A 267,436-nucleotide genomic window follows, 5' to 3' on the forward strand; every position below is an offset into this window, starting at 1 on the left:
AAAAAATGAGGATTGTATGAGGAGTCTCTGGGACACCTCCAAATGTACCAATATCTGAATCATAGGGGTGCCAGAAGGAGAAGAGGAAGAGCAAGAAATTGAAAATTTATTTGAAAAAATAATGAAAGAAAACTTCCCTAATTTGTTGAAGTATATAAACATACAAGTCCAGGAAGCACAGAGAGTCCCAAACAAGTTGGACCCAAAGAGAACCACACAAAGACACATCATAATTAAATTGCCAAAGGTTAAAGACAAAGAAAACATCTTTAAAGCAGCAAGAGAAAAGCAGAAAGTTATCCACAAAGGAGTTCCCATAAGACTGAACTGATTTCTCAAAAGAAACCTTGCAGGCAAGAAGGGACTGAAAAGAAGAATTCAAGTCAAGAAAGGCCAAGGACCTACATTCAAGACTACTCTATTCAGCAAAGCTATCATTTAGAATGGAAGGGCAGATAAAGTGCTTCCCAGAGAAGTAAAGCTAAAGGAGTTTATCATCACCAAACCATTATTACATGAAATGTTAAAGGGACTTATTTAAGAAAAAGAAGATCAAAACTACGGACATTGAAATGGCAACAAATTCACAATTACTAACAACTGAATTAAAAAAAAATTAAGCAAACAACAATAAGAACAGAATCATAGATGGGGAGATCATTTGGAGAGCTATCAGCTGGGGGTGGAGGGGGGTGATAAGGAGGAGAATGGGGGAAAAGGTGCAGAAATTAAGAATCATAATTGGTAGGTACAAAATAGGGGGATGTTAAGAATAGGATGTTAAGGATATAGGGAAGCCAAAAAACTTATAGGCATGACCTATGGACATGAACTAAGAGTGGGGATTACTGGAGGAAAAGGGGTACCAGGTAGAGAGGGGCAAATGAGGAAAAACTGGGGCAATAGCATAATCAAGAAAATATATTTAAGAAAATTAAATAAACTATAATTAATCACAAATATACTGGATGAATGTAAAGGCTTTTGTGATGAAATTAGGGTGAGAAAGAAGGGTAGTATAAATGGGGTTGAGTGACACTGACATGATTTTGGGTTAGCCTAGAAAACTAATCTAAAAGATATGTCTGGCTGGTGTGGCTCAGTGGATTGATTGCCAACTTGCAAACTGAGGGGCTGCCAGTTCGATTCTCAGTCAGGGTATATGCCTGGGTTGTGGGCCAGGTCCCTAGTTGGGGGTGTGTAAGAGGCAGCTAATTGATGTTTCTTTCACACATCAGTGTTTCTCTCCCTCTGTTTCTCCCTCCCTCCCCTTCTCTCTAAAAATAAATAAATAAATAAATAAATAAATAAATCTTAAAACAAAAAAGATATACGTACTTCCCTAAAATAACACAACTTCTAAAAGAAATTTTTTGAAGTAGCAAACAACTTAGTTATAGATGGCATTTGGAAGACTATCCTTTCATTATTTTGAAAAATGAATTTTGGGTAAATGGTCTTTTCATTAAAAACCCACCAGATGAACAGGACTCAGTATTTTAAAATCATTTATATTACATATTACCAAAAAAAGTTGGTTCTGATTTATGTTATTTGTCAGAGCCATGCCTTGTCCATTTTAATCTGTTAAATAAAGTACTTAAATGCAGAAACACACTATAAATTTACTTTAAAGTTGATAAATAGGTAAATAGATAGGAGAGACCTTAAATTATAATCAATAAAGAACTGAAACAAGCAGGCATTTTCTTTTGTAGATTGAAGGATAAATTTATTAGAGTCAGAAATTTCAGATCATGCAGGGTTTTACTTTTTATTTTATTTTTTTATTCTCACCTGAGGAATTTCTTCACTGCTTTTTAGATAGAGGAAAAGAGAAAGAGAGAGACATTGATCAACTACCTCCCATACATGTCCATCTGAGGCTCAAACCCACAACCTAGGTATGTGCCACGACTGGGAATCAAACCCACGCCCTTTCCATTACAGGATGACGCTCTAACCAACTGAGTCACACTAGCCAGTGTTGATCATGCAGGGTTTTAAAGGCCATTTGTAATCAACCCTCATTTTCATTCTTTATTCAATCAGACCTATTTTCTGATGCATCTTTCGATAATGGTTTGACTTCCCATACGCACCACTGCCAAGCCAGCCACCAGGTCTACCCAGCCTAGCTGCTCTCACAGCCTGCTATATGAGTAGTTAAAATGTCCCTTTTTTACACCCCATCCTAACCCACTCCAGTCCTCTACTTTGGCATATTCATTCTAGGACTTTTTCCTTTGTAGTTTTAAAAGTGCTATTTTTTATACTGAAAATTATTCTACTTGTCCATAAGATACAAATATTTTACATAATTTTTGCAGTTGAGATACTGGGGCTATGTTGATCCATTGCTATTTCTTAAATGATGCCTCTGAGCAGAAAAGTTTCATGCCTTAATTAATTGGACTGACACATTTATAGCATATGAATTGAGCTTATGCATTTATATCACACATTAAATATATACATCAAATGCATTTATAATTATTTCCAGTTGGCCAGCCCAGGTCATTTTTCTTTCACTGTTTTCTCTGTATTTGTTTTCCCTGTTAACTATAGAACATAGATGGATACTTTTCTTAAGTACATGTTTGGACCTAAGCTATGGTTAAGAGGAGAAAGACCACCTCCCTTACTCATGTTGCTTGCGTGAGTACTTACTGAACAGCCGCTGTGGGCCAGGCAGAACGCTGGGTACTAAGGATACGAAAGTGCGCACTTCCTGTCTGTTTAATCCACAAGTGACTTCGGTGCAGTGCTTATCAGATCTTTGTGTTCTTGGGAGTCATGTGAGGGTAAATGCGAATTCTGGAGTTTTCAGCTACCCCAATTTTAACAGTTTGGGGTGGGGCCCAGGAATTTGCCTTTGAGCAAGTCATTGCAGTAACTCTGACGCAGGTAGTCCATTAATAACACTTTCAAAATACCACGTCGAATTCTATTCAGTGTCTTATATTTGTGCCAGTCGTTCTGTGCTATTCATGAAGTTTTTAAAAAATGCTGTTTAAAGGAAAATGTTATTGCCCTGACCAGTGTGGCTCAGTTCGCTGGGCATTGTCCTGCAAAGTGGAAGGTAGCTCGTTCATTCCTGGTCAGGGCATGTGCCTGGGTCATGTATTTGGTCTCTGGTCAAGGTACGTACGAGAGGCAACCAATTGACATTTCCCTTTCACATTGATGGTTCTCTCCCTTTCTTTCTCCCTCCCTTCCCATCTAAATAAATAAATAAATAAATAAATAAAATCTTTAAAGGAAAATGTTATTTAACCATTTCCCTTTTCCATAAATGTTTATTCTCTCCCTGCCATCTTAAAATTAGAAATCTCATCACTTCTTGGCCTTTTGGCTAAGATCAAGTGTAGTATCTATTCTTATTGGTTTAATATCTGATATGTCCTCTATCCACGGACAATGTATTAAATGAATTTTTGGAATTAGGAGACGGAATAGGGGCTTGCTCTGTCCACTCCACGCATAGACCTGGTATTGCAGTACTTCCAGGAATGCTGCACCTGCACAAAAAAAAATGAGAAATCTTTTCACATTTAGAGATTACCAGTTAAGTATAAGAAGATTTATAGTATGAGTACTTTACTAAAAACCTAGAAATTAATTTTTTCTACCATTAAACTATAAGATCAAAAGCCCTGAAACACTATTACAACAACATTATCATTTTGTAAAAGTTCAGATTTCAAAGTTTACTATTCTGAGTCTGTTTTTTCTTCATAGATACTTTTCCTGCAAATAGGGTCTCCTGCTTCTCAGAGAAAAGGAACATTTAGTTTTTCTAGTGCATCTAAGGGCGTGAATTATGATTAATGTAAGATGCAGATTTTAGTCACAGGCCTAGTACTTTGAAAGAGACTGTGGAAATAAGTTTTAACAAAGCAAAACATTAAATAAACTCACCAAGTAAGTTTTTAGAGCTCTAATCATACAGGTAGAATTTGTTATTTTTCTCACTGATAGCTATGATTAGGCAGAGTCCCTCACCCAATCCCAGTCTTAAACTTTTCTTTCAAACTCATTGGCGAGCATCTCTTACAACCAGGCTGATAATGGCCTCCAGACTCCTCCCTTTACTACATACCTCTTTTTGCATTTCAACTGCAAGCTTGCTTAGTCTTTTTAAGGGATGCCCTAGCTCATCCTACAGAGAGGAAATCATTCCCTTTGTTTTCTGTACAACCACTGCCAATGCAGCTCAGGGAGACACATGCACTCATAAAGTAACAATTACTTGGATACCATATATGATCTATGACTATCTATCTACCTATCTATCTATCTATCTATCTATCCATCTATCTATCTCTCTATCAATGGCAGATGTATGTCAGTTTTTGAGAGCATTTAAAAATCCCTGTGGATTTTCTGTTTTCTAATAAGCAGGAGATGGTTATCCACATTACAGTTAAATAAAATGAAACAGTCCCACCTTATCTTTTAAAGCAGCTGTAATGCTTTTGAGCTAATTGAGATCTCAACAGAAAATCTTACAACAGAAATAATTTTGAGGTGTTTATCCAACCAAAATGATGCCTAAGAAGATAGTATCTTACATAATGAAGAGTGTTGATCATCCAGGGACAACATACACAATATCAGGAACACAAGATAAAAATTATTTAATTATTACCACCTGAAAAATGCTATATATTAACTATAGATCTTGTTCAGGTATTGTTTTCTTCTCAGTGTGTGACATCTTGTCAGGAAAAGGGTATTTGGGGTTGTGAAGAATGTTTCATGTCTTTAATGTTGAGAGCTAGAAGAATTTTAATAGGGCAGTCTCTACTGATAGCAAATATATGAAAATGCATCTCAGGGAGATTTTGCTGCTGACTCCAACTTGCCAGACACAGAAATTCTGCCTTTTGAGCAGACTGAGGAAAGGAGTGTGTCAGGAATGAAGCAGAGAAGGAGCAGGATAATGATTTGCGACAGAGGTTGCCAAGAACCTTGAGTTTCAGTCCCCCCTTTTATTTTCGAATATTAAAAACAATGTATTTTTTCTTTTTTTAATGGAAAATAAATACAATGGCTTTTACTTCTAATTTTATTCAAATTTTATTTCACTGGGCCTTTTTCTCAACCAGAAATTTTTACTTTATTCTGTAATAAATAACTTGGAACTTGAAGTTATATCATAAATTACCAATTTCGTTCGATGTATAAAAAAATCACAGGATTTCTTCAGAATCCTTTACACACCACTCTTCTCCATTCAGCTTATTTCTGCAAGTGTGGAAGATTGGATCCCAGGGCTGCTGCGTACAGTTGGGCCGGTTGCAACAGCCCACAAACTGCACAACCATATGTGGTCTTTCTGATGGCAAAGGCTTATTTCCTGACACTTCCTGAGCATTGTGTTTGCAGGTTAATATGAATAGAGATTAAAGAAATACATTTTGTCAGTAGAGAACCCCAACGTACCCTTTACACACTGGCATGTAAGCCATTAGCTTTTAGCACAAGAGAGAAAAAAGATCCAGATATGCCAAGACCAGGGCAATTGCATTATTAAAAATATAAATAAGCAATAAACTCAAACAAAAAATGGAAAGTCACCACGGAGGCATTTTATGTCATTTAAGGCATAAGGGTTTTGGTAAGGCTTATAAGGGCCCAGTGGTGGTGATTCTACTCCTCCTGCAGCAGGACTTCCATTCATTCCTGGTATCGGTATTTCCAAGCATGGCTACTGGCCTCACGCACCTGATTTATCCTAGCATCTGGCTGAGTTCACAGATTTTCTTGTCTTTCTTTTTATTAAATTGGGGTGATGCTGGTTAAATATTTTCTTTTTGAGCAAATGTGTGGTTACCAATATTATACAAATTTATACCTGAGCAAAATGTTGTAAAGAGCAAATTTAAACAGAATTCCTTGTAGCAATCTGAATTGGATTTATTATTAACCAAGAAACATTAGCAGGCTTTACACCTTAATCATTTCATATATGCTGTAACTAAAAAGTACATGTGGCTAAAGTATTATTGATCTATTACACAACTAATTCCAAATCTGAGAATAATAGCATGGAAACATAATCAAGTAACAAATCCTCCATTACAATCCTCTCTTTACTAAATAGGCTCAAGACCCATCCTATGAATAGCTAGAATGACAGTCATCAAGATGTTGGAATTTGAAGCGTGTGCAGATGGTTCCCTATCATTTTCTTAAACTACCTTTAACCTCTTGGCCATGATCTTAAATTCCAGTATTACAGATTGGTTTCTTTTGTTTCCCAAGAGCGCTTTAAAATCCAAATGCTCTTCGAAGGCTTGCTCTTTTTTTTTTTTAAGATTTTATTTATTTTATTTTTAGAGAGGGAAGGGAGGGAGAGAGAGAGAGAGAGAGAGAGAGAGAGAGAGAGAGAGAGAGACATCAATGTGCGGTTGCTGGCGGTTCTGGCCTGCAACCCAGGAATGTACCCTGGCTGGGAATCGAACCTGGGACACTTTGGTTCCCAGCCCGCGCTCAATCCACTGAGCTATGCCAGCCAGGGCACGAAGGCTTGCTCTTATATCATGAAAAATAAATAAATAAATAATAATGAATGTTTGTACATCTGTTTAGAGCAAAAATTCTCAAAACGTACTCTGGGGTAAAAAAAGATCCTATCGCCAAATTAGATTGGGAAATGCATAATCAAAGTCAACACACTGTTGTACTTCTCAGAGCTTTGAAGATGCTTGTGTGCGTGGAGAATCTTATGAAAAGATTCTAGCATGCAGCATTTGCCCCATTTATTATACCAGAGGAGCAGAGATTTGTGAGATTGATGTTTCACAGGACACCCTTAGGGAAGTGTGTAGGCCATGCTGCGTAAACCTCTTCCTGTGTCCAGGTGGAGACTGCTAATGTGGGTCAAGGACAAAATGGAGTTGTTAAGCATACAGTGGGAGCAAGAGTTTAGTTTTCAGTAGGAGAACTAAGAGCATTTGAGACTCAGTTTGTTTTTTTTCTTCCTGTGGCTCTCTCCTGCTGGTGTGGGATGGCTGGCTATTACTTTCATCTAGGAAGGCTAAACGAACTCAGGGTGTAGCCCACTGGACAGGATGCTTCAAATGGGGGTCTCTGGCCAGCTCTGACTTCAAAGGAGAACAGCACTCTCCTTACACTTTCTTCTCCTAACAGATGCAGAGGTAAATCTGGAAAGCCTTAGAAATTTCTTTTTTAAGAAGTTATTTATTGATTTTAGACAGAGATGAAGGAAGGAGAGAAACGGTTTGTTCTCACACTTGTTCTCACACTTGGTTGACCTTTGTATGTGCCCTAACAGGGAATTGAACCCACAACCTTGACATATTGAGACAATGCTCCATCCAACTTAGCTACCCAGCCAGTACAGAGATTGCTTCTTGTTAAGGAACTCATTGGGTTCCTGAAGTCCAAGGGCCGATTCAGGTTGTATGAGGTTTGAAAGCCACCCAATTTGGAGGGAGGGGGAACTTGTTAATAGAACTTGTTAACAGGAACAAAATTGACCACTTAAAATGAGTAAAGGAATCATACAAAATTATATTTTAAAAATTGAAAAATACCATGAACATCACAAAATCCAGAAAAACAACATAAGTTTGATCAACTGCCTGACATGCCACCATATTTAAAGAAAATTTTTTTGCAGCATGATGTTGTCTCTTCATATGAAGGTCTCAAGTTTTGAAATAACATTTCCTCTAACAAGTTTGAACTTCTTATTGACAATTTAGAAAAGTTTCTTATTGGAAATGTCATGTAAAATTTTAAGATTGTTGTCAAATTTGGGAAATTTTTATCTAGTTTATTTCATACATGAGATTTCAGTGTATTTCAGGTTTTCTGGTCAGTGACTAACACGCTCCAAGGTGAGGACACACACTGAACAGTTGGTCATCAATGTGCTATTATAGCTTATTAATAGTGGGGTTTATGTTGAGCCCTGTACCTTCCCAGCATGGTGCCAGATAAGTTATGACAGTGAGCACAGGAGTATCTCAATGGTTGGCAATAATTCCACTATAAACCTCCAACATGTATCCCACTAAATCCAAACTGAATGTATCCTCAAAACTTAGCTTTCTCTTAGCTTCATCTCTGAAAAACCCATGGCCACACCAACACTCACCTGTCATGAGTGTGGGAAAGTCAGAGTGGGAAAGAACAGTGATAATATTAATTGCAATTAAAATATCTTAATTGTGCAAATTTACAAAACCACATGATCTTGTGAACATGTTTCCAGGACCTCTTCTAGGTCCTTGCAGAGGGTCCGTATAAGTGAGGGAAGCTGAAGTTTAAGCTTTATTAGCAACAGAATAAATTTGCCTCCGAGGCTCATATCCTTTCATACCAGTTCCTCCAAGTTGGATATTCAATACTGCACCAACATGGAACAGTCTAGTATGCACATGAAGTCTGTCCAGAAAAAGCCCACCCATTGTTAATACAACGAGAACGGTTTGCACAATATCGATGTACCCTGGCAGTCAAGGAGAGTGGACTGGAATGAGCATGTGTGAACAATGACGACTTCACTGTATTAGTCAGTGGGGGTGGTAGATGCCATTGAGTGAGCAGGTGTACTGTGTGGCTGTTACACTTACAATGACTGAGTGAGTAGAACAACAAATCTGCATCAAGTTTTGCGTTAAGCTTGAACATTGCTCAGCGGAAACTATTAGGATGATTCAGAAGGCTGAGGCTATGGGCAACTGGTGATTAGCAGCTTCATCATGACGACATGCCCCCTCACGCATCACGTTTCAGGCAGAGGTTTTTGGCAAATCATCAAATCACCCAGGTGACTCAGCCCTGCTACAGCCCAAATTTGGCCCCCTGTGACTCTGGCTTTTCCTGAAACTAAAATCACCTTTGAAAGGGAAGAGATTGCAGACCATCGATGAGATTCAGGAAAATATGACGGGGCAGCTGATGGTGATTGGGAGACCTATGTGAGGTACCAATGAGCCTACTTTGAAGGGGACTGAGATGTCACTGTCCGATGTACAATGTATCTTGTATCTTCTTCACTAAATGTCTCTATTTTTCATAGTAAATGGCTGAACAGACCCCTTGCTATCTGAACAGATCCCATGAATATCCTACAAAAACCAAGAGTGTGGTGAAGTGGTAGCAAAAGAGTACCTTTCACAGCTCACCTTGCACCTTGGTGTAAACATGTGAGACAAGTTCTGGTCAATGAGACCTGAGAGAATAGTCACCGAATGGAGGTTTCTGATAAACCTCTTACCAAGTTTTTTGCTGGCACATGCCTTTTGCTTATCTCTTTCTTCCTGCTTGGAACTTATGTGCAATGCTGGAGATAGAGCAGCCATATTGTGAACACAAATGACAATATGAGGACAAAGGCGGAGGTACAAAAAGATAGGAGGCTCCTGGCCTAATGTCACTGTCTACCTTCAGATTTCTCAGTACATGAAAAAAACATGGTTATTTTTTTGTTATTTGCTGCTAAATGCAATTGCAAATTAAAACATTTCTCATGATAGTGATTTTTAATTAAGGATCCAGGAGACAGAAGTTCTTTTGAAATCCTCTGTGGGGCTTTGCAATAAGGAATGCAAGTTTTTTCACGTCTTCCCCCTACTTCTCATTGACATTCTAAAATCAGGAAATATTTAAAGCCTTAAAACTACACTATCAATGTTTGAGTCAATTTTTCAGTTTTATTTAAGTTCCATCACTAATGTGGTTGCATGGAAATTTCTCTTAGGATGTGGTATTGGTTTTCCTGATTCACTTATTGTCCTTTGTAAAATGAATGTAACTACAGGCTCCTATTAAACACAAATGATGTAAATGAGTTTGCTTTAAGTTCTTTGTATATCATTTGTCTGTTATTACTCCTATGAGGTACTTTGCTTAGGCCCTAATGATATCTTAGGATACTATAAAATAAGATTTTAAGTGTGTCTGGGATTATTGCATAAGCTAATGGATTTTGGACTTTTCAGGATAATACTTTAGAATTGATCTTATTTTTCCTAAGAGGCTATCACATCTTCTTCACCTAGATCAGACATAAGGGATAAATGAGTTTCTCTTGACCTTTGCACCATGTTTAAGTGCTCCTAATAATTCAGTGATATCTGTTTGTATTTCATGTTATGCATATAGGTTCCTGCTTCTTGCCCTCCCATGACTTTGCAATTCACTCCAGAGTTCACAGTATGTCATACAATCTCCCCTAGACACACAATTTCTTTTTGTTGTAGAATATATGTACTTTTTTATTGGTGAATGATTAGATCTCTGCTTATAGTAAGTTGCTTATTATTCATTTATTCAACAAATATAATGAGTGCCTGTATTGGACATATAGTTCTATGCACTGGGGATTCAGTACAAATAAAGCTGACAAGGTTCTTGCTCTTATATGGTTGACATTCTAGCAGATGCAGACAATAAACATTGTTGTTTTAAAACTAGGAATGAACCTAGGGAATGGTGGAGAGCTAGTTTCCTAAATATCATGGTTAGAGGAATCCAAAATCCAGCAGCTCAAAAAATATCGCCTACTTAGTTGAAATGGTCTTGTAACCTTTTGTGGGGGAGCTTCATCCAGAAAGCTCTCCCAGCTGTCATGGATGAGAATAAGTCTACCAAGACATGATCTGCTTGGGGAGAAAAGTCTGACCAGTCTCCCAGAGGAGAACGGCCTTGAATCTGTTCCTCAATGGGCTTTTATTGGGTTTAGTTTGCATAGGAATACAGGGTGTATATGTAAAGCTCATCAATCATTGTCAGATAGTAATAATCAAGGAATAGATATCACTCAAAGAACTTTAAGAGCTTATTCTGAGTCAGGGTCAGATAGATAGAGTAACCAAAGAGCCATAAAACTTTGGGAAATAAACTCATTTTATGCTTGGACCCTTATCATTTAAATTGAGGGCATTCTTAACAAAGCAGGTTTCACAAGATTTTATGCATTCTTTCTTAGGCCTGACTGCCCGAGGAACCTGCCCTTTCCTGCACAGGGCCACACCAGCCTCTGGCATTGTTTTGGGTTTAAGTCAGGCAGGAGAAGTAAGGCAGCCAAGAGATTAGGAGACTTCCTACAGATAGAATGAGGACTCAGGCTATAACAAGGCCAAGGAGTAAAGGTCCATCACCCCGTTTCTATAGTCCCTCAAGTCCTTCCCTGATGGCCTCTTTGAGACTGTGCCTGTCTTAGGTTGTTCTTCCCTTGAGGAATCTTACCTGTCATTGACCATCCAGCCATCCTCCAGGGGCCAAGCAGGGTGAAGTAAAGAGGGCAGAGGCTGTGCTCCTGCTAGGAAGATAAGTTTTGTCTCCTTAGTGGCTGATGGTCCCAAGGTCTTTTTACTCAGTCTTAGCCAGGGAGGTTACAGCTTTTGAAACCAGGCAGGGCAGTTACCAACACACCTTCTTAAAGTTCTCTCTTGCCCTTCAACTCAGCATTGACACAAACTGTAAATGCTCATCAATAACTTAGAGTTGCCCTGGCTGGCATAGCTCAGTGGATTGAGCACAGGCTGCGAACCAGGCATTGCAAGTTCAATTCCCAGTCAGGGCACATGTCATGGCCCCCAGCAACCGCACATTGATGTTTTTCTCTCTCTCTCTCTCTCTCTCTCCCCCTCCCTCCCTTCCCTCTCTAAAAATAAATAAATAAAATCTTTAAAAAATAACTTAGAGTCATGAGGACATTTAGGAAGGACTTATGAAAATATTATAGACTTTTAATGATTTTGAATCATAGAATGTTAAAAATGGAAGGGAATTTAGAAATAATGTAGAAACCGTATGATCTGGGAGCCACTTGGAATATCAATTCAAATGATCATGACCTTGGACCCTGAAAAAAGTGTACATATTCTGAGCCACAAAGTGTATTTCCTGGGAGGTGCCAAAATATGAAGGAGACTCCTAGGGATGGGTGGATGGATGGAAGAAAGTACTGAAGGTAAGCTTTTTTTTTTTTTTGCTATTTTTATTAAAATTAACCTTACCTGGACGAAACAAAAAAAGAAAAAGAAAAAGAAGTGTTTAAAGTTATGACTTCATTCTCTTATCATTCACCTTTCATCAATTATATAAGAAAGAAATATAAACACAACTATAAAAGGTAATTACAAAGAAATGGACTGATTATTTAAGTCCACGTATCCTACAAACTCTGCCTAGGTGTTCCTGTCCCACTCCCTTCAGTTTCGGAGTGACTTTTAGTGCTGGAATCCTCCCAGCCAATTGGAAATTAAAGATAAATAAAATCAGCCTCTTAATGGGGTCGTAATGGGCATTTTGAGCAAGATAATTCTTTGTGGTACAGGACTTATCTACACATTGTAGGATATTTAGTATCTTACTTCCTAGCCATGAAATGACAGAGACACCTCCCCACTATTTATTAAGACAGCCAAAAATTCCCCAAACACCCCTACAAAGGAGGAGGGCCTGTATTATCTCTCTGTTGAAAATCACTGGTAATGAAGAAAGATTCTAAAATATATCACTTCCATATGATATAATATGTGCTAGGTTCGATGTTTGCATTCTTTCCTGTGGGAGGAAGGGCCCCTAACTGAAACTAGTGGTTCTCACAGGTATTTGAACAAGAATTATGCCTATCAGAATAATCAAACAATGTCATTCCTGCTCAAAATATTTTAGGAATTCTTGTCTGGGTTCCTTTTAGAGCCCAAGTCATGTTCTTTTGAATTTGTTCAACATAGCAAACTTTCTTCCTTTGGAAACATCCCAAAGTCGCTTTTAGCCAAGCCTTATGAATGAGATGAGTGAACACACTGGACAACATTATGTTAGTTAAAAGCAGTTTCACAGAACACAAAAATATGAGCTGACACTTAGTAGTTACTGAGTTATAAGAAGCACTTTGCCCAGGTTTTAATAAAGGTACTACTTATTATTTTTCATATTCTTATGATCACAAGGTTGTTAGCATCCTGTTAATTATTGTGGATACAGAAATGAAAGACAATTCCTTCCTTTAAGGACTCACACTCCAGTGAGGGAGGTAGGCAAGTAAACCAACAATTGCAATGGAAACGTCTAAGTGCACGCTAGAAGAGGTACATTTGTGTGCTGCTGCGGGAGTGCAAAGGGAAGTAGCTGAGTCTAACAGTGAGGAGTGCACAGTGCTTGCCAAGGGAAGTTGATGCTGCAGAGTTTTGAATGTACAGTGCTAATTGGCTTGGAGGAAGAATGAAAGGTATTCTGGACAGACAAGCAACATATCCAAAGATACAAAAAATTGAAGTGTGGTGCTCTCCATGAGCTTCAAATTCCATGGTGTCTGGAGCAGAGAGCAGCAGGGGCAGGAGATGACACTAGTGAGATGGGCAGCGTCATTTGTCAAGCCACTTTTATGTCCCATACCAAGGAATCTGGACTTTGTATTGAAGATGAAGAATGGCCACGAAGGATCTAAATGGCATACATCTGATTACACTTGCATTTTAAATTATTCTAGCAATAAAGTAGAAAATGAACTGAGGGAGTGTGCTATGGAGACAGGGTGTGTAAGATGCTAAAAAAGAAGAGAGAAAAGTAATGAAGTCCTAAATAAGGAGGCAGGAGTGGGGATTAAAAGGAGAAGAAGAATTTAAGACATTTTTTAATATTATAAAGTAACAGTAGTTAAAGCAAAATAGTTATAGTCCCAGCTGCTGTGGCTCGGTTGGTAGGGTGTCATCTGCAAACTGAGAGGTCACTGGTTCAATTCCCAGTCAGGGTACATGCCTGGGTGGGGTTTGGTCCCAAGTCAGGCATGTGAGGAGAGAAGCTGATTGATGTGTCTCTCTCATACTGATGTTTCTCTCCCTCTCTTTCTCCCTCCCTTCCCCTCTCTTTAAAACCAAAAAATTTTTAAAATATGTAGTTATAGATCAGGAAAAGAGATCCATTCTTATCAGTGGGTCAGAAGAGAGAGTTCAGAAACCAGTATGTGCATGGAAATTATGCATATAATAAAGATGGCCTTTTAATTTAGTAGGATAGGATGAAGCATTTAATGAAAGTGTTGATTAGAGGGGTGTATTAGTTTTCTAGTGAACAAATTATCAAAAACCTGGTGACTTAACAATACAAATGTGTTATCTTACAGGTCTGGAGGTCAGCACCTGGCATGGGTCTCAGTGGGCTAACATTAAGGTACTGCCAGGACTGCATTTCCTCCTGGAGCCTGGTTACCTCTTCCAGTTTTAGAAGCCACCCTCCGTCCTTGGTTCCTGGCCCCCCTTCCATCCCTAAAGCCAGAAACATTGCCTTCCTCTACCATTCTTCTGTGGTTACTTTTCCCTCTGACCACAGCCAGGAAGGGTTCTCCACTTTCAAGAACTCATGTGATTAGATTGGGCCCACTCAGATAATCCAGGATAATCTCATTATTTCAAATTTCCTCGGTTTATTCATATCTGCAAAATCTCTTTTGCCATGTGAGGATATATATGTTCTGGAGATTTGGGGTGTAGACATCTCTGCCAGGCTTTTAGTCTGTTACAGGTAAAAATGTTGATTTAGATTCTTACCTCACACCATAAACAAAGAATAAATTATTTGCAGATTTAAAATCTGTGAACAAAAGAAGGGTTCTACAAAAAATAACCTCATGGGGGTGATCTGATTGTAAATTCCTAACTGGGTAAATTGTAATGGGTAGTCATGCCCCAGGTTTATAATTTCTTTAGAGAAAGGTTTTTAAGCAAGGCTCCTCCTTCTGCATCTTGGTTAGCATACCTTTGAAATTCCAGAGTAATCCTCAATTTCAGACCCCTCTGGGAGAAGAGTAACCATCCTTAAAGAGCCCATAATCTTGTTAACCATTCTGTAATCCAATCACCATTTAGCCTTCTCCAGCTTCCTGTAACCTTCCTTAGACTCCCTCCTTAATTCCAAATGCAAAAAAGAAACTGTAAACTGTCATTCTCTGGAGGATTTGAAATCTTGTTTCCTGGCAATTGCCATCAGTTTGGCTCAAATAAAATCATAAAAATCCTCTACAGTTTGGATGTTTCTTACATCAACAGATGGTATCTGCCAGGTTCTTGACTAAAAAAAATCACTCTTCCATCCTTTTATAATTAATTAGCGTTTAAAGGAAGTACTGTGGGACTATATAAAATTCAGTTCCTCATTCCATTTCACCCTTTAGTACGTAGCATCCAGTGATGCCTCTTTCCTGAATTATTACTTCACTCATTGCCAAAAAGTGGTTTTCTAATTTCCATCATGTCTTCCACATTTACCAGTACAGAGAGTGAAATGTCCCTATCACCCTGTTCCTGGAGGTATTGATTACTAACATTAGTTTTTGATAGTGTGGTGATTTTTTTTCTCCAAAGTGTTGGATTGACCCAGAGTGTGTTTAGTAACTGAGCTTTCAAAGGAGCAGGGAAGTTAATTGTTTTAGCGAGAGTGGGGTTGAAGGACTGAATCGTGGGTCTGGCAGAATAAGGTAGGAAGTGAAACCAGAGGCAGCTGACAGATTACGAGGCAATGGAGAGAGGCAAGAATTTAGAACCATGATGATGTTAACTTTGTGGAGGAGCAGCTCTGGAGGCAACAAAGACATTAGAGCACTTGAGTTTAAGTGTTGGCTCAGTTTTCCACCTTGGATCTCTCAGACGGGCACTAATGCTTCAAAGTCTTTATAATAGTGTGTACAACGCATTGTTTAAGCACATGGAGTGATTCATCCTAATTGAAGTCAAGAAACAAATCAACACTGCCTTCACTTGTGAGTCTGACAATTTGGGGGTCTTGATGATGTTAGAGTTTTACACTACTAATTTTGATGTTTTATTTCCACTTCATAAAAGAAACACCATATTTTGTTTGAGCCACTGTTTTCTTTAACGAGATCTGAAATCTCCCAACTTCTATTGAAAGAACAGAACAAATGCAGGCCTTTACTGTCTTTGCGCATAGTCCAAATGGAAGCTTCCTTGTGCTCAAGGTTTCTTACAGAATGAATTTTTTCCTTGATCTTAAATATAACTCCTAAGTCATTATTAGCAGAGTTAGTTATCTCTGAACTTTTCAACAATTTGTTAGGCCTATAGTTTCATATTTCCTGAAGGGCATCTTCTCTGACTTTGAACTTTACATAAAGTAAAAAATACACTCTCTTACCATTGTTTTAATGCCCACGTACTCCTAACATGTCAACTGACTCATTTGCAGAATTTATGTGACTGGAAATTTAGTTACAAATTGTCTAAATAACAGTCATACATTTTAAACCAATGTAGAAAAACCCTTGTTGACACTGAAGCAACAAGTTAAGTTGCAATCTTCTCAGCTCAGACTGTTCCTTCTATTTCCAGGAATCATAGGAGAAAACAATTCTCCTCATGACGAACGCTATCTACTATCACTGGGCCCTGAAAGGCAGATGTTCTCCTGCCTTTTCACGTGACTGTTCTTTAATGGCTCCTTTAAAAATTCCTCATTTGTGGCTCTGGACGAGTAGCTCAATTGGTTAGACTGGAGGGGTTGGTAGAGGGATTACAGTCCCAATGTGCCAAGGTTGCAGGTTTGATCCCCCAGTAAGATCACAAATAAGAATCAACCAGTGAATGCATAAGTAGGTGAAACAAGTCAATGTTTCTCTCTCTCCCTTCCTCTCTCTAAAAATCAGTTAAAGTTTTTTTTAAAATCTCATTTGTGAATAATGAAATTGATGTATAGAACAAATAGCATCTGCTTGATTCTCAAAACAAAAATTACTTTCTCTTCTCCTCCATCTCTCCCTCCTTTTTTTCATAAAAGGAAGGGAGGCAACTAGCTGCTTAAATATTAGACTCACAGCAACACAGAGCCTGGCCATGTTTCAAAGCCTCTGACACATGTCTAGAGGACACACTGAGGGCAGTAGAGGAATCCATGCCTCCTCTAACCTTTTCCTCCTGTGAGCCAAGACTTCAATTCACATCTGTTGGATTCTCTTAACTGTTAGATTATAAAAAATTAGGTCTTTGAAATGAGAGTGAGAAAGAAACAACACCATCATGTATATTCATTTGGTTTGGTAGAAAAGGGTGCCCTATAATTTAGAATAAGAGACAGGGATGACTCATTACAACTATGAAGGTTATTATAGAAATGAATAAATCGGTCACACCACTGCAACTGTGCTCACCATCACAGTGGTGCTGCCAATTTTCCTATACAGTAGGTAATTGCTGTTCTATATCTTTTTACATGAAATATAAGGCCCATTCTCATATAACAATAAATATTAGAATAATCTTCAAGACCTTCATTAGAGAGGCTATAAAAAGCTATATTTAGAGCAGGTGCAAGTTACCTCAGAACCCTGGAAAGAGTTACTCAAAATTACAGCGCTGAAATGCACTAAATTATCTAGTACAATAAAAAGTATATATGAAATTTAATAGTCATCAGTGTAAAGGGCCATAATACTTGAAAATTAAGACTGTTTTGATAATGTTAAGTTAAACTGATACCCCCAACCAGGAAAGTGGTACAAAACTTTAAACTCACACTTATATTTCTTCAATTTAATAGGCTTATAAAATATTTAACAAAAGAAATAAAGCAATATACACTATAGCAGCTTTCCTTGCCTTTATTTAGACAAATAAAATCTTAAGCTTTTCTGTAGTTATAGCTGACTGATTCTCAATCCATTGCAACTACGACTTCGTTTACATATGTCTTGGTTACTTGGATTGTCAGTCTTGAAGTTATCTTTCCACTGCTGGTCTGCCTGTTCCATCTGCAACTTTTTTTGCCACAGGTATGCCTGAACTCAAGCCTGTTTCCCTTATATTGACAGCCAAGGGAGGGAGAAACACGGTCAGGAAGCAGGAAAGGGTGAGAAGCTGAGGGGCACAGGTCCCTTCAGTTCTAGTCTGTAATCTAAAGCTCCATGATGTTCCATCCTGAAATAAAAAAGCACAGTCTCAGGAGACAGAAATACAGTTGTCCCCTGGCTTCTGCGGGAGATTGGTTCTAGGACCCCCACAGATACCAAATCCACAGATCCTCAAGTCCCTTATATACAATGGTGTGGTATTAGCATATAACCTATGCACAACAGCATACTTTAAATCATCTGAAGATTACTTTTATATAGTGTAAATTACTAATACAATGTAAATATTATGTGAATAGTTATTACACTGTATTTTTTAGGGAAAAATGACAAGAAAAAAGTCTGTTCAGTATAGACACAACTATGATAGGCTTAACTAATAGTACATATCAACAACATTGTAACTTTTCTCTTCTTTTTGGGTGGGGGGGATATTGTCCATCCGAGTTTCATTGAATGTGCAGATGCAGAACCTACATATGAGTATGTGAAGGGCCAACTGTAAATAAAGGCAGTATGTAAAAACAGTTAAAAGGATGGACTTTGGCCTCAAGCAGGCTTGGTTTCTGAATCTGCTTTGATTTTTTATTTTCATTTTTTTCTTTTATTAACTCTAGAGAGTGGAGAAGGGAGGGAGAAAAAAAGGACAGAATCATTGCTGTGAGAGAGAAACGTTGATCATTTGCCTCATGCATACAGCCTGACCAAGGACCAAACCTGTAACCCAGGCATGTGCCCTGACCCAGAATTGAACTTGCTACCTTTTGGTTTGCAAGATGATGCCCACCCAACTGAGCCACACTGTCCATAGCCCAATTCTGGTTTCTTCCCTTAAGACCTGCATGGCTTTGGGCAAGCTCCCTAATTCCTCTATTCCTCAGCTTTCTCATCTGTAAGATATGGATAACAATAGTACCTACCTCAAAGAGTTTATTGTTAGGGTCAAATTTGATAGTGCATGAAAACACTGTATATGGGCATGACATATGGTAAGCATTAAAAAATGCTTGCTAATAAAACATTAGTGATATTAGTATAAAAATATTGTCATTTGAAAAAATTCACTATACCCTTAGTAGGACATGCTGCTATATTCTTTGGGGGGTCTTATTCAGCAATGACTCTGAGCTTAAAACTTGCTGTGCTTACATCACTTTGTTAGTTGAGAAAAGATAGATTCTGGAGATACCTTTGTCCACCCCTCTATACTCTTGACATGTAGGATTCTGCACATCAGGGACTCCTGCAGCAGCGTTTGAGTTACAACTCAGGGCTTCCTGCCCCCATCACACCAATTAAAATCGCTTGTTTCTATGGTGCTTGTTTCTATTTCCTCTATGTATATGGTAACCAGGATACAATTTTTTTGGCTCAGGTATGTTAACATTTATTCTAATTATTTATGTGTTTATTCAGTGCCCCCAGCCCATTATGTTATTTATTCAGTTTACTACCATATTTTATACAGTCTAAATTACACTGATTAACTTCCAGCCAAGATGGAAATGTAGGTAGATACACTTTGCCTCCTCACACAACCAAAAGAAGGACAACAATAAATTTAAAAACAAAAACCAACCAGAAATGCTAGAAAATTTGAACTGTATGGAAGTCTGACAGCCAAGGAGTTAAAGAAGAATCATTCATCCAGACTGGTAGGAAGGGTAGAGATGGTGAGGACGGCTGCTAAGTGGCAGCTGGTGGTCCCACATTTGCATGCTAATAAACTAGGAAGAACAACTGAGGAGAGAGGCAGACCACACAACCCAGGGTCCCAGCGCAGGCAAAGAAACCCTCAAAACCTCTGGCTGTAAAAACCTGCAGGGGGTTGCAGTGGTGAGGGAAACTCCCAGTCTCACAGGACAGTCTGAGGGGGAGACCCACAGGGCCTAGAACATATACAAGCCCACCTTCCTAGGAATCAGCACCAGAGGGCCCAATTTGCTGGGTAGCAGGGGAAGTGATGGAAAGCCAGCCCAGAGCCAAGCAAGTAGCATTGTTCCCCCTTGGACCCCTCCCTCACATACAGTGCCACATGGGTTGCCCTGCCCTGGTGAATACCAAAGGTTCCACCCCTTATTATGTAACAGGTATGTCAAGACATATAGACCAAATGAAAGAACAGATCAAAACTCCAGAAAAACAACTAAGTGACAAGGTGATAGCCAACCTATCAGAGGCAGAGTTCAAAACACTGGTAATCAGGATGCTCACAGAAATGGCTGAGTATGGTCACAGAATAGAGGAAAAGTAAAGGCTATGCAAAGTGAAATAAAAGAAAATAAATGGAACCAACAGTGAAGGAAAGTAAACAGAGACTCATATCAATGATTTGGAGCAGAAGGAAGAAATAAACATTCAACTAGAACAGAATGAATAAATAAGAATTCAAAAAAAAAATGAGGAGAGGCTTAGGAACCTGTGGGACAACTTTAAATATTCCAACATCTGAATCATAGGGGTGCCAGAAGGAGAAGAGGAAGAGCAAGAAATTGAAAACTTATTTGAAAACATAATGAAGGAGGACTTCCCCAGTCTGGCAAAGGAAATAGACTTCCAGGAAGTCCAGGAAATTCAGAGAGTCCCAAAGAAGTTGGACCCTTGGAAGCACACACCAGGGCACAACATAATTACATTACCCAAGGTTAGAGATAAGGAGAGAATCTTAGAAGCAGCAAGAGAAAAGGAGACAGTTACCTACAAAGAAGTTCCCATCAGACTGTCAGCTGACTTCTCAAAAGAAACCTTGCAGGCAAGAAGGAGCTGGAAAGAAGTATTCAAAGTCATGAAAGGCAAGGACCTACATCCAAGATTACTCTAACCAGCAAAGCTTTCATTTAGGATGGAAGGGCAGATAAAGTGCTTCCTAGATAAGTTCAAGTTAAAGGAGTTCATCATCACCAACCCCTTATTATATGAAATGTTAAAGGGACTTATCTAAGAAAAAGAAGAAGATCAAAAACTATGACCAGTAAAATGACAATAATCTTACAACCATCAAAAATGAACCTAAACAAAAACAAAAACAAACTAAGCAAACAACTAGAATAGGAAGAGAATCACAGAAATGGAGATCACATGGAGGGTTATCAGTGGGGAGGGGTAGGAGGGAGAATGGGGGAAAATGTACAGGGAATAAGAAGCATAAATGGTAGCTAGAAAATAGACAGGGGGAAGTTAAGAAAAGTACAGGAAATGGAAAATCCAAAGAACTTATATGTATGACCCATGGACACGAACTAAGGGGAGGGGGCAATGCTGGTGGGGGTGGTGCAAGGAGGAGGGGAGTAGAGGGGAGGGGGAAAATGGGACAACTGTAATAGCATAATCAATAAAATATACTTTAAAAATAAAATAAATACACTGATTATTGGTGGGGGGGTAGGGAGTGGGGAAATTGGATGAAGGAGGTCAAAAGGTATGTACTTCAAGTTATAAAATAAATAAGTACTGGGGATTAATGTACAACATCCTGTAGTGAACACTGCTGTACAAATATGTGAAAGTTGCTAAGAGAGTAGGTCGTAAAAGTTCTCATCACAAGGGAAACACTTTTCTTTCTTTTTTTTTGTTTTGGTAAATATATGAAGTGATGGATGCTAACTAAACTTATTGTGGTACTCTGCATGGAGATGGTATTTAAACCCACACATCATCCTCAACACTGGTCCCACATTAGAATCACTTAGGGTGCTTTAAAACCTATGAAATCCTGGCTCTGAACCAAGACACTCTTATACAAAGGGACCTCAGTTTAGTACTTCATTTTAAAAAGCTTCTCAGGTGATTCAAATGTGTAGCCAAGCTTAAGAACCAGGGTGAAATGTGACTGGGTAGCTGACTGTAGGAAGAGAGGAGAAGGGAATCAAAAACTGAGCCTTGCTAGGCTCCAGTGGACCAGAAGAGGAGCCAGAGGGTCCAGCAACAGGACTCATCAAAAGAAGCCATAAAGGCAGCAGGGAAACCAGGAGAGTGTCTGAGAGGTCAAGTAAAGACAGAGGTTCAAGAAAGAGGGAGCCATCAGACCGTTAGAAGACTGTTAGAACAGCCAGTGAGATAAGGACTGAGCCCTAACTGTTACTCAGGCACAAAGAAGGGTGTTACAAACAGAACAGGAGATAACAAATGTTCTTCCTGTCTTCTTCATTGTATACATACATATTAAACAAAATTGGGAGTTGTTAAGATGTTCAATAAATCAAAAATAATTTAAAATGTAAAGATACCGGTAACATATTACTGAAAATTGTATTCTAAATCCCCTGCTTTTTAGAAAAAAAAAACAAGATGGTGAATCTAAATAAATAAGTAGCTACAGAAAGTTTAGACAATTGAGAAAAGGAAAAAATATATTATCCATATTCTACTGAGCTAACATAACCATCATTATTTAATCATTCATTCACTTTTGTTTAGTGAATTCCTACTTTGTAACAGACTCCGTGCTAGAGGTATAGAAATAAATACAACAAAAATCTCTGCCCTCAAGTACTAATTGAGGGCCTAATGAGGAGATGAACACTTAAAAAAATTAAAGAAAAAATGATAAGTGATATAATAAAGTTTATATGCAGTATGCTGTGGGGTCAGAGGAGAGAGAATGTAATATTGCATGTTAAATGATACTTATGAAAAGCACCTTAGCAAACCAGAAAATTACTCATGTTTTAAATGTTAGTGATAAAAACAAAATGGGAAATTGGGTGTACCTCATGATCACAATCATGTAAAAACGTGATCCCCGAAGGTTTGCTCAGTCAAGGAAAGGCTTGAACTGAGTCTTGGATGATGCACCAGGGGAAAGGAGAGAATCTGGGCTGGAAGAAATCATGGGTAGTGAAACAGAGTGTATAACCTGTTTGACCACTGTAATAACTCTGGTGTGACTGCAGTGTGGGATTCCCATGAGGGAGTAACCACGCATAAAACTGGAAAGACAGGCAGGTGATAAGATAAAAAAGATTAAAAGAGAATCACATAAGCTGTGCTAGAGAATTTGGAAGTGTTCCAGTCACTTATGAGTAGCCACAGATGAACTTTAAAGTGGAAAAGCTTGCTCAGATTTGGTATTATAAATGTAACCTCAGCAGCCGAACTGAAGAGGGCTGAAACTGAAAGCAGGAAGACTAGTTAATGAGCTTTGGAAATAACCTAGATGAGAAATGATAAAGGCAATGGCAGAAGGATGGACAGATAGATGGATGGATGGATGAATAGATGGATGGGGATAAATTCAAAGGGCTCTTTAGGAGACAGCATGGATTTAAGGAATGGTAAGTGATGAGGGTATGGAGAATGAGGAGGGAAAAATAAGAATGACTCTCAGATCTCTGGTTTGGATAACTGAATTCCTATTCCTGTTCTTATCCCTGGCCACCTTTCTACCCAATTTAACAAATAGAAGAGAAGAAACTGAGGGACCTATGGAACATCCGAGTTTGAATATCCTGGAGCTCAGGAGAGATGTGTGGTCTGGAGACACAGATTTAAGAGTCATCATTATACATGAGATTTCTTGGAGTCATATGAGTGGAAGAGACTGGGAAGAGCATTACCAGCATCTCAGAGGCCTCTCTCATGTACTCCCAAGGGTAACCATTGTTTTGACTTTTAACACCATAGAATAATTTTGCCTTTTTTTGTAACTTTATGTAAAAGGAATTACATAGTACGTCATCTTTTGTATCTCTTCTTTTGTTCAACATTATATTTGAACAATTCATCCATGTTGCTGCATGTATTTGCAATTTGTTAACTCTCATTTCTTTTTTATTTTTAAGATTTTTTTTAAAGTTATTTTTATTTTTAGAGAGAGTGGGCAAGAAGGAGAGAAGCACTGATGTGTGAGAGAAACATTGATTAGCTGCCTCTCGTACACCCCCAACCAGGGACCTGGTCCGCAACCCAGGCATGTGCCCTGACTGGGGATCAAACCTGTAACCTTCCAGTTCCCAGCTGGTGCCCAACCCCCTGAGTCACAGTAGTCAGGGCTATTAATTCTAATTTCTGTATACTATTCCACTGTGTGAATGTTCCACAGTGTATTTGTACTGGTGGGCTTTTGGGTAGGTTCTGGTCTGGAGCTATTATGAACAGAGCTGCTTTATGTGCATTCTTGTATTGTCCTTTGATAAGTATATGCATGCATTTTGGTTGGGAATTTACCTAATAATGAAATTGATAAATCATGAGAGATTTCATATATATATATGTAAGTATACATATAATATAATATAATATAATATAATATAATATAATATAATATAATTTCAGTTTTGGTAGTGACTGCCCTCAGTTTTCCAAAAGTACCCCATACACAGGCGGGAAGGAAACACTCCTCACTGCTGCCAGTGTATGGGAGCTCCCAGATGCTCCACATGCTTACTGACATTTTGTCTTTTTCATTTTAGCCTGCCTGATGAGTGGTATCTCATTTGGATTCAGTTTACATTTCCTTGTTAACTAAAGATGTTTAACATATTTTCATGTTAAATTTTTTTTATCCTCACCAAGGACATTTTTTCATTCCTTTTAGAGAAATAGGAAGGGAGAGTAAGAAGGAGAGCAACATCCATGTGAGAGAGAAACATCGATCAGTTGCTTCGTGTGCACACCCAGACCGGAAATCGAACCCACAACTCAGGTATGTGCTCTGACTGGAAATTGAACCTGCAACCTTTTGTTTTTTTTTTTAAATATTTGTTTTGTTTTGTCCATTTGGATATTTTCATTTGTAATATAACTGTATTTTTTGTTCACTTTTCTATTGTATTGTTCATCATTTCATTACTGATTTGTAGATTTTTATTGCTGTTGTTATGCATATTCTGAATATAAGTATTTTGTCAGATATATGTATTGCAAATACCAGTCTGTTTCACAATCTTAAATCAAATATTTTGGTGATCAGAAGTTTTTAATCTTAATACAGTTAAATCTGCCAAATTTATTTCTTATGATTAGTATGTTTTGTGTCACATTTAAGAAAACTTTATCAACCCATAGGTCATGAAGATATTTCCTGATTCTCTTTAAAAGCTTTATTTTTTCATATTTAAGATTGCTTGCTGTGCCCTGGCTGGTGTGGCTTAGTGGATTGAGTGCTGGCCTACAAAGCAAAGGGTCGCTAGTTTGATTCCTGTCAGGCACATGCCAGGTCCCCAGTTGGGGGCTTGTGAAAAACAACCACGCATTGATGTTTTTCTCCCTCTCTTTCTCCTTCCCTTCCCCTCTCTCTAAAAGTAGATAACTAAGTCTTTAAAAAAAGATTGCTTGCCCTGTATTACTCTATTATACTCTATTTTAACTTCATATGCTATCTCTAATTTATTGCCAGTTTACTCACTACATTTCTCCCCATTCTTTTCTTTCTAGTCTTTTTGGGTTATTTCATTTAGATGTATTCCTAATAAGCAGTAAAGTATTGGATTTTAATTTTTAACATAATCTGAGGGACACTTTCTATTAGTAGGGAATCTAAATTTAATAACTAAATTTAGGAAGCTTAGTCTCGTTGCTGCCACGTTTTTCGTCTTTGTTTTCATGTGTGCGTGCCATTCCTTTCAGTTTCGTCATTTGCTCTGCAGACTTGGTTTTGTTTGCTCTTACTTTCTACTGTGTTTTGAAGGTGGGCGTTCCTCTAATTCTGCCAGTGGGTTTCCGAGAGTGTTCCACAATACTTTTAAAATCTACATTTGTTTAATTTTACCAATAAAAGGTCAAACAATAACCTTTGGAAACTATGAAAAAGGAGGCAACAAATGTTTTTTTCTTTTCCTATCCCCTGTAATTCCCTCCTTTTGGTGGTCTTCATTAATCTAATGAAGCCCAATCATTTGAAAAAATACAGGGTTTTTCCTCACAGATTATTATTTCTACAAAACATTTAAATAATACCAAAAAGTACAAAAGCCAGAAAAAAAATCTGACATCATCTTATCACACCAAGACATCCACTGTTAACATTTTAGCATCTTTCATTTTAATCTTTTTATTATACACATTTTATATGATTGAAATAATATTGTATATATCATTTTTATGTACTGCTTTAATTGCTGATATGCTCTAATGAACAAACCAGTTGTTTTTGGTTACTATAAAGTCTTCACAACCATTTAATGACCTTACATTCTATGAACTAGATGAGCCATAAATTATTATATCTTTATTATTTACAGTCAGGTTATTTTCAACTTTTTAACATAAACAATGTTGAATACAATTGTATTTGTACAAAAAGAGAAAAGCACATTTTTTTCTAATTTAGAATTATTTCCTTAGGACATCTTCTCAGAATGAAATTAGTGGGTCTAAAGGAATAACTTTCTTAAAGGATTCTTGACCCATATTGCTAAAGTGCTTTCAAAATGAAATCATAGTTATAAATAAAATCTCAGTACAACTTTATTGTTTCTATACTTTTATTAGCATTTTAAATTTAGCATCATTTCATCTCACATTATTAGTGTTTATTTAACTTGCATCTATACCTAATGTGTGTTTTAGACATCTTCGCCAACTCTTTCCAATTCCTATCTTCCAAATCACAAGCTCTTTTTTCTGATTCAGTGATTCATAATTTTATGATTCATTAAACTGTGTCAAATCTGTGGGAGAACATTCCTGATATGCTTTTTTGCTGATTACCAATAAAATTAATGCTTTGTTTGACTTAATTAGAAGGTTTCTTTTCTGCATGGTTAGTAGTAGGTGACTCAGTCACACTGAGGAAATTTTTTTCTGTTACTAGTGTCCTTGCCTTCTTCCAACCCATCCTAACCCATAGAACAAAGGAGAAGCCTACAGTAAATTAAAAGATGCTATTTAGAGAGGGATTAGAAAGTGTGTTGAGGCCTCTAAACATAAAAAAAAATAAAGATAAAAAGCAAAGGTTGGACTAGGAGCTCAAGACTACATGAAACTGAAGATATACATATATATATATATGAGTCTTACACTGATGTATGGAATAGATCCAGACTCCAATGGATAAGTTTTGAATCTCGAAAAGGAAATAATAATTTAGATCACATTTTGATGTACTTCAAGGCCCAACTAAAATTACTCCTCATTTAGGAAGCCTTGAATGTGATCTCTCTTGCCCTTCATTCTCCCATTTATCTATACTCCACTTCTAGCGTGGATAATTTTCTACTTTGGATGGTAGGCATCTGCCTGACTATTCTTTGCTCATTATCTCTAAACTCAATGTTTAACTCGCCTCTGCAAACCCAGAGCACCTGGAAAATCAACTTGCTTTGTCCAAGGTAGGTGCTTAACAAACATTTCATGAAACAAAAGTTGTATCAGTCTATAACTGTTTTTCAAAACCAATGGATATACCAGTTATAAACTATTCCTAAATAACTTTCTTTACTAAGTGCTCAAAATGAACAATAGTTAAGTAAATAAATATTTACTTGACTTTCTCATAGTGGCAGTTTTAGAGATTTCATTGTATGTCTTGAGACATTATTTTCATCACTGCTTCCCATAAGAAACCATCATCAATTTCCCCTTACATTAATATTTTCTTTTTTAAAAAATATACCTCATTTTCTCATAAAAATAACAAATTTATTTTACTTTAAATGTGTGTGTATAAATACTTAGAATCACAAATGCCAGTTTATTTTTTCTAAAATTTGTTTCCTAACTTTTTATTGCTTAAGTATATGGTTTGATGCATTTTCACGAACTGAACACACACTTCTAACCAGCACCTGGAGAGAGAAACAGATTATTATTTGCATCTCAGAAACTGCCCCTGGCTTCATGGATTTGACTTCTTTTGGGGAGGAAAAGGGAAAGAAATCCTTATCAATATCTGACATTTTTGTCTTATTTCAAAGTTTCTAAATATGTACATATCTCTACTTATTTTTTGCCATGTATCCAATTAAGACATTTTAGCTTTAGGTTATATTTGCTGGAGAAGCGGTAAGTAATTTTGTAAGTTTTTAAACTATGCAGTTGGAAAGATATTGTCAAAAACAAAGATGTTTGATATTAATTTTCACGAAAAGAAACATCAATTTCTTTGCCTACAAATAATTCCTATTACAAAAATAAAGTCCAGCCTGGGTTTTGGGAATCTTTGTTCTCCCCTCTGATACGATGAATTGTTATTTTTGGTCTGATTTGATTAGTAAAATTTAGGATGAGTGAAGGGGAACACTAGACTGCAATTGGTTTTATACGTTTTGTTAGACACCTTTCTAAGTACACTGCTTTGTTAAGTGATACAATCGTTGATTTTAAATCTGCTATATGAGCACTGTTTGATTGTTGTACTTTGTTTTTGTAAACATTTTGTAAACACATGTCCTTGGAGGACCTCCTCTGGTGCACTTTGGGGGAGGTAATATTGTTCTACAATTAATTATAATTTTTTAACCTCAGGCAAAATGAATTGGTTTGAGAATCCAGTAATTCCAGTTTTTGTTATGTATAGACCAAGGCTTCCCACCCACCCCCGAAAGAGTTGATGAACTTGAAGGAAACCATTTCCATTGCAAGAGAGCAGATGAAGTGTTATCTAGCCTATTATGCACAAAACTCTGGAACCACACCTACAAGGACTTGGAAACCTAAATCTTCAAGTAGGAGCTTTGTAATAGGGCAGGGCAGGTAGAACAAACTCATGAGAGGAGAATTCTTCATACTCCAATGAAGTGAAGCCGCTTGTCTAAGCGTCTTATCAAAGATATTATTGAGGTGACAGGTTATGATGGTAGGGTAGGCCTCTTGAGAGCACCTATTTGTGGGTATACACTTGGACAAAGAAGGAAATCAAACCTAGGAGTGAATGTAGCCAGAGGAGACCGGGGGTGCATCTTAGTTTACTCTGACAAAAAGGCCCAAACTCCAAATTTCCTAAACATTTGTAATGTAATATTACACACATATAAGGTAGGTCTAATGTATTCATATAGTTTAAAGAAAAAGAATAAGATAAACCCACTCCCACCCAACTCAGTGTGTTTGTTGCTGCTTTTGAAGCCCTTCTGGGTCCTCCACGACACATCCCCCCTTTTCCCTGATGGAAGTAGCCACTCTGACTTCGGCTTCTCATTCCTTTTTCTTTTTTCTTGCTAGTTTTGCCACATATATTTTCCCAAACAATATATTATTTAGTTTTGAATGTTATAAATGGAGTCAAACTGATTTCACCCTTCTTTAATTTGTTCTTTTAAGTTAACATTATGCTTGCGAGCATTTTGTTATATAGTATCCTATTGTGTGAATATATATAACTCTATTTTTCTATTCTCTTGTTGATGGACATTTGGGTGGTTTCGTTTTGGGCTGCTCTAAACAGAGTGCTCTAGATATGTTTGTTCTTATCTTCTAGTACACATGAGAATGCCTCTAAGAATATATTCTGTAGATTGGAATTGCCAAGTCAAAATATCTTCAACTTTACTAGGTTATTTATTAATTATTTTTAATTAGTATTAATTATTTTTTGCTTAATTCAAAAAGGCTGGGGTTGCCAGATTTAGCAAATAAAAGTAAAGGGTGCTCAGTTATATCTGAATTTCATGTAAACAACAGATAATTTTTTTTAGTTCATGAAAAATTTATATTTCATCTGGCAACTCTAACAAGGTCAATGAACTTGACCAAATCATGAACATTGGGCAACGAAGAGTAAAAGTGAGAGGGTGGTGGAGTGTTTGACCCTTTCTTCCTCTGCCACAGTGGCCAGCCCTGTTGTTTACCAGCAGTTTCGCTTGAGGGGCTTGAGTGCTTGCTGACTAGCTATACGGGTGATTGATTGGCTCAGCAAACACATAATAGGTACCGACTGTACCCAGGCAGGTGCTAGATTGTGGAAATACAACTGTAAACATGACAGACAAGGTCTTTGCTTTCCTTAGGTTTCAGCCAAGGTGGGGAAATAGAGAACAGTAAGGCAATGATCTATGTGCTACAGAAAAGTGGTGTGTTGGTGAGGAAGCCTGGATTTGTCGCTTTTGCTGACTTTGAAGTCATAAATACTCTCACTAGGGCCAATTTCAAGCTACTGATGTGACATCATTGAGCTGACTTGGGAGAGATGTTGACAGTCTGCTCCCCGGGCAGTGTGGACTGGTTGCAGCGTTCCACTGTATGGGGGAGTACTTAGAAAGGACACTTCATTGGTCTCCGAGCAAATTTCTGGTTGGTTTGGAGGGAAGGGGCTTAGGTATCATATCTTCAAATTTAGAAGGGATCAAATGTTAAGAGGTACAAAATGCATTTATTATATTTATAATATTGGGTGCCTTGTACATATTTTTACTATGATACATAAATAGAAAAGAATCTAATAAACATAGTTGTAAATTATGATGATTCATCCACAAATGAGGGTCCCTATCTCCCCTTTTGTATATGCCCTTCCATGTGGAGACCCTTGAAGACCTCTTCTGCATTGCACCCTCATCTCTATCCCAGCTCACTGATCCTCATCACTCATTTGTTCCACAAACATTGGCAGAGCCCTTGGTCTCTGCCACACACTGTATGTACTGGGGCTTGAGTCCCTGTCATCATGGAGGACTCAGTTCACAGAAAGAACATTTTCCTGTCTCTTCCCAATTCTTTCAAGGCAGGTTTATTTCACTCTCCTTTCACTTGCTCAGTTCACTCCTCTGTTTTCATTCTGGAAATATTTATTTCTTCCTGGAAATATTTCCCTGAGAAAGCTTGCCACAACCTGTTTCCAATCATCTTCTCTTCCTTTTCTTGAGATTTCTCCTTCATCACAGAGTGGCAGGTGTTTCTTTCCATCCCAACCAGGACTCTCCTAACTTTTCTGTATCTTTCCCTATTGTGCAAGATATCACTCCAAGCCTCGCATTTATCTAGCAAACATTTATTGAGTGCCTGTGTACTAAGTGATGTGCAAGGAGTGGGGGAGTCTCTACTACCACTGAAAAAATTTTCATTAATCATAATCATTTTATAAAGTTATGTGTTTGCACAACTTATGTTCAGGGCCTTTTAAACTTAAATTACTTAAGAAATACATGACTCATTGAACAAAATTTGAAAAAGCATGAAGGAGGAACAAATGATGATGTAATCTCACAACCCACGGGCTAGCCATTAACTTTTTGGGGTGCATCCATGCAGTCATTTGTTATGTATACTTACAAATTGGGATCATACCCACTTTTTCATTTACTGTAGCGTGAAAATTTTATCTTTTTCAGTGCTCTTTGAAGACATGATTTTAAATGATGACATGACATTCCATTTTCAGGCTAAGCCACGCAGTTTACTTAATTAGTTCCCTGCAGTAGCCTCTTTATAAGTAAGTGTTGAATATCTTTCTCTTAAGCTACAAGAAGGCAAGAATCAATCATTTAATTGTTCTTCCTCAGCAGCATTCATAACAAAAATATAGCCAAAGTAATTGGATTAAGTATATGCTGCAATCATCTAGTTACCATTTCAAATAAAAGGAGTTAGTCTATATGCAATGTAACCAACATTGATATGAAGTAGCCAGAAGCTCTGGGGAGAGTTGGAAGATAACCTACCACCTGTCCGGTGAGAGCTGCTGAGCTCTGCATTAAGTCTTGAAATTTGTAGGAGCTTTAGAGATCACCTGGTGACTCTAACTTCTCTCTTCGTAGATGAGGAAATTGAATCAAGGATTGTTACCTGCTGAGACTAATACCCAGATCTCTTGGCTTCCTTCCTGACCTGTGCTATTTTCACCACAATCAGCTGACTAAGCTAACTCTTAAAATATTGAAAGAGCATATTTACATACAGTTACCTACATGTTGTTATAGAAACTGTTTCCCCTTCTAGTGTATGTACTTTGGTTAAAACAGAACAAAACAAAACTAATGGTAAGGTCCTAAATGAGTATTCAAGAAAAAGAAAAGCATGTAACTGCCAAAAACAGTGGAAACCACACAACATCCATCAACAGGTGAATGGATAAGTAGTGTGGTATATTCACACAATGGAATATTCAGCAATAAAAAGAAATGAATCATCGAGAGAGATATATATATAAATAAAACAATGTAGATGAATCTCAAAATAATTGAGTAAAAGAAGCCAGACAAGAGTACAAATTGTGTCATTCCATTTATCTAAAATTCTGGGAAATGCAAACTAATCTGTTGCAGAAAGCAGATCTGTAGCTACTTGGGGATGGGGGTGGAGTGAAAGAGGAACCTCAAAAGGGTATAGGAAACTTTGGAAGGTGATGGATATACTCATCTCCATTGTAGAAATAGTTTCAGTGGTATGTCATGTCAAATCTCATCAAATTGTACATTTTAAATATGTAGTTATTGTATGTCAATTATATATCACTGCAGTTGTTCCATTTGTGAAATCTACCTATTAAGTTCGAAAAACAGAACAAGACTAGAATCTCACTGAAGAATCTAAAACATAAGAAAGCTAAAATTACTTCTGCAAATAAGTGACAACCAAGGTTCTATTCTAGTATGTTTATCTGAACAGAACATTACTGTGAGAAATGCAAAGTCATAAAAATAAAAAAGAAACGACACTTTTGTCCCCCTGGTAATCATGCCATTTCCGCATGCCTGTACAGTTGCTCTATATCATAATCTTTTTAGTGTTTTATGCACTTTGCTTTTTTAAAGAGAGCAATAACAATGTATTTTTTCCTGAACTATTAGACTACTCTTTGACATACAAGATGTCCAATCCCTGGTATGTCTTGTATATATGTGGATGTGTAGAAAGCTACACTGTACCTATAAATTTAAGCAAATGCTTTTATTTTGCTTTGGAGTTTTGTGGTCTGGACTCAGCAGTGGCACTGGAAACAAACTGGAACTTTCTAGAAACCATACCCTCTCCTACAAGATAAACACTAGTTTCCATAAATACGTGAATTCAATAATCAAATTTGTTTAGATTTCCCACTTATTGTTTTGAAATAAAGAAGTGATATACCACACATATGGTGCACAACACTGGTAAAGATTCTCTTTCAGAAGACATTCATAAAGTTCTATTTCCACACTCCACCTCCAACTTACTTTCTTAGCTTTTATTCGGCAATCACTCCCATTCTGTAGACGGGGAGACGCACAGTTTTGTTCTTTTGTGTTTCTTTTTTTTTTTTTTTTTTTTTGCACAGTACAGATGGATAAGGAAGAAGCAAGTCGCAACTTTTCAGTTCCATTTTGAGAAATGATCACATCGAACTCCTGACAAACGCCAGCCCAGCGAGGAGTAGCAATTCTCCCCAAGCAGGGTGTGGGTCGGAATCTAGGCGCGCTTCCGCGGCAAAGGGGTAGTCAGGTGGCAGCGGAGCGGGAGCTAGAGCCAGAGCCGCGCGGCGGGGGCGCGTGCAGGGCGCGCCTCCCTCCGGCCGGCGAGGGGAGGTGGCCCCCGTGCACAGGAGTCCGCCGACCCAGGGCTCCCGCGCCGCGCCAGGATCCGCGGGTGCGCCAGGGGCGCCCGCATCTCCTCCTTCGCGCGCTCACTCCCTCCCCGCACCCCCGCCCCCAACCCCTGGCAGGTCCCTCCCCCATGCTTGCTCCCGCGGCCGCCGCCGCTGCTACCGGAGGCGCAGGAGCCTCGCGATAGTGTTTGCACAGGCGGCGCGTGACGCCGCCGCCGACTGTAACTGATGCAGAGGTTACCCCGCCGCCTCAGCCGCCACCCACCGCCCGCCGCTGCCGCCACCCGGGCGACGCCGGGGGCCGACGCACTGCAGAGGTGCCGGCAGGTTCCGCCCGCGGAAGTCTCCTCGTCCGGCGCAGCCCGCGCTCCGCCCGCGCTCGGACGCCGGCACCGGCGGACGCCCCCTCGACGCCTCCGCCGCCGCGCTTCTTTCCTCCGCCTCTTCTCCGGCGCGCCCGCCTGCTCCCTCGCTTCTCCCCCTTTTCCTCCTCCCAGTCCCCTCTCCTCCCCTCACCTCTTCCCTCTCCACCTCCCTCCTTCTCGGCTTCCTTCCCCCATCCCCTTGACTCTCCCCTCCCTGTCCTCGCTCTCTAGCTCGCCCTCAGTGCGGCCCCCGCCATGACGGAGGCGGGTGCCGGTGCCGTTGCCGCCGTTGCCGTCGCAGGGGGGGAGTCGGGTTCCCAGAAAGTAGCTTGATGAGTGTCCAAAGTAGCAGTGGAAGTTTGGAGGGGCCGCCATCTTGGTCCCAGCTCTCCACGTCTCCAACCCCGGGCTCGGCGGCGGCGGCCAGGTCCCTGCTGAATCACACGCCGCCATCCGGGAGGCCCAGGGAAGGTAAGCGCCGTCGTACCCGCGCCCGCTCGAGGGCCTCCCCTCCCGCGCCAGGGCCCCCGCGCGCCCCCGGTCCCCTCTCCTGGACCCCTGGGTGGGGGATGGTGACGAGGTGGACGCAAGGCGGCCGGGCTCCGGGGAGGTAGTGCCGTGGCTGTGGGTGGTGGTTCGCGGGTGGTAGAGGAGACGGACGAGGGGGTGCGCGCTGGCTGGAGGGGACGGGGCGCGGCGGGGCGCACAGACTCCTCCAGGGTTCTTAAGAGCTAGTCCTCCTAGGGTGGGAAGCCTACCCCTGGACGCGAGCCCCTTTCTGCTCCATTTGCTAGTACATTCAGTACTCTTAACCTTCTGGCCTCCGGTCTCTGGTGGGTTTTCCCTCCCGTTGAAGCATTCATCCTCGAGCCCCCTCCCCTTCCCTCGCGCACTCCTCCCATAGAGGCGGTCCTCGCTTTACGAGCTCAGCTGCTCTGGACCTAGAGGATGTCCCTCGTTTGCAGGGTCTCTGCCCTTTGGGGAGAGCCGCTGAAATGATCAAAGCTGACATTGATCCCTTGGTTGGCTCCCTAGAGCAATTTGAAGGGTAGATTGTTTGGTGGGCAGGCTTTTAAAACCACCCCTTCAGATGGTTGCAACTTTTTTACCTTCGCCATCACCTCTTAAGTGTTTTTTGCACTGCAAGTAGGCTACTGTTGTTCTTTGACAGGGTCGTGGGTTTTGTGGGAAATATCTGCGTAAAGGTTACTGCAACACGCACTAGATCGGTTACAATTGTTTTCTAAGTTTTTGGCTTCTTGCACGCAATTGTGCTGCCACCAGATGTAGCAGTTACACAGCTAGTAAGGCACTGGAATGCTTGTGACTGAAATTTCAACTTGCTGTAATTTAACTTTAAGTATACCACATAAAATGAAATTTGGGAGAACATGCGTTTACGGGGGAAGAATAGATGTGCTTAAATCGCGTTTAACGCTCTTTTGTCTGGAAAACCGTTGAGGGTTATTCATCAGCAATTGGGAAATGGGTTGTTCACTCCCAGTTGTGTCACACAAGGAGATCATAACCACCTTTTTTAAAAAACCGTCTGGCAGTCCAATGCTCTAGTGAAGCGTCTAAAGAAAACAGGAGCTTTGATTTATGTAGGCATCGGTGGGATTAATTTACTTTGAAAATATCTGTCAATTTTTGCTAAGAGGCTTGACAATTGTTACGTGTTTTGTGCCCTGAATCCACTGGTTCCGGCATAGCATTCTTTGTCATTTTGTTCCTGGGAGCATGTGTGAAAGCGACAATAGGTTTAAAGATTGGCACGAATTTGCTCTAGAAAATTCATGGGAAGGTTTGATTTATGGCATCCACTAACCTTGCTGAATACGTTGACTGACGGTTTTTCCCCTTTTCTATCACACCCCTACCACTGCGTTCTGATTATTAGAAGATAAAAGTTTGTTTAACGACTAATTGAAATTAATTTCATTTGGTGACTTTCTTTGCATTTAAAAATTTGTAAGTGAATGTCTTAAAATCTATTTTGTAAATAGAGCAGTTGGTTACTTTTGTTGTTTCATTAACACGTTGAATGATAGTGTTATGAATCATAGTGTAATGAGTGATAGTAAATGGTGGTCTTGGGAAAGACTCCTTTTTTAAGGCTATACCTTTTTTCATGTATTCATTCATTCCTCAAATACTTAGCCATTTTTGTAAGCTAGGTGCTGTATTAAATAAGACATGGCGTTGAATTGTTCAACTGTGACACCTATTATCAGTATTAGTAATTTGGGGGCTGCAAAATCTAGATTGTGAGTTTTTGAGGTTACGTCAACCTCAGTTTAAAAAAACTTCTATACTGGTCTGCACTTTTCCTCATGTTTGACTATTTTGAGGGGTTGAAATAATTTAGCTTGAATTTCCAAATGACCAGAATTTCCTCAGCAGTTTAGATTACAATAGATTTTTATGTAACCTAAACTAGTGGTGTATTTCTTTTTGACCATCCAACATGCAAGTTAAAACTGTGTTATCCTCTCTAGGGTTATACTACATTCACCTTGAAACTATAGTCTCAGCTTTCACTAATGCTGACAGGAATTGCATGTACTAAGAGCCAGGTATCAAGATGGAGACATTTTCGATTGAGTGGGATCTCAGTTTAACAGGTGTTTAGCGTCTTTTCCAGGTATTCCTTTAGTATGTTGTATACATTGACGTTAACTGAGAGAGCTTTTGACTTCTGGTGACTGCTAGTAAGGATTTTTAGTATAAATGGGTCTTGAATATTTGTGTCAAGAAGAGAACAAACTGAAAAATTGAGCCACATTAATGTAATACATAATAGTGAATTTGAAACTTAAAAGATATGCACATGAATGTTTACACATATAAAGGTTATCTCCATATGTGGATGAACTTTTAAGCAAACTTTGAAAATGGGCTTTTTTAAAGATGTGTCCTAAATAGCTTTAAAAATTAATTATTTTGAAGTTTTGATATATTTGAAACCAAAAGAGTATAAGCTAATTGTTTTTAATGCTCCATATTTTGGCTTTTCCCTTTTCTTTCTCACTGTATTACTATCATATTGATGTAGTTTTACTTACAAATAAACACACTTTTAAATATTACAAGAATTAGGAGTATATTAGAATTGAGGAATTTGTATATTATAGTGTAGGCTAGTTTTATTTTCTTGGGAGCTCCAAAATCCCAAAGCTTTTTCTTTATCAATCTTGAAGTTTTCTGATTCTCAGAAAGTAGTTACTGATTCCACATTGGCTCTTTTACACCTGTGATCTCTATTGTGTTTTACCTTTTAATAATCCTGTGATTAAGGAAAATAAGAAATTAAGTACATTTTCAAATAAATATCAGTTTTACTATGTTGAGCCCTCAAAACTTAGCTAGACAAGCAGTGGGGTTTTTTGCATATCAGTACATGGGTACTTTTGAATGGGTTATTCCTAAGAGTCAAATTAATGATTATACAAAAGCCTTGTATTTTTTTGTTTGTTTCATCCTACTGGATATGAAAATTTGCTTTACTTGGATGTAAATACTGAAAGTAGTTTGGTTAAAAGGATAATATCGCAGTGTAATTAAACTGTTGCTTTCTGTTTCCATATTTACAGACTGCATCCCTTAAATAGAAGAATTAAAGTATTTGACTCCAGATGACTGAGTAATACCTGTAGGGAGATGTTAAAAATAAAGGTGTACCAGGTGGCCCTTTAATTTCTTGAAGTCACTCACTGAAAGATGATAGGGGTGTAATGTTTAAGGATTGTACCTCATGAATAGATAGGCTATAGGTAGGTATATTTCTTTTTGACCAGCTGGCATGCAAGTTAAAACCGTGTTAATCCTCTCTAGGGCTATATATTCATCCTGAAGCTATAGTCTCACATTTCACTAATGCTAAAAGGAATTGCGTATATGAACTCCCAGGTATCAAGATGGAGACCATTTCAGAGACATATTTACATATTAGAGGGGAGAGAGAAACCCAGGATAGTCAGAGGTCTGGGAGTCTGCCCCTGAGAAGTGGGCTTGCTTTAGCCTATTTGGTCTCAGGACCTTTTTACTCTCTTAAAAATTATTGGGGACTCTGAAGAGATTTTGTTTATGTGGGCATTGTCTATTGATATTTACTATATTAAAAATGAAATCATTTCAAAGATATTTATTAACTTAGCTAAACTAGTAAACTGTTTACTAGTTATTTATTTATTTATTTATTATTGTTTTTTTGTTGTATATTTTTACAAATCACTTCATTTTCTGGCTTACTAGAAGACAGCTAGATTCTGCTTCTACTTTCAAAAGTCTATTGTGATTGTTCTGACTGAGGTATGTGAAGAGACTTCAGCATCATAGTTGGAAAAAATCGCTATTGTAATAGCTTTTTGAGAAGTTGCACATATTTTTAATATTACACCAAAATTTGACAAGTGGCAGTTTTTTTAAATGGTCACTTGTAATGTGGCAATAGATTGTATTCCAGAAGTGTCTATAGGGCCCGCAAGAAATTTGTGGACCATACATTTAGCCTAAAGAAGAGACTACTTACAGGGTGGGAAACATGATAGTTGTTTTCAATGATTTCAAACACAAACAGAAGAGAGAATAAATGTATTCTGTTATTTTTGAAGGTGCACCAGCACATGGAAGTTCGGAAGGCATAGATGGAATTCAGTATAATTTTTTGACAAGAATGTAAAAACGGTATATAGCAGCTAGAATTATCCAACAGTGGGAAGAACTGCCTGTTGAAGTATTTAGCAAAAAGAATTTAAAGCAGACTACAGGGACACTTTAGGGGGAGGCAGGATAAATTCTGTAGATTCTTATTTTGGTCTATTGGATTAAGTTACTTAAGGTCCCATCCAATTTAAAAAATGTAAGCTTTCTGTGATTCTTTGAAAATCCCTAAATATAGCTAAATTATACTTATATATCCCTGAATGTTTTTGAATATTCTCTTAAGTGAGTAGTATGAAGCTATTGTTGACTTTATTACTATTTTGCATTTTTATTGTGCTTTGCCTCTGAGATTTTTCCTGTATTTTCTGGAATCAACACTATCAGTCTTCCTGAAATCTTGCTAAATTCCCTGTGAAATATAGTAAGCTTTGAAGACATTTTAGGGAATCAGATATTGCTTATGATACAGTTTAGTAGTGTTGTAATATATTTGGGTACAGAACTTTAGAATACTGTTGGGGGGCTAATTTTCAGTTTTGATAGAAACTGCCACCAGTCTTTATAGTCTTTTATTTGTAATTGTTTATGTGATTGCAAAAGTAATATGCTTAATATGTGCTGCTGGTTTTTAAAGCCAGAGAGTTTGAAAAGAGGATACTTGAAGAAAATGTATTTAAATTGATCTTTCTTGAATTTAAAAATGCATGTGAGGGACATAAATAAAATGAAGAATTTTAATTATTCAGAGAATTGTACGTGTAATATTTATCATGACCTATAACAATTCACATTTTACTTTTATAACATAATCTCTTTTGTGAGTTGGATTGAAAGGTTAGATTTTAGCCCTTGCTGGTGTGGCTTAGTGGACTGAGTGCTGGCCTGCTAACTGAAAGGCATTGATGTTTCTCTCCTTTTCTTTCTCCCTCCCTTCCCCTCTCTCCGAAAACAAATAAATAAAATCTTAAAAAAATAAAAAGAAAAAGGAAAGGTTAGATTTTAGGAGATGGGAAGTTGAGCATAAATTCCCCTAACTTTCTTGAGGTCAACTTAATAAGTGTAGTAAGTGACAAACAGCTGGAGACTTGTACTTGTTCTATTTCAATTTAAAGCTCATTTTCTATAGAAGAGCTGTAGGAATAAGTCATTTAGTTTTATGAAGTCCTTATGCTTATTATTAATTTTCAAAAATCTTAGAATAATTCAGAGGAATAGTGTTATAAATTAGAAGAAGCAGTATGGTAGAGATGAGAAAGTACATCATTGACTGTAGTTGAAATCCAAGTGTAGTTTCTTCCTTGCCATTAACTAGCTGTATGACCTTGGGCAAGTTGCTGTCTCTGCTTCAGTTTCAATAAAATGAGAATTATAGAACTGAAGGGAGCCTTGAAAGCAAGTGAGTCGAAACCTCTCCATTTTATATAGATGAGGAAACTAAGATGATTTGTCCAGGTTTTTACTGTAAGAGAGTTGGCTCCAAAATTCAGTTGCCTTACTCCCAACTTAGTGCTTTTTCCAGTATATTTTGTGGCTTCTTTTCATCTGTAAAATGAGAGGATTGGATTCCAGCCTCTCAAAGGTGTCTACCAGCTGAAAAATATTCTTTTGACATTAGTCCTAATATAATTACCCAGAGAAAAGTTAGTATACTGGTGAAAGAAATGTTTTTGAAGAAACAGTTGTGACCTTTTCAGGGTCATGATTTGGTTTGTTAAGAGAGAGCAGTCACCTTCATTCTTACCAAAAGGTTTTTAAGTTTAGGAGCATGGTAATTAGTGTGGTGGGTAATCTCGTTTTTTTAATGATCTGCATTCTGAAACGCTGTTTTGGGTATATTAAAAAGAACATAAATTACGTAAACAACAATGTGGTGCTCTGAAGTGAATTATGGTGATTCCTCCTCAGAAATTATTTCTGCAGTATTTGTCCCCTTGAATTAGGTGCCTCTGTACCTTAGTATCCTATAGGATTGTTAATTTTATAGCACCTCCATCATGCCCCCTTTGATTATAGTTTTATTTATGTTGCCTACTAGACAAAGGTCTTGAATTCAGAGACTTTTTTTTTTTTTGGTCTTTTTTATTGTATTTTTTCTATTACCATTTCTGTCTTATACCCCTCTCCCCGCCTGCAATTACTACACTGTTGTCTATGTCCAGTAGTCCTTTTTTCCTGATCCCTCCGCCCCCTAACTCTTTACCCCCACCAGAGCTGTCAGCCTGCTCTCCATCTATGAGTCTGTCTCTGTTTTGCGTGTTAGTTCAGTTTGTTCACTAGGTTCCACATTTGAGTGAAATCATATAGTGTTTGCCTTTCTCTGACTGGCTTATTTCACTTAGCATAATGTTCTCCAGGTCCATCCATACTGTTGCAAAGAGTAAAGTTTTCTTCTTTTTTACTGCCAAGTAGTATTCCATTGTGTAAATGCCCCATAGTTTTTATCCACTCATCTACTGATAGACATTTGGGCTGCTTCCATATCTTGGCAATTTTTAGTAATGCTGCAGTGAGCATAGGGGTGCTTATGTTCTGTTGACTTAATGTTTCAGGTTTCTTTGGATAAATTCCCAGAAGTGGTATCACTGGGTCATAAGGCAGTTCCATTTTTAATTTTTGAGTTATCTCCAGACTGCTTTCCATAGTGGCTGCACCAGTGTGCATTCTCACCAACAGTGCAAAAGGGTTCCCTTTCTCCATATCTTCCCCAGCATTTGTTTGTTGGTTTATCCATGATAGCCATTCTAACTGGTATGAGATAATATATCCTCATTGTGGTTTTATTTTGCATTTTTCTGATGATTTAGTGACGATGAGCATCTTTTCCTATGTCTGTTGGCCACCTGTGTGCCCTCTTCGGAGGAGTGTCAGTTCAGGTCCTTTGATTGAGTGATTGCTTTTTCATTGTTGAGTTTTATAAGTTCTTTATAAATTTTGGATATTAATCCCTCATTGGATGTATCGGTGAATATGTTCTCCCATTCAGTGGGTTGTCTTTTTATCTCGTTGATGGTTTCCTTTGCTGTGCAAAAACTTTTTTAGTTTGATGTAGTCCCAGTTATTTATTTATTTTTATGTCTCCATTGCCTGAGGAGATGTATCAGAAAAAACATTGTTACGAGCAATGTCCAAGGTTTTACTACCTATGTTTTCTTCTAGGATTTTGATGGTTTCGGGCTTAACATTTAAGCCTTTAATCCATTTCGAATTTATTCTTGTGTGTGTGGTGTAAGAGGTGGTGCAGTATGTTTTCATTTCCCCATTTTCAGTGCATAGTAGGTAGGATGTCCTCTATAGAGTTGGCATCCAACAAAAAGCTTTGTTGAAGACTGTTGTTTTCTTTAAAGTGAAGTGATTATGTGTCTTAATAGTACATATCCCAGGCTCAAGAAGATGCTTATTTTAATAATTCTTAGCTACATATATTTTAGAGAGTGATATGGATAGCAGTTACAATAATAGCTGAGATATAGTGTTTGCACATGGTAATTCATTTAATTCTTATAACTGTGAGAAACATACAATTATTCTCATCTTATAGATGAGGAGACTGAAGCACAGAGACGTGAAGAAGCTTGCCTAGTGTGATTCAGTGTAGTAGATGTTAGTGCTGAAATTTGAGCCAAGTCTGCATTTTCTACTAGGATATAGTGCCTAAAATACAGAAATTTGGTTTTGGGTAATTTATTGCTTTTCCTAAGCAAACTTAATTTACTTTCCAGTCCTTTAGGTCATTCAGTTTACCTCTGAACTTTTAATAATTTTTTTCAAAGATTTTATTTTAATTTACTTTTTTAGAGAAGGGGAGGGAGGGAGAAGAAGTAGAGAAACATCACTGTGTAAGAGATACATTGATCAGTTGCCTCTCGCATGCCCCCAACAGGGGGCCTGGCCCACAACCCAGGTACGTGCCCTGACTAGGAATCAAACTGGTGACCTTGTGGTTCACAGGCCTGTGTTCAATCCACTGTGCTCCACCAGCTAGGGCTTAATAATTTTTTTTATGCAGTTCTTATACATATTTGAAGATATGGTTAAAACACACACACACAACCCCAAAACTCAACAACCTGATTTAGAAAGTTGTACCAGCAGCGCAAATCTTACTTACATTTCATATATTCAGATAATGTTTACGACTTCGATAGAAAATGTTAGAAGTTCACTAATGAATATTTTCACGTTTAACCTAAATTGGAATGTGATTTACCTTAATATTTTGGCCTCATAAGCCCACTGTAGCCATAGCATTAGAATTTGAACAATAATTTTCCAATGTGGATACAAGAGTTCACTTATTGAGGAGGCCTGCTGAGACTCTGAACAAAATTGAGATGCTTTAGTTGAGGCTCAGTCTATATGCAGTATTTTCCCTAAACATTTAGTTTTATTACTTTATTGTATACAACACAGATCCCTTGGTAACATGTATTATTTAGTAAATCTTACAAGAATCAGAACTTGAATGGGTTGACAGGAATTCAAAGCATAGGGTGGAAAGATATGCAGAGCTGATGCAAGTGGTAGGATATGAAACAAATCTCAGTGTGATTTGATTATTAGGTCTGAAATTTTGTGAATTTCAAGAAGACATTATACCTATATTTAAGTAAACATGCTTATATTCTAAAAGTTGGCATTGAAAAGCCAATGGTGAGTGATTTGGGGGGATGACTTGTAATGTTTGTTCTTCACTTATATGGATTGTTAAGAATTGGTTGTGAGACTCATGAATTTGTGCCTTTTCTTGGAAACTAATTTATGTAGAGAGAGTGACAAACTTCTGGTAAGCTTCTAGGTTTACATTCTTAAGCTTTAACCTGGTAAGTGCTGGTCCTTAAATGTGATACATTGTGTGACTTCATGAGTGCATGCTTGACTCTGTACATGCGTTTCTGCCTGAGACCAGTGTAGTGCCACTGGGGAAGGTCATAAGGGTTTGTGTGCAGCCAGTCAGTTCATCATGTCTTTCCTGATACTTGGTGCATGTTTTTTATTTTTTTTAACAAGTTGTATTTGCTTCTTTAAAGAATGCAGTTTTTCCTTTTTCTATTCACAGGTTTTTTAAAACGTCACTGCAATTAATGTAGTTCAGTCAACTTTGTTACTTTTTAAACTTTATCTCATTTATTTAAAAAATACATGTACTTATTAATGTTAGGCCTGGTTCATAGCACTTTGTAACTAGTGACTCCTTTACTTCTAACAATCATATTAAATAAGTACTAGTATATCCCTATGTTACAGATGACAAAATCAAGGCATATGGAGATTAACCAATGTACCCAAGGATACACAGAATATGTAGCAGTGTGAGGATTCAGACTAGGCTCCTGAGTACTTATTAAGTAATAGGCACACTGTTCTGTCACTGTATCCCATTGAATGGATCTACTATAATTTACTTAGCTAACCATTTCTCTTTAGGTAGTGTGCTAGTCATGATTGTTTTGCTTACTTGTGATAACAACAATACAAGCTTTGCCAAAATAAAAATAATTTATTGGTTCTCCTAACTGGGAATTGCATGTATGGAAAAGGATGAAATATAGCTTTAGAAACAGCTTAGACCCAAGATCGCAAATAATGTCATCGAGCCTCTTTGTCTCCATTTTTGGGTTCTTCTAGCCTCTTGCTTCTGGAGCCTCAGACATACCTTTTAGCTTGGCAATTATACTGGAAAGACAACTTCTCTTTTCTAATGTCCTCATACCAGTTCTGGGTTGATGCTCATGTTTTCTAATTGTCAATTTCTTAACCAACCATCGGGACCTGGCTGATGAAGTATGGCAAGGTAGCCATTATGGCATCGGTGGGGTGAATGGGGGACCTATAGAAAGCTAGGATTCAGTCCCCTTAAAATCTGATGGATTAGGCAAGTAGTAGTTTTTCTGAGAAAGGGATCATGCTGAACGAAAACAATTTAACTGCTGCATTTTTCAGACCATAAGACGCACCTATGTTTTAGAGGAGGAAAATAGGGTAAAAAATTGGAAGCAAAAAATGTGGTAAAATATTTAATACCATAAATATTATCTCACCATAGTATCTCACCAATGTACATGTAAAGCTACATTCAACTATAAGGTACCACTCCCCTTTCCTCCCAAATTTGGGGGCAAGGGCATCTTATAGTCCAAAAAATGCAGTACTTCCCTAGGTAGTTATTTAGGTTATTTCTTTTTTAAAATTTATTTTAAATTTAAATTTTATTTTTTATTTTTGTCTGTTATAGATAATGCTATAATGAATATCTTTAAGTAAAAGTTCTTTTAAGGTGATTCCTAATGGAATTTTCAGGGCAAAAAGTATAAAACAATTTTAGGGTTTTTGAAAAATGTTGTCTGATTATTATTTGAAGGATTGTACTCAGCTCATCCTATACTATCAGTGCATGAAATTGGCATGTATTTTTTGACGTAAGTAGAGTTCAGCTCATCCTAGGAATTAATTACTGGGCTTAAATATTAACACAGTGCCTTGGGCTTAACCAAAGAGTTGCAAACCTGGTGCAGAACATGTATCCAATCCAAATAATCAAATGCTTTATTATAATTTATCTGGGCATTTCTCACTCTCACTACTTAAAATTTTTTACTTTATTGTTTTTAACAACCACAGAACCAAAAGGCTAGTAAGGAGCAGCACGCTGCAAGATCCTGGCCCAACTCCTCTTGCCCCCAGTGTCTCCCAACTTTTACCTGTTTGACAGCATTATATACTTAGTTTTTGGGTATTGGTGCTATGTGTTAAAAGCATTAGAAATTTAGTGTAACATAACATAATGTAAGTTATAGTTACAAGTACATATTTGTTAGACATGGGTTACAGTTTGGGTTTTGCTACTTAACTCTAGTAACTTAACCTCAGTTTCCCACCCATAGATTTTCTTCATTGTTGCGTGAGACAGTATTACCAACTACTTCACAAGGCTGTAAGAATGAAATAGGAAATTTGTGGCACATTAACCAGTCAGTATGTGGTTAACTGTTACTGTTACATGCAGATATAATGATGCTGTACTATTTAATTTTGTTCTTTTTTAAACAGTAAGAATAGGGAACAAATACTATTTGGATAAAGGTGCCATATGGCCAGAGCATACTTGACTTACATGAATTGTCTCCCTGGCCTGTTGAAGATTTCTAGCAGAGCTGTGTCTTGCAGAGGCAGATTTCAAATGGTGTTCTAAATTGCTGCTTTTGTCATTTCAGTTCTTGTAATTTTTTATGGCTTGAGAATTGATCAAATTTATGAGACACGCTTATAACTTTTAAGCAAGAGCCAAGTACTAGATTTGGATTAGCAGTGTTTATGCTTTATCTTTGGTATGCAGAAACATGCTTTAAAGAACTACATCGAAAATTATCATAGGGGCCTGCACTGTGTTTTTGTGTTCCTGTTTGTTTTGTTTTTAAACATTTTATTTATCTTTAGAGAGAGGGGACGGGAGGGAGAAAGAGAGGGAGAGAAACATCAGCGTGTGGTTGCCTCTGGCGCATCCCTTGCTGGGGACCTGATCTTGCCTGCAACCCAGGCATGTGTGCTGACCCAGAATAAAACCAACAACCTTTCAGTTTGCTGGACAATGCCCAACTTACTGAGCCACACCAGTCAGGGTGTATGCTCCAGTTTGTGCCTAGGAGAATGCTTTATGTGCACTAGGTGCTTAATAATGTGTGTTTACTAGTGGGAGTATAGGCAGTGGAGCATAGAGGTTAGGATTGTGGGTTTACTGTAGATAGAACTGTACTTGCTTGTATTCTTTATCACTTCTGATCTTGGGCCGCTTACTTGCTATTATTGTTGTTTGGTGTGAGTATTTGTACATGTGTGAAAAAAATAACATTTAAGCAATATTCCTGCATCTGTACATTTCCCTATTGCATATTTTTCATAATTATCCTTTAATTGAATGTATACTAACTTATTTAGATAATATCTATACCGGAACTTAATTATAATTGTTAGTCTTATTTTTACTGTATAATATTGTGGCATTTATTATGCACGTAATCATTTTTCTTCTTTTGAATTACTTTAGTATACATTTCAATAATTTGGTTAACTGGGCAAAAGGAGTTGCATATTGTGATGCCATTTAATCTGTATTGTCATTAATGCTTTTCTAATGGGTTAACTAGGATTTTAAAGTCTGCTACTGCTTTTCAGGGATGAATCAGTTGTCAGAGCTTTAGAGTTTTCTAGAAACCTTATTGGTATAATTTATTCACTCACCAAGTATTTCTGGACCTGGAGCCTAGCACTGGAAAAGCAAAGATATATAAAATATAATCCCTGCCTTCTAGTAGCTTGGTCACAGTCTAGTGAGGAAGACTGTAATTTGTAACATGTAATTTATACTTTTAAAAAACACCGTGTGCATCAGATGAAACAATATTAGTTCCCAGCTTTGAGCTGATTTGAAAAGAACTGTAATACAGTTCCAGCATATAAATACTATATCAAGGTGTTATTCATTGGTCATTTGGTTGATGGAAACAAACTTAAGCAAACCAGATTTATTATTATAAGGATATAGGGCTGGATATCCCTTAGGACCTAGGTAGACCTCAAGGGGACTGAACCATGGTAGCACTGTTCTCTTGTGGCTCATAGTGCAACCCTTTCTAGTCCTGTGAAGTAAAGTTCTCTAAAAAAGGAAAAGTGCGAAGGGAGGAAATTGTATTTCTGTCACGGAGCATGAATAAAGTATTCCTTAGAGAAGGGAATTAGGCAATTTTCTTCCAGTTTAACTATTAAATGGTATCTTTGTTTCAGTTGGTATGACTTGATTGTGAGTGAGCTTGACTTAATATTTGTAACAAAAGTTCATGACCAAATTTTTTCTTTTTCTTTGAAAAAAAGATTTTATTTTTAGAGAGGGGGGAAGAGAGTTGGAGAAAGAGAGGGAGGGAAACATTGATCGGTTGCCTCTTGTGTGCGCCCGACCTGTCCCACCCTGGGACTGAACCCGCAACCCAGGTGAGTGCCCAGGAGAGTGCCCTGACCAGGAATCCAACCAGTGACTTTTTGCTTTGCAGGATGACGCCCTACCAACTGAGCCACACTGGCCAGGGCAGCCAAATTTTCTTGAAGTCTGTATCTTAGGGATTAGACTATATGATTGTAAAGTCAATTGTTGTTATGATTGATGGAACCATTTTCTCCTTTAGGTTTTTTCTTTTTATATACGTATATTTTCCACTATATAAAGGTTTATACTTTGATCAAATTAAATTAACCAGTTTTTCCTTGTGATATTTTTTTAAGTATAGTTCTTTAAAAGTCATTGCCCTCTAAAGTTTAAGTACTCTAATTTTAGTGGGATTCAGTTTTATTTTTTAATTTTATATGGTGCTGTACCTTTCATTGTTTAAACATAAACACATATAGGAAACCACACAAGTTGATCCTTAGTGAATTCCTATAAACTACCATCTGTATAACTGTTGCTAAGTGAGGAAATAGAACATGAACATCACTTTAGAAGCCCTCTGCCTGCCCCCATCAGTCCATCATTACCTGCTCCCTTCTCCTCAAAGCAATCAGTATCCCGACTTAATTGTGCCTGTTCTTCAACTTGATATTCATGGGCTCATACAGTGTGTTTTGTTTCTAGCTGCTCCACATGTTTTTGAGATTCATCCATGTTAATTCCTGTAACTGTGGTTCATTTTTATTGTTTTATAATGTTACTTTTTATGCATATACACAAGTTTATTTATAAAATTTGTTGTTGGGTGTTTGGATTGTTTCCACTTCCTGACTGTGACTAATAACACTGTATGAACATGCTTATAGCTGTGTCTCCATACACTATCTGTTGAGTCTGTACCTAACAGTAAAACTGCTAGGTTATAGGGCATGGGAGCATTTGCCTTTGGTAGATCCTAGCAGTTCCCTAAAGTGGCCATATTAGTTTACTTTCCCACGAACAGTGTATGAGAGTTCCCATTGCTCCATATCTCACTGACAGTTGGAATTGTTAGTATTTATTTTTGTTATTTTGATGAATGTGAGGTGGTGTTTGTTGTTTTAATTTTCATTTTCCTGAGTTAAGATGTTTACCATTTTTTTCATAAGTTACTGGCTTTTGGAGATCTATTGTAAAGTGTCTCTTTAAATATTTTGGTCAGTTTTTCTTTGAGTTTGTTTAGGAAAAAAAATTACTTGAAGGAATTCTTTTTGTATTTTGCATAAATACCCTTTTTTAAAAAAAAATTGTAAACATCTCCCCCCTGTTCTGTGGCCTGCTTTTTCTTTCTCTTTATGGCATTTAAGGGGCACTCAAAATAGTTTACCTCAGCCATTTTGATATGTTGCGGTTCATCTCAAGAGTTTTCTGATTTTTTTTAAAGATTTTTTTTATTTTTAGAGAGACGGGAAGGGAGGGAGGGAGGGAGGAAGAGAGGGAGGGAAACATCAATCAATGTGTGGTTGCCTCTCAGGCGCCCCCTACTGGGGACCTGGCCTGCAACCCAGGCATGTACCCTAACTGGGATTCAAACTAGCAACCCTTTGATTCACAGGCCTGTGCTCAATCCACTGAGCTACCCCAGCCTGGACCTTAATTTTTTTCTTCTTATTCTTTTGACCTCTTGGTGATTTAGGATTATGTTAATTTTTACATATTTGCGATTTTCCCAAATTTCTTTCTGTAATTGATTTCTAATTTAATTCCATTGTGGTCAGAGACTCTTTGTATGCTTTCAGTTCATTTCAATTTGTTGATACTTGTTTTATGGCCTAGCATATGGTCTGCCCTGAAGAACGTTCCATGTATGCTTTAGAAGAATGTGTCTTCTTCTATTGTTGGATGACATATTCTCTAGATGTTAGTGTGGTTGGTGATGCAAGCTGTGGAAGAATTCACAAAGAGAAGAAAGCGAAAAGTTTTAATTCACTCTCCAGCAAAGGAGAGGGGCATGGTGTAGAGAGACACACCAGCATCGTCGGGTGGGGGCTTTGAGCTTTTATTGAATTATAATTGGATTAAAAATGGGGGGGAGGTGCTGTTGTGTGGCCCCCTGGGCTGTTGGGGCGTTGTAATACGAGACTGCAGTTCTTTCCAGTGTTGTCTTCTGCCTGTGGCTGTAGAGGGTGTTTAGGCATGTTCTGTTCTCGCTTTCCAGTAATTTCCAGTCCTGGGGACAAGCTGAGAGGAGTAAATGGCAGTCGTGTTTAAGAAGGTCATAGGCATGCTCAGCAAATGGCCCTGGATTTGTCCTTTCATGTTAGGTCTAGTTGGTTTATAGTGTTAAGTTTTTCTATTTTCTTGTTAGTTTTCTGTCTAGTTTTATTTGTTTTTGAAAATGGACTAATGCAGTCTTCCAACTACTGCTGACTTGTGTGTTTCTCTCTTTGATTCTGTTGGTTGTGCTTCATGTATTTCAAGGCTCTGTTATAAGGAACGTATATGTTTATAATTTTTATATTTTACTGATGGATTGGCCCTTTCATTGTTATAAAAGATTTCTCTTCACTTCTAGAAGCTGTCTGATATTAGTATGTCCACTCCAGTTCTTTTATGGTTATTGTTTGCATGGTGTCTTTTTCCATCTGTTTACTTTCATCCAGTCTGTGTCTTAGTCTAGTTGGATTGTGTTCTTAAATTTAATTCTACAGCCTGTTCCTTTTGATTGTATTGTTTAATCCATTCACATTTAATGCTATTGATATCATTGGATTTATGCCTGCCATTCGTTTTACTTTTCGTTTTCTATGTCTCATATTTTGTTGTTCTTCTGTACCTCCTTTACTGCTTTCTTTTGCATATGAATATTTTCTAGTGTAACATTTTAATTCCTTCAGTGATTTTTAAACTGTTTTTTGAGTTATTTTCTTAGTGTGATTGCTCTAGGGCAGTGATTTTCAGCTGGTGTGCCACAAGGATTTTTAAATCTTGCAGTACCTGAATCAGGGTCACTGACCTCTTTTTTCATAGATTTACAATACAGCAAAGCTGTCTTGTGTGAGTGAATCAAAATTATACTTATTATTTTTGTCAGATCAGCAAAAAAATACATTTTTTGGTGTGCTGCATAATTTTAGTAATTAGTTTATGTGTGCCATGCGATGAATAACTTTGAGAATTGATGCCCTAGGGTTTACATTATACAGTTTATCAGAATCTACATAGAAATTTTACTCTCATGTAGTCTACTCCATCTTCTTTCGTTACACATGTTGCTGTATGTTACAAACCTCAAAGTACATTGTTACAATTATTTATAATGTTGAGATGGGGAAGTAAAACATAATATTTATAGTTTTTGTACTAACCTTATTTATCATTTCAGATTATCTTCTTTCCTCCTGTACATTTGATTTACCATTTGATATCATTTTCTTATTCCAATCAAGTTTGGCAAGTTTGTCTCCACCTGCCTCCTTTGTGCTGTTATTGTCAAATATATTACATTTCAGTGCAATTATATGCAGTTGTTTTTTAAACCAGTTAAGAGAAGAAAAGAGAAGAAATAAACAATTATGCTGTCTTTACTGGCACTCATATTTCCTCATGTAGATTCAGATTACTCTCTGGTGTATCCAGAAGGACTAATTCTGAGTTTTCTGCTGGCTCTAATCTGCTGTTTAGCCCCTTCAGTGAATTTTTCTTTTCAATTATTGTACATTTCAACCCCAGAATTTTCATTTGGTTATTTTTTTTTAATTTATTTATTTTTAGAAAGAGGGGAAGAGAAGGAGAAAGAAAGGGGGAGAAACATCAGTGTGTGATTGCCTCTCACACAACCCCTACTGGGGACTTGGCCCACAGCCTAGGCATGTGCCCTGACTGGGAATTGAAGCCACGACCCTTTGGTTCCTAGGCCCATCCTCAGTCCACGGAGCTACACCAGTCAGGGCATCATTTGACTATTTTGTATAATTCCTGTCTTTTTATCTCTATCCTCTATTTAATGAGACATTGCCAGAGTACCTTCCTTTAAATCTTGAAACATGGTTTCCTTTAGTTCTTGGAGCATATTTGTAATAGCTGCTTTGAACTCTGTTGAATTCAACATCTAGGCCCTCTTAAAGCCATGTGCTCAGATTCCCTGACCACCAGAGATGACTCGTCTTGGCCCTTCCCTTTGTCTCTGTCTGTGACATCCCCATTAAACTTTTGGTCACTTCCATTGTTGTCACACTCAGCTGTCAGCCTTCATTAATTGCTAGCTAATTGCTGTATTGTTTTCATCAACATCCTGGGGCATAAATTGCTGTATGCCCTGGTTGCGTAAGTTCTGTCTCTGCAGAAGCTAAGTGTTTCCAGTCTTTTAGTAGTTTGCGCTTTCCCAAAGAGGGGATTGCCTTTCTCTCTGCCTAGTTCTCTCTGTTAAACTCCGACCTGGTCTGTGCCTTGGCTTGTTGCTACTCCTTTCGTGGACCTACCTACCAGCCTCATTTTAGATGTTCACCCCCAAGATCTCCCTAGTTTTGTTCAATACCCTTAAGAATGAACTTCCTGTTCCAAATAAAATCAGTTCCCTTGGGTGGAGAACAGAGCTTCCTGTTTTAACAGTTTTCCCTTTTCCCTGTAAGAACGTCTTCTTTGCTTCAGTGGAGTTAAAGGCAGAGGCAGGCGATCACAAGTGATACCCCGCTCTTAGGTGTAGGGTTCTGCATCAGGATGGTAATCTGTATTCTCAGCGTGCCCCTTTGGGTGAAGAACCTCTGCCATGATTGTGCATGCACAGTTGGGACCCAGTATTTTTAGTGTACTGTACCCGAAGTACAGCTGCCTTATATGTGGGGGCTGGTTGCAGGGAAGGACCCCCAGTCTCACTCATGCCTTCCTGGCATGCATTTTTCTGCAACAGAGCAGGGGCTGGGGCTGGTGGTGAGCTATGCCAGCAGCCTTACTCTCTTGGCGTGAAATTGTGGTCCTATACAGGGTAGAAGAGCTCCTGCAGCACCCGTCTGGCATAGGACTTCTGTCACCCTGAGTTGTGGGGTGTGAATGGGAGTGACTTATTGCTCAAATGTTGCAGATGCTTGCTGTCCTCACCTCAGTTACTATATTTGCTTGAATAAATGTTTTTCCATTGATATATGTCCTTAGTGGTTGTCCACATTTTTTTCCACTGGTGAAGTGGTGGTTCTGCTGGGGAGAGATGGTCCAATGCCTTATTGCCAAAGTCCCATTCCTATGTTATCTTTCAGAAACTTCCTAATTATCATGCTCTTTATATTTAGATTGATAATTCTCTTGAAGTGATTTTTGTCTTTGTGGTGTGAGGTAGGAGTAAGTTTCATTTCCATGTGGCTCTCATGTCCCAGCACTATTTACTGAAAAGAATTGTTGTTTATCACTGTTACGCAGTGGTTTCTTTGGCAGGAGGGGCATAAATCAAGTATTTACCCAGAAACAGGTCTGTTTCTAGGCTCTGTGTTCTGTATCATTTGTCTCTCCTTGTGTCAGTACCATATTTTCTTAATTACTTAGCTTTATAATTAACTTGATATCCAGTAAAACAAAACTCCCTGCTTTTTGATAGGTGGCCTTCTAAAGATGTGCTCTCAATATTTTTGTCCCCTGATTATTCAGTTGAATAGTAATTTGGGCAGTGCGGTGATTTTACAGATGTAATTAATCTTACTGATTAACAGATGTTAAAATAGCAAGATTATTGTGGATTATTTGGATGGGCCCAATGTTATTACACAAGCCCTTGAAAACAGAAGAGGCAGAGGAAGGAAGCAGGAGAAAGATGGGGCACAGTGAGAGGTCAGGGGGATTTGACACAACAAGCGTGAAAAAGCACTTGACCTGCTGTTGCTGCCTTTGAGAGGGAGCTGTGTGTAGGTGTGACCCCCACCTGACAGACAGTGAGGGAATGGGGACTTCTGTCTTACAACTGCTTGGAACTGAATTTTGCCAACATCCTAAATGGACCTGGAAACTAGCAGACTGTTTCCCAGTCTGTCAGGACAGCAACACAGCCTGGCTGATACCTTGATTTTATCCTTGTGAGACTCTAAGCAGAGACCAGTTGAGCCATGCTATACTGAGAATTCTGACCCAGACAAACTGGAGATTAATGGATATTTTAAGCTGCCAAGTTTGGGGGAACTTGCTGGGACAGCACTAGAAAATTAATATATACTGTACAGATTTTCAAATTCTCTGAACAGATAAACGCAAACAAATGAAATATCAAAAACCAATAAATCAGTCTTTTGAGGGTTTGATTGGGATGGCATTGACTCTCTTGATCATGTCTTTACAATTATGAGTGTATATAATGTATTCCCTTCATCAGTTAAATAATTGTGCAAGTAGTAATCTTACACAATTATTGCTGCACTTCTAGATGTTTTATTTTTATTTTTCTATGTTATTATAAATGGTATTTATTTTAAACATGTTTGTATTTATTGTTGATGTGTAGAAATTCAGTTAACTTTGCATATTGACTTGGTAACCATCAGCCTTGCTTATAATTCTGATAATTATCTCAGGTAGATTCATTTTTATGAACGTATGGCCTGTGAATGATTATTTAATCTTTCTCAGTCCAGTACTTTTATCTGTCTAGCCTTACTGCAGTCAGTGACTTTGACCTCCAGTATAATTTTGAATAGATTGGTTATATACATGGGGGGAGTCTTTGTGTTGTTACTAATTTTAGAAGTTGGGGGAGAATTTTTTAGCATTTCACTATTTAATATACAGGCATTTGGGATGTATCCTTTCTCAGATCAAGGAAATTCTTTTCTATTACTACTTTTCTTTTATCATGAATGGATATTGAAGTTGATCAAATGCAACTTTTGTCTTTTACTTAGATCAGGGGGGTCAAACTTATTTTCACTGGGGGCCACTCCAGCCTCGCAGTTGCCTTCAAAGGGCTAAATGTAATTCTAGGACTGTGTAAATGTAACTACTCCTTAACAGTTAAGCGAGAACTCAGTGCTGCCACCGATGACTCAGATAATCGTTTAACTTTTCTCCAGATTGTTTTATAAATGGTGAATTATTTTATTGCTGTTTATTTTTTAAGTATATTTTATTTATGCTGTTACAGTTGTCCCCCTTTTTTCTTCCCTTTATCCCTCTCTGCCCTGCACCCTCCTTCCCACCAGCATTTCCTGTTGCCTTTAGTTCAAGTCCATGGGCCATACATATACGTTCTTTGGCTTCTACATTTCCTATACTGTTCTTAACTATTTTGTACCTACCAGTTGTGCTTCTTATTCTCTGTACCATTTCCCCCATTCTCCACCCTCCCCCTCTCCACTGATAACCCTTCATGTAATCTCCATTTCTTCGATTCTGTTCTAGCTGTTTGCTTAGTTTGTTTTTGTTTAGGTTTGTTTTGATGGTTGTGAGTTTGTTGTCATTTTACTGTTCATAGTTTTTGATCTTCTTCTTTTTCTTCAATAAGTCCTATTAACATTTCATATGATAAGGGCTTGGTGACCAGGAACTTCTTTGACTAGAACTTATCTGGGAAGCACTTTATCTGCCCTTCCATTCTAAATGGTAGCTTTGCTGGATGCAGTAATCTTGGATGTAGGTCCTTGCTTTTCATGATTTTGCTTTTCAAGCCCCTTCTTGCCTGTAAGGTTTCTTTTGAGAAATCAGCTAACAGTTTTATGGAAACTCCTTTGTAGGTAATTCTCCCCTTTTCTCTTGATGCTTTTAAGATTCTCTCCTTATCTTTTGTCTTGGGTGATATAATTATGATGTGCGCTTACTTGAATCCAACTTCTTTGGGACTCTCTGAGCTTCCTGGACTTCCTGGAAGTCTATTTCCTTTGCCAAATTGGGGAAATCCTCCTTCATTATTTTTTCAGACAGGTTTTCCATTTCTTGCTCTTCCTCTTTTTTTTCTGGCATCCCTATGATTTGGATGTTGGAATGTTTCAAGTTGTCCCAGAGATTTCTAAACCTGTCCTCATTTTTTAGAATTCTTGTTTCTTTATCTGTTCTGGTTGAATGTTTATTTCTTCCTTCTGTTCAGAATCATTGATTTGAGTCCTGGTTTCCTTCCCTTCACTGTTGCTTCCCTGTATATTTTCCTTTTTTCACTTGGTATAGGCTTCACGTTTTTCCTTTGTTTTTGCGACCCTACTCAATCATTTCTGTGAGCATCCTGATTACCAGTGTTTTGAACTGTGTGTCTGATAGGTTGGCTGTCTCCTCACTACTTAGTTCTTTTTCTGGAGTTTTGCTCTGTTTTTCTCATTTGGGCCATATTTCTTTGTCTTGGTATGCCTGTTAATGTAGTAAGGGGCAGAGCCTTAGGTATTTGTCAGGGCAAGGCAACCCACATTGCTGCATTGTGCTGCTGTATGTTGGGGAGGGGTCAGAGAGAGAACAATGCCGTCTGCTCAGCTCTTGGCAGGGTTTCAGGCATTTCCCCCCACTACCTTCAAGCAAACTGGGCCCTTTTGGTGATGAATCCCAGGTGGGTGGGTTTGTATACATTCTAGGATCCCATGGGTCTCTCCAACAAACTCTCTTGTGAGGCTCAGAGTTTCTCCTACTGCCGCAACCCCCAGAGTTTTTACAGCCAGGGATTTTGAGGCTTTATTTCCCTGTGCTGGAACCCTGGGTTGTGTTGTCTGTCTTGCTCCCCAGTTGTTCCTCCTAGTTTATTTGCATGCAAATGTAGGACCACCTGGTCTACCAGCCGCCACCTCACCTGGTCCACCAGCCACCACCTCACCTGGTCCAGTCTGTGGCCTTGCGGTGCCCCCTCTCCACCCTTGCTGCCTGTCTCTGCCCCTTCTACCAATCTGGGTGAATGTTTCTTTAACTCCTTGGTTGTTGGACTTCCATACAGTTTGATTTTTCTGGCAGTTCTTTTTGTTTTTAAATTGGTTGTTATCCTTCTTTTGGTTGTGCAAGGAAGCAAAGAATATCTACCTATGCCTCCATCTTGGCCGGTTTGTATTGCTCTTTAAACCTACCTTATGTTCCTGCACTAAACCCAATATGTGAACTATTCTTACACAAGTTACTTGTTGATCTTTCATTTAGTACTTTTGCACCTATATTCATGAATGAAATAGGTATGTAACTTTTCTTTTTTTCTTCATTAAGAAAAACATTTTTTCTTAATGTTTTTGTCAGATTTTGTATCAAGATAACATGGGCTTCATAAAAATGAATTGGAAAGTGCTTTTTCTTTTACCATTATCTCAAAGAATTTATGTAAGAAGGGTGTTAGAGCTTTGACCATTCAGTAGAATTCACTGAGGAAGCTCTCTAGGCCTGGAGTTTTCTCTGTGGAGAAGTTCTAAGTAATGGCTTCAATTTCTATATCACAGTATTACAGAACGGACCTGGGGTTATGGGGTCCCTCCCCCACTGTGAATTCTTTGTCCACTGCCGGGGAATTGGAATTGGCTCTCTCAATGCCAGAGTTTGGTGAAAAGGAAAGGCACTATTTATTCAGAAGTTATACAAACTTAGCGTAATGACTTAATGTCTTCGTTAAAAATGCCAGAGTCCCTTAAAACACTAACAAACAAACACAGCCCTTCCTTCCCCCCATTGCCTAGTCAGGCCAATCAGGGGTACCATATCTCAGGAGAAAAATAGAAGTCTGTGGCTTGGCTGGCTCTCAGTTCTTCCCAGTAATCTGTGCTCTGCTACCAGGCCTCCCAGGTTCCCAGCACCATCAGCTGTGTTGCCGCTACTCCAGTTCTTAATCCAAACCCATGTAGCACCTTCTCATGACCCATCAGCAAGAGTCCTTTCACCCCTTTCCTTCCCTGTAAGGTCTTGCATTGTCCCCGCGCCTAGTCCTGCGGTGTCTCCCCTGTGTTCTTCCAAACTGCTAAGGGAGAGCTCTGTTTGTGTGCTGCCTCTTGCTCTCTGCTTCCTAAGCCGTGTGGTAACTGGAGCCCCAAAACCGCATGGTTAGTCCCTGTACGGTTAGTCCCTGCGTGGCTGCCACGCCTAGGTTTAAATCCCAGTGCAAGTCTTCCTCTGCAACCCCACTTCCGAATCCTCCCACAACTTGCTGCACCTGCCATCACTCCCATATTTTTCCAGCCTTTCTCGGCTGCCATAGCTAGTCCTGGCAGGTGTGGCTCTGGGGTGTGGAGTGAACCATCTCCAAGCTCTCACACAGGTGCTGTAAAGGGGAGCTACTTCCCAATTACAGCAGGGGTTAAAGTCACACCCATCTCCTTGGCTAAAAGTGTGTCCACAGCTAGTTGACAAGTCTGTGAAGCTGGCCAGCTATTATAGATATGTAAAATAACCGTTTTTGCACATTAGATGTGAAGCTGGCCAACTCTTGATACGCAAAACAGCTCTCAAATGACCCTGCTCCATGTGTCCCATACCCCAGTCCAGACTTGTAGGGGTGAGAACATCCTATATATTTATACTTCCTGGACACCCCGAGTTCTGGGCCTCATTACAAACCCCTCTTTGAGGACCCCTGGCTGCATCCTGTTACAACAGTGCTCTTTAGAGTTTCAGTTTTCATATCAGTTTTGGTAAATCATGTTACCTGGGAATTCCTTCATTTTATCTAAAATTTCAAATGTGCGTAAAATTGTAAATAATATTCCATTGTTATTTTTCTAGTTTAGAATCTGTAATGATGTTCTCTTTTTCATTCCAGATAGTCACTGTCAGTGTGTTGTCTCAGTTTTTTTTTTCTTGATCATTCTTGCCAATTTATTAGTCTTTTCATAGACATTTAGTTTAGTTTTTTTTGTTTTGTTTTGTTTTGGGTTTTTTTTTTTTTTCACTTTTTCTGTTTGCTTAATTTTTGTTCATTTTATTGTCTCCCCTCTGATTTTTTTTGGGGGGGGTGGTAATTTGTTCTTTTTCTCTAGATTTTTGTGACAAATACATAGCTCTGGATTTTCAAAACCAGCCCCCCCCCCCCATCCCATGTATTTAAAGTTACAAAGTTCCCTGAGCATGGGTTTGGTTTCTCTTCTCAATTTTATTCTCTTTTTTAAAAAATTGAGGTGAAATTTACATAACATAAAGTTAACTATTTTTAGAGTGTGTAATTTAACCCTCTAGGTTTTGATATGTGTATGTCCATGTATATGTGTGTATGCATATTTTGTCCAGCTCAAAACATTCTGTAATTTCCATGATTTTTATTTGGTTCATGGATTATTCAGAAGTATATTATTTGTGGGGTTTTGTTTTTGTTTTTGTTTTTCGAGAGAGAGAGGAAGAGAGAGAAGCATCTATTTGTTGTTCTACTTATTTGTACATCCATTGGTGATTCTCAAACCTGCAACCTTGGGTTATTGGGACAGCCTTCCAGCCAGGGGTATATTGTTTAATTTTTAAACATAAGGTTTTTCTAAATGGCTTTTTGTTACTGATTTCTAACTTAGCTCCACTGTAATAAGAACTGAAGCTACAAGATTACAGTTCTTTAAAATGTGAGGCTTGCTTAATGACCCAACATATGGTCTTCCTTGGTTAAATATTCCTTTTGTAGGACAAAACAAAATTATTAAGCTACAGTTGTTAGGTATGGTATACTGTGTATATCAGTTATACAAATTTGTTTCTTTTTAAAACTCTTATTTCCTTTTCTGTTCAGAGGAAGGTTTGTTAACATGTCTTGGAAAGATTCTAGATTTGCCTGTCTTTATATAGTTTCTGTCATTTTGCATTTTATATATTTCAAATATGTTACAAGTGCTTTAAAATTAAGAATTTTTGTTTCTACCTGGTAAATCAAACCTTTTATCACTGTGAAATGTCCTTCTTTATCTCTAGTAATGCATTTTGCCTTACACTGTATGTTCATGTTAAGACAGCACTAACTCGCAGTTGCTAAGTATTTGCATGGTATATCTTTCTCCATTCTTTTACTTTTTTAAATTAAACTTATTGGGGTGACTTTGGTTATTAAGATTATGTAGGTTTCAACTGTACCTGATATGTGATCTGTATATATTACATTGTGTGCCTGCCACCCCAAATCTTCTGTCACCGTACATTTGACCCCTCTTTACCCTTTACTACTCCTCTACCCCCTTCCTTCTGGTAACCACTATGCTGTTGTCTGTGTCTATGAGTTTTTGTTCATTTATCATGTTTGTTCATTTGTTGTTTTCATTTGTATAGCCCATGTGTGATATATGGTGATAGATGCAAAATCATATGGTTCTTTATTAAATACTATTTGAATTAAATTACTGTTTTGATGACATACTGTTTAATTTTGGCCTATCTGGTGAAGAATTTCCATTTGTTGCTTGTCTGATGATGTCTTTTTTCCATGTCTTTATTATTGGGTTTTGTTTTGTTTTTGCAGAATGTCAGAATCTAGGTAGGCAGTATTTTATTCAGCCTGTTGCATGTTACCCTGTTGACTCCTGGTTTCCATTGTTTCTGTGCAGAAGTCATCTCTCAGTCTTACTGCTGCTCCTTTGAAGGTAGTTTGGCTTGCAGCCTCTGGTTGCTTTCTAGATTTCAGGGACTGATTTTTTGGTTTATAAGCAGTTTTACTATGATGTGTCTAGATGTGCTTTTCCTGTGCTCTACTTGGTGTTTGTAGGACTTCTTGACTCTGTGACTTGGGTCTGCACTATTCAATGCCACTAGCTTTATGTGGCTGTTTAAATATCATTTAAAAATATGAAAATTCAGTTCATCACATTTTAAGTTATCGTTAGCTACATGAAGTTACTGGCTTCCCCGTTGGCACATGGAAAACATTTTCGTCATTGTAGGAAGTTCCGTTGGACAGCACTGTTGAGGGCTTTCACAAGTTTTGGGAACTTCTCAGCCCATACCACTTCAGATAGTGCTTGTGTTTTGTCACTTTCCTCCTTCTGGGGCTCCAGTTATACACGTACTAGGCCTTCTTATTGTATGTCCTGTGTTTCTTATGTCCTTTTCTATATTTTCATATTTTTTATTCTTGTGTACATTTTTAAAGGTGCATTTTTCTGAGTTATCTTCTATCATTCTGTCTTAAGCTGTGTTTAATATTTGTCAAACTCATATACTGAGTTCTTAATTTAGGTTCTTGGTTTTTACTGGGAAACATTTTGTTTGTTATTTTGAATCCTCACCTAAGGATTTGTTTATTGATTCAAGGGGGGGAGAAAGAGAGGTGAGAGATATATCCACTGGTTGCTTCCTGCATGTGCTCTGACTGGAAATCAGACCTGCAGCCTCCTGTGGGACGACGCTCGAACCAACTGGGCCTTCCAGACAGGGCTAATTTTTTGTTTGTTTTTTAACTCTTAGTTTCTTTGCCAAAGTCCTCAGTATTAATATTCTACATAGTTATTTGAAAGTTTGTGTCTGATAACTTCTTTTTTTATTATATTTTATTGATTATGCTATTATAGTTATCCTGATTTTACCCCCTTGGCTCCCTTCCACCTGGCATCCCCCACTCCCTCAAGAATTCCCCCCACCATTGTTCATGGTCATGGGTCATGCATTTAAGTTCTTGGGCTACTCCATTTCCTGTACTGTCCTTTACATCCCTGTGGCTATTCTGTAACTACTACTTATTCCCCTCACCTCTTTACCCACTCCCTCACAACCTCCTCTGAGGCATCTGACAACCATCAAAACACACTCTATTTTTATCTTCTTTTTTTAAATAAGTCCCTTCAACATTTCATATAATAATGGTGTGGTGATGATGAACTCCCTTTAGTTTCTTGTCTGGGAAATTGTTTATTTGCTTTTTGGTTCTAAATGATAGCTTTGCTGGTTAGAGCAGTCTTGGCTCTAGGTCCCTTCTCTTCATGACTGAATATTTATTGCCAATCCCCACTAGCCTGCAAAGTTTCTTTTGAGAAATTAGTTGACAGTTAGTCTTATGGGAACTACTCTGTAGGTAGCTAACTTCCTTTCTCTTGCTGCTTTTGAGATTCTCTCTTTATCTTTAACTTCTGACATTTTAATTATGCTATATCTTGGAGTGACCTCTTTACATCCATCTTGTTTGGGTCTCTCTGTGCTTCCTGGACTTGCATGTTTATGTCCTTCACTAAATTAGGGAATTTTTTTAAATTATTTTTTTTTTTTCAAATAGATTCCCAATGTCTTGCTCTGTTCTCCTTCTGGCACCCCTATAATGTGAATGTTGAACCTCTTGAAGTTGCCCCAGAGACTGTTTATACTATCCTCATTTTTATGGATTCTTTTTTCTTTTCGTTCTCATTGATTGTTTTTTGCTACCCTGTGTTCCACATCATTGATTTGATTCTTGTCTTCATCCACTCGACTGTTGTTTCCCTGTAAATTGTTTTTTATTTCAATTAGTGCATCATGCATTTCTGACTGGATCTTTTTTATGTTGTTGAGGCCCTCACTAAGCTCCTTATATGTGCATTCTTATAACCAGTGTTTTGAACTCTGCATCTGATAGATTGCTTATCTCCATTTTGTTTAGCTCTTTTCCTGGAGTTTTGATCCTTTCTTTCATTTGGGCCATGTTTCTTTGTCTCCTCATTTTGGCAGTCTCCCTGTGTTTGTTTCTATGTATTAGGTAGAGCTGTCTTGACTCTGTCTTGGTAGTGTGGCCTAATGTTGTAGGTGTCCTGTAGGGTCCAGTGGCACAGCCTCCTCGTCACCCAAACCAGGTACTTGAGGTACACCCTTCATGTGGGCTGAGTACACCCTCCTTTGTAGTTGAGCCTTGGTCGCTGTTAGCAGATCAATGGGAGGGATTTACTCTTGCCAGTCAGCTGTAAGGATTGACTGAGACCACTTAACACCAACCTCCACCCTCTGTGGAGGATCAGCTGTGCAGGGGCAGTATGGTGGTGCTCCAGTGTGGTCTGTAGCTGTGCGCTGGGTGCACTGACTCTGGGGTTTTCCAGGTGGTGCAGGCTAAGATCAGCCCCCACCTATGTTTTGCCTGGGACCACCCTGCCCAGGCTGTAAAGCCATCTGAGATGGCTGCTACTTGTGTTGGGCTTGGGGATTCCCAGGCAAAGCCAAGCTGTGGATCCAGGCTGGCTTCTGCTAATGCCAGACCTGGGTCTCACTGAGACCAGCTATTGCTTGTGTTTTGGAGGATTTAGGAAGTTGTGCAACAGGAGCCAAGACCAATCATTCATATGGAAAAAGCATCTTGGATGGGCCTATAAGGTGGGTGGGGCAGAGTCTCAGGGGATCTCCAAGGTGAGTCAGATAGTCTTAGCAAGGTTGATGGAGTCTCAAATATAGCTCCAGCCTGCCAGCTCTGTGTGGGGAGGATTTAGAAAAGGGACAATGGCCTCTGCTCGCCTTGATGCCAGACACTTCAGTTTCTCCCAGTATGCCACCAAGTGCCTTTCAAGCTGCTGCCCCGGTACTGTAGCCCAGAGGGAGTGAGCCTGAGTAGGTGAGTACACGTGTGGGTTCTTTAAGAGGAATTCCTGAGGGCTCAAGAAGTTTCTTCCAATCCCCACTGACTCAATCCCCACTGGTTTTTGCAGCCAGAAGTTGTCGGAACTTATCTTCCTGGCACTGGAACCCTGGGCTGGGGGGCTTGGTGTGGTATTGGGACTTCTTGTTCCTGAGATATCTCTGATGAATTTTTCCCACCATTCGTGGTTGTGGGACCAGCCTGTTCCTTGTCTGTGCCCCTCCTACCAGTCTGGATGGATGTAGTTTCTTTAATTCCATAGTTGTCAGACTTACATTCAACTCAATTTCTGACAGTTCTGAGTGATGATTGTTCTGTATTTTAGTTGTAACTTTGAAGTGGTTCTGGGAGGAGGTGAGCCATGTTGGCCTATGCCTCCATCTTGACCGGAAGTCCTCTGATACTTTATCTAGATCCCTTTGGTATTATGTCATGTTTTATTTGCTTTTTAGTCATTTGTTATTTTCTTGGGTTACTGTTTTTGTTTTGAATTGTGTATGGTACTTTTTAAATGAAAAAGTGTAGGTATAACTTGAGGCTTAGAATGACGTCAGTCTTCCATGACAGACAATTTACATTTACTTTTGGCAAAAATATAGTGGTACTATAAATCTCAGATTCTTGACTCACTTTTTAAAATATATTTTATTTTTTAAAATATATTTTATTGATTATGCTATTACAGTTGTCCCATTTTTTTCTCCCCTTTATCCCCCTCCCCACTACACCTCCATCCCACCCATATTCCCCCACCCCCAGTTCATGTCCATTGGTCGTACATATAAGTTGTTTGGCTTCTCCATTTCGTATACAATTCTTAACCTCCCCGTCTATTTTGTACCTACCATTTATGCTGCTTATTCCCTGTACCTTTTCCCCCTTCTCCCTCCTCCCCTCTGATAACCCTCCATGTGATCTCCAGTTCTGTGATTCTATTCCCGTTTTAGTTGTTTGCTTAGTTTGCTTTTGTTTTTGTTTTTTAGGTTCAGTTGTTGATAGTTGTGAGTTTGTAGTCATTTTACTGTTCATAGTTTTTTTTATCATTTTCTTTTTGTAGATAAGTCCCTTTAGTATTTCATGTAATAAGGGCTGGGTGATGATGAACTCCTTTAACTTGACCTTATCTGGGAAGCATTTTATCTGCCCTCCCATTCTAAATGAAAGCTTTGCTGGATAGAGCAATCTTGGATGGAGGGCCTTGGCTTTCATGACTTTGAATACTTCTTTCCAGCCCCTTCTTGCCTGCAAGGTCTCTTTTTGAGAAATCAGCTGATAGTCTTATTGGAACTCTTTTATAGGTAATTCTTTCCTTTTCTCTTGCTGCTTTTAAGATTCTCTCCTTATCTTTAATCTTGGGTAATATAAATTTGATGTGCCTTGGTATCGTTTGGTCCAGCTTCTTTGGGACTCTCTGAGCTTTGATTCTTGATTCGAATTTAATGATTGAGAGTAGAAACTGAAATTTAATCCTGTTCGCTGTCACTATGATTGAAATTCCAACCCAAAGTTTGGAGGGAGGCTCTTGATTTTATTTTTTGTCTGGTTAGCTCAGTGATGCTGCTGAAGTTTTGCTTAGTAGCTTGTCAGCCCCTTAGTCATTATTTCTGGAATAGCAGATGTCTCCAGAGGCGGGAAGGCATCATATAGCAGACATACCTCTCTGGAAATTCTTTTTTTTTTTTTTTTCCCTGAATTTTGGCCCCATGATTTTTCATGGCCTGATATCTATAAACAGACTTTTTTCCTTTTAAAATTTAGTTTAACTTTTCAAGCTTTTCCTCTAGAAGATTGATATGATTTACATAATCACCATTACTGTAAATAGAAAGGTTTTTTCTTGTTTGTGTTTTGTTTTGCTTTGATTTTTAATGTTTTAATTGGTTTGGGACTTTTGGGTGAATTTGAATCTTTCTTTTCCTCTCCCCATTCCCTTCTTCTCTCCCCCCCACTTCCATTCTTTTGTTTAAATTGTCAGTTGGTTATGTACAGCACTTGAATAGGGCATTTTGTGGAGCAGTTAGCCATCTGGAGTTGCAGGTTTAAGTTGAAGCAAAAATATCTTTGCCTTTAATGTCTTGAAGATTACTGTAATATTTAAAGCTTTATTTATTCATTCATTTATTTATTTTGCAACTAAGTAGTACCAGTATAAGTTACATTTGAACTAAAATCTTTAAAGCATTACAATGTGTATTTTAGCTTATTTTTACTAGTTCTTTTCTTTCTTCATGAGTTATAATAAAGCTGATTACAGTAAGTATGATGACACTGAAGTATAATGAATCATAATGTTTGTCATTTACATGAGTTTGTAACTTTACATTTGTATATAATACTTCTGGCTAGAATAATTTAATGTACCACTCCTTTAATCCTAGAAACAGCCTGTATAGCCTTCTTGGGCTATGTTTTGAAATGTTTTTTCTATTCTTTTTTTTTTTTTTTAAGTTCGTTTATTTTTTAAATTTTATTTCTTACTTGTTTGTTTATTGTTATTTAGGTACAGTTGTCTCCATTTTCCCACCAAGACTTTCCTTGGCCCCACCCACCCCTACCTCCCACCCTCAATCCTACCCCCCTTTGGTTTTGCCCATGGGTCCTTTATACATGTTCCTTTTGTAATTTTTCAGGCATTGCAGTTACTGGCTAAATTTGTTAATCGTCAAAGATAGTGATAATGAATGTAGAGTAAATGGCATCTCTGGCTACTTGTTTCTGTTACTACGAAAGGGCAATATGTTGAAAAAAATTCTAAGATAACGTAAGTGGCATATAATCCTACCACTCATACAGCTTTTTGATTCTGGAGGGAACTTTTCTAATGAGCTACAGTCTTAACGAAGTGTGTCTTATTCAGGGAATAGGTTCTAAAAGGCTATAGTTAATACACCTTCCTTTTGTAATTTAATAGTTGGATTCTGTTTTATTGATGTGCATAATACACTATTCCTTTTAGGATGGATATTTTCTCAGTTCTCTGTTGTCTCCACTATGGGTAAAAAAAATGTGACACGCATCTTTAGTTTGTTCCTTTGCTTTTTAAGTATTATTGCCCTTTGAACTATAGGTTACCATTATAAATTGTTTTAGCTTTAGAAATAGACTTCAAGTTTGCTAAATACAGTATAACACTTCACATGATTTTGGAAATTTTCGTGTCTCCTCCATTGTAGTTGTTTCAATTTAAGTTATTTAGTCAAAAAACATGAATTTTTTTCTGGATGTAAGAGTTGAACCTATTTAAAGTGCTGTCATCAGCATGCATATGAGCCAGTTTAACGGAAACATCACTGCTCTGGTGGCAGTATATTTAAAAAGTGTTTGGCTTGTTAAGTAGGTGTGGTATTCCAAGTTATTTTACTTGCATATGTTGGTTATCAAGAACATAAGCAGTTTTTTCACATGTTTATTACCTTTTCTGTTTGTGGCTTATTTTAAGACTTACTATTGAAATCCTATTGAAAAGGATGACATTTTGAATTGCTTGTTCATAAAATAATTTAGATAAGATTTTTTTTTTAGGAGGCAGCAAAGTTCATTAACTGAGGTCACATCTTTGATACTGTGGACCTGTTACCACAGCTTAGTACTGCCAAAGCTTACTTTTACTGCAGTACTTACTGACTACAAGGGGTGCCATATGTCTTAACGTTGAGATTACTTTCATTTGTTTGTACTGCTAAATTAACTCTTCTACATTAAAGAATAGCAAGTAGTGGGGGAAGTGATTGGGATTTTAAGTTGGGGTAAATTATTTCCGCTCGTTTCCAGAATACTGGTGCCTGAAACTTGAAGGTTTGAAGTAGAGGTTTTTTAGGTCAGTACACCGCTACATGTCAGCTTCCTTGCTAGGATCAATTTGTGTTAGTTATTTACTCTTTACTCGCTAAAACCAAAATAAATACGGTAGACATGTCATTGTAAGTATCTTAACATTCAACAAGTGCTGTTTCTTAAATTTTCTATTAACAAGTTACTGGCTAAAACATAGATGCATGTTTGTTATCATAGTTATCTTTGAAAGCTAACATGATAAATTGCAGTCATCACCCCGACGCTGTTAAACTTCCTTTTTACACAAGATTTACCATCCTAACCATTTCTAAGAGCTCGACAATGTTAAGTGTACTCACATTATTGTACAACCAGTCTCCAGACTATTTCACCTTATGAAACTGAAACTCCTTTCAAGCAACTTTCCATTTCTCTCTGTTCCCAGCCCCTGGAAACCACCATTTTATTCTGTCTCTATTAATGTGATTGCTCCACATATATCGTAAGAGTGCAGTCATCCATGTTTGTCTTTTTTTGACTAGTTTATTTCACTTAAGAGTAATGTCCTCAAGGTTCATTCATAATGTAGTGTGTGTCGAAATTTCCTTCCTTTTTAAAGCTGAGTAACATTCCATTTTATGTGTATAACATACCACCTTTTGTGTATTCATTCATCCACCCATTGTTGTTCAGTTGACCCCCTTCTGTGTCTTGGCTATTATGAGATCTTGCTTCAGTTCTTTAGAATATATACCCAGAAGTGGGATTGCTGGATATGGTCATTTTAGTTTTATTTTTTGACAAACTGCCATTCTGTTTTTCATAGCAGCTGTACCCTTTTATAGTCCTATCAACAGTGCACAAGCATTCCAGTTTCTCCAGTCAACACACATATATTTTACAGTAACCATCCTAATGAAAATGAAGTGATATTTCATTGTGGCTTTTATTTGCATTTCCTTGATTAGTGATGTTAAGCATATTTTTGTATGCATGTTGAGGATTTGTATATTGTCTCTGGGGAAAGGTGTATTCAAATCCTTTGCCCATTTTAAAATCAGGGTATTTGTTAGCCAACCATACTATTTTTAATAATACAGTTTCTTTCCTGTCTTGCAGTGTGTGTCCCCAAGTACAAATAAGTAGATTAACATAATTTACTTCTACTTATAAAAGTAATGTCTTGTAAGTGAGGAAGCACAGTAAGTGAAAGTTCTGATTTGCTGAAAGCCAGTCTAATAGAGAAGTTAAACATTATGTATTTGTTTCCAAAGTACAAGAAAAACAACCTGGGAAGATGAAGTATATATAATTCAACGAAAAAAGAAATAGGATTGGTTTTTATGTGTCATATAGAATTTTAGTCATACCTTGCCTATATACTAGTATGGTAAGCAGAAAAGTTTAGAGAGTTGTTACGGTGTGTATATTTAGGCTTACGCGGTGAATAGTTCATAAAATTGGTTCTGATGTACCAAGGTAAAATAATTTTAAGGTTTTTTTGTTTTATGTTATTTTTTTCTGTATTCATAGTGTGAGTTTTAGCATTGTCTATTTGCCTTTTAGGCCCAGTGATTTATAATAATGATGATCATGTAAATGATCCATAGTATAGATGAAATTTTCGATATCTAAATGGTCAGTGAAAAGCTTTTTCTCATCTTCTCTCTACTTTTATTTTCTGTATAGTGAGCTGGGCTTTCTTTGTATTCTTCCTTCTTACTACCCTGATGCTCTTTGCTAGTGGTAATTCATTGAACCTTTGCCCATAAAATAGGATTTTCACTGAGTTTCCGTCTTTGTTGCTAAATAAATAGGTAGGATAAGGGAGGCCTACCGGAAGAAACATACTGTTGTCCCTGAAACACCAAATTCAGTATCTTCAAAAAGAAACTTACGGTTCTCCCAATACCAGGTCCTTTAGTAGTGACTATTACTGTCAACTATCCATGTATAAGTGAGAAACACTTTTTCCCTGACTTCCTAAATTTAGCATGTCACCAAGTCTTTTTTTTTTTTTTAATTGGTTTCCTAGATAACCTTTCTGATCTGTTAGTGCTCTGGTCCAAGCTATTGTTTTCTCTTTCCTAGATCCCTGTAGGGGCCACCTCACCGGTTCCCATGAATCCACTTTGGAATCTAATTACACAGACATGCAGATGCTACAGTATTTCCCAAGTAATTCAAGTAGCTCAGCTTGTATCTTTTTTTAAAACTTTATTATGTAAGTTTACATATTGAGCTATAGAAATTATATATAGTTCTTTGGTTTTCCAAATAAGGTTTATGTTAGTATTGAGAGTCTACCAGGAGTTTACCCATATGTAGTATCTTTTTCGTCTTTGTGCCAGTTAAGTGAGGTGGTTATTTTCATTTTATGAATGAGGAAACTGAGGTGGACAGTTACTGAGTTGTGGAGTTGAGATACAAAGTACATTTTTAGACTGAGTTTCTTCAGTTTGAGACTTTGGGGATGCCTAAGAATAACCATTTATTCATCCAGCAAATATTTATTTATCTATCCATCATCCATCCATCCTCACTGAGGACATTTTTCCATTGCTGTTAGAGAGAGAGGAATGGGAGAGAAACATTGATTGGTTGCCTCCCATGTGCCCCTAGGCTGGAGCTCAAACCCACAGTCTAGGTACATGCCCTGAGTGGGAATCTAACTTATAACCCTTCGGTTATGGGATGATGCTCCAATCAGCTGAGCCACACTCATTGGTGTTCATTCAGCAAATATTTATTGAGAGTCATCTATGTGTTGAGTGAACAAATAACCACACCATCTTAAGTCCCCAGTTCCTTTTCTTTTGGGGCTTGTATTCTCATGAAAGGAAATGTGCTGGCTCATTGATACAACTGTATGTTCAAAATGACCATATCTGCCAGGGAGTTTCAGAACTAACAAGCATTCTCTTGCTTTGGCAGGAGAAAGAGATATGTGAAGTTAACTTACGGGGTCTTCCATAACCTCAATATATAATGTATATGAAATATATAACATATAATTATATATTATAATAGCAAGGTAAATGCTAGTTCTTGCCTAGGGGCTATAACATGGTACCTCACTAGTAACCAGGCATTCTGTCAGCCTGTTTTACAGTATAGTCTAGCAGGCTGAATGGGCTTCAGATAGCATATCAGGTGTCCCCAAGGCTACTCTCGTTTTCAGAGATTTGCTAGAAAGACTAGTGGGCTCAGCATATAGTTGTGTTCATGGTTGAGATATATTATAATGTCATAGTAAAGGCATAGGCATAGCCTGGGGGAATCCCTCTGTAGGCTTCCTTTTGTTCTCATAAGAGGGGCACATGCAGCACACACTCTTTCCCCAGCAACAAGTGTGTGGTAAGTCTATCCTGGGAAGTCCACTAGAGAATCTGCACTCAAGGTTTTTATTGGGGTATCTTTTTCCTTGCATGTATATCAAACAATCTAGGCACTGTGAGCCACCCTTACCAGTTAGGGAAAGGTGGGAATTTCTTTACTGGCAGGTTTTTCTGAAGATAATGTCCTTGGACCTACTATGTTAACAGTGTTCTTAACAGTTAACTGTTGAGTCTCATTGGAGATTGCAGGGGTGGGCTGGGGAGAGATAAGTAAATATTTACATATCATTTTCCTATAATGTTTTGGGAGTCATTTTTGTAAGGAAATAATACTAAATTTAAATAAACAGCCGTGGCTAGTGTGTCTCGGTGGATTGAGTGCCAACCTGCAAACGAACAGGTCGCTGGTTTAATTCCCAGTTGGGGCACATGCCTGGGTTGCAGGCCAGGTCCCCAGTTAGGGGCATGCAGGAGGCAACCACACATTGATGTTTCTCTCCCTCTCTTTCTCCCTTCCTTTCCCTCTCTAGAAATAAAATCTTTTTTTTTTTTTTTAGATTATTTATTTATTTATTTTTAGAGAGGGAAGGGAGGGAGAAAGACAGAGAGAGAGAGAAACATCAATGTGTGGTTGCTGGGGGTCATGGCCTGCAACCCAGGCGTGTACCCTGACTAGGAATTGAACCTGCGACACTTTGGTTCTCAGCCCGAGCACAATCCACTGAGCTACGCCAGCCAGGACAATAAAATCTTTTTTTAAAAAAATAAAACTTTTTAGGTAGAACAGTGTTTAAGCACTTTTTAATAGTGAGAAATTAGAAACCATTTGAATTACCAATGGTAGAGGAATAATTAAATATATTAATATACATCCATTTAATGAAATGTTGGGTAGCCATGAAAACACTGTCATACTGTGGGAAACTGCCATTATATAATTAGAAGAACATAGGGTACAAAATAGTGATTAGTGTAGAATCCTGACAGTAGTGATGGCTGCCCCAGAGAACTTTCATGGTTCTAAAATGGTGAATTCTCTTAAAACACAAATTTCCTCTAAAAAATGTAAGAAAATATAAAATATTAACTTTCTGTTATGGAAAATTTTTAATTTATTAAGATAGAGTGAATATTGCAATGAATGCTAAGGTACACATCAAACTGCTTTGAGAATTTTCAGAACAACACAAACATTTAGTTATTTATAAGGAAATTTAAGTAAATTTTATTGAAACATGTACACTATATTAGGACAGTACACATAAATACATGGTTATGTGATGTTTTTAGGTGAAGAACTGTACACTCATTCTCCTCATTTATATTATTAGTTGGGTTTATTTGGAGAAAATAATTTTTAGAAAGTTTTTTGGTGGAGGTTGAGGTAACTGAGTTTTTGGATATATGATTACAGGTACGGAAAAGCAAACCCAAACTGAGGATTGGATGGAGTGTAAGTTTCTCTCATTTAGCAGCCCCTCGCTCGGCAAGTGATGATCGTGTTTTGTCATCAGCTTTCAGGGTCTTTGCCAAGAGATTGAAATTGTAAACATGGAAACATCTTTGAATGCCAGGGACTACTGTAAAATGTAACCATAATTATTGAATAAAAAGTATACAGAAAACAGATGGGAAGAAAATAAACCTGAAATTTTGACATTGGCTATCTTTAGGTAGTAAGACTATGTATTGGGCGGGATATTTTAGGTTCTAATTTTTTGCACTTTTGCATTTTCCTCTACTGTTGGTAATTTTAGTTTTATGACTGGATAAAAAGGGAAAGACGTAAAACTGCATTTTTTTCATCACTATTTCATAAAAATAATGTCCTTTTTTTGTATAAGGTAAATAAATTTGGCATTGGGAAAGAAATGTGAAGTCAGAAAATAGCTGTAATCAAAAGGAAACTTGGAATGAGCCAGACTTTGTAAATCATTGTTTAAATTCGCTAGAATACGGTGGTGTAAATTTGAGGGTCAGCCTTTTGTTATAACTTAGTAAGACTTTGCATTTGTTACTCTCTTTTGGCAGCTTTGATATTAATACACAAGTAAAAGATAGTATGAGATTGACGTGACCCACAATTTCTTCAAATAACTGAATACTGTAAAAAACACCAGTCATAATCATTTGCAAAGATCCTCGGGGATTGATTATACACCGTAAGCCAGTGGCTTTTAACCAGTGTACCACATGAATTTTTAAAAACATGATACCTGACTATAGTCAGGGACACTGAACTCTTTTCGCTTAGATGGTCAAATTAAAAAATGATAATAGCCAACACAACAATAGTTGTTCAGTGTGAATGAATCAAAATTATACTTTTTTTTGTCAGATCAGCAAAAAATAGGGTTTTTGGTGTGACTTAGAATTTTAGTAATTAGTGTATGTGTGCTATGAGATGAAAAAGGTTAAAAATTGCTGCCATGGGCCATTCTGGTCATTGAGTATTAGGTTAAACCGTGTGAACTTACTTAGTAGATTAAAAATGGATGAATATCTGTAAGTTCATATGGTCCAACCTGGTAAAAATAATAATTTTCTGTCCTTTGTTCACATTGATTTGCTTAGCTCATATTATATATTTATCTCAAGTTAAAGATTGATATTTCTGTTAAGATTGCACGTAATAGAAATTATTACTAAAATTTAAACATTTTGTTTCTTGGGTGACTTGGTCCTTGGAAATGTGTTTTGCTAGAGGACATTATGATCTTAATGTGTTTATGTGCTAATTTATACTTCTGGAATCTAAACTTCCGGCATTCTCTAGAGTTTTATAGCAGTTTAGAGTTAGGAATGATGGCTAACGATTGTTTATTTTTTATCAAACAGGATAGTTTGTGTTAAACGTGTGTATTTTGAGTAGATAGGGTTCCTAAGCAGAGTAGTCTGTTTTGTTGAAAACCTTGTGGATTTATTAATTGAAAAATTTTCTTATTCGAAGGCTTAGACTAGAGAAATTGAAGAGCGAGTGAGTACATTGGAATGCCCTGTTGTGTGTTAATAACCTTTTCTTGCTTTCTCTTCTCACATCACTTGGCATATGATTTTGTGCAAGTTGTATATTTTTCTGGGCCTCAGTAATAGTAAATAAAAACAATTGATGTTTTGTATATTTTAGAACCTGCTATGGGCTTACAAGTATTATCTCATTTAATTCATATAACAATCCTTTCAGGCTGTGTTATTACCAGGATTTTATAGACGCGGTCATTAAGTGGCAGATCTGGGGTTTGAACTCAGTCTGACATCAGAGCTCATGCTCTTAATCCTAAAGTGATATTGCTACAGTAAATATCCACAGAAACCCATTTAGGAATCTCATTGAAAACATGATATAGAGATGATATTGGTGAAACAATATTTACGATGTCACTATATAAATATTGAGAATATTTTATCCTTTTTATTATAATATGTTGTTTTAGGTAATATTTTAGTAGGTATATAGTACTTGGACTTCTTACATATAGTCCATGGCAGCTTTCTTTCTGGTCAGAGATTTACTTTCCTGCTGCACATGGACTATAACAAATAAAAATCATCCTTTCACCTTGCACCATTGAGATAAGAATAGACCAAGAAGGAATACTGTGGGGCAGTGAATCACAATTGTTCTTTTTAAGGTGTAGCAGATGGTATGTACCTTGGAGGAGTGGGATTTTGGGAGACAGGAGAATGTTGGGACTTTTCATTTTTTTACTTCCATATTGTTTATTTCAACAAATGTATTATATTAATAATAAGGAAAAGCATGAAACTTTAAAAGGTTCTTATGTAATTAGTACTTTTGTTAGGGACAGGATACCAGTTGACTTTCTGTTAGTGAGGAGAGGGTAATTACTAACTAGGTCAGGTTTTAACCAAATTCCTATTTTGGAGCTTTCCTGGAGAACATTCTTCTTACATGTTAAAAGTGCATACTTGCTCTCCACACACACACCCTCCCTCGTCTCTCCCCCATTCCCCCACCCTCATGTCTTTCTTTTGGACTGTTCTTTTGGGACAGGGATACTTAGTTGAGTGGATGTAAGTTCTAACAAAAGACAATAAACTTAACCTCTCAGTGTCTTTTCTTCATTTTCTTATCTTTAAAATAAGACCTATATGTTAAAATAGGGAAAAAACCTAGTGTAAAAATACATGGATGTGTGTATCTGAATATATACACATGCTTTTACATATGTATATGTGTGTTTATGGAGATTGACTGATTGATTTTAAAAATAGCAAATTATTCTATGCCTGAAGCTAGAGGAAAACGAATTACATTAACTACTACATAAACATAAGAAATTAAGGGTTCAAGTATATGCTATTCTACCTACCAGGAACTCGTAACCTCAGGGAGAAAGCTGAAAGGAAGCTTATATTATGTATTGCTACTATGCCAGTGTTTTTTGAGCACTTGTATTTTAGCATACATACAGTATATGGTCACATTTATTGTGACAGGTTTAGCTCAGAATCCTTAATATAAACTTATTTTAACAACTATAAAGTCTGTATTTTCCTTATCTTCATTTTATGTATAAGCAAGCTGGAACATGAAGAGGTTAAGGAATTTCACCATACTCATACAATATAATCTGTGTATGTATTTATTTTTGATTAAAGAAAAATGAGCTGTCAGGCATTATTTTTTACTTACAGGAATAATACTGAGATGAAATTATCTCTAAGGTGTGGTATCAGTATAGAGAAGCCAAAATATAAGCCTCTATGTTTTACCTCCAATGCAGACTGTATTTCCTTCTGTGAATAATTTGGTCTTAGTGTGTCTGAATCCTTTGCTATATGGGTGACAGCAAAAGTGTTTAAAATAACCGTCTTAGAGATTCTAGATCAGACCTGTCTTGTCTTTACCACAGGCTTATCTAACTGAATATATAGACTAGATTCAGTAACCCAGCTTTCTGTGCTTACTCTTTTCAGTCACGGTAGGTGAGATATTTATTTGATGTGTGTGTGTGAGTATATAGATGTATATATGTATAATTCATACATATATTTGTATGTAGACATAGATGGATAGATATATAGCGCCAAAGTGGATAGTTTAGTGAGACAGTTTACACATGAATGTGATAGATGACCAGAGAGATATTTCAGATCAGCAGAGAAAGGTCAAATTTATGAGAAATTATATGACATTTTCCTTTGGAAAAAATTCTAGACATATGTATATACAATTAAATTCTAAATGTATTAAATATCCAAATGTTAATCTTTCAATCAGGAAAAAATGTAGGAGATGTCTTATTAGGTTCATGAAGGAGAAAGGTTACTGGAAAATCAAGATGTTGGGTTACTTTTATGATACCTTATTTATTTAATGTCCAAAAAATTAGAATATTTGTTTTTATATAGGATATCAAACTGTGGAATAAATGATGGAATGGAATGTGGTCCACAAAAATGATGCTTATGTTAACTGAATTCGTGATGCAAAAATACTGTGCATGAAAATAGATAGTTCCATTTATTAACCTTGTTACTTAAAATGGCAAAAGTCAGAAGTACTTATAGAGTGTTAAACAGTTTAGACTTTTTGAATTCTTTTTGTTTTGTATACTTTGAAATGCGTTAAAAAACTAATGAAAAGGAATGACTTAAATATTTTTTGCTTAAATAATTTCTAACTTTACCATAGTATTTCTATTTTTAATCAATGTTTTCTGCCTTGTCAGGCATAATGTGAAAAGTAGAAGCCTGTCTTGTATAAATCAGCTTATCAGACATAATATGAAAAATACAATTAAAAACTGGAATGAATTAAAATATTATCAGACTTCAGGAAGTTTTAAATTTAAAAATGAGAGGTGATGGCTTAGCAGCAGTTGACTGTACTGTGAGAAAGGTCTTAGTAAACAAAGTCATTTCTTTTACTTTTTGGTACTGGTATGATCCTTTGAACACGTGCTTTCTAGAGAGTGTGATTTTGTTTTGACTGTCTGCCAAGGAAGATGAAGGCTTAAGGCAATTAAAAAATGATATAATGAAAAATTGATTTCTTGTCACAAAGAAAGAATAACTATATAGTAATGTTGATTGATCAGAACTAATAATATGACTAAATACATGTACCCTTTTTTAGACTGACCACCTGGGGAGGCCATACTTTCACAATGTAATAACTAACATTTATTGAGTGACTTTTTGAGTGTATGTATAAAAGAGGGAGAGAGAAAATGTTTACTTAGAGGGGCCCTGGTAAACTGCTGTCATGGATCAAATTGTGGCCTTCATTTATGTTCTTATCCTAAAATTTTTCTTCATAGAACAGAAATCTGATTGATCTTTGAGTAGTGGAATCTCTTGTTACATATTTGTGAAGTTTTAGATTTACAATAAACTTTAGGGAGCAGTTAAGTAAGAATAGTAGCATACTAGCATAATTGGGAGGCAGATGGTTTTATTTTGAAATAGGGTATTCTTCAAGGATGGATATATAGTCTTTATATTACCTTTATACTTTCTTTATTAAAATATAAACATTTATTACTGTAATTAAAATTTAATGGATTGTAGTGAAATTAACATATTCTTTAGAAAATCTTACCTCTTATAATTGAGGTGTCAGAAATGACAGTTTGATTTCATAAAAGATTAAAATCTTTGAAATGTGTTTGCTACAAATGGATTTAGCAAACCACCTATTTTTGCATGGTTAAAAAAATTGAAAGAAGAATAATACTTTGTGACATGAGAAATTCAAACTTTAGTGCCCATTAATAAAGTTTTATTGGAACACAGCTGCTTTTGCATTATAGTGACAGAGTGGGTAGTTGAGACAGAGATCCTATATGGCATTGTCATCACTTTGTACTGTTTTTTGTTCGCTACAAATTTCATTCCTGCTGTTATGACTTACAGTGTTTTGAGTGCTTTTAAGGCATAATGCAATATTATTTTGTTACTGAATTACATAACCAAAACATTGCTCTTATGTAGTGATACTGTAGCTGTAAGAGAATACTTTATAGGTTGACATTACTAGAAGCATATACCACAGTATTCTCAACTCTCAATTTTCTTAAAGTAAGAGTTAATTTACAAAGGGATATCTCATCACAGTATAATTTCATCATAAAATAAACATGGAAAATGGGGCTGCTACCAAAATAAGTTTCTGAGTAGCTCATTTGTTAGCCAGGCAAAGAAAGCCATTTGCTGATGGTGAATTAATTCAGTTCTGTTTGGTTGCAACACATAAATGTGTACAGAGGGGGGAAAAAATTTGTTTTAGTCCATTAACTTTTTGACAACAGTTGATTTAAGAGTTAAGGATATTTGCCCTGGCTGGCGTAGCTCAGTGGATTGAGCGCGGGCTGGGAACCAAAGTGTCCCAGGTTCGATTCCCAGCCAGGGTACATTCCTGGGTTGCAGGTCATAACCCCCAGCAACCGCACATTGATGTTTCTCTCTCTCTCTCTCTCTCCCTTCCTTCCTCCCTCCCTCCCTAAAAATAAATAAATAAAATCTTTAAAAAAAAAAAAAAGAGTTAAAGATATTTGAAGTCGATTAAAAAACAAGGCAAGTGCTAAAGAGTGATTTTCCTTTGCTGTTAATGAGTCAAAAGATGTTATTGATACTGCTGAGTTATTGTTTATTCAAGGTGTCAATGCCAAGTTTGAAGTGGCCAAAAAAATAATTAGCCTTTGTGAATAGTCTGTAAAACAACTATAGGTGAGAATATTTTCAAAGTTGAGAAAAAACTGTACAATCTGAAGTGGAATCTGCTAAGATGTGCTACAACTGATGGTAAAAGTATGTGTGGAACAGAAAAAGGCTTATTTGGACAAATTGACAAAGCTTGCAAAAAATGGGAGGTGTTCAAAGCCTGTGGTTATTCATTGCATTATTCATCAGCATGTACTTTGCAGAAAATACTTGAATTTGTCATGTTGTTGAATCAGTATTGTCAGTGGTGAATTTCATTGCTTTCATGGGTGTACCTAGCACCAGCTCTGTGGATTTTTTTTAGAAGGTGAATATCCTGTCTGGCTTAGCAGTGGTAAGATATTACTCCAAGTTCTTTTTGAGGTAAGGGCTGAGAGAAATTTTTCTAAACAAAGAGGATGGCCCTCAAACACTATTATTAAATTCTAATTGGCTTTGGAACTTTGTTTTTTCTGCAGAATAGGACAAAACAGTGCTTACATGAAAAATTTAGCTGCAGTAAAGTTGTTTTAGTGGCAACTGATGTTTGAATCACAAGTAACATCAAGCTACTTTCTACATTTCTCATGTTGTCAAAGTAAGATCTTCATTCCCAGTTGAATTTGCATGAATTTATTTTTCCAGATTCAAACTACAATTCTAGCAGCATTTTTTCAGACATTGATACAAGTGTAAAAAGTTCCCAATAATTCAAATCCACTTAATTGTACACTTGAGAACTACCTAACCTTCAATTGGAAGTGATTAAGTTGCAATGTAATGATATACTGTAAGACAAATATCAAAAGAATCTCATAGACTTCCACAACTGCCTTTAAGGTAATGAATATGTTAATTTAAATCATATGTTTGTGGATTGATACCAGTACCTGTATATACTTGACAGTACCTGTCTGTCAGAAAAGACATTTTCAAAGATAAATACATAAAATCCAATCAGCATTAACAGATGAGTATTTGCAATAGATTTTGATGATAGGAAACTTGAATTAAGTGAAACATTATCCCCCCAATTTCATTTTTAAATTAGGAGACTTACATATTATAAATACTATGCTCAGTTATTTTATCTTGAATTTTTCAGTAAGAAATTTTTCTCTCGTTACATAATCATATACATGATTTTGCCTATTGGCCTGCAAAGACTAAAATATTTATGATCTGGCCCTTTACAGAGAAAGTTTGTGGACCCATATTCTATAGCAGTGCTTTCCAAACATGAATTCATATAATAATTACATGAAGATGTGGTTAAAATGCAGATTCTGATTTGGTTGGGCTGGGGTGGGACCCAAGATTTTGTATTTCTTAGAAGCATTTGAAATGATAACAAATGCTGATAGTCTGTGAACTGCATTTAGAGGAGCAAGCCTTTATTTAGTATTCAAGTTTAGATTGTAGGCAGGTACACTAGTATTTATCAAGCATCTGGTATGTGCCAGGAGGGGCTCTTGCATATACTGCCTCTTTGAAACATCACAAAAACTTGTTAGAAGGTGTTAAGGACTATAGCAAGATTGGGACCCCTAGTAAGAGTTTTCAGTTAGAAACATTGTTTGCAGGTTTTTTTGTTGTTTTGCTTTATGCCTTGAGTATATAGCTTCCTCCTAGGACCTTATAGGGGAGGGGGAAGTTGTAAAGCCCAGGTGGCAAACACAAGGCCCGCCCACACACCAAATCTGGCCCTCCACTTTGTTTTACCCTGCTGGGCACTGGTACCTTGTTTCTACCCAGCAGCTGTGCCCAATTCCTTGTCCCTGGTTAAGGAGTAGTTACATTTATAGAGTCCTAAAATTCAGTTTGGCCCTTTGAAGGCAACCAGGAGGCTGATGTGGCCCCCGGTGAAAAAGAGTTTGACACCCCTGCTCTAAAGGAAGCTGTACATCTAAGAAATAAACACAATGGGGAGCAAAATACCACATTATGAGCTGTTCCAGGTCAAAATAGAGACTGATGTCCTCATCTTCTCTACTAAATTCCAGTGGGCCATTGATCGGTTACCCAGCCAAAAAGTGGACATAGTATATGTAGCACATAATGTTTTGCAAACATTTTTCTCCCAATCTCTTGTTCTTTTTATTTTTATAACCATATCTTTTGAACTAGCAAAATTAAAAAATTGATGAAGTCCAATTTAATTTTTTCTTTTTCAAAAATTATTTTTAAGAATTGTGGTAAAATATATATAATATAAAATTTACCTTTTTAACCATCTTTAAAATGTATGGTTCAGTTTGTACTACCATCACCAACATCCATCGTGAGAACTTCTGTCTTCTCCAACTGAATGAAACTCTGTCCACTAAACACTAAATCTCCATTACTCTACCTTTGGGAACCACCACTATATTTTTGGTCTCTGAATTTGAGTACTCTAGGAAGCTCATGTAAGTGGACTCAGACAGTACTTATTTGTCCTTTTATGTCTGGCTTATTTCACTTAGCATAATACCTTCAGTTTACCTATATTGCAGCTTGTATCAAAATTTCCTTCATTTAAAAAATTTTTTCCCATTACCATTTATCCCCCCATGACCTTTTCCACCTCCACCCACACCACACCCCACTCCCCATGATCACCACACTGTTGTCGTCTTTTTCATTTTTAACACTGAATAGTATTCCATCTTAAGAATATACCACATTTTACCTATTCATTGGTGGACATTTAAGTTGCTTCTACCCTTTAGCTTTTTTGTGAATAATGCTTCTATCAACATGGATATACAAATTCTATTCTAGTCCTTTTCACTTCTATTGGATTTATTATTCTCAGAAGTGGACTTTCTGGATCATATGATAATTCTGTGTTTAATTTTTTGAGCAACTGCCATACTGTTTTCCCAGTGGTAGCACCAGTTTACATTCCAGCAGTACCCAAGGGTTCAAGTTTTTCCGTATCCTAGCTAACACTCCTTATTTTCTGTTTGTTGTTTTTTTAATAGCCATCCTAATGTGTATGAAGTTGTAACTCATTGTAGTTTTGATTTGCATTTTTTAAATGATTAATGATATTGAGCCTCTTTCTATGTGCTTATTAGTCAGTTGTATATAATTTTTTTTTAAAGAGGTGTCTTTTCAAATTCTTTGCTCGTTTTTTAAATTGAGTTTTTGTTGTTGAGTTGTAGGATTTCTTTATATAGTCTGGATATCAATCGCTTACGAGATACATGATTTGCAGATACTTTCTTCCATCCTTTGAGCTGTCTTTTCACTTTCTTGATGGTGTCTTTTGATGCACAAAAGTTTTTAATTTTGGTGAAGTCCAGCTTACCTGTTTTTTCTTTTATTGCCTGTGCCTTTGGTTTCAAAATCAGGAAATCATTGCCAAATCCTGTGACTTAAAGCTTTTTCCATATGTTTTCTTCTAAGAGTTTTATAGTTTTGGGTCTTACGTTTAGATACATGATTCATTTTGAGTTAAATTTTATATATGGCATTTGGGTGTAAGGGTCCAACTTAATATTTTTGCATGTATCCAGTTTTCCCAACAATATTTGTTGAAAGACTGTTCTTTCCCCATTGATTGGTCTTGCAACACTTACTGAAAATCATTTTACCATGTACGTAAGGGTTTATTTCTGGTCTCTCTGTTTTATTCCAATTGGGGATTCATAAGTCTGTTTTTATACCAGTAACGTATACTTACTATGTTTGACTTGACAAAGTGACTGACACTATTTATTGGTGTAGTAGAGTTTTGCTTGTTTTGTAATGAATGGTGGTAATAAAATAGGGAAAACATGGGGGGGAAATCCTTGACCTCATACTGTACACAAATATTAACTTAGGATGATCATGGACCTCAACAGAAAAAACAAACCTCTAAAGATGGTATTTTTTAGCCCTGGCTGGCATAGCTCAGTGGATTGAGCGCAGGCTGGGAACCAAAGTGTCCCAGGTTCGATTCCCAACCAGGGTACATGCCTGGGTTGCAGGCCATAACCCCCAGCAGCCGCACATTGATGTTTCTCTCTCTCTCTCTGTCTATCTCCCTCCCTTCCCTCTCTAAAAAATAAAATAAATAGAATCTTAAAAAAAAAAAAGATGGTATTTTTTTACTTTGGGTCATGCAAGATTTTCTTAGAAGATTAGTTAATTTTCACTTCACCAAAGTGAAACACTTCAATTTTTATTTTACCAAAAATTAAACATATATGCTTGTCAAAACACCAAAAAGAAAATGGAAAAAGATATCAGATATAGAGAAAACAGTTATCAGTTTATCTGACAATGATTTTTATCCAGAATACATAAATAATTCCTCCATATAAATAACAACCTAATAAAAAATTGGGTACAGACTTGAAAATAATTCTTAACAGCATCAACAGTAAAGATATACAAATTGCCAGTAAGCTCATGAAGAGCTGCTAATACCATTAGTAATCAGGGAAATACAAATCAAAACCAAAGCTGAGTAGTACTTCACACTGCTATAAAAAAGATTTTAAAAAGTTAACATCAAATATTGGTAAGCACATAGGAATGTAAAGTAGTACAACTACTTTGGAGACTTTTAGCAGTTTCTGAAGTAGTTCATATGCCATATCCTCATGATTCATCAATTCTTCTCATAGATATAGAAAAACATTTGTTTTCAGATTAATTGTGCAAGATTATTTAGAGCAACTGTATACTCATTTTTAAAAGGTGATTTCAACATGATCCTGTGGCAAGGTAGAATTGATAGGGTTTTTTAAATATATATATATATATATATATATATATATATATATATACCTCAAAATCTCAATGAGTTGTAAGCCCTTTGAGCCCAGTCTATTTTATTATTACTGCTTTATTTCCAGTGCCAACCTTAAGACTGGACTAGCTTAGCATATGCTAGGTGTTTTATTTGACAATCATCATTTTGAAGTGGGAGGGAGTAGGAAAAGAGCAGAAGGCCATGAGTTGACCCCTGGGATATCACAGTTAATAGAGAACAAGCAGAGAATCAGAAAGACATGGTTGAATTCTGAAAACTAGAATGCTATATTTTAAAAACCAAAGATTAAAAGTTTGCCCCCCCATCCCTAGAAAGGAATAGTACACAATTTCTGATGTAATAGCAGGATGAGAAAAAATTAGAAGCATTGATGGTACTTTTAAAGCGTATTGTATTGTCAGGATTATACTTAGAAGGAATGGAATCAAAATCAAGAATTGAAGCCTTTGGCTTTTTAAAGGTGGTTACCTCATTGTCTGAGATGGAGAAAGGAGGGGTGCACGGGGAAGATTTAATATAAACACAGGGATGCAAATAAATGTGGAAGCATGGTCGTTACCCATCTAGTCCTCTCCAGATAAAGATGAAAGATAATGAGGGGAACTTAAATAAGGTTTGTAGGAATAGTTCTTGACCTTTAGGAGTGGGTAGTCAGGATGTGTGGAAGTGCTCTTGGCATCAGTTGAAAATGTTCCACATGTGATTGTGGATTCTGATAATACCCTTCTTGCTCCCTGCAAGGATCACTCATTTATGTCAGTAGAGAATTAGCAGTCATGGATAAAAGAATTTTTAGGAGATCAATTGATTTCTAGCTAGATTTTGTTGTGCTTTAGTCTGCATAGTAGCAATTATATGAGGATGCTGATTTCCCTCCCTTTATTCTCAAGGTGATTGTTTAATAAGAGATGTTAGCTTATTGATCTGTTTGATATATGTGTATCATCTGTGTGATAGAAACTGAAAACATTCAAAACTGTCAGCTGTAGGAAAATTTGGAGGATGTGATAGTAATAAAATAAACCAGTTTAAAATATAGTTAGATAAGGTGTATATATAAACAAAATTATTAAGTAGTAATGTCACTTAGTGCCAGAATTCTGTATTGATAGGGAAATTATACTATTAGAGTGGTATATTTCAGACTGCAGACCCCATGATCCATTCATGTTTCATGAAATCAATTTGATAGCTCACAACCAATGTTTTCCTTTTTCAGTGGAATACAGTAGACTAGAAAATATTGGCGTGTACCGTATGCATTAAGAAGTATTTGTGGGACGTTTAAATATATGTATTTATGTATCTGTGTACTGATTTGGGTGGGAAATATATTTCATAGTGTGGGTTGCAGTCAGATGTGTTGAAATCCATTGTGGGTTTTGATAAATGTGAATGGATATTATCAATATCTTAAAGCTTTTCTCATCTGTTTGTAGAATTCACTTATTATTATTGACATCTTAACACAAATATGTATTTTGTTTGTATAAAGATATGTATATATGTGAGTGTGTTGTTTTTTTTTTCCTTAACAGGTGCAATGGATGAGCTTCATAGTCTGGATCCAAGAAGGCAAGAATTACTGGAAGCTAGATTTACAGGAGTTGCAAGTGGCAGCACTGGGAGCACTGGCAGTTGCAGTGTTGGAGCTAAAGTGAGTCAAGTTACAATCATTATCTGACATTCTTTCCTTGTACTAAATGATCTAAAATATATTTTGTAAGGTATTCCTGTGCACGTGCTTAACAGCAAAATATTACTCTAATTTTTATAATGTACAGAAAACAATTCATTGTTTATGAACCTGATTTCTAATATAGCATAACATATTCCAGGGACATTATGATATAAAGCAGCATATTACGTTTCATAGGTTTAAAAAAAAAAGTGGCAGATTGCCCTTCTCCCATCACATAATCTTCACCTTTCTTGTCCTCTGTTTCTTACTTGCCCCTGTCACCCATGCTCCTATCTGTGTACATCAGTCCATCGCTTTTCACTGATAGACATCAGGTTGTCTTCACTTCCACACTGCCTCACATTGCAGTGAATTTCTTGTTGTTGTTCTCTTATGGACCTTTGTGAGTAATTATTTAGGATATATGCCCAAGAGCAGAATTTCCAGGACATGGGGTAGTATAAGATTGCTATTCAGAGCAGTTATACAAAACCAATTTGCACTTTTCAGCAGAGTGCATGAGTATCTCTATATCCTCTCATCCCAGAAACACCTGGCATCATCCAGATTCATCATTCTTTACTACATAGCCAGTTGTTTTGTGTAAGACAGAATGTGTCTTATTCTTTTTTTTAATATATTTTATTAATTATGCTCTTATAGTTGTCCCAATTTTTCCCCCATTGCCTCCTGTACCCGGTATCTACCCCCATTCCCTCCGGCAGTTCCCCCTTACTTCATATTCATGGGTCATGCATATAAGTTCTTTGGCTTCTCCATTTCGTATACTGTTCTTAACATCCCCCTCTCTCTTTTGTACCTACCAATTTGTACATCTTAATTCCTGCCTCCTCCCCCATTCTCCCTCTTCCCCACCCAGTTGATAACCCTTCAGTGATCTCCATATCTATGTTGTTTCTATTCTGCTTTTTTGCTTAGTTTGTTTTTTAGATTCAGTTGTTTATAACTGTGAATTTATTGCCATTTTAATGTTTATAGTTTTGATGATCTTCTCTTTCTTAAATAAGTCCCTTTTATTTTTATTTTTTTAAAGATTTTATTTATTTTTAGAGAGGGGAAGGGAGGGAGAAAGAGAGAGAGAGAGAAACATCAGTGTGTGGTTGCCTCTCACGTGGCCCCCACTGGGGACATGGCCCGCAATCCAGGCATGTGCCCTGACTGGAAATCGAACCTGTGATGCTTTGGTTCACAGCTCGTGCTCAATCCACTAAGCTACACCAGCCAGGGCTTAAATAAGTCCCTTTAACATTTCATATAAAAAAAGCTTGGGGATGATGAACTCCTTTAGCTTTACCTTGTCTGAGAAGTACTTTATCTGCCCTTCAATTCTAAATGATATCGTTGCAGATAGAGTAATCTAGTTTGTAGGTTCTTGATTTTCATCACTTGGAATGCTTCTTACCAGTCTCTTCTAGCCTGCAAAGTGTCTTTTGAGAGATCAGCTGACCGTCTTATGGGAACCCCTTTGTAGGTAACTTTCTTTTTTTCTCTTGCTGCTTTTAAGATTCTCTCTTGATCTTTAACCTTTGGCATTTTATTATGTGTCTTGGTGTGGTCCTCTTTGTGTCCATCCTGTTTGGGATTCTCTGTGGTTCCTGGACTTCTGTGTCTATTTCCTTCACCAAATTAGGGAAGTTTTCTTTCATTATTTTTTCAAGTAGGTTTTCAGTTTCTTGCTCTTCCTCTTGTCCTCCCAGCACCCCTACAATTTGAATGTTGTTACATTTGTAGTTGTCCCAGAGGCTCCTTAGACTATCCTTGTTTTGGGGGGTTCTTTTTTCCTTCTTGCTGTTCTGATTGAATTTTTTCTTTCTTTCTTATGTTCCAAATCATTGATTTGATTCGAGGCTTTATCCACTCCACTGTTGATTTCCTGTAAATTTTTCATTTCATTTAGTGTAACCTTCATTTCTGCCATTGTCTTTATGCTATTAAAGTACCCAGTGAATTCCTTAAGCATCTTAATAATCAGTGTTTTGAACTCTGCATCTGATAGATTTCACTTATCTCCATTTTGTTTATTTCTTTTTCTGGAGTTTTCTGTCTCTTCAATTTGGCAGCCTCTCTGTGTTTGTTTCTATGTATTAGGTAGAGCTGCTTTGACTCCCTATCTTAGTAGCATGGCCTGTCGTAGAAAAGCGCACCCATAAGTTGCATGGGGCAGAGACTTAGGTAAACGCCGGGGCAGGGCAACCCTTGTGGACCAGGTTGATGGAGTCTTAGACATGGTGTCGCCACCCTGTGGCTCTGTGTGGGGGCAGGCTCAGAAAGGGACCATGGCTACTGCCTGGCCTCTGGAGTTTTGTCTGGAAAGAAGCTGTGCCTGGGCACTCGCCTCCATGCCAGACACAGTTTCTTACTATATGCCACTGGTGCCCTTCCAGCTGCAGCCCAGGTGCTGGAGCCCAGAGGGAATCAGTCTGTAAGTCCCAAGTACACTGTGGGCCCTTTTAAGGGGAGACACCTGAGAATCCCAGTTTCTTCCACTGCCTCAAACTCCACTGGTTTTTACAGCCAGAAATTTTGGAGACTTACATTTCTAACACTGGAACCCTGGGCCAGGTCGTCTGGTGTGTGGCTGCGATTCCTCACTCCCAAGGTACCCCTCTTGATTTTCATCTACCACATATTGGTCCTCCTTTTCTCATCTCCACTACCTCGTCCCTCCTACATATCTGGATGGATGTGACTTTAATTCCTAGGTTGTCAGACTTCCAGATAGCTCAATTTTTGACAATTCTGTGTGATAGTTGTGTTGTAATTTAGTTGTAATTTTTGCTGTGATTGTGTGAGGAGGTGAGCCGTGTTTACCTTGCTTCCATCTTGATCGTAAGTCTGGTTCCTTTTTTTCCTATTAAAAATAAATTTTAAGTTTATTCTTTGGGTGACCTCTAAGAAAAATTAAAAGTCCTGAAATAGCAGTCTTTACAAATACATAGTCAGAACTGCTTGACAAAGAAGCTCAGAAATTAAAATTGGGTCCAGTGGTTCCTGATGATATTTAAAAAATTAAATACCGTACTTCTTCCCCAACCTTGGTCCACACAGATATTCTACAGGTTCTCCTATCACTTCTATAGTTTTACTGACATATTTGCTCTTTAGTCCATCTAGGCCTCACCTTTCATATAGTATTAATAGGGATCCAGTTTTATTTTTATCTAGTGAACCATTTTTCTCAATAAAGCTTCTTGAATCGTTTGTTTTCCCACTGATTTGTGATGCCATGCATGTATGTGGATCTGCCTCTGACATTCATCTATGTTCCAGTGCCCTGTCTGTGTTTGAGTGTGCCAGTACCACAATAAACAACAATTCCAAAAAACATATTTTGCTGTCTTTTTATATGGTAGAAGTCTGTTCTTAACCTTCTTGGTAAAATCAATTAAGTTATTTACGGATCTTTATTCATAAAATTTGAGTGTCTCTTCATTTGCTTGTTAGCATTTGGGGATTCTTTTTCTATAATGGTGTATTTGTACCATTTTCCTTAGATGATTCAAATGGATTTTTTAAAATGGATTTTAAAGAGAGCTAGGAAGGGGAAAGGGGTGGGGAGAGGGTTGTTGTTTTACTTATTTATGCATTCATTGGTTGGTTCTTGTATGAGCCCTGACCAGAGATCAAACTGGCAACCTTGGGATATCAGGATGACACTCTTAACCAACTGACTGAGCCAGCCAGCGAGGGCTTGGAATGTTTGTCATGGATGCATTGAATTTATAGATTAATTTGGAGAGTACTGAACCTTACAAAGATTAAGTTGTCCCCTTCAAGTACATGAAATGTCTCTACATTTCTGTCCTCTATGGCATTCTTAGGAATTTTTGGCTAGTTTTTGTGAATTTTTGGCTAATTCCTTGGTACTCTAAAGTTCCTGTGGCTGATGTAACTTTTAATTATATTTTCTAGTTAGTTATTGCTGACCTAGGCAGGTTTGGATTTTTATAAATTGGTCTTGTTTTATATGTAATAGTCTTGCTGGTGGTCTGTTTTATTGGCCGTAATAGTTTATTGATTCTCTCTCTAGGTTTCTCAAAAAAAATTATCTTCCAAAAATAACAGTTTTATTTCTTACACCTCAGTATATTTATTTATCCCTTATAGTGGTCATCAGTTCCAATAACTGTCTGTTCAAGAAGAATCATCTAAAGTTTTTCCATTAAACGTTTGTTTAATGTTTGTTATAGGATTTGTGTGTATGACTATGCCTAAATTAAAGGAGAGCTTTTCTATTCCTGCTTAGTTAAAGAAGGGTGTGTTTGTTTAAAAATCACAAATATGATTGAACTCTGAAGGTCTTTTTTTTTGTTCTCTGTGAAAACTTTTTTCCTTTGGATTATTAATGTGAGTTGTATTAACAGATTTTTAAGACATCCTCACCTGAGGATGTGTTTATTGATTTTAGTGAGAGAGGAAGGGAAGAGAGAAAGAGAGACACATACACACACATCAGTGTAAAAGAGAAACATCAATTGGTTGTCTCTTGTACGTGCCCTGACTGGGGACTGAACCTGCAACCTTTTGGTGCACAGCATGATACTCCATCCAACTGATGCCACCTGGCCAGGGCTACTGATTGATTTTTTAAAAAATGTTGAGCCTGTTTGCATTTCTGGGATAAACTTTACTTGTTTATGGTATACTATTTTAAAAAATATATTAATTGGATTTAATGCATAACATACAATAAAATAGGTAGATTTTTTAAAAAGATTTTATTTATGTATTTTTAGAGCAGAAGAGAGGGAGAAAGAGAGAGAGAAACATCAGTGTGTGCTTGCCTCTCATGTGCCCCCTACTGGGGACCTGGCTTGAAACCCAGGCATGTGTCCTGACTGGGAATCAAACTAGCAACCCTTTGGTTTGCAGGCAGGCACTCAATCCACTGAGCCACAGCAGGCAGGGCTCTGATAACTCTTAATTGTGTTTGTTCTGATCTTAGCTATCACCTTGTGTTGACAGCTTGGCCTCTTTTTCTGAGAGAGGTGTATCAAAATCTTTAGCTGTGGTTATTGAGTTATAGAGTTTAGCTTGCAGTGTATCCATTTTTGCTTCATATACTTTAAGGCTATATTTTTTACATGCATATATCTTATTCTGTTTATGACTATGGTTACTTTTAAAAAATATTTTTCAAATTCTAAAATTATTTTCTTTTTGTTTATTTTTGTCTTAGGTATGTGATTTTGTATTTCATTTTTACTTTTTGTTTTAAGTGTTTTTCTTGTAGACAGCATGTCTTTTTTGCCGGAATATGAGCATTTTTATCTCTGAAATGGTGGGTTTGTTCATTACATTTATTATAATTATGGGTCTTTTTTTTTTTTTTTACTTGGTTCTGCTATTGTCTAATCTCTTTCATTTGTATCTTTATTTTTTAGTTTTATGATGATACTCTATTCTCATTTATGTATTCCTGTTTTCTCAAATTGATATTTATGTATTCCTCCAGGGTTTTTCCTCAACTCCCTTTTTTTAAAACAACTTTTTACTTAAACAAAAAAGTAGACCTATTGAAAAGTATATGTTATCACAGTAAAAGAGAATCCATCTATAAGCTATGGAGAAGAAACATTCCCCCAAAATGACAAAGATTAGAAATAACCAAAAAGAAAATATTTTAGGTAATTATAAAGAAAAAGTAGAATTAAATATAAATTTGAGATCAATTTTTTCCCCGAATTCAGAACCTTCTAAGGATTAGACTTCCCACATTTAAAGTGAAATTCAGTGCCTTCACCGTACCGTAACAGGACCTTCCAATCTCCTTCTGGACTAACTTCCCTTTTTAATAACTGCCTCCCTGCTGCACCCACACTGGTTTGTCTGCCAGCTGCCTCTAAACACTTCTCCCTCACTTAATGAAAGTTTCTGTTCAATGTCACCTCTTCAGAGAGGCTTTTCCTGAAATTCTCCATAAGATAATACCTGTATCACACCGTCTTATGGCTCCACTTAATTTTTTTAATGTATTTTATTGATTATGCTGTTACAGTTGTCCCATTTCCCCCTTCTCTCCCCTCCACCCTGTACCCCCTCTCCGACCCACGTTCCCCCCCCTTTAGTTCATGTCCATGTGTCATACTTACGAGTTCTTTAGCTTCTACATTTCCCATACTATTCTTGCCCTCCCCCTATCTATTTTCAACCTACATTCTATGCTACTTATTCTCTATACCTTTTCCCCCTCTCTCCTCCTCCCACCCCCCCTGCTGCTAGCCTTCCATTTCTGTTCCTGTTCTAGTTGTTTACTTAGTTTCTTTTGGTTTTGCTTTAGGTGTGGTTGTTAATAATTGTGAGTTTGCTGTCCTTTTACTATACATGTCTTTTCTTTATCTTCTTTTCTTAGATAAGTCCCTTTAGCATTTCATAAAATAAAGGCTTGGTGATGATGGACTCCTTTAACTTGACCTTATCTGAGAAGCACTTTATCTTCCCTTCCATTCTAAATGAAAGCTTTGCTGGATAGAGCAATCTGGGATGTAGGTCCTTGTCTTTCATGATTTGGAATATTTCTTTCCATCCCCTTCTTGCCTGTAAGGTCTCTTTGGAGAAATCAGCTGACAGTCTGATGGGAACTCCTTTGTAGGTGACTGTCCCCTTATCTCTTGCTGCTTCTAGGATTCTGTCCTTCGTTTTTACCTTGGCTAATGTAATTATGATGTGCCTTGGTGTGTTTCTTCTTGGGTCCAACTTCTTTGGGGCTCTTGAGCTTCTTGGATTTCTTGGAAGACTGTTCCCTTTGCCAGATTGGGGAAGTTCTCCTTAATTATTTGTTCAAATACGTGCTCAATCTGTTGCTTTTCTCCTTCCGATTCTGGTACCCCTATAATTTGGATGTTGGAACGTTTAAAGGTGTCCTGGATGCTCTTAAGCTTTTCCCCGATTTTTTGAATTCTTATTTCATCATGCTTTCCTGCTTGGTTGATTCTATCTTCCTTCTGGTCCACTGTATTGTTTTGAGACTCAGATTCCTTCCTTTCACTATTGGCTCTCCTCCGAGTATCTTCCTGTATCTCTTTTATGGTAACCTGCATCCTTTCATCTAAATTGCGCCCAAAATCAACCAATTCCATGAGCTTTCTGATCACCAGTGTTTTGAACTGTGCATCTGATAGATTGGCTATTTCTTGGTTGCTCAAAAGAATGAGTCCTGGGGGGCTGATCTGTTCTGCGGGAAACTTTCCCGGTCTCTCCTTTTTTTTTTTTTTTTTTTTTGGTCTGGTCGCCCTTATTATGGTGGGGGGTGGAGCCTTGGGTGTTCACCGGGGCTGGGCACTCCGCTCGCTAGATTGTGACGTTATATGTGGGGGCGGGGGCGGGAGTGGGAGGGAACAATGGCGGTAGTTCTGTTCTCCTGGGCTCAGACCCCTCCCTGGGATCCTGGGCTGCGAGCTCTGCCCCAGTCCACAATCGCTGCCCCACTGGGTCTGCCAGCCGCAGCTTGCGCACTCAGGGATCACTGCTGCGTTCCTGTGCCCCGGATGGCCGTCGTGCCGATTTCGCACCAAATCTTCCCCGACCTCCACGCGCCGCCGACCCACGCCAGCCCCATGCCCGCCCGGCTCGTCGTCTCCTACCAGTCTGGATGTATGGGTCTACTTCAACTTCTTGGCTGTCCGACTTCCATTCAGATAAATCCTCTGTCAGTTCTGAGTGATATTCTGTCTGTAAATTATTGTTGTTCTAATCTTGGTTGTGCGTGGAGATACGGTGCGTCCACCTATTCCTCCATCTTGCCGGAAGTCCTCCACTTAATTTTTTTAAAAGTGCTGTTGGTTCCTTAACATATTGCTAAATATTTACATGTTTGTTTATTGTCTGTTTTCTTTCTTGTAATGTAAATTCTATGAGCATTTGGACTTAGGCCTTTTTCCCCTGCTATATACCCTAGCATCTACAACAGTACAAAATTCCTCCATAAATATTTTTGAATGCATGAGTGAATATCAAACATTTCTCAAAATTAAAAATCTGAATGGACCTGGCTGGCATAGCTCAGTGGATTGAGCGTGGGCTGAGAACCAAAGTGTCACAGGTTCAATTCCCAGTCAGGGTACATGCCTAGGTTGCAGGCCCTGACCCCCAGCAACCCTACATTGATGTTTCTCTCTCTCTCTCTTTCTCCCTCCCTTCCCTCTCTAAAAATAAATAAATAAAAATCTTTTTAAAATATTTTTAAAAGTAAGCCTTACAATTAATTTTAAAAAAATCTGAATGGTACAAAGATTTTTTTTAACAATTAGGAACTCATAATGAAGATATGACAGTTATAAACTATCATGTCAGTCTTAAAAAACATTGTAAATTTATTAAAGTGCAGCTGTAGTGAGAGATGTTAATATAGTTCTTTTAGATTTTGATTTTCAAAATGTTTAAAAGAACAAGGCTATATACAGACAATTTGCACAGTATAATTTATAAGCTTGATTTGATATACATACATACACACATGATAGTCAATCCTCTTTTTCAGGGATTCTGTAATTGCAAGCTTGCCTACTTGCTAAATTTATTCATAACCTTAAAATCAGTTCTCACATTGGTTTTGCTGTTCATTTAAGGGCCTGTGCATGTGCAGAGTGGTGCAAGTTTTGAGTTGCCTGAGGCCTAACACAGTAACATTCTGCCTCCATGTTTCAGCTCTCACACTGTAAACAACTGTTCTTTTTGCAGTCTACTTAGTGCCATGTTTTTCACATTTTTGTTCATTTTATTTGTAGTTTCACTGTTCAAAATGGTCCCCACAGGCAGTAGTCCTGAAGTGCTGTCTAGTGTTCTAAGCATAAACTGTGAAGTGCCTTAGGGAGGAAACGCCAGGTGTTAGATAAGCTTCATTCAGGCGTGTGTTATAGTGCTATTGGCCCTGAAAGAATTGACACTATATATTAAAAAGGTGTCTCGAAACAGAAACACACAAGGTTATGTATTGATTGGTTGAGGAAAGTGTTGAAGAACCTTGCAGGAACCTATCCGTATTATTTCCCCTAGTGGCGATGATTCAGCATTAGCTAATTCCTAGTTCACAGCTAATACGAAAATAGAGTGGAGAGAGAGAACTTTTATTCTATCATATGTCACTTCTTCAGTCTTACCCCGAGCCTGCTTCAACCTGTTTACTTGCCTCAGGTCCTTGGTGGCATGAGTTTGTGGCTTTGTTGTAGGATTGTAGATAGAAGTTAAAGGTAAATGTTATAAATTATACTGATGTAAAGTTACTATGTAACTGTCATGTTGAGAGAAGGAGCTAAATGTAAAGATTTATTCTTATTTTACATAATGAGGAGTCATAATTTAAAGTGAAAGAATAAAACGTGCATAAGTATATTAAAGTTAATGCAATGGGGGGCAGGTTAGGGGGTAGAGGGACTGAGCAGAAAGGAAAAAGGACTCATGGACACAGATAACAGTGTGGTGATTGCAGGGGAAGGGGGTGTAAGGGGGATAAATGGTAATGGAGAAAATCAATTAAAAACTAAAAGATAACTTTGAGGTATTAAAAATAAAAATATAAATACATATATCAGGAAGAAAGGGAAGCTGATACCAGTAAAATAAAGGACTTACTGAAATATAGTATATACAGTGGAGTACTTTGCACCTATTTGGAAGAAGGGAAGTAGCAAAGGTTTAAAAGGAATGAAGAAGTTATCTACGTGTAGATGTGAAAATTTCTCCAAGGTATATTAAGAGAAAAGGAGCAGTGCAGGACAGTCTATATAATCTTTTGAGTAAGTAGAGAGGAACCAAAGAATATATATAATTTGCTCATGTAGACCTAGAGCATGTAGAAAGGTAAGAAACAAATAGGAAGTAGTAGCTGGTTTGTATTGCCTATTCAAAAATTTAAGAACAATTTTTAAAGTAGTTGCTTCTGAATAGTGGGACTGGTGTGGGAGGGAGAAATTTTATTTCTGTAATGAAATTTTTTCCATGTGCCTGTGAGTTTCTTTTATATTTTAAAATAATGTCCCGTGGGTGCAAAAAAAAAAATCTGTTCAAAAGCTTCAAATGTCTGTATGTGCTATAAGTACACATACTGTATTTCTGAGTGTATAAATAATTATATACTAGACTTTTGTCAAGCCTTTTCCTCCTCTGTGACCCTTTCTTCTCAGTAATTTGAAACTTTTACAATATTTTAAATTAAGATATGATTTACATACCCTAAAATTGACCCATAAATAGTGTACATTTTGGTGGTTTTTAGTATATCACAGATTTATGCAGCCATCACCACTAATTCCAGTGTATTTTTATCACCCCCATAAAGAGATCCCATAAACATTAGCAGCAACTTTCCATTCCTCTGTTGTCTTTCCCCACACACCAGCCCTGGCAACTACTAGTCTCCTTTCTGTTTCTATGGATTTGCTGCTTCTGAACATTTCATACAAGTGGAATCATACAATGTGCAGCATTTTGTGCCTGGCATTTTTCGCTTAGCATAATGTTTTCACGGTTTATGAATGTTGTAATACATTTTAGTACTTCTTTCCTTTTTATGACAATATTCTATTGTATTCATGTATCACGTTTTGTTTATCCGTTCATCATTTGGTGAACATTGGGTTGTTTACATTTTTTTATGTGAATGATGCTGCTATGAACACTCTGAAACAACTTTTTGTGTAGGCATATCCTTTTAGCTCTCTTAGGGAGTAGAATTAAGTCATTGATACTGACACAGCAAAGAAAAATAGACCAGTAGAACAGAAAAGAGTCCAGCAACAGACCCATCCATGTGTAGTGACTTGATATACAGCAAAGGTGACGCTGCAGTGCAGTGGGGAAAGGCTGGTCTTTTATGCCCCATTTTGGCATGGATGATGCACACTTTTTTGCCCAAATTTTTGAGGGAAAAATAGTGATGTGCATGATACATGGGTAGCACTAATTCTGTATCTATATAAGTGGCTTTAATTCTTTTATTTATGCGTATGCATTAAAAGTGTAACTCGAGATAGCAATAATAATATCTGTATGCAAAATAATACTCTGAAATGATAGTTTCGTATATAGATAAAAAAACTGAATTAAAACAAAAGATTTTTTTTTTCCTGAAAATTTGGGCCAAACACGTGGGTGCACATTATACAGGGGTGCACATGATACATGGCAAAATATGGTAATAGATGATGCTGGATTGATTGGACATCCATATGGGGAAAAAATTACTTTTGACCCTCAACTCTTACCATCACACAAAAACCAATTCCAGCCCTGGCCAGTGTGGCTCAGTTGGTTGGAGAATTGTCCTGTGAATCAAAAGGTCACAGGTTCAGTTCCTGGTCAAGGCACTTACCTGGGTTGCATGTCCTATCCCCTGTTGGGGCATGTACAGGAAGCAACTGATCAATGTTTTTCTGCCCCTCTCTTTCCCCCCCTTTCCTTCCATCTACAGTTGATAAGCATGTCCTCGGGTGAGGATTAAAAAGAAAATTCCAGGTGACCTTATAGATCTAAATATGAAATATGATCTTAAACAGTAAAGCTTTAATAATTATAATGACAACGATTTCATAAATAGGTCACAAAAGGGACTAACCCTAAAGGAAAACATTTGATAAATGTAACATGTTCAGATGACACCAGTATATGAAGAAAAGGTAAGTCATAGAGGATTTATACCTAGAATATGTAAAGAATTCCTACAAATCAAGAAGAAAAAGACAAAACAGTTCATGGTCAGAGTTTCAAAAGTTAAATTGTTCTGTTAGGGTTATAATGGAAATTAGTAGAAACATGTTCCATTCTCCCAACCCTGTATTCATTCTTCATAGATCCAGTCCTCACCTTACAGTTTTTTATTTATTATATTATATATCTTCTGTTTTATGTGTGTATTTTTTTAAGATTTTATTTATTTTTAGACAGAGGGGAAAGGAGGGAGAAAGAGAGGGAGAGAAACATCAGTGTGTGGTTGCCTCTTATGCGCCCCCTACTAGGGACCTGGCCCAACCCAGGCGTGTGCTTTAGACTGGGAATCAAACCAGTGAACCCTTGGGCTTGCAGTCCAGCACTTAGTCCACTGAGCCACACCAGCCAGAGATATGTCTGTATTTCTAAATACAACTATTATTTAAGACTGTTATTTAGACCTATAGGTCTTTGTCTGTCTTTTTCAGTTTTAGATATTGGTTAATTTCCTGTTATAGTTGATAACTGTGTTAAATGATCCCACTGTCCACCCCTCTAGAAATACTCACACTTCCCTGATCTCATCTTTATGTATATTTCAGTTTTTTTGCTTGATCATTATTGTTTATATTGTGACCATGTAAATTTCATTTACAGCTATGAGATTCCATGATTACATTTCTTCATTTGTACAGCTTGTTGTTTTCCCTAGAGTTAATAGTTGATTTATTTCTGTCATTTTTTAGTATTCTCTATGAGTGCTCCCAAACTCTCCAGCAGATATATATGAATCTCTCATTATTTATTTTTAAATACAAATTATTTATGCTGTTGGTTTTGGGGTTTTTTGGTTTTTGTTTTTTTAGATTATTTTCCCCTGAAACTTGCATTGTTTTGTTCTTACCCAGGCTAGTTACTCTCTGTTTTCTCCTGGATGCCTGTCATCTTGATTAGCATGGGAATTTTTTTTGTATGTGTCCTGTGTGTAAGTTCTTGCTTCCTTTCTGCCATACTGTCCTCATTCTTGTTGTATTCCTTTGTTTTGGTGGAGCATATTTTTTAGTAACTTCCAGAGAAAAGGTACGTGGGCCGTCAAATTTTTGAGACCTTGCATAGGCTCCTCCTCCCACTTAGATGTTAACTTGGGCATACACTTCTAGGTTGGAAACCATCTTATCAGAACTTTGAAGGCATTGATCCATTGCCTCCTAGCTTCCATTGTAGTGCTGAGCACCCGGTGCCATCCTGATTCCTGATCCTTTGTAAGGATCTTCTCTTTGATCCTCAGCATTTAAAATTTTAAATTATAATACATCTTGGTGTGCTTCCTTGAACCAGTGTGCTTGATTTGAAAGTGTGGCTTTCCAACCCAGGAAATCATGCTGGGAAAGTTTCTGGAATTATTTCTTTGATAATTTTAGCTCTTGATTTTCTCGTTCTTTTTTTCTGGAATTATCAGTATTTGAACCAGGACATCTTGGACTGATTCTGTAGTTTTCTTTTTGAATTTTTTTCGTCTTTTTTAGGGAAGAGTTCTTCAAATTCATCCAGTTTTTTTTCTATTTTAGCTATAATGTTTTTAATTTTCAGGAGCCTTTCTTGGGGTTCTTTACTAAATTTTTCATTTTAGTAGTTTGTTGTTAACAGAGTAGTTGTAATGGTTTTATTTTTGTGGGAAGATTTATTGTTTCCTATTCTATTTTATATGAGTTTCTTTCTATTTTTGTTTATATTCGGATTTGTGCTGATATAGGCTTTGTTCGTATCTATGCATTAGGCACTGAAACATTTACTGGAAGCTTTGTGTATGTAGGCAGTGCTTACTGACGACGACTGGGCTGGGTCATTTTTCTGAGGGGTTCCTCCCCCGCCCCACCATCTATAAATCTTGTCTCTTGAGATGATCTGTTTGCCTAGAGAGAAATTCTGCAGTCTTCTGATTGTGGAGTATAAGTTTGGTTGCTCATTTTCTAGAATTGAGCACAGAAAAAGAGCTAAGGGTCTCTCCATTTAGTGTGTTGCCTTGCGCTTAATTAACCTTTTATTCTCAACCTAATACCTTATGTGCCTTGGTTTAGAGTTCTCCTGGCTCACCATTTGTAGAGATTAAATGTAGCCTCCAGTACTTATAAGCCAGCAGTCGGTCATATTCTTTTTGTTGTTACTGTTTTCATGTATGTAATGCATTGTATTTCTCTGGCTGTTTTCAAGATTATTTTTTTTTAATGTTTCATTAATATTTTATTGAGGTATAATTGACATATACCATAGTGATTTCCATATTTATATATATTGCAAAATTGTCACCATAATAAGGCTAGTTGACCTGTCACCATACATAGTTAAAATTGTTTTTTAAGATTTATACTCTCAGCCCTGGCTGGCGTAGCTCAGTGGATTGAGCGCGGGCTGGGAACTAAAGTGTCCCAGGTTCGATGCCCAGCCAGGGTACATTCCTGGGTTGCAGGCCATAACCCCCAGCAACCGCACATTGATGTTTCTCTCTCCCTCTCTCCCTCTCCCTCTCTCTCTCTCTCTCTCTCTCTCTCCCCCTTCCCTCTCTAAAAATAAATAAAATCTTAAAAAAAAAAGATTTATACTCTCAACAACTTTCAGATATATAGTACAGCATTATTATTAACTGTTGTCACCATGTTGTTGTACCTTACATACCCATAACTGGACGTTTCTGTCTTGACCCCTTTTATCCACCCCCCACCTCTCACCTCTGGTGACCACAAATTTCTTCTCGGTATCTATGAGCTCGGTTTTGTTTTTAGTGTTAGAGTCGTGAATGAGATCACACTGTAGTCTTTTTGTCTTTTGTCTGTCTGACATATTTTACTAAACATAATGTTGTAAAGGTCCAGCCGTGTTGTCACAGATGGCAAGATCTTCTTTTAAATGGATGAATAATACTCTGTTTCACACAGCACATCACATTTTCTTCATTCATGGATACAGATTTGTTTCGTATCTTAGTTATTGTAAATAGTGAGTGCAGGTGTGCATATATCTTTTCAAGTTAGTGGGTTTTTGGGTTTTGTTTTTGTTTTTGGATAAATACCCAAAAGTGGAATTGCTTAACCATATGGTAGTTCTAGTTGTAATTTTTTTCTTGTACTGTTTTTCATAGTGGCTGCCCTAAGTTACAGACCCACCAACAGTGCACAGGGTTTCCTTTTCTCTACATCTTTGTCAATACTTATTATTTCTTGTCTTTTTCTAATAGCCATTCTGACAGGTATGAAGTAATGTCTCATTGTAATAAGATTTTTTCTTTATTTTTGGCTTTTAGTAGTTTGACTGTGATGTTACCTAGGTATGGATACTTCTTTTACGTAAGCCCTAATGGTAACCACATAAAAAAATTTAGAGCTGTGAGACATGTAACAAAAAATTGGAAGCCAAGGAAAAAGTCATAGAATACCACCAAACTAAATGACAGACAGGAACACAAAGGAAAACAAACAGTGGAGACACAGAGCTACCAGGAAACAAAATGGCTATAGGAAATCCTCACATATAACCAGTCACCCTACATGTAAATGGACTGGACTCACCAATAAAAAGACACAGAGTAGTGTTTGGATCAAAAAACAAAGCCAAAGAATATGGTGGGTGCCTTCAGGAGACACATCTCAGCCTCAAGGACAAACACAGATTCAAAGTGAAAGGGTGGAAAATGATACTCCAAGCAAATGGTATCCAGAGAAGAATGGGATAGAGGTAATATGCAGAATTTGACCGATATTATTATTGTATCAGACAAACACATTTCAAGATAAAAAGTAATGAGAGAGAGATGGACATTTTATAATAATAATGGGAGTAGTGGAAAATGTAACATTTACCAGCAGTAAAATATATAAAGCAACTACTAACAGAATTAAAAGGGGAAACTGACAAAAGCACAATTACAGTAGGGGACATAAATACCCCACTAATGGCTATGGCTAGATCATCCAAACAAAATCAGCAGGGCCTTAAATAACTCATTAGACCAAATAGGTATAATTGGCATTTACAGACCTTTCATCCACAGAATACTAGATTATATATTCTTCTCTAGTATACATGGAACCTGTGCAAGGCTAGACCGTACGTAGGGACAGAAAACTAGCCTCAACAAATTTAAGAAGGTTGAAATCATACTACAAATATTCTTTGACCACAGTACTCTGAAATTGGAAATCATCTACAAAAAGAAAGCTGGAAAAATAGGCTATTAAACAATGACTCAGTCAAAGAAGAAATTACAAGACATGAAAGGATACATATAGAGACAGATGAGAATGGCAGCATGATATATGAGAACTTTTGGGATATAGCAAAAGCAGTAATAAGATGGAAGTTCATATCATTATAGACCTATCTCAATAAACAAAAATTACATATAATCTAATGTTTCACCTTAAAGAACTAGGAAAAGAAGAACAAAGGAAGTCCAAAGTCAGTAGAAGGAAGGAAATAATAAACACTTGAGCAGAATTAAAATAGAAAACAAAAAATGTAATAGAAAAATTAATGTAACAAAACTGGTTCTTTGAGAAGATTATTAATAGACATGATTTTCTTTGTACTTTGCTTGGAGTCATCTGTGAGCTGCTTGGATCTGTAAATTTATACATTCCACCAAGTTTGGGGATTTTACGGCTGTTCAAATACTTTCTCTTCTTTTTTTTTCCTCTCCTTCTGTGACTCTAAAATACATACCCAAGTGTCCAACAACTATTTTTCAATAATTTTTTTCTCTAGTTTCTGATATCTTTTGATCTTCAGTACTTTCTCAATGCTGATGTCAAGCCCATGCAGTAGTTTTTTAAAATTTAGTTTTGGAATTTTCACTTGGCTCTTTTTTATATTTTTATTTTTCTGCTGAAATTTGCAGTTTGTTCATCTATTACAGCAACTGTATTTTTCATCTTCAACGTACTGACAATAGCTGCTTTTAGATCTTTGCTAATTCTGATATGAGTTAGCTTGTGGTTGGGCTCTACTGATTGTCTTTACTCTTGAGTATGAATGACATTTTCTTGTTTCTTCATGAGTTTAGAAATTTTGTTTATATCCTGCACACTATGAATAACACATTATAGCGACTCTGGGATTTGGTGTAGTATTATTCTGGAGAGTGTTGATTTTTTGGCTGTTATTTGTATTAATAAAGAATTAACTTGGCTGGACCGAAGCCTAGATTGTGTCTCCCTACAGAGGATGGCAGATGAACAGAGATTAATATCTTTGTTTAGTTGTTTTAGCCTTACCTGGACTGCTTACAGTCTGTTTCACTCTTGGCATAGATCAATGAATGGATAGAGGTAATATGCAGAATTTGCAACTCTCTTTTTGGTGTTTTATCTTCCAGCATATGTATTTATGCCTTCTTTCCAGCTGCTGTGGTAGCTCCAGACGAATTTCTCAGTGAGACTGCATGTTATGCTCCAAGTTTCAGCTGCTCTGTGCAGCTCCGACTGTGGACCCTCTCTCCAGCAAAAGCTGTGAAAAACACAAAACCCACCTAGTTCTGTTCCCTTCCTAAATGTTGTCTCCTCTCCAGATTCTGCCTACTTTTAGTTGCTCAAGTGCCAGGTAGTTGTTTTTATATATTTTTCCAGAATTTATACTTATTTGTGGAAACATTGGTCTGATAAGAGGTATTCTGCTACTACTTGTGGCAGAATCTATATTTTTTAAAATTATTTGTTTTAAAAGGTAAAAATATCTCATGAATTTATATTGCTGCTTCCAATTCAAATCAGAACTACAAGGTTTTTATTATAGCTGTGTCTTCTTCTGTACCAAGAATTGTAGTTTTCAAGAACATAAATCAGATGATACGATTAGGATATCACCTAATTATTTTTTCTACACACACAGTAGTCTCAAAAAGCTACTTGTGCTATCACAGTGACCAAAGTGATTGCTGAAAACTGTTAAACATTTTTTTACTTGTGCTTTCTATAAAATTCCATTCCCCAGTTTTTAAAATAATGTATTAACAACTTCATATGCAGTTAGCCATTAAATTTTATAGTTTCTTCCTTCCATTTCTCATTTGACCTTTATCAATAAGTAATATTGATTGCATCAGTTTTTAGGTTGAAAATTCACTTTGGCTATCCTAAGCTTGTTCTCTGGATTCTTTTGGAAGGTTCATCGGAGCAGTATTTCCTGATTTCTGTCATTTTGATAAATTCATTTATGCGTTGTGTATGTTAAAAATCAATTTTACTGGATATAAAACACTTTATAGTTTCTTAAATATCTTAATTTTGTGACTCCATTTTCTTCTGCCATAAAGTGTTGCCTTTGAAAAATTTGATATTTGTAGGTGCAACATGTGCTCTTTCAGGGAGTAGTTTCAACTTTTAAAAAATGTTTTAAGAGTGTCGCAGGTTCAATTCCCAGTCAGGGTACATGCCTGGGTTGCAGGCCATGACCCCCAGCAACCGCACATTGATGTTTCTCTCTCTCTCTCTCTCTCTCTCTCTTTCTCCCTCCCTTCCCTCTCTAAAAATAAATAAACAAATACAATCTTTTAAAAAAATGTTTTAAGGAGGATTTCTTCAATTACAGTTTCTACTATTTGTTTCTTTCACCAGTGCTCTTTAAAGACTTCTGTTACCTGAATGTTAGGTATTTGTTGCTTTCTCTCATTCTTTTAATCTTCAAAATTTCTTTTGATTTTAAAAATATTCCTCCTTTTTCACTTAGTTCTCTTAAAAGTATTATCTGTTTGTATTTTCTTTTGGGTTCATTGAGGCTTAATTTTCATTATTGAACCTTTCTTTCCAATTTCTGATGCCTTCCTACTTTCTATTATCTCTGAGTTTTATGAAATCTGATTTATGTTGTTCTTTCATGTCTTCTGTCATTTTAGTAATGTCTTTTAGCTCATTTTGAAATAGTAAGTTAGTTTTCACTTATTTTGTGAAATGTGTATGTGTTTCTGGTATGTTTTTATTATCAGGATATTCCATATCTTTTTTTCTTATGATAACTTCATGGGATGATCAACATGATTTTCTGTTGCCTACTTTTTTGAGGTTAAGAATGGCTTTTCTTACAGAGCTCCCTCTGCTGTTGTTTTTGGGTACTCTTTGTAAGTGTGGTACTTGCTTTTTGAGATTCATAAGCTTTGCTCCTTTTCCCACTTTTATTTTGACATTCTGTTTCCTTTATCTTCATTGTACCTGTTGTGCTTAATTTTGCTTCCATATGCAGTAATTTATTTTTACTGTGACACCCTTAATGAAGGGTCAGTTTCAAAAGTTCATAGGGGCTACATTGCTCCAACTTCTTTAGACTTCACGATGGACCCTTTGCGGTTAGTCACTGTTGGAAAGGGCAGAAACTCCTCCAGTATAGTGTCTGTACTCAAATTTACTTACTGGTCAATTTGCATTTGCTGTTTTGGGAGTTTCTGTTGCCAGATCTGGCAGACACCCTCTTTTTGCTTCCTCTTATACCAGTGCAGGTCCTGTGTTTGGTGATCTGTTCCCACCTGCTATGTTGGGGAGATCCCTAGTTTATCCAGTTGCGTTGTAGATGTTGTGTCTAGGTTTGGAGTTTATGTTTTTACATGGAGATTTAGAGATGCTCAAAAATGCTGCTACTGCTCCACTGTCCCTGAATCTTTATAGTTTATCATTTCTTAATTGCTGTTTATATGGTGTTCTTTGTTTCAAGTTTGATCACCTTGCTCTAATTAGATTATATAACTTCCTCTAAATAGTGCTTGAATCTTAAATCAATTTGAGTGCTATTTATGTAGAAAACATTTTACAGTGTCCAGCATCATATTGGATATGTATGCAATATCTCACAGTCATCTGATTGGAAATTAGTATAACAGTAATTATAGTCCAACTTTTTCAGCCTTTTAATACTAACAGCTACTGTTACAGATTGAAGGTAAACTGATTATCAGCTGGCGTGGATGCCCATGAAGTTGATTTGTACATCATCTTTGGCATATATGCCATAGCCTGTCATCTTCTGGTCTAAACATTCCTGGAAGACATGTATCTGATCTACTGTTGGTCCAAAAAAGGCTACAAAATAATAAGCACCATAGAAACCTCTTTGAAACATAGCAAACATCCTGCAGAATAACAACTCAATTCTGTTGGTCACAGTTCAAAAAAACATTGTAAAAGAAATGTAAAGGAAATTGCTTGAGCGAAGCAATTAAAATGGTCAACATGATAAATTTTTCTTAAAACACTTAAACAAAAAAACAAAGATTGTCCAGTTAATATGAAGAAAAGGCCAATGGGTATGAATGGAATGTGATGGAATTTGATAAGATTGTGAAGAGAATTAAGGAGCACAAATTGTACTTTCAGTTAAAGGAAACATTAGTTTTTAATACATTGGGTAGTAGTTTTAGGGATCTTGTTAGCCTAACAATAGCCCAATTCCTTTGCTTCTGAATTTGGTTTTGTAAAATGGCCATGCCTGGTCTGGCTCAGGGAGTTGAGTGCTGTCCCATGAACCAGAAGGTTCAGTTCCCGATCAGGGCACATGCCTGGGTTCCTGGCTAGATGCCCAGTTGGGGGCATTTGAGAGGTAACCAATGATATTTCTCTTATCATTGATGTTTCTCTCCCACATTGATGTTTTTCTTCCTCTCTTTTTTTCCTCCCTTCCCCTCTCTCTAAAAATAAAAATTTAAAAAAAAAACTTAAAAAAAAAAAAACAATAACTAGTAAATTTGTTCCTAAAATACAGCAGAACTTTATTGACTTGGTAAAACTTTTCAAGATATTTATAGTGTTAACAGGTTGGTATTTCTTTATTTTTACCTTACTTGACTTCCTTGATGAAAGGAATCATACTTTATTTTTAATTTATGAGGATAATTTACTTTTTGTAATATGTTTCATTTAAAATTATTTCTAACTTTTACCTTTTTAAAAATCTTTAACAGGCCTCAACAAATAATGAAAGCTCTAATCATAGTTTTGGAAGCTTGGGATCTTTAAGTGACAAAGAATCAGAGGTAAGTAACTTCATTTTAAATATGGTGCTGTTAAAATAAAAGCTGGAATCATCCTTTTAAAAAATTAAATAGGTTTTTTCCATCATCTCTTGTGCTAAATGTTAATGCTTTTTAAAGTTTTTTTTTTTGTAGGAGCATTTTACTCTGCCTGTGAAGCACAGCATTCAGACTGAAGACTGTATTTGATAGAAAGAAAATATAGTTTTTTTAGTTATGTAGCCAAACTTGTGGTATAGGTATTCTTATTGGAAGACAGTAGCCATTCATAATTCTAGGAGAAGAAGATGGTTTTTGCAATACACTGTTTCACAGTTTTCTATTTCTTGTTAAATCCTTTTAGCTTGGCTCTGAGTAAGGGTTTGTTTACTTTCTGAGATACAGATACAAGGTTTTTTTCTCTTTGTGAAATCTCTTGTGGAATTTCATGCTGTTGATTTTCACATTTCTTACTTAAACATATCTGAAAAAATCTCCCTTCCCACCCACTTACTGACCCCAATAAGAAAATACATTGAATTTTGTAAGTAGTCATTTGGATCCATGGTAGAGTTCACATTGAGCATAATATACTTGGTGACATCTTTTTAAAATGTGTAGACAGGAATGTCTGAGTTTTAGCATTTACTAATTGATGCTGCAACTTTACTTTTTTTGGCTGTAGCTTGTAATATTATCTGTTCTCAAATTATAGAGTTCTTTCTTCGGTGTATATGTGCGTATGTGTCTGTGTATGTATGTTTTCCCTGTCAGTGTTAAATTATTTCTACTTGATCCATTTTAGTCTTTTTTTTTTTTAATTTGGGTTAGTGTAGGTGTATAACTTTGATAATACCAGAATGTCATTAGCACTCAGTAACTCTTAGCCATTCAGTTCTGGTGTTCAGTGGAAAGGGAATATCAAAGGTGGCATCTTTGTAAAGCCTGTGTCATGGAAAGCATCTAGGAATCTCCGGGTAGACAGCTCTGTGCAGTTCTGTGCAGGCACCCTGACACTCGGAAGGAGTGTGGCATAGGGCTCTCACTCATCAGGCTTTCCCTTCCACAGAGACAACTGGCAGGCAGCTGAAAGGACTGTGCAAGTGACGGGACTTTATCTGCAGTAGGTTCCCTTGAGGTAAGCGTTAGTAGCCCCTAAAGTACCAGACTGTCACAGTTTAGTTTTTTTAAATTAACACAGTTATACTGAGACTTTAAAAATTATAGGTTTAGATCTAGACAAAGTACAGTTTTTCAAAAACTATATCAAGAATGTTTTCATTTTATATTTCTTGGACTTTGAAATATTTCTTGATATTTCCAGATTTGGGTCTATTTAGTAAATTCACGTGCCTCCTCTTTCACAGGCTTTTATGTTATAAAGAGCAAAAAAATAATTTTATATATTTCCTCTTTCTGTTCACCAAATCTGGTGTTTCTGGTTTTTTTAAATAGTAAAACATAGGAAAAAGTTAGATCACCTGTAACATATATTTCTATGTTTTTTATAGATGCAGTATTTGATTCCTTTAAAAGAATCACTCAGTAAGAAAATAGCACTTCCCTTTAAAGAATTACAAGAATCATTTTTTGGTTAAGTTTTTAATAAAAAAAATTTTTTTAATGCCATAGTGGCACTTGCAGTGAAATACAATTTGTTTCACCATTGGATGTACTTAGCTTTATTTGCATAGAAATCTTGCTATAGGGGCAGCAATGGAAAATCTTAATATTTTGAGTTTTGCTGTTCTGTATCTGGAAGTTTTAGAAATTAATGGTTTAAGTTAAGTGGCACAATATTTTAAAAATAACTACAGATTATACATTTTCCTTAAGATTTGAAGAAGCATATTTTTTTTTGTCTTTCCATTATAAGAAGCCACATGTCTGGAAAATGAGTCCCAGGTTTTATTTCTTCTATACTGCACACCTTAATTATTGAGTTCCTTTGTGGTGAAATTTCATACAGATCAAGAGGCATATATTCATAGCCCATTAAGTTGTTGGAAGTAAAGAGTAAATTGCAGAGGTACTCCTTTTTCCCTGTACACCAAGTAGTAGAGTTCATGTAGCATTTCATTGTCTTCTGATGTCATTTTATTCTTTTGGTAATCCATTTCCTAATCATTACTTTAAAAAAATAATAGTTTTTGCTTTTATGAACACATAGTACTAAAAGCTTCATTTATTTATTTAATTTTAAAAAGCAGTTCCCTACCAGCCATTTTCCCCACACCCCTCTGTTTGTTTGTTTTTTTTTTAGCTTTTCTTCCTGGTATTTATTTCCACATTTTATAATATAAATAATGTGTGTAACTTGCTATTTTGTTTTATCAGTTAGCATTGTCTGTTGAGTCCCTCTAAGAACTTACGAAGATTTTAGGTTTCCCTACTCTGTACCCTCCTACCTAGTACTCTTCAGATACCCAGAACCCTACTGTATTCTGTTTATTCTTTTACTATTAAAGCTGGAAAACATATATTTATTGTTAGGCTAATTGAATCTACTTTAACTGAAATTTTTCATTTCAGTTAATATATGAATTGCTTCATAAATGGATTTTCCTTTATTTCTAAATGTAGATATAGGTTCTAAATGTAAGTTCTAAATGTAAGTTTCTCCTTTTGTTAATGAAATTGCCTATAGTAGGTAGGAAGGTGTTGATTTGTTTTGCTTTATTTTATATCTGTCTAGGTCTATTCAACAGACTCTGAAAATTTACTGTTTTCATTAAGCATTTATTACTTATCTACTATCTTCTAACCTCTGCCCAAGCACAGAGAATGTAAATATGAATAGGATATTATTTCTGCCTTCACTAGAGATCAGTATTAAGTAGGACAGACTACTTTATAAACAGTGTGGGCTGTTGAAATAAGTGTAAACAAGGACAAGGTGCTATGAGATCAAAGAGCAAGAAACCCCTAATTCCATCTGCCTGCAAGGGAGAGGAGGGAGAAGAGAAGTCTTCCTTCAGAGAAGCAATGACAGTTGTTACGAAAGGGTATGGATTCATTCTGAGAACAAGGGCAAAGTATGAGAAGGCAGGCAGAGGGACTAGGATATGTTTTTGCTTTTGCTTTTGCTTTTGCTTTTGCATGGAAGCATGGGTGATTCTGCTGCGGAGGTGATTCAGCTGGTTTGCATCTTGTGGTATAGGGACGACATGCATGAAGGGTGAAAGATAGGCAGTGGTCAGGGTTTGAAAGAAAGCCTTTTTATTTCATAGAAAGGGATTTGGGCTTTTACCTGGGTGATGGGGAGTTGTTCAAGTGTAGGGGCTAAGGGAAGAAAAAATAGGGATAAAGAAGTCCTCCCCAGGTGGCAGTGTAGAGGATCAGACTGATGGGAAGGTAAACCTAAGTTGGGAAGATCATTTGCTTTAGGAATACCATGCCTTTACAAAACTCCAGACCTTCAAGGTTTAGATTTAGGAGGAAAAACTTCAAATAAGAGGGGTTCTGATTTAGTGTTCTCAAGTTTGCCTTTCAGATATCCTTCTGCTTCAGATTCTCTAACTTTGATGCTATCACCACCCAGGCCCATGTGTCTCAGATTTTAATGTACAAGTGAATTACCAAGGATTTTTTTGTATGTGGGTCTGGGGTGGGGCATTGCATTTCTCTAACAAGCTCTCAAATTCTGCTAGATTTTAAAAGTAGAATCAGTAGGGTTTGATGACTGAATGAGAGTAAAGAAGGAAAGGGAAGAGCCTAGGATTATGTAGAGGTACATAACTTTAGGTGATAGCTTGGGAAAGAAAGAGGTCAGACTGTAGATAAAGATTTAGGAGTTTCTACATAGGTGTGAGGTGATTGGGTTGTCTCAGGGCTCCTGGGGACCCAGAGACTCTTTCAGGGGGTCCATAAGGTTAAAACAGTTTTATAACAGTGCTAAAACATTACTTACCTTTTAAAAAAGTAATGCTAAGACATATTTGGCTTTTTCCTACTTTTATTTTCTCCTGAGTTTACAATGAAACTTTACAGAGGCTGAATGACATGTGATATCATCACTGATAATGTATGGGTTCTCTACCTGTGTGTTCTGATGTTTAAAAGTTTTTTAGTTTTAAAAGCTAAAATAGTAGCCCTGGCTGGCGTAGCTCAGTGGATTGAGCGCGGGCTGGGAACCAAAGTGTCGCAGGTTCAATTCCCAGTCAGGGTACACGCCTGGGTTGCAGGCCATGACCCCCAGCAACCACACATTGATGTTTCTCTCTCTCTCTCTTTCTCCCTCTCTAAAAATAAATAAATAAAATCTTTTTTTAAAAAAGCTAAAATAGTAAATATTGATGGTTATAAACCACATGAATGAAAGCTTTTTTGGGGGGGTGTTCCTCAACAGATTTTAAGAGTTTGTAGAAGACTCCTGAGACCCAAAAGTTTAAAAACTGCTTTTATAGATGAACTTGTGATAGTTTGTGTAACTCTAGGAAATATTATCAGGCAAGATGGGTGTCCTGGGGAAAAGAGGTAGATAGATAGTAGGAAGAAAAAGGAGAAAGTGAAGAAGAATTGAGTGTCTTGAAGTCATATAAGGTAATGACAGTAAAAAGCTACTAAGAATTTGTTGCTTAGTTTTAGTATATTAATGGTAGCAAGATGCCAGGTTATAGTTGGTTAAGGAAGCATTGGAAAGTGAGGAAATAGTGGCAGCAGATATTGACAGCTGTTGGCAGAATCTTGACTGTGGTGAAAAGGAGACAGTATCAAGAGTCTTAACAGGCTTGACATACCATGTGCTAAGGAAGGGGGTTTATAGCAGGGTTATGATGGGACGAGGAAAGTGCTGAAGAGACTGGAGAAAATAGAACCAGAACTTGACATGGTTTCCTTAAGGTGGTGTGATTGGTGAGACCCAGACTCTGATAGGCAGGGTGAGTTGTAGGCAGAAATGACTACAGACGGCCTTTCTCCTGATGGATGGATTTCCAAACCTAATAACCTTTTTCTTACCTCATGGTGAAAATAGAGGTTATCAGCTGAAGCAAAGAATTAAAATGGGTTTTGGGTGTGAGGGGAATGATACCAATTTTATGAGAGGGACAGGGAAGAAAGTGTGAGGGAGAGGGGTCACTCATCCTTTTTAAAAATGTTTTAGAATGCCTTTAGGAGTTACAAACTTGATCTGTGTGATTTATGTGCTAGGTAAAAGTCCAGATTATTTTGTGAGGATAAGAGAAGGAGCCCATGTTTCTTAGTTATGTTTTCCAAGTTTTAGAACCTGCCTTGATCTGCAGTTCTTGCAGGAATCTTCCATGTCAAAACACAAAGATCTTTACTTTCTCTAAATTTTGCACAATTACTATTCTCACTCAACCTTACCTGAAGGTACTAAGATAAACTGTGTATCTTATATAGCTCATTTGGAATGTGTAATGAATATTAGTACCATAACCATTCCTCCTCCCTGCCTCTCTTTTGGGATGTTGTAGAATATAGTTCTGTGCTTTATTTTATTTCTTACTGAGGTGGGATATTTGTGACTGAATGTAAATATCATTGAATTATATCATCTTTAATAATGTTGGAGAAGCACATTTAAGTCTACATATGCATGTACGCTTGCATTCAGTGTACTACACAATAATGTTTGTAAAGCAGACACACATGCCAGATTCTGTTTTTCCCTCAATTTAATCTTTATCTTCTATAATACTTATATATAACTTTAATCAGAATCGAAGACTTTAACATACATTCTGTCTCTATTGTCCCTTCCTCCTGGGTGAGTATCAGTTCTTTAACTCCTTGTGACCCTCTCCTTTGCACCGTGGCATTGAATTACTATTTATTTTTTATCCAGGTACATTTGGGGATTTTTGAGTTATTTAGGATTAAGGGTATTTTAAGTAATAGATATGTAGGAACTGAGACAGTTGTTCCATCTAGGCATTTAAACTTAGATCCACTTTCAGAAGTGTAATAATTGTAAGGAAAGAATATAATGTAGATGTGATACCTTGATTATCTTAATTTACCTCTAATAGTGATTAATGAAGGCCATTTTATGAAAGAAGATCTGATTAGCTTTATCATTTGAATTAAGTTTTAGAAGTAGTCTTGTAACTTAAGTTTTCCCCCTCATTTGAGTTATAGTATTGAAGACAATTTGAAGCATTAATACTTTTGTTCTTTTTAAAAAAGACTTTTCAAAGGGCCACAGTTTGTGTGATTCATTTGCATATTTTAGAGGAAGTAGAAATAAAGAAAACTAGGGAATTGGACCTAAAACTAACTTGGACCTGGCTTCAGGAGGGCATTATTTCTATTTCTGGAACTGGTGATATTGTTTTTAGAAGTAAATTCTCCTTTTTTGAAGATGTTTTTAAAAAGTAACACATGACCGTGTATTTATTGATTAAATGGGTTCTCTTCTTAGTAAATTGGCTAGATTAGGAGAGGGGTTAGAATATTTTGTTCTTAACCTTGTTTTTATATACACATCTATCTCTACTTTTTCCTTTTTTCTTTTTTAATAGTGTTTAGCTTGAATGTTTTCTCGGTGAACACTTAGGTACTCAGGATTGATTGGAAGTTATGATTCTGTTTGAAAATAGAAGTAACACTGGCCTTAAGTTTTAGGTTTTAGATTTTTTAAAATTTATTAAACTGTTACTTGTCTATATATGTATTTGTTATAATTTGGACAAATCTTTTCTTTAATGTCTTAGTCTGAGTACCCAGTAAGAAAGAAGAAAACTTGGAAAATGAATTTAATGATATATAGTTTAAGTATCACTGAAAGTTATTATTTTTATGCCTCTTTTCCCTGAATGAATTACCTTTTACCTTATTCTACTTAAATCTGTTCAGTTTCTCAAGATTGTTAGACATTTAGTTGTTTTTAAGAAATATTCTTTGTATTCTACCACCTACATTATTTTCTAAAATGTTTTAGCCTGATAAATGATCTTTGTGGTATTATATTGGATGAGTTCCACTATTTTCTCCTTTACTTATCTTCCTGCTGGTACTATTTTCTCACTTCTTACTATGTTAGGTGGGCCAAACCATAAATCTTACTCAGTATTATTATGTCATTTGTTTTATTAAGACATTGTATATAACACTGTTACCATATATAAAATGTACAGTATCATTGTTGTCTTGAAGGAGAGTACTCTGTGTGCATGCAAAATTGTATATTTTGTAACATTAATAAATACCTTGTTTCTTTTGGGGAGTAAATTTGTTTCTTTCTCTTATTAAAACTAATAATCATTTTTATAAATGACAGGATTTAAAAGTTCCCATGAAAATCCTGAAATTACATTTAAAATCTTCATTTTATTTAAAAAAACTAATTCTACCGCTATACATTAAAGGACATACTGTTATATGTGAACTGTATTCAGCTATAAATTAGAGTGTCTTACCCTAAAGTATGTTATATGATGGGGGTCACGCAAAGGAAGTGAGTCTATCTTGGTGAATATACGTGTCCTTAGTCTCCCAGAAGGAAAAGTGAACTGGAAACCAAATGTGGGTCTAATATTGGTTCTGTGGCTCTGTTTTTATAAAGGTGGAGGACTGTTTGTCAGACTTACCTGAGAAGCCTTTCAAAGTATAAGTACCCAGACTATAAGTCATAGAGTCTTAAAATGATAATATAGTAAACCATTTATCAAATAGACATATAGTTGATTTAGTGTAACTGGTTGGTTGTTTTTAGAGCAAGAAAGTTCTGAGCCAATTGATGGAAACAAGATTAAAAGAGAAAAATGCCAGGTCATTTTAAGAAGGAAGACATACTTTAAAGTGGAACTTGGTATAGTCCTCAACCATACACAGTGGTCAGTAAATATTTGTTAACATCACTTTAGTTGTTAACATGGTAGTTTTTTTGTCGACTATGAATGATTCTCATGTTTTCATCAAAACAAGGTTTCTAACACTTGAACGTAAGTGTCATTTGGGGTCAGATAATCCTTGTGGTGGCGTGGGTGTGGGATTGCCCTGAGCAATGTAGGGTGTTCAGCAGTATCACTAACACATTAGGTATCTGTAGCCTGTGGTTGTGGCAACCAAAAATGTCTCTAGATATTGCCAAATATCCTCTGGGGGTCTGGGCATATCTCCTCTGGGAGAACCATTAATGAGGAGGAGAATAAAGTTTTAACACCTTACCTATGGAGCTGGATTATAACTATAGAAGCTTAACATCTCTCAGTTTGGAAACAGTAGCCCAGAAGGATTAATTACTTTGCCCAAAGATAATAAGTCGACAGTCAAAATGATAATTCCAAAGTGTCTCTTATTTCAGAGTGATACTCAACTGATGTGTACATTCTCTCTGCATAACTAAAATAGTGTATAACTTACAAGTAAGATAAATGACCCTAGTTAGTCCTTTGAAAAAATGTATTCTTTTTGGAAATACTCAGATTTAAGGTGATTTATAGTGATCATCAAATTTGACAATGCAAGATATTCCTGGACTAACAGCGGCACTTCACAAACGTTTTATCTGATAAATACTGATTTTAGACTGAATTTTAAGGTCATTCGGTATAAGTTGACATTACCGAGAAATTTGGTTTCAGTATTTTATACTATAGTAGAATTTTTTAAATAGTAGATGTATTTTTATGTCAGTAGAACATAGTGATTATTTTACTATTTTTTGTTTTTGTTTTTTGATGAGGCAGTGTTTTTTTTTTTAAGATGTTACTTATTTATTTTTAGAGAGAGGGAAAGAGAAGGAGAAAAGAGAGGAGAGAAACAACAATGTGGAGAGATGCCTCTCGAATGCCCCCAACTGGGGACCTGGCCTGCAACCCAGGCATGTGGGTTCTCCCCAATCAGGGAATAGTAATAACTTATTCCACTGAGCCACACCAGCCAGGGCTATTTTACTTTTTTTTTTTAAAGACTTTATTTTTATTTATTTTTAGGGAGGGAAGGGAGAGAGATAGAGAGATAGATAGATAGATAGATAGAGAGAGAGAGAGAGAGAGAGAGAGAGAGAGAGAGAAACATCAATGTGCGGTTGCTGGGGGTTATGGCCTGCAACCCAGGAATGTACCCTGGCTGGGAATCAAACCTGGGACACTTTGGTTCCCAGCCCATGCTCAATCCACTGAGCTACACCAGCCAGGGCCTACTTTTTTTTTTTTTTTTTTTTTTAAGGTTAATTCAGTTTTTCTAAAAAAATAACTGAGTAACCATGACAACTGGTTGGACTTCTTATATCCTAATGAGTTTTCAGCTATATGTCACAATTTTGGTCTTTAATTCAGAATGGAAGATTATATATAAAGAATAACATTAATTTTAGAGATTCTCTAAAATAGAATATGCAGGAAATACATGACACTATTCTAAATGTAGATGGCTATTGCTAATCATGATGATACATCAGCATCACTTTTGGAGGTTTTTAAAAATAAGAATTCCTTTGGTCTCTTTCCAGAAATGGTTGAATTTGGAATGGGGACTTGAGCATGAACTTGAAATAAAAGTTTTATAAGTGATTTTGATGTATAGTTAGTGTTGAGAGTCAGTGCTAGTAGATAAATGATAGAACAATTTCTGTTAAAAAATAAAGAAATCATTTTTTTCTGATAATAAATGTAGTATTGCCACAGAGAAAACACATCAGGTAAACAGAGCTGAAATTGGTAGGTAGTGTTAGTATTAGTGAGATTGATGTTACCTTTTTTTGTTTTGGTTTTTAATTTTTTAGAGAAAGCGGAAGGGAGATAGAAAGGGAGAGAAGCATCATCAATTGGCTGCCTCTCACACACCCCCAGCATGTGCCCTGACCAAAGTCAAACCAGTGACCTTTCATTTGGCAGGCTGGCACTCAGCCCACTTAGCCACACCAACTGTGGCTGATAGTGTCTTTGAAAGTACAATTTGACAATGTCTTAAAAACTTTAAACGTGCATATTCTATGACACATCATTTACATTTAAGAGGGTCTGTCCTGGCCCTGACTGGCCTAGCTCAGTGGATTGAGCACGGGCTGGGAACCAAAGTGTCCCAGGTTTGATTCCCAGCCAGGGTACATTCCTGGGTTGCAGGCCATAACCCCCAGCAACCGCACATTGATGTTTCTCTCTCTCTCTCTCTCTCTCTCTCTCTCTCTCTCTCTCTATCTCTCTCCCTCCCTTCCCTCCCTAAAAATAAATAAATAAAATCTTAAAAAAAGAAAAAAAGAGGGTCTGTCCTGAAGAAATAATTGTGTAAGGACTTATAGTCACGATCAAGGAAATGCCTGTAGGGATGTATTATACAGGAGCGTGTCACTCCACCATGAGTGTCACAAGGGGCGAAAGCTTAGGAAATCACTCTTCTAAATTTTACTATTATAAGTACTCTCAAAATGCCAACATTTCCAGAATAAGTTATCTTGAAATTTTGGGGTTTTTTTTTTCCTTCATAGCAGTTGTTTTGCATGGCTGTTTTGCTCTGATTGTATGATTTGAAAACAACTTACAAGATTATATGACTAGAGGAGAAAGTCCAATTTTATTTTAATTTTATGACTTACACTATTTGACAAATAAAAAGGAAAAGCCAGAGAAGGGAAAATGCCAAGATATAGTTATGCTATGTAATGATAAGAAAATGGCAAACAACATGCATTCTACCAATATTGAAGACTTGATACATATGCTTCTTTTAAATACATGTGAATGCAAATTAAAATGGGTCCATGTGACAGGAGCTTTAAGAAGTCAGACTGAGGGATGGAAAGTTAAAAAACTACCTAAAATGGAGAGTAAGATTGCTTTAGTATTATATTTCCTTTACGTACTGGTTTGGTTGTGGATGCTGGTATATTTGTGAAGGGAGTAAAGATCTTTAAGGCTTTAAAATATGAACTGGCACGCATTAAGTTATCTATAAGACAGCACATGTTTTAGTTGGGTGGCTACCCAGTTTTGTTTTGATAGCTCTCTACCATCTTAGATATTACATATTATTAAATAGTAAAGGGAATACAGCAGAAAATAGGCCACACGGAAAATTACTGATACATTAGTTGTATTTATATTGAATAGCAGGGAAATGCTCTTGTTTAGTTATAAGATCCCAAAATGTTGCTATATTGCTAGTTTCAATATAGCAGTGATCTTCTTATAGGTGTCAAAGATTCAAGCAAACATTTCCAGGTAATAGTTCTCGATAATTTTAAAGTTTTGTCTCTTAGGCAAAGACAGAGTCTATGAATTTCAGGTCATGCCAGCTCAAAATCTTCCTTGACTTAGGGTGTACATATTTCATAATAGTTTATCTAAATTTAAATTGGATACAAAACAGCAAGGAAATTTTTACAACAGATTTTCAGTGTTCTTATAACGCATTATTCTGACCTAATTTTTATAGCAGTAGGTTGGACAAAACTATATCTTGTATACATGATATTCTTGACTAGAACATCTATTTAACATTGACTTTTTTTAACAGGGCTTTTTTTTTTTTTAATTCCTCACCTGAAGACATGCTTATTGATTTTAGAGAGGGCAAGAGAGGGAGAGAGATGGAGAGAAACACCAATCCGGTGCTTCTTGTACCCACCCCAACTGGGGTCCAGATCCACAACCTAGGCATGCACCCTGACTGGGAGTCGAACCTGTGGCCCTTTTGGTTTACCAAATGACGCTTCAGCCAACTCAGCCACATTGACCAGGGCCTCTTTAATAATTTTTGAGGCACAACCTGCTTACCCCTAAGGTACCCCTGGAGTGTAGTTTAAAAATCAAAGGTAGTATTCTGAACTCTTCTTCAGTGATGAGCCATTTAAGAGATTAAATATTTGGTAAGATTCTGCATATCCTAAATTCCCAAGGTTCTAAAGCCCCCAGATAAGTTCATTCGCAGATGAGTGACTCAGGAGAATTGGCAACAGTAGGCTTCATTGAGAGTTTTTGTTTTGTTTAATATAGGTGTTCTCCGATTATTGAAATTCAAAACCAAAAGACTGTTTAATCTATATTTGCATGAGGGTTAATGATGTGATACTTAGGACCTTAGTTTATAGGTTCTGTGGCTTGTAGTCTAGAACAGAGTTGCATGAGACAATTTAAAGAGGAAATATGCTTATTTTGCAAGCCCGAGTTGTGAGTTATTAGGGTAGAAGCTCCTGATCATTTAATAGGTGACGCATGACTGAGGTTTTGAAAAACATAAAAGTACATGGATATTTATAGTAACAGAAGGATAGCAATTTAAATCAGGGAATTTGAGTGCTCACTGACATTTATAGAGTACACACTTTGTTCCAGATGCCATTCTAGGTATGTTTGTGGTATGTTTCTCCTTTCGTACCCACAGTCCTCCTCTGCCTGTGTGATCACATTTACAATTGAGGAGAAAATCAAGTCTTGGGTTAAATGACATACTGAGAGTTATAGTAAATAAGGGACCCACAGATTTCTTAGTCTGTTTCTTCAGAAGCCCATGGTACTTGCTCCTTAGGAAGTTGTGGTCCATTGGCCTGACAGAACAATCCTAAAATAATTTATGAGGTGAGGGTGAAATTAAGGGTTGACATCAGATAGTCATACTAAGACATAGGTGAAGAGGATTAGGGTTTGGGAGAAGGGACAGAAAATGCTGTTTGTAAGGGAGATAATTACTTTATAAGCTAATTTAGGAATATCTAGGTTTCCCTTTTATTTTGTTCAACTTTTTAGTTTTTTATTACTTATTTCCAACTTCTTACCCCCATCAGTAATACAGTCTTAATTTCAGTCCTGTCATCCTTTTTTCCTCCTCTTTCTCAAAATCTTTTCTGGTTTAAAGGAGGTAAACTTAGTTGCGTTTTTATCTTTACTGAAGTCATTATGCATTTGGGTTTTTTCTCCCTCATTTTTGTTTTTAGGCAAAGTGATATTTCCCCCAAAGGAGACTGTCCCACGTCTCTGTTCCAGAAAATTTTATCTTGGGGGAAATTTTGCCTTGGAGAAAAAAGTTTTTACCAAAAAATCTATGTCTTTTATTATTTACTTTAAAATTAAGTTGATAATAGTATTATATTAGTTTCAGGGGTACTATATAGTGATTAGACATTTATCAGACTTACTAAGTACTCTCTCCAAGTCTAGTGACCATCTGTCACTATACATAGTTATTACAATACTGTTGACTCCATTCCTTATGCTGTACATTGCATTCCCATGACTTAAAATACAAGGAATGCTTCACAGATTTGCATGACGTCCTTGTACAGGAGCTGTGTCATGCTCATCTTTGATGTATCGTTCGTACTTTAGTCTGTGTGCTGCCCAAGTGAGCACTGTGTTTGTCTTTAAAAAAAAAAAGAACTTAAATATCTTAAATTACATATTTAGTGAAATATTTAATGAATGTTATCCCAAATAAGTTTGAGAATTTGTACATATATTTTATCCTTCATCCCACTCCCCTTTTGGAGATAGCCAGTAAATATAGCATTTTAATGGTTCTTAGAAGCATGGCAGTAAAGAAATCAAATTTTGTTCACCCTGGTGAAACCAGCCTATTAACCCTTTAAAATGTAGTCCCTCAATCTGTCACTGATTCAGTTTTCTTTGTAATATGCTTTAGAAAACAATGTGTAGCCATTAAGAACATTATATATTTTCTTTAGTTTTTTTGATAGGAAATGTTTCAAATATAACTTACAGAATTGTATTTTGTAGGGGTTGTTTTGTTTATTCAGAAGTAGTCAAGATTTAAGTTAGAGTTCAAGTGGGATCCTGCCATGCTTAAAAATTAGTATAAAACTGTTCTGAAAAATCATTATCTTCTTGACCTTGAATTACATTTTTTATATAGACTAAGTTGGGAAGGATATGAATAAATTATTATTTGGCAATCCTTTTGCTCTAATATAGGTTTTTTTAGAGTTCTTTATAAAAATGTTAACTTGGAATTTTTAATTTGGTGCTGTTTTTATTATGAGGAAAATAGAACATTGGGCATTGTTGAAATTTGAATGTTTTAATTTTGACAGTGAAACTAAACCAATTAACTATTGACCTTAAATTGCTGGTACATCAGTCTGCATCCTGAGTAGTTACTGTGGATTTCTTTAAGTTCCCTGGTTTGTGATGCGAAACATATATAGGTAAATTGCTGTCATAATGAATTTTTACTTAGAAACTTAGTATAATTTTGAAGTATTTTTGCATAGCTGATTCATTCAGTCCTTGACATGTAGGGCATATAGCCTGTTAGAGAAAAAAAATGGATTTAGGCCTTGGAAATGTAAAGAATTGGATTTGAATCCTGGTTACTTTGAGTAAGTTATTTAATATTCATGCATTTATCAAGTAATAATTATGTGCTGTGCACATGGGTGGGAGCGGTGATGTGGGGAGAAGGTATAACTCTTATCTTTAAAGAATTCAGAGACTAGTAACATTGGTGCCAATCTCTGAATCTGTTACTTTGTTGGCAAAATGGAGATGAGACGACTTAAAACCTCCAAAATAATATTTAGAGGAACCATAGGTGCTCAATATGAGTTAGATTATGTATTGTCATTCATACTACTTAATCTAAACTACTCATAGATATCAAAATACGGGTTAAGTCCCTTCCTTGTTTGGGAGCCACTTTGCCCTTAGAGATTTATTTAAGTTGTCTTGATGTTTCAAATACTCTTCATTCTGGCACTGGACATACATGCCAAACTTCTAGAATCTGAGGGTCCCGTGCCGTTGCCTTGTGCTCTGGGGTTTAATTCTATCTAAGCACAACAGTCTATCAGCCTCCGCAAAAATTCCTCATTATTTTAGCCTGGTGCAGATACTTGCTATCAGCTAAAAGAACAAATCTGGAATTTGAAAACAAGCCATCATGTAGGTCAGGGGTCTGCTGACTTTTTTCTGTAAAGGGCCAGTTATTTTAGGCCTTGTGGACCATATATATGGCCTCTGTTGGAACTGTTTAGCTCAGATATTATAATGTGAAAGCAACTGTAGGAAGTACATAAATGAATGAGTGTGGCTGTGTTCCAACAAAACTTTACTTATGGAAAGTGAAATTTAAATTTCTTATAACTTTCATATCATAAAATATTGTTTTGACTTTTAAATTTCTTAATCATTTAAGAATATAAAAGTAATGCTTAGATTATGGATTCTACAAAACAGGTATCCAGAGAGAATTGGCCAGTGGACTATAGTTTGCTGACCCTTGTTCTGAGGGGTGATCTATGAGTTTACTGCAAACTGTTAATTGGATAATAATTGTTAGGCATATTCAGGTAAATGGTCCTGCTGATAGTCAGGATTGTGTATATAAGGGTTTGTGTTCTGCTTCATTTTTCCTTATCTAAGTTACTTTTATAGACTATGTGTGAATAGTAGAAAACAAGTAGGAAAAACATAAGGTTTTGTTATTATTTAGCTCTATTCAGTTAAGAATTTAAAGGGCATCTTTTAAAGGCTAATTACTCTCATATTTTTCATTTACCTCAAGTCAAGTTTTGTAAATGTAAATTTCAAGTAATGTGTACAAGGTCTTTTATGCTTCAAATTTTAAAAGTTTACAGAGTAGGAAATTTGGGGTTTTAAATAAATTGTATGTAAGTGCACATTTACATTCTGTGGGCGCTATTGAGTCGAACGATGCAGGGTTGGGGCAGAAGTAGGTTTTCAGTTGCGAAACAGTTTTATTGTATTATTTATTAATTATTGCATTGTTTTCCATATGAGCAACTGTAAACCTACTTTCCCCCATCATGTATTCTAATTTGAAAATAAAAATGGTTTTTATACTGACTGTAATAATTTTGTATAATGAAACTGTGGTTTAAAAATGCTGTTAACTTTGCTTTCTGTAGACACCAGAGAAGAAACAATCGGAGTCATCCAGAGGAAGAAAGAGAAAAGCAGAAAACCAGAATGAAAGTAGTCAGGGTAAGTGAAGCAGAATCTTCCTTCAGACCAAACAGGCATTTATAATTATTATGTTTTTTAACCAGTTAATAGTTTAAATATAAAATAAGTTTTAATGATTTTTAAAGCTATTATATAATTCCTACATTTAATAATAGTTTAGGAATGTACTTTGAATAAGAAATAATAATATGAAATTGGAATCTTTTTGTACCACAGTGTGTGGTTACTGTTTAGGTTTTTTGACATTTCCCTTATTTTTTAGATTAGAATTAATAAGATAAGTGTCATGTCTAACCTTGGCAAGCATTACTTTATAACTTTCATTTTTCTCTTTTTTATGTGAATCAGGATATTGATTAAGAACTTTAGATCTCACTTGAAAACCCAAACTTACTCATCCCTTTTATTTACCAAGGAAAAAACTAAATAATTGAGAAACTTTTATTAAGGTATCATCTTTTTCTTTTCATATCTGTCCTTTATGATTTTTTTTAATATCTACCTTTTGTAATGTGAACTGAGACAATTATTTTCCTTAGACTTAAAAATTTCTTAACAATGGACAACAAAATACTAATGTCATTTAATTTGGCCATTCAAAATTAAATATAATAAAGTGGCCTCTTACAACATACATAATGATTTTATACATATATAACATGATTTGGGACCATGAACCTGTGACTTACTGGTATTTTTACATGTGACACTGGCATCAAGGAATGTATTTGTAGCATTTGTCTTTGCATAAAGAAGGAATGAAGTCATTCTAGCACCTTCTCTGGTTGTGTGATATATTGTATCTCACTTTGTCCTGAGCTACTTTTTGGTTTTAGTGTAGTTCCTCCAAATTTCGTTTTTGTTTTTAAAGATTTTATTTTATTATATTTTTTAGAGGGGGAAAGAGAGGGAAAGAAACATAATGTGTGGCTGCATCTCATGCACCCCCTACTGGGGACCTGGCCTGCAACCCAGGTGTGTATCCTGACTGGGAACGGAACCAGTGACCCTTTGGTTCCCAGGCCAGTGTTCAATCCACTGAGCCAGACCAGCCAGGGTGAAGTTTTGGTTAATGGACTTGGAGCTTTATTTACTATAAAGATACATTAATTATGTCTGTTTCAACTTTAGATTTAAAAAACACAATTTAAAGCAGGTCTAAAATAGGGTGGGGCTTCTGAGTTGGTTAATCCAACCAATGTCCTTAAGAGCCCCCATGTGATTCTTTGTGGTCTGCCATATGCAGAATTGTCTGATTTTCTATGGTGTTAGACTGGTCATTAGTTTTTATTGGATTTACTGATACATCCAGTGCTTTTGCTGATCCTTTTTTTTTTTATCCTCACCCAAGGATATGTTTATTCATTTAGAGAGAGACATTGATCAGTTGCCTTCTATACACTACCTGCCTTGGTATTTTGAACTACAACCTTTTTGGTGTATGGGACAATGATCTAACCAGCTGAGCCACCTGGCCAGGGCTCATATTTGCTTTAAGAAAAGGGCTGGGTTAAAGGACCTCTGGGACGGTGTCAAGCATGCAAATAGTTGCAGCATAGAGGTACCACAAGAATAGAGCAAAGAATTAAGAAAAGGACTGGTTTTTTGTGGATTTTTTTTTTCTGTTTCTTTGAAGTAACCTTCAAACCTCTCCTGTCATCCAGAGTTGGGTCATGTGTCCATTCCAAAACCACTTATGTCCAACAAAAATATTGTTGCCCTTAAAAAAAATCAGGCCCATCTTGCCCTGGCTGGTTGGATTAGTTGGTTGGAGCTTCGTCCCATACACCAAAAGGTTGCAGGTTCAATCCCTGGTCAGGGCACATACCTGGGTTGTAGTTTAGATTCTCCAGTTGGGGTATGTATAGGAGGCAATTAATTGATGTTTCTCTCACACTGATGTTTTTGTCTGTCTCTCTGTCTCTCTCTTTCCTTGTCCCCTCTTCTCTAAAATGAATAAACATGTCCTCAGATGAGGATTTTTTAAAAATCAGGTGCATATCTGAAATTGAAAATGGGTAAAAGTTCTCCTTAAATACAGGCATCATGGAAAAGGGATGGTAACTGAACATAATTAGATTTCTTCTCAGAAGGGGAATAGGAATTGAGGCTGGATGGGAGTCAGCTTTCCCTAAAGTTACATGTACTGTGTAGGGAAGGGAATGTTAACAAAATTTGGGTTCAGTTGGACAAACAGGTTCTGGGTAGGTAACCCCAAAGTCTGTGTTTATTAAATAGCACTTCTTCAGAATCTGCAGGAAAGTTGTTACAGGCAGAAGGAAAATTCCTTTGGCATAAAATTTTTTGTCTTTCTGACCTTTAAATAAACCTGTACAAAATTATTGTTCAGACTTTCTAGGTAGCATTTATAGTCCTCAGTTCTTAACTAAGTTTTAAAAGAAATTCCCCTACCTTGTTCCAAGTAATGAATTTAAGGTTGTTGAGCTTTTAGTGTCTGCCATGACAAAGTAACCGCTTGAGCCAAAGCTGACCTGAGGTTGTTGAGCTTTTAAATGTATTGTTTGTTCACCGCAGTAATGCCTGGCACATAGTTTCTACTCAAGATACAGTTCTTGAATAATATAGATGAATAAATGTAAGTCAGTATTGAATTGATAAATCCATGTTTTTATTATGCAAAACTTTTGATTTCATGGTATCATAATTTTTTCTTTTGTAACTTGAAAAAATCTTGTATTCTATATAGTTCCTATGAAAGGTGGATTAACCCCATCCAAAAAAGCATCTCGAAACACCATATTTCTTTTCGACTTCCTAATTCAATTTTTATAAAACTGAGTCCATTTTAGAGCAAAACTTTTAACTAAAGAGCTGTGATCACTTTATCAATATATAGCATATAAGTAAAATATTTAAAATCTATTTTTGTTTTGTTTTTTTAAAGATTTTATTTATTTATTTTCAGAGTGGGAAGGGAGGGAGATAGAGAGAAACATCAATGTGCGGTTGCTGGGGGTTATGGCCTGCAACCCAGGCATGTACCCTGGCTGGGAATTGAACCTGCGACACTTTGGTTCGCAGCCGGCGCTCAATCCACTGAGCTACTCCAGCCAGGGCTAAAATCTAGTTTTTTAAAAAACAGCCTGTAAATTTGGAATTTTCAATTCTCTTTTTAGAGAATGAAAACATTTTTAAAAAGAGCATTCATATTAAAGCATGTTATTGTTAGTTATGGTTTGTGTTAACAAAAGCTTTTTTATTATTTACAGGTATGAATCATTTTGTCTTAGATTTTTTTTAACTCATTGATTTGCTTTAATGAAATTAGAAGACATTATGCAATATTAATGACTGATTTTAAATCTATAAAACTTTTTACTTTTATATTTTAGGAAAAAGTATTGGGGGACGTGGCCACAAAATTAGCGACTATTTTGAAGTAAGTTCATTAAGGAACATCTTTAGTTCTTAATGCATTTCTGCTATGGGCTGAGATAATTTCTTTGAAGCACAAGGTCAACTTTTGATTTATCTATTTGATTAGAGCATAGGTTCGGTCTATGTAATGTCCTGTCTTCCTAGGAACATTAAAATTTACTTCTACATTGGTATAGTACATAATAATTTTCAAAGTACTTTATCACATATTTGTTTATAACAACTTGGGTGATAAGCAAAATAGGTATTTACAGATGAGGAAACTGAGGACCACAAATATAAAGTAGCCTACAGAAAGACAAATTCTAAATGGAAAAGCAAAGAGTAGAACTTAAAGTCTAACAGCTACTTGTTCAGGATTGTTTCTCCTGTTGATACAGGCTATACTACACTACAGCAACATTTGAGCCCTGTGGATAGAGATTAAATAATGTCAATCTAAGAGTTCCTGAAAATAATAAACAGTGGTAAATGTAGATTGTAACCCAATTCTGGAATGTTTCCTTGCTTCTACACAGAAATGCTCTAGCTGCCAGTTTCACATTATAAAACATAAACATTATTTATTAAAACAACAAGCATCATCTACTCAGTTGAAATATATATATATATATATATATATATTTTTTTTTAATTTGCTTGAGAATAAGAAGAGAATTTGCTGATTGGAGGAAGGGATACATTTTAAAAAACATTGTTTTTCTCCTCTCCATTGTTTTTTTGGGGCGTTTGCAGAATCTAAGGTAAAATTGTTGGTGATGACAAGATACCTAATACTCTTTAGTGGACGTTATTCCTTCAATGTTAGTATCATTAAGAATCTTTGCCAAAGGTAGGATCAATTCAAATAAAATCTCAAGACTCTTGAATGCCAGTATGTGCTGGGCGTTACGCTGGGCACTAGAGATTTTTTTTTTAAAAGATAGAAAAGAAAAAATTCCACAAAGCCCCTATGTTACAGGAAGTTGTTTAATGATCACACTAGAAGTCCCCGTCCCTGCTGCTCATGCCTAATACCCTGCGAGGAAGCCAGTAACAGCAAATTTTCTCTTCCCATTCTTGATACAGAAACATGAGAAATGAGAGAGGTAGCTATGGAACAGATTGAGTGGCTTCCCTCCCTATGTAGCTAAATCATGTACTGTAATACATGTCATGCATGTAAGAAAGGATTGATTTTTACTAGATTGTATACTGTTAAGGAGAAGGAACTCAAGCCTGTAGACTTGTATATAGTGCTACAAACATTTAGATATATGACAGGTCTTGAGAATGCTGCTTCTGTTTTAAGATGGTTGATTATGTTTACTAACATCTACATGTAAATGTGTTAAGTTTTGGGGGATTAGGGTTTCTACTGGCTGAACAAACATTTATAATGTTAGTGTCATTGTGTCAGTTCTATCACTGTAATTCTTAAAGTTATTGTTGAGTTTCAGATTTTAGTTTCATGCTCAAATTTGAAGGAAATATAAGATGTTTATTGTTTGTGGGGGGGAAATATTTGTCTTTTAGTCTGCCGTAATAACAAGTTATATGTAGTTAGAAGTTGAAGAAATAAGGGCCTGTAGGAAATACGGTCTTGTCGTGTTCTCATGATCCATCAGTATTATCTCTCTAGAGTCTTTTGGGACTTAGCTGTGACCAACATTACTTTTGCTTTTGCTTGACCTATTTAAAGGACTACTGGATTTAATTTAAAATAAGATATATTTAAATTAATTCTTAATGCTGTGTCTAAAATAACATTTATCTAAACCTGTTTTTAGTAGTGATGTTTCCTTTTTCCCTCAGTACCAAGGTGGGAATGGCTCAAGTCCAGTGAGAGGCATACCTCCTGCAATCCGATCTCCTCAGAACTCACACTCACATTCCACTCCTTCCTCATCTGTAAGTTTTTGCGTGCCTAGTCGTTTGTCTAGGGCATTCTGTAGACCATATAACTTTTATAATTTGTTGTCTTTATGGAGAACTTCTGTATATATTGTTTATCTTTTCAAGAATCATGCTGTGTGGTTGAGTCCTTTTCAGTGATCTAATGTTATTAGAACTTTATTACTAAAAGTGAGATTCCTCAATTAAAGTTTTCCTGAACTGATTATATCCAAGAAGTAACGTTTCTGTAAAAGAATGATGTTGAGCCTGTGGGGACTAATGCGGAGACTCATAGAGATCCGTGTTCAGTTACTTAGTTCTAGATTTTAACTTTCTTATGAATTAAATTTCTCAACCATTAAAATGATAGCATAATTCCTTTCTGGATATCCTTAAGAAAAAGATAGGTAGCCATCAGCCTTGGATTATTTAGTTCAGTATTGGATGAGGATCTTGGACCTGAAAATTATCTTGTAACTTTTTTGGTTTGTTTCTAACATTTTGTAACCTACTTCTTTTATCTGCATTGTTTTACATATTGGATTTCATTTTTCTTTACTTTCATTGTGTGAAAGTTCATTGGCTAACCAGAAAAACAACATTGGCTTTTAGTAACTCGAAGACAAATTACAGATTTTTCAAAATCAGAGTATCTCTTATTTATTTAAGTACCCTGCTTGTACTTCCAGTGTACCCTATTGGTCCTTGTCTACAGACATATATTTCATTTTTTCTTAATCATTTTGTACCTTGGGACACATCAAAGTAAAGTATCATATTCAACCATAAGTGTAAGAGTTGTAGTGGTAACATTGGTACAGTGATGTAATCTCCTGTTTTCAATGAATGTGTTTTAAAACTAGTGACTAGATAAACCACAAAACTCATCAGTAAATTGATATTATATGACGTACGGGAATGCGTTATTGTCTCTAGTACTAAGAGTTCTGCATTCACATCTTTTCAGTTTTACTTAACATTTTTGTTTTAATATTAATGTATTGGCCTTGTTTTATTTAACTGATTGAAAGCATGCAGCTTTTTTTTTTTAAGATTTTATTTATTTTTAGAGAGGGAAGGGAAGGGGGGAGAGAGAGAGAGGAGAGAGGAGAGAGACACACACACATCAATGTGCGGTTGCTGGGGGTCATGGCCTGCAACCCAGGAATGTACCCTGGCTGGAAATCGAACCTGCAACACTTTGGTTCACAGCCCAAGCTCAATCCACTGAGCTACGCCAGCCAGGCATTCAACTTTTTTTTATGGCACTAGAACATGACCATGAGGGCAGGGGAAAAATGATCATCTTTCACTGGGCCTTAGGTGAAGGAGGTGCTCAATAAATGCAAACTGAATAAGTGGTTAACAGTTTTAAAGTCATTATGTTTTAATGACATTTATTATCTTGACAGAAACTTAAATAGTTGTTGCTCAACAGAAGCCTGTTTTTTTCTTGCTAATGTAAAAATTTTAATATGTTTTTTAAGGTTCGACCTAATAGCCCTTCTCCTACTACATTAGCTTTTGGGGACCACCCTGTTGTACAACCAAAGCAGTTATGTTTTAAAATTACTCAGGTAAATATTTATTGAAATGTATTGGTATGATTTCTAAGAAATGAGTAACCAGCTTTATACAGACAACTCATATGTCTTGTCTTTGTTTTGGACATAGTCATAAAGTAAAACTGTCTATCAAGGAAGCTTATTCCTAAACAAAAAAACAGTTTGTCAGAAGTAAAAAAAATGGAATACCCAATTTACTATCATCTTGTCCTTTATTACACATTGGTTAAATATGTAGATGTTTTAAGTAAATTAAATAAACAAAACAACCATAATAATGTCACTTCTGTTTGCTGATTCTTTTTGAACTTAACGTCCTAGTACATATAGTCAGTGTCTTCATGAAGCTCTTCTGTTTATTATAAGTGGACATCAAAGCCATTCATTTGGGGTATCTTATGTATATTCGTATATCCTACACACTTCACAAAAATATTTGAAAATTGAATTAACCCAATATCTTTTTTACTTCTTTAGTTTTATTAATTTTGAGTACTTTTTCATTTCAACTTTTTTTACATGTAAGTTTTTGAATGACACTGTCTCAGACCAGGCACTGGGAGAGTTGATCTTTTTTGCCTGGCTATCTCAGCTGCCTGATTTATTGCCATGAGACTTTTATTGCTAGGTGATGTCTAAGCTGTTGCATGTACATCAAAACTACTACTTCTTCCTTTTTTTTTTTTTTTTTTTTGATGCTCTTTAGGCTAGGATTATAAGAAGTACATTTACTTTCAGCAAGTGAATAACTCATAAAAGTTTTTGTCATGTTCAAAATCAAAGTTGATGGCCTAGAGCAGTGGTTAGATTGAATTTTAATGATGACTATATCAATAGTCTAAAATTTTGAATACTCTTTAAATGTTTCTTTGTAAGTTGGTAGCACTTACATTTCTGATTAAAATTTAAAACTGCACTGAGGCTTTTTGGGATAGCCTTTACATACACACAAAATCAAATATTTTCCTTTTTAGAATCAGTAAAATCAAATTTATGTTTACATGCAATGATATATATATATATATATATATATATATAAAGGAGATAATAAAATAGCTTTTCTTTCATTTAGACTGATCTCACAATGCTGAAAATAGCAGCATTAGAAAGTAATAAAAACCAGGACCTGGAAAAGAAGGAAGGTCGTATAGATGACTTGCTCAGGGTAAGTAGTAAGTCATGAAGGCTAAAAAAAAAAAAAAGACTATTCAGGAATAGTAAAACTGTTGAGAAAAGACTTGGCATTGTAAAAAATTTCTATAGCTGAAAAAACCCATAAGCCTTTTATGGTTGTATAAATACCTGATTGAAATTTTCAGCTTTAAAGTGGAAGTTATTTTGTTGGCTCTTTAAAATGTGAATTGAGAACAATTGGCGAAATGGAAGGATGTTAATAAAAATTATTTTTATTTGAATAACTATCATAAGACAGAGATAATCCATTTCATGTTAGTTTTAAAGTTAATTGATTTTGTTGCAAACCTGAACATCTGCTATTTTATAAGATGGAGTAACTACAGCAGTCCTGTGAGATTTTTAATGGAAACTTTATAAAAAGACCATCAAAAGGTGTACTTAGAATATGAGGAAAGTGTAAAGCAGTGGTTCTTGCTCTGTGCAGCTCATTAGAATCACTGGGTGAGGGAAGGCAGGGTGGGAGGCCCGGGATCAAAGTACTAATGCCAAAACGCTACCCCGGGGGGTTCTGATTAAATTGACATAGAGGTTTTGTATTGGTAGTTTTACCAATCATCGTCTCCAGATGATTCCAGTTTAAGTCAGCATTGAGAACCATTGGTATAGAGACTCAGTAAAACCAACATCCATGATTCTACCATGATGACCAGTACCTTTGAAACGTCCAGTGTGCCTTTCCTGATTCCATCACATTCACTGCCTCACATTCCTTTACCATTAACCACTATTCTAAGTTTTGTATTTACTATGCTTTTGCATAGTTTTATTACTTACATCTGTACAGTCTTAACATTATTTCAGTCTGTTTTTGAACTTTACATGAGCAGAATTACCCTGTATGTACTCTTTTACCCTGTTTGTTTTCACTCATCATTATATATACGATTGTCATGTAATTTGTTCATTTTACTGCTATATAGTGAGGCATTATATGAATATACCATAATTTATCTTTTCTTCTCTTGGTGGACATTTAGTTTCTACTTTTTGCTAATACGAACTGCTCAAAACACACTTGTATATGTCTTCTAGGAAAGTATGGATTTCTCTATGGTATGTGCATAGAAGTACTGGGCATGCACATCTACAACTTTGCTGTATAATGTCAGATTTTCCAAAAGTGGATCGATCCCACCAGTGGTGGGCAGAAATAATTTTGTCGTTCATTATCCTTGTCAAGTCTTGTTTTAATTGGATTTAACTTTTTTAAAAATGTTTGGCCAAATTGATGGATATAACAAAGTGTCTTTAATTATGCATTCCCTGTTTTTTGAACATCTTTTAAAATATTTATTAACCATATTTGTTTCTTCTGGGAAATAACTGATCATGTTTTTTGCTTATTTTCTTACTGGGTTGCTGTTTTTATTGATGTCATTTTTTTTTTCTTTCAATATGCAGGGTGGGGCAAAAGAAGGTTACAGTTCATATGGAAAATAACAATAATTAATACAAGAATAAACTTTTGTGTACTCACCACTGTAAACCTCCTTGTAAACCTCCTTTTGCCCCACCATCTATATTAATTTTCTCCAATTGTTTCCATTGTCTTTTCATTTCTTCATGCTATCTTTTGATGACTACAGGCATTCAAAATTTTTGTGATTAAATATATCTTATTTATAGTTTTATTTGTACCAAATTATTGGAAAAGGTCTACCAAAATAAGTTTTCCTTTAGATTATAAAGATGTTCTATATTTTCTTTTAAAAATTTTATAGTCTGGTTTTTCAATATAAATTGTTAATTTCACTGAAACTCGTTTTGGGGTATGGTGTGAAGAAGTAGGTTTCATTTTAATTTCTTTCTATATAGATAACCAGTTGTCCAGCCCAGTTAATTAAAAGTCCATTCTTTACCACCAGCTTTACCATATGAGTCTAGTTTCATAAACAAGTGGGCCTATATCTGTGTTCTTTGCTATATTCTATATTCTGTCTGTGTATTCCTATGCTGGTTTCAGTGTATCTTTTTCGTTGTCTCTGGCTATTAGTGACAGAACATAAAACACTAATACTTTAGATGAGATCGAGTGTTACTTTTTGAGAGAACAGAAGTGGGCAGCCTGGGTATGATGGCTTCACAGTGACATATATGGGATTTTGACTCCTTTTGTTTTTCTCTCTCATCCCTAGTGTATGGTTTCTATCTTGAGGGTCATATGAAGGTACAAAATATTTATTAGAGTCACAGTTATGATCTCTGTGTTCCTAAGCAGAAAACAGAAAGAAGCAGGGAATAACAAAAAAGGCAACAATTCTGTTTGCAGCTTTCTTGAATATTCCATTTCTTAGCTGTAAGGGAAGCTGGGAAGTGTGTTTCTAGCTAGGCACATACCAATCCAGAATAAAATACTGTTTTTTCATTATTAAGGAAGGAGAAAATACATTTGGACCATCATAATTCCTGTAGCTTTCTATTAAATCTTGACAAATATCTTCTTCTTTTTGGCTGTATTTGGCCCTTTGCCAGTCTAAGAGGAATGTTAAAATCCATTTTTTAAGTTACACATACACACAATTTGTTGGAGTTTTGTTTGAATTGCTCCTGATGGAATGATGAGGTGAAAAATTCCACCTATGTTTCTCAGAAAGTATCTTTATTTTACGCTTTTTCTTGAAAATCAGTTTTATTAGGTATATAATTTTAGGTTGGTAGCCATTATCCCATCATTTTTTATTTATTATACCACTGTCTTTTGGTTTCCACCATGATTGGCCTAGACCCATTGATCTCAAAGTATGATACCCCAGATCAGAAGCATTAGCATTACTGAGAAACTTACTAGAAATTAATGTTCAGACCCTACCTCAGTTCTACACATTCAGAAACTCTGGAGATGGGTCCCAGCAATCTGTGTCCCAACAAGCTCTTCAAGTTCTTGTCTTGTTGTTGCACTGAGTTTAGAGAGAGGCCTCTTCCCTGAGCAATTGGCTGCCTACAGAGTGAACAAAATTGGTATATGTTTGCCAAGAAAGATGTTGAGGGTGTCTATTGGATAGGCATCAACAGTGTCATCCACAAATTGAGTGCAGAGAAATTTTTTTTTAATTACAAAAGGTAGAAAAGAATCGTATTCACCTTTAAGTGTTAGACACTTTATATACCATAATTTGGTTATTTTTAACTAAGTTTAGGTAAATGATATTGTTCCTATTTTAAAAATAAGTCAACTGAACTAAGATTCAAATAACTTAGAGTGGATTTGAACCCATCGAGTGTGTATACACATTCCGTGTACTTTCCACTACGCAATTAAGCAGCATAATACCCCATGGGTAAGCAGATGATTTTTTTAAAAAAATTTAGTGTCATATTCATATCTAATCTTTTTCTTTATATAATTTATGCAGTACATTAAAACTCTTCCTGAGTGTCTCATGTATATAAATTTTAGATCTTTTCCATTTTCTACTTACGTTGTAGGCTAACTGTGATCTCAGACGGCAAATAGATGAACAACAAAAATTACTTGAAAAATACAAAGAACGATTAAATAAGTGCATATCAATGAGCAAGAAACTGCTTATTGAAAAGGTAAGTTGAAGTTCAATAAAATTTGCCTTGTTTTTGAATAGTCCCTTTTGCCTTGTACACTTTTAAAATTTAAAGAAATATAATTGAGTGATGAATTTTCCTCCTTTTTTCAGAGTACCCAAGAAAAACTGGCAAGCCGAGAGAAGAGTATGCAAGACAGATTACGCCTTGGACACTTCACAACAGTTAGACATGGTGCTTCATTTACTGAACAATGGACAGATGGTTTTGCATTTCAGAATCTTGTGAAGTTAGTCATTCTTACATTTTAAAACATTTAATTTTCCTTTGGGTTTTCATTACTTTCAACGATTCTAGATTTGGGATTATGTTCTACATCTATTCCTACTTTTTGAGATGATAGAATTTAGTACATTTGAAAGGAACATAAAGCAAAAAAAAAAACACATAATTTTAGCTTTAGCAGACTTTTTTGACTAGTTAGCATTTATCTGTATGGTATGGTGTATTATTCTAAATATGAATTTCCAAAAACAAATTGACCTTTTAGCTTTATAGATGATATTGGAGTAAAATTACTGAAAATTTAATTTTCATTGGAAGATTTATATTTATATCTATATAGATCTTGAGATTTTTCTACTTAGTTTTTTTTTTCCTTTTTTATTCTCTAATTTTAAGTGTTAATATTCATTACTTGCCTGGTCTCTATACCTACAAAAAAAGATAATACCCTTTTCCTTCTGCCTCAGGTACAATAACTCATAAATCAGTTGAACTGAACATGTAGCTTTAGTGTTCTTTAAAAAAAAAGTAATTGTTACTATATTTTCTTGAGTTCAGATGGCGAGAAGGTTGAGTTAACTGTGTATGTGCTAAGGAGCCAGGATATATGCTGCCTTTTGTTGTTGTCATTGTTGTTGCTGGAAAAGGTTTTTTTAAACGTGAAAAGCAAGAATAGTGTCAGCATGTTCATCAAATTTTCCATAGTCTAGTTAAATGGAACATGGAGACAAAGCGTTATTTCACAAAGCATTATTTATCAAATAAAAATTGCTTTTTCAAACACTAGTACCCATGACTCATCACAGAATGGCTTTCTCTGTATCTCAGTTGATTTATTCAGCTTTTGTTCAACACAGTTGTGCTAGGCTTTTAGGTATGCCATAATGAAAGTGTCTTGTGATACTGGGGAGTCAGGTTTTTGTTTGTTTGTTTGTTTGTTTAATCATTTTTTTCTATTAATGTTCTAATGGGAGTGTTAGGGTTTTAATTCTGTGGATAATGGGGAACTTCTAAAGGTTGTGCAGTGTATATGATCAGACTTGAGTTTTAGAAAATTTTGATGGTAATGTTGGAGTGATATTGGAAAGGGGATAAATAGGTGAGTTCAAATGGAAAAGTGTCCAAATGCAAGGTGATTAGGCTTGAACTAAAATGTTCACAGTAAAATGGAGAGTAGGATTTACATTAGAGATAGAAACCATAGTTTTTGAGTGTTTATGAGCAAGAGCCTCTGCTACTAAATTCAGACCCACAGTTGCCCTGGTAATGAATAGAAGAGAAGGTTATATAATATAACCTCAAAAGTAAACTAGAAATATAAATCTGAAATATAAACTCTACCTCATACTTAACTTTGTAAGTTCTTTTTTAATAACACATTTATTTCATTCAGTAAATACAGGGGTGGGCAAAAGGTTTCCAGTTGTGAGTATGTGAAACACAGACTTAAGGAAACTATTCTAATAAACATACCTGTGAGTCTTTTTCCACATGCACAACTGTAAACCCTCTTTTGCCAACATTATATTTTTTGAATACATAGTATACCAATCCCCGTGTTGGACACTAGTAATACAATAGGATATAAAACAAATGTAGTGTCTGTTCTCATGGAGTGATGTAGTCCAGCCATTCTGATCAGTATCTACAGGAATGATATTCATTAGAAGGAGGTGAGGAGCAACAACGTACCATGAGAATGTATATGGTTATGTACCTTTCCCTAGTCTAGGAGTGTGAGGGATACCTCATTCAGAAATGGATGTTTCAGAGGAGACCTGGACTGTGTGTACGAGTTGGTTCAATAGAGAGGTACCAAAAGGTACAAATTTATATCATAATGACTTTTGATTTTCAGGTTTTAACTGTGAAAAGTTAATGGAAAATTAATACAGTTTTATACATTTATTTTTATACAGGCAACAAGAATGGGTGAATCAGCAAAGGGAAGATATTGAAAGGCAAAGGAAACTTCTAGCCAAACGCAAACCTCCCACAGCTAATAATTCTCAGGCACCCTCTACCAATTCTGAACCAAAACAAAGGAAAAACAAAGCAGTCAATGGAGCAGAAAATGATCCCTTTGTTAGACCAAATTTACCACAACTGTAAGCCTCCATTTTTTACTCTCCTTCTTTTAAATTGTAGCCATGAATGTTATTAGTGGCTGTTTTTTTATAATTATACTAATACTTAAGTAGCAATAATAGTTATGGCCAGGAGGAAAGGCAGTATTGAAAATACACCTCTAAATTAATAATAATCCCCATATATCTGAATTTTACTTTTGTAAGTGGAAATTTATTAATGCTCTTTTAAAATGGAGACTTAGGTAGCTAAGAGGAGACTGGAATCTCCTCTTTCATGTCTGAGTGAGTCCATTATTAATGTTCCTTTTTCTAAGAATGTTAAGTAATACAGCAGCCATTTATTTTCTCAACCAAAGGAAGCAATACCTTAGTAGATTGTGGGTATTGTTTTTCCCCTTTCTGCTTTTCTTTGTTTTCTGAATTTTTTGCTTCAATGATAAATATTCTTTATCATTCAAGGGAAAAAGTTTTTCTTTTAATAGTTACATGTTTATTGTAGAAAATTTGGAAAGTATGGAAGAACACAATAAAACAAATACAGATCATGATTCGATCCCACAAACAACACCATTTTAAAAACTTGGATGTGCACCCTGGCCAGTGCCCAGTTGGTTGGAGTGTTGTCTGGTAAACTGAAAAGTGGTAGGTGGGACTCCTGGTCAGGGCACATGCCTAGGTTGCAGGTTTGGTGTCCATTTGGGGCATGCAGGAGAGGCAGCCAGTTAATGTTTTTCTCTCTCTCACATCAGTGTTTCTCTCCTTTCTCCCTCCCTCCCTTCCCCTTTCTCTAAAGTCAATAAGCATGTCCTCGGGTGAAGATAAAAATTCTTTTTTGATGTGCAGTAGTTCCCCTTACCTGTGGTTTCACCTTCCATGGTTTTAGTCGCCCACAATCAGTCTAAAAATATTAAGTGAAAAATTCCAGAAATAAACAATTTGTAAGTTTTAAATTTCGGGCCATTCTGAGTAGTGTGATGAAATCTCACAGTGTCCCACTCTGTCCCACCTGGGACCATGCATTGTCCCTTTGTCCAATGTGTGCACCTTCTATATGCTGCATGCTTACTATTCACTTACTGGCTGTCTTAGTTATCAGATCAATTGTTGTAGAACAGTGTTGTGTTCAAGTAACCCTTAATTTACTAAGTAATGGCCCCAAGCCATAAGAGTAGTGATGTTGGCAATTCAGTACCCCAGAAAGAAGCCATGAAGCGCTTTCTTTAAGTGAAAAGGTGAGTATAGTACAATAAGAAATTTTGAGAGCAAGAGAGCACATTCATGTAATTTTTATTACAGTATACTGTTATAATTGTTTTATTAATATCTATAAATTAAACTTTACCATAGGTATGTATATAGAGAAAAACAGAGTATATATGGGGTTCCTCTCTATCTGTGGTTTGGGACATCTGTTGGGGGTGTTGAAATGTAGCCCCCATGGATGAAGGGGGTATACTATACAGATGTATCCAGACTTATTTTTCTATTCTATAAGAACTTAACATTAGTTCATGTGAGTAGGTAACGCATGTACCCTCCATTTGCTATTTTACGTGGGTGTTGTCTTTTTCTCCTCTTGAAAGATAGTGTTTTATCTGTGCTTTTAATCCCATTTTCTATTTCAGGGACCTCTTCTAGTAACACCTTCTTTATCTTAAATGTTCAGCCTTTTGCTTTTTCTCTCTTAGAAAGCAAAACACAAAACTCTCCCTCAATTATAAATCCCTCTCATCTTCATATTCTATCATCTTCATACGACATCTTCTACCTCATCTTCCATTTCCTCTTTTAACTGAAATTGTTTTTTTAAAGGTTGTTAACTATCTCCTTGATGCTAAATGGTGTAAACATTTGAGTTTTAACTTGGCAGCATTGAATATTGTTGATTCCTTATGTTTTCTTAAACAATATTGCCTTAGTTTTTGAAATGCCTTGTTCTCCTACTTTTCATTTTAACTCATTTGGCTATGTCTTCTTTATCTCTGCTATGGACATTATTTTCTCTTACCAATTTGTAAAATGTGGGTGATTTGTAATAATATGTTCTACTCCATTATATATCTTGAGTATTAGCTGCTCAGTCTCCTTGTACAACAGCTACTCTCATGTTTCACTTACCATGTGTATGTTGCTGACATCCAAACTTCTATCTCCAGCCCTTTTTTCTCTCTTGAGTATCAAATTTCTCAATCTTCAATGTCATGTCCTTGTTCTGTTCATATTGGTACTTAAATGTCTCATAGGAACCTCTAATGCAGTCTGTTCAAAACTGTATTTACTAAAAACACAACACAAAACAAAAACTGTATTGACTATTATCTTTCCCATTGCAGTCAGTCAGTCCCTCTCTCTACCTTTCTTTCTCCCTCAGTCCCTCTCCCCACACACGCACATGCACACACACACCCCTTGCCTCTTCCTGTGTTCTGTCAGTAATTGATACTACCACACTTTTGACTCCACATTCCAGAATTCGGGTTGCCACCCTTAACATTTAGATTAAGGTTCCACTTATTTTTCTTAATGCATTTTTATTATTTTCCATTGATAGGTTGGTGCCGATAATCTTATCTCTCAAACTCCATCTCAAAATCTACTTCTTCAAGCATTTCCTAATTGGGGGAGGAGGGCTGTGTAAACTGGAATTACAGTATTTACCTATCAGCTTTTTTTTTTTAATTTAGCAAATGACTTACTTTTTGTAAATATGTTGCTTAAAAAAAAAAGAGTCAACAGGTAGGGGAGCAGTTATATAGAAGAAAGTGTATGTTAGCTTTCACTTCAGCCCCAAAGACTCCCAATTCTTCTGTATCTCCAATGTACCCACTTACCTAAGCCTCCACTGATACCATTCTGACTCAAGTTACTGCCATCTCTTACTTGGGGTTTTTTACACACATTCCCTTTCCATGTTGGTCCTGTGCTCCAATTCATTTTCATGTCATAGACAAGTCATTGTTTTCCCCAAATAAAATTATGATCCATTTGTTCTCTTCCTTAGAATCCTAACATAGCTCTCTGTTACTTGAATGATATAACCCAAGTGTTAAGATAGCTTATTAAAGTACACTCGATCTGGCATCTTCTGACCTCTCTAGTCTCAATTACTGTCTCCTTATATATCTCATCATACAACTTATATTTCCTTCACTGGCCTTCAAGATAAACTTCACTCTTGTGAGGACCCTTTATACACCTTATTTCTCTCTTTATTCTCATTCCCCAACATCTGCCCTGTGTATCCTGTGTTAAACTCTTTCAGTTCTCTAAATGATCTATGGTTTTTGTGCCTTTGTACATCTTGTTCCTTGCCTTTCTTTTTTTAAAAAGATTTTTATTTATTTTTAGAGAGAGGAGAAGGGAGGGAGAAAGGGACAGAAACATCGATGTGTGAGAGATAACATCTGTCTGTTGCTTCTCATAGGCCCCCAACTGGGGACCTGGCCTGCCACGTAGGCAGATGCCCTGATGGGGAATCAACTGGCAGCTTGTTGCTTTGTGGGATGACACCCAACCATCTGAGCCACACAGATCAGGGCTTGTTCCTTGCCTGTCTTTACCTCATTTCCTAGTCATCCTTTAACACTTGGTTCAGATACCAGTTTTCAGCAGGAAGCCCTCTCCAATTTTATGTCTTCCTGGTTTCTGCCTCCTCCTCAAGTTAGGTGCCTGTAGCCTTTTGTGCATTCCTGTTTATATTGTAGCATTTATCTTACTATTTTATCTTTTACACATATTCTCAATATCTAGCACAGTTACTGGCATATGGAAAGTGGCTGGTAAATACTAAATTGCAGTACATAAGCATTTGATTTTCATTTTCTCTTACTCAACAGATCATATTTCTATTTCGTTACAGGTGTTTAGCTTTCTGCTTGCTTCCAAGATGCTAACAGCCATAACTGTAGTTTAATAATCATAGACTTGTGTCATTTCCATCCCATTTTATTGCATATGTTGACTTAGAACTAACCCTGAAGTTATGCTGCTATGTGTTCTTGGAGTGGCAAGTGAAGCGATAACTGTATAGCAATTTGATTACATCCTTATGCACATACAGATTTAAATAGGAGAAAAAGCCACAAAAGCACTTTGATTCATATATATTATAGTTTGATTTTTTAGCAGCCATATTCTGCAACTATCTTCTAAAAACTCCTTTTGAATCATTGTTCAGTGGAAAGTAGGCTTTACCTTGTGTGCAGAGTAACTAGTATAATTAGAGTAGAGATAATGAATCTTTAATTATTTTTCTATATAGAAATTGAAGTTACTTCCATCTAGTGGTTAGAACTTTAAGCCCTGTATTCCGACAAATGTGGAGTCCAGCCTTGACTCTTTTCCGTTTAATTTTGGTAAGCTGTTTTACTGTTAGAGCCTTTGTTTCCTCACTTACGAAAGTACATATATCAGTTTTGAAGTATAATATGTGGTAATGCATGTATTATATTTGCATAGTTCCTGGCTCCTGTTTTTCTGTCCTCACCTGAAGATGTGCTTATTGATTTTACAGAGAAGGGAAGGGAGGGAAAGAAACATTGATTGGTTGCCTCTCATACACACCCTGATCAGGAACTGAATTGGCAACCAAGGCATGTGCCCTGACTGGGGATTGAACCTGCAGCCTTTTGGTTTACAAAACTATGCTCCAACCAACCGAGCCATACCAGCCAGAGCTGGTTCCTGGCTCTTAACTAATTTTTAACTACCAGTAAGATTCAGACAAGTTTTTAAGGTTTCTAATTTTAGCCACAAATACTTTTATTCAGAGTAAATAGTTTACACAGATAAATAGTATCTATAGGTAATATCTAAGTGATTTTTGCATTAATTGTATATTAATACATTTTAATCAAGATTTTGACTTCATGTTAAATATATTTTAAGTTGTTTTGATTCTGTCTATATGTTCAAAAAAAATAAAGTGGTTATTTCATAACTACAAAAGGTTCAAATCACTGGGAACATATAATAATTCTCGACTTGTATACACATAATAACATGGCCTTAAGGTAAATTAAAATTGACAATTCTTTAAGGAGATGGAGACCCACAAATCATAATGGGAGATTTCAACACATAGATTTCTTAGTGATAAAACAGGCAGATAAAAAGAACACAGTATCAAATAAAGAGGGCCTAGAAAAATTCAGTGTTGATAAACTTAAACTAATGAATACATTCTCTTAACATCTACAGAATATATATTGTTTTTAAGTGTTGACTTTTATAAAAACCAAATGTGTTAGGTCACAAAGCAAGTCTTAACAAATTTGAAGGAATCGAAAGAGTTTGTATAAGATAGACTGGACCTAACATGTTTTGTCCTTAAATGCTTGGTAGGCTTTGGGATGAAACTTAAAGGATTAGAATCATATAGAACATGTTTTGTGACCACAGTGGAACTTAAGTAGAAGTCAGTAACAAAAAGGATTGTGGAAAAGTCTAAATGGAAATGAGAAAATATTTTTAGATAAAAGAGTGAAAGTGCTAAATAGCAAAATCTGTGAGATAAATATGAAACAGTATCTAGAAGTGGTACTTATAGCCTTGTATACATATAGAGGAAAAGAAGAAAAAGTGAAACTTTATAAACTAAACATCTGTTTCAGTAACTTAGGAGATGAGTAGCAGAATTAGCCAGGAAAGGAAGAGGGGAAAGATGGAAACAGTAATTCATTATACAGTAAGCAAACATACAATAGAGAGAATCAGTCAATCCCAAGAGGAATGTTTTTAAAATAAAAAACTAATGAAATTGAAAAAAGAAAGCAAGGAGACAAACATTATCAGGAATGAAAAAAGGAATATAACTACAGAGACTATAGATATTTTTTCTTTTAAATATGTTTTATTGATTATGCTATTACAGTTGTCCCATTTTCCCCCCTTTATTCCCCTCTTCCCTGCGCATCCCCTCCCACCCACATTCCCCCCCTTTAGTTCATGTCCATGGGTATATATATAACTTATTTGGCTTCTCCATTTCCTATACTATTCTTAACCTCCCCTGTATATCTTCTACCTATCATTTATGTTACTTATTCTCTGTACCTTTTCCCTCTCTCTCCCCCTCCCACTTCCCTGCTGATAACCTTCCATGTGATCTCCATTTCTGTGATTCTGTTCCTATTCTAGTTGTTTGCTTTGTTTTTGTTCTTGTTTTTGTTCTTGTTTTTGTTTTAGGTTCAGTTGTTAATAACTGTGAGTTATTGTCATTTTACTGTTCATACTTTTTATCTTCTTTTTCTTAGATAAGTCCCTTTAACATTTCATATAATAAGGGGTTGATAAGTCCCTTTAACATTTCATATAATAAGGGGTTGGTGATTATTAACTTGACCTTATCTGGGAAGCACTTTATCTGCCCTTCCATTCTAAATAATAGCTTTGCTGGATAGAGTAGTCTTGGATGTAAGTCCTTTCTTTCATGACTTCAAATACTACTTTCCAGCCCCTTCTTGCCTGAAAGATTTCTTTTGAGAAATCAGCTGACAGTCTTATGGGAACTCCTTTATAGGTAACTGTCTCCTTTTCTCTTGCTGCTTCTAAGATTCTCTCTATATTGTGAATCTTGGGTAATGTAATTATGATGTGTCTTAGTGTGTTCCTCCTTGGGTCCAACTTCTTTGGGACTTTCTGAGCTTCCTGGACTTCCTGGAAGTCTATTCTTTTGCCATATTGGGGAAGATCTCCTTTGTTACTTGTTCAAATAAGTTTTCAATTTCTTGCTCTTCCTCTTCTCTTTCTGGCACCCCTATGATTCAGATGTTGGAATGTTTAAGGTTGTTCTGGAGGTTCCTAAGTCTCACCTTGTTTTTTTTTAATTCTTGTTTCTTCATTCTGTTCTCATTGAATGTTTCTTTCTTCCTTCTGGTCCACGCCGTTGATTTGAATCCTGGTTTCACTGTTGGTTCCCTGTACATTTTCCTTTATTTCACTTAGCATAGCCTTCATTTTTTCATCTGATTTGCAACCATGTTCAATCAATTCTGTGAGCATCCTGATTACCAGTGTTTTGAACTGTGCATATGATAGGTTGGCTATCTCTGTCACTTAGTTGTATTTTTTCTGGAGCTTTGATCTGTTCTTTCATTCTGGCCATTTTTTTCGTCTGGGTACATCTGTTATGTGGTAAGGGGCAGAGCCTTAGGTGTTGACCAGGGCGGGGCAACCCACGTGGCTGCTGTGTGACACCATCTGTGGGGAAGGGGTCCAAGAGGGAACAGTGGCGCTTGTTCTGCTCTCTGCCAGCTTTCAGTCACTTCCCCCACTTCCCACAAGCAAATTGGACTTTTGTGCTGATTCCTGGGTGGCTGGGTTTGTGTATGTCCTAAAATCCTGTGGGTCTCTCCAACAAACTCTCCTGTGAGGCTGGGAGTTTCTCTTGCTGCCTCAACCTCCACAGGTGTTTTCAGTCAGAGGCTTTGAGGCTTTATTTCCCCCACTGGAGCTCTGGGTTGTATGTCTGTCTCACTCCCCAGTTGTTCCTCTGGTTTATCTGCACACGAATGTGGGACCACCAGTCCATCAGCGAGTCCTCTCAGCCCCAGGTGCCTGTCTCAGCCCCTCCTACTGGTCTGGATGAATGTTCTTTTTTAACCCCTTGGTTGTCGGGCTTCTATACAGTTGGTTTTGGTTGTTTTTTTGTTTTTAAATTTGTTGTCCTTCTTTTGGTTGTGTGAGGAGGCACAGTATGTCTACCTGTGCCTCCATCTTAGCTAGAAGTAGAGTCTATAGGTATTTAAAAGAAAACAAAATACAGAGGTTGGCAAAAGTAGGTTAACAGTTCATATGGAAAATAATATAATAATAAATAATATAAGAATAAACTGTATTTTGTGTACTCAAAACTATAAAACCCACTTTTGCCACATTGAATTATAAATTGTTTAAATTTGAAATTTTTGTGAAATGGATAAATTTCTAGAAAAATACAACGTAACAAAATTAGAAGAAATAAAATCCAAATAGTTATATTACTGTTAAAGAAATTAAATCTGTAATTGAAATCCTTGCTCATAGAAAACTCCAGGTACAGCCCTCACTGGGTTCAGTGGTTCAGTTGGTTGGAACATCATCCTGTACACCAAAAGTTGCAGGTTCAATTCCAGGTCAGGGCACATACATAGGTTACATCTTCAGACCCAGGTCAGGGTAGGTATGGGAGGCAACTGATCACTGTTTCTCTTTCTCTCTCGCTCTCTTTCTCTTCCTCCCCCTTTCCCTGTTTCCCCCTGCCCCACTCTTTTTCCCTCTCCTTCTTCTCCTTCCCCTCCCCCTCTAAAAATCAATAAACATATTCTTGGGGAAGGAATTAAGGGGAAAAAATGCTCTAGGTCCAGATGACTTTATCTATGTTGCCTGACAACCATTTAAGGAAGATACAGTGTCAGATCTTTCAAAACCTTTTTTAAGAACGGCTAAGGCAGAAGTGTTTCCAGTTTACTCTGAGGCCAACAAAATCTTGGTGTCAAAATCAACAAGGACTGTACAATAAAGGAAAGTTACAGGCTAATCTCACACTTATGCAAAAATCTTAAATAATCTTTACCAGCCCAAAATATATAAAAATGATAAACTATCAAGACAAAGTTGGGTTTATTTTAGGTATACAAGATTGGTTTAACATTAGAATTATTAATGTAATTTTCCACATAACAAGAAAGATTATATGATCATCTTAACAGATGCCAAAATAAGAAACAGTAGATAATATTCAGCATTGATCTCTGATTAAAGCTCTTAGCAAAAATCAGTAGTAGATAACTTTATTTTTCTTTTGGCTTACATCTCTACATGCTGTGCTCTTGAGTTACTTTGCTCTCTGTATCCTCAGTTTCTTCTTCCTGGCATCTTTCTGCTCCTCCTTAACCAAGTTCAGGTGTTAACCTCTCCTGTGTTTTTTTTTTCTACTTCCCTTGGGACAAATTTTTTTCTTCCATTTACTCATAGCTGTATTATCCAGGATAATCAACTTATTTTAAGGTCAGCTAATTAGCAGCCTTTGATCCCATTTAATCCTTTGCCAAGTAAGGCACCGTATTCACTAATTCCAAGGATTGGGATGTATCATCTTTGGGAAGCCATTGTTCTATTTATCGTATTCTGCCCTCTGAACCGAGATTCACATTCTTCCCACATGCAAAATATATTCATCCTATCCCAATATCCCCCAAAACCTCATTCACAATACAGCAACAACCCAACATCCAGAATCTCATCTACAACTTTTCTGCTCTGATGGTCTAAATCTCATTGTCTAACTCGGGTATGAGTGAGTCTCTGTGTATAATTTACCCTGAGACACAGTTCCTCTTAATCTGTGAACCTCAACAAACAAGGTAACATTTTTCCAAAATACAGTGATGAGGACAAAGTATAACAGTCATATATATGATTCTAGTTCAAACAAAAAGGAGTCACTGATTCCACGCAATTTCAAAAATCCATTCAGGCAATTCAAACACTATTTGGTTTCGAGGTCTCGTAGTAAGTATTTGTGTCTTGTGGCTCTGTCTTCTGAACTCAAGGTTTTGTCAGCAACTCTGAGTCTTCCATGAAGGTTATCAGGTATTTGTAGCTGAATAGCTTTATCAGCTTATGTCTTCTTTGTAGCATATTGGGGGTGTGACAGACTTTCATTGTATACTCTGTCCTTTTTAATCCAAGCTGGCAGTGTTTCTACTGTATAAAGTTTTTAATAATCTTTTGGTCTCCCATGTATGAAATAAGGATTCACTCCAAATAATCCCATTTCTATTTTTGGCCTCTGCTGAGAAAGCTGATGGAATGTATGAGTCACAATACTGTTCATCTTATTAAAGACCATTTATGTGACTGAATAGTCTGGCCTCTTTGGGGTATTAGCAAAAGGTTGTTTAGCTACACTCTCCTGTTTTATTTTCATTTATTTTTAATTAAATTTTTTTTTAAGAGCAGCTGACGGTGAATCTCAATTTTACTGTATTTAACACTGTGGTAGAATTAGAATTTCTTAAACCATCAAATCTTTGTTCCTTATTGTTGAACATTTCTTACCTGAATTTATCTTTCCTCACATTTTAATAAAAACAGGAAGAAGAAACTAGTCAATACCTTCAACACTTTGGAAATCTTTTTTTTTTTTAATTCTTGTCTAAAATTGAATTTATTGGCGTGACATTTGTTTAAAAAGCTATACAGGTTTCAGGCACACAGTTCTATAATATATCATCTGTATATTGTATTAACCCCAAGTCAAAGCTCCTTCCATCATCGTTTATCCTCCCTTTTACCCTTTTTTACCCCCCCCACCCCACTTTTCCTCTGGTAATCTCCATAGTATCGTCTGTGTCTGATACGTTTCTTTTTTCCTTAATCCTTTTACGTTTGTACCCAGCCCCCCAACTCCCTCTCTTCCAACAGCCGTCAGACTGCTCTGTTATCTGTGAGTCTGCTTCTGTTTTGTTAGTTTAGGTTCCACATATGAGTGAAATCATATGGTATTTGTCTTTCTCTGACTGACTTATTTCACTTAACCTATCCATGGTATTGGAAAAGGTAAGATTTCCTTAAGGTACCACAGCTTTTTATTCCCTTGTCTGCTGATGGAAACTTGGGCTACTTCCAAACCTCATCTATTATAAACAACACTGCAGTGAAGATAAGGGCACATATATTCTTTCAAATTAGTGTTTCAGGCTTTTTCGGATATGTTCCCAGAAGTGGAATCGCTGGGTCATAAGGCAGTTCCATTTTTAGTTTTATGAGGTAACCCCATACTGCCATTCAGGTTCTCGGGAAAGTGGGAGAATGGCACCTGTCCCAAATCCACACGGCTCAGGCTCTGACACCCAATGCATCGGCGCATCCTCTACATCCAGACCCAGGCACTGACCCCTCAGTAGGATGCAAGGGTGAGCCCCAGAAGATGGGACTATTACATTTCCCCAGGTTGATGCCAGATGGAGAGGAGTGCTCTTCCCAAGTAAGATGATGTCTGTAGCATGGGGGAATGACTCATCATAGGGATCCTGGCATCTGTCCCTTTAGGTCTCTCCCCCGAGCCATCAATTCCAGTTTCTTCTCATGTGACCCTAGTCTGCGGGACCCTCCTCCAGAGCCCAAGGTGAGGGACTGTGAAGAGATTCTGTGTGTTGGCCCTTAAAGAGGATGCCTGTGTCTCCAGCAGACTCCTGTCTCTCCCGGGCAGACAGAATCTCCACTGATTTTCACAGCCAGATGTTACGTGGGTGTCTCTTCCCAGGCTCTGGTGCTTTTGGGTTGGGTGGCCCAGTTTGAGGTCGAGACCCTGCACTTCTCAGGGGGAACTCTGCAGCTGAGGTATCCCTTTGGGATCTTAGCCCCTGGGAGCAGCGGACAGCCCTTTTTATATCTCCTCTCTTCCTGCCAGTCTTTATGTGGCTTCTTCTGTGTCAGGTTGTTGGCTCTATATTTTAGTTGTAATTCCAGTTTGATCCTGGGAAGAGGTGGATGTAACAGCCATTTACTCTGCCACCATCTTGGATCCCCTGGAAATCTGTTAAATGTTCAAGCTCACCTCTCATAACTTTGGCTTTCTGTATAAGTACTAGCTACAATTTTCCTGCGCTTTTTTCCATTAATAACAAGAATCCTCATTCCTCTAGTTTTTAATAACATGTTTCTTATTTCCTCTGAGTCCTCACCAGTAGTACTTCTTTGGTGTAGATTTCTACCAACAGACCGTTCATGACAATTTACGTGTTCTCTAAAGGGGTATGTGTTTTCTGTACTGTGCTTCAGAATTCCTTGAGTCTTCAGTAGCTGAGGTGTTAACATCCATATTTCTGTGAATGGGATCAAGGCAGTCTAACTCTTTTAAAAATCATGTTCCTCTAAATTATATTCTCTAGATTGTTGCCCAGTTCCAAAGCCACTTCCACATTTTTAGGTGTTGGTTGCAGGAATATCCCACTTCCTGCAAAATTTGTAGTAATTTTTTATTGCTGCTTTAACAAATTACCACAAATTTGGTGACTTAATACAATTTATTATCTTACACTTTTGGAAATTACAATTCTAAAGTGGGTCTCATTGGGCTAAAATCAGGGTGTCATTAGGCTGTATTATTCCTTATGGCTTTTACTCGCTTGCCTTTTCCAGCTTTTAGAAACGTTCCTTGTTTCGTGTTCCCCTTCCATCTGTGAGACAGCAGTCACCAGTCAAGTCTTTCTCACGTCACATCCCTCTGATTCTGACAGGTCTGCTCTGCTCTTCCTCCTTTACGGACTGTCGTGGTTACATTGGGCTATGAGTGTGATTCTGAGTAACTCGGCTTGTTAGCAACCTTAATTCCATCTGCAACCTCAATTTCCCTTTGCTGTATTACTTAACATATCCCAGGGATTAGGATATGGACATCCTAAAAATAATTAATGTGACAATTAAGAGACATTAACTTTAACATCATCCTAGCTTAATTCTTTTTAGTCTGTGCAATGAAATCATGTTTCTCTAAAGAAGATTGTCCCCAATTCATGTTATCTTAATACTTTGCATTTTATCTAATTTTTCTTGAATGACTGGTGTGGTTCAGTGGATTGAGTGCTGGCCTGTGAACCAACAGGTCGTCAGTTCGATTCTCAGTCACTGCACAAGCCTGGGTTGTAGGCCAGGTCCCCTGTTGGTGGTGTGCATGCGAGAGGCAACCAATCAGTGTATCTCTCACACATTGATGTTTCTCTCCCTCTCTTTCTCCCTCCCTTTCCCTCTATCTAGAAATAAATAAAAAAAATTTTTTTTATTTTAATTGAAATACACAATGGAGATGTCTAAAAAGCTGATAATGTATGTCATGTTACTTTCTGATAATAAATGCAGAGAAATGTAAGGGCTGTCTCCTTTGCTGCTTTGGGATTTGCATTCTATTTTGTGAGAGAAAACTCTGGGATAGGAATTCTTAAACTGAGATCTGTGAATCCTCAATATTACATATATGTGAAGTTTTCTGGGTTGTATATAAATTCCTTTAAGTTATTTCTAGATATATCTGTAATCATAAAAGGGTAAGAATCACTGCCTAAGAAAGCCAGTAGGCTAGTATTTAGCACTGTCTGTAAAATTTGCATATTAATACTTCAAAACCAGAGAAGTTGGTAAAAATACATGAATTAGTTAATTGTTCCATCTGTAAGTATTAGATGTATTCTGAAGACTATCTTAAAGGGCATTTGCCTTATATTATTTTGGGCTGAAAGTTGTTAACACTTTATTATTTCCATTTGATTGGTTTCATTTTACTTAGCTGGTTGTTAATAAGTATTATTCTTAATATCTAGAATCAATTTTATTTTTGATAGGTTAACTTTGGCAGAATATCATGAACAGGAAGAAATTTTCAAACTGAGACTAGGACATCTCAAAAAGGTACGTGAAGCATATGTTGAATTTTGTTTGTTATCAGAGGTTGTAGAGAATTGTGTTATATGTGTCTTTTACTGAAGAAATGAAATGAAACTTAATAGAGAAAGTCACCAAATGAAAAACTTTTAGCCAAAAAAAAAGTGGCATTAAATTTGTATTTTTATGTTCAGTTTATCAAAATAATATTCCTTTCACTTGTGTCAACTTTTAAAACATTGAGATACTGGTAATGCCATGTCCCGGTAGTGAAGCGGTGGTTCCTGGTCCGACCTTCCGTGTCTCCACATTAGTTTGTTTTTAAATACCACCGTTTTGTAAAAGATGTTTAACTTTTAAAATGCAGTGTAAAATTCCGTGTTGTTTATTTCCATTTTATGATAAATTGAAATAACTATAAATTAATAACAAATTGTTTCTTGGCCTAACTTTTAAGCTGTGGGATGTTTGTTAAATGTTTCAATTAAAATCTGTACACTGGCAAATTTTAGAAAAGTCTAGTCATCAGTAATAACATAAAGTGATAAAATTTAGAAAATTGTTACTATGTGTTATCAGTAAAATTTAATAGTGTATAGCTCTGTACTTGTTTATAAACTCTGAAATTCTAATCAGTTCATTGTTTTTACAGTTCATATTTTTAGTTCAAACCATTTCAAAGAAATAAAAATAGAATAGATTTCCCCCCTCAATTTTACTGACAGGTGTGAAATTTTTTTTTTGACCCAATTTTTTTATTATGTTTTCTGCTTATTGGAATACTGAATTTTTTTAAATAGGCTGAATAATAGCTAAAATTGAGTTAGTGAGCTAATTGAAGATAGTATTTCTGAAGATAGTGTTTTCGTCTTCATCAGGTAGAGTGAGATAGGACAGAGAAACCCGTTCTGGCAGCTACTATCACACCATGTACTGTTTTCTTTTTCCAATGCTATCAGTATGCTTCAGACCCCTACCATTTAATCACAGAGGACAGAACAAAGTTACAGACAGGGTGTGTGTGTACGTAGGCAATTCAAGTCAGTGTTCTGTAGCGTGCCCTGTCTGTCTGTGCTCCTGCTCAGAAAGGTTTCCACCTGTACTACTCGAACAGTACATTTCTTGGGAGGTTGTTTTTTGTTTTTTTTTTTTTTTTTTAGTTCTTCTATTCTATTGTCATTATTGACTGTTTCTCCTGCTCTTTGAGATACAGTAGACAATTTCTGTCTATTCTCGGTAAAAGATGGAGTTGTAATGGGACAACTCCATTGTCCCAGAAGGAAGAAGAGATTTTGTAGTATAGAATGAGTACAAGTATTTGAGTTCCTACCTAAGCTATTTTGGTAATGAATTCATAGAGCCTTGTGCTTGCTGTTCTGTATAAAGATTTATCAGTTCTTTTCTGTCCAGCCTTAATGATAATGGGACACTAAGTATATACTTAGAGCTTTAACTGGAGAGTTTTTATTTTCCCATATACTAGTAAATTTTAAATTACTCTTTCTAATGATGAGACTTTACATCTTATTTTGTTAAAACCTTTCATATAAAGTCTGAAATTACAAAACAGATAATTTAGGAATCAGCCATTTGTATTAGAAAAATGCTTCACTTTTTTATTTTTTATTTTTTTAAATACTTGCCTTTTTAAAAGGCTTCAGAGAAGGGTTTGTTTTTTTTTGTTTTGGTTGTTTGGTATTTGGTTGACTTTAAGGCTTTCTTGGTACTTTTTAAATATTTGGTTTCTCTGAAATTCATCTGTTTTCTAAAGTGAGGTATATGTGCATGCCCAGATATTGTATAGACAGTTGTAACTGTTCTAGAATACTATGCCTTCTCTTCTAACCTTCGTGTTACTCTCTACCCCAGTGTTGGACTTCTCCATTTTTTGTATTTACTCATTCTTTCTAATAATTGTTCCCTCCATAATCTTTCCTGTATTATTTTTTTCAGCTTTTATCAAATTTCCTGAGCAGTTTTAGATTTCTAACTTTATATCTTTTTAACCAGTTTACAACATTACTTTTCTTTGACCTCCATCATGGGCCATTTTGGGAAATTAGATGAACTAATAATGCTGAAACATACTCTCATGTCTTAAATTCTCACATTTTCTTCTGAGACTATTTTGGGTGAGAAAAACTGAATGCATTGTAAAGAAAGTTGGTAGTATATACAGAGAACAGAATTAATAGGTTGTGTCACCTTAGAACACAAAAGTACCCTACACACCACTGGCTATTAATTTTGTAATTGTATAATTAAAAAGTAATAAACATTAAGTTACATGTTTTAAAAGTAAGTTATTTGGCATTCTAAACCCCAGTTGAAAAGTAGGTCATTGAAATAGGTTGTTCTCTTTTCTAAAAAAAAAAAAAAGAAAGAAAGAAAAGAAAAGAAAAAGTTGATTGGACACTTTTAACTGAGAACAAGTTTAACTTCAGAGAAAAGATGTTATCACCTCTAATCTTACCAGCTCCCTGTGCCTATGGGTTTATAAAGACGACTTGAACTGTACTTCAACTGTAACTATATAGCTTCTACCATAGGCTGGATCTGATCTGTGAATATTTGATGTCCGTGTAACCTACACGGGAATGACCCTGTGGTATGTCAGCTTAGTGTTTAGATTGGAGCCCGTCATACTCTTGCATTAGCCAGGGTGACTCACTCTCCCTTTAATAAACACTCTTAAAATTAAGCAAAATTATTGTATTAAATTTGTTGACACAGAAGGAAAAAACATCCTACTTTGAGAAAGCTCATGCTATTTAGACATTTGAGACTGGAAGGACTTTGTCTTGAAATGAGTATGTTGTGCATTGTATATCATAAAGGTAATAATTGAATAAGTAAACTCAAATATGAAAATGTGTATTTATCATTGAATAAATCATGAAGATTAGTTCACATTTTGTGCTATCCTGTAGGTTTAGAAATATAAATTCAAAGCTGTTAGTGTAATAGAGTAATGAATGAGCAAGCAGAAACATCCAAAAGATGTTTGGCTGAAATATTTCTGGTTACCACCAAATAGTAGATTTAAGTGTATTTATGGCCTATTAGTTGTTTCTTCTGAGATTAGGAAAATCACTGTGCAATATCACCTTGGTTTTAATATATCAAGGATTCTTTAATATTTGTTGTCATATCAGCTTATGAAATCATTGTTCATTCATTCACTGACTTATTCTCATACTCTGCCTGATACAGGCATAATCCAAGTTCCCATTTCAGGAAAATTACAAAGTATTACATTTTATGGACTCTGAAGTTTTAACTATTCTAGAGTGACCATTCATGTTAACTTTTTCAATGCCAAGATCTGTATATGCTTTGTCTGAATTAATACAGCTGGTAACCAGCAAGGCCAGCCTTTCCTCTTGAACCTTTTCTCACTCCTATTTCAATGACAGTACCCACAGGCTTTATTCCTACATTCTTTCGTTGTAGATGGATAGCAAGTTGATTCTTTCTATTCAAAAGAATTAATTCACATGTAGCTTTCTCTCTATCTCTCTCAGAATTGTGGGGATGGTTGCTTTTTGAGGGGGGGTCTTCTAAAAATATGCTATTTCATTTTTATTACAGATAAAGGAGAACAGTTAAGTTTTTCACAAACACATACACTTTCTCTCACATATTACTTTCCTTGGATATTCTGCAGTGACTGTTCTGTCAACTGGAATGCATTATTAGCTGGTATATTGCTTTTCACTAAATTTATATTTAAAGGTCAACAGAAAGAAGTCTTTTATAGAAAGTGTACATATTCTATTACAATTTTACCTTTTATATAAAGGATTTAACAGAATAGGAGAGAAAAAAAACTGTAATAAAATACATGGAGATCACACAAATTATTCCTAAACTGAAACAAAACGAACTTTTGTGCTATTAGTAATTACGTACACACTCTCCCAGCTATCACTTATTAAAAGCTTATAGTTGTGAGGGGAGTTATTTCCTGTCTTTCAAAAGTTGTGCCTTTGAGGCAGAGCTACTAACTGTCCTTTTATCTATTGCCTTAAATCTGTGGATTTAAAGAAACTAACAAACCATATACCAGTTAGCTTTTATGGTTGATTCTGTTTTACTTCCAGTCTTTCATAAATTATGATTATGGGAGAGCAGTTTATCTTTGTAATTTGAGGAATTTGCTAGGTTGTGTTTTGTCTATTTCAGATCATTATTCTGGAATTCGAGAAACTACATGGTTGTGCTTTCCAAGGATTGTTACTAAATTAACATAAATTTTTTTAATCTCTGAAAAACCATTCACCTTGTAATAGAGTCTCTCTGTAGTCTTATTATTTTAAAGATACAAGTTACCAATCACAGTGCCTCAAATGATGAGGAAGTAAGACGTTTGAAAGTTACTGAGACTGATAATGATATCTTGCCACTGCTGTTAGTTGAAGTTTGTGATGTGACCAGCCCGTAGATATGTGTTGCTCTTTATTTTCTAGCTAAGTTTAGTCACCATCCAGATTTTAAACAATTAGTTGGAGAGAATGCATATGGAAGATTTGACATCTCAGTATGGAATATTAAATAGTGAAGTAGGGATTAGCTTTAATGTATGTGTTTGGAGGGGGTGTTTGTGAGAAAGAGAGAGAGAGAATGAGAGATTTATAAGCCCTGAATATAAGTGCCAGAAGTTTTTTTTGGAAAAACATAACCAATTTGTAATTAAAACAGGATAAGTCAAGAATCATCAGCACCAACACAAATGTGTCTTTGCAGACCAAAGGAATCAGCTAAACAATTTGCAGTCATCTCAATCTCTACTAAAACAAAAATCGCATCCAACATGCCACCTGACACCATTTCTTTCTCTCTCTCTCCTTTGCTCCTTGCGATGTGGCATTCATCTCTCCTTGTGCCTCCGTTCTGAAGAGATAACAGTATAGCAACAACTCTGCCACTGAAATCCTGTTCTCTGACCGATATTGGCACCTGCAAAGAGAAACAACCAGTAACAGGCAGCAGCAGCATCAGTTTTAACCTTCCATGATGAAATCTTTACAGGTCAAGAACAAGCACACAGCTCTTTTCTCACTCCTTCACAGTGGACCATGCAACTAGTTGAAATGGAAGACAATGGATTGTCTACAAGCCTTTTGAACAGTGGAGAATACAGGGCATTGATTTTAGGTGAATTGACCCCCAAATATTCTTGAAGTTTGATATTTCCTTTGGTCTTTCTTTCTAGAATACCATTATCATCTGATTTATCAAATCCTTAGTATGACCACAAAGAATAAGTTTGCATACATGACATTTCTTGTCACTTTAGCTTTGAATATATGAAAATAATGAACAATAATATAATGCTAGAGGACCTAATCTCTAAATCTTTGTGTCCTTCGTATTCAGGACCATGACTAGAAGAAATCTTCTGGGAATTCTTCTGTCAGTTAAAGCTACAACCACACTGTATGTTATGTTTCTCTAGAACATAACACAAGATGCTACTTGTGTAGGCAGTAGTTTTCAGTGGAAGTGTAGAAAGGCACTTACAGTAGGAAAAGTCATGGTTAAGCCCATGAAGAATGCTGTGAGGTTCCTGACTTCTTGGCGTGTGTAGACAAGAAGAGTGCCAAGAAGAGTGCTGGAAGTCTAAACTTAACGTTTTGTTCTTACTACTGCTTCCTACTTAAAAATGAGTAGTAGTCTATAAAAGATGACTGTGCTGAGAGAATGTGGAGCTAGCTGTAGATAGGAAACTCCCAGTATTTATATTCTACCTCCCACTCTCATTATGGACCTGCAAACATTCTCCTTGATCTGTGTTTCCTTATTTATAATCATACATCTTATTTTGGTAGTACATGATATTCAGTTACTAAAATAAAAATTTAAAGGTAAATGTTTTTTATTTCCATGGTGTTCAATATTAATCCAGTTACATAGGCAGAGGAAATTTGGAAAGAATCTTAGAAGTCTTACTAGCTATTAGTTAGAGCTAGGTTTAATTAACTTAAGTTTATGACATCACTCCTTCACAATTGCTTGGCCACTGGCCCTTTCCAATCAGAACTATAACTCCATGTTATTTATGTGCATATGTGTAAAGACTGTCTAGAAGACTAGGCCTTTTCCTTTGTTGTGTAGAAAGTTAAATCATTTCAGATTTTTAAAAAAATTTATGGAATCCACAAAAGCCCTCCCCCCCCCCAAAAAAAAGAGATTAAAGGGAAACAGAAAGCTATGAGAAGGGCTATGATATACTCTTGTAAGGCACTGTGCCTGTATGTGCTGGGGCTTGGTGTTAGCACCCTTGTTAGTGTTTAACATCAGGGAGTTTCACACACACCCCCAATACAACAGCTATAATTGCTGTTTCAAAAAGTGTACTAAATATTCTAAATATTTAAATTTTGCCAGTCAGTTGCATTGTTATATTTATTTGCTATTGCTAAGGTAGAATTTGTTTGGTTTTGTTTAAATAGAATGGAATAGACCGCTCATTTTTGCAGTTATTCCCAATTAGGGATTTTAATGTAAGTATTTATGCATTTAAAGAAGAGATAAAACACCACCCCACCAAAAGAAGGAAATGAAGTGCAAAGAGAGGAAACCATTAAGTTTCTAAAATCATCCAAGCCAATTAAACACACCAGAGGGAGACACAGTAACAACTAGTGCAATGATTCGTTAGGGATGGGAGTGAGGGGGACATCTATACAGTTAGACAGGAAACCTCCCCAACCAAGAATTTCGTAATTTTTATCTCTTCTTCCACCCCCCTCTTCAGTCTACACAATCATACTCAAGCAGAAATAGGACTATGGGCAAGTAATTTCAAAACTGATTTCTATAAATTTAGACCTGCTGCCTAGGTGGTCTTTAGGTTGGTTGGTTCATATTTCCAATGGTTCATATATCTCATACCCATATTTAAGATATGTGAAAGCATGTAATAGAAATTATCAAGGGACATAGAGTGAGGACAAATTTGAAGTAAACCAGTAATGGTTTTCTCCTTGATTCATTTCTATATTTCTCCTTCTGTTAGCTTTTAATGGTGCCTTTTGTTAACTTCACCCTTCACTTCCCTTGTGATAAGCTTTTAGAATGACATAGTTTATGAAATAAAACTTAATTTGAAGACCTAGAGATACTAACTTTTGAGGGACTGTTGTGCATTACTAAAATGCATTTGGTATTAAACTTTCTGAAACCTCATTCTGAACTAGTTTTCCTAGACCAGGTAACGTGTTATGGTGTTGAATAGACAATTTGAAGTAATGTGCATTTCTGTGCTTCCACCATTTTCATAATATACCAAACAGAATTTCTTTGATCAACCCTCATCGATTATAGGCAAGCTGAGATTATATCAAAATATTTTCCATCTTATCTTACTTTTATAGAAAGGCAGATCTTCAAAATTGAGGGGGGGCTTGTAGGGGAGATAATATGGTATATACATTTTCAATTTGCTTTTAAACTAGTATGTTTAATTTTTTTCAGGAAATGTATCAGTTTTAGATGTGAAAATGCTTTTTATAACTCTTTAAGCTTTATAGCTTAATGCCTATACACCCCACTTTTTTTTCCCTTAATTGCCATTATGGGATATGTTCAAAAATAGCCCAAATCTGCCGGTCAGTTTTAATCTGGCATTTGCAGAGATTCTACATCGCCATAACTTACTTTTGGCTGAGAACGTTGCGCCAAGGGGATACTGAGTTGCCGGAAGAGACTTTGATAACAAATAGAAAGCATTCTTATGCTAGACAAGTTGTGAAGGACAAGCCTTTCTGGTTAAGTTGCTGTGAAGTTTACCTTTTATTTAAATTTTTAATAAAAATTTTTGGAAGGTGGTATGTTTTGCAGGTTTCTTAAACAATGAGGCATTATCGAGATTTGTTGTTTGCTTCTATGACCTGGTTTTTTGAAATGTAATTTAGAATAGGAGAGCTTATTTTAAAATACTCTTACAATAGCTGTAATGTGTATGGTGTTAAGTTGTCCAGTCCCTATCATTTTGTTGAAACAGAGAAGAGCCATGCTTTTTTATTGTGTGATCACGAGACCTACCTCTCTTTAATACAATCCATTCTTACTCATGTCCCTTTGACACCATAATTGCCTGTAGAGACCAGTTCCTTTCTGGAGATGCTGTTTTATTCTTTGTTTCTTCTAGTCTAGACCTTCTCTGCTTTAACTGCTCAGCTCGTGGATGACTGGAGGATTTAAACTTGGTATTCTTACTGAGCATGTAGTAGCTGGTTGGACTATCTCTCTTTTAGTAGTCGGGCCTAGTTTTGCCATGCGTTTGAGGATCCCAATCTATAATGAATTTAGATCAGTTGTGAGCCCAGGTGCTTCTCCTAAAGCCTCTGAAACCCATGAATCCTGAGGATGGCCCATAGGTTAATGTTGATCTCAAGGAGAGCGTGGCCTATGGGATAGATCTTTGGAAATGATCTGCACTGAAGTTAACTGCACTTCCTTAGTTGCTGAGGCCACTGTATTCTAGACTTGGACCCTGAGGCCAGACCAGAACTGGGCCTTGCCCCTTTCTGTAAGGGATACGGTACTAGACAGTATTGCCCTGGTATTTGTGCCTAAAAGTATGGATTATTCTGCTCAGCTACCATAACAAAATACCACAGGCTGAGTGGCTTATACAACAGAAACTTATTTTCTCACAGTTCTAGAAGCTGGAAGTTCAACATCAAGTTCCGGCAGGGTTCAGTTTCTGGTGAGGCTCTCTGGTTTGGAGAAGGTCACCTTCTCAAGTGCTTAACGGCCTTTTCCCTGTGCTCCCAAAAACGAAGGGGTAAGTGTGGCAGTGATATCTTTCTCTTCCTTCCCATAAAGCCACTAATCCCATCATGAGGGTCCCACACTCATGACCTAATATAACTCTAATTATCCCCCAAAGGCCCCATTTCCAAATGCTGTCACCTTGGGGGTTGGGGCGTAAACGCGAATTTTAAGGGAACACAAACCTTCAGTCCAAAATAGTATGTATACTTTTGCTCAGTGGGATTCTGAGATAAATTAGAGTTGCAAAATTATCTTATCTTCCAGGGTGTGTCACTTTAAGGTCCAAGATGTGAAATATATGTTGAATTACAATATGGAATTTGTAAATATATTTCACTGACTATGGAGAATTTATGTCTGTCTGCATGTAAGACTTAGTTATAGTTCCTTCCCTTGACACCTCCTTTTAAATACTTAGGAGCCAGCTGTTTTCTATCCCCAGTGCTTATGACATTCTGTTTTTTCTTACATACTTTACAGTTCAAACTGAAATGAAGCTTGCCCGTGCTTTTGTATTGTAAGATTTTATGGGACATGTTTGTCATATTTTATAGAGAAGAAAAGCTTAACTGATGCAACATGCATTTACTTTTTAAAATAAGTATTTATTTTGTGATATTGGTTACTGCCATTGTATAGGCATCTGAAAATTACCAAAAAATTATAAAACAAATGTAATTATGTATCTCAGTAATCTAGTTGAATCTCATAATTATATATTTATGACTCAATAAAATTTAATTTCTGTAAGTTCTCTTTTGAAATAGTATCCTCATACCACAGTTTCAAATAAAGTTAAAACAACTATTTCAGCTGCTGTTCTAATAGGCATTCACTATTTTATCAGATTATTTAAAAATCTGCCAGCCTACCAAGTGTTTGGTAGCTTCCTGCATGTGTAAGAATCAATTTAGGTTTTAAGGCAGCAAACATTAGTAATATGAAAAGAAAAAGGTACCATTTTCTGTGTTCCGTGTGTAAATGAATTTGAAATTTTTTCATACTCATGGGCATCCCTGTATGGCCAGTTTCCTTTTCTATTTTATGAGTAAATTAGGACAGCTAAGCTGTGGCTTGAATTTATTGTTTCAAAGCCTTTTAATCTATTTTCTCTCCTTATAAATAATCTTTACTCTCCTGGGGTTTTTTCTTTTTTCATTAAAATTAGAAATATGTGACTGAAGCTACGTTAAATGAGGACATTTCAGTTAAATATCTATTTGGTATATCTATTTTAGAAAAATCTCCCCCAAATTCTGTGATAGAAAGGTTTATCTTCATTTAAGTTTATTTTTAAGTTTCTTTTTAATCTACATTAAATAATCTGTTGTACAACAAGTAGTGATTGAATTTCACTTGAAAATAATTAAAATAACTTTAAGGGTCAAGTGGAATACAAACATATTTGGGTTTAGTTTTTTAACCTGTGAATATTTTTTAACTATTTTTTTAAATTTAATAGTTCAGTGAACATTTTTTTAAATAATACTTAGAACATTTCTTAGTGTGTAAGCCTCAGTTATAGGTTATACCTCCGTAATTTGCTTTGGAATGAAGTGATACTTATATTTTTAAAGTAAATTTCAGAATCACTAATTTTTTGAGATAAAGGGTTTTAAAATAGAAGATAAATTATTAAAAGAGGAGGAGCTAATGAAATACAGAAATACTTAAGTACAGTATTCAGAAGCAATCTCTGTTTCCTGTGATACAGATGTATAATGGTAGTAGGTACACTTCTAAGTCAAGACAATATGTAGTTTTATTTACTCAACAAATATTTTAAATTATTGTGAAATTGGGCATTTTTAGAACTATCCACTGAAATTTAATATATTCTTATTCTTTAAATAATATTAAAATCTATATTGATGAATGAGAGGAAAGGTGATGGGTGATTATGTTCTTTTGGTGTCTAGTTTTTTTTAATGTTCTAAAATATGTTTTGAGGCATGAAAATATCAATATTTTTATATTAAATGAATATTAACATAAATTTCTTTAGGATTTGCCTAGATCTGCTCTGATCCCTAGTATCTGCCACAGCTATTCATAAAATTGTTGTCTTAGAGCCTTTTTAAGATTACAGTGGGATTTATCCAGACCGAGTGGGGGGTGTGTGTGTGTCTGTGTGTGTGTGTGTGTTCCAGATGTTGTGAGGTATAGGAATAATTGGCAGTTCTGTCTTCCTTTCTTTTTCTTTTAACTATTTTAAAATATCTTCATTTCATTTGTTTTATACTAGTAGATGATTCCCTCTTAAATTAAAATTTGGATGTACCAGAAATAAAGCTTTTAGTTCATTTTGTGTTATAAGTCAGTTTCAGACTACCTGGCAGTCATTTTCAGTTTCGACATTATAAAAATAGATTTCTTGCACAGAGCAAAACTCAGCATCTCATTAGGTATAGATTTTTATGTGGAGTATGGTTTCTTGAAATAGGCTTTTTCTTGATCTTTTCCATCACTCAGGCATTGAAAAGAGCACTTTGGTCTTTTTACTCAGTGGTACTTTATAATACACTATTCTTCCTGTCATTGTAAAAAAATTGATGCATGAGTAAAAATATCTTTTTTATATCACAAATAAATTGAGCTTGTTATAGTCCCCTCTCTTCATTTTCAGGAAGAGGCAGAAATTCAGGCAGAACTTGAACGTTTGGAAAGAGTCAGAAATCTTCACATTCGAGAGCTCAAAAGGATAAATAATGAAGATAATTCGCAGTAAGTCGTTATCTGTGTATCAGTTTTACATGATGAAAGTGTTTCTCCTGTGTGCAGAGCATTAACACAGTATTTCTTTGTTAGTGGGGAGGGGGGCCTTCTCATCATACTTAGAAAAAGATCCACACTCCCTCCCATGCGTCAGAAGGTCCTATGTTTGGCCACCTCACCGACACATGTCGTCATCCTCCCCTCATTTGTAGTTTGTAGGCACGCCAGCCCCTGTTTCCACCTCAGGGCTTCTGTGCTTGTCGTTTTCTCACCTGAACCGTTCCTCCTCTAAGTGTCTAAGTATGGCTTACCTTTTATTTCACTCCAGATGGTCAGCAGCGAGGCCACCTCTAGGCAACCCTATCTAAAACAGCAGTTTTTACATCCATCTATTCACTTTCTTTTTTTTTTTTTTTTTTTTTTTTGGTATAACATTTATCATTACCTGGAATTAAAAATTTATATTTCAGTTATTGATTATATGTCTCCTCTACCTAGAATATAACCTATATGAGAGGAGGGACTTCGTTTTGTTCTTACTGTACCCCCAAAGCCTTACCCAGTGCTTCGCACATGGTAGGCATGCAATAAGTATTTGTTGACTGAATACTGAAATTAATATTACAATAAGGAAGGAGAAATTATTTCAACTAAAGGGATTTCAGTAAGTCATATATTCAGCATTATTATGCAAAACTTGAGACAAAGAAAAGTAGTTTAAGTTATGGTCTCTGTCCTTAATCCCTGGTTATAAAAATGAGGAGAGAAAACACCTGTGGGCTGGTGGGAGCCTTAAGAAGAAGATGGAAACTAAGCAAGGCACTACTTGTCAGAATCGGAAGTTGCCAGTTTCTGCCGTGCAGTATAAATATCTTGCTTAAAATTAAGAAGGCCTATTTTTACCATCAGTGTATGAAATATTATAATTATAGAACAACCTAAATTATGCCGGATGAAAATTCTAATAAAACAGAACAATTGGCTGTTCTGAAAATTATGTTTAAAGTTGTTTTGTGTATCTATAATAGTAATATTACCTGTGAGTGATTATTTTTTTAAGTTTTTAAACAAGTTTATTGTTTTTAATTGGTAATTAAAATTTTATTTATAGAAGTCCAAAGGCAGTAAAATTTAATCATGGGTGAAGGCCAGTTTATAAGTATAATTCTTTTTAATCATGTCAGTGCCATAAAACCTTGATTAACCATAACCCCCAATATAAAAGTATTATTTTTCCAAGGGAAGTAATTCCTGCTGAGTAGATAATGGGATTTCATAAAGCTCTTGACAACGCAATGGGTAGCTCTTTATTATGGTGCTGCACTTGGTCATTGAACCTGAATATTCACCTATGAATGTTAAGCTTTGTGAACATCCAGCGTGAAGAAGGGTGATAGTCACGCAGATAAAGAAAAGTATCAAAGAGAATTTGGAATTTACAGTAGAGTAACAGAAATAGCTAGGAGCAGAATAAGAGCTTGGAACTTTATTGTGGAAAGAACCTTTTTGTGTGCATTTTCATGTTACTAAGTGTTTTTCCCCCAATCCTTAAGGTTCAAAGATCACCCAACGTTAAATGAAAGATATTTATTACTGCATCTGCTTGGTAGAGGTGGCTTTAGTGAAGTGTATAAGGTAATGTAAAATTTTTTTCTGTTCTTAAAGATAAAGGAGTACAGGTTTCCCCTTCTACCCAAAAGTAGAGCATTCCTATGAAACCTTTCAGAAGTTGAGATAGCATAAAGCAAAGAAGCAGTTACCATTAATTTATACGGAAAATTTGTCAACTGTTCCCAGATCTCAAAAATAACCTACCAAATCATACTGAATACACTTAATTATATCATTTTTTTCTTAACATTTTATTTATTTAGAGGGAAAGGGAGAAAAAGAAACACCAATATGTGGTTGCCTTTCAAGGTCCCCCTACTGGGCACCTGTCCTGCAACCCAGGCATGTGCCCTGACCAGGAATTGAACCAGCGACCCTCTGGTTCACAGGCCAGGGCTCAATCCACTGAGCCTCACCAGTCAGGGCTATATCCAGTTTCATGGTAAGCACAGTGCCCTTACGAGCTTTCTTAGGCTCTTCTCCCCTCCCCTCCCCTCCCCCCTCCTCTCTCCTCTTCTTTCTCCCCTCTCCTCTCCCCTCCCTTCCCCTCTTCTCTCCCCACTCCCTTTTCTCTTTTCTTTTCTCTTTTCTTTCCCTTTTTCTTTTCTTTCTTTATTGGTAGTATACTTAAAGTTTTATTTTCATCTATTACTATTTTTCACAAGTGCCTCTGAATTATATCCTTTATGCTCCTTTGCTTTCTCTCACATGAACTTTTTAAAATTGTTTCTTTAAACCCAACTTTTAATAATATAATTAGCTAATATTTATTGGATATTTACTATGAATCATAGTTTTCTAAATACTTCATATGTTTTACCCTATTTAATTTTCTCAACAACCCAAACTTTATCGGTGAGACTGAAACTGAGAGTGTATTAGTACAGTCATATAGCTAATAAGGTTATTTCACTACAAAGTGAATATTCTTAATTATTCCATCCTATATTGTTCTGATCTCCTGCTTTTATAATTTTGTGATAAGCAGTTTACCACGACTGCTCATTTTTAGATGAAATAGATGGGGAGAATGGGGATTGAGGACCTTCCTTCTAATAAATATGTAAGCTTTTAAGTGTTTTTTAAAGGGTCATCTTTGGCCCTGGACAGTGTGTCTCAGTTGGTTAGAGTGTCGTTCCATAAATTGAAAGGTCACAGGGTCGATTAGCAGTCAGGACACATGCCGAAGTTGTGGGTTCTGTCCCCAGTCAGGCGCACGGGAGGCAGCCAGCCAGTCCGTGTTTCTCTCTCACATCAATATTTCTCTCCCACTCTTTTCTCTTCTCTCTAAAATCATATAATCATGCCCCGGGTGAGGATAAAAAAATAAAACAATAAAAAAATAAAGGGGTACCTTTATATATAAATCACAGTGGAACCTAAATTATTAAATCTCTCTTTTAATGATATTCGTTGTTTTAAAAAAAATTAAAAATTACCTGAAGCCTTAAAAGAATACTCACCATTCTTTATTTTGTTACTTAAGAAATAGGCTGGTGGTTTAAACAAACCAGTATAAAATCTTACCCCCCCCCCCCCCCCCCCCCCCCAGAGACAACCAGAGGAAATTGAAGACAGGTTGGGTATTAGATGAGGTTAGGAATTACTGATGTGGTTAAGTGTGATAATGATAGATGGTTAAGGGTTATGGTGTTTGAACAGTTTCATAATCAAAGCTTAGAATTTTTTTAAACTTGTTAGGAACTTGTTAATTTTCAAAGAAGTGGGGAGCGGGGAGGAAAAGGTGGGGAGTTGATAGGAGAAGCCAGAGAAAAAAGATTTGCTTTACCCATCCTACAAAAAAAGCCATCTGTTTTCCTGGCTGCTTACTGCTGCTGCCAGGAGAGAGTAGGTTCCTATTAAAAACAAGAAAGAGCTTTATTTAGTTTGATTCAGTATATTGGCATTTACAAAACTAGAATGTGAAAATTGACATTAGCGTTTTCTCTGATTTAGCACCGTGGAATTTGTATCTTGTTTTTGATAATGTGTCATGGAACTGCATATAATCTTTGCAAAGATGAACACAGGAGTTGTAGTGTATATTCTAATTCCATATTATGTCAAAATTATCACCAAAATTGTTTTAAAAAATCTCTTCAGCTATTTAGTTGATCTTTGGCCCTAACTCTTCTCTAACTTGAATCTTAGGCTTTTGACCTTTATGAACAGAGATACGCTGCCGTGAAGATCCACCAGCTTAATAAAAGCTGGAGGGATGAGAAAAAGGAAAACTACCACAAGTAAATATTAATACTTTGTTCTTTTTATCAGTTGAAAATACATTTAATGGTCATGGAGAATTAATGTACCCTCTCTTCCTGTAGACATGCATGCAGAGAGTACAGAATACACAAAGAACTGGATCATCCCAGAATAGTGAAGCTCTATGATTATTTCTCCTTGGATACAGATACGTAAGTGAATATAAGGATATAGTTTTTAAGACATGTTTGCTTTTGCTTTCCCTATTTTGTGGTAATGATATAAATATCTTTATGTCCCCATTGTGGGCCTGAATTATTGGATAGTGTTTTATGTCTAATTTTTCTTCTCTTCTCCATTGTAGGTTTTGTACAGTGTTAGAATACTGTGAAGGCAATGACTTGGATTTCTATCTGAAGCAACATAAATTAATGTCAGAGAAAGAAGCTAGGTCTATTGTAATGCAAATTGTAAATGCACTAAGATATCTCAATGAAATCAAACCCCCCATTATACATTATGATCTTAAGCCAGGTAATTAATAAAATGTGTTTAAATAATTTTTTAAAGTTCTAAAGAGTATAAAGTCATATTTATTAATTTACCTGAAAACATGCTTCCTGGGTTAGTTTTTAAATGTCAATGGAATACTAGTACAACTTAAAGTATTTTTGTCATGTCACATTTTTAAATCATATTTTAAATATATTTTAATTGGCCCTGGCTGGTGTGGCTCAGTGGATTGATTGCTGGCCTGCAAACCAATGGGTAGCTGATTTGATCCCCAGTCAGGGCACATGCCTAGGTTGCAGGCCAGGTCTCCAGTTGGGGGCACATGAAAGGCAACCAATCGATATATCTCTCATGCATTGATGTTTCCCTCCCTCTTTCTTCCCCCTTTCTCCTCTCTCTAAAAATCAATAAATAAAATCTTTAAAATATATATTTCTTAATTATATTTAAAATTTTAAATATATATTTACTTCCCAAAAGTTAACATAAGTTATAAAGATAATGTTTTTCATATATGCATCATTAAAAGAACCTTATGTTTTATTCCTAGGAAACATCCTTCTGGTAGATGGAACAGCATGCGGAGAAATCAAAATCACTGATTTTGGTCTGTCCAAGATTATGGATGATGATAGCTATGGTGTAGATGGAATGGATCTAACTTCCCAAGGGGCAGGCACTTACTGGTAAATGTGTTACTAGAAACTCCAGAATTACCTAGATTAGCAACAGGGCTTTTTATGAGAGCTGTTTTCCTTTCTGTAACCTTGGTGATCACTGTGGCGAGGGTGCTGACACGAAGTCTCTGAGTCGAGAGGGTGACTGCTCTCCTCAGTCTTCTTTGCTCACCTGGTCTTCACTGTAAACATCACCAGACTAGAGGAAGAAAGAGTGGGTATTAGCAAGGGACCTCAGCACCTGCCCAGAAACTTCTGATGTGGAGAACTTGTGGATTTTCTTCTATAGTGTCAGAGTGATGTTTATCATGGAAAAGTGCTTATATAACTATAACATCTTACCTGTTACAAGAAATGAGCATCAAGCCCTCACTGTAGAGGTTTTGTGGTTACAGTTCTTGTTGTAGATGGATGTTTTGTTGATCATGGATAAGAGAGGTATCTCACATGTTCTTGGCCTTTGGACTTGACTCTCAAAAATACGTTTTATTGACTTCATACAATACATACAGATGTAAGTCAGGATAGAACCATAGATTTCACAGTCTAAATGAATGTCATTGTCTTCAAAGTTACATGGGAGTTGACAAAAACTGTTTAAGTGAGAATTGTCAAACTTACTGTCAAATTCACTAAAGTGAAAAACATAGAATAAAATTTCAGAACAAACAGCTTTCAGAATAAATTAGTTGAGCAAAAAGAGTGAAATTTTAATTGGAAGAGAGATAACTAACTTCATTGAACAAGTTGTTGACATTAGGTTTTCTGGAACAGTCTCCACACTGTTAGCCTGGACACATAATGACCAGGTCCATAAGATACCACAGGTCTTCCTGGTCTTCACTTTTCATGAACAATGATTAGTTACATTCATGTATTCTTTTAAAGCCACCTTAAAGTTTAACTTCCACTTGTGGCATTTTCTGGGAACATGAATAAGATGATGTGTCATGATTTTCATACTTAAAATTATCACTGAAGGAAAGAGTGCTCACCAGGAGAATTGGAGTGGTTAGGGAAGTTATTAGAGATTGTCATATGCAAAAAAGAATATGACAGAAAAGCAGTGTGGGCAACCAAGTTAATGGGCTTTCCCTTGCCGGTCTGAGGGGGTGAGGGAGGAGAGTGAGTACAGATGTTAGAAATTTACGTTGCTTCTGGATTAGGATGGGCTTTGTTGCAAATAAGAAAGCTGAGGTCTGTCTTGGCAGTGAGATTTTTTAAACAAAAGAGCCACCTGGTCCAGATGTGTGTGTGTTTGGAAGAGAACTGCCTACAGTTTGATGCTGGTGAAGGGAGGCAATGGGAGAAGATTTCTTGTTATTAGACACCCAAATTAGAACATTGTAATTTCTAATGACTTTTTATTCCTGTAGATAATGTATGTAATGTGTATGTATGCTATGCACACACACACAAAGTGTGTGTGTGTATAGCATACTTGATGACAAAGTTGGGTTTTGGCACTGGGATGAAATGATAACAAGAATATAAATGCTTCAAAAGTTTTGTGATTTTCACTAATGAAGGTCCCAGGGTTTATGTGGATAAAATTAGTGTTCTGAGATTTTCCCACTGATAGATTGTTAATAGTACCCTTTTCCTTTTTCTTCCCCCCCAAAAAACTATAGGTATTTACCTCCTGAATGTTTTGTAGTTGGAAAAGAACCACCAAAAATTTCCAACAAGGTTGATGTGTGGTCGGTTGGAGTCATTTTCTTTCAGTGTCTTTATGGTAGAAAGGTAAGTTAAAGTATACCAGATACAGCTGTATGTAGATAAGTTGAATTTTCCCCTTTAAGTTTTTTTTAAAGATTTTATTTATTTACTTTTAGAGAGAGGGGAAGGGAGGGAGAAAGATAGGGACAGAAACATCAATGTGTGGTTGCCTCTCATGCATCCCTGCTGGGGACCTGGCCTATAACCCAGACATGTGCCCTGACTTGGAATTGAACTGGCCTTTGGTTCGCAGGCTGGCGCTCAATCCACTGAGCCACACAGGCCAGGGCTAACTTTCCTTTTAATTGTACGCTTTTTTTCCCATTTGATTAGTTTGTATTGTAGTTTTTCATTACCATTTGTCTCGCTTATACCCTCTGCCACCTTTGTCCTCCCCTGCCTGCCAAATTTTCCCCCTTTAAATACAAATTTTCATTAACTTGAAGTCACATCATTTTAGACCTTTTCCATTAAAGCTAGGCTTCTTCTCTATTCCTAGAATTTCCATGGATCAGAATAATTTTAATGTCATAACAGTTTACGTGGCCCGCATTTTGCCCCTTTTTTTTTAACCTAAGGAAAAGAAGTAACTGTTAAACAGTGCTACCATTCTCTACTGTTAAGAGTACTGGAGTCAAAACTCTTTATCCTCCATTCTCTCCACTTCCTCACATTCTTAGTGTGTTGTATGAGCTCGAAGTATTTTATTCTGTGGTGGGGGTTTTTTTTACACTACTTTTTAAGGCATTTACACTACTTCATCTCTTCTCTAATCAGACTTCATTTTGTAAACATTCAGAATAAAGTTTCACATTTTAAAAAATTATTTATTTAATTACTTTTAGAAGGGAAAGGAGGGAGAGAAATGTCAATGTTGTGGTTGCCTCTTGTGTGCCCCCTACTGGGGACCTGGCCCACAACCCAGGCATGTGCCCTGACTGGGAATCAAACTGGCAACCCTTTGGTTCCCAGGCTGGCACTCAGTCCACTGAGCCTCACCAGCCAGGGCAACTTTTACATTTCTTACGTTTTTATTTTATCTGAATTACTTATTGCAACAGCATTATTTTCTTCTGCTTATTCTCAGGGTTTTGGCTATGTTGAGGATTGATTAGATAGGCTTGCAGACCACTACCAGTAATACCCTTGTTGCTCTGATGATCTGTGTAACTGAGGACAAGAATTTTTTAGAACACAAATCATTTGCATCTTGAGTATTCACTAATATCTCTGTTTAAATGTTTTGCGAGATAACTTTCTCAACATTTTGTTTTTATTTATTTTTTAGCCATTTGGTCACAATCAGTCTCAACAAGACATTCTTCAAGAAAATACAATATTAAAAGCCACAGAAGTTCAGTTTCCTGTAAAACCAGTTGTAAGCAGTGAAGCCAAGGTATTAAATTTATGTAAAACAAAGTAATTACTCATTAGTAAATGAAATAAAAGTGATTGTCACCACAGGAAAATCTGTCCAGAAGGGGTTGGTGATTTGCTCTGAAAACAAGAGTTGCTTAGGCCTTTGTTTTAAGTGTTCCTCTTTCAAGGACCCAAATATAATCCCTGATCCTTTGTTCACGCCAGCTTGCTTTGAAAATTGGGGGAAATCTCGAGATCTGGGCCTATCATTACCTTTATGTTTTATGTATCAGTTTATGTTAATACTGAGCTATTTAAATACACGGTTGATCCTTGAACAATCTGGGTTTGAACTGCACCAGTCCACTTATACATGTATTATTTTTGATAAACATGTTGAAAATTTTTTGGCAATTTGTGACAATTTGAAAAAATTTACAGGTGAATCACATAAAATAGAAATATTGGAAAAATTAAGAAAAAGGTGTGTCATGAATGCATAGAGCATGTTTTCTCTCGGGGTGTTCTTAATGTTGTTTTTCTCTTACTGTAAGAATATAGTATATAATAAATATAACATGCTAAATATGTCTTAATCAGCTATTTAAGTATCAGGAAGGAAGGTTTAGGGGCAGTCAAAAGTAATAACGTGGATTTTCAGCTGTGCAGGGTATTGATGCCCCGATTCCCCCATGTTATTCAAGGGTCAACTGTATAAGAAATAATCAAAGCATTGTGCTGATACTTTATATGCATTATCTTTTAACTTTATGATACAGGATTTTTATTACATTTTATAAAGTAGGACACCAGCCAGGCTATAGCAAAAGTATCTTGTCCAGAATTACACCAGCTAGTAAGCAGCAGAGCTGCTTCTTCTCAGGCTGCCCTGCACTAGCACTTGTGAGAGCCCCCACCTCTTCTCCAGCTTTGCTCACAGGAGCCTGTGAAACTCTCACAAATGGCTTCCTAAAGCTCTAGTCCATGCATATCTGCATGGTAACATGAAATAGATATTTCTAATAGCAAAACTTCTGTGGTCTTTAACATCTCCCTACCTTCCTCCCCAGATTGGCTTTCACATGTGCATATTTACTCCTGCTTTGTTACACTCATCCCAAAGTTTATTTTTCTGTGACTCCCTGTTGGAGTTTCCTTTTAAAACCCTGTGAAATTCCTAAGACAAACACATAAAGCACTCTTCTTTTTTTCCAGTCTGAATAGTCTAGGCCATAAGAATAATTCACAAACAGGCATTATGTAGTTTCTATATTGTTAGGATGTAAATGAGCACTGCTGTGGGTCCCTGGTCACGGTCACAGTGGCCTCCATAATTGTACCAGTTTTTGTGTAATCTCAAAGTATTTGTTGGAGTGTCCCATATTTCATTTTATCCATTACATCTCTATTGACTTTTTGCAAATCATTTAACTTTTAGAAGATTTTGACAATTAAAATAACTGATGTTCTTATATTAAAACATGGGTTCTTTTCATAAGGTAAATATGGCTCCTTTAAAAAAGATCTTGATGGTGCTGGCATCTAAATTTTGTCTTCTGTTTCTCAGCATCAGTGAGAATAGAAACTAAATGAATTTATTAGTCAATGCAAGATCATTATTTACATTTTTAATAGTGACAAAAATGACCAGGAATGACTGTAGTGTGAAAGTAGTATGTCAAAAAGAAGTCCCATTTACCACCTCTGGTTCTATCCTCAGGTTCTTTATTGGTGCCACATTCACCATTTTGGTACCTGGGGCGGGGCGGGGGGGTGGGAATTATTTTTTGTTTGTTTGTTTTTTAACCATTTGTCCCTATAGAATACACCTTTGCCAAGTACCACCTCTACTGACCTGATTTGAGTATCTTAAGCATATTTACTCCTTGTATACTTCTTAGCCTTGCTGTTGGTAGCTTTTCATCCCTTTAAACTCTGCCTTCAACATATAGGAAAGGTTTCTCTATATCTTAATCATTTCTAGAGTAGTCTCTGCAAGTCTTTGTATTTGTTAAAGACTTAAAAAGATAAGACCTAAGGGATCAGAGAGACTTTTTATAAATATTAGTAAGCTAACTATGGCATAACAATGGGAAGACCTAGACTTGTTTTTATTTTACTTTTAAGATTTTACTTACTTATTTTTAGAGAGAGGGGAAGGGAGAAAGAGAGAGGGAGAGAAACCTCAGTTGGTTACCCCTCACACGTGCCCTGATCAGGAATTGAACCAACAACCTTTCAAATGACACCCAGCCAACTGAGCCACACCAACCAGTCAGGACTAGATTTGTTTTTAGAGAAAAAAATTACTCTTAATGAATTTCAAAGCAAAGAACATGCAAAATAGTTCATTAAAAATTAAAGTTTAATCACATTTAAAAGTGTTTCCGTCAGTGATAGTTTAACTGACAGTGGTTCAATTCATGAATTTATGTGGCAGCTAGGAATTTAAAGACAAGCTAAAGTTACATCTGGTGTCAGCAATAAGGAAGCGAAAGACTTACCAGTTATCATTTAGGAATGTTTTATCTGTTGCAAAAAAATTAGATAATCTCTCAAATATAATATTTATTGAATGAAAGAAAGGAGCCAGGTAAAGGAGAACATAATCTCTGATTTTATTTACATAAAGGTCAAACCAGCAAAACTCAACTTAATGTTACAAGTTAGGACAGTGGTCACCTAGGTGGGTTGTAGGCAGAGCCCACGCCTGGAAAGGGGCGTGATCAGACGTAGGAGGTTCTGATAAAATTGTTTTTCTTGATCTATTCCCTTTGTGCTATATACTGAACAATTTGTGTAGTTTTTATAAATATAATAGATTTTTTAAAAGAAGCTATTCTCAATGATAGGATACATAAAACCTGTCTGAGAAAGAAAAAAGATTATTATATTCTACTCTTAGCTTTTTCAAAAGTGTCCTGATGCTCAGTGTTAACCTAGGAAACAAAAACCTAATAGAAGTGTCCCTTTCTCTAAAGTTTATGCTCAATAAGAAAATATATATTACGGCTAAAAATGGCACACCCTCTGGCCAAACTAAACTGAGAGAGGGCAAGAAGATTACTGTAGCAGAAGGTAAATTCTAGAAATAAGTGTCCAGAATTTTGTAAGTATAATTACTGCTTTCCATCTTCAACATAATATTTGAAGTCCTAGCCATAGCAGTTAGGCAAGAAAAAGAAATAAAAGGTATTCCAAAGAAAGGACGAAATAAAACTTACTAATTTGCAGATGATACTGTACAGTTAACCCTTGAACAACATGGGTTCAAACCTGGGTTGTTCGAGGGTCAGCTGGCCGTTGGAAATCACGCGTGCAGCAGGCAGATGTAAGATACACATGGATTTTTGTGCTAGCTTCTGGCCCCCCAACTACTGTGTTCAAGGGTCAACTATATATAGAAAACCTTAAAAACCACCAAAAAATTGTTAGAACTAACAAATTCAGTAAAGTTGTAGGATGGAAAATCAATATGTAAAAATCTGTTGCATTTGTGTACAGTAATAACAAACTATCAGAAAGAGAAATGAAGAAAACAGTCCCATATACAGTTGGATCAAAATGAGTAAAATATCTGCAAATGAATTTAACTAAGGAGATGAAAGAACTATACACTGAAAACTATAAGACATTAATGAAAGAAATTAAAGAAACAAATATATGCAAAGATATCCTATGCTTACAGATTAGAAGAACTGATATTGTTAAAATGTCTATACTACCTACCCAAGGCAATCTACGGATTCTGTGTAATCTGTACCAAAATTCCAATGGCATTTTTCACAGAACTTGAACCTAAAATTTGTATAGAACCATAAAAGACCTGGGGTGGGGGGGGACTGTAAGCATCACGCTCCCTGATTTCAAACTATATTACAACTATAGTAATCAAAACAGCATGTTATGGCATAAGAATCAGAGACATAGATTAGCACAAAGAATCGTGAGCCCCAAAATAAATCCAGATGTATAGGGTCAACTGTTCTATGAACAAAGGAGCCAAAAATATGCAGTGGGGTAAAGACAGTCTCTTCAGTAAAGGGTGTCAGGAAAACTGGACAGCCACATGCAAATGAGTGAAACTGGACCACTTGTACCATACACAAAAACTTACTCAAAATGGATGAAAGACTTGAAAGTATAAAAACCTGAAACCATGAAACTAGAAAAAATATATAGGCAGAAAGCTTTTGACCTCAGTCTTGGTGAGGAATTTTTAGATTTGACACAAAAGCAAAGACAAAAAGTGTGGTGCTATATCAAATGAAAAGGCTTTCTGCACAGCACCGGAAACCAACAAAATGAAAAGGCAGAGCTTGAACAGACCTTTAAGAACAGACCAGTGTTCTTAACAGCATTATTCACGTTAGCAAAATGGTGGAAACAGCCCAGTGTCAGTCAGCACATGAATGGATAAACAGAATGTGGTACATGTACATGCACACACACAGTTGGATATTATTCAGCCTTTAAAGGGACAAAACTCTGGTGCGTACTGCAATATGGGTTTCTCTTAAACACTGTGCTAAGTGAAATAAGCCCGATACAAAAGGACAAGCGTTTCATGATTTTACGTATATTCCAGGTACCTTCTGCATAGGCACTTAGAGTAGCCAAGTCATAAAGAAGACACTAGTGGTTTTCAAGGGCTGGGGGAGGAAGGAATTATGAGTTAAGTATTTGTTGGGTATAGAGTTTCCGTTTGGGATGTTAAAAAAGTTGTCCTAAATGTGCCCGTTGTTCTATAGGATTTAGTTGATTGCTGTTTAAAAGGGGAAAGATTTTAATTGCTGACCTTTTCTTTAAGGCCTTTATAAGACGCTGTTTGGCATACCGAAAAGAAGATCGATTCGATGTACACCAGCTGGCGAACGACCCATATCTTCTCCCGCACATGAGAAGGTCGAATTCTTCAGGGAACTTGCACATGGCTGGGCTAACAGCATCCCCCACGCCCCCTTCTTCAAGCATAGTCACCTACTGACTTTCCTCCGGAGTCGGCATGATTCCTTTGAATTGCTTCCAGATGCACACTTGAGTTTGAGAGCATTTGAGTGTTTTTGTTACTTTCTTTTTTACACGGGACATGGTTGAGAACTGTTTGTGAACCGAAGTTCCTTGTAGCGTCATTGTGTGAGAGAGGATGGATCATGGACAGTGAATGAATGTACACTCCTGACTATGCCCTTGAGCGGCGAGGGTGGCCGCCTGTTGCACAGGGACCGGAATACCGTGTTAAGATAGAAGAAAAATGATTTGTTTGGGGGAACCCTGTAAATAACGTTTATAATACTTAAATACATTGGATGTTACTAGAGAGTTCTAATATGAAGGGTAGTTTTTCATTATTTAAAAACACTTGGAAAAATGAGACATATTTCTAACACAAGAATTATAGTGCCTGGATACATTCTTCAGCATTCAGCGGTTAATCTGCTGGAACCAAAGTAAGAACTGAATGGCAGTGACAGCTGTGCTTTATAGTGATAGAATGTGAGAGTTAGAGCCTTTGGCAGAGTTAGACTTTGTCATTTGCCTGTTCTGGCTTTTACCACATTGTACCTCGAAATCACGTTTTCCCCCCACTGGTTATGTTAAAAGGGAGAGCTGTTTTTCCTAGATACTTTACACCTTTGACAAAATGAGCTGCTTATTTTGAAATCAGTTGAAGTCACTAAATTGTAATATCTCCATTGTTTTCCACATGTTAGAATTGTGAACAGGTACTTTTGTTTTGATCCCAGGCCTTGTTCGTGAAAACAAGTGAAAGTATATAACCAAATGCAGACCAGTTCTATGCAGGATAATGATAAATTCCCTTCTAGCTCTATTGTAAATTGTTGTACATATGTCGTATTTCAATTACCAAGTTTCAGCAGCTTATTCTTGTACAAATGTTTAAAAATAAGGCTTTTCTAATTGGATATTGTATTTTTTTTAAGTCTTGAAGGCGCTTTAATTGCTGCTAAATGATGTTGCTTCTTTGCGAAACAAAAAATCAGATGACCTCCTTGAAAAGGTGCAAATTGACTGTACATCATAGAGGCATAGTAAAAGCAAGCATTCATTAACAATCAAGGCATGTAAAAATGATCCATGTTGGACATACAGAGTTCTCTAAATCAGTTTTTTGGGTTCTAGGGCTGTGGAGCACATAGATACTAGATTTATAAATTGTTCATGGTTATTCTACATTTCTAGAAGGTTCTTATCAGCAAGGTGGGATGATGGTCCCATAAACAAGTTACTTGTGGTTTGTACAGATTTGTTAAAATGTGAACATTTTTCTAACTGCCTTGTATGGTAGAAACCATTATTTTTCAGGATGTTGTATTTTACTCCTGTAAAAATTATTCCTTTATTGTTACATTCATAATGCTGGTACTAACATGTAAGTTGTCTATGTTGCTGAAGAAAGAGGCTGTACTTCCGCAGGTTGTCCTTAGTATTGTACAGTTCCACTGTGGCGCTTACTTCTGACGTTGCAAGCCATTTTGTTTTTCCATTGTACATACACATACCATCTCTTTAAAATGCTGCTGAAAGTGTAGAGAATGTAGCCAAACAGTAATAAACAATGACAGTTAAAGTTTGGAAACTATGAAAATTACATTTGAAGGGAGCTTTCAATATTTAGGTTATTGGTTCTGACTTTGCTCCTTAAGAATCGGCTGAATAAATTCTTTAAATATACTTCAAGGCAAGTATAAAGTGTTTCAAACTGTTCAAGTGAACCTAATAACCATTATCAAGGTTAATCCTGGGTAAGTAACAGCACTCTCAGGAGTGGCTTAAGGCAGCAGTCCCCCACCTTTTTGGCACCAGGGACTGGTTTTGGGAAAACAGCCTTTCCGTGGATGTGGGGATGGGGGCAGCAGGTGGAGGCGGAGCTCAGGAGGGGATGCGAGTGAAGCTTCGCTTGCCTGCCCACCGCTCACTTCCTCCTGTGGGGTCCTGTGGGCCCGGGTTCCAAAGAGGCCAGGACACACACACACACACACACACACACCCCCCCCAGCCCACAGTTCGGGCTGGGGATTCCTGGCTCAAGGGCTGCTCCTGCTCCTCTGTATGTTAGAAAAAAAATCCTATTAAAAAATAAATATATATATAAATATATATTTATAAATGGTAATGAAATGTTAGCATTGACTGAGTGCTTCAGCTGCTGCCAGCAAATTTTTCAATTTTGTTGTTTTTGTCTTTCCAAATCATAAAGTCCTGTGTTCATATAGTAACTTCCTTGAAGCCCTGAATAATAAGAAAATTCATGGTTTCATTTAAGATTTTAGATATATAAATTTAATAAGAGGTTGATTTGAATAAGCAGTGTAGACCTAGATCACTGTTCTACCATATTATTTTCAAATGAATGAAAGTGACTGCTGGAGTCAAAAATGCAAAAAAAAAAAAAGCCATAAAATGAAATTGCTTTCTGGGCCTGGGGGTTTGGGTAATCATTTAGAATCAAAGATGTATAGGAGATGAATCAAATTATAGATTATCTCTTCCTCCCAAAGTTTTTTCCAAATAAATGCTATAGATTTCAGATAATATGCCCAGTAACCCCTCAGGTACAAGGTGGCTAATTGAGCCAAATTGAAGACTGTCCTCCTCATGTAGGAAATTGGTGTCTATCACTAAATTTCAGTCACTCTAGTGATCTTCGGCTGATATTTTCTGAAGCGTAAATTGTCACCTGGTCTCCTGCATTCGCTCCTCAGAATTGAAGCCCGCCTCAGCCCGTCTCAGCGCTCACACAGGAGTGGGTCCTCCCCCGGCTGGCGGACGGGTCTGGTCCCAGTGAGACCCTGCACTGCTGCAGGGTGGTGTGCTCAGTGTTCGCACAGAATTTTAAATTCCTTCGCTGGTGTGCAATAGTTTCAATGTGTGCACCTTGAGGGGAAGTAAGTGTAAAACCACCTTCATAATTTGTTAAGTCAGGAGTTTGGTAGATACTGGGTTGTTTAAAAAAGAAAAGGCTGCCCAGGCTGGCGTAGCTCAGTGGATAAAGCGCGGGCTGGGAACCAAAGTGTCCCAGGTTCGATTCCCAGCCAGGGTACATGCCTGGGTTGCAGGCCATAACCCCCAGCAACCGCACACTGATGTTTCTCTCTCCCTCCCTCCCTCTCTCTCTCTCTCTCTCTCCCTCTCTCTCTCTCTCTCTCTCTTTCTCTCTCTCTCTCTCTCCCCCCCTTCCCTCTCTAAAAATAAATAAAATATTTAAAAAAAAGAAAAAGACTTGTTTTAAATGGTACATAAAATGTGAACAAATACTTGTACAAACACCTCATTACATGAAGTTAAAACAGTGGAGAGTTTCACTGACTCAAAGAGGATATTGTGTGTTTTACCGTTCACTGTTACTCGTGACGTACAATGTCGTCATCAGATGTTACTAGCTGTGTTTAATGGCAGTGCAGACTGTCCAGCCCTTCGGGTCATTGCTTTTAGAATTTCATCACACTGTTGTTTATGTGTGGACAAGTTTTATGCCTTCCAAGTCACATTTGCAGGTCTTTCTCTAATCCCTCTTTATATTTTGGGTGTTACCTGATAAAATTTCCTCCAAAATACACTAAAATGTAATATTCTGGAGGCATTTCAAAAAGTGCTTTATAAGCTAGTTTTTAAATCAAATATTAGAATTCTTGTTTATGGCTTCAGGAATTCTACAGCAGTTCTAGAATTCATGTAATTTGTCAATTTGAATTAGCTTTATTTTCTAGGGTATATGCATTATTTGCCTTTCCCTAATTTCTCTTCCCCCTTTTTGAGGATGTGTTAGAATGGAAAAGATTTGTGTAAACGTGTACAAATCAACTTCAGAAGTTTACGTAGAGCCAAAGATCTTGATAGGATTATTTTTCATTAGAAATCCTCACTCGCTTAAAGCACTAGGGATGTAGGCCATGCCACCTGTGACTGTTTTAAGAAAGGCAATGCAGGATACTGGCCAGAAACTCAGATCTTGGAAACTGTCTGTGGGTTCAAAGGTCAGCTGTCACGACCTGGGTTTGTGGTCTTTGTCTGAAAGTGAGGATAATAGTGCCTGCCATAGAGTGATGGTGAAGCATAAGTGAGTTTGCATAAGCAAAGCACTTAGAACTGTGCCCAGCACAACACATCGCCATATATAATCTGTTGTTTTTAAGACAATGATTATTCTATTGCTTTTAACCTGCACATAACATGGAGTTTGCTTTGCTTCCTGTGATAATTCAACTTCTTTTAAGAAGTAGTTCCACAGTTCTTGATTCAGACGTCAAACAGTGGTAGATTCCCTGGAAAGGGAGGTGCGGGCATGCCGCAGTTTGGGGGCGGAGGGAAGGTGACTCGGGGTCAACTGTAATCACCAAAGGGGTCGTCCCCCTGACCATCGATGCTGCAACCCTGTATTTTTTTTCTTGCTAGTAGCAACCGTCTGATTTAGAACAGGTGGTATCCCAACTTTACAGAGGAAGAAACAAATTTAGAGAAGAAATAACTGATTAAGGTCTCGTAATGCGGAAGTACTGTCATCAGAAGTAAAGCACAGCTCCTGGAGTGCGGCTCTGCGCGTGCCAGCGTCCTGCCTCATGAGTAGGAAACGTTTCGTGCACTACGTCTTAATGACTTCTCAAAGGTGAGAAAACAGTAGATACAGATCACTGTCACCATTAAAAGCAAATCTAAAAAGTTCTTCAGCTGTTCAATTAGGAATGTCATCCAAGCCGGGCTTTGGTTGTGTCAGTGAGAGGGCTTGCTGGGGCGCCAACCTCCTCCCGTTCTCACATTTGTTTCTCGTTGCAAGTCAAAGGTCAGATCCAGTTCTACCAAATTTAGAAACTGGTTCGCCTTCCTCATCCTTGGCCCACTTTCATGAGCACAGGACATATATCCTGTCTTAGCTCCTTGCGATGGAACCAGTTGGTCTCTAATAAAGATTGCAAAACTATTAAGCCATGGCTGGTGTGGCTCAGTGGACTGAGCACAGGCCTGCAATCCAAAAGGTCACTGGTTTGATTCTCCATCAGGGCACATGCCTGGGTTGCAGGCCGATCCCCAGTTGGGGGCATGCAAGAGGCAACCAATGAATGTTTCTCCCCCTCTCTTCCCCTCTAAAATTAAATGTTTTAAAAATTGTAAAACTATTAATAACTTTCTCAAAAGGCAGCCCTGGAATTTGAGGGAAACTTCATTAGTTGTCCATGCATGGTCACTAAACATCGTTTCTAAAAGCCTTCCAAACCTGACGACATGCTTATGTGGTGCCCCAGCACCAAGACCAGGGAGTAATCCAGAGCCACACCAGCCAGGGCTATTTTTGATTTTCTTTTAAACTCTCAAAGTAGGTATAGAGGTAATGTGCCTCAACATAACAAAAGCCATATATGAGATTTAAAAAAAAAAGGCTAAGGTACATTTATGTGTTGGGGTACTACACTGCAGTAGGAAAGAAAGATGACTTATCTTTCACAACAGCATGGATGGAACCAGAGACCATTATGCTAAGTGAAATATGCCAATCAGTGAAAGGCAAATATCATATGATCTCACTTATTTTTGGAATCTAATGAGCAAAATAGAATCAGAAGCACAGAAACATGAAACAGGCTGATGATACCTGTAAGTGGGAAGGGGGAGGTGAGGACTGGTTGAAAGAAGGTGAGGATTAAATATACACACGTGACCCATGAACACGGACAGCAGTGTGGGGATTGCCTGAGGGGGGCGGGGGCAGGGGTGCCGGGGAGCAAGGCAGACTACGAAAACCAGGGTTCTGATGTGGGGAAATAAAGCCTCAAAACCTCTAGCTGTAAAAATGTGTGGGGACCACAAGACCCCCTCAAACACCATTAAGACCCTTAATCAAGTTATTGATAACAGTTATCAAAATTCGTGAATTTTTGTGCAGCCATTTTAATATTGAAGATGGAAGAAGATACACAAGATTTTCAGCATATGCTTTATTATTTCAAGAAAGGTAAAAATGCAACTGAAATGCCAAAAAAATTGTGCAGTGTAAGAGGTTGCTGTGACTGATCAGATGTGTCAAAAGTGGTTTACAGAGTTTCTTGGTACTATGGGTATTTTGGCCAAATCATCTTTTGCCATGGGGCTGTCTTATGCATTGGAAGATGTTTAGCAGCACCCCTGGCCTCGACCCACCAGAAGCCAATAGCAGGAGATAGCCGACAATACTCAAATATCCAAATCAATAAAGTTATTGGTGAAAATAAAAAAATGTGTTGTTTATGGAAAACCTGTAACAGACTTTTTGGCCAATCCAATAGTTACGAATAAATTCAAGTAAATCAAGAAGGATTTTTTAAATGGAAAAGGTATTTAAAATCTATAGGCTGTTAATTCCATCCTTTATGAATGCTTTTTGAGTGTTTACATAATAATGCAGTCAGGAATTTGGTAAAATGGGTTACCTAGTCCAGTCTGAAAATCCCTCAATGGCCCTTTTATCCATCCAGTAAGAATTTACAGAGCATGTATCCCATGCCAGACACTCTCTGGGCTCTACAGACAGAAGAAAGCTGGAAAGTGTCCTTGTTGGGCGCAGAGTCCAACAGAGGAGACAGATTGTGAAATTACACTGGGGTAAGATGACAATGTGATTCGTGCTACTTGGAAAATGTCAAAGGCCTATGCTACTGGAGCAAAAATAACTAAGATCATTTCACTGTAGAAACTCCTCGCTTTGGAGATGAAATAATATGACATAGTCATACTCCCTAAATTATCAGAAGCACAAACATATACCCTGGGCATACTGAGAATATTGGTAATAATAGCTGGTAGTATCCCAGGGGATTCTAATCTGAAAAACCTCATAGATATATTCAAATCCTGTTCTTTCTCCTTGACTCTCCAAATGAGAAACTTTAGAACAAATGCCAGCCCTGAGAAATAGGAAATCACTTAACCTAAAAATCCTTTCTCAGTAATTCTCTAACAATGTTCTCAAATAATTATTGCCATTTTTATGACACCGATGAATTTCTCAAATCCCTAGATGTTATGTTATTGATACTACCTAGTATTCTTCTAATACTTTTGCCAATATTTTATTAAACACATTTCTCCCTTTACACACCATTCTTTTTTTTTTATCCTCACTTGTAGATATGTTTACTGATTTTAGAGAGAGGGAGAGAGGGATGCAGGGAGGGGGAGAGAGAGAAACATCAATGTGAGAAACACTGATTGGTTTCCTCCCATATGGCCCCCACGGGGGTCCAAACCCACAACCTAGGCATGTGCCCTGACCAGGTATCAGGGCCCACAACATTTTGGTGACCAGGGCAACGCTCCAACCAATTGAACTTGGGGCTGTTTTCCTAACTGAAGACAAAGCAGAAAGCTGCTAATTTCTGACATGCTCAGATATTTTAAGTATTATATTTTTCCTCAGCACTGAGAACTTTTAATTGTCCTAATTTGTTATAAAAGAATAAATTTCTGGACAGCATGTTTTGAAAGTGAAAACTAATCAAATAAAGACATTAAATGTTTTAAGTTATTTTTTAAAGATTTTATTTATTTACTTTTAGAGAGGGGAGGGGAGGGAGAGAAGAGAAGCAGCATGTGCAAGGGATACATCAGTCAGTTGCCTTCCATATGCCCCCAACTGAGGACCTGGCCCACCGGCCCCAACTGGGAATCAAACCAGCGACCTTTAGTTCACAGGCCGGCACTCAATCCACTGAGCCACACCAGCCATGGCTAAAGACTCTCTTTAGACTCAATTACTGCCTGTAACTTATTGTACTAATTGTTGATTCTTGAGCAAGAGAGCTAAGCCCCCTAATCGAAAAACCAAAACCAACCAAATATGTAACAAAAACCATTTTTTAACTCCCCCCGCCCCCAGTTAGGTGGGGAATGAGAAGCTACACAGCCTGTGACCTGGGTGTTGGAGGCAGAGTGACAGGTGTGAATGGCCCTAGCCCTTTGGTCTCTCTGGGTCACATTCAGCACACCTCCTGGAGACACCACTCTGAATGCTCTTTCCCTGCAGGGGGTCCCTGGGCTAGAGAAGGACACTGGGACAGAGGCAGGAAATAGGCCTCTGCCCGTGGTGCTGTATCGTAGCACCCCACCCTCACGTGGCCTCACTCCTGTCTGAGTCTCATCGCTAGACCCCAGCTAGGCGAGGACAGATCCTGATGGCCGAATCATTCCACAGAGGTTAAGTGCCTGTTCTGAGCTAGGCATGTGCTAGGTGCTTCAGACCCCATGATAAACCATGGGCCCTGCCACCACGGTATGAAGACAGATGGGTGTAATCTCGAATGTCACGTTGTAGCCCTTTCTCACCCAAGTCCCCCACCCCGAGTCCGAGTCCGCTTCTCTGCCTGTCCGCAGGGGCACGGAGACACCAGCAGGGAGCGCGGCAGCCCAGCGCACCGCTCCTCTACAACTGCGGAAGCGGCCCCACGCCCTGCCATTACAGGACCAGCATTAAACTAGATCGGTTCAAGTTGAGTTCTTTTCACACACTAAGAGAACTGATGACTGCACCGTCTTATTGTTGAAAAAGGAAACAATGGCATTTTAAATTCTGATCACATGAGGGTACTTTTATCCCTGGTTTGCATTCACAGCGTCCCCTACAAGCGTTCACAGGCCTGACACTGACCTCCTCTCCGCCCTCCAGCTGCCTTAGCGCAAGTCTCCCACGCCGTGAGCTGCTCCGCCTGCCCCGTCCCCACGAGGCACAGGTTGCAGTCACGCTGGAAGAACAATGAACGGTGCCTAGTTCCACCTGGGCACCAGGCCTAGCTCTGCCCCCAGCTGCGATCTTGAGGGAGTGTCATTTAACGAATTTCACTTTCTTCATCTATAAAATTATTAATTGAGGGAGACCTCTCAAGTCTCCCAAGCTGCTTTCCCTCCTTCATAGGAACTGGTATTTTTTAAAAAGCAGCCAGGGTTGAGAAGCACTAGTGTGTGGGTTGCTTTCCCGAGCCCAGGTGGAAAGGGTTGTCTCGGCTGCAGAGGGACTGGAGAGGACGCAGCCGTCTCACCTCATCTGGCCTTGGGCTCTTCCCAGGGCTCTGAAGTCGGGGAGGAATTGAAGGGACTCGCCAGCCACACCTCGAGCAGGGCCTTGCGGGGAGGCAATGAGGTGGATTGGGAGGCAGGAGACCTGGGGTAACACGGCACTTTCTCTGGGCTAACGTTTCTTTGGGGATAAAATGAGATCCTAAAGTTTCCCCCCAAGCTCCAGCTCTGGGGTCACTGTGGACGCCTTCCCCGGGGACGCCACACCTTTCCCTCCTGGTCAGAGGGCAGCCGCCAGCGGCTGCACCTTGATCTGGTTTTTCAGTCTGTGTACCACATATTTCATTTCCAAAAGGCTATCTGCTTACCAAAGGGAAGGATTTTCAAACCACTGACCTTTGTAAAAGGCAAGATCTTTACTCCTCGGCCCCAAACAAAACACCCCCTCGCCGTGGTCCAGTCTGAGACTCCTGGGCCTGGCGCCCCAAGGCCTTCCATGATGTGGCCCTTCCCTCCTCCAGCTGTGGCTCTGCGCGTCCGTGCTTCGCGCTCCGTCTTCCAGGCGCCCAGAGCCCTTCCCGGAGCCAGAAAACAGTGTGTGCTACACACCTTCGTGCCTTGTGGAGGCCGGTCCCTCTGCCTGCAACGCCCGTTCCGCCGTGACCGCCCGAGGGAGTCTCTGTCCGTCACCTCCCCAGGACAGCCTTCCCCGACCTCCCAGGGCGGAAGCGGGTCTGCTCCCGCGCGGTTCTGCCCTCACACTCATCACGCTGGCTGCTAAGCGGCCTGTGTAGCTGTGTGGTGGGATGCCTTTGCGTTTAGAGACACACCTGGGGCCAAGCCCAGCTGCCCCACGTAGGTGGGATAGGACCTGTCGGTGAAGCAGGGATACTTGCCTTGCAGCTCTGAGAGCGGCGGAGGCACCCAGCCCAGGGCCAGGCCCCGAGTTTGGCCTGGCCTCGGAGGGGTCGTTGGGCGGTGGGAGGTTGTGAGGGTCACAGCGATCACAGCAAAGCTCTAAACTCAGGGGGAAGCCAGTGGGGTTGAGGAGCCAGAGCAGCAGGGCAGGGAGGGTGTGGGCTGGGAATGGTGGGAAGCAAGACCCCTGCGTCTCCCTTACCAGGCACTTAGGTTCCTGGTGTTTCTTGAAGTACCTGAGGGGTTCTTAGACACCCGAAAGTCTTTTCATCTTTATTTTAATCCTCCTGTTGATGATGTATTTCATTTAAAATGGTGCTGAAAAGGGAATCCTTTTGGTGAATGCACCCATGCTTCGCTGCATACCCCCACCCAGCTACAGGTGTAGTGGAAGGGAAGCAGGAAACTAAATCCCAGAGACATTTTTCCAAAGAACAGAAAGCGCCCCCATTCTTAGGGCTGCTCCCGCGACGCCCCAGCCCCGCCCAGGGGCCCTGCAAGGCCGGCCCAGAGACCCCGTGGCCTCCGACGGGGCGCGGCTTTTCCGGGCTCTGGGTGCCACCTGGCGGCCGCGGCGCGCACTGCAGACCCCGCTCGGAAGTCCGCCTCGTCCGGGTTCCCTGCGCTCCGCGCCAGGGTGGTGGAGAGAACAGGAATCTCGGAGTCAAAGTCGATGCTGGGTACCGCGGCCGCCCGCCGTGTAGGGACAGAACTGAGGTTTGGGACCGGACAGAACTACCTGGAGTCAGCTCCTGGCCCAAAGCTTTCCCGCTGTGTGAACTGGAGGACGTTTATTATCTGTTAAGTGAAGGTAATCAGTACCACCTGCGGGGATGGCCCGGGAGGCTAGGAAAACTCGCGCAGCTTGGTACCTGGCACCTGCTGTCAAATGATACTTTTCTTTAAAGTGATTCTTTTTTCTCACTGAAGTTTATTTCTAAAGGAAGATACTTAGCCTCATCCAAAGCAAGTGTTTTCGTTTTTAATCCAAGTTAAATACGTAGGTTAAATACATTGGTAAATCCATGTCAAACGCACTGAAATTAGAAAACAGACTTTTCTCCGTGTACCACATTGGGTGACGTGAGGTCACACATCCAAGTCTAGAACCTGCGCTTGCCCAGGGGCCCTGCCCCACTTCTCTCCTCTCTCCGCCTCCTTGCCACAGTCGCCCTCACCTGTCCCCGCCTGGAGCACAGCAACACCAGGGGAACAAAAACCCTAGTGGGTTTTTCCCTGCCTCAGGTTATACTATTTGCCTAATATAGAACCGTATACTTCATGTACCTAACATTATTTCTGGACACCTGAATGCCAAAACAATGTCTAGAGAAAACGTGGACTCGTGCCATCGTGTCTCTGGGCCTCTCCGCTCAGCACAGCTGTCTGAACCACGCAGGGACATTTCTGGGCAAGTGACTTACAAACACATGCAGGTGGCACTGTGTTGTGATCTGTAGTTTAGTGAGGCAAACATCAGCGATAATTCTAATCCAGGGCCATGGTTACGGATTTCTTGGTAGAGCGGTCCCTGCAGTCACGCGCTCCTTCTAAACGCCGCTGTGGGTCAGCAGCAACCCCCGCCCCGTGCGGCAGTCCTGGCCCTGTAAGTATCCCTTTTCTCCCCTAAGTGGAAACAACCCTATTGCTTTTGTTGACTGAAAAGTAATTCAAATCTGTTTTTTTAAGAATCTGGCAATACACAAATGTGTAAAAGAAACGAGAAGTCCCGTGGCCCCGCCCCAACCACCGTGAGGACAGTGCTTCTGGAAGACACCTCCCTGCAACCTCAGGGGAGCTCAGACTGATCGGCTCCCGTGTCAAAGCAGGCCAGCCCGCCCGAGCGGGGCCACGGCGAGCCGCTTCCCTCTGCTGGGCTATAAGGCTGTGTTGAGTGGAGGGCAAGAAAGCCGTTCAGGTGTTCAGGACCCCTTATGACCTACTCCTTGATGCCTAAAAACAGAATCAATGATAAATTCCAACAGAGTTGGTTGTTAAGGTGAATAAATAATGGGTTTGGGGCCTCAGAATTGGCTTTAGGAAGAGGGTAAAACCCAAATTTCTGTCACTGACCCAGTCGTTGTCCAGAGAACTATTTCTCCCCCAGGTTTATAGCTTAAGTGACTGCTTCAAATACTGCGGCCCTTTGGAGCCCGTTCTACCATGATTCGTGGATCTGAAATAAGGAAGTCCAGGAAGGGTCTTGTTTTCTGATCCTGGATTCCCTGGGCTCTGGACCCTCCAGCTTTTTGAAGCCTCGGTTTCCCACTCATCCCTAGCGGGGTTATACTCCAGACACTGCAGACTGAGAAGCCTGTGGGCGGGGCCAGGCAGCTGGCAGAAACCAGTGTGGCAGACTGGAAGGTGCGGGCTCAAGGGGGGACTTTTTTCCTTGTGAAACTGAAGACCCAGTGTTGCCATTGGGACTTTTATCTTCATTGATTCATTTTTAGAGAGGGGAAGGAAAGGAGAAAAAGAAACATCGATGTGAAAGAAACGTTGCCCCTCTCTCATGCCCCCAAACCAGGGACTGAACCTGCAACCCAGGCATGTGCCCTGACCAGGAATTGAACTGGGGGCCTTTCGGGTCACAGGCCGGTCGGTGATCAACCCACTGAACCACACCAGCCAGGGTGTCAGCTGCCCTTCAACAGGCCTAAGCTCTGTCCCAGCCTTGCGCAGTTGGAGGCACGCAGAGCTCTACCACTGGCAGCATCCTTGAGAAGAGCAGTCTCTCCCTGTCTCCCCCCAGCAACCAGGGTGATGCCGACCTGAGAGTGTTCCCAAGGCCTATAAGGGATTGAGTTGGTTAGCAACATGGGAAATTTTCTTCCCAGGTCACATACCAAAAGTGTCAGTGACAAAAAGCTCACTCTCCTAACGTGCGCACTTTGCTAAGTGGTGAAAAGTGTCTCAGTAAATGATGACTTCTGTTGCCTTATTACCTCTCCAAGTTATGGAGCAGCCTGACTCAACTGTCACTGGGGAGGAGGTGCTGAGCCAGCTGCTGACTGTAGCCTGGGAGGGGGCAGGTTCAATGAGGGACAGAAATGTCCCAGTTTAGTGGCTCTGACCCCCTGGGAAGCTTTTCAAAGCTCCAAGGGCCCAGCAATCCATGTGCTAACTGAGGTGATTCAAATTACAGACAGGGTTGAAGGCTTGCTGGGTGGTCAGGTAACTGGAGGGGAGGCCTTCACCTTCAGGCCAAGGAAGAGTCATTCTTGAACATTAGCTGGTTCTCACAAATGAGGAGGTCCTTTTCACTTTACTTTTTCAGTTTTCAGGAAATGAGCTAAACCAGGCTGTTTAAAGTAAAACAGGAATGAAAATCAAAAGGGAAAGGCAAAGTCATCATCACTGACTTATCTACCAGAGTGGCCTCTAGGGGACAGCGGTCATTCCTCTGGAGTCTTTTATCTGCCCCGAAGCTCTTCCCTCCTTTCTGCTCATTTCAGGGCTGGCTGCCCCTAGAGCAGGGGTGTCACACTCATTTTCACCGAGAGCCACAGCAGCCTCACGGTTGCCCTCAAAGGGCCAAATGTAATTTTAGGACTGAATAAATGTAACTACTCCTTAACTAGGGGCAAGGAGCTCAGTGCTGCCCCCGGGTAGAAACAAGGTGCTGGGCCTAATAAAAACAAGGTAGAGGGCCAGATTCGTCCTGCGGACCTTGTGTGTGCGACCTGTGCCCTAGAGGGACTGCTGCCCCCTCCAGGCTCCACACAGAAGGCTGGAGAGGCTTTCTCAAATGTGGATCTGAGCTTGTGCCCCACGAAATCCACTTCCAGTAACTCCTGTTTCTAAGACAAAGCCCCGACTCCCCAGCTAGACACTCAGGCCCTTCGGGTCACATTAGTTCCTGTTCTTCATCCGTAGCAATGGTGGGGCACATGGTGGGACACAGACTTCACTTCTCAGCCCGGGCTGGGGGGGCTCAGTGGACTGAGTGCAAATCTGCAAACCAAAGGGTCACTGGTTTGATTCCCAGTCAGGGACATGGCTGGGTTGCAGGCCAGGTCCCCAGTGGGGGGAACACTACAGGCAACCACACATTGATGTTTCTCTCCCTCTTTCTCCCTTCTCCTCTAAAAATTAGTAAAAAAAATAAATAAAATATTTTTAAAAAGACCAGAAGGCCAAGTGCCATGAAACTTTTCTGAATTGTCCCCAGAGGAAGGGGGACATGACTTCCTCTTCTGGCTGGAATGAGAATGGCATGGTGGGGCTCCAGCTGCCATCTGGGTCCTCACGATGACCCTGGAAATGGAAACCATACCAGTGGAACTACAAGGTGAGTGCCCAGGCCTCTGCCATCGCAGCAGCCGGGCCCCCTCAGATGGCCTACCTCCAAACACTGGGACACAGGACAGAGACAAATGCTCTGTTTAAGCCACTATTATTTTGAGAATTGTTGTGGTAACAGACCATTCCAAACTACTGTCCTCCCCCATCATTGCCTCCTGCCTATGTGAACTTGGGCCAAGCTGAGTGATGCAGGGGGTCCAAGGGTATTGCTGCCTGCACGTGGCCCTCACCACAGTGGCCAGCCCTGGAACTCCTCCATGGTCAGAGCACTGGCCCTGGAGTGTCCAGAGGACTGTCCACCTACAAGGCCACAGTGAGTGACTTCTTGTAGGGCACTTTTTTTACATCACATTTCTAGCCCCTGGTACAAAATCTACTGATGTCTATAATAAACACCAGAACTGTTTTTTTCTGAAAGAAGCAGAGCCTATCTAAAATAAGCAATAATCCAGTGAGCCAATCTAGGGCGAGTCTGTGCCTATCTTCCGAGTGAGGGCTCAGCAGCGCCCCCCAGAGTTCAGTGCCATGCATGTGCCTAGGGACGTTTTCCTGGGAAGACAGTCCAGGGCTGTCATCATCATCAAATGACAACCGTGATCTCCCAGGAGTTAAGAATCACTGCGCTGGAAGAACTGCCATAAAATATCATTTTGTAAATCTTAACAATTACTTGCTTTCCACTAAGGTACCTCACACACACACACACACACAAATTTAACATGAGCATTTTTTAGAAAGTAATAACAACTTAATCAACTTTTCCTGTCCTGCAAAGTAAAAAATTTTTAACATTTAATATACTTGTGAATATTTTTCCTACCTGTTAACAAGCTCTTTTCCAAGAAACAGCATTGAGAGAACTTTGTAGAAATATTTATAATGTAAACAGAAGATGCTTGATTATAGCTGGAGCCTTTTTTGGACCACTTTAGGTATAAACCTGGACCCAGAAATGGACATATTCTAAAAACTGGCTGGCACGGGCCTCCTGCTGGAGGCTCGGGGGTGGAGCCAGCAGCTCCAGTCTCCAGCCAAGTGGTCGGAGTGTAAGTACTGCTCTCTCGGCCACGTTCGTGTTAGTACCAGGTCAGTAACCAATGGACTTCTTCCGACTTATTTAAGAAAGAGATATAATACACATTTAATTTCACTCAACAAATCAATTCCACTGCACTCATCACCCCTGAGAGCACTAGGAGGAAGCAAGCACGTGAACAGCACACTGAGGACGTGAGGCCCGCTGGAGTGACACGAGCACGCCGGCCCCAGCAGCGGGGGTGTGAACAGACCACAAGAAGAAAAGTCCCGTCACTGTAGTTTATTGCTGTGTCTATGCTTTCCCAGGACAGCTGTAATATTTTAAGTGGCCACAAAGCGCCACCTTTGCTTTAAAACTGGGCGGCCCCTCCTTTTCTTTTTAAATGCCATTTTATGGTGGATGTATAAAGCGACAGCAGCAGTTACAAAATGTTGTCTGAGTAATTTTGAGAGCTCAAAACAAGGATCTGTGTATAGGCTGAATAAAAAGATGTTCAATTAACAGTGCACACTGTATAGCTTTAACAAACATCTTTAGTTGGAATTTTTGTGTAAACCTTAATAGAGATACATGACTCACGGAGACAAAGAGGAAAATGTCTTCCCTTCACGGTTTAGTGAGCTGGTCTGCATTCTCACGAACGATTTATAAAATACAAGAAATGTTCCAGGGGAGTACTAGGCAGAAAATATTTCCTTTTCTTACAGAGAAGCAGCAGAGGCACAGGGACACCGGCAGACACCCTGTCACCACCCTTCCCAAGATGCACCCCCCAGACGGCAGTGGAGACCTGGCAGCAAGCCGCCCTCGCAAGTCTTTTTGGTTGTTTTAAAATCAAAGCACTTGCTGACATCGCCCTCCCCGGCCTGCGAACCCACCCTGACCCGGCAGGACACAACCCCGACTCCTCTCGCTTGTTTCCCCTTAGAGTTATTTACAGGACGCCTACAGGTACGGTACAAACTAGTATGAAATTAATGACAGTTTGATTTCCAGACTTGCTTCCACGGTTAAACAAATGCACCGTGCCGACTCCGAAGATGGCTCCAAATTACGGTGACTCGGAGGCATTTGCATCCGTCACCACAGAAGCAGGTTTCTCGCTGGCCAGGGTGGATTCGCTGACTCTGTCCTCAACAGCGACGGGGGCCTTGGAAGTTGGGAGAGTCGCATCCAGGGCGAGTGCTGAGGCAGCGTCTGCCCTTGTGGTGGTCGTGACAGGGTCAGAGGGTGGGCTGCTGGTGGGTGGGAGGGAGGACAGCAGCTCCCCTGAGCCTGCTGCAGAAGAGACCTCTGGAACCAAAGGGAATGACGGGAGGAACTCGGACGTCATGGGGAGAGCTGCAATGCCAGGTAAGTTTCGGGAAGGCAAGGAAGGAAGTGGCGGCAAACCTAGGACAAAAATGGCACAGATCATACATCCACCCAGCACTAAAAGAGCAGTAGTCATCGTCACATGACTATTTTTATCTGCATTTCATCAAGGAAACTGAGGCAGAGGAGCGAAAGCACAAATCACAGCCTCCACTCCTCCTCAGCTGGAGTCCAGGACAGAGTTAAACACAGGGTGGGGCAAAAGTAGGTTTACAGTTGTTTGCATGGAAAATAATACAACAATGAATAAATAATAACTGCATTTCACATAGTCACAACTGTAAACCTACTTTTTTGCCTGCCCTGTATTCACTGTAAGACCAGCTGGCACAGGAGGAAAGGTTCCCGGCCTCTAGGCTCCTAGACACCTGGGCTCCGTGTGACGCAGCGCAGCTCAGGGAAGACACGGTTCTCCCAGTGGGAACAGACAGCAGCCCACCCAGCAGGCAGCGCAGCTGCCCTGAGTGTTGGACAGAACCCTGCTCCTCCAGGACAGCCGCAAGCCAAGTCAGAGCTGCCCTGGACCACCAGCAGGCAGAGGCGGCACAGAGGCCAGCCCTCGGGGAAAGCCTGTGGAGGGCGTCTGCCACAGAGCCCCTGCATCAGCCTCAGCGTCAGCACCCAGCCTCTGCTCAAGCCTCAAGACTGAGGGCAACTATTTATACTTGGTGGATTTATTGTGATGATTTTAAAATGCAAAATAAAGGAAAAGAAGTTACTTCTTTTTAAAAAGATTTTAATTAATTAAAAAAGAGGAGGGGAGGGAGAAAGTAAGTGAGAGAAACATCAATTGGTTGCCTATATCTAGTACTGACCCCTACTGGGGACAGAGCCCGCAACCCAGGCATGTGCCCTGGCCAGAATTCAAACTGTGGCCTTTTGCTTTGCAGAAAATCTCCCAACCAACTGAGCCACACCAGCCAGGGCAACAGCTTTACTTATTTAAGAAACAAAGGAGCCCTGGCTGGTGTAGCTCAGTGGATTGAGCGTGGCTGCAAACCAAAGGGTCACTGGTTTGATTTCCAGTCAGGGCACATGCCTGGGTTGCGGGCCAGGTCCCCAATAGAGGACGTGCAAGAGGCAACCACACATTAGTATTTCTTTCCTTCTCTTTCTCCTTCCCTCCCTTTCTCTCCAAAAATAAATAAAATCTTTAAAAAATGTAAAAAAAAGAAACAAAGGAAAGGCAGGTTGTACAATAGGCTCAGGGCAACCACTGGGCTGGTCAAACCTCTTCGAGTCTGTCAGTTTGGGGAAAGAACAGAGGAAAAAGCCAAGAATACAGGGCACGAAAGAAAAGACAAAGGGAGCACCAAGACAGTGAGCATCAGAGTTTACAGCAAAGAAGGGTCAGCCCTGACACATGGCCATCTCAACGTCAAAGGCAACCTGGGTGATCATTAACTGGAAGAGCAGACCAGTGGGACTCCGCTGCTTCACTGTCATCAGTGCATGAGATCTGGGTGTAAGCACTTTGAATAGCTGCTCACTTAACTATTTGCAGCTAAAATCTCCTAGATTTTATTATAAAAACATGCCAACGATGAAGACTACATATTAAATAACAAGTATGTGTGAAGAAACAAGCCATCCGGCTGAGCAGGGGTGCCAGTGTCACAGCGTGCTGCTGGGCCCGGGCTACACAAGGCAGGCACCACGGGCAGCAGCGCCCAACACGCAAGGAGCAGCACAGGACGTGTGCTGACCCCGCTGGGTGGACCCGCACCGTGCACCCACTGCAGTGACGGCCGTGCGACGTGCACACCTGCTCTGCTTTTTCACAACTGGCCTTCATGGGGCGTGAGCTGTCAGGGTGCCAGGAAAGGAGAAAGGAGAGAGGAGGCGGCCAGGCAGAGGAGAATCACAAACATACATTTCTTCCTCTTATTTTTAAATAAAATAGATTAATACTGATTTGAAGCAGCTGAGGTTTATTAAACTTAATTTCCTTTTCCAGAAAAAAACTGAAATGGAGGCTGGCTTTCCTGGATAGAGCTTTTTACTAGACAACGTCCTAGGGAGGCAAGACGGGCGACATACCCGGGCTCACGAGCTCCGGGAGGCTGACGCCGGGCAGGAGGTGCGGCGCCGGGAGGTTGAGGTTGGGAAGGGCAGGCAGGTTAGGCAGTCCTGCTGGTAGAGGCATCAGACCTGAAGAGAAGGTGAGAACAAAAGGTAAACCGATTTCCCTGGGGAAAACATTCAAACAACAAAATCTCACTGAAGCAAAATGTCTTTCTAGAGCTACATGATCAGATGGCTATGTGGGTGAGGGTTAAGACAAACACGAATACTTCTAAATGCCAGGGCGAGAATGATGAAGCCCGAGCGTCTCAGGAAAGTACCGATTTATGCCAGCAAGTATGGTAGTAAATGGAACTGAATTTTCCTTTGTTGGCTGAGTGTACAGACTCTCTGGCTTTTCCACCCCACCACCGTTTTTTAAATTCTGAAATAATTTCAGACTTAGAGTTACAAAAATCAGTTGATACAAGAATCCCCACATATACCTTTTTCACTCAAATTCCCCAAATGTTGACATTTTATTACCTGCTTTATCATTGTCTGTGTGTGCACACACTTGCTTAGCAGATTAATGATGGCTTCGTATGTCTGTGTGACATCTTTAGCCATATAATTAAAGTCTCTCACAATGCAAATATATTCGATCACTGAAATAATATTTGATTGTTATTTGCAAGATAAAGGAACTTGGTCTTCACTGGAGACAGTAAGAAATAAACCAAAACCCGACATTCGAGCTCCTAAAGACTCAAATAGGGAGCATCTCCTCGGGGCGCAATGTGTGTTCACAGGAACAACTGTTAGGAAGCCCCAACTAAGGAAGCGCTGAAGAGCAGAACCTGAAGAGCAGAACCTGCGCGTACTCCTTACTCCTGCCTCCTGCGCGTGGGGGGCTGGGGCAGCGGGCAGGGGGTGGGAGCGAGTAAGTTGGCTGCGGGTAAGGAACAGCTAGTTACCTCTTGCTCTCCTGTATCATAAAGTTACAGAGGTAAAATGAGACTAAAAGACATAAGAAGTCATCATATAGGTGTAAGATTTTTTTCACTGTTTTTTTAAGATGCAAAATGTCAGTAATGCTGCTACTGTACACACCTCTAGTCTCCCGCCGCTTACCTGGTAATGTAGTGGCTGGACTCACTGATGGCACAGAAGTGAGGGACTGGTTTACTTGTGGTGGCAATAATGGTACTGTTGGTACACCTAAAATAAAAGCACAGTATTTAAAGAACTGATAAGAAACCCGGCTGATAAAGAATGAACAGACTACAGTAAGACACCCCAGTGGCCAGGTCTTCACTCAGTGAGACGTCGTTTAGTTGGTTTCTGGCTGTGTCGCTGTGTGTCCCAGCTGGCTTATCTACTCTGCCCACGGTTCCCAGTGGAAGCTGTTAACAGAGCCTAGACCAAGAGGGCGGGAGGCTCTGCAAAGCATCCCAGCCAAGCTCACTGGATGAGAGTTTTATACTTGACCTAAGCAGGGTTAGATTAGAAAACTGTTTTAAAAGTTTGGAAATAGAACACAAGTATTCTACAATTTAAATAAAGAAAGTAAGTAATGGAAAGAATAAGAAGGATTCTAGCCAATCTCCGTTGGACTCCTGAACTATGAAACCGTGGGTACCTAGGGCTGAGGGAAGGGTGCGAGGGACGTGCCATGTGAAGCCGTGACTGCTGGTCTCGGAAAGAGGAGAACGATGCAGACGACTGGAAAGAGACGAAAGAGCAGGTGGACCTCCAGAGATGGGGAGGATAACCTGGCTTCCTGAATCTCCACTTCTTTTTGACCGTAGGTTCTGTGACAGTTTGAAGTCTAGTACATTCCCACTTTCACTGATGTTAGCTTGAGGAGGTTATGTTCTTCACGTACAAGTAACTTATAACGACGCCCAAGAAAGACCATCACCTACTCATAGGGAGACTTTGCTGATGTCAAAACAAGAGTAATACTGCACATGGATTCTAGATTTTGTCTTATAGAGATCTGCCTAAATACAGTCGTGGCAGGAATAAACTATGCCCAAAAGTATGAAGGAACCATCTTCAGGTATTTATTTATTCATGTATTTACTCTCCTGCAGAAACTAGAACCATGCAAAAGTAGAAGAGGATTCTTTGCTTTTATCATATTCTCAAAGGGGTTGGATGGTTGGTTGGTGTGTTCATTCACTCAAGTTTTGGGGGGGGGGGGGTACCTATTATACGTCAGACATTGTCCTAGACCCTGGGCCACTTTAGAGCATGAAGAAAATAGGAATCACTACCTTCAGGAAACCCACATTCTAATGAAGGGCAGGAGAAGAAAGGGAGACCAGTATCAAACCAGTAAAATACATAGCATGTAAAATGGTGTTAAGTTCTCTGCAGAGAAAATGAGCAATGAACGTGCTCAGGAAGTGTGTGTGTGTGTGTGTGTGTGTGTGTGTGTGGGTGGTGTACCAAAAAGGCCACATTTATTAATGCCATTTCAAAATGATATATTTATTTTCTAAAACTCATAATCTAAAAATCATCAATCCTGCTCTGGATGGTGTAGCTCAGTGGATGGAGTGCCAGCTTGCGAACCAAAGGGTTGCCAGTTCAATTCCCAGTCAGGGCACATGTCTGGGTTGTGGGCCAGGTCCCCAACAGAGGGCTCATGAGAGGCAACCACACACTGATGTTTTTCTCCCTCTCTTCCTCCCTTCCCTCTTCTCTAAAAATAAAGAAATAAGATCTTTAAAAAAATTTTTTTTAAATAAAAATTATCAATCCACAAAGTAGTTATTTTTAAAAACCATTACTTCCTTATTTCCATAGTAACTGTTTGGGCTACTTTGTAGCAATATAGTTAAAAGCAAAGACACAAAAATAAATGCCTATCAAAAAACAATTTTTCACATGCTATGATGCTAGAACATTTGAGTATTTTTAAATTGACTTAAAATGAAAATTGTATTTCTCAGTCTCTTTCGAGCAATTACTGCTTTATTTAAATTTGTCTTTCTTTTAATATTTGAGGAGCCATTTCTCTGTAGTGTAATAATAAGGCCAAGGAGTTCGTTCAGTGCATATGGTTGTAAGACTACACAAGTATAACTGCAATGCAGTAAGAGAAGATTTAAAAAGTCAGAAAAGAAACTGGGACTTGAAGAGAGATGTCAGCTGTGCCCTAAAATCAGAAGAGCGCTCATCAGAAGGCAGTGGAACGCATACTCTAAAGCAGGTGAGAGTTATTAAGACACAGATACAGCTGCTGCCTTGGGAAGTACCCCAACCCACCTTTACTAAGTCTACTCAGGAATAAACGATAGGAGCATTTGATGGGATATAAGAAAAAAGTCATAATAGCATGAAACACATCTTGTCCCTCTCTTTCTCCCTCCCCTCCCCTCCCCTCCCCTCTAAAAATAAATAAAATCTAAAAAAAAAAAGTTATGTGACAAAGCAATTCCATGCCTATGTATATAATCAAGAAAAATGGTAACGTGTTCACATAAAAAAACTTGAACACAAATGTTCACAGCAGCATTATTAATAATGGCCAAAAAGTGTACCTCAACTGATGAATAGATAAACAAAATGTGGAATATCCATCCAATGAAACAATATTTAGCCATAGAAAAGAATGAAAAAGGAGTGAAGTATGAATATGTTATGGCATGAATGAACCTTAAAAACATTATTTATTTATTTAAAATGAAAAAAAGCCAGTAACAGAACACTACACATGCAAAATGCCTACATTAGCAAGTCCATAGAAAGTGGGGGCTCAGGGGAGAAATACGGAGTGACTGATAATGGGTACAGGGTTTCTTCTGGGGTAGTAAAATGTTTTCAAATTGACTGAAGTGATGATTACACAACTCTGCAAATATACTAAAAAACCCCCACTGAACTGTACACTTTAAGTGGGTGAAATAGATGGTAGATGAATTAGATATTGATAAAGCTGTCAAAAAAATTAAAACAAATAGAACAAGGAATAAAGAAAAGGAGATAGACACATGTTTTCTGAGCAAGGCTGAGCCCTATGAAAGGAATGGCCTCCCGCTCACTTCTGTGTCCCCAGTGTCTACCACCTAGGAGATACACAAACATTTGTTGAGTAAACAGAGCAATTAAACACAATTTAAAGGCAGAGTCCTGACTCTACAACTTGTGCAACATTAAGAGAAGCCCAAAGTCTGAAATCCATGGAGAGGTGTAAATGCTTGCCCGGTGTGTACAGTGCCCGTTGATTCAGTTCTAACTTTCACATGCAGGCAGGGCCTGTCAATGCAGAGCAAGACAGAACAGAGTATTATGTGAAACAAAAACAGACTTGAAAAACAGAATACATTTTTCTATATACCTGTACTGAGAACATTACTGACAGCTGGTGGAGTTGTGCTAATAGAAAGTCCAGACAGACCCTGTTCAATCTCTGTAGTTCCTGGTGGTGACAAAGACGGGGGATTAACCGAGGACAGCTGGACCTTCCAAAAAAGAAAGAAAATAAACCCCACTCAGATTTAGTTAAAAGAAAACATAAAAGTTAGCTCTCATCAGTTCTATATATTTTTTGATCATATACTAGCTATCAAAAGTTTTCACCTGGCACTCTGCCTTCAGACACTCCTACCTAATTCTGATACACGCCAAGGACCGGGCACTGCAAACCTCTGCCCACTCTGTCGCTTCATTTCCTGATACATGGAATCTAAACTGCTACACACCCTGTTCTAGCTACTTCCACACTAGGAGGAGATTCTACTCTCTCCTCCTTTCTGACCATCCAAAAATCACTTTACTCAACCCTTGTAACAGCACTGCTTTCCTCTTCTCTGAATTCTCAGCCCGTTTTTGTTTTTAACTTTCATTGCTCATGGAAGAAATCATCTGGAAGACTTAAAGTCATGATACATTCCTTGTAAGTTTCTCAAGATGCCTAACCTCTTAAGTCCACCTTCTTCTTTTCTCATCAATGAATAAATGTGGCAGCCAGATCTCCACTTTCCAGCAAGAGAAAATGAGTGAGTCTACATGGAGTCTCTACAGATGGGTGATGGGGGTGGGGGCTGGGGGTTTCACCTCTCAGTATTTTCTGCCAGCTCCAGTGCCCTCTGGCACATTTCAACATGACTTGCATGCTGGCCCTTTTCTCTAGCCGCCACTTCATCCTCTGGCCTTCTGACTGCCCCACAGGCTCATCTGGTTAGGGGAGCAGATACGGTCAGAGGAGTCTGAACTCATAACTACACTGGCTCTGGCCATGAGCCAGTGGCGGGGATGAAGAGGGAGCAGAGGTTGTATTTATTCATAGCTCCTGTCACTTCCTCTAGAATCGGGGATGGTCACACTGTGTACCATAAAATGACAGTTGTTGCAGCCCTTTCTTTGCAACTGTAGCATTTTCTTTTTGGATGTTTGGTTTTGATTCAATCATGCACACAAGAGTTAACCATCCTGTGAAGTCTGCATAGAAACATTCTAAAAGCCTTTAGTCCTGTGCAAATATCTCTTATTTCTGAAAAAGCTTCATTTTGATCCTATGGTAGTTCCCACACAACTAGCATTCTTTGCTTTCCCAGTTAAGTTTCTCGAAACAGTAAGCACCAGCTATCATCACTTTATCATTCACCATTTACCTTCCTTTTCCCTTTTACTTGAAACTTTAGTCTCTTCTGGGACTTCTCCCAAGCTTCCTCTGTTGGGTCCCCTTCCTCTGCCCATCCATTTAGACACTAGATTGTGTCTAGTGTCTACATGGAACAAGATTCCATGTTCAAGATTCCAACTTCAGTCCTTTGGCCTACCTAGGGCCAACCCCTTGACAACTTTTATCAGCACTCACTGGGTTAAACTGCCTTCTCTTTGCTGATGATTTCCAAATCCCCATCACTAGCCTTGTCCTCTTTCTTAAAATCCAGACCTGTAGGATATCCAAATGGATATTCAAATTCAACATGGTCAATACTTAACTCATCATCTGCCCTATCTCAATTAGTGCTACCACCGCACACACCAACACTTGACTCATTTTGGTGAAAACTTTGATATAACCAGGTAGTAAGTTATCTTACCTCCGTAAACCCATCTTTAAGGGGAGTAATAGGTGTACCGGTCATCTGTCCTGGAAGAGAAATTTTCTTTCCTTCTTCAAAAGGGCGTGTAGGTATTCGATGCAAATAACCATATCCAATGCCACACCCCAGGCTATGAAAATATATATTTTTAAATACTGTTATCAATCATAGCTTGCATTTCATTGATATTTTTAAATATAAAAACAAATTTCCATTCTTTTAAATATGTCATCTTATCAGAGGTCTCCTCTGACCATCCTTTTATGAAACAGCACCCTTCTCTGCACTATGGACACTAACTACCCTCTCCTTTATTTTTCTTCAAGCCTTGATCACCATCTAATACACTGCATAGTTATTTATTTTCGTCTCCCCTAATAAAATGTTAAGGTTCTTGACAGCAGAGGCCTTGTCTTGTTTAATGCCTTGACAGCTCCTGGTACATGGCAGACACTGAATAATCATTTGCTGAATGAATGACACAGTCTTTCCACAGAAGGTGCCTAAGCACTTCTGTATGATGATGTCATTTACATATCTCGGAGTTCCGTTTCAGAACCTGACACAAATCAATCCAAATTAATCCAGATTCCTTCTAATTCATCCTCCTACTATTACCAGAGGCCATCTTTTAAATGATATGATCACACTGCTTCTTTCCATTGTCTGTGGCCTACCAATATTTATTTTTCCTTCTTTTCTTTGGAGAATTCTTTCTTTGCCATTACGCAGTGCTGGTGTGACTGTCGATCATGGGGCCTCTTCCACCCAAACTAAGGAGTGGCTAATGACCAAAGCCAGGCCTATCGACTCTCTTGTCCATAGCTACAAATCTTGGGAGCCACAGAAAAACAAAAACGGCTCATCCCTTAAGTAGAATACTGATGAAACTGTCAATACTTACTCTCTAAATCCCTAGAGGTGTTCTGAGTCCTGTCCTTTCCAAGTTTGATTCTTTAGCTGGTTCTTTGATTATATGAGTGATTCCACAATAAACTCATGTCTGTTTACAACAATGACAGTTGGGCTCTACTGACAGGAACCGAGGAAGCCCCACTGATAGTCCCGCTGCCCAAAGTACGCACACATTCCTGACCCCGGTTATTTAAGGCCCATCACAATCAGGTTCCAACCATGTTTCTTCCATGGTTGCTTTTATCTCCCAAACTACTTGACGCTGTCTGTGTAGGCCACACACAGACATGTCTGCGCCTCCCTTGCCACAGCACTTATCATTTCCATGTGTACTGCCCCATCAACAGCTGGGAGGGCAGGCAGTGATGAACTTCAGCTCTACCCAAATCCGATTTTCCAATGATGCTTCATATCACAAAATCACTTGTTACTTCTTCTCTCACTTTTCCTCCCTTCTACCATCAAAACTGCAATTCTTACTGAACTGGGTCTCAGATAAATTTGGAGGAAGAAAGTAAGATTAATTTATACTGATCAATGACAGCCTCTCAGAGGTAGCTGCATTTTAAAACAAGGTGCCTCTTAATAACTAGTTGGTAGTAGAGAGGCCATTGAGGCAACAGCAAGACCTTCTGCAAACTTGCTCAAGAATGAAAACTAAGAGAAATACGCTTAAATGAAAGACACATGGCCAGCCTCTAAGGAAGGAATAAAAACCAGAGGCAGACATATGCCCAATGAGGGCAGGTTCGGGAAAGTGGTCTGTATGTGACTGATCAGCAGTGCCTGATCGATGTTTCTAAACCACGGCAAAAGGACAAAGGTCTGCCAAACAAGAGGAATAACTGCCAAAGTCTAGAAAAGAAGGGCTCCAAGAACAAGAATGTAGCAGTGTAATTAAAAATTAAAGAACCAGTGACGACTTCACCACCTGCAGAACTTCCGCCTTGTACTTTGATTCCAGGCTCACCAAGCACTCTTGTGGTATTGGGTTGGCCAAAAAGTCCATTATGTGTTTTTTTTTTTTCTGTAGAATGGCTCTAGTAGTGCTTAGTTGTCTTTAATGTCATTTAAAAAAGTTTGTTAGATTGTATTGTGACAGCTGTCATATCAATGTGCATTCAAAACAAATACACCAAAATTGGTGAATTTCTGTGCAGCCATTTTAATACTGAAGATGAAGAAGATACACAACACTTTTGACACACTGCTTTATTCTTTTAAGGTAAAAATGCAACTGAACTTCAAAAAAAGATTCATGCAGTGTATGGAGAAGTTGCTGTGACTGATCGAATGTGTCAAAAGTGGTTTGCAAAGTTTTCTTGGCACAACTGACATTCTGGCTAAATAATTCTTTGCTGTGGGGATGTGTTATGTGTTGGAAGATGTTCAGCAGCACCCGTTGCCTCTACCCTCTAGAGATAGCCGACATACTCAAAATATCCAAATCAATAAAGTTATTGGTGAAAATGAAAAATGTGTTTTTTATTTTATGAAAAAGCATAACAGACATTTTGGCTAACCCAATACTAAACCTGGAATGTTAGTGTCCTAACTGGAGAAACTATCAGTTTCTTTTGTAAACTGAAAATTTGCCATTCTAATAAATACAGCAGTTTCTCTGCAAATACAGTTTACAAGGCAGTCCGTCTGAAATTAGTGGACTTTGAATGCCTTGAGAGGATCATATTTCTGTGGTTATAAACATGGACAATGGACAATGATGACTTCATCAAAAGTATTGCCTCAGACAGACCAGATTCTTAAAATACTTCCATCTCATTTTCTCAAATTGCAACGACTTGGCATGCTGGTGGCAATGCATGTTCAGCTGCAGAATCTCAGGCAGTCTGGGTAAAGGTAAGTGAGTAAACAGAGGCTTTGTCTGCCTGTGTCAACTAAGTCATCTTTTTCCCAGCAAATGCCAGATTTTCACAAAACACTTGGAAGTTTCCAAGCCCTCAGCTTTCCTATAATCATGACTTATGTTCAATAATTCCTCAAATTAAAAAAGGCTCTTAGAACTTTCAAAATAGTGAAAATTTTGTACAATTTAAACAACAGCTGAAAGACCTAAAAAAAGCAATGCAAATCAGCATGTTTTGTTTTGGTCTGACTTTTTGAAATTAGGGAATTGACTTGATAAACAGTCCCAGAAAACTGATTTATCTGCTTGGCTTGATCCTCCTTCCAAGTGCATTTTATTGTTGCTGCAAACTTTTGGTTGAAATTAGCCTATTTCTGAAAGTCAACAGTTCCCACAAAGTCTAAGAAATTTTCTCAGCAGCTAGAGAAAGTTACACTGTATTGTCCCATTGTTGGGGAAGGGAATTAGGAAAATAAAATAAAACTGAACTATTTTATTAAAATAACAAAACAAAATCAAATATGGCTGTGAGCTTAGATCAGTAAAGAAAAGAGCTATCGTATATATACCAGTCTCCCTAAATATGTGCTTTAAAAAAATAGGGGCCAGGGCTGGGCAGCTCCGTTGGTCAGAGCATCGTCCTGATAAGGCAAGCTTGAGGGTTCAATTACTGATCAGGGTACATACAAGAATCAATCAGTGAATGCTTAAATAAGTGAAAGAATAAATCATTATTTCTCTCTCTAAAATAAAAAAATGAATTATTTGATTTAATAGTCTAGGTCAATATTTTCCATTTCTCAAGAAGTCTTATAATAATAAACCACTAACTTGTTTCAGAATAAAAACAATTTTTACAATACATCGAAGTTTAACTTAGTCATAAATAACTTAGTCTAAACAATGACCTTACCTGCCTTCTCCACCCCATGCAGAATTTGGTGTAATAATCACTTCTCGACAGTTATCAGTGTCTGTATTATACACATACAGTTTCAATGGTTTTGCTTCATGTGATTCAATAAGGCTGAACAAATCTTCAGACTGCAAAGGCATCACAGGAGAAAAATATTTTTATGTTACTGAATCTTAGAACATTGAGACTCAAACCTGCCTAATACCAGAATTACTAGGAAACTTCAAACCACACACACACACACACACACACACATGCTGTGGACCCTGCCTTAGACACAAAAATCATTTCGTAAAACTAATACTCCAAATAAGGTTTAATGTTACCTATTTACTATGTGCAAGGCCTATGTCCAGTTCCATAAGACCTAGTCAGCAGTTTTAGTAAAATTCTTCTACAGCCAAATTCTCCATATTCTGCTTTTGCTCTATATCTGGTTATGTGGTCGCCTTATTTTTCTCTCTTGGCAATATATGCTCCCACTAGCTAACAGGCAAGGAAAAGAATCTGACTAATATAGCAGAGCCAATTTTGTTACCTTATCAAGAAGAGAAAACGAAGTCAATAACCAAAATGAGGATCTGATTTAGTGTTGCGGTACATAAGCGATTTTTGTACACCATACACAAAATCTGTGCAACTGCTACGCAGTGGGCATTTTTCCTCACAGCTATACCTAATGAGACACCCCCCAGATGCTCTGTTCAACACTCTTAGGCATAAGCTAGCTTGACCAGCAAAGATCTAAATTTCACCTCTAAATGCAAAGTATGCAAATATACTTCTGAATGCAACCGTTAATAAGAAAATGTTATATAATTTTCATTATTAATAAACATACTAATTACCTCATTCATGACAGTATCTGCTCCAATGATATAATCACTGTGAGGTCTAAGACCTGCCAGTGCTGCAGGAGAATTCGGTTCTACTTCCTAGATTGACACAAAAACACACCCCAAAATTAATGTACGTAAAATAATCTTCCAAATTTTATAGTTCACAATCCTTAATTATAGTAATTAAAAACCCCTATATTTGTAACTGCCTTGTTAGAGATAATGTCTGAAACTACGAAACATAATATTTTTAAATCTTCCAAGTTTAAAGATCATATTTAATAAATATTTAAAATATTTCTATAGCTATCTGCTTTAACATTTCTTATAATGGACAAATTATTAGAAAAATAGTTCTTAGGCATTTACATTCACTTCTCTTCCTCATGCTTTTAAAAAATTATCCTTATTTTAACAGCAATAAATTCTGATTTTTAAGAACTAAAGACAGACCAATACCACCACCCCTACAATCTCACCAAACTGGAGACAACTACTATTAGGACGCCTTTCCACACTGCTTCTTCAACTGCACGTAACAGCTTAGAGTTGATACCTACCAACACATGCCAAACGTTTTCGTTTGCCCCGTCAAAGCTGCAGAAGCGAATGCTTACTCCCAACAAGCCCTGGCCACCCCACATGTTACTTGGTGTGACTGAGGTCTCTCGTAGCTCCAGTGTTTTACTACTGTAGATAAGCATTTTTACAGGCTTTTCAACATTGGCTTTCAGTAGATCTTTAAGAGTATCATTGTCTTTATTCTGTAAACACATAAAATTATTTTTTCTCAATAAATAAAAATTTAATGTTAACTATTTTAACTTAAGCCACCTATGGCCTTATTGGAGTCATATTAATGATCAACACAAAGCATTCAATGGCAAAGGTTTCATTAACATTCAAATGATCCTCCAACTAAAAGAATGTAAAGACATTAAAAACAACTCTTATGTTAGCAACAACGGACTTCTTTCAAACAGCTGACTAGAGATCGTGGGACTTCCAACATAGCATGAGTTGAAGGGACCTAGGGCTTCAGTGATAAAGAAACAAACCAACCAACCCCAAAATACACCATAAGAGGTCATATTACTATAACAGGATTGGTATGACTTTGACTTTAAAATCTAAAACATTTACTGGCATTGAAGTTTAATTTTGGATTCTACTCATAAATATACACTTATTTATTTATTTATTTATTTGAAACTGGCAGGAAAAGAAAATGGAAACAGGATGTTAAATATTTCATTACATAAATGAAGAAAGGCCATTATGTAGGAGATGTTGGTAAATGATAAAACTTAATACTGTTGTGAAAAAAATAAGCCAGCCAAGTAGCCATTGTTGCGAGAATTTCCTTTGCTGAAATTATATAATTTCCTTCCTGAAGGACTTTACTACAGGTAAACTGAAAGCAACTTACAAAAAGTGGTTTTAATTCTGCACTTTTAGAACATTATCTCTAAGAAAACTCTCAAGTTTTGAGAAACTGACAAGTTTCTATTTGAGAGTCTTTATTAACGCATTTGTCAATAACCTAAAAAAGTCTGACATTTTTTAAAAGGCAAACATTTTCATTTTAATTATTTCTTGTTATATGTTAAATATTTAACATATAAGTAAAAGTCTCCAGTGATTTTATTCTCTTAAAATAATCACTGGAATATGAGGTATAGTGTGTTACTATTGACATTTTCGTATGTTTACTAACATTTTTTTTAAAGATTTTATTTATTTATTTTTAGGGAGGGAAGGGGGAGAGAGAGAGAGAGAGAGAGAGAGAGAGAGAGAGAGAGAGAGAGAGAGAAGAGAAACATCAATGTGCGGTTGCTAGGGGTTATGGCCTGCAACCCAGGAATGTACCCTAGCTGGGAATCGAACCTGGGACACTTTGGTTCCCAGCCCATGCTCAATCCACTGAGCTATGCCAGCCAGGGCTAACATTTATTTTTAAAAAATTCATTTGAGAGAGAGAAAGAGAAGGAGAAAGAGAGACAGAGAGAGAGAGAGAGACAGACAGACATTAATTTGTTGTTCCATTTTATTGATGCATTCATAGGCTGATTCTTGTATGTGCCCTGACCAGGGATTGAACCCGCAATCTTGGCGTATTAGACTATGCTCTAACCAACTGAGCTACCCAGCCAGGGCTACAAATAATTATTTTTACAAACTGGTAATATATTTTATAATGTTTGTAACTAATGAATAAATATCCATCCAGATAATATAAAAAATTCCACTTTCAAAATGACAAAATACGACAGACAAAAGTACGAAAAGCTGAACTTACCAATCTTGATCCATTAATAGAAACAATGAAATCAAAGAATGGCTCCAGTCCAGCTCTGTGTCCTGGGGAATTTTCTTGTACCTATAAAAACAAAATGCAAATATGAAAAATCAAAGCTTAATTAAAAACTGTGAATAAAATTTTAATACCTCTTTTCTGTAAAAATAGATTGATTTTATTGATAAGGAATTATAAAACACACTAGTTCTCCCACTTCTTTTCATTTCTCCCAGATAATACATATCCTTGCAGCTTCCTAAATTCTACCCATCCTTTAAGTTTACCTCCTATACAAGCTTTTCCCTCTACGGTTCTATATCACACCACTTTCTGTTTTGTGGAGGCAGGGGTGGGGGGCAATCCTCCTAGCATTTAGGCACATGACAGAGCAGATAGTTATTATAATCAAGCGACAAATTCAAATTCTTTTAGTGAGTATTTATTCCATGACTACTAGCAAGGAACAATTCAATTACAAAACTAATACAGGAACACAGCAGCTGATGTCAAAACATTTATAATCTATGGAGAAACAGGCAAGGAGGGAAAGGGGAGACAAAGGACATACAGTACTCTAATAACTGTGCCGCAAGACCAAAGAAGGAAGTGCTAAATGTAGGTATAAAGTTCTATGGGAAAGATTAATTCTAGTTGAAGAAGCTACACACACACACACACACACACACACACACACATTTGAACTGTCCTTTAAAAAGGGGTAGAACTTTCAAAGGTGGAGATGAATAAAGGGATAAGGACATCTGAAATGATGAAATGAGTAAAAACCCAACAGGAGGAGTCTGAAAAATGAGGATCATAATATAGTGTAACTAGACAACAGGGTGGGGTGGGGTAGAAATACAGAATTACAGGTTCTGAAAATCAGAAATCCTCTAATCCAAGAGGTCTGTGGGTGGCTTCAGGGAACACTGCAGCTTCTGAAAATTATATGCAACATTTTCTATGAATCAGCAGTTTTCAGTCTATAAAGATCCATTGGATTCTCAAAGGGTTTCTCCATGACACAAAGCACTAAAAACACTTAAAAGGATTCTGTGCAATCTGTTCATTTTACAGGTGAAGAAACCATCCTGTGACTTGCTATGGTCCCATAGCTGGCTAGTGGTAGAGGTGAAACTCAAAAACATTCTACAACTATTAGTCCAGTAAGGAGGCTACTGGAAAGAAAGAGTGGAGTGAGACTTACAGAGAACTTTATTTTATTTTATTATCATTTTTTTTTATTTTAAATTGTTTTTGCAGTACAATTTTCTATCTTTTACTCCCATCCCAACCCACCCACCCAACCCTCCCTACAGAGGACTTTAAATGGATTAAGATTATTTAGCTTCTCTGGGGGGATGGGCTGGACTGGAGCTAAAAAGCAGAAAACTGTACTTGAACAACCTGAATCAAAATAAAATTAAATTTAAAAAATTCAAAACAAAAAAAGATTTAGCTTAACAACTCAAATGTTTAGTATCTCAACTTTGAAATGAAGTAAAATTATTATATTTTCTAAAATTGCAATAATAAAATTAGTAGCTAGTAACAGTGGTAATATGACAAAAAAAAGCAGAAAGTTAATGCAATCCATTTTGCACTTCTCTAAAATATTTTCATAATGTTTTCAAGGAATTTTTATTCTTGATGTTATTATATACTGTCAAAACTATACTATGAAATCAAAGTTTGCATTGATATTTGTAGACTGATTTTCTCTAATAGTCTAAAGAGTTTTTTAAAAAGAGATTTTGTTTATTTATTTACAGCAAGAGGGGAAAGGAGGAAGAAAGAGAGAGAGGGAAACATCAATGTATGGCTGCCTCTCAAGTGCCTGCCTCCTACTGGGGACCTGGCCTGCAACCCAGGCATGTGCCCTAACTGTGAATTGAACCAGCAACCCTTTCATTCACAGGCCGACACTCAATGCACTGAGCCACACGAGCCAGGGGTAAAGAGTTCTAATAGTTAATTCTGAGGCTATGCAAATAATAGATACACACAGTCAACCATACATAAATCTGCAGCCACTTACACAAGTAACAAACAATTTTAATGCTTCCAAAATGGAACCCAGATTGTTCCTGGAATGTGTTCCTTTAATACCTGACTTCTTGGATTAATAATACTAATCCCTGATTAATGTTACCTTTTATTTAGTTAAAGCCAAATTACACTTATCATTGCCTCTGAAGAAGTAAAACTAAATTTTTTCCATAGGTCACAATAAGAAATAGCTGTCCATTATAAAGATTTTCAATGATTAACTTAGTAAAACTGAGATTTTGCTTATACAAATTTTCCAGAAATGTGGGACTAACTCATTTTGTAAGTTAAATTATCAAAGGGATTTAAAAGTGCTACCTCTAATAAAAATAATATATACTTACTTCATTTCTGTATACTCAAGTTTTCTTAAATGGGGGCTATTATGTTCTATATACAGAGTGGGGCAAAAGTAGGTTTACAGTTGTGTGCAGATGAAACAGAGTTTATGCTTGTATTATTTATTAATTATTGAATTATTTTCCATTCAAACAACTGTAAACCTACTTTTGCCCCTCCCTGAATTATCATGCAAAATGTCTAGATCCCCAAATAGAAAACAGATTTCTCCTCAAATGGCAGCTCTAAAGGAAAATGGTGGCTGCTTGGAGAAAGAAGAAAAGTGAGGAAGGTCCCAGAGATGCTGGGAAAGAGGCAGAGATCTACTAGGTGTGAAATGCCTGTTAGGTTCCTATCAATTAAGTGCAAAGTGCTTCAGGTGTGAAGAAGATAATTAGCATAAAGCCTAGGAGCTCCCTCAGAGTGAAGTTTTTCATTTAATAGGGTTCACATCTAATCCTATTTTATCTAGAAACTAATTTGTCCATTCATCAACTTCACATTTCTCCCGAGGCTTCTGAAAGTTTACCCTTTAGTTAAAATTGGCTAAAGACAGTGCTTTTTGTAATATCATCACCAATTTAGAAAGCTGATCTCACACAGATTCTTATCATGCCACCTTCTGAGTATAAAGTTTTACCACCATTTGTTTGAAGTGCAAAGTCTCCAATGCCATTAGACATTCTTCCCCCAAACTCAAAAAAGACTTAATAACTCTGAATTCTAAAATAAAGTTTCTCTATTTTTCCATTTTCAGGTGCTAAAACACCAATATCTTCTGTTTCTAACGGACCTTGAAATGAATTTGTCTTAAATTTATTTACATCATTAGTACAATACCAGCACAACTCTGAAAATTAGGTATCTTAAGCACCGCTCAGAAGCCAGCAGAGGGAGCCCTAGGAAATGCTCTTTTTGACCCTAATACACATAAAAGGAAATTTCCTACATTTCATAGCATGTAAAGTAAGATCTACAACACAGCAAATTAAACATCCACACAGGTAAGTTTCTCTGGCAATATTATCCATTGATTACAATCTCTTAGGCATCTAATCTCTCAAGCATCAGATTACCACTTCAATACTTTCTCCCCTTATGAGAGCTGATTGTTTCCTTCAACCATCTCTACACACACACAAACACACACACATGCATGTGCGCAGCATTTAGCATTTATTATTGGGCCAAACAGCATAGAAATTTAAGATGAAAAGATTAAATTTGAAAATTAAATAATTAAGGTTTTACAAGATTTTTAAAAATGTACAGTAAAAAGATAATAGAGTTTTAGAGCTAGACTACTTGGTTTTGAGCCATGGTTTTGCCTACTTACTAGCAATGTGAGCTCAGGAAAGTTTATCTTTATGGGCTTCAGTTTTCTCATCTGCAAGTAAGGGATAAGGTCATCTACTTTACAAGATTATTATAGGGACTGAATGAGTTTAAGTTTACGAAATGCTTAGCTAATAAGTCTCTGACATATGACAGAAGTCCTACAAATCTTAAGCACATCTTCCTTATTAACTTTGCAATCACCACCTGAGGGTCAATCTTTATAACCAATTAATTCCTGTACAAGACACTATTTTTCTAATTATGTATTAATTATCTCACCCATTAAAAAAAAGGCATAAAATGTTAGCCAGCTTGGAAGAGGTAAGTGTTGTCTCTCAAAAATCACTTCCAATGAATGACAGATCTAAAGATCAAAGGTAAAACAATAAATTATGCTTTTAAAGAAAAACAGAAAAATATCTTTGAGATCTTCAAGTACGAAAAGACTTCTTAAATGGGGCTCAAAAAAGTACTAATCACAAACTAAAAAAATTGATAAGCTAAATTATACTAAAACTACAAACTTCTGCTCATCAAAAGAGTAAAAAATTGAAAAAGAAAATACAAAGGAACTGTACTCAGAACAAATTTAGAATGCTGCAAATCATTAAGACAGTAAAACCACAAATAGATACCACTTTGCATCGACGAGAACAGCTAACATAAAGAAGACAAGAACAAGGGCTGACAGTAACATGGAGAGACCGGAACCCTCACACACTGATGGAAGGGATGTAAATGGTGCTGCTGCTGTGGAAGACAGCTTGGCAGTTCCTCAAAATGCTAAACAGTTACCACATGACCCAGCAATTCCACTCCTAGGTATATGACTGAGAGAAATGAAAATATGTTCCTGTAAAGACTTATACCTAAATTTCATAGTTGGATTATTCATAAAAGCCAGAATATGAAAACTCAACTGATATTCCTTAACTGACGAAGAGGTAAACAAATTGTAGAACACTCACAGAATGGAATATCTGGCAATAAAAAGGAATCAATTATTGACAGACGTTACAACATGAATGAATCTGAAAACATTACACTAAGTGGAAGAAGCCAGTGGCCACATAGTTATGATTCCATTTAAATGTCCAGAAAAGGCAAATCCATAGAAAAAGAAAGTAGACTAGTGGTTGCCAGGGGCCGAGGGAAGGGAAGATGAGGAGTAGCTGCTAATGGGTAGGGAGTTTCTTCCTGGGGTGCTAAAAAGGTTATGGAATTAGATACTAGAGTTGTACAACTCTGTTAATTAAAAAAATCAACAACAACGCTAAACTGTAAACTTAAAGGGCTGGATTTAATCTCAATAAAACTGCTAAAAAAGATAACAATGGAGAAATGGTTAAAAGATTTTGGCAAACATTAAACAAAAGAGGATACTGAAGTGGCCAATAACTATAAAAATGTGCTCAACTTCAACTGTCATCAAGGAAATGCAAATGAAAACCACAACCCAATACCATTACACACGTATCAGAATGATCAAAACAAAACAAAAAAAGGACGGAAAATACTAAGTGTTAATGAGGATATGGAACAATCAAGAGATCTGCTGGTGAGAATGTAGATTAGTAAACTATTTGGCAATATCTATTAATATACTGAAATATGCACACCTTTGACCAAATATTCCACTCTTTAATATACCCAATAGAAATGGGCATGCATGTTATTCAAAAGGCATATACAGTATAACGTTCATAGCAGTGCTATTCATAATAGCCTCAGACTGAATCCTACGCAGTGCCCATCAACAGCAGGATAGATTGTTTTGGTACATGCTCTCAATGGCATAAAATGTATTAATGAAAGTCTCTACAACAATACAAAACATGGATAAATCTCACAAGCAATAAAAGAAGCCAAATACAAATGAATATATATATCTATCATATGATTCCATTTATATAAAACATAAGAACAGGCCAAAATGATCTATGCTGTTATAAATCAGGACAGTGGGCCTCTGGCCAACATGGAGGTGAAGGTATAGATATACTGTGCCTCCTCGCACAACCAAAAGAAGGACAACAACAAATTTAAAAACAAAAAATAACCAGAACTGCCATAAAATCAAACTGTGTGGCAGTCCGACAACCAAGCAGTTAAAGAAGAAACATTCATCCAGACTGGTAGGAGCGGTGAAGCGGGGCAGCGGGGGCCGAGAAGATGCATGGCAAGGTGGCAGCTGACAGACCGGCGGTCCCACATTTACATGTGGATAAATTGGGAGAAACAACTGGGGAGTGAGACAGACTGCGCAATCCAGTGTTCCAGCCTGGAAAAATAAAGCCTTGAAACCTTTGGCTGTCAAAACCTATGGGGGTTACAGCTGCAGGAGAAATTCCCAGCTTCACAGGAGAGTTTGTTGGAGAGAACCACAGGGTCCTAGAATGTACATAAGCCCACCCACCTAGGAATGAGTGCTAGAAGGGCCCAATTTGATCGTGGGTAGCAGGGCAAGTGACTAAAAGCTGGCCTGGCCAAGCAAGGGGCATAGTTCCCTCTCTGACCCCTTCCCCACAAACAGTACCACAAGGTAGCAAGGTGGGTTGTCCCGCTATGGCAAATACCTAAGGCTCTGTCCCTTACAACATAAGAGGCAGAGAGAGAGAGAGAAAAAAAAAGGGGGGCCCAATTGAAAGAATAGATCAAAGCTCCAAAACCAGAACTAAGTAATGAAGATATAACCAACCTATCAGATGCACAGTTCAAAACACTGGTAATCAGGATGCTCACAGAAATGGTTGAATATGATTACAAAGTAAAGGAAAAAATGAAGGCTATGCAAAGTGAAATAAAGGAAAATGTACAGGGAACCAACAGTGAAGGGAAGGAAACAGGGACTCAAATCAATGATTGGGAGCAGAAGGAAGAAATAAACATTCAACCAGAACAGAATGAAGAAACAAGAATTCATAAAAATAAGGAGAGGCTTAGGAACCTCTGGGACAACTTGAAACATTCCAACATCTGAATCATAGGGGTGTCAGAAGGAGAAGAGGAAAAGCAAGAAATGGAAAATTTATCTGAAGAAATAATGCAGGAGAACTTCCCCAATCTGGCAAAGGAAATAGACTTCTAGGCAGTCCTGGAAGCTCAGAGGGTCCCAAAGAAGTTGGACCCAAGGAAGCACACATCAACGCACATCATAACTACATCACCCAAGCTTAAAGATAAGGAGAGAATCTTAAAAGCAGCAAAAGAACAGGAGACAGTTACCTACAAAGGCATGCCCATAAGGCTATCAGCTGATTTCTCAAAAGAAACCTTGCAGGCAACAAGGGGCTGGAAAGAAGAATTCAAGTCATGAAAGGCCAAGAACCTACATCCAAGACTCCTCTACCCAGCAAAGCTATCATTTAGAATGGGACGGCAGATAAAGTGCTTCCCAGAAAAGGTCAAGTTAAAGGAGATCATCACCACCAAGCCCTTATTATATGAACTATTAAAGGAACTTATGTAAGAAAAAGATGATCAAAATATGAATAGTAAAATGACAAGAAACAACCATCAACAACAGAACCTAAAACAAAAAACAAAAATAAAAACAAACTAAGCAAACAACTAGAACAGGAACAGAATCACAGCAATGGAGATCACATGGAGTATTAGCAGGTAGGGGGATGGGGGAAAAGGTATGGCGAATAAGAAGCATAAATGATAGGCACAAAATAGACGGAAGGGGTTAAGAATACTATAGGAAATGTAGAAGCAAAAGAACTTATACATAAAGTACATGGACATGAACTAAGGGGGGAAATGCTGGTGGGGTGGGTGCAGAGTGGAGGGGAATAAAGGCTAGAAAAAAATGGGACACCTGTAATAGCATAATCAATAAAAATACATTTTAAAAATATCAGGATAGTATTTATTCATGCTGGGGTGTTGGAGAGTCATTGGGGTGAGACTGGAAGGGGTTGGGAAGCCTGTTACACAGTGTGTTGTACATGAAAATTCATCAAGCTATACACTTATGTACTTTTTTAAATCAAAAAGTTTAAAGATATGTTCTTTCTATCCAAAAAGTAGAAATTAAATTACTACAATCTAAGAGCATACTCACACCTCACCTATAAGGAACACCATTTGAAAACCAGCTATTAAGTCTAAAAGGACTCTGAGCAGGCAATGTAAAGGCCACAAAGTAATGTATTTACCTTGCTCATTCTTTTCTGTTTTTCTTTCTTCCTTTTTTTAAAGATTTTTCAATGACAGTTGATACAGAATATTAATTAGTGTCAGGTGTACAACACAGTGATTAAACATTTATGTACAATTGTTCTTCACAACATTACTTCAAGACCACTCTTAGATGCTATTTACTGTACATTTATTTTGCATGGTTTGGCTATCTGATTTCCAAGACAGCAATATGCAGAGTAATGGACAAAAGAACTGAAAGAAGAAAGGGATGCTACTGCCACTGGACTGTAAAAAAGTTGCCAGTAGAAAATCCTTTTAAAAATTACAAAAATCAAAAGAAAAACAAAGCACCAGTCTTGAGCCACTTACTAAACTCTACCTAGCAAGTACTTACTGTGACTTATAATAAAAGGTGCAACTGTGGTTGTGTCTCGTTGTAGGGAATACAACAGTGAAAAAACAAAACATCTCTGTCCTTAAGTCACCTACATAACTTTCTGTGATGAGGGAAATCTTCTGTATGTGTGCTGTCCTATATAGTAGCCAGTAGCCACAGGTGACATAAAGCATTTGAAATGTGGCTTGTGTAGCCAAGGAACTGAATTTTAATTTCACTTAGTTTTATTAATTAACATCTAGTACTTGAACAACAATAAAAAAATGGTGGGGAAAAAAGAAAAAAAATTACATCTAAGTTTAAACAACCGCATGTAGCTAGAGGCTACCCTACAGCACAAGGCTAGGTGATGTCTGTGTGATCTGTATTCCAACACGGCATGTTAACTGACAGTCATCAAAACAATTAAGACAGGAATTGGTTAAAATATACTTAACACTTATCTCTCTAATGCTGGAGAAGCACACAATACATTTTAAAATAGATCTTCGTTTCTATTTTTTTTTAATTCCTCACCTGATGATATGTTTATTGATTTTAGAGAGGGGTGGAGAGAGGAATATTGATTTGAGAGACAAATGTTGATTGGTTGCCTCCCATATGTGCCTGGACCAGGGATTGAACCTGAAACCTAGGTATGTGACCTTTTGGTATACGGAACAACTCTCCAACCAAATGAGCCACCTGGCCAGGGCTTAAAAATAGATTTTCATATATCACAGTTTTGATATTTGAAAGCAATATATATTCAGTTTTAAGGAAAAAATCAACTCTATGCAACCCATTCCTTGAGAGTTCAAAAAGCATAGTGAAGTTGTACTTTTGCCAATTTCTTAGGCCATATGATTTACTTTGAACAATTAAGAAATATAATAAAACAGCTGAAAATAATAAAGGGCAACATGCTTACAAAATGATAACTCTAAAAAGAAATGTTACCAAACCATGGATAGGCAGACGAAATTATGAACAGTTATTGGTACTTACTAAAGTAAAAGTAACAACATGAAAGAAATGTTTCCCTCATAAGCACTCTAGGAAAAAAAGCAAGAAGTAATCTGATGGACATTTTTTACTCCTCAAAGTTACAGAGGAACTGCACTGAAGGGTCATCCATCCCCACTACATAAAAAGAAATTAACACCAATGACTAGGGGATGGATTTTTGAATCACCAACCATGCATAAAGGAATCCCTGAAGTAGTGTCATTCAGTAACTACAGGGAGTTTCCGTGGGTTGTGGAATCAATTTAATAGACAAATGTCAAAAATATCAACATACACAAAATACCAATTCATGACTTAATAAGACCTAATAAGGATGTTTTTCATGAAATGTAGTAGTACATACCCATTGCAATGGAAATACATATTTCTTATTTTGAGCTGTAATAAAGTTCAATAAACTGCCCAACAAGATACCATTAACTGTTTTGTCCAATCCAATTCCAGTTAATAAAAGTAATTAAGCTTTTGACTTTACTTTTACCTTGATACTGAATCATTAGAAAGTTTTCCAGATTTAGCCTGAATTTGTGTACAGGTCTAATAGTTCTATACCAGTTGCTTTCCAGCAAAGCACCCAGCCCTTCTTCTATAAAAGTATTACAGCACTTTATGCTAGATTTGGGTCTTTTTGCATGAATCCCTCCCTTTCACATCGACTTGGGGGAGAGAGGGGCGGCAGGGTTGAAGGGAGGAAGTTTGGGTGGAGTGTGTGGAGGCAAGGGGAGACGTTCTCTCAACTGCACTGCCCCACTTACTCATATACTTCCAGCTGAGGAATACAGAGCTGCTATCTCAAAGGAACCCACAAAGTTACTTTCAGAACACGATATTATCAGACTAGGTATTTTTTTAAGGTGATATACAAAAATACACTTGACCAAATTTCAGGCTGGTACGTAAATGATCTTCCTCAAGTTTTTTAGCCATGGAGATATTTCCATAAAAGTAATTCAGTATGATGTGCCTCCTCTTTATTAACTCTTTACACTGGCACCACCAATTCGTTCTTCGCACATTAAAAGTAAATAAGTCCCTTTGAATGACTGTCTACACCATCACCCCTTCTAGCTCTTAATTTAATGTTAACAGTCTCACTTTTGTAGTTTTTAAGAACATAAGAGATGTTAAATAAGGCTAGAAAATAACTTGAAATTCAATTAACACCTAAACGAGAGCTCATTTCAACTATACACACAAAGCCTCGTGTTACGTGTGTGCTTAAGGAATCAAAACAACAGGGAAAGATCTGGAAAAGGGATGTTAATAAAAATAAGCTCTAAATCCTTCAGGGTTTTAAAAAAGGCACTTTGGGAGTCGGAGAGCTCTTCCACATTCTGAAAACGGCCAGTTTCCCCATTTGGCACTTGGCACAAGTGTGTAGTAAATAATTCTGCAGTAGAGTAGAAGACTTCAAGCCTCCCTGATAATGTGAGACATTCTTCTCACATGTTCTACCAAAGTGACTCAAAGAGCACCTTCTCCTAACACTGAACCAACTGATGATGTAACTTATATAATATGAAGCAATTTGAAATAAAATCCTAATGGTTACTAAAATGAAATCAAAACCCATTATTACATAGCAGCTTCCTAGAAAAGATCTGTATGTTAGTAAAACGATGTTCAAATAGAGTGAAGTCTGCTTCAAAATAAGCAAAAAACTCTGACAAGCTGTTACCTCATTTTATACTATTTAAATACCAAGTTAGTTACCTCTTAAAGAAAATGGGCTGTATGACTTTGGGCAATAATCTCTCTCTGCTTTAGCTGTAAAGTGAGGAGGCTGATTGGGTAGTGTCTAAGATTTCATAACTCACCATGAAATAAGCCTAACTGTTGCTTAGTTACTGAAAGACTCTACAGTGTAGATCAAACCCAACAACATCATTTTAATAACACAGACCTTTTTAGTCATTTTAATTAATGTGCTTAGTCACACTGGCAAAATGATGAAAACGACACTGGTAGTCACATACTTTTAAAAAACAGACATAAGATATCTTTAAAAATGAGGATCCTTAAAAATTAGAAGGTACATTTATAAAATTAATGGGTCAGATTTGATCTAAAATTTATGTTTTAAACAGCAGTAAAGTACAGAGTTAGATACATGACAAAAAGTAGCTACTGAATGGTTAAATGGAAATACTACTTAAAATGTTTACAAGTATATTTTGACTAGTACTTCCACTACACTAGTGGTTCCCAATGGTGATACAATAATGCAACTGTTAATAATAAAGGCACCAGATAACAGAGCCTATGCTAGTGTTTTACATGAAATATCTCACTTAATCTCCAGACTAACCAATGAGGAGGGAAGCACTGTTTTAATAAAGAAAGTTAATGTGTTGTTTTTTCCAAAAAAATTTTTAAAGGTTTTATTTATTTTCAGAGAGAGGGGGAAGGAGAGAGAAACAGACGGAGATAAAAACATTGATGTAAGAGGAATATTGATTGGGTGCCTCTGACACAACCCCAACCAGGGACCTGGCCCACAACCCTAGCCTGTGCCCTGACCGGGAATTGAACCAGTGACCCCTGGGCTTGCAGGATGACGCCCAACCCACTGAGCCACACCAGTCAGGGCATGACAAAGTTCTTCATTGCTGATAATGTGCTTGAATGATCTCTCGAGTTGTTTAAAACAACAAAACAAAACAAAACACCCCCCTCATCATTCTCTTCATGCTAAAGTAAATTATTTGCAATACCAAGAGGGATGCGCAGTCTCCTCAAGTAATAACTTTGGTTCTGAGTATGTTTGGGCTGGGTGGGGGGGGTCACCTTACTCAATAATCACAAATTCCAAGGCAATCCACAGATTCTAACGTAAGTACACATCAAATCTTTGTGAATAAATATTTTCTAGTTTAATTAAAATTTCATTAGTGAATCAATCAAAATAATATAATCCTTTCAGTAGACTATTAAAGCCAGCAAAATAAGTGTAGTGATATTATTTGAAATTCAAGTTTTATGAAGAATTATCAAATAACCCAGTCACTCTCTGATCTAGAAGGCACTAGCGCCAATGCTATGCACTCTACTACTCACTGACCAGAGACAGACACCATAATCATCCACCAATAGCAGGTCTCCCTGAATGAGGCTCCTGAGAAGACGGTCTATATAGGAAAGAACGCTTCATCACAAAAATATGAAAGTTACATAAACAACATGACACTATTAATTTGTTCAAGGGAATTGCTTATTTCCAATGGTACTTACAATTCCTAAAAGTATACTAAGGTTCACATACATTGCATTCCATGGCATTAATAAACTGAAATATAGTGATTCCTACGTTTAAAAGCAATTCCAGCCCTGGCTGGTGTGGCTCAGTGGGTTGAGTGCCAGCCTGTGAACCAAAGGGTCGCCAGTTCGATTCCCATTTAGGGCACATGCCTGGGTTGTGGGCCAGGTCCCCAGTAGGGGGTGTTCAAGAGGCAACCACACATTGATATTTCTCTCCCTCTCATTCTCTCTCCCTTTCCTCTGTCTTAAAAAAAAAAAAAAAAAAGCAATTCCAAAGAATGTTTATTAGTTAAATTTTGAAATTTTGCAGCATTTTTTTCAGAAGAGATTAATTTTGGGAGTAGGTCAGAATTTTCACGTGGTACTTACAAAGCTGTTTTAATTATAACTTTATACTTGAAAAATGGAATCAAATAATCTGTCATCTTTTAATACTCATTGTTTTCAGAATGAGTGAGAAGCGGAAGTAGTGAAAATTTTGTTTTTCAAACAGGGGCATGAGTTTGAGAAACATTGTGTCAGTAGAATAAAAAATTACGACTATCAAATATTGGGAATTTACTTTCTCAAAATAAATACTGAGCTAAAATGCTGTAGCATATCATGTAGATTATTAAGGCATCATTTGAAAAGAACAGACCCATATAACAGTAGATAGTGTCTAGGTATTCCATTTTCTATAGAAATCATTCTACTGCCACTTTCTCCTCTAAGGAAAGTACCTGATACTGGCCAGTCTCCTGAGCAAATGGCTCAGGAGATAAAGGCTACTACACTGGAGACACACCTCATCTCAACGTCCTTTGCTTCAAAACATCAACTCGAAATCTCTCTTGGTGGAAACTATAAGAAAGAGCAAAATGACGTTTTCCATGTCTCCATGTTGGTATGAACACTGGTTTCAAAATGTCCTCAGATATACCTCATCTTAGAGAGTATTAAGTGCAGAATGAAATTAATTTGAGTATTTTAATTTACATGGGGATCTTATATTGAGTATCCATGAGACAACTCCAAAAAGGTAATTTTTGCCTAATGGACAATCTAGGCAAGAATTTTGTATTCAACACACTTCAACTATAGTAACTCACCATAACTTCTAACAAAACTGAGAAGCCCTGGTGACACTTCTCCTGCCTAACGTTAGGATTCGAGGCCAGGAATAGAAGTGGTACTCATGGTGAACATGGAACTAGACCTACTACATAAGGGACTCTGAAATATAATGCTATTTTTAAATGAGGGCTTCTGAACAAATTAAAAAATCTTCCATTAGGAGTCTACTTTTTATAACTATATTTTTGTAAATATACAAACATTTCATGACCATTACAGAAAATATATTAAACTTTTTTTTTTTAATTTTTTTTTAGATTTTATTTATTTATTTTTAGAGAGGGAAGGGAGGGAGAGAGAGAGAGAGAGAGAGAGAGAAACATCAATGTGCGGTTGCTGAGGGTTATGACCTGCATGTACCCTGGCTGGGAATCGAACCTGCGACACTTTGGTTCGCAGCCCGCGCTCAATCCACTGAGCTACGCCAGCCAGGGCTAAAATATATTAAACTTTAAAAGAAATATGCCTGGCTGGCGTAGCTCAGTGGATTGAGCGCGGGCTACAAAGCAAAGTGTCGCAGGTTCGATTCCCAGTCAGGGCACATGCCTGGGTTGCAGGCCATGACCCCAAGCAACTGCACATTGATGTTGTTCTCTCTCTCTCTCTCTTTCTCCCTCCCTTCCCTCTCTAAAAAATAAATAAATTAAAAAAAAAAAAAAGAAATATAAATGTGCCCTGACCAGGTGACTCAGCTGGATGGAACATTGTCCCACACACCAAAAGGCTGTGGGTCTGACTCTCGTTCAGGGCACGTACCTAGGTTGTGGATTCGATCCCTGGTTGGGGCACATAGCAGCAAGTGATTGATGTTCCCCTCTCTCATCGATATTTCTCTCTCTACTCTCTATCCCAACTCAATGAACACATCCACGTATCCTCAGGTGAGAATTTTATTTTTTTTTCCCAAATAAAGTAAAATAAAATAAATATAAATGTCACCATCCACCAATAATCCTTTTAATATCCTGGCTCATTACCTTTCCATGTTATTTTCCTGGCCATCCGAATGTACACAGACATACATGGAGAGGCATACCTGTGCCCACAGAGTTTCCTGAAACACAATTTTCACTGAATGCACAGTCACCGAATCTGTGTATAGGTCCTGATTTATTTAACAATTCTTCAGCTGTTGTATATTTAGCTCATAAAACCAACATCTTATAACTCTGACCACATTGTACTTGAACATATCCTATCATTTAAAGTCTTTGTGAGATATGGCTTAGGGAAAATGTTAGGCAGAGCAAAAAAGACTAGGAAAAATACTTCAACAGTATTTACCTTTGGATGGTAGGATTACAGGTAATTTTGGTTCATTGTTACACTTTTGAAACAAATCCAAATGATAATTAGTAAACACGTGCTCACAATCAGAAAACAATTTACTAAAATGAAGATCAACATTTATGTAATTAGATAACATTAAAATTTAGTAATTTGGGAAAAGGTACATTTTAAGTGAAATCAAAATGTTGTAGATACAAAAAAATTTGTAGATATATACTTATAATAGCAAAAGAATACGAAGATTAAATGTCCAACACCAGAAGGTGCTCTTAATGAAACTATGGTGCAACAGGCTAGTATGGAGCTAAGTGAAACAGGAGACAGACCTGTGTGCTGCTATGGAAAGCCTGCCAAGACCGTTATCAAATGAGAAGACCAAGGTGTGTGGCTGTTATCATATAATTCCAATAGTCACAAAAGGAAACAGAACGAGTAAAAAGGGGAGGGTGTATTACACATTTTTGAAGGGATACATAAGAAATTACCTATGGTGGTTACTTCCAGGATGGGAAGTCCATATAAAATAGCATCAGCAACATGAAAATGTGCACGAATACATAAATACATAAAACATAAAGAGGAGAGTACACTGCTCACAGCAGAAAATCTGAAAACATTTCAAGGTTGTCCCTAAAGATTTTTTTTTTAAAGATTTTATTTATTTATTTTTAGAGAGGAAAGGGAGGGAGATAGAGAGAGAAACATCAGTGTGCGGTTGCTGGGGGTTATGGCCTGCAACCCAGGCATGTGCCCTGGCTGGGAATCGAACCTGCGACATTTTGGTTCGCAACCAGCACTCAATCCACTGAGCTATGCCAGCCAGGGCCCTAAAGATTTTTTAAAAACAGAATCTAACAATCAATATGAAAAAATGGAAAAACTGTAAAGTTTGATATGAATTGTAGAGACTTTGAAACAACAATGATAAAACAACAATGAATATGGATGTCAAAACCCAGTCATACAAGTTTCTATGACAAACAAGAAAATGGCCAGGGAATTTATTATTAATGAAAACTTCCAATTTAACCATTCTAGAGAACTTGTTAAACACAGGTTATTTTATTCCAAGGTTATCCTGTCATATTTACTGTTGTTTACAAACTCAGTAACCCAGCGGTGGAATATACCACTGTATATTTAGTCAATAACAAATGAAAATAAGATATTTTTTTATGTTGGGATTTAACATAGTACTTTCTCCTTTAGAAAAACAGAGAACACCAATTACAGAGTCAGAGGCAGAGTGGGTTACACACTCAGGTACATTAAAAAAATTCTCCTAGATGATTATTACTATTTCAAAGCTCCCTCTAATAAACCTCAAACTATAGAATATGTATGAGCACTAATTTACTGAGGTGTATCTATGTAAACAAGATACACTTCAACTTGTTTTACGGCATTGAAGTCATTAACAGAAGTCACTGAATCCTTTTGATGTGTAGTTTTCCAACAGACTTTTTAAACTCAACACTAGATTTTACTGATTGCGTGTGTTATAAAAATACCATGAATCCCCAAGGATTCATGGCTACAGTCACTGTGAGAATCAGCTGGTAATACTGGATAACACAGCCCAGAACCTAGAACTCAAAATCAAACCAAATAATAGAAAGTACTGCCACTAACTTGCACTCACACTGGAGTCTGACACTTCTTCCATTTCCTCTATCCATGTGGTACTTGGGGGCTGGCTTAACTGAAGGCAACAGGAAGGTAATCTGGCTTCTTTATAGATTCTCTTTACTTTCTGGGAAAATCCTTTGCAAACAAGAGTGTGGTTTCAAAGAGGGATGTTTAGTACAGTGGAGAGACAACTAAACATGATAATCCTGAAGATCTAAAAGGTGACTGATCGCCCTGGCTCAGTGGATTGAGTGCAGGTTGGGAACCAAAGTGTCCCAGGTTCGATTCCCAGCCAGGGTACATGCCTGGGTTGCAGGCCATAATCCCCAGCAACCGCACATTGATGTTCTCTCTCTCTCTCTCTCTCTCTCTCTCTCTCTCTCTCGATCTCCCTCCCTTCCCTCTCTAAAAATAAATAAATAAAATCTTAAAAAAAAATATACTTTGCCCTGGCTGGCGTAGCTCAGTGGATTGAGCACAGGCTGCAAACCAAAGCATCGCAGGTTCGATTCCCAGTCAGGGCATATGCCTGGGTTGCAGGTCACGGCCCCCAGCAACCGCACATTGATGTTTCTCGTTCTCTCTCTCCCTCTCTAAAAATAAATAAATAAAAAAATTAAAAAAAAGAGTGTGTCTCACCTCAAAGATGGGACCTAAGCCAGAAAATGACTGTAGCACCACGAAATGCACTTTCTCACTTTCAGCGAAAATGCTCTTGCCTGTGAGGAGCTAATATCTAAGTGGAGCTCTACTGCATCCTGAAATGGCGCTGCAGGTTGGGGCCACTCTGTTAATAGTCAGTCCCGTTACTACACACGCGAGTGCCACAGTACACAACCACCAATGCTACTTTTAAAACTAGTTCCTGAGGAAGGGACTACATGCTTAATTCAACCCAGGCTGTCCATAAACAGGGGCTTAGTTAACGCCTTTTGACATGTACTATGCTTCTCTGCATCCTGGTGACTGAGATAGCTTTCCTTTATTTACCTAGATTATATTTTCAACCGTTCCTCTTCTTTACCTCTTTCTCCACTGTGGCTCTAAACCTTAATCTTCACCACACCCTGAGCAGTCTTAGAAAGAAGAGAACGGAAGTTCCCTCGGCCAGGAAACGTAGAAGAGGATTGGAAAGGTCAGGAGCGACACGACAGCAAAAAACGACTGTCAAATTCAAATAAATTTACGTCTGTCAAGCCTACACCTGGGCCACTTCATTCTGTTTGCCTAATTGGCCTTTCCGGACATTAATACAGAGCCGAGGTAAATTAACACCTGCGTCGCATCCCCAGCCTCTCGTAGGCAGGGTTCAGGCTTCCTTTACTCGGAAAACTAAAAAGATACCCTCACCATCACCTCTTCGCAGACTTTGCCCCCAAGCCTTTCCTAACTTTGGAAGCTAAGAATTGAGGGGGAGAGGACCGAGAAGGCCGTGAGTTGGAAAAGGAGCCAAGTTTGTCCTCAAGAGAAGTCGCCGGCTGCCGTGTCAAGCTCCAGACCCTTTTCCCACAGCAGAGGATCCTGTGCCCGAGGTGCTCCGGGTATACGGGATGTGAATGCTCTCCCCAACCAGCCTCCGCAAAGCTACCGCGGTCGCTCTTCCTAGGTGGGGTCCGGCCGCCAGCCTCGGGAAAGGGCCCGTCGGGGCCTCCCCCTCCTCCAGGCCAGGCCCCGCCTCCAGCTCGCCGCTCTTGCTCTTGGGCTCCGGGGCCGCCGTCGGAGCTCTTACCCGCAGGACGTGGTAGCCTTCCGTGCCCCCGCCTGGAATCTCGACACTCTGGGAAGAGCCCATGGCAGCGGGCAATCAGCGTGGCCGGGTCGGGCTCCGCACTGTTCCCCGCTCCCTGCCCCCAGCCAACCGCCCGCTCCGCTCCTCCGCTCAGCTCCTGGGACGTGGCACTTGCTGCCGCCGGAGAGCGGGGCCGCACTGCCCGCCGGGAGATGGTCTTCGCGGCAGTCAGGGCCCCTGCGACGCCGCAGACAGCGCCACCTGCCGTGAGCCACCAGAATGGGCCTAAGCGTGTGCAGGTGGAAAGCGAGCGCCAGGGGAAGAGAGATGGGCGGGGCCAACTCTTGCTCGCGAGAGAGCAGAAAGTGTACAGTTCAGCCCTACTCAGCACCTTGTTACGGGACCCTGAGTAGGACAAGATTCATCTACCGAAAGATTGTATGATGAAAGAAAGACAATCTTGGTTGTAGCTCCCCTGGCGGCCAAAGTCAGGAAAAAGGCTGCTGCTCTGCGGCTGAAAAGAATAGGGGCGGATGCAAACAGTTTCCTAGCTACTCTCTGCATCTAGTCCCAAGTTGCACAGAGATGACAGTGGCTCCCCGTGTAGTGAATACTGCATCCGCGTAGCTCAGCTCAGCTTTAGAAAGGGAAATGTTCCATTTATAAAACTGCTGTCCCAAAAAGTCATGCTCGCGCTCGTGCTCTCTCTCTCCTCTCCCTCTCCCTCCCTCTCTCTCTCCTCTTCTTCCCCCTCCCTCCTCGTGTCTAGCCCCAAATGTTTAACTTGCTTCTGTCACATCTTCAGTTAGCTCTTCTAGTTTACAGCAATAGAGAGGATAGAGCAATGAGTAAATACCACCACAAGCAAGCAACCAGGCAAATACAGGAGGTGGACTGTTCTTCAGAACAGCTAACCTGCTATTTTCATCAAGTTAGAATAATAAGAAAGGGACTATACTGGATTAAAGATATATGAAGGACATAACCAGGAGATGCAAAGTGAGATCTTGACTCTGGGGCTGATCTGGAGAGATTAGCTGTAAAGGCCATTTTTGGCTTAATTGGGAAAATTTGAATATATACTGAGTATTAGGGGAAAAAGCACTTATTGACATAGGAAAATGGAAATTATTGACTGAAAAAAATAGGTTACAAGGCAGAATGTCTCTAAACAATATGAAAACATTTTTGTAAACAAAATGCATATTAATACATAATTATACATGTGAAAATATAGGAGGATATGAACCAAGGGTTACAGAGGTGATACCTGGCTGGGACAGAGATGTTTTATTTTTTGTTTTGGCTGGTTCTGTATTCTATAATGCCCATACATTGATTCTGTAGAAATAAGGGTATTTAAAAATTAAACATAAAAAATTATTTCTTTTTCTTTCCTGTCAATAAACCAATACTAGATTTTCAGGAGGCCTAATAAATACATAAATATGCAATTAAAATCTCCAGTTGTTAGGCTCCTTAAGGACAGGGACTGCAATGGACTCAGCTCTGTGTTCCCAATACTTTGAGGAGTGCATGAAAGCTAATTCAACAAATTAATTTAATGCAAAGAAATAAATGTAAGAACTAGATTTGATGAAAATGTTTTGCTCTGCTTGACAATTATTATCCTCTTTGTGGTTTTGTAATAAGCTGTTACCCTGTTCAGTGGTCAAACTTTTTGCTTCCCAGATGTCGGACACTAGCCCAGACTGTGGTCCTGTGGTAATTTATGAGCAAATCCAGTCTTTCCTTAGAGCTGTATCATGTTTCCACCACATGTATGACTACCTGCTATTCCTCATACAGACCATTTACTTTCTTACCTTCTTGTCTTTATTTATGTGAATCCATACAACTGGAATGCTCTTTCCTACATTTTTCTACTTAGAAAAATTCTATGTTTCCCTTAACACCCATTTCAAATGTTACTTATTTATTTCTAAATTCAGAATGATTCTCTCCTCACTCAGTTGCTGGAATAGTTAGTTCCTTCATTTCTGGTAATATCATCATCATCATAGGACTATCTTCCACCATTTATGGTCCATCATTCAGGGTGAGGATCATGTTTTTTCTTCTTTTGCTCCCCAGTTCCTGATTGAGTGTTGGGAACATGGTAGTACTGTCACAAGGTAAGTGTTCCATGTGGCCATTCTAGTAACAAATGACCAGCAGGAGCCTGTTAATCAGCTCTGAGCAATGTTGCTGCTTACAATGATAGTATATACATACCAAAGATGGGAGTGACTCATTCCTGCAATTATATTTAGCGATGGGACTATTAGTGACCCTGAGTGTTGCGCGTGGGTCACCGGCCAGCAGTGACCACGGAACGCTGTGGATGGCTCGCCGAAAAACGCGCGAGAAAAAACACACATGCACAGAGACAGACTAGTTTCTGTGGGGAAGTAGGGACAGAATGGCCACCCCCCCTAGTGGGGGGCGCCCTGATTTACCATCCATACCTGCTTTTATTGGGCTCATTTTGCATAATAATTCAGGTAAAGTACAGTACTTATCAGGGGGAAGTAAGGAACTATAGAAAACAAGGAACTCTGCTGGTCTATTGAGTTGGGGTCAAAGAGCTGTAAGACTTTGAGGAACAAACTTCCTCCTTGGACCCCTCTCATTCAACCGAGAGCATTCTAAACAAAGAAGGTTTCACAGTAATTTACATGTTCTTTCTTAGGCCTGATCACCCAGGGAATCCGCCCCTTTTCAGCACAGAGCTGCACCACCCTGTCATTGTTTCAGGCTTAGCACGGGAACTAAGGCAATAAGGAGATTTTCTCCCAGACGATGAGAACTCAGGCTATGTCAAAGCCGAGGAGCCAGGGTCCATCACCCCCTATTGCTGCAGCCCCCCAAGTCCTTCTTTTGGGGGGCCTCCCAAAGTGATCGTGCCTGGCTTAGGTCATTCCCCCCGTGGGGAATCTTACCCGTCTTTGGCTAACCGACCAAGCTTTTTGGGCTTCAGTTATGAATAAAGCAGCAGAAGTAGCATTACTGCCAGGGAGACAAGCCCTTGTCTCCTCGCTGGCTTACGGTTCCAAGGGCGTTCCCTTAGCCTTAACCTAGGTGGGGGTTTCAGCTTCTGATACCAGTCAGGGCGGTTCCCAACACCTGAGATAGATATTCTGGGTACCAAGACAGCAGGAAACCTTCCTATACAAAAGGCAAGTGCAGTACAAGTGCAGGTATAAAGGCCAAAAGTCAGTCAGGGAGGACAAGTGTAAAAGACTATCTGTGGGCCTGATGAAGATACTGCAAAAGGAAGTCATAGTGCGGGTGGGGTGGTGACTGATGTCCAGTATGGAAGGTCAAACTGTGCCTATTGAGGGAGCAGCCGTGGATTGGGGCAGTGTCTTGTGATTTTTATGGTGTGCCTGACTGATGTGCGGACATTTTCTTGCACCTGGTGGGGGCTAAGGCTGACCCCATTCCATGCTCAGGTTATCCTATCAAGGGTGTTTTCAAGCAGGGGGCACCCTTGTGGCTTTTAACTGCCCAACCCGTGCCTGCAATTTAGTGGCTGACTTTTCATTAGGGAGCATCAGACTCACCAAAGCGGAATAGATGGGAATGGAAAGGGGCATCAGAGCAGCCAAGGTGGCTTACCACTGTGGTGTTTTTCTCCTGGGTTGGCTCTCCAAAAACTGTCACAGATGGGCACAGGTAACCAGGTTCTTGGTGATTGGGACAAAGAATTGAACCAAACACCCAGAGCGTATAGCAGAGAACATGGGATAAGGCCAACTCTGAGCCTCTGCTGGAGGGATTCTATTCTTATAGGGCAGATCTTTTCTGGCTAGTTTTGGTGGGCTTTTATTGAGCATGTACAAGTAGTTGCATTACTTTAAAGCTACTGCACATGTGGTCTCCCTGACTGGCTACCGGAGAAGGGGTCATACAATGTTACCAAATGGACTCTCCCTTCTCCTGGGGTTCACTTGTACTAGGTTTGCCTTGCCCGCCACCAGAAAATTATAGCTTTCCATGTTAGAGATTGGTGAAAAGGAAAGGAATTATTTATTCAGGTAGTCAGGTTATACAGACTTAAGAGTAATGACTTAATGTCTTCATTAAAATCCCAAAGTCCCTTAAAGCACCCACAAACACACGTGGTCCTTCCTTCCCCACTTTGCCCAGTCTGGGGTACCATATCTCAGGAAAAGAAATAGAAGTCAGGTAGCCCCCAGCTCTTCCCAGTAATCTGTGTTCAGCTGCCAGGCCTCCCACAGTCCCCAGCACCACCAGCTGTGTCGCCAGGATCTTCAGTTCTTAATACAAAACCACATGGCACCTTCTCATGGCCCACCAGCAAGAGTCCTTTCGCCCCTCACCTTCCTGCAGCATCTTTCCTGCATTCTTCCAAACTACTAAGAGAGGCTCTGAATCAGCGCTATATCTGCTTTCTGGCTTCCTAAGCTGCATGGCAAAGGGAGACCCAAAGCCTTGTGGTTCTCCCCTGCTAAAGCCTCATGGTGATTCTGTGCTAAACCCTCATGGTGATTCTTGTCATGGCTGCTAAGCCTGGGTTTAAATCCCGGTGCCAGTCTTCCTCTGCAGCTCCATTTCCAACTCATCCCACAATCGGCTACACTTGCCAGCATTCCCATATTTTTCCAGCTTTTCTGGGTTGCCATAGTAAGTCTGGGCAGGCGTGGCCAATTATCTCCAAGCTCTTACGCAGGATCTGTAACCAGGGGGAATTGCCTCCCAGTTACATCCTCAGTGGAAGTCACTCCCATCTCCCTGGCTCAAAGTGGGGGTCACAGCTATTTAACATATCTATGAAACCAGTTAAAGGTTATAGATATGTTAAATGACTGTTCTAGAGGTTATCTGCAAAACTGTTGCAATGCAAAACAGCTCTTAATGGTCCTGCTCCAGGTGTCCCACACCCCAGTTCAGACTTGTAGGGGCGAGGACATCCCATATTTTTAATATTTCCTGGACACCCTGAGTTCTGAACCCTATTACAAATCCTTCTTTTGGGGGCCCCCCTGGCTGCACCCTCTTACTGTAAGGTTTGTTGATTTGAATTCAATGTGTGTAATGAATAGCTTCAAAGCCTTTTCTTTTTTAGGATCAGTTACAAAGTTACCTGTGCTGCTCCTATTTGTGCCTCATGACAATCCATGTTGTCCCTTTATAGACAATTGATAGAGGGCGAGGTAAAAGGCTCACCCTAGCAGAACTGAAAAACTGTGATAACCATTGCTACAGTTTTCCTTGTGCCAGTTGTTTTCCTCTTTTAGTTAGGGAAAGTGCTCAGAGGGCAGAAAATAAAACTCCAAGGATGTTGTCAAAGCTAATATAAATAAATATCACATGATGGAGGGGAAGACCTGGGAGACTCTTGTCCATGTCATTTCTAATTCAAGTAGCAATTTACTATAGGCAAGTTGGTATTTTGAAACACCACAGGTAGCAGAAAAGCAAAGCCCAGCAAAAACTAATATCTACAGACTAAAAACATTAAACCAAAGTCTTTTTTTTCTCAAAGAAACATCCAAGACACAATTTTGTGTGTTTATTCTGGGTTTCATTAACACTGAGTTCCCATAAATGAGCATAAAAGGTAGGGTCCTTTGTATCATATTGGCTAATGCAGCCTAATATTTTTGCCTCCAGACTCCCCTGGGAAAGTCTAGATCATGCTGCATGTGGATGACAGCCACTCTGCATAGTCAACCAGTGGGGCCTCCCTCATGATAGGACCTTCCTGTCCTAGCTTGCTTTGCTGAGGGAGCAAACCTAAGGAGGGGTCATGTTATGTGCCATCGAATCCCAGCCATAGCTGACTGGACTGAGGGAAACCCTTGACTTACCAACAAACAACACTTACGCAAACTAATAGTCTATGATGTGGTCTGTTAAGAAGACCTCTGCTCTCTCCAAAAAACAAACAAGAGATGACGGTAAGCAGCTAGGCCAATCAGATGTTCTCTTTGGGGACTTGAAACTGAGAAATACAAGAAGAGACTCAGTCAGTGAATATTTGCATATTAGAATGTTGGCTTCCTGAGGTCTTTGCCCATGTGTCTACTACTGTGCACTTAGTACTGACAAGGAGCTGGCATAGAATAGTTGCTCAGTAAATAGTTGTTAAATAAGTAAATGCATTAATGGTAATATCAACAGTCATGTTGATCGAAAAGTACTACAGCAGTGGCTCTTAAGCTTGGACATGTATCAGAATCATCAGGGCACTTTGTGAAAATACAGAAGTCCAAGTGCTAGGTTATTTCAATAGAGCCTGAGTCCCAGTAGTTTTCATGGATTTCTGGGTTATTCTGATACACACAAAATTTGAGAACTACCCCACTACAGGGATGCTCAGTAAATCTCTACTGTTTATGGCAATCAGGTAACCAAGGAGAATCTGCAGAACTGAGAGGGATTATGGCCACAGGCCCAATCTTTGCTGATGTTCTTGTGCTTCTCTGATGTTCTCATCATCTTTATTGTAAATCTTCTTATTTAGTTTTTTTTTAACTTTTTATTTTGGAATAATTTTAGATTTACAGAGAGTTGCAGATAGCACATAGAGTTCCCAAATGCCCTTCACCCAGTTTCTCCTATTATTACAATCTCACATAATCATGGTATATTTGTTGAAACCAAGAAACCAACTGTGAGGGAGCTTTGTCCAGCAGAGCCCCTCTGCCCTTCTCAGATGAGAATAATTCTACCAAGACATGATCTGCTTGGGGAGGAAAGGTAGCCAATCTCTCAAAAGAGAAAGGCCTTCACTCTGTTCTTCAATGGGCTTTTATTGGGTATAATTTGCACAGGAATACAGGTAAAGCTCATCAATCACTGTCAGGCAGTAATGATCAAACAATAGATAACATTCAAAGAACTATGAGGGCTTATTCTGATTCAGGGTCAGATAGCTAAAGGGCCATAAAACTTCTTGGAAACAAACTCATTTTATGCTAAGACCCTTATCATTTAAATTGAGGACAGTCTTAGCAAAGCAGGTTTCACAGAATTTTATGCATTCTTTCTTAGGCCTGATCGCCCAGGGAACCACCCGTTCCTGCCCAGGGCTGCACTGCCCTCCAGCATTGTTTCAGGCTTAGGTGAGCAGGGGAAGTAAGGCAGCCAAGAGATTAGGAAACTTCTTACAGACAGAATGAGGACTCAGGCTATGTCAAAGCCAAGGGGCAAGAGTCCATCACTCCCTTTTTATATAGTCTTCCAAGTCCTTCCCTGAGGGCCCCTTCATGACTATGCTTGTTTTAGGTCATCCCTCCCTTGCCTTGAGGAATCTTGCCGGTTATTGTCTAACCAGTCATCGGCCCGAGGCGATGAAGTAAACCAGGGCAGAGGTGGCACCCATGCCGGAAAGATAAGCTTTGTCTCCTTAGTGAGACAAAAAGGTCCCAAGGCCTTTTTACTCAGTCTTGGTCACAGGGGATTACAGCTTCTGAAACCAGGCAGGGCAGTTCCTAACAAACAACATTTGTACAGGAGTGTTAACCAAACTCTAAACTTTATTCAAATTTCACAAGTGTCTCTGGTAAAGTCCTTCTTCTGTTCCAGGATCCTACATCGCAGTTAGTTGTCCCATCTCCTTAGTCTTCTCTGGTTTGTGACAGTGTCTCAAACTTTCCTGCTTTTTGTGACCTTGATTCATACAGCACCATTAGGTATTATGCAAGATATACCTACATTTGGGTATGTCTAATGTTTTTCGCAAAATTAGACTGGTCTTAAATGTTTAGAGGAGGAAAGACCAGACAGAGGTGAACTGTCAATTTCATTGTATTCCATCAGTAGTACATGCTAATAACATGATTTATTACTGGTGATGTTTTTTTTATTTTTAAGATTTTATTTATTTATTTTTAGAGAGAGGGGAAGGATAGGAGAAAGAGAGGGAGAGAAACATGAATGTGTGGTTGCTTCTCACATGCTCCCTATTGGTGACCTGGCCCACAACCCAGGCATGTACCCTGACTGGGAATTGACTCTGCAGCTCTTTGGTTTGCAGGCTGGTGCTCAATCTGCTGAGCCACAGCAGCCAGGGCTATTACTGATGATGTTAACCTTGATCACTTTAAGGTGTTGCCTGACTTAATAGTACAGTTACTATTTTTCTTCACCTAAAAGGAAGTCACTAATTCTAGCTCACCCACAAGCTCCACCTCCTGGATGGGAGTACCTGTAGAAATAATTTGGAATTCTTCTGTAAGAATTTTTGCCTCTTCTCTCCTATTTATTTATTTAGTCATCTTACTTACATCAACATGGGCTCATGTATGTTTATTTTGTACTTTTGTCACAAGTGGGCACAGGTAACCAGGTTGTTGGTGATCAGGACAAAGAATGGAACCGAACACCCAGAGTTTATAGCAGAGAACATGGGAGCAGGCCAACTTCAACCAGAGATTGACCTCATGGGCTGGAGGGACTTTATTCTTATAGGGCGGATCCTTCCTGGCTAGTTTTAGTGGGCTTTTACTGAGCATGTACAAGTAGTTGCATTACTTTAAAGCTACTGCGCATGTGGTTTCCTATGATTCTCCCTGATTGGCCACCAGGGAAGAGGGTCCCACAATGCTACCGAATTGATCCCCGTTTCTCCTGGGGTTCCCCTGTCCTAGGTTTACCTTTCCCTAAACCAGAGAATTATAGTTCTCCATGCTAGAGATTGGTGAAAAAGAGTTATTTATTCAAGTTATACAGACTAAAAGTAATGACTTAATGTCTTTGTCAAAATCTCAAAGTCCCTTGAAACACCCACAAACACACATAGTCCTTCCTTCCCCCCTTTGTCCAGTCTGTAGTACCACATCTCAGGAAGAGAAATAGAAGTACGTGACTCAGGCAGCTCTCAGTTCTTCCTAGTAATTTGTGCTCAGCTGGCAGGCCTTCCTTAGTTCCCAGCAGCATTGGTTGTGTTGCCAGGATCTCCAGCTAAAGCCTTGTGGTGATTCTTCTCATGGCTGCAGGGGTGGGGGGAACCCCCTTTCTGGGAGAGCAAGGCAGCAGTGGCGGCAGCAGCACCAAGAGGGATAGTGTGGAGCTCATCGTGTCCTGGCCAGAGTAGGTGGCTGTGAGGTTGGCTGAGCCCGAGCAGTGAGAGCACAGGCGCAGCGCTCGGAGGCCTGGTGGTGGCTGCAGCTATGGCAGCGGGGTGGTGACCTCGTGCTCCCGAGTCACTTACTGGTAGCCCCTTCTCGAGGCCACTGCTGCAGAGCCGGCTGGGGCTCGGAGCCAAGTGGTAGAGGAGCCGCAGGCGGCTGCATCTCAGATGGTGTCTGGGCAGCTGCGGAGTGCCCACTCTGCTAAAGCCGCATGGTTCTCTCCTCAGTGACTGCAGTCCTCCCTGCACTGCCACAGCTGCATGGTTCTCCCTCCAATGGCTGCCACATCTGGGTTTAAATCCCCGTGCCAATCTTCCTCTGCAGCCCCATTTCCGACTCCTCCCACACTCGGCCTCACATGCCAGAACTCATATCCTTCCAGCTTTACTGGGCTACCATCATGAGTCTGGGCAGGTGTGGCCCCATGTCATGGAGCCAATCTTCTCTGAACTCCCACGCAGGTGCTGTAACTCGGAGGACCTGCCCCCCAGTTACATCTTGGTGAGGAAGTTACTTCCTTTCCCCTGGCTCAGAGCTGGTCACAGTTATTTAACATATCTATGCAACCAGTTAAAGGTTATAGATATGTTAAATGACCACACCAGAGGGTAGCTGCAAGGCTATTGCTATGTGAAACAGCTCTCAGTGGCCCTGCTTCATTTGTCCCTTCCCCCAACCCACACCTGGGGGGTGGGGGTGAGGACATCCTACATATTTTTCTAATATTTCCTGGACACCTTGAGTTCTGAACCCCATTCCAAATCTCTATTTGGCACTCCCTCTGGCTGCACCCTCCACTTTGGCTACACTTTGACTTTAATCTGATGCTATGTTATTCAATGCTGGTAGGAATGCAGAATGGTACATTTCTTTACTTAAATTTTTCCAGCTTTGCTCATTGGGATCACTTTTAGGTTGACTTCTGTGTTTCTTTGACAGGTTATCATCTTTTTTGTGTGTGTATGATAAAGTACACGTAACATAAAATCTACTATCTTAACCATTTCTAAATGGACAGTTGAGTGTTATTGAGTACACTCACATTGTTGTGTTCAATCATTCTTTTGCTATTTGAGTATTTCTGTATTTCTGGCACTGCGAAATGCTCCAGGCTCATCTTTTGTTTTTCCTGTACCAGTCCTAGCATCAGCCATTCCCCCAAGAGCCCTGATTTCTTTAAATGGAGAATGGTATTTAGAAACTAAGATCTGGGTTTTAGGTGTGCTCATTACTACTAAAATGTCCCACTTTTAATCCTTCTCAGCAGAGCTACAAAACATGTTAATATATATTGATCTATGTATATTCACATACCTATAATTATTTCTATATCTATCTGAATATACATTAAGCTAAATATGAGTTCATACTGTCTTGTACTCTAATTGAGCTTCAGGTATTCATTCTAGCATTTTCCCTTTGCTTAGTTGCACCTTCTTTCTCTGACAGCGAGAAATCTAGTTCCCATTATCTGCCATTTATTTATTTCTTCAATCTTAGTATGCAGGGCCTGGCATAAATAATGCCCCTTTTTATTACAAGCTCTTTTATTACAAAATCATAAGCATGTAATTCTGTAACATAACAATATCACACTCAAGCACACCATATGACATTTTAGGTGAAATATTCAAATTAAAACTATGAATTATTACACCCATATTATTATCCTACTACCCACACTCAAACAGGCATTAGGGATCAGCAGAAGTTAACTCCTGTTTGAGAGTGGTTGGTAGGGTATGTGAATGTCTTGCACAGGATCAACAGCAATTTTCCCCCACCCCCATGGCAGCCTCCATGAAGGAGATGGGGACTGATGAGGACACTCTCATTGGGATCATCTGCTTAAGGACCAGCCAAGAGCTGCACAAAATTAACACAGTCTGCAAGGAAGTGTAGAAGACTGATCTGGAGAAGGACATTATTTCTGACACGTCAGATGACTTCCACAAGCTGATGGTTGCCCTCGCAAAGAGTAAAAGAACAGAATATGGCTCTGTCATTGATTATGAACTGATTGACCAAGATTCCTGGGATCTCTATGATGCTGGAGTGAAGAGGAAAGGAACTGATGTTCCCAAGTGGATCAGCATCATGACTAAGCAGAACATGTGCTCCCTCCAGAAAGTATTTGAAAGGTACAAGTTGGGGAGCATCAAGAAGGAAGTCAAGGGAAACCTGGAAAATGCTTTCTGGAACCTGGTTTGGTGTATCCAGAACAAGCCCCTGTATTTTGCTGACTGACTGTATAACTCCATGAAGGGCAAGGAGACACGTGATAAGGTCTTGACCAGAATCTTCATCTCCCGCAGTGAAGAGGACATGCTGAAAATCGGGTCTGACTTAAACAAAAAGCATGGCGAGTCCCTGTACTATTACATCCAGCAGGACACTGAGGGCGACTACTGAAAAGCACTGCTGTACCTGTGTGGTGAGGATGACTGAGGCCCGAGCCGGCTCCAGCGTCCAGGAGTGGTGCTCCTATGCTTCCAGCCAGCAATTCTAGAAAATCAGCTTGCAACTAATAGCCCCCCTGTGCCCATCCCTGTGAGGATGATGTTAGCATTGTGCCTGCCCCAACCTTATTTCAGTTGCTTAGGAATTGCCTGGCTTTCCCGTCTAGTCTCCTTTTAGCCAAGCAAATGAACATTCCAAGGAGTTGGAAATGAAACCTAGGTTGTGAAACACTTTGCCTCTTGTGTGCTGAGCCATAAATAGAAGAATAAACTGAATTTTTACTTAAAAAATTTAAATGTTGAAGCATTTAGCATTCTTGAAATAAGCATTTTTTGGTCATGGTATTATTTTTTTTCACTATACTGCTAGATTCTGTTTGTGATACAGTATTTTATCTGTCTAGAAATTTAAAATCTGTATAACTGAAATTGCCTTGTAGTTTCTTATTTCTACTTGTCAAGCTCAGTGCTTCTATAGCGCCCTAGTCATAACTGTCAAATACTTATTACCCTGATGAAAATTGTATATCTATCTCTGCATCAGCAACTGGAGACTGGAGAGCAGGGACCAGATTGTATTTGATTTTCTGTCCTTTGTGTCAAGCACAGTGCCTAGAAAATGTGCTAGGACCTCAATGAATCTGTGCTGAGTGAAAGAATGAATAGCTTTTAGGAATATTTTCCTGCAATCTAACTCTACCTACTGCTGGTAGTTTGCCATATATTATCTTCATACCTCTTTTGTTCCAATGCCAGTAACATCCACATTTCTATCTTCACTAGGTCCCTTGTAGGAATACCATTATTGAATACCATACTGCAGTTAAAATGAATAAACTGGAACCACGTGTATGAGCATGGATGGATCTCAAAAGTATAAAGTTAAACTAAAAAGCAAGGATAGGTATAGCATGGCATTATAGAGTTTTAAAAATGCAAACAGCACTATGCACTTGAGCTGGTTGTGTGCTGTTGGCTCTCAACCCTACTCCAGCCTCTCTGTGCCCTCTTCAGTATCACAAGGGGCCGGAAGCCTGTGAATGACATGTCGCAGGCTCCCTTGGTTCTGCCAGTGCTTTGCACTGACAAAGAGATTAGAAGACAGAAGAAAGGGAGAGGCCATTTTTCTTTCCATCCCAGGCAGTGCTTCGAGCAACAGTGGCAGCAGCAATGGTAGGAAGTGGCTAGAAACAAGCATTTCAGTAGTGTCAGTGCCTGTTTTAGCAGCAGCACTGCCAACATGTAGCCACCCAACAGGGAAGAAAGCAGATACTCTGATCTCATTCTCCTTTTCCTCTCCCCTCCTGCCAACACTTCTTACTGGCCAAAACCAAGCAGAAGTCAGAGGTCAAGGGAGTCCACTGGGGCAATCTGTACCACTCAATTTTCTGAGCACAAAAAACCACGGAGACTTGATCTGGAGGGGCCAATGGATGAAACTGAACATAGCCCCTTATTCCGTTTGTTCCTCCAGCCCCTTCGTTTACCCTTTTAACCAATTCTCAGTATTAAATCTCCCTTTGTGACTGTAAACATATGTAGCAAAGAAACAATAACTTGCATGGAAACAATAGACTCCAGATTCAAGATAATGGTTATCTCTGGATAGAAGAGAATAGAATGGAATTGGGAATAGGTACACAGGCATCATCCTCTGAATCTGACACATTTAATTTCTTAAACTGGAGGGTGAATGTATGGATACTTTCAATGTTTTCTCTATATTTTTATATGCTAGAACTAGTTAGCCATCCTCATAATTACTTATGTTTGTGTGTGTCTATATGTGAATAAATCAATGAATGAACAAATGAATAAGACCTGACTTGGCATTCTGGTATTTTGACTGTCATTTATAGTTATTTGAACTGAGATAAGTTAAGCTAATTAGGTTCCCTTAGTTTTTGCATCCTCCCCCATGAGGAGAAGGATAATATGGTATCTACCTGTCAGGACTCTGGTGATGATTAAGTAGAATAATATATGCAAAAGTTCCTAGTACAGTGCCTAGCACATGGCAAGCCCTCACCAAATCATAGTTTCCTTCTTTCTGAGCTTTCAAGAATAAGGGCTTGATTTTGATAAACTTTGAATTTCAACAATTATTTTATGCCTTCAGGAAATGTTTTCTTTTCTTTCTTTTTTAAAGCCTTTAATGTTTCTTCTCTGATTACAAGAGTGGTAGCTGTTCAACATAGAAAAATTCAAAAAATACAGAAACATACACAGATGAAAAAATGTACTTTAATTCTACCCCTCTTAACTTCTACAAATGTATACAATATTAAAAAACAAGAAGAGCAATATATAGTTCTGTGACATGGTTCTTTAACTTCACAATATAAGGTAACCATGTTTTTATATCAAATATTCTATGACATCATTTTGCTGGTCAAGTATTTGGGATGTTTAGGTTTTTCTAATATTTCACTACTTTAATCAATGTTGCATTAAACTCCCTTTTGATAATTCTTTAGCCATATATCTTATTATTTCCTTGAAAAAAATACTTGCAGAAATCTTGGTCAAATTATATGTGCATTTAATGACATCTTATGTCTATAGCTACCTTGCTTTTAAGGAAGATTGTATAAAAAGAAATGAAGGAGGGGAGAAAGGAAGAGAGGAAGAGAAAAAGAAGGAAAAAAGAAGAAAGGAAGGAAGGAAGGAAAGGGAAGAAAAGGAAGGAAGGAATAAACAAACAAATTAGTTCTGGCTGGTGTGGCTCAGTGAATTGAACACCAGCCTGTGAACCAAAGGGTGGCCAGTTCGATTCCCAGTCAGGGCACATGCCTAGGTTGTGGGCCAGGTGCCCAGTAGGGGGTGTGCTAGAGGCAACCACACATTGATGTTTCTGTCTCTCTCTTTCACCCTTCCCCTCTATCTAAAAATAAATAAGTAAAATCTTAAAGAAAAATAAAGATTATATCAATTCATATTGCCTCTAGCAGTGTTGGAGAGTACAATTTTTCTATATCAGGAAGTCACTTTTAAAAGGAGAAATTGGAACACACATGGACTTAATAGTGGAATCTACAACACATCTTCTAACTGGCTTGATATTTAAAAAATACCAGCAAAATGCCATATCATCACAGAGCAGAGGACTTCCGTGGTCATTGAAATCTAATTTTAATGGGTTGCCATGCAGAGGGATTCCAGTCAAGCTTTTAAGTGCCAACTTCTATTCAGACTCCATTTAATATACACATCAGTTGGAGGTGATTTGGGAACCAACTAATCTGTGGGTTTTCTAAATCCAGAGCTGACAGTGGGTCTAGTTGGAAAATGATGAAACATGAGCCATGTGCTCTTCTCCTGGCCAAGCCCTAAGACTTGGCTTTCTTGCGTCTTGAACACCCAGCTCTTACCTGTTCCCTGCCTCAAGTTTGAAGACCAGCTCTGATGGTTAAATGAGAAAGACAGATAGCAAAAGTAACAGCTAATCAGAGATTTTGCTCTTTGTTAATTAATTTCTGCAGCTCTAACCCTCTGGCACCTGCTAGCTTCACTCTATTAGAGCCAAGTAATTTCAAAAATAATTAAAGTTAATAAGCTGCTCTTTTTGATAGGACCTTGAAAATTTAGCCGTAATTAGTAGGAAATGCAAAGTGGGGAAATTGTCACTTGCTGATAAACAGAATTTCCTCTCTTGTTGATACAAGAGTACTGGCCATATGTGAAAGTGATGCTCTGTTACGTCAAAGAAGATACATGACTGAGGTTACACATTGAAAGTAAATTGAACGATAAGGACCAATCTTGAGAATGAACACCCTAGGCAAAAATCAGACCCCTCCCCCAAGGGTCCAAAATTATTGTGTCAAAATATTGCTAAGAATTCATGGCAAAGTCTGGTAACCTCAGAGGGTTAGTCATCATAGCCAAAGTAGGGCACGGAGCTTCCCATTCCTTAGTAACAAAATGAGCACAGGAATCATGGCTACTGAAGAGTCAAACACTAAACTGGTGGCAGCTCTCCATGGTTCACCAAACTGCGAACACCAAATTGTGGATCAGTTTGGGCGGGATATTCCCGTGTGAGTTTCTTGAAAGCAAATGCAACTAATGGGTCTGGAAATAGTGGAAATGGCTCAGTGGCTGGGAAGAAGTGAGGGATCTGAGCTGGTGATGCCTTATCTACATGGGGGTTTCCCTAAGCGAGCCTGCATGTGCTGTGTTCTATGGTAAAAGAACTTTAGGTGTTAAATGGTCAAGTATGTTTTCCCATTTTAATGGTGATGGTTTATTGTAATTCATAGTTAACCACCTGCCTAGTACATCAAAACTTTCATTCTATATTACAAGAATAATACACTTCTTTCAAAATAATGTAATTGGGTTTAAAAATTAGGTAAGTTTAAAAGTTAATTAAATATGATGGTAGGTAGAATTTGATTCTACCAAACATGGAGAATTTGGAATGCTGGGGAAAAATGTGAAGAAAACTGTTTCAGGATCTTCTTTTTTTCTCAAGGAGGGGTGGGTGGAGGTGTAGGGGGGTATAGAAGGGATGAAGGGTAACGGAAAAAAAAACAATAAAAATGAACTATTAAAAAGTACTATATATTTCATTGAATCAAATAAGCTTTTAACTATAAACAAACCATTATTTTATGTACCACAAAGAATCAAGAAAATACTGCCAACTGAACTACAGCTCATGCTTACTTAGCACTTTGAAATTTATGTTTGATGAAAGCTGTCTTTTACTAAGCATATTTTTTTAATCATATATTGCAAAGCTCTGTTTCTGTGCCTTCCTGTGCGTACAGTAACTTTTCATTCCAATCTAAATCATAGTGTAATCTTTTTGAAGACATTTTAACGATGATACATTTCAAGCCCTGTGGTACCAACAATGCATATAACTCAGCTGAAGTGACAGCTGAGCAGCTTCGACCACGTGTGCAGACGCCCAGGTAGTGGCAACGCTTTCTCACTGCATCTGATTTCAGAAGAGTAAGAAGGTGAAAAAAACTGTGCATCTCAGAGTCAGGGACATACAATAACACCTTCTTTAAGGTTCTTTTTCAAGGGCGCTGGGAATTGTTTCTTTTCCCGTGTCCTGTGCTTTTTCTAGGAGCAGAGATCACTGACAAAGGTGAGGTAATTTAGAAAGCTTTGAAGGAAATAATGAATTGAATAGCAGAGCACTGTGATGCTTCATATTACCCTGTGGTGCAACTGGGTGAGTTCTTCATGCATCAACTCATCACACAACTGTGATGTATGTGCAAAATTCCCAACCAACTCCAGTGTATGCAGGATTCATCTCTGTGGCTCCATCACCCACCATGACTTACTCAAAACAGGTAATAGATGAAGGATAGTTGACAGGACAATGAGTGGTAGAAAATTTACAATCCCACTTCTCAATGAAATAATGATCTTTCAATGGTGGTATCCTTTAATAAATGCTCACTGTGAGTGAGCATTATGGGGACTTACGCTGGGCACAAGCACTATTCTAACTACTTTGCATTTGTTAATTAACTACCACCTAAGAACTCCGAGGTAGATACTGTTATTATCCTGATTTTACATGTGAGGAAACTGAGGCACAGAGAGGTCCATTAACTTACCCAGGATCATACAGCGGTGAAATGTCAGAGCTAAGTTTGAACCCAGGCAATCTGGCTTAGCATTTGTGCACTTACAGGTTATACCCTGTTGCGTCTACCATATAATACTGAAGAGTCTTAATAAAAGAATAAAAATGCATATGATTGTCCAAATCTACAGCTACTTAGTAAACATATGGAGTAAACTACGCTCTCTGGATTCTCAATAAACTTTTGTTTGTTAATTGTTCAAAGAATGAGGCAGAAAGAAGAACTCCACAGTGTATTAGAATTAACAGTAATAATTACCACGCTGACAGCCAATGCACTTAGACCATGAAGTCAAGGCAAATGTCAAATGAAGCCAAAGAATGTCAGGTTCTCCAAAAATCATGACTGTGGACACTATTCTGCACTCAGGAGTCCTCGCATGTGCCAGCCACGTGTTAAGTCCAAGGCCTTATTTTGACCACACAAACCCTGAGTCTCAAGTCACAAGTCATTGTCGCCTAGGTTCAGGCAGGCTGTAGTGAATATGGCACTAGGGAAGTTAATTAAACTGAGAAGTTGAATTTTTCTTTCTTAAAGAAATGGTTATTGGGTGTTAATCAGCTGTAAAGAAGAAAGCGGAAAGCCGAAGGAATCTATAAAACAGCTTTGCCCTGTATGCACAGTTGCCTCACCTCTGACCTCTATAACTGAGAAAGAATTTGGCTCAGGCAATATTCTCTGTGAAGTTAGCAGCTTGAATCACTGCCGCCAGCAAATGAGTTTTCTCTGCTAAGAATGAATCCTCCTGAACTGCTGAAACAAAGGTCTGTGATCCCAAGTAGCTATCATTTATGTGGAAGATTGCTAGAGTTACTGCAAGACCTGACCCTCCACCCCCACCCCCTTGCCTGGAAGCTGCAAGCTGTGGTAGGTGGCCTCAGGTCTAAGGCAACAAAACTCGCAGAAAAGAAAAACCAGCCTGGCAAGTGGTATGGCCAGGCGAAATGTGAAAGCTGCCCCACAAGTTCAGAAACACACATAAAATAAGCAAGTAAAAATATAGGAGGGACTGACGTATTGTACTACCTCATACGTTTGAGATAACCCACATGCCTGAATTATTGTTTTTTGATTGTATCAGAAAGTGATACTTGGGGGAAGGCAAGGAAGACAAACTGAACTCGACCGATTTTGAAATCTTCTCTGAGTCAGCCACAGTGAATTACTGAACAGTGGCCACAGGTCATACTCCTGAGGTTCCCTTTCTCTCGTGTCAGTAGTCTGGAGATTTTCACGTTAAAATGTTGTAATTGTTATAAAAACTGACAGATGTTCCACTACCATTGCTGGTATTACTACTTCTATCATAACTCCGTACAAACTTTTGATAAGTTTGCCTTTTGTGAAAATATATTCACACGTGGTTGACTTAGCTGGGAATAGCTGTGTGTCACTTCCTCTGGCCCCACGGAAACCATGTAGGGCATTGTTGCAAACTTTCATGTCATCTCCAGGTCCTGTCCAATCACATGGTTCTATAAAAACAATGTATCATCCAGAGCAGTATTCCATTCTATCCGGTCAGATTTTATGCCACTTAGTACTCTGACCACATATTCTAGCTATTTCAAATGAAATATCCCTAGTTGGCCGAAAGCTGAAAATGGAACCCTTTTTTCTCTTAAATATATTTTTTACAGATTATATTTATTTATTTTTAGAGAGGAGGAGGGAGAAAGAGGGAGAGAAACATCTATGTATGGTTGCCTCTTGTATGACCTGTACTGGGGACCTAGCCCACAACCCAGGCATGTGCCCTGGCTGGGAATCAAACCAACAACCCTTTGGTTTGCAGGCTGGCACTTAATCCACTGAGCCATACCAGCCAAGGCTGGAACCCTTTTAAAGCAACGAAAACCAACTAATGATATAAGTAACAACAAAACTGTCTATCTGTCTATATCTTGGCAAGTACAGTCCCTAGCTTGTAGTAGGCACTCAATAAATATTTATCAAATAACTAAAGCATAAATGTGTGGTGGGTATCAGATGATGCTGGACACTTTGGAGACACCCCAAACCCCATGACATCACTCATTGTGTTCTAGTCACTTTCTTTAAATGAGGGCTCCTGTGACTGTTGTTGCTCTCCTTGCGCTGACCTTGCTATGACAGTCAAGGTTCAGGTAGTCACCTGGAGGCTGCTTCAGCTCCCCCATGCACCTCAGGGCACCAGTCCCAATCCCCCTCCTCTCTGTGTTCTGCAGCGGGTGGCCCAGAGGCTGGGTGTGCAGGGCATGGGGAGCATAGGCACTTATCCGGTAGCTCCAGGTACCCCTAGACACCTTGCCTGGGGACTCCTTCCCTCTTCATCCTTTCACCCATCACATCTCCTCCATCTGTCATGTTTAAGGTGGGAAGAGCAATGCTACAGAAGAGAGCCCAGAGATAGTCCCAAACACTATCAAATAATGCAAAATGAGAAGGAATAGGATATACCTATCAAGAAGGCAAAAAGTAAAAGGAATGAGGGAGAGGGAAGAGGCATTCTTGGTTTGGGGAATGTAAATTCATGCAACTTACTAGAGGACCATTCAGAGTATGTATAACTTCCTTAAAAGATGTATACTGTTAAATTCAGGAATTTCACTTCTAAGAATTTTTCCAAAGGAAAAATAACTGAGACAAGATGTATATACATGTATTTTCAATATAGCAGGTTTTAGAACAGCAAAAAGTGGCTTGGTTAAGTAAATTTTGCTACAGTCTTACAATACAATAGTATTTGATAACTAACATGATTATATATATATATATAGACTTAGAAAGATATTTTGAATATTGAGTTCAGTGAAAAAGTAGAACATCAGAACAGTTGATCAGATGGGACTATATTTTTGCAAAAAACTTTCTATCATGTTCATGCTGAGACAAAAGTCTGGAAGGATATAATGCAAAATATTAATGAGATGAGAGGATGGAAGATTTATATTTTAATCTTTCTGCTAGTATATATATATATATTAGCAGATTAGCATATATATATATATATATATATATATATATTTGTACTTCTGGCAAAGTGTATATGCTATCTGAGTAAAAAATTTGCTTTTGTGCAGTGAAAAAATATAGGTAAGTTTTCATTTTTCTATTCCTAATAAGAAAACCCAAGAAATTATAGAATTTTAAAGCTGAAGCTTTCTTAAAAAAAATACATTAACCCCTTATTTTACATATATGCAGACTGAGGCCCTGGGAAGTTAACTGACCTGTCCAAAGTTGTCACCCAGGTCACCTCAGAGTGAGGGGCTGAAAAGAAAAATCCTATCCAGCCTTCCCTCCAGTTCTGCCCTATTCGTGTGTCTTTCTATACTTCCACACAGAACACTTCACTTCTGGTCACCAAATGTGTGGAGGTTTTTCCTCACACCGAACAATTCTCTGCAACACCAGCCAGGTGTCTTACAATACCGTTATTCAACTCAGTTCTGACACCATCTACCCAGAGACAGCGTCAGATCCCGCAGGATAAGGGCTCAGGCCCACAAGGCTGCTCCCACCCCACATTGGAGGTTTACTACAAGTGGTAGGTCCCCAGATGCCCTACAGCTGTTGTCCGATATGGCTACAAATTGGAGATTCCCAACATTTCTTCCACAGGTTCAATTACAGAATTTGCTGGTATGGCTCACAGAACTCAGGGAAACACATTTACTAGCTCATTGAAGGACACGATAAAGGATACAGATGAACAGCCAGGTCTGGAAGGGTCCTAAGCACCAGAGCTTCTGTCCCACGGAGTTGGGTTCGCCAGCCTGGAAGCTCTCTGAACCCCTTAGTTTGGTGCTTTTATGGAAACTTCATTATGTAGGTGTGACTTCATTTTCAGTCCTTCTCCCTTCTCAGATGAATGGGAGACAGGGCTGAGAATTCTAAGCTTCTAATCATGGGTTGGTGCTTCTGGTGACTAGCCCTCACCCAGGGCCCACCCAGGGGACCCTCCCATCACCCAGGAAATGAACAAGGGTTTCAGGAGCTCTGTGCCGGGAACTGGAGGCAGAGATCTAGATGTGTTTCTTATTATAAATCACAATATTGTAACAGTGGGGAATTGTTACCCACCCCACCATTCTTTCGACATTGTTTCTGTAAGTGCTGACTCTAAATAATATGTACCTTGTAGATGAACAGCATGTTTGTATAAGAATCCTAGGAACTAACTTCAGAAGAGATGGACCTGGACTTTCAGGCATCTCTGCTTGGGGAGATCTGCTGACCTTCCACCGACCGTGGAGCCAGGAGGACCTGAAGCCAGAATGACTCACACTGGACCAACTCTGTTCCTATTGGAATAGACTGTGCTCGTCTGCACGTAGAGGACTTTTCAACCTTCTCCCTTGACCTCCTTGTTCTGTTTCCCTCTCCTTCCTTACAGACACCTCTGGCAGCACTGAGGTGTGGAGACAGGCTTTGAGACGAGAGTCCTGCATCTTCTAGGTGGCCGGCATCTGAATATACCTCTTCCCTTTACATCACACCTATCTCTTTAGTATTGGCTTTGGAAGAGGTAGGCAGCATTTGATTACAATATCCTAGGCAGAGTCAGCAGCTGAACCTAGAGAGGCAGCTCATTGCTTTTTCTGAAGTGACATAGTACCTCTGAAGGGGGCCCCAGCACAAAAGTGTTGCCAGGAGGGCTATGTGGCTTATGTGGCAAAGCCATTCGCTGGCTCTCAGTAGTCTTGAAAATGGCCCAGACCACCACAGCCTGCTAAACAGCTGAAAGAAAACTCGCAGAGGATGAAAAACGCTCCACCAGACTGCCTGATAAGCCATCTTTTCCCATTTGGCAGGTGAAATCCTGTCCAGAAAAATGCTCTGCTACAAAGAATGCCCTTCTCTGAGGTGTCAATGACATCTTTCATGAGGAAGGCTCTAAGCCAAGAATAATTAAGCAAGCCCCACAGCCAGGAGGAGACTAAATGGACCAGCCTCCATTCAGTGTGGGTTGGACCAAATGAATAGGTCAGCTGAGATCAATAAAAGAAAAAAGTAATTAGAGATTCTTGCTCATGTGTGCTGCCCTTGCCATAAGGTTAGCTCTTGAGGTGACATTGGGAGGCTTACCAATTCAGCTTTGGCTGAGTGACACTCTGGACTGATTTCTGCATCTTCACAACCATACAGGGGCAATTAGCCTACATATGCTGGAGTTCTTAGGCAGTGTGCCTCCCCTTGTCCTTCCACCTTCCCGAATACTCCCAGTCTCCCCTAGGCTTCCTCCGGAGACTTGGAGCAAAATCCCATAAGACTTAAAATCACTTTCTTTTATTTTATTTTTTATTTTATTTTAATCATTGATCAAGTACAGTTTTCTCCCTTTTACTCCCAATCCAGCCCACCCTCCCAACCCTCCCCACTTCCCTCCCATTGACTTAAAATCACTTTCATCCAGTCAGACAAAGGGCCACCTCAGTATCATTGCGCTGGATAGAAGAATCTTTTCAGTTTAAAAACAGTAACACCTTCCATTACTAAGTTGATCTGGCAGCTGTATACTTTTCCTGAACTGTTTTGTTTGTTGTTGTTGTTGTCCTTTTTCCTTGAATTGATCTTTTCTCCTTGCTTTCCGGTGCGGGGGCGGGGGGGGGGGGTGGCCGCTGGACTAGGAGGGCTAAAGTATGCCTGGGAGGCTTACCCAAATGGTGAACCTTGCTTGCATTGGTTTGCATCAGGTTGGGCTGCATGGAACAGAAGAACGAGTAACATCTGGCTTACATCGAGAACAGCTTCTCAACCATGGCTCTCATCCAGGCTACACCCGAGTACCATCTGGGGGCTTAAAACTATTGATGCTTGAGCTTCAGCCACAAAGATTCTGAATCTGTGGGCTCTGAGCACTAGATTAAACAACAATACCACCACCACCCCAAAAGCAAAAGCAAAAAACCTCTTTTCAATGGCTTTTAACCCTGATGGTATGTCAGAATCACCCAGGGGGCTTAAAAGAGCAATGCCCTGCTGGAGTCCCATCTCTGGGTTCTAATTCAGTTGGCCTGTTGAGAGGCCCAAACAACAGTAGTTTTAAAGCTGTCTCAGGTGATTCTAATGTACGGCCAGGGTTGTAATCCACTGGCCTAGACACTCTAAATTAGCTTGAATGACCTGACTCAAGGTGTTGGAAACACCTGCAAGTAAAATCACTGCGTCCTTTGATTGTCTTTAAGGAACTGTGTAGAATGCGTTAGAAGAATCTTAGGGCTGATTCAGAAAGACTTGAGATGCACAAATATGATCTCACTTTTCAAAAAGTATAAAAAAGGCAGGCTCTCTAATCTGTAGTTCTGGCAATTTGGCATTAAGCCCAGGCAATGTTTCTTTTTATTAAAATTACAGTTTAACAGCAGTGACCAATAGGAGTTCTCCCAGTTTCAGCAAGAAAAAGATGCATCACATTAACTGTTTCTTATTTCAGCAGGGTTGCCTGACTTTTAGATAAGAAATGTGTGTATATATGTTTATAAATTTCAGAAAGAATATGGCAAAACTGTGTACGCATGTAGGTGTGTATTAAGGTAGGGAAGGGAGATCCATGCCTCTCAAACTTTCTTGTGCGGTGAACCCTCCGAAGATCTTATTGAACTGCAGAGCCTAAAGCTATGGAGCGGGGCCTGAGAACCTGGATTTTGAAAGCTCCAGGGTGGTGCACAAGGCCACAGGACACACTTTGAGTTACAGGGGTGTGGAGTGCGTAACAGTACGGTTAGGGGGATTAGTAAGAAATTGAATAGCTCTATCGAAAGATTAGTCAATAGGTCAGAGTAACTGAGTGCAGGGGATTTTGTGGCTGGGATCTGGCTTTGTTTTGTTTAGAAATATTGATGGCAGCTTAGACATTTAGGGGAAGCTTATCAAAGTTTCAGAGGACATGGAACTGGAAGAGAGAGTGCTAATGACAGAATCAGCATCCAAATGGCTTTCAACAGGGCCTTTGTCTCTGGACCAGAAGAATAGATGGACATGTTCCAGTCTTTACAATCTGCTTTCCAAATGGCCATATAACTAACTAGATGCGTGGTCTTAGGCAATCAGTTAAAATCCTGGACTCCCATTCCCTTCTTCTATAAAATGAATGAGATTTTTGTTTAAATTCTTTAAGTTGCATGTGACAGAAAACTCAAAACTTGTTTAAGAAAAAAAAGGAATGTACTGGCTTCTTTGGCCATAAGTGGATTCAGCAGGTCAGACAATAGTAATAAGGTCCCTCTCTCTCACTCGCTCTCTTGCTCTCATTCTGTGTTCTGCAGGACTTGCCCTGTCTTCAGGCTGCCTGCAGGCTTTCTCATGTCAGGGGGAACAGGGCACCAGGCAGCCTCAGCGCCTGCTACTTCAACAGGAAGTATATATCATAGAAAAGACTCCACATGGCCCTGTGGGATCACATTTCCGTCTCTGTACCAGTCACTGAGGCCAGGGGGATAGTGCACAGTCACTGGTCCAGCCTGGATTGTGTGCCCACCACTGAGGGTGGAAGGGGTGGGCGGCCGCAAAGGCTGCTGCAGTTCACCACACTGACCAGGAAAGGGGTGGCTCCTCTGAGGTAATGATGCTGAGTGGCCCGACACGTTTGAACGAATGCCTGGCAAAGCCTCACACTCAGAGTAATCAGGGCACAATTCTTTACAGTGCAACACCACAGGCAGTCAGAGTTGGCATGCGATGAGTCCAGTCTAGATGGTCTCTGAAGTCCCACTTTATAAGACTCCAAGATGTAACTCCATGTAACATATTGTGCAGTAGCAGAATTTTTCTGGAGAAAATTTCTTCAACTCTAAGGGCTGATAAAATAGACATTTAGGGTATTTCTCAAATCACACGTACCCTCCTGAAGCGGTGGGTCTGAGTGCATATGAAGAAGCTCGCCCACCCTGCACCCTTCTGGGAGCGTGCCTGCCCACAGTCTGCTGAGGACCCGTTTCCAGCCCCTTGCGGCTCCGAAGACTGGCCCAGGGGACTCCATGTAGAAGCAGGCTGCTACCTGGGACTGGCATAGCTTGGTCTGAAAGGACGATTTGAACTTCTCACAACTTATTTTGAGAATTAGAACTAAAAGATAAAGAGGGAAATCCCAGTGACCTGTGGGTGCTGTGGTGTTCGGTCCTATAGAAATGAAATAGAGGGTGGACCTTGTGTAAGAAAAGTGAGCAGGGGAAGCCGGTTGAGACTGAAAAAAAAAAAAAAAGAAGACGGCAGATGCACAGAGAGAAACAAAGACACAGGGCGAGGCCAGTGGTCTTGGTGAGGCTGAGCCATGGCTATTCGGCCACAAAAGCCATGGGCTCTGCCCGTGAAACAGCTGCTCTCCTGGAGCCTGTCTGTGTTGCTTAGGACCTGCTCTCTATCCTGGCTGGTTGTGAGGAAAAGTCAACTTCCTGTGGGCGACCCTAGGGTTTGGGGGTCACCAAGGCCCCCTCCAGTAGGTCTGCCAAGAGGTAAATTGCAGACTTGAGGTGGGAGTTGGGAAGAAGTGTTGTTGGCACTCAGCTGAGCCTGAGAACACAGTGAAGACTGAGGCCCTGGGCAAGGAGGGGGGGCTGTGTGTCCCAAGCAGGGTGGGGCCGGAAGGGGAGGGAGGAGAGAACTCCCTTTTGTGGCAGCAGAGAGGAGAGCAAGAGAGTAAAGAGCTTCTGGCACAGGTAGAAAGGACATGGAGAACACCACACCAAGTGTGGTAACAATGAGAGCTTTCTAACACCCTGGGATTAGGGTAATTCCTGCTGTTCTGAAAAGGGCTGGAGAACAAGGTATGCTGGATCCATGGGGGGACAGAGAGCCAGTGGTATGGCCTGGGGGAGCTGGTGCCTGGGAGCCTTGGTCCCTGGCCGGGCAGCACATCTGCGGTCCTTTACCTGTTAGTTTGGCCCCTGACAGCCTAACCCCCTGGGCCCGAGAGCCCGCCTCATTAGACGAGTATCTACCTGTCCCAGGGGTTTCTGAGAAGAACTGAGGACACTCTGAAAGGGGTGCTCAGCTTATTGTAAAACCCAGAAATAGAGTCTGGGTCTCTTGACTCAGTATTTGTGTTGGGCTGTTAGTTAGGACTCCTTGGTCAGGGCTAGTGGAACTTACTTCATTTGCAATATTTAATCCATAAATATTATTGAGAGTCAACAACTGTATACACTTGGCTCTAGACTTACCGTGGAAAGCAGATACCAACAAGAAAACCCCAAATCAAGTAAATGTAGAATTATAAGCCATAGTAAAATTTATGAAGACGAGGAAGAGGGTATTGTGAGAGAATAGTGGAGACACGGTAAAAGGACAGGCTTTACACTAGGCGCTAAGGGAAGGTCTCTCTGAGGCGTTTGCACTTCAGCTGAGACCTGAAAGAGAAAGTACGATTTGGGGGGAGAGGATTTCAGGTAATGGGGATAGTGTGGGTGAAGGTCACAAGCAGGAAAACATGGTTAGGGCGTACTGGGCAAGGGGAGCAGAGGCCAGAAACGAGGACTGAAAGGGGTTGCAGATCGCACGGGGCCACGAAGGCTGCCGTGTGACAAGTTACCCCAAACCTGGTGGCTTAAAACCATAAACATGTGCCATCCTCACAGTTTCTGTGGGTTAAGAATGCGAGAGACGCTTAGCTGGATGGTTTTAGCTAGGGATCTTCTGAGGTTTCAGTTAAAACATTGGCCAGGACTCGACAGGGGTGGGAAGGTCCACTTCCAGGGCTGGCAGGAAGAGCAGGGCGGTGGTGGGCGGCCTCACGCCTTTCCACTTGGGCCCCTGCACAGGCTGCTTGAGTGTCCTTAAGGCATGGCTGCTGGATTCCCCCAGAGGGGCAAGGTGTAAGAGAGCAAGGGGAGGGGCGGCAATGCCTCCTGTGACTGGGTTTCAGAAGTCCAGCTGTCAGTTCCACCCCATTCTCTTTGCTAGAAGTGAGCCACTAAGTCCATACCACCTTGCAGGTAAGGGAAATTAGTCTCCATCATGTCAAGGGAGGAATGTCAAAGAACTTGCGGATAGATTTTAGATTTTAAAAGTACACTGCTCCCCCCCCCCCCCCGCCCCACCCCGTGGAGGAAGTTCATGGAGCTCTAGGGCAGGGGGAAATGAAGCCGTGCCTCAGCAGGGCTGGGTCTGGGAGCTGGAATGCTATCAGAATGTTGGGAACTGCCCTGACTGGTATCAGAAGCTGAAACCCCCGCCTAGGCTAAGGCTAAGGGAACGCCCTTGGAACCATAAGCCAGCGAGGAGACAAGGGCTTGTCTCCCTGGCAGGAATGCTGCTTTATTCATAACTGAACCCCAAAAAGCTTGGTCGGTTAGCCAAAGACGGGTAAGATTCCCCACGGGGGGAACGACCTAAGGCAGGCACGATCACTTTGGGAGGCCCCCCAAAAAAAGGACTTGGGGGGCTGCAGCAAAAGAAGGTGACGGACCCTCGCTCCTCGGCTTTGACATAGCCTGAGTTCTCATCATCTGGGAGAAAATCTCCTTATTGCCTTAGTTCCCGTGCTAAGCCTGAAACAATGACAGGGTGGTGCAGCTCTGTGCTGAAAAGAGTGGGTTCCCTGGGTGATCAGGCCTAAGAAAGAACATGTAAATTACTGTGAAACCTTCTTTGTTTAGAATGCTCTCAGTTGAATGAGAGGGGTCCAAGGAGGAAGTTTGTTCCTCAAAGTCTTACAGCTCTTTGACCCCAACTCAATAGACCAGCAGAGTTCCTTGTTTTCTATAGTTCCTTACTTCCCCCTGATAAGTACTGTACTTTACCTGAATTATTATGCAAAATGAGCCCAATAAAAGCAGGTATGGGCTGTAAATCAGGGCCCTCCCCACTAGAGGGGGTGGCCATTTCGTCCCTACTTCCCCACAGAAACTAGTCTGTCTCTGTGCATGTTTGTGTTTTTTCTCACGTGTTTTTCGTCGAGCCATCCACAGCGTTCCGTGGTCACTGCTGGCTGGTGACCCACGCGCAACAGCAGAACACTAGACCTTTATCTCCGGTCCTCTCCTCCTCTTCTCCTTCCTCTTCAGGTTTGCTTTCTTGCTTCTCCTGTCCACGTGTAACATTTACCTCCCACCGCCACCTCCCTGTGCCCATGGTTGCCAAACATATACAGACCAACTGAGTTGTCAGCCTCGATTCCAAATTCCTGGGCCAGAGAATCAGACTGACCCAACTTCAGGGGTGTCCAACCCATGGCCTGTGGCTCAGGATGGCTGTGAATGCAGTCCAACACAAAATCATAAATTTACTTAAAATGTTATGAGATTTTTTTTGTGATTACATGTCACAATGTATTTAATATGTGGCCCAAGACTACTCTTCTTTCAGTGTGGCCCACAGATGCCAAAAGGTTGGACACCGCTGGAGATATTCTCTTCAGGGCTAATCAGCTGTGGCCAAAGGCAGTGGTGACTTAGAAGCATAAATATTTGATCAGTGGCCCAGCTCTGTGAAAAGGGGTGAGGAGGTTTCCTGAGATGGGGTGAGCTGAGCAGCACCCCAAATGTGCTGACGTCAGCCTTTCTATCCGTCTTGTCAGTCTGTCATTTCATTTCACACAGCCAGGAGATTTTTTGCAGGTGGTATTTCCACCAATTGGAGTCTTCTACAAGTAGACAAGACTTTGATCTCAGGAATTTTGAAAGTATAGGAAGTCTTGCTCACTAAAATACCCCCAAGAAAGGACTCATGAAGCATTTTATGGGGTGCTTTTGGAGACTGTTAAATAAAATGGTTTAGTTCAGTTGGAGTTAATCACTTGAATAAAAATATAAGAGGGCTGTTTCAATGAACTGGCTAGTGTAAGTCTAATTAAAACTAGAAATGGTGCCAATACTAGCAGCATGAAAAAAAATCTTAATAGCCTTATTAAAGTGGTTCCCAGGGCAACTTACCAGTGAAAGGCCAGAGCTTTTATTTTGGAATAGCTGCTGCAGAAAATGAGGGCATTAGCGACTAGGCCTCCATGCTGTCATTGTGGCTGTTTTCAGGCAGGGACTTCCATTCTTCCAGCAGGGGAGTCAGGATGGTGGGCAGTGAAAGTAACCTGTTGCAGGAAGGTAACCTGACCTGGTGCAGGCTGTGGCATCCAGTTTCAGAAGCCACTTGACTCCCCATTGGCTGAGGTGCTTTAATGGGAGAAAATCTTTTATTTGCCCCCTAGAGGTAATTTTACAGAGCAATTATCACTGGGAAAGGTAATACAGGGCCTGGCACGAGATAATATCATAAAAGCAAGCTTTGCTCTGACTTGCACGGAGCCTTTAAAGATGAGGAATAAGAGGCAGGAAAGGAGGTTAATGGGACTGAAACCAAACTTCGAATCCCGAATCCCTAACACTTTAGCCTGGGGTCAATTCTAAATGAGAAGTACATTTCCCTGTGCAAAAACAAAACAAAACAAAACAACAAACCCAAAGAAAGCCCCAAAGCACTGTCTGAGGAAAGTCTGCAGTGACCTAGTTTAAGAATGAAAAAAGTAGAGGAGAAATATTGTTTTCAAGTACTTAAATGTAAGAAATCTTTTAGTGGGCTTCATTTTCAGAAAATAAAATGTTTTCCGAGAGGTAGGCCATGGTAATCAACACATTCCAGTCCAGGGTCACCTCACTGAAAGGAAACGCAGGTGGTGGGTCTGGGCACCGCATCCAAGGAGCTTTGGAAGGGCAGAGCAAGGTTTGCTTCACGTGCGGTGAGGGGAGCTGACTTAGTTTGAGTCTTCTTTGCGGCCTATTGTACTTTCACATAATAAGCAAAATCTCAGAAATCTTCCCTTTAATTTCACTCATTTTTCTCCTAATGCCATTCACGAGGCAAGGCAATCTGTCTAATTAAGTGTACTTGTATGGGCAGGTGTTCTCATTAAAGAAATGGAAGTCAATAGAAGATGTGTTCATTTTCACAGTGAACAATATTGGCCCACATTATTGGACTGTTATAGTTAGCTTGCTGTCTGTTTATCTGTTGGTACTTTCCCTTTTAATGATAGCATCAAGTGTAATTATCAAGTAATCTTCAGGGCATAAAAAGGAGCTTCATTCAACTCCTCAGTAATAACAGTCATTACTGTACTTTCTAAAAACAATTGGCTAGTTACTTGCAGCTTCCAAATAGCTCCCCAATCTGGAAAACTGCAAATTGCATAGTAATGATCATTGAGGTTCAGTGGTAACTCCAGTCATAATTTCAATGTAATTGGTAGAGCATGAATAGCTATAAATTATGTCATATAGACAACCTATTTACAGGGAGCCCATAGTTATTTTTGGTATGCGTAATAAAGCAAAACTTAAATTAAATGTGAATTTTAATAAAAATCACTTGTATACCTCATTTTCATTTGAATGAATACCACCTGTTTCAAGGTGTGAAGAGGGAGTAAAATAGAAATAAACTCTGAAAATACAATTATGTGTGTTGTCCACTCTTTCAAATATCATTCGGAAAGCCCGTGAATAAAACAAGAAACTTCGACACACCATTGTTTTCTGGGGCAGGGGGCTGTCAAAGACATTAACAGACATTAATTAAAAATATTAGGATTTTTTTCCCTATGCATATAAACTAAAAAACTCTTGGGTTCCAGTTTAAAATTTCAGATGTTTAAGGTGGCTCCGTGCCACAATGGATAGCACATTGGACTTCTAAAATTTCAGATGTTTGGTTATTGTCTAAGTTTGGGATCACCCAGTAGCAAACCCTCAACCTAGAGTTTGACCACAAGTAGTTTACTTGGGAGGTGACCCCAGGGAACACTGGTGAGGAAGTGGGGACGGGAGATCAGGAAGGAAAGGAAGTGACTAAAGCACGCGTTACCACTGTGGGCAATTGTAAGTCAGTACCACTGGGGAATCTGGACATGATGAGGAAAGAACCTCAGATTTGTACCAAGGCAAGGAAATTGGAGTAGTGACCCATCAACACCTCATCTGGAAGTGGCTGGGGGATGCTTCCGGGGGCCTTAACTCTCCAGGCTTGTGTTCCAGTTACAGTGGGTGGAGCAGGCCTAGCAGGCCCTGAGTGCTTCCTCACACACAGAATCACATTCTCCAAACCACCTCTCACCTGAATGTCGTCTGCATGGGTGGGGCAGACTCTTTACTGAAGGGTTGAGTAATAGAGGGATTTACATCTAAAAAAACACGTTCATTTAAACTGAATATTAAACACCACCATTCTTAAAGGTCTTTGCTATCCCTCCCCAGAGAATTTCTCACAGCCATTCTTCTCACTATTGGTTATAGGCTGAATTGTGTCCCTTAAAAAGAAATATGTTGGAGTCCTAACCCCTAGCACCTCAGAATGTAGCCTTATTCACAGAGAATGTCTTTACAGAGGAAGTCAATTTAAAATGAGGTCACCAGAGTGGGTCCTAATCCAATATGACTAGGTCCTTATAAGGGGACATTTGGACACAGAGACAGACACACATCGAGGGAAAGTGGTGAGAAGAAACACAGGCAGAAGACAGCTATCTACAAGCCAAGGAGGGAGGCCTGGAGCAGAGCCTTGCCACAGATCTCTCAGCAAGAATGAACCCTGCCAACACCTTGAGTTTGGACCTCCAGCCTCCAGGACTGTGAGACAATACATTTCTGGTGTCTAAACCACTCAGTCAGTGGTACATGGTTCCAGCAGCCCTAGGAGACCAACACACACTGCACATAGATTCCTCCTCTACCAAGACCTTTCTCTTTCTCTCCTGTATTCCTACATTCTCACTCTTCTGCACAGAGGAAGATTCCAATTTTCTGTCATTTTGTTGAGAAAGGTAACTGAATTCTATTTAATTAACTCTTTCCTATCTAGGTTAATCCACAAGCAGCCTAGTTGTTCATAACCAATCTCATCCATTGGGCTGTTTTTCTAAAATAAAGGAACAGTTCTGTCCCTCCCAATCAACTCTTTGGCCTGTCAAAATGCAGATCATAGTTCCTGGCTCTCTGGCACCTAGATTTGGCCCCTTGACAATGTTCTGGTCAGTGGAATGTGGTGTGGTGTCATGTGGCGGCTTCCAGGCACCTTGCAAGAAAAATGACAGTAGGTATGAGCCCTTTGCCCTCTCCTTTGTCCTCTGTTTGTCCTTGCCATTAGATTATGGACAGATGGCTGAACATGGAATCATCATTGGGGACCAGGAAGAACCATTCCGTGGGAACAGAAGGCCATACTTTTAAAACAAGACAGAAGGAGCTTGGATCCCTGAGGACGTTATGGAGCAGAGCCACAATATTAGTCCCGGGTTGCTCAGTTTTGGACTTTCACATATAAGAAACACACTTCTTATTAAAGCTGCTACTCCTCCCCTGCCACCCCGCAACAACTCAACCCAATCCTAACCAATATATTCCTTTAGCTATAGCTCTGTCACAAATTGGAAATTTCCTTTAGTGTTTGCTAGTTGAGATTTCCAAGAAAAAAAGATGGATCTATCTAGCCCCATCTTATAATGCCTGCAGCAGAGATGGCTGGCTTCCACCAGAGCTTTTGTTCCCTCTCTGTGTGCAATTGTATTTGGGGAGTAGCTGTCCAGTCTGGGAGTACAGTCCCGAGACTACCTTGCATATAGGTGAAACTGTATGTGTCACTTATGAACCAAAGCTCTTAAGAAGCACCGCTTCTCACCTCTCCATCCCGTTTCCCCGTTAGCCAGCTGGAAGAGAGCACTGAAGCCATGGAGGATGGTAGAGCAATTTTATGGCAGAAGACTGGAATCCTGAGTTACCATGTAGAAAGCTGCACCTGAATATCACACTGAATTGTAATATGAAAGAGAAATCAGGAATTCTTTGTATTAAGCATCCAGAAGTTTCTCTATTATAGTAGTTAGTATTATCCTAATACAATGCAAATCTGTGTCAGGGTTCCCATCCCTGACTATGAATTAGCTACCTATGGTAGACTTTACAACTGCTCAACAATATCTGGTTCCCCTCCCTGAGGAAGGATTATACTTTGCTACCTTCTTGATTCCAGACTTGGCCATGTGAATTGCTTTGGCCAATGAAATGTGAGTAGAAGTGATATGCTTAATTTCCAGACAGAAGCCTTTAAGAGCCAAAACATGATTCATCATCAGAAAGGAAGAGGTTAGCAGTTGGTCTGCAACCCATTCTCCTTCTCCTGGGGATACAAATGGGTGGGAAGGGGTTAAAAGGGGCTTATTCCTTATAAATGGTCCAAGCACACCTTCTAAAGATAATAGAGAGTCTTCATCTATAGAATGCTTCTAGCAGGAGGTAATTTGGCCTATCTAGGTAGCTCATGGTAAACAAACCTGGAATTTATGCATTCATGGGATATGGTTCACTGAAAAACTGTCAATAAGCTATGTATTGATTACAGTATAAATGGGATATATTTCATAAGCAGCAGGCTTCCTTTTCCCAAGTGAAGCCCTCCTTAAAACCTAACATTTTATACCTGGAAAAGAGCGTGTCCCAGTGCACAAAGAAAGGGAGAAGGAGAATTGCACAGATGGTCCCAAGTTTCTACATGTTTCACTTATCTCCTGGGATTGCATGTGTCCTTTGACTTATTAATTCATTTTAGTATTAAGATCTATGATCCATCCCTGTGAGTTTGATTGAACAATTCAACCCTTTGTGTCTCTCAGCCATTTTCTTTTTTCTTCTGCTCGAGTGACTAGCAACCCTCCAGGAGGTGGCTACCCCTTCAATGTGTCCTGGATCGAGGACAATTTGGAGAAGAACCCCCAGCTTACATATTATGGACATGGAATGTGTTCCGGAAATAAACCCATGTTTTGTTCTTTTCCTCCTAATTTTTTGAAACCATTAATATTGCAGGTGTTATTTGTTAAGGCAGCATAATCTAACCTATACTGACTGTCCTAGGGTCAAACACCTGCTTCTGGTCTAGTGCTAGGTTGGAATAACATGTGCAGATCCATACCTTCATTAGGATATTACGGGCAGGAAAGTCCCTTGAGGAGGGGCCACAGGCAGGGAGGTGGAGGGGCTGTGCTTACTGCCTTGCTGTTACTTCATTTCTGGTCACTGGCACTCTCCAAAGTCCATTGCAATAGGACTTAGCAGCTATATTACTTAGGAATCTTTTGATTGTAAGTGTCAGAAACTCAATTCAAATGAAAGTGGATCACTATCTTAAACTATGCAAAAAAGTTAACTCAAAATGAATGAAAGATTTGAATGTTAGACCTGAAACTATAAAACTCCTAAAAGAAAATACAGGTGTCAAGCTCCTTGACATTGGTCTTTTTTTTTTTTTTAATTCATATGTTCTTTTTTTTTTAAAGATTTTATTTATTTATTTTTAGAGAGGGAAGGGAGGAAGATGGAGAGAGAGAGAGAGAGAGAAACATCACTGTGCGGTTGCTGGGGGTTATGGCCTGCAACCCAGGCATGTGCCCTGGCTGGTTGACATTGGTCTTTGTCAGTATTTTTTGGCTCTGACACCAAAAGCAGAGGCAACAAAAGCAAATCAGAGAAGTATTGATTACATCAAGCTAAAAAGCTTCTACACAGTGAAAGAAACCATCAACAAAATGAAAAGGCAACCTACTGAATGAGAGAAAATATTTGCAAATCATATATCTAGTAAAGGGTTAATATCCAAAATATATAAAGAACTCACACAACTCTATGGCAAAAAACCCAAAGAAGCCAATTAGAAATGGGCAGAAAAATCTGAATAGACATTTTTCCAAAGAAGGCATAGATATGGACAACAGGTACATGAAAAGATGCTCAGCATCACTACTCACCAGAGAAAAGCACATAAAAACACAGTGAAATATTGCCCCACATCTGTGAGAATGACTATCATCAAAAAGATAAGCAATAAGAAGAGTTGATGAGGTTGGGGAGAAAAGGGAATCCTGTGCACTGTTAGTAGGAATGTAAATTGATACAGCCACTATAGAAAACAGTATGAAGGTTCCTCAACAAATTAAAAATAGAACTATCATATGATCCAGCAATTCCACTTCTGAGTAATTCAAAGAAAATGAAAACACTAATCTGAAAAGATATAAGCACCCCATGTTCATTGCAGCACTATTTATGATAGCAAACACACGGAAGCAACCTAGGTGTGCAATCGATGGATGAATGGGTAAAGAAAATGTGATAAACATATATTATATATACATATACACACACATACACACAGCCATTAAAGAAGAAGAAAATCTTGCCATTTGTGATGTGCATGGACCTTGAGGACATTATGCTAGGTGAAAAAAATCAGACAGAGAGGCAAATGCTGTGATCTTAGTTATTTGTAGACTCTAAAAACAAAACAAAAAACCCTAAGCTCATAGTTAGAGAGAACAGATTGCTGGTTGCCAGAGTTGGGGGTTCAGATGGGCAAAATGGATGAAGTGGGTAAAAGATCACAAACTTCAGTTATAAAATAATAAGTAATGGGGATGCTGCAACATGGTAACTATAGGTAACAATACTATATTAATATGTTTGAAAGTTGCAAGGAGAGAAGAGCTTAAAAGTTCTCATCACAAGAAAAACATTGCAACTATGTAAGGTATCTATGTTGACTAGACTTATTATTTTGCAATATAGAAAATATTGTTGAATCATTATGTTGTACACCTGAAACTAATGCAATATTATATGTCAATTTTACCGCAGCAAAACAAAACTCAATTTAGACTAGCTGAAATGTTCCTTATTCGCAGACTCCCATGGGCCCTGGAAGTCTTCTCCAGGTCCAGAATGCGCACACAGTGGTATAAAATACAAAATGGGTCAGAGGACAGGTGGCCCTGCCTAGAATGAATCTCAGTGCTGTATTCTCTGTTTCTTCTGGCTAGTGCCACTGTTTGAATAATAATGACTTTCTAAATGTCCCACCTCTGCCTGGAGAACAGATGAGTTCCAACCTGCCTCACCAGGCGCCCCAGATTCCAGCCCCTTGCTTTGTCGCTGACCACAGAGAGCTATAACCTGGGGCCAATCCTCTGCCTCTTTGGATCCAGGCTACTGCCCTTTGTCTACGCCAGCTCTTGGGGCTTCCAGACTCTTTTGGGCCACTTTCCACTACCCAGATCAGCTGCTGCCTCTATCCCAACCCGATGGGCAGCCTTTGAAGAGCTAAAACACCGTTTACACCTCTTTTTTGGCAGGTAAAGCAAGGTAAATATGAAATGTCCAACCTGGGCTGGCCATAGTTGTCAGTTGTGTGAGAGATGGTTGTTTGCCCGCTAGGTGGCGTCTATCGAGCCTGGGGAGAGAATAAAAGCTTTCCTGTTAAAAAGGCACAAAGGAAGCGTTCTTTGGCTTTTCTTTTTCTTTTCTATTTATTCCACCCACCATCACCACCACTCCCACCACCTCTAACCTTGATAGTTACAGTAAAACAAGGCATCTTTCTACTTCTCCCTCCCGAGAGGATTCTGGCTTCTGTCAGACTCATCTGAAGATGTTTTATCTCAAGCCTGAAACGATTGTCCAGCCGGTTTCAGTTGCTATTCTATCAGGCTGTAATTGGAGCCCACTGCCCACCAGTAACCCTCACCTCACTCCGTTCCTTCTTTTCAGTTGATGTTCTCCAAGGCTCACCACTAAGTTTATCCACAGGTGTCATTCACTTTTCTTTTTCCCCTGCGCTCCCCTCCCCGCCCTTCCCATGTGTTTTTACTCCCTTCCAGGAAAGGGTAGGGGAGCTTGCCTACTCTCAGGATAAAATAAGATCCTTGCAGCTCAATCTGCCATTATTGTAAATTCACTGTAAACAATTTTGAACAACCCCGGCTCAGTGTGGTGAAACATGAACCCGTTTTGTCTTCCAGGCTGTGGTCTCAATTGTTGAATCCCTCTTTCTCACTCTGTAGAAGACTCCTTAGCAACACCTCAGATCCCATAACTTCCTTTTTGCTCTGGCTTACTGAAAGATAGCCCAGCTTTTCAAAGCTGTCTCTTTCCCATCTTGCCAGGCTTGCGACTCAAGGGGCCCACGTGGGAAGTCCAGGACCATGAAAGGCTTGTTCCTCTTCCTTTCACCCTTAGCTCAGAATGGAGAGGCTTGTATCTCCTCCAGGGAGCTTCCTTCCCATCAGCCTCAAGCTCCAGCTACTCTAGGGTATTGAGCCCCAACCCACACCTCTGACAAATCCTTTCCCTCCTTTCTGGGACAAGGGAGTGGGGGTTGCAGGGCTGGTCTGAGGCCATGGCTGGTGTTGGAAAGGCCTGGTCTACCATCTCAGGAAGCTGTGAGCAAGGTGAGCTACCTGATGGTTGTCAGTTGTCTTCAGAATGTGAGATACTTACCAATTTTTGCCTCCCTAAGTGGTTTTTAAGCACCAATTTTGGGGCAAACAGAAAATCTCCACTCAGTAACCTGGAACAGGGTATAAAACCACTCCTCACTCCCTCCTCCCCCCTCCCCCCACACACTTCAAGGACCAGGAGCACGGGCAGACCCTGGAACAGCTCACCAAGCTGGGTCCTGCTGCCATGTGGTCTGCCCGCTGTTCCTCTATTCACACCTGCTGAGGTGGCCGGGGAGCGCTGTGATGGGCAGGTCATCCTGGCATTGGAACGGAAGCATTGCAGCCCTGGCAGCAGGATGACTTTGTTCTTTTCACCCTTGTCGTTTCCTTTGAGGCCTTGAAATGTACTTTGGGTGGAAAAAAATACCCTCAAGAGTTAACCACTTTGCAGCCATCATCATTAGAGTCTTTGTTCCAGCCCAACGGAATGCAGTGCCTTGAGGTCCAGCCAGAAGGCATGGCCCTTCCCGCAGAGCCTCTGGACTCTACTCCCCAGCCTCCTCCACGGGGAGTCCACTGTTTTGTGACCAAAGTCATGCCAGCTTGTGAGAATTTTTGTGACGACATTTCTCACAGTTTGTAGGGAAAAGGCTTCTCTTCTTACCACCTCCTCTTCACAGATTTCTGGTACTAGTTCCTGGGAATAACCCAAGGTCTCCTTCTTTAAAAGCTGATCTCAAAAACATTCCCTGCTTAACTTAACAGATTCCTGTTCACACCAAGTCCTTGTCCTTAGACCATCAGCTGTGTCTTTTCCTTGGTGCGGTTTTCATCAGAACACCTGGCCCCTGTGCATATGTAACTCATGGTGGGTCCTATCTATAGCCAAGGCCCCCCAGCCACCCAAATGTCCAGGTCCTTATCCCTGGAACCTATCTGTTACATGGTAGCAGGGGGTTTGTAGGTGTGGGTAGGTATGGACTTTGAGATGGGGAGATTATTCTGGATTATTTAGTTGGGCCCAATGGAATCACAAGGGTCCTCACAATGCAGACAGGGAGGCAGATGCACCAAAGATGGAGATGTGAAGTAGAGCCACGAGCCAAGGAATTCAGACAGCCTCTCGAAACTGGAAAGGGCAAGAGAACAGTTTCACTTAGAGCCTCCAGAAGGAACACAGCTCTACCTCTAGCACCGTAAGAAAGTAAATCTAAGTTGCTTTAAGTCACTACATTTGTGCTATTTATAGTAGCGGTAGGAAACTAAGATAGCCCCCAGGGAAGCCCAGCCATTGTTAAAGAACTGTGGGGTGAACACAGCCTAGGCTTCCGAGGTGGGGCCCCTGTTCCATCTGCTGTGTCAAGATGAAGATTTCTTAGGCTTCTCACATGTTGCTTTGCTCAGGGAATCCTTACTGCCTGGGCTGCGTCACCCACCTCGGGAATCTCATCAGCCTGTTTAGAGTTAAGAGTCCCTCCCTGTGGCCCAGGGGATGGACGACCCTGATTGGCTATACCTGGGTCAGATAACTATCTCTGCAACCAGAGGGTGGATTCATTTCTTCAAATGACATTAGGAAAGAATGAAGAAAGGATATTCTCTTGAAGGAAAGTGAGAGTGATGTGCTCAGAAGAGAGAATAGGTGTTGGGCAGGCCTAAACCACAGATGTCCATTATATGGACTGAGGGACTCAGGATGAAGAGTTTTGAAGTGGCTTTATTGGAATATTAAAGCAACCTTGTATTATGAAAAATTCCATTCTTCAGTCACAAATATAGTGAGTTCCCCTTTATTAAATTGTTTTACACTATCCTTAGCTCAGATGAAAGGCTTTCAAGATTCTTGCAGGTAAATTCAACACATGTCTCTGGATTCCTTGATCTGTAAGATAAAAGAATTCCCCAGATGCCCAGGAGCAGAGCCCCTTGATGTGACTGGAGCATTTCCTGTTTAACAGCCTGCCTTATCTAACAGTTAGCTTTTCCAGCTCCAAGGCAGCAAATCATCCAAATCACTGTGCTTTCAAAGCAGCCTCACAAATGATGCCCAGGAAGCAAAGTTAGAGAGCTAGTTCTCACAGAGGCTATTAATACATTTAATAAAGAAAAGTTCAAATGCAGGCAGATCAAGGAAAAAGACAATGACCCAAATGGAAGGTCTGAGATGTAAGAAGGAATTATGCACAAATGAAGCAGCAAATACGTATATCTAAGCCAAAATCAATTGAATAAAACTATTAATAATGTATAAATTGTAGGGTTAAAAAGGAGAGACCTAAAATATTGAATAGTGATGGAATAAATAATGGAAAGGAGGATGATCAGAGTAAAAGTATTTTAAGGTTCTAATGTGATTCATGAGGACAGTGAAATTATTAACATGTTAAATGGAAAAGTATTCATGCTAATATATGTAGGGCAGGGGTGTCAAACTCATTTTCACCAGGGGCCACATCAGCCTCGCGGTTGCCTTTGAAGGGCCGAATGTAATTTTAGGATTGTATAAATGCAACTACTCCTTAGCAGTTAAACAAGAGCTCGGTGCTGACTTCGGGTAGAAACAAGGTGGAGGGCCAGATTCAGCCCTTGGGCCTTGTGTTTGCCACCTGTGATGTAGGGTAAGCAATGAAGACCAAACAGAGAGAGTGTAAGTTATGAGTAGTTACACTCTCATATGTTAACAGTGAAGAGTAATTGAAACAAAAAAAAACCAAACCACAATTAAACCAAATCTTTCAAAAGGAAGGAGAAAAAAGGAACAGATAGATCAAAATAAGATGGTAGAGTTAAATCCAAATATATCTGTAATCACAATATATGAAATCCTTAAGTTAAAAGACAAAGATGGTCAGATGAAAAAGATGATACAATCCAGCTTTTTATATGAGACACACCTAAAACACAAGGATTCAGAAATGTTATAATTTAAAGAGGTGAAAATATATATTAGGCTAAAACTAAAATCATGTGGCATAGCCATATTAATATCAGACAAAATAGACAAGAAGGCAAAAAGTGAGTCACTGCAGAATGATAAAAGTTTTAAATCGTCAGAAACTATGGTAATTAAAACGTGTTTATCCCAAATAGCAAAGCAAAAAATAAAACTACAAGGAAAATCAGTAAGTCCACCATATTTAGAATTGAATGAAATCTTAAAAAAAAAAAAAAAAAAAGCCCTGGCTGGTGTAGCTCAGTGGATTGAGCTCAGGCTACGAACCAGGAGGTTGCCGGTTTGGTTCCCAGTTGGGGCTCATGCCTGGGTTGCAGGCCGGGTCCAGGTCCCCACTGGTGGACATGTGAGAGGCAGTGACACATTGTTATTTCTCTCCCTCCCTTCTCCTCTTTCTAAAAATAAATAAAATCTTTAAAAAAAAGAATTGAATGATAAAATACTGCATGTAGAAGCTTGTATATAGCTGAAGTATATCATTAGGTGCTTCCATTACAAAAGAAGAAAAGCTTAAAATTAATTATCTAAGCATAGAAAAATGAGCAGTTAGGAAAAAAGACTAAAAAAGTGAAGACAAAAGGAAATAATAAATATAGAAGTAGAAATTAATCAGACAGAAGGCAACCATACAATTAAGAGCACTGACCAAGACAAACACTTTCTGAATAGCTTAATGAAACTGATGGACCTCTGCTAAGAGGGATTAAATTCAAAAAGAAGACACAAATGGCCACTACTATGGAAAAACATGGAGAATATAAGTACTGATGCAACAGATATTTTTTTAAAAAAATAAGAGGATATTGTCCTGGCTGGCATAGCTCAGTGGATTGAGCACGGGCTGTGAACCAAAGCATCGCAGGTTCGATTCCCAGTCAGGGCACATGCCTGGGTTGCAGGCCACGGCCCCCAGCAACCACACATTGATGTTTCTCTCTCTCTCTCTCTCCCTTGCCTCTCTAAAAATAAATAAATAAAATCTTTAAAAAAGAGAGGATATTATGCTTAACTTTATGCCAATGAATCTAAAGAATTAAAAATGTATATAAATTCCTGGAAAAATGCCACTTACAAAAACTGACTCAAGAAAAGATGGAAACCTTAGTTTGTGAGTTATACAACATTAATTAAATATTTTCATTTATTATAGGAACTCTTAGCAAACTAGGAATAAAAAGAAACTTCTTTAACCCAGTGAAGGGCATCTACGAAAAGACAATCCTAAAGCAAAGGTGAAACTAGGTGGTAACTGGTGAAAGCATTTCCTCCAATATCAGGAATAAGGCAAGGATCAGTGACCAATACTCATTCCTGCATTGTACTGGATGTCCTGGCCAGTATATTGAGGAAAAAAAATCTTTTGTGTAAGAATCAGAAAGAAATAAATAAGCTGTCCTTATCCATAGGTGGTATATTTCTCCATTTGGAAAACACTAAAAAATCAAAATTACTTGAGTTTTAGCAAGCTTTCTGAATACAGAATCATTACCGAAAAGGCAACTACATTTCTACACAACAGCAACAATCAGTGAGAAGATGTAATTTAAAAAAAAAAAAAGACACTTAAAAAGCACTGAGGAGTAAATCTATCAGAGGTTGTGCATGTCTATTATGAAATTTTATTGAAAGACATTAAAGATGACCTAGTTAAATGGAGATATTTACTATGCTTGTGGTTACTCTATTCAGTATTGAAAATATGTTAATGTACTTCAAACTGATCCACAGATTCAATGAAATTCCAGTAAGGATTCCGAAAGGACTTTTTTTTGGTTGAACTGGATGGATTGATTTAAAAATATACGTGGAAGAGTGAAAGGGCACTTGAAGGAGAGCAAAATAGAAAAATCAATTCAAGGTGGATGAAAGACTTAAACGTCAAAGAAATAAAACTTAGAAGCCTCTTTATATAAGAATGTCTTTGTGACTTTGGGGGTGAGGAGGGCTTTCTTGAAGAAGACCCACAAAAGAAGCAGAAATCATAAAGACAAAAATTGATAAATTCTAGTACATTAAATTTAAGAATGTATGTTTCAAAAGGACCATTCACCGAATGAAAAGGCAAGCCCCAAATTAGAAGATATTTGCCAAACATATAATCAAAAAGAATTAGTATTTAGAATATACAAGGGGCGTCTAAATGTCATAAGAAAAAGACAAACACCTCTATTGAAAGTTGGACAAAGGGCATGATTTAGGCATCTCAGAGGAGAGAAAACACAAACGGTTCATAAAATCCGTAAAAAGGTGCCTCGTTTGTGATCAGGGAAAGGCAAATTAAAACCACGTGAGACACTCTTCCAAACTCACTAGACCAGCACAAATTTTAGACCCAGTGAGGGTGAGATTATAGAACAATGTGTACTGCTCATTGAAATGCAACGGGGTGTGACCTCTCTGCCTTACTCGATGCAGTTCAACAAGTACTCTACGACCCAGCACTTTCACGTCTAGGTACAAACCTTAGGAAAAAATTTGCCCCTGTGTACCAGGAAACAAGTACAAGAATGTCCACTGCAACATTTCCCTAAAGGCAAAAAACTGGAAAAAACTTAGAATGGGTAAAGCAACCAAAGTACACTCATACAATATAACAGCATCACAGCCACAAAAACGAATGGAGTACAGCTGGAACTATCACCAAGGGGGAAGCTCAGCAGCATGAGACCACCACGTAGGACTGTGCTTAAGGCTGCGGAGGGGGTGGAGTAGGCACTAAAGTCTGCCACGTGCTCCACCTGCCAAGTGGTACACACTGGAAGTCTGTCCCTGAGGAAAGGGCTGCCTTTTCAATACTTTTTTTTTTAACTGCACAAAGGCTCCCTCCCTATGGGTTAGTTCGGGCTCCACAGAATCATGTTGAACAGAAAGACAAATGACAGAGGTATATGTATCCTGCATTATGCCACTTACATAAAGTAGAAAACCAGGTAAAACATGGCTGATGATTCATATATGTGTGATAAAACTATAACACAGAAAAACAAAACAGTGACTAATGCAAAATTCAGAGTAGTGATCATATCCCAGGGGAGGAGCAGGTGGGAAGGGCTCATGGTGGGCTGGAAACCTCTAAGGCACTAAGAATGTTCTATTTATTTGGCTGAATAGTGGGTACTCAAGAATTGTTATTGTTATTCTTTATGTTATACATGTATGTTTAAAAAACCCTCCTTACAGCATACACACAATTGATTTTTACATAAGAGGGACCCATCCAAGAGCACTGTCTGGGAGGAGGGGCCCCGATGTGAGGTTTGGAAAGTGTAGGTTGCCGGGGGCCGAGGTGAGGTCTGAGGGTCTGCATGGGTCACAAGAGGACAGATCTTGATTGCTTCAGGTGCGGTGAGGAGGGAGGGCTCCAGTGGAATCCTTCAAAAATGCCTCATGAATATAGCAAATTAAAACAAAAACTTGTATACAGATGTTATCAGTAGTGTTATTTTCAATAGCCAAAAAGTGGAAACAACCCCAGTGTCTATTAACCAATGAATGGATAAATACAGTATATTTATACAGTGGAATGTTTTAGTCAGCAATAAAGGGAATGAAGTTCGCATACACGGTGCAGCATGGATGAACCTTGAAAACACGCTAAGTGAAAGAAGCCAGTCGAAAAAAAACACACATTATGGGATTCCATTTCTATAACGTGTCTAAGAAAGGTAGATCTGCAGACTGAAAGCAGACTAGTGGTTCCCGGAAGCTGGAAGGCACCTGTTTGTGGGAATGAGGAATGACTGGTCATGGATATGAGGTTTCTTTTTGGGGTGACAAAAATGTTCTACACTTGGTTGGTGATGGATGTGCAGCTCTGAGAGTCACTGCGAGCCAGGGAATCGTACGCTCTCAATGGGTGAACTATATGGTATGTGAACTATATCTCTATAAAACTGTTAACAAAAAGAAATGGCTAAAATAAAAAAATGACAACACAATTACTACCAAGAACACAGAGCAACTGGAAAATCTGTACTTTGCTAGTGAGAATGCAAAATGATACCGTTACGTTGGACAACAGTTGCTTATAAAGTTAAACATAGTCTTGCCTAGCAATCCTACACATAGGTATGTACTCCAAGTGGCATGAAAACCTATCTTCACACTGAAATCTACACATTAATGTTTATTTGCCAAAAACTGCAAACCACCCAAATTTCCCTCCCCAGGAGAATGGATAAACTAAGTGTGGTGCCTCTGTACAAACGCATGCAAGGCAGTAGTACAAGGTGTGAACGACTGACACAGACAGTGTTGGTGAATTTCAAATGCATTGTGCTACGAGAAAGTGGTCAGACTCAAAAGGCTGCATGTGACAGGATTGCATACACAGGATGAGACAGGCAAAATGCCGGAGCAGAAAACATACCAGACATTTCCAGGAATCCAGGTGGGAGAGGTGTTATGTGCAAAAGGGTGTGGGAGGTTTATGGGTGTGATGAACCGTCTGAAATCTTGCTTGAGGTGGTATTACGTGACTGAATGGGTTTGTCAAAGCTCACAGAACACTATACACAGTACACTGTAATGAGTAGTTTTACTGTATCTTAATTTTACCTTAATAAAAGAATCCCCATTCCCTCCAAAAAATTGTCCCATGGGAAAAACATCTCATGGACCACAGGCTCAGATGCCAGATGGTAATTTAACAGCTACCTAAAATTGTGCCTTTGTTACTTTGTGCCCTTCCCCGCCAGGCAGACAGACCCTGGATAAGGAAATACAGTAGCCAGGGATTAGAGGTGAGCTGAAAGGTGAAAAGGGGCCCTGACTCTGCCCCACTGCCAGCCTTGCTCCCTCCACCATGGGGCTGCAGTCTGAGACCTAGAGGAGAAACTCTGTGCTCTGTAAGAATGTAAAGCCTGGCTTGTTATATTGAGCTGGACATTTAGTTGCTAAAATGAGACTATTCCTGTGACTGAGAGGTGGGAAAAGCTATGGGATTGACCTGAATTCAAATAGGGGCATGAAAAAAATTAGCCCACAGAGGGGATCTGAAGGAACAGTGAGAAAAAACTAAAGTGACTTTTTATGATTACCTTCCTGTAGACCTCAGTTCGTTTAATACCGTGGTTACACATGCAATCGGTATGCTGATTACAGATGAGTCTTAACCTGTTCCTACATGTG

At 38.5% G+C, this 267,436-nt stretch overlaps 2 protein-coding genes, 2 non-coding genes and 1 pseudogene across 7 annotated transcripts; 3 read left to right on the forward strand and 2 right to left on the reverse strand.

The window, feature by feature from the left end:
- Positions 1-3,335: 3,335 nt before the first annotated feature.
- Positions 3,336-3,526, forward strand: LOC114495918. Its single transcript, XR_003684574.1, has one exon. It is a non-coding gene; the product is annotated as a U2 spliceosomal RNA (small nuclear RNA).
- A 29,968-nt stretch (positions 3,527-33,494) lies between these two features.
- On the forward strand, positions 33,495-173,857 carry TLK1 (tousled like kinase 1). Of its 4 annotated transcripts, none has more exons than XM_028510949.2 (21): positions 33,495-34,084; positions 83,673-83,791; positions 104,415-104,486; positions 120,250-120,325; positions 123,661-123,707; positions 125,501-125,596; positions 127,069-127,158; positions 128,219-128,311; positions 131,770-131,880; positions 131,994-132,130; positions 134,046-134,234; positions 147,539-147,605; positions 158,989-159,086; positions 160,631-160,712; positions 162,840-162,931; positions 163,016-163,105; positions 163,258-163,427; positions 163,957-164,092; positions 165,715-165,826; positions 167,091-167,198; positions 171,972-173,857. In XM_028510949.2, exons 1-21 carry the CDS (start codon positions 33,946-33,948, stop codon positions 172,146-172,148), a joined length of 2,301 nt encoding a protein of 766 aa, XP_028366750.1. In that variant the 5' UTR covers positions 33,495-33,945; the 3' UTR covers positions 172,149-173,857. The 4 variants fall into 4 exon arrangements, with proteins under 4 accessions (XP_028366750.1, XP_035879194.1, XP_035879195.1 ...); XM_036023302.1 differs by lacking the exon at positions 33,495-34,084 and adding an exon at positions 105,532-105,600 and having other exon boundaries at positions 83,748-83,791; XM_036023301.1 differs by lacking the exons at positions 33,495-34,084; positions 123,661-123,707 and adding an exon at positions 105,532-105,600 and having other exon boundaries at positions 83,745-83,791.
- On the reverse strand, positions 117,604-117,715 carry LOC114495820. Its single transcript, XR_003684486.1, has one exon. It is a non-coding gene; the product is annotated as a U6 spliceosomal RNA (small nuclear RNA).
- Positions 173,858-187,794: 13,937 nt separating the features above from the next.
- Positions 187,795-222,226, reverse strand: GORASP2 (golgi reassembly stacking protein 2). Its single transcript, XM_028510456.2, has 10 exons — positions 222,006-222,226; positions 203,704-203,784; positions 201,965-202,168; positions 201,414-201,500; positions 200,563-200,693; positions 196,865-196,997; positions 195,154-195,277; positions 191,937-192,023; positions 190,839-190,949; positions 187,795-188,816 (listed from the first exon to the last, which is right to left on the reverse strand). The coding sequence occupies exons 1-10, from the start codon at positions 222,066-222,068 to the stop codon at positions 188,476-188,478; spliced, it is 1,362 nt and encodes a 453-aa protein (XP_028366257.1). The 5' UTR covers positions 222,069-222,226; the 3' UTR covers positions 187,795-188,475.
- A 10,683-nt stretch (positions 222,227-232,909) lies between these two features.
- On the forward strand, positions 232,910-233,800 carry LOC114495456 (annotated as a pseudogene).
- The last annotated feature ends 33,636 nt before the right edge of the window (positions 233,801-267,436 follow it).

This window comes from Phyllostomus discolor, chromosome 4 (genome assembly GCF_004126475.2).
Source record: "Phyllostomus discolor isolate MPI-MPIP mPhyDis1 chromosome 4, mPhyDis1.pri.v3, whole genome shotgun sequence".
NCBI lineage: Eukaryota > Metazoa > Chordata > Mammalia > Chiroptera > Phyllostomidae > Phyllostomus > Phyllostomus discolor.

Bases quoted from the DNA above. Each gene is read 5' to 3' on its own strand.
- TLK1 (XM_028510949.2), top strand. From the start codon at position 33,946: ATGAGTGTCCAAAGTAGCAGTGGAAGTTTGGAGGGGCCGCCATCTTGG. The intron at 132,131-134,045 runs GTTAGTCATTCT...ATTTTTATACAG, and splicing joins GCATTTCAGAATCTTGTGAA to GCAACAAGAATGGGTGAATC. The intron at 147,606-158,988 runs GTACGTGAAGCA...CTTCATTTTCAG, and splicing joins GACTAGGACATCTCAAAAAG to GAAGAGGCAGAAATTCAGGC.
- GORASP2 (XM_028510456.2), bottom strand. From the start codon at position 222,068: ATGGGCTCTTCCCAGAGTGTCGAGATTCCAGGCGGGGGCACGGAAGGC. The intron at 200,694-201,413 runs GTAATTAGTATG...ATGCCTTTGCAG, and splicing joins CAGATACTGTCATGAATGAG to TCTGAAGATTTGTTCAGCCT. The intron at 195,278-196,864 runs GTAAGATAACTT...CTTTTTTGGAAG, and splicing joins TTAAAGATGGGTTTACGGAG to GTCCAGCTGTCCTCGGTTAA.